The sequence below is a fragment of the Zootoca vivipara genome, chromosome 8 (assembly GCF_963506605.1).
Source record: "Zootoca vivipara chromosome 8, rZooViv1.1, whole genome shotgun sequence".
NCBI lineage: Eukaryota > Metazoa > Chordata > Lepidosauria > Squamata > Lacertidae > Zootoca > Zootoca vivipara.
Genome location: NC_083283.1, coordinates 26,929,999 through 27,173,791, shown reverse-complemented (window position 1 = coordinate 27,173,791; position 243,793 = coordinate 26,929,999). Strand labels below are relative to the sequence as shown.

At 42.3% G+C, this 243,793-nt stretch overlaps 1 protein-coding gene and 1 non-coding gene across 2 annotated transcripts; both read left to right on the top strand.

The window, feature by feature from the left end:
* Window positions 1-16,205: 16,205 nt before the first annotated feature.
* On the top strand, window positions 16,206-147,654 carry CNBD1 (cyclic nucleotide binding domain containing 1). Its single transcript, XM_035125618.2, has 13 exons — window positions 16,206-16,254; window positions 17,850-17,913; window positions 24,289-24,402; window positions 30,617-30,772; window positions 90,239-90,384; window positions 96,537-96,688; window positions 99,882-100,016; window positions 102,937-103,069; window positions 122,908-123,017; window positions 125,085-125,235; window positions 136,150-136,217; window positions 147,182-147,241; window positions 147,520-147,654. The coding sequence occupies exons 1-13, from the start codon at window positions 16,206-16,208 to the stop codon at window positions 147,652-147,654; spliced, it is 1,473 nt and encodes a 490-aa protein (XP_034981509.2).
* On the top strand, window positions 31,198-31,300 carry LOC118090577 (U6 spliceosomal RNA). Its single transcript, XR_004693273.1, has one exon. It is a non-coding gene; the product is annotated as a U6 spliceosomal RNA (small nuclear RNA).
* Window positions 147,655-243,793: the final 96,139 nt, after the last annotated feature.

Here is a 243,793-nt window from a genome sequence, read left to right as displayed (position 1 = left end):
TATACCATTTATGTCGCTAGTATTCCAGTTCTTCAGTTGAAGCAATGCTGCCATTGCTGGTGAAGAAAAAGAGCTGTTTGGTTGCATTAGTTGCCAGGTTGCCTGAAGAACAAGGGTGGGGAACCTGCAGCCCTCTGGGTTTTGTTGGACTACAACTCCCATCATCCCTGACCACTGGCTGTGGTGGCAGGGGCTGATGGGAGTTGGGATGCAACAAAATTTGAAGGGTCACCATTCCCTTACCCTTGCTTCAGAATATAGTAGGAGAAGCTGTTGCTGCTGCTACACCTCCTACTTCATCCTTTCCTGGGTACCATCACCCCTCTTCTCTTCCTTTCTCCCTTTCTGTTATAATGCACAACATATTACTTCAGCAAAAGTGGTAGGAGGGTGAGTACTTGGGAAGGAACAAAATGGGAGTTGCAGTAATTTCCTTTCCCATTGCACCAGTGAGTCAAGTCATTTTATTACGGTCAATGACCCAGTATCAAGACAAAGACACCAATTACAAAAATTAAAAACTCAAGACAAAATCAGATGATGTGAAATCACATATACATAAAAAAGCAGTTCTAGGTGGTCATCTATCTGTCAGAAAGGAAACCCTTCTGACCTAAGCAGGTCCATCATTGCACCAGTGCTACGAACGAGGAATGCACGTTCTCCAGGAAGCAACGAGTCAGTCCTAAGCATTTCCTGCAGGAATCATTTAGCGTGAGTTATGCAGTGAAATAAGAACAAACAAGCATCTGCACAGAAAGGCAGCCTTTGGGAGTGTGTCCTACAGTTGCTAGGCAACTTGTGAAATGTCTAGACAGGGTATTGGAGAATGGCTTGGGGTGGCCGTGAGAAGTAACAAAATGTGGTGTGGACCTAGCAGGTCCCACCATCCTCGCAGACATGCTTGGTGAGGGCATGAGAGAGGACCTTCTTGGTGGCTGCTCCCAGATTGTGGAACTCCCTACCATGGGAGGCTAAACTGCCCCTTCTGCCCTTTCACTGGCAGACAAATACTTTTTGTTGTTGTTCAGGCAGATCTTTGGCTACTAACTAGCTACTACCAACTACCCTGCACTGTCTGAGGGTGTCGATCATTTCCTCTTTCTCTTTTTGTTGCTGGGCTTTTAAGTGGTTTTTAGTGTTCTCAACAGTGTCTTTGATAGGGATATTTATTTGGATGTGTGTGTGTGTGTATCAATTTTAGGTGTATCCCTTTTAATTCATGCTTTGAGCTGCCTTGGGGTCCTGCACTGGGAGAAAGATGAGATATAAACAAAGTAAAGAAATAAATAAGGAGGGAAGAAGACACAAATCTGGGCCTCTTCCCAAAATAATTCAGGAGAGCTTTCTCTCCAAATATGTCAGTGTTTGAATAGATGCAGTGCTTTTTTCTGGGGGGACGCTGGGGTATGCATACCCCTAAACATTTTGTGAATCTAAGTTTGGCCTCATTGAGGGGCAGTATTTCAACATGAATAGGAAAATGAGAGTACCCATAAATATTTTTTTTTATTTTTTTAAGAAAAAAAAGCACTGAATAGATGGATGATGACATGAAGTAGATATCCTATAAGACAGTTAGGGAGGTGTTAGTTAGTTTGACAGCTGCATCCTTTTCTGGGCACCTTTCCAGAGACCACATGCCAATACGAGGCAGAGCTAGGGCAGTGAATGTACATTTTACCTTTGTGCAACAGGCCAGTTTCTACACACACACACTCACAAGTCCCTCTCTATCCTCAGAGAACATGCATTTACATCCAGGCTTTTAGATCCCAGACTTCTGGGAAGCAGCTTCTGTCTCTGGTGCTCACCTGTGTCAGCTGCCAATATTAGCACAGCAGCATAGGAGCATGAGCAGCCCCAAAGAACCTGCTGGTGACACAAATTTGCATAACATTTGCATGTGCCAATTTTAGGTGGAAGATGGTATCACGGTCCCTGCAGACCTGTGCAGCACCCCTGGACGTTTCACGGTCTAGGAGTACTGCACCAATGACAAATGGCACCCCAGCTGCAACCCACCAGACTGCTAACTGGTACAGTGGAACCTCGGTTTATGAACACCTCGGTTTACAAATTTTTGGTTTAGGAAAGCCGCGGACCCATCTGGAATGGATTAATCCACTTTCAATTACTTTCAATGGGAAAGTTCACTTCAGTTTATGAATGCTTCAGTTTATGAACAGACTTCCGGAACCAATTACACCCATGCTTCGGGTTAAGTACGCTTCAGGTTGAGTACTCCGCGGACCCGTCTGGAATGGATTAATCCACTTTCCATTACTTTCAATGGGAAAGTTTGCTTCAGTTTATGAACGCTTCAGTTTATGAACAGACTTCTGGAACCAATTGTGTTCATAAACCGAGGTACCGCTGTACCTGAGTGTTTTAGTTACTACAGACGAGGATAATGTGAATAAACAAGTTGCTTTATTGTGCACAAATGCTTGTGGTTTCTGATATTACACGGTGTTCAATAAACTTATATTAGATGACCTATACCGGCCTGTTACCGCTAGATGTTACTGGCCTAATACCTCTAAAATCAACGAATTAATAATAACAACAAGTTTCAAAATAACTGGTTATCCTGTCTGCTAACTACCACCAATGCTATACCTCAGACTCCCAGACCCAGCTCTCACTCCTGACTCTTAGCTCTGACTATCTGTGACCAACTCTCCTCTCCAATAACTCCAATAACACACTCCCCCCTACTGCCCGCAGGGAGGGGTTTTTATACCGTGGCTGAGCCTGCCCCTTTTGGTTCTAACTGCCACTTGTGTGGGGGCTGGCTCTGGGCTAATCGTCACAGATGGGTCTTTGGAGTATCACCAGCTGCCTTGTATACAAAGTAAAAACAACAACAACTTGAACAAGTTTTTGAAGATGGAGGGAAAGGGACAAGAGGTCCAATGCCTGGTGTGGAAGACGTGGGACTTGGTGTGGCCAAACTACCCCCTCCCCCAAATGCCCTGCCTGTCTTTGACCCGTTTGGGGGTACAGAGTGCATTCAGAGGCCGGGCACCCACTTTATAAATGGGGGAGTCATGGAAGTTGACATGCTCTCAAGTCATAAGCCATTAGGTGATGAGAATACATTGCACATCTATCTTCCTAGAAAACATTTCCATTTTCCCCTTAAAATAAAGCTTGGGAAAGCTTTTCTTCATTCATTCACAGCCATCTCCATGCATCACTGTTTGCAGCTGTCTTCATTTGATAACATAAAAAAACACAGCGGCCAGGGAGAAACCCAAGCAATAAATTTAACTTTTCTTCTAGTCATGCATTTTATCAAAACTCACCATCTAACTGCTTTTGCTTTCCCATCCTTTTTCATTGTCCACCCCTCCTTCGGTAAAATGTCATAAACAGGAGAGGCAAACCAATAAACATAAGTCTACCCAAGGCTCCTCCTATGCCTTATAGTGAACCCGATGTCTCCAGTAGTGAACCATTGACTGAGCCAACTTGGCTGAGCCTGGCCAGGATAGCAGGGCTGCCCTTATCAATGTCTGCCTGTAGGGTTGGTGCTGTTCCATAAAAGATAGCAGAAGAGCAGAAACTAGGAGAGAGCTCAGAGAAACCTGCCACTAGCCAAAATTAGTTGCTGGAATCCATAATGCTATTTAAAGGGTAACAGGAACACCAACAGAATTATCCTTAAGCTTCATTCTCGGTAGAGATGGAAGGATCTGCCTATACTGTATTGATTTTCTCCAGTTCTTATTTTTCCAATCTTAAATCTAGTTCCCTGTATTTCTGCAGAAATTTGCAAAGGGTTTTTTTTAAAAAAAACACAATTCCTCACAAAAATTCTTTAGCAATTTAGTGCAAATCTTTCCTTTTAAAAAATCATGCAGTTTTGACCAATTTACACAATTTTGCAAGTACTTTCCCCTAATATAATGTCTTTTGTATATTATTTTCACTAATATATTCCTTTTTTTACCCACATTTTCCCCAAATATATGCACCTTTGCAATCTTGGTGTGGCTGGAGATATTAATGGCAGGGGGGGGGGGGGTAGGGCAGACTCAAATCTGATGCTCATCCCTGGTCCGGAAATATTGCACCTGAACTGACCTTTTGTGAAAGCAAGGCTTCCTGTTTCTTATGACCCACTTCCATTTCTTTCTACCTTACCTTTCAGTAGTGAGGCATGATCCTCAGTTGGTATCTAAACACCAGTTCTTCCTCATCCTTAATTAAAGTTTTTGTTTTAATGAGGAAAGGGTAATATCCACAGGATATAAACAGCTTGGACGGATGGAAATCTAAGGCAGTTTAAATTCCCACCAATGACTGTACAGTTCATAATTCCACAGAGCATACATTCTGAGAGGAAAAATTAATGTGAACTTTAAGGCAGAGCAGAGAATCTGCTCGTTTCTTAAGTGGCATTACTAATTAACTCAAACCCCTCAGTGTGAGGAAGTGTGGCAGATGCTAGGTGCTATCAGAGAAAGGATCTTCCGGGTGGGATTTTAGAGAAAAAGAGTTGTTACGTTTTAATGTTCCTCAGTGCACACCTCCAAATGTTCTCAAAAGCTTTGAAAAAATGTACTGTATTCAGGAAAATGAAAGTAGAGAAGAGAAATTGTGATCTTTATGCTTATAGCAACAAACTGCTCTCCCCTGCCTCTCTCTCTCTCTCTTTGAATGTTCACCCCCCCCCCTCAAAGGAATGGGTAGAGAAACTGGGTGCCATGTTCTTCTAAAACTATTCCCTTCAGAATTCTTTCAGGTTTGGGCTTCTGAAAGGATTCTGTTTTGGGAGGAGGAGGTGTAACTATTGGACTCAGAAGAAAACTTGAGGGGCAGAACTGGAATCAGACTTTTTGCTATTTATTCTTTATGCTGTCATCTGGCTAGTAGGTTAGGCCAGTTTTACTGCTCTCCCAGATTTCTGATGTGTGTGGGGAGTTCTCTACTTGAAAGAACAAAACAGCCAGCTTGCCAACTGATTTTTGTGCAGATTTATGAACATACCCAAGTTTGATTAGAATGGTTCAAGATGGAAGAGGTAGAAGGCAGGATAGTGGAAGGGCAGCAATATTATCAACTACAGTGTTCTTTTTAAAAAGGATGTGTAAAATACGTTAGTGTCACAATTAATCACTTGCAAACTTTTATGACTGACTACAAATACAGTATTTTCTAAGCATACTAATACAGTGGAACCTCGGTTTATGAACACCTCGGTTTACGAATTTTCGGTTTACGAATGCCGCGAACCCATCTGGAATGGATTAATTCACTTTCCATTACTTTCAATGGGAAAGTTCGCTTCAAGTTTATGAACACTTCAGTTTATGAACAGACTTCCGGAACCAATTGCACCCATGCTTTGGGTTAAGTACGCTTCAGGTTGAGTACTCCGCGGACCCGTCTGGAACGGATTAATCCACTTTCCATTACTTTCAATGGGAAAGTTCGCTTCAGTTTATGAACGCTTCAGTTTAAGTACACCACAGACCGTCTGGAACAGATTAATCCACTTTCCATTACTTTCAATGGGAAAGTTCGCTTCAGTTTATGAACGCTTCAGTTTATGAACAGACTTCTGGAACCAATTGTGTTCATAAAACCGAGGTACCACTGTAATGCAGAAACTTGGATTAGTTTTATAGGTAGACTTTCCAATATTTCTTAACACTTTTTATTACATCAATTCATTCATTAATACCTTAGCCAGGGATATGAAGCACTTCAGTTTCTCTCGTTCCCTCCCATTTTCTCAGATTCTATAGCCCAGTTTTCCCCAGCCAGGTGTTCTCCAGATGTTGTTGGACTCTAACTCCCATCATCCCCAGCCAGCATGGTCAATGGTAAATGATGATGGGAACTGGAGTCCAGCAGCACCCAGAGTCCAACAGTGTCAGGTGGGCACCACATTGGCGACCCCTGAAATATGGTAATGCCACAAGCTATGGCATATATAAACATTTTTCAAGAACTTGAATGGTCACCTCATGGAGGTACTTAGAGAAGACATGTTTCCTCACCTCACAGTTGCCACATGATAAATTGATTCCCTCAAAGTCCCTGTGTGCTGGTAATTCTTCACAAATGGTTTGTGTGAAAGGCAGTAGTGATTGTTGACATAAAATGGCCTCCTCTCTCCTCTCTACCAAGCATTTTAGAGTGTTTTCTTTAACACCCTGTAATTTTACAATATGTGTGCTGTTAAAACCTGAAGACTCCTGCTGTGACAAAGTGCTTAGAAGACCAGCCTCCTGATTTCATACCGGAACTAAACCTACCGAAATGAACTATGGTGATACACTAATTAAAGGGCAGAGTCTTCGAGAGAAGAAATAAAGGAGTTTCAGAGAGACAGTGAAGACAAATCATTTATATTTTCCCAGTAATGTAAGCGAATTACCAGATAAGAAACCAAAGACACGCAGGTCCTGTAGGCATGGGGATTGAGTCGATGCTGTATTTCTACAGAACATGACTTTCTAAGATAGTATTAAAATGAACCGTACTCAGCAGTGATTTTGCTTTGTGCTGGCAGGAATGCCGCTACTGTCGCCTTGTTAAAAAGAAGAAAAGAACAGATAAGAGGAAAGACTCCCAAATTTACATGAAGAATAATTCAATAAAATGCATTGTTCAGCAACTTTACAACAACAAGCAAAGTGGTAGGATTTGCCTAGTCTTCAGTTATGCCCATAATTCTTTGTGGTAATGGGTGTTTCCTATTTGCATGGTGAGAAGTATTGACATCTAAGCTGCCTTTTCTTTACTTATGTTATCTAGCATTACAATGTGGACGGCTTGCAACCTCTACGCTGTGCTCATTCGTTGCCTTTGAAAAGGGGGTCAGGCAAATGTGTACGCATGAATACTTTAGGGGTGGGATTGGTCACTTATACAGCTTCTCTGGTTAGATGAAACAGAAGGGGATGAATTCTATTGTGTAATTGAAATTAAATTTTGGAAAATATGGAGATATTTGGAAGAGTTATAGGCTGACGGAGAAAATATTTTGTGTTTTGTGTTTTGAAATAGAATATAAGGTATAAATTGGATTAGAGTAAATAGGAATTGTTGGATTAGTAGAAAAGCCTCTGGCCCCTGTTTGTCTCATTCACCCTGGAGTCTCTGGTGGCAGGGGGGACTTTAGGGTGTAGGGGAGGGGGGAGAGGCTAGATACAAAGGACTGCCCTTCTCTTTTCCTCACTCTGGGGTCTTCTGGTGGCAGGGGGAGGTTCCCGGGGCGGGGGAGGGGGAGAGGCAGGAAAGTGAAGAATTCATGAATAGGGTTAAGAGATTAAAAAATGTATATAAATATGATAGAATAAATTGCTAAAGAGGATTGGAAATGGAAATCCGATAGGGGGGACATGGGGAAGTCCACATAACAATGATAAAAATGGAATTTATATTAGATTGGTATTTTTGTTTGTTTGTTTTGTATTATTTTGTATTGTGTTGGGTATTGTTGTGTTTGTTTTTGTAATCAATTCTGTAAAATCAATAAAAAATATTTTTTAAAAAAACATTATTTTGTTGTTGCTGTTGCTGTTGCTGTTGTTGTCATCATTCCAAACAATAAATTTTAACTTTATGCTCATAAACAAACGAACAAACAAACAAACAAATGACTTTTCCCAAGGAATGAATACATAAATCTTAAGCTTTATGCGTTCTATTTCTACCTACTTTGTATATATGTGACCACAATTCCGTGCTCATTTATTGGGAGTAAATCACATTGACAGAAGTCAGACTTATTTCTGACATATAGGATTGCCATGGCTGTGTACTTGTGTGTCTGTTTTTACATTGGTCTATTGTACCAAGGCATCGAAGTGTATGTTTGGCTTCCTGATTAGATTTCATTTCACCAGAGGATTGTCGTTCGTAGCTGTTTCCACTTTGCAGTTTAAGAAATGTGTGCCATGACTGCTGGTTTAACTTTAAATTATGAAAAAAAAAACAGTTGGGATAATAAATATTAGCTGAGTACAAGCCAGGAGTTGGCCGCCTATTTATGTGGGTTAAGTTAGAGGAACATTTGGGAGGGACAGGAAGGTCATTAAGATGAATATGACCACTACATCATGCAGCAGATGTTGGGGCATCCCCAGCTGACATGAGAATTGTAGCCCAAAACATCTGAAGGGCACCAGGCTGGTGAAAGGTGGCTTATATGTCTTCTTTTCCCAGAAGTACTTCATAGAATAAGATGGGTTGATGTCATCTTTATTTACTAGTATTTTTTGTCTTGTGCAAAAAATGAAAAGCTGTTTGTGTAAGGGATGTATGCTGTTGAATGAGAATCTGGATTTTGAAGGGCTGCTCATTGTTTTACACAACAAACCTATTCCCCCCAACCCCCCCCCCAAAAAAAACCCCCAGATGTTTTGCAGTAAGGAAAGTGCACTGAAAGGGAAATGCACTGAAAAGTGTGGGATAAACATTGCTTGATGTCATGTAATCTCCCCATTAAAAAAAAATCAGAATAAACAACTGATGTTGCATACCACACATACCCCATTTCTTTTTTTGGTAAACAGATCAGGATGAATAGTCAATAAACAGGTTGCCCAGGAAGCTACAAAATCTGGGAGTTTTTTTCATTTCTCTCAACTAGCAAAGATTAAATCTTACTCCATATCTACTGGATATAAATGAAAATTGGCTGGATCTGCAGTGAGATGCAGGGCTACATCAGCTCCATATTAGTTAAAGCTGATGAAACAAGAAATCTGGAAATTTTATGAGAATGATGGGATAGCCTCATCTGCATTTTGATGAATATTTATGGCCTCTTTTTTTATAACATTTGACCATTTTCTGAAGGTATCTGTATGGGTGATTGCCTAGTGAGCACTATTGGAATATTTTCAAATAGTGCTATAATGTCGATCTCAGTCTTTTCTCAATCTGAATTTGAAAGAAGCACAGCCTGTAATGATGGTATATGTATCATATCTGTCTTGTCACATAACTGGCAAGTGACAAATGATTTTATAGCCACTTCAGCTTGAGCAGCCATTCCCGGACACCAGTATAAATCTTGTAGGAGCAGTTATGTTCTGTTAGTCCCTTGCGTTCCAAGAACCAAATGCAGGAATTTTCTATTCAGAGATATTTGAGCAAAAAGCAAAAGTGGCTTTCCTTCCATCACAAATCACTCTTCGAGGAATTTTCTCTGTATATTCTACAACAGAAGTTACCTGTAAGAGCGCATATGTTATAACATGGAACATAAGGCAGAGTTAACATAATATAAACCCAAGCAAGAAGGCTACAACAAGGGCAATCCATACTAAATCTATGAAAATGCATAAGGAGAACACAGCTCATAGATGTCTTCCTAGAAAGTAGATTTCCAGAAAGGATGTCAGGGTAGGGTTCCAGAAGCTGGTAAACAGGTGGGATCAGGAACTTGAGGCTAATAGGCAACATCAGGAACTTGTATTAGAAGGGATTAAAAGGGGTTTATGCAAGGCAAGTAGCTATCATAAATAACTGAGTCAGACTATATAATGAGCCACTCCGCATTAACTATCTGTTGCTGAGATGCACCTCTTCAAATAGAAGGTGAAGGATGTTCAAATGCTATCATAGAATTATAGAACTGCAGAGTTGGAAGAGACCCTGAGGGTCTTCTAGTCCAGGCATCCCCAAACTTCGGCCCTCCAGATGTTTTGGACTACAATTCCCACCATCCCTGACCACTGGTCCTCTTAGCTAGGGATCATGGGAGTTGTAGGCCAAAACATCTGGAGGGCCGCAGTTTGGGGATGCCTGTTCTAGTCCAACCCCCTGCAATACAGGAATCTCAACTAAATCAAAACCCCCACCTCTATCCCTTGGTCTGAGTTCAGGAACCTGAGACAGGATTGGAATCGGGGTCAGGAATACCCTGCCTCCATCCTTTACTAGTGACTTGGAAACTGATCCCTCGGAGGCAGTATTAGAAAAGCCCGCACGCCATAAACGTTCCATCTGTGGAAGATAACCAACCTTTAGACCCAAACCTTCAACTGAGGAATGCAGGCTGCCTTCTATTTATACATTTCACTGTGATCAGTCTGTATACAGGAGGTTAACCTTCCAGCGGGGGAGCAGTTTAGTTTTCCAGTACATTCATGTATTAGCATACCCAATATCAACAAAAAATTTGGACGGAGATTCCAACATGAAGTCCTTGAATTCATAAGCAGAACAGAAATGGTGACATTTGGGTTGTTGTTGTTATTATTTGATTATGGTTTTATATTCTGATTTTATCCTATGAACCGCCTGAGACCTGTGGGTATATAGCAGCATATAAATTCAGTAAATAATAATAAATAAATAATAAATAATTTGGACTCAAGAAGCCACGGGCATTTCTAGTTCACCTGTGAAAATAACTGTACCCCTTTGGGCATTAGTGTATACTCCTATGCTTCCTATACCTATTAATCAACAGTCGTTGATAGATGGGATTTGTTCAGATACATGACTGGTTTTGTTCATTTTATTGGATTCTGTATCCAATAGTGCTCTGTAGAGTACTGTGTCACCAACAGATATAGTTAGCAACAAAATCCTCTCCACTTTTGTATTAATGGTACATTTACATGACCAGTTGCATAACCACTTAGATTATCTCTTGTATTTATTAATGTTGCTGTATATTACTTAGATTTTCTGTTGCATTTATTAATCTCTTTATTAGAGACATTGTAATTAAGCAGTATAAAAATTGTCAAAATAAGTAAATAGACCACCTGGGTGATCATTTCATATATCTTATAAAGTAGACTCTGGTCCAGAAGAGCATTTGTCACAAACAATGTGTTACCCTTTAAGATGCAATGGGACTCTTAGTTGTACATTAGCAAACTTGGAGACTGAACAGATCTCCAAAGAAGATGGATATGGGAATAGATGATTTCTTCACTGACAATACACTAGCAATGGGACCAACAATTGTCTTCAATATTCCAAAATGCCATGTTGGCTTTTTATCTTTTATGACTTCATCAGAAAATATCCCAACCTTCTTAGAATTTGAACTAGGATTCTATTAGGACTCCTTCAGATAAAACAACAATAATCTAGGTGTCTATTTCCACAGAACCAAAAGGAATGCTAACAGGTAAGCATGTAAATCTTCAACAGTTCTTTTGTTACTTAAACTTGAGTTTTATCCAGATGTAGATAAATGTCAGAGATAGTTATATTTTTAAATACATACTTTCTATTTTTTAAAGGGTCTGTCCATTTAAATGGAGATATAATTTGAAACAAAGTAAGAACCAGAGCTAAATTGTTAAGTGTGTAGAATTCTTCCAGCTACCACAGACTATTATTACGTGTGGATTCTAGTAACAGACACAGCAGATACAATGGCATCAGATGGTCTGAAAATTCCATATGTGGTTGTGTAATCTTGACCACAGGAAGTACAAGAGCAAATACTAAAATAATTGTTCTGCAAACTAGATTAGACTTACAAAAATTGTGGCCTATCAAAATGAAGTCAGACCACCGCTAGCACTTGGCAGGCTTAAGAATCCTGTTTTCTGATCAAAAACTGGATATTTATTGAGAACCTTGGTGGTCACAAGTTCTGCTAGTCTGAAACAGAATGAAAGAGTGATTTTTAGCAAACAGTATGGATTGATATGAAGACCAAACAGGGCCGTCTTAAGCATATCTGGCGCATTGGCGCCGTGGTGCAAAGATCCCTCCGGTGCCCCCCCGCCCCGTTTCGCAGCGCGGCTGCCACGGGCACAGCAGCGCGGCGCCCGTCTGGCGGCCCAGCGCCCTGGTGCATTGCGCCACCCAGCCTTGCCTTAGAGCTGGCCCTGAGACCAAATAACTTCTTTTCCTTTCTATGGTAGCAGGAGAATTTTGTTGGCATAATATTTCAGGGCTTCAGTCATAAATTTGACCTATCCCTGTGTGAAAGAATCAGAGTGAAACATAGTCATAGTCTACAAAGAAATGTAGACTAAAAGAAAGTGCTCTACATGGGTTTGCAATTGCTAAGCAATAATTGAGAAGATTTTGGGTGCTCCCAGGTGTGTGTGCATTGTGGGATCAGTGCTGCTTCTACAGCATTTGGGCACGGCCTTGGCCCAATATACCTGAATGAGCATCTGCACCCCCATAGTTCAGCCCCGACACTGAGGTCCAGCGCCGAGGGCCTTCTGGCGGTTCCCTCACTGTGACAGGGAACCAGGCAGAGGGCCTTCTTGGTAGTGGCCCTGGCCCTGTGGAACATCCTCCTATCAGACGTCAAAGAAATAAACAACTACCTGACTTTTAGAAGACATCTGTTTGAAGTTTTATTCTCTTTAATATTTTGTTGGGAGCTGCCCAGAGTGGACAGGCTATAAATAAATTATTATTATTATTATTATTATTATTATTATTATTATTAATTACATGCAGACTTTTTGCAGTGCCCACATAATATCATTGGCATAGAAATGCCAGCCCATACCCCCACCCCACCCCACCCCAATTTAATCTGGATTTGCACTTCCCATGGAAAATCTGAAAAGTTAAAATAAAAACTCTGGCCAGTAACTTGTTTGTGATTTCTGAACAACCTATTTGTGATATTAAGCCTCCATCTGGGAGCATTCCCAACAGGTTGTATCATGCAATGCCAAAGACTACAATATGGTCTCTGAGCCATGTTTGCCTGCAGTTATGAGATGGGTGTACTGGGTGATCCAGCCCACACATGGATTTCGACCACAGTGATCCATCAGGGATTTCTACAGCATTATGATTCACACTGCCACTTAAAGAGAATTGCTAATAAATTTCTGGGGCTATATTACTAGATCATTTCCTTACTTATTTATACATTCTATGCCATCAATGTGTGTGGTGCCTTATATATCTCTCTGAGCCAAGGAACCTTATAAATTTGATGAGCAACGTCATATTATATCATCTATGTATTTGTGCCCAAGGGAGTCATTGGGACATATTATGTAGAGATGACCCCATGATTTTGATCGTACATGGGAGAGGGTAGAACACATCACGTCTGTGGAGGCAAGATACAAGTGGCTACAAATACTCTAGGGAACAGGTTGAAAATTCAGCGATCTCAGTAAACAGGAAAGCTGGACACATATTTATAAAATAAAATAAAAGTTGGCAATGACAATTGCAAGGCACTACTCCTAGGAAATATGCCTATTGTCTTTGTCCATGGAGTTTTCTTGGCAGGGATACTGGAGTGGCTTGCCAGTTCCTTCTCCAGGTGGATCATGTTTAGTCAAAACTCTCCACTATGACCTGTCCATCTTGGGTGGCCCTGCATGGCATAGCTCATAGCTTCTCTGAGTTATTCAAGCCCCTTCGCCACGACAAGGCATTTTAATGAGGGTGAAAGAGGAGAGCGCAAAATATGGTCTGAAGCTCAACATCAAAAAAACCAAGATCATGGCCACTGGTCCCATCACCTCCTGGCAAATAGAAGGGGAAGAAATGGAGGCAGTGAGAGATTTTACCTTCTTGGGCTCCTTGATCACTGCAGATGGTGACAGCAGTCACGAAATTAAAAGATGCCTGCTTCTTGGGAGAAAAGCAATGACAAACCTAGACAGCATCTTAAAAAGCAGAGACATCACCTTGCCGACAAAGGTCCGTATAGTTAAAGTTATGGTTTTCCCAGTAGTGATGTATGGAAGTGAGAGCTGGACCATAAAGAAGGCTGATCGCCGAAGAATTGATGCTTTTGAATTATGGTGCTGGAGGAGACTCTTGAGAGTCCCATGGACTGCAAGAAGATCAAACCTATCCATTCTTAAGGAAATCAGCCCTGAGTGCTCCCTGGAAGGACAGATCGTGAAGCTGAGGCTCCAATACTTTGGCCACTTCATGAGAAGAGAAGAATCCTTGGAAAAGACCCTGATGTTGGGAAAGATGGAGGGCACTAGGAGAAGGGGACGACAGAGGACAAGATGGTTGGACAGTGTTCTCGAAGCTACGAACATGAGTTTGACCAAACTGCGGGAGGCAGTGGAAGACAGGAGTGCCTGGCGTGCTATGGTCCATGGGGTCACGAAGAGTCGGACACGACTAAACGACTAAACAACAACAACAACAACTCCTAGGAAATAATAATGAAATGCTTGTGCATACATAAGAAACAATTGATCAGACAGCAAGCATCTCCAAAGCAGGTGGCTAGAGGTTATAATGGATAAAATAACAAACTGAACATATGCCAATAGTGAAGTTGTAGTTCAAAGTATTAAAGCCAGTGGAAGCATCCCCCCCCCAGCTTGGTGTCATCAGTAATCTTAACTGCCCAACATTAATTAAACTAGTCCCAGTACAGATCTTTAGGGACCTCCCCACTTCCTCTCTCTCTGTTTACTTTTTTCCCATTGTGAAAGTGGTTTGCTAAATTCCATGTTCTGCTTTCTGTTTCAAAACTTGTTAACTTTTTTTTTATAAGCAGACCTTCTCAGTTCTCTTAGGTGTGTTTAGTGAGGGATTTTATCAAAAGCTTTTCAGAAGTACATATCACATCTCTAGTGGAAATTGGCAGATCAGCTGCAAATATATCTGAAAGTTCAGGTCAGGTAGCCACTGCTAATCAGCAGTTTGGACAGTACTGTGTTAAGAGGTTGTAGGCCTGAGCAGAAAGATGATACATCGCTTTGGAAGTGAGATGCAAAAGCTGCCAGCCCAAACCCATTTTTGGTATTTGACTTACATACTTAGTTATTTCCTTTAAGCTCTCTTTCCATTCTATCTGCCTGAGACCCACATTCAGAAAACATCTGAGACTTGCTGGAAGAAACTAGTGTGGCTAAAGCTTATGCACTTCCCATTTACTCTTTGGAAGTTACTTTGAGCCAAGAATATACTTTTGTTTGGAAAATATCCATTTGCTTAGGACCAATTTGTTTGTTTGTGTGTTCTGGGGTGTGTTTCTTTTCTTCATTCTGATATAATTTCGCTCAGCCTTTACTTTCAGTCCTCGATAGTCTTTTTTTGGTCCCCTGCCACCCCAGTTCCTCTTCTTGCTTCTCGTCTCCTTGTGGTTCCAGCTTCATTTCCTGAAGTAGGTACATCCCCTGCTCCAAAGATGTTATTTTGTACCCCTTTCTTGCCCGTTGAAAATTCAGAGTTACTGGGTAGCCCCAGCTATAAATAATTCCGGCATTTTTCAATGCTGCAGTGCCAGGGTTCCACGCTCCTTCTCCATCTTATAATTTCTAGGCATAAGTCATTGAATACTTGAATTGGTACTGATTTGTACATCAGCTGGTCAGCGATCTATTTTGCTGCTCTCATAATTCCCCCCCCTATAATAACTTGCAAGTCTCATGACTATATTTCTAGGTGTCAAGCCCCTTCTTCTGTAGGTGACTGTGAGTCCGTTCTATGTCCACTTCTTCCCATTATGCTTCAGGAACTATCTCTTCCAAACACCTCACCATATTCTCACAAAGAGTTTTGGGGTTCTCACCTGATGCTTCAACAAAGCCACACAGGTGGACATTAACCCTGCGCTCTCAATCTTGGATATCGATCATTCTCAGATCCCATTGCTCAATTTTCACATTATGTTGCTTTATCTTTTCATCATTGTTTTCTACTTTCTCTTGGCTTTGGTCCATCTTAGCTTCCCCTTTATCTATTCTTACTTTGATCTCTGAAATTGCTTTGTCCATTTGAGTGGTGATGTCTGTCACTATCTGGTTTCTGAGAATCTTGTTACCTTTCTGCATCGTTTCTTGTGTTGTATTCAAGATATCTACTGGTTCTTGATGCTTTTTTCCCTTAGATTTTGCCCTTAACTTCTCCACGCTCCTCCTCTGAGTTCCATTTCCATTTTCCCCATTTTTGTAAATTTAAATTGTATACCTAATTTTGGAGAGAGAGAAAGTTACAGTGTGCAAAGGGACTCATATAATTTTATATGCTCTCTGGACCACTCAGGATTGAGCCTTAATTGTGCCTGTTGGCAAACATCAGGAGAACTGCTCTTCTTTTTATATTCTTAAGTAGACCCAGTAGGCTCAGGGAAGAACCACATTTTTTCTTTGTCAAGCATGAGCTTGAACAATTATCAAATTCATTTTTGTTCAGAAAGCTCTATGAAAACATTAAAAAAAACTCAGCTCAGATGCTGATAGTCTTCCATCTGTCACATGGAGCTGCTAAGAAGGATTAGGAAATAAAACTAATTTACTGGAATTAAAATGAATTTAATTCGTGCCTGGCAAGGAATTGTGAATGTGAACAGGAAACGTTGGTTTCAACATCAGTAGAAAAAGCAGTAACTCTGAAATTGCAGATGCTATTGAACAAGGGACTCTTAAAGGCATGGTTATGATTCTTTTGTCATTCTTTCACCCAATGAAAATGCTTGTTTTCAATTGGGTGCACCCTGAATGACACACATCTCTGGCAATTATTCTGTGTCATTTATAGCGATCCAGTTATTTTCAGCAATGATTTGGAGCAGCCAAACATGTTGCAAAAATTCAAAGGCTACGCTTGCATTGCTTCATTAGATGCATGCTGCATGCCCAGAGCACCTGAGGCAATTAAGCTTCTGTGCCCATTCATTCTTCCAGGCTTTCCAAAACTTTTCTTTGAACATTTTTACATTTCCCTCTCCTCCCAGTTCTGGTCTCAGAAGCATTCTGTCTTTAGTCCTCAAGTCCCTTAGCACAGGATAATGTTGCTCTGTTCACAGTGCGGAGGATTCCAAATGGTTCTTTGCAAATTGAGTGTAATACTGAAGGGCAGGCTGTATTGTTTCCAAAAGACTTTTTTGTTCATCTGTGTGCTAAATGTGCAAAATGGCACATTTTGTCAACACTGAAAACATTCATGGCGCAGAAGTACAGAGCTCCCAGATTACACGTCCACATTTACATGTGTGCACAGTGGCGTAGTAATAGGGGGCGGGGGCGCGCCACCCTGGGCAGCAGGCTGGGCAGGGGGCAGCAGGCTGGATGGGGCTGACCACCTCCAACGGCCGCCACTGCCGCTGCCATGGAGGAGAAGCCCCAATGCAACCAAGACTGCCTCACTCCACGGCTTGCTCACGGGGTTTGCCGCGTCGCTGCGTCGCATGCCTCCTGTGCATGCATGCGCCGTGTGCGCAGTGCGCCAAGACGCATGCGCCGCAACGCATGTGTCATGCAGCATGCATCATGACATGTGACACATGCGCGCCACGGACACCCCGTCCCCTGGCTTTGGGTTTGCCGCCCCGGGCAGCCAGGCGGCTAGCTACGCCCCTGTGTGTGCATAATATTGTGAATTTCACTGGCCAGCATTTCACATGCTGATGCAATGAGATGATATTTACCATATCATTAGGAAACACTAAAGTTCAAACAATAAGATTTAGTATTTATATGGAGATTTAGAGTGCTGAAGGCATTTCACATCTCTAACAAGATCTACAAAATAGGTCAGTAATGTTGTTGTTGTATTGCAAAAGGAAAGACTATGGTGGAGAATGGGACAGGGCAAAGTCAAATGGATTTTGCTACAATTTTTAATCCAGTATAGGGAACACAGTCTGTTAGCCAGATGCTAGACTCAGGGCTGGCCCTACTATTAGGCAAAGTGAGGTGACTGCCTCAGGTCATAGATCCTGGGTGGACAGCAGAAGGAACTCCTTGTCCATTCTTCTTAAACTCATTGGCCATTCCTGTCTGTTGGAGGACCAAGCAGTTAATGCTACCCTATACTGCGTTGCTGCCCTAGGTCTACTCAAGCATGCTATCATGCCTCCAGTGTTTTCATCTTTTGTACATTGTTCTGTATTTTTAAAATGTTAGCTATGTATACATTTTTCAAAATAAATATTTGTAACAATGTCGTAGGTCTTCAGAAAGTGAACTATGTCCAGTTGGACGCATTATTGAGCATCAAGGGTCTTCAGAGCTGGTAAGTTATCCAGTGATTTTTGAGGAGGGCGTTAACCTGAACCTCTTATTATGAAAGCAAAAATATAGTTTGATATGGAAGGTCTGTGTAAAAACAGGACTGTTAAAATGGGGTAGATTCCCTTAAAGAATCTTGGGAAATGTCCATTATTAAGGGTGTTGAGAATTGTAGCCCCTCACAGAGCTACAACCCCCCCCCCCACAGTGATTTAACAATCCATCCCTCTTCCCAGAGGACTCTGGGAATTGTAGCTCTGTTACATACACAGCATGCATGCATTTTTAATTTACAAAATTGCTGGAATGGAACATTCAATGACAATATTCACTGGGGAAATGGCACCTTCCTCCACTGCTGTGATCTCAATCCAATTTGGAGTTCTCTGTGGCTGCTGTTTGTTAAAAAAATTAAAGAACTCTCAATGTCTCCTCTAGTTTGGTCTTAGTCTTTTTTTTCCTGGCCATCAGTTTAACAAGCAGCAGCATCAACATGAAGGCTGGCACTGAGTGTTTGAGGCTGCTTATCAAACAATGTGGCACAATTCGATTGAAATGTCTTGAAGGGTGGCACAAACCCAGTAAGCTACATTGTTTGCTAAAAGCAACCACTAAAATGGAAACTGGAGATTTAAAGCACTTTGCGATGAGTAGGCTGCACAGATCATTGAGGAATGTGACTAGCAATGAGAAAGCCTGAACATTTTCAGATGGATCAATCAAGACAAGTCTGAAGAAGATTAGTGCGCTGGATCTCTTTAAAAAGGATGTCGTCTGTTGCTTTGCTCTGACACAGCTTTCCCCTCAGGCTGCAAGCACAAAGCCTGACAGTTTGCTCAAAATTTCTGAAGCCCAAGGAGATAGGTCTTCCTGAAATGCTGTAGTTGCAAATAAATAATAATAATAATAATAATAATAATAATAATAATAATAATAATAATAATAAAAAAATAGTAAGGGACTTGGGGTAACAAATGCATCCATTCTGTTCATGCTTCTATGGAAATGGGACTAGTTTTGATTATTTACAGGGAACGTTCCTACGCCTGTGTAGATTAATAGAAACCTTCTGCTGCACTGATTGGCTGTTGAACATAACAGCCCAAATCTCTTTGGTGGATACATAGGAACCAGGGTCTTTTCACTGCACCCCATGAAATATTTGAGGGGCCACCCACCAAAGTTGATGGGCATTCCATTCAAATGGTGTGTGTGCCATTTCTTTGGGTCAATTATGCAGGGTGGGGCTTACCTGCCACCGCCCCCATATTTTATTCAAGTTGGCACCTCTGGGTGGATACATAGTTTGGGGCTTCTTTTTCTACGCAAGAGGTGAAAGTGTACCCATGCACAAACCCTGCTAATCAGTAAACACTGCTTTTGTTGCTTTTTAAAAACAAAGCCTTCCCCAATTTAGTGCATTTTTGGATTACAACTCCCGTAATCCCCAACAGTAGCCATGCTGGATGGGATTGACCGGAGTTGCAGTCGAAAACATCTGGAGGGCACCAGGTTGGGAGCACTGGCCTACAGTATATCTATTCAAAAAACCTAACTTGAGTTGCACGCAGTGCCTTCAGGGCCAGGAAGGGAATGCTTATTAAGAACATGGATACAGTAAGTTCAATGGGCATTGAAACATGGAGGTACACAAGTCTCTAGATTTGACTCTGCATCAGCTGCACACACATACACTCCCCGCCCCCTGTGTGCAGATCTCCTTTGCTAAATGGTGATGTAAATAGTCCACATGAGAAACCTACCAAATACTGAACCTGCTCAAAAATGAATTTTGAAAGTACAGTCGTACCTTGGATCCTGAACGCCTTGTGAGTCGAACGTTTTGGCTCCCGAATGCTGCAAACCCGGAAGTGAGTGTTCCGGTTTCTGAATGTTCTTTGGGACCTGATCGTCCAGCGTGACTTCTGCGGCTTCCAATTGGTTGCAGGAGCTTCCTGCAGCCAATCGGAAGCTGCACCTTGGTTTCTGAACATTTTGGAAGTTGAACGAACTTCCGGAACAGATTCTGTTCAACTTCTGAGGTACCACTGTAATATAATACTAAGATAAGTAGATGTTCTAATGCCTTATGCAAATTGTACCATATTTCTTGGAATATATAGGATGCACTGTTCTTGGACAATGGTGACCAAGGGTAGTAAACCGTTTCTGTGGTGTAGATTTCCATGGTAGGAGCCAGGGTGACACTTCATTTCCCTTGATGTGATCCCTAGTTCTAGATCAGTTCATATTTCATGTAACTCCATCTTCCAGTGATCTATTTGTTTTAGTGTTATCTGGAATGTACATTTATCTGGAAGATAATAACTGAAGAGAGCTCTTCGGTATAATCAATCAACTGCTTGGGGCCCCCTCCAAAATAGTTGCCTGACCTGCTAGAAAATCAGCTCTAACTATGATGAGATGCTTTCACAAATACGTCCCCTCTGTAATCATGTTAGTAAAAAACGTGATTTCTGAGTTGCCGTGACCCTTTGATAAATCATTGCCTCAACAGAGCTACAAGGATTACCTGTTGTGCAAATGTCTGTCTATGGAGTTTGAATTTAAAAACTGACTTTAAAATCACAGTGAGGTAGATGGGCTGAAGGATGTGAGCCTGAATAATTTATTGATGGCATAACCTTTGAATTCAGGACATTTCAGAACTGCATTTCTGCATAATTAAGGGCAATTTTCTTCAAGATAGAACATAATTAAAGAGGAAAATTCACTTGGGGTATATTTAGATGATGGTGACATTAGTTAGGCGCATATCAGACTGCACCTGCTGCCTTTTCTAATATGGAAGGCAGAGATTTACATTCTTCTCCGGCCCTAAGAGAAAGCTAAAACATTTAAAGGTGATAGAATATATTGCCAACTTTTATTAATCCGAGAAACTGTACAAACAAAACAAAATGAATGAAAAATGTAAAACCGGAACTCTTGCTTCAGTTTCTCACTTTCTGGCATGTTTCTGAAACATACAACATTCTCTTTCTGTTTTGTATGGTAAGAGACATGTAACCCCAAACCCAGATCATATATATAAATTAGACCAGGGATGGGGAATATTATTGAGACTGAGGGGCACCTTATCATGGGAATGTTCTCTCTGTGTGTGCGCAGCATTCCAGTTGCTGGAAGGGCAGAGGCAAAATTAGTCAAAATTGCTAACATAGGATTGCACTCTACCCACAGGAAGCATTGGGAAAGGTTAACCATGTACCTTTTGCTCCGCTTTAAGTCCCTCAGCTTATGGTTATGAAAAGGTACTCAAACTGACTAATCACTTGTTTCAAAGTGGAGGAGTGATTTACAGGAGAATATGTCCCAATGTTTGTATGGGGTCTCAACGTTGAACAGGTTGGTGAATGGAGAAGCAGGGGGACAGAGCCCTCCAGGTGTTACTAAATGAGTTCGCACACTCATCAAGTTTTGCTCGACTAATTTCTGAGCTAACCAAAAAGCACTTTATATCATCCAATATAAAGCGGATTGTGGTAGGGCTGCTAGGAAATTTAATATAGGGTTTGGGTTCTTGTATAGGCCACAGGTCATGCTGAGTAATGGGGGAGTGGGTATGCAAATCGGGAAGTTTTAATTGGTTGAAGGGTCCCCCTTTTAAAGATCTTGCCCTCCATTTTGGAATCACTTTTGCTTTGGTGTTTGAATCCCCTCCCACCCGCCCTTTTTTCTTGCAGGTTAGCACGACATTGCTATTGCCTTCGGGGCCACCTGTATTCAGGGGCCAGTAGGAATTTTTCCAATTGGCTGATTGGCTTTGCCTCTTGGTTTTCGCCTACTGCGTTAGCAAATTGTCACAACTTGTTAGGTTGGCGGTTAGGCTTTTGGTTGGTTAATCGGTTGGTAGAGGGGTGTGGCATCCAGATGCCTACCCCCCCCACCGTTTGCTCCATAAAGAAGTATTCCGTTAAAGGAATCTCGGGGCTTACGCTCTTGTCCTTACCATCCCGCCATTGGCGGGGATGGTGGGCCCAATTATAAGAGTAAGAGCCTTGGGGAACATTCTTGGGCAAAGAGAGGAGGGAATGTCTGGGCTCAGCCACCTCCTCTCCCAGGTATGTTCACTTGACTTCCCTTCAGGAAGTCGGAGCGGGTACTGTCCAAGCGGACAGTGGTGAGTCCTGTCCCATGGTGACAGCTGAAGTGAGTCCTGCCCCAAGGTGGGCAGATGAGGTGAGTCCTGTCCGAAGGGGACAGCTGATTGAGTCCTGTCCCAAGTGGACAGATGAGTTGAGTCCTGTCCTCAGTGGACAGATGGTGATAGTCCTTCTTAAGAAAGGATGAGTGGATAACCAAAAGCCTAAGCCAACACTCGGATTAAAATTGGTGTAATTAAATAAAGCTGTGGCCTAAATTAATTGCCAAAAACCAAACCATAATTCTGGTGTCAGTTGTGAGTTATTTAAGGTAATTTCTGGTAAGCCTCGACACACAAAGGCTCTGAACATTGCCCCCGCTGTTGTTAAATTTAGAACCACTAGATCGGGGAAATGACTAGTCATAATTCTTTTAGCTAATATGCTTCCATCACTCTATTTTTTGATTTCTTTAACACAGCTTCTCGTTTAAATGCTTCATTGTTTTTATTTTGACAGTGGTATTGCTTGGTATAAATTGTTTTATGTTTGTGATCTTTAAGATGTATCTAATTTGACAGGGGTATTGCCCTGGTTTTATGTTGATAGTTTTTAGGCTGTATCTAATCTTAGTTATTCTTGGTTGAGTGAAGCAAGGCCTCTCGTTTAACTAGCCTGTTGTGATGCTGTTGTAATTGGATTGCAAGCCAATAAGCAGTATGCACAACAGAATAGTTTAATAACTCCATTTAAATACAAGATGTTGGAATGAAATGTGGCGATGCATTCAGGGCACCACTCTCTCTTACAAATTCAAATGTCAGATTTCTTTCACACTCAATACCAGGTTGAGCCTCGTGCCCATTTTCAAAGTGGGGCAGGAGGAAAGATTGAAAGTGCAATGTGAGAGACTGAAGATTGCCACATCAAGACAGCTGAATGAGACTTGCTGTGCATGCTCAAAACAACATTCTTTATTTTAAGTATGAACCTCAGCTCAACATCAGCCTCCATTTTCAAGGCTGACAAAAAAGGTGGAAAACACAATGCAGTGTGATGTTTCCCTTTGATGATTGTGACACCGGAATGAAAGCTTTGATGATTGTGACACCAGAATGAATTTTACTTTTCATAGAACCCACACACATTCTCAAGGAAGCTGAACACATGCGGAACGCGGTGCAATGTAATTTGCTTGAAGACCGATACAATGGAGTGAAAAAAAAATGGAATCTACATTCAGAACATCATGCTGTAATTCAACCCCCTCCATCCATTTTAAGAACATTTTATTGAGAACTTCCCATATCAAAGAAAAACAAGCCAAGAAACCTTTAGAACGTGGAACATATGCACCGATACATTAGGGCTGCAGGAATCATAAGAGCAAAACAAGCAGACAACTGAAAACAAATGTACAGTCCGTGGCACACAAATGCAAAAGAGATTGTAGCATGACATCTGAAGAACTGCTTTTCAAGTACTAGTCATTATTGCACTATTATATGAAGCTTTATATAGACAGCTGGCCCTTTCATGAGGCAAATGGAGGCAATTGCTTCAGGTGGCAAGCATGGGGAGTGGAAATCTCCTTGTACTACTTGCCTTCACTAGCTGGTCCTGCCATTTCCCAACTGCTGCCCCCTAAAGTTTAGGCAGCATTTTTAGTCACAGCAGCAAACCGTGACAGTGGCTCAGACACTCTCATGAAGCCCACGGAACTCAGTGTGGCTTGCTTCTGAGTAGGCAAGCATAGGATTGTGATTTTAGGCACTGCTGTATAAGCAAAGACTCCAATACTGCACAGTACTATGGTCTGAGTATTTGCTTGTCATTTATGTGGATGGTTGTTGACTCAATGGCCAGCGCAACCTTACACCACCTTCAGGTAGTAAGCAGGATGTTGGATCATGTCAGCTGGATCTTATTCTAGTTGAAGTGCAAGCCTGAGGCAAGTAACAGCATTGCCTAGAACATGGGTAGGCAAACTAAGGCCCAGGGGCGGAATCCGGCCTAATCGCCTTCTAAATCCAGCCCGCGGATGGTCCAGGAATCAGCGTGTTTTTACATTCGAATGTGTCTTTTTATTTAAAATGCATCTCTGGGTTATTTGTGGGGCATAGGAATCCATTCACACACACCCCAAATATAGTTCGCCCCCCCCCAAGGTCTGAGGGACAGTGGACCGGCCCCCTGCTGAAAAAGTTTGCTGACCCCTGGCCTAGAACTTTACTACTGAACAAAATAATCACTGTTTCCCTATTTCTCTTTAGGAAGAATCCTTATACCACTGAAGATGCTCATCAAAAGTTCTTGGAAACTTATCCCAAAATATTCATTAAAGAAAAGGCCATATTGCCAGGGATTCCTGAAAGAAGAACAAAAGGGTAATTCAGATTTTAAACAATTCTGTATTTCATGTGGGGGAAAAAATGAAGGCTGGGTAAGTCGATGAGGATATGAGGTTAGTCATCGCCACCACATGCCACAGACTAGCTGTGGAACACAAAGATTAGTAGCTAGTGGTAAATTCATTTTCTGCTTGAGCAAAAACATCTGTTTGTTGCTTCAAAATACGTTTGTCCTGCCTTTCAGAAAGTGATTGGTTGCATGCACCCTGTTCATAGTCCAAGTGCGCTGCAATTTTCTGAAAAGGATAATGATGGCAAATGTTTTTCTTCAGTGCTGGCTAAAATTCAATCCATGGATAGTGGTTGTTCTATAGCCATGCATACTTTTTTTGTTATCCAAATTAATTAAATCTTCCATATTGCTGGCTTTCAGATTCTCCTGCAGTGCAACTGAGTGTAGGAGAAAACAAAAAGCTGAAGACAATATGCAATTTAGAAGGAGTAGATGTTCATGCCACTTCTCGAAGCTTTTACGGGGTTTAGAGAGTGTCACCTTTTCCAGCTAACTTTTTATGGGGGATTGGGGGGGGAGGGACATTGCCCAGTGCAGAACATCTGCTCCACAAGCAGCAGGTCCCAGGTTCAATCCCAGGCATCTCTAGGTACTACTGGGAGTGCCTGAAACCCTGGAGAGCCATTTCTAGTAGATGTCAGCAGTAGAGAGCCAAACAGGCCAGTGGTCTGACTCAGTATAAAGCAGATTCCCGTGCTTCTAAATTTAATGTAAAGCAACATTCCATGTGAGGTTGGGGAAAACTTCTGAGGAAAAACAAACCACCTGAGGAATTTTGAGGGGACCTAAACATGTTTAAATCATGTAATTATTGAAGCTATTGCTGTATCTGGCCTGAAGTGAAAATGAGATGAGAATTTAGACATTCCTTCTCAAGTGAAGCAACTGAGCAATCTCAGGAGAACCCAGAAGAGTTCCTATGAGATTTCTTGCGGTGTGGTGTGGTGTTGGAGATGTTGCAGCCGGGAATGAAGGATACTGAAAATGTGGACCAGAAATTGAGAGCAGAAATTGCTCAAGTTTTGGGCTTCTTTACTTTGGGGAGTTAATTCATGCTGTTACATTTCATTAAATAGTTGTGTGATATTGAAGCATTAGACATGAATTATACAACTGCACATCATAGTGAAGCATTTCCAGGATTGCCAAGAGCGAATCTGCTAGTTGAGACGCTGCTTTCTTCCCCTTTCTTCTTATTGGTTTTGGGCTCCTCTTTCTTTTGCCCCATTTAACCCACCAACAGCTTATACTATGCATCCAGCGACTGCCTACAGCAAGGATGGGGAGCCTATGCCCCTCCAGTTGCTGTTGGACTAAAACTTCCACCATCCCTGACCATTAGGCATGCTGTCTGGAGCTAAGGCGAACTATAACATTTAGGGATTAACAAATTTGACTATCTCTGATCTAACTTCATGATAGATCTAACTGAATACGCCAGGGAGTAAAGTTTTGTCCCTTTGCTTGCAGAAATTGTGCTCTGCCACTCACCCGTGGTCCTTCTTGACGTCAGTCTACCCTGTGTAGCTACATTGTCAAGGAAATCTGTCTCCCATGATCCTTCTCCCATCCTTCTCTCTATCCTGCTTATATCCTCTACATCAGGCACACCCAACCTGCGACCCTCCAGATGTTTTGGCCTACAACTCCCATGACCCCTAGCTAACAGGTCCAGTGGTCAGGGATGATGGGAATTGTAGTCCAAAACATCTGGAGGGCCGAAGGTTGGGGATGCCTGCTCTACATTGACTGGTGGCAATCCATGTTATAAGCAGAATGAAAAGCTGGTAGGGCTTGCAGGGGGATCATTCATCCGTCCTTTGTGATGTTAATGGATGGGAAGCTCGTGAGCCAGAGAGATTCAGAAGGAAAGAGGAAGAATGGGAAGCAGGATGTGGAAGATGTAGCCTATATAATAAAGTGCAAGTGTCTCTGCGTCCAGTCCCTGTGTCTGTGGGATTACGCTACTGCGCATGTGCCCCACGGACAGCCGTTGGGACTTGGAGCGCAGAGACGGAGTGTGTTGGCCGACGCGTAAGGGAGCTTAGCCTCTCGGTGTTTAGAGCAGCTCTCGCGAGAGAATCCAGAGGACGCGCAAGATAGCCCCGTGCTCGCAAGCTAGCGCGCTCTGTCTCCATGCAGGCGCACTCGCGAGGCCATTTACTTCTCGTGTGGACTTACTTCTAAGCGGCAGTCCCCGAGGTTGCTAGAGCAACAGGTCTGTTCTAGCACCTGTTAATTTAACAGGCTTCATGACTAGTTTTACATAATTTTGGTGTGTGCGGAGGTGAAACTCTAGCTTTGGCTGCATACAGCTAGTTTCCATTTAATCACTAAGCCTTGATAATATGAGGATTGCTGACTACTCTCTTTTCCTGATTACTTGGCAATTGTCTGGCTCATCTGGCAGAAGAACTTTGTCAAAACTAGGTGCTGGTCTCAGGAAGTTATCTTTCGCTTCCTTATAGACTCAGAGCCCAGCTGTGATGGGTCATTATTATTAATAATAAAATAAATGTCCGCTGCGTGCAATTGCAGGGGGGAAACACCCATCCCTATGTGTGTGCATTCCTCACACATGACAATCTATACATGCCCTATGCTATAGAAGCTCTATTTGTCTAGGTAATTTTACAGTCGGCAGTCTTATAACGCAAGATGAAATATGCCAGGAGGACAGGAAACTGCCACGAAAGAGCTCAGGTGCAACAGTGGTTAGGTTGCAGTTCAGCTCTAATAGTGGTAAAATGCCTCCCAAAAGAGGTAGGTATGATAAATCTGGTGATGCCATTGTAAATTTCAATTTACTTTCAGGTCCTTGGGGAAAGAATCAAGGAGGGTTATATATTTGCCACCACTCACATCGGTCAATATTATTTAGCAAACAGGAATGCTTTGGAAGAAGATGATTACACAACAATATGACCTTCCTTTCCTGGGAATTTATCATTTAAAGTTTAATCTAGCCCAGTGTTTGCAGAGATAGGATTTCTAGGTTACTGTGGACAGAAAGTCAATCTCTTTGCTTTCAGGAAAGCATTCAGTAAATTACGGCACTTAAAAATTTCCTCTCCTTATTTTTTAACAGAAAAGTAAGTTTTACAGATCAGCAAATTGCCCAATCTTTATATGGGCGAAATATTTTAGCAGCTTAGATTTTCTTCCTTGCTGATGCACCAAAATTCTTATTTTAATAGATACTTTGAATTACTTTTAAGTACCGCCATGCACTCAGAGTAATTTTGCTTACAAGTGAGATGAGGATCAATGCAATCAGCTAATAAGATTATACACATTAACTGTAAAGCAATATGCTGTAAGGGAACAAGGCAGATGCATACAAGATTGAATGACTAGCCTGATTCACTGTTGCAGTAATGTTCTGGGGGTTTTAAAAATTTTATTTTTCTGGAATTCTGTGTGTGTCTTTGTCTCTCTCTCTCTTTCTCTCTCTTTCTCTGTGTGTATACATGTGTATACACACTAGCTGGCCCGGCCATGCGTTGCTGTGGCTCAGTCTTTTAAATGGACCCTCAGAGTCCCCCTTCAGACTCCCCTCACCTTCAGAGTCCCCCCTCATTTTGTTGAAATGTTTTACATGTGTTCTGTTTACACAGGCTCATCCTTGTGACTCCCCCCACCCTGTCCTGACCCATGAGCTATCCCATCCCCTCCTCCCCCCACCTTGGCTCATCCCTGTGGTTGTGCCCACCCTGTCGCGACCCATAACCTATCCCGCCCCCTCCTCCCCCATCCCTCACCCAGGCGAGCCCCCACCTCCACTCGGCCCAGTCTGGAAAGCCGAGCTGAGATGCTGTGGAGAGAGAAGCTTTCCTAGGTGCAGTACCAGTGTAGCTGTCACTAGAGGGTGCTGTTTTGCAACCTCTCCTGTGCTCCCAGCATGCACTTTCGTCTGAGTTTTGAGTTCTGGAACATGTGGTTTTTGGGGTTTTACCTGGCCCAGGTGCAACATCTGTCTATGCAAATGGTATGGGGTCACTTGCATATTTGCTTGGGACATTGTGTCAAAATTTGAACGCAATCGGTCAAGCAGTTTCAGAGAAAAGTAAACCCACATGGCCGGTTTACACACACACACACACACACACACACACACACACACACACACACACACACCGGGGGGGGGGGGAATGGGACAACATGCACTGAAGGCAAACTGCAGCAGACCATCTGAGAAGAGTCATCTTAATAAACAAAATGTTATCCCATCACCAGTGCTACCCTTTTACAGAACTTTACAGTGAAGAAACAGTGCCCTAATGTAGTGTTCTGCCCATCCTAGGATGCAGGAGTTTAGTTTGGTACCAAGTTGAGCAACATGGTTTGTATCAAAGCAGAATGATGGGAAGGGGAGGGAAACACAGTACTGACCCCCCCAAAGGTTTGCCTCTGTAGTTAGTGCTCCTCTTCAGATTCATACTTCTGCAGCTCAATGAAACCTTGGTTATGTTGACCTACATACAGCAGTTGCCAATATGGTGCCCATGGGCACCAGTGTGCCTCTTAGTACTTCCTATGGCACACACAAGGTCTCAGTAAATACCGCCTCAAAAATCTACAATGCTTGAGATACCTTCAAGTTGGCACACATGCCTTTTCCCTCTCCCTATTATCCTTATCAGCTCTGTGAGGTAGGTTAGGCTGAGAGCTGCTGACTGGCCCAAGGTCCTCCAGCAAGTTTGATTAAACCTGGGCTACTCTTCCCATTATCAAGACCTGGAAAGGTGAGGTAGATAACTTCACAAGCTCACAAGCTGGGACTCGTGTTCTGTGATTTTTCAGGCTGATGGCATTTTAATCCATACTAAAAGACCAAAGCAAAGGAGAAGCTCATTTTCAACTGGTGTATAATTATAATTAATGCTGTTCCAACATGTCCTTTTTACTTGAATTTGCTATTTGATTGCCTATGTGATATTGTATTCAAATGTTTTCTTAAAAAATAATCCATCTGATAAATTTATCAGTGCTGCAGTGATAGCAAGAGTAATCTGCTAACTCAAAAGTCTACTGCAATAACAGATTTTCCTTCGTAGCAGATACGAAGGAAACCTACGCTTGAATTTTGTGAAATATGTAAATGTTTATGCTGGACCAAAGGAAGAGAAATTGGAGTACGGTTAGATGAATTATAGAAAATTATTGGAGATATACACATGTAAGCCTGCCTTATATTGAGTTAGACTGCTGGTCCATCTACGGTAGCCCTGGTCTGCTCTGAGGCGCCATCTGTAAGAACATTCAAAGCAATATCATGGCACTTTAATTCTGGGAATTCTGGGAACTATTGTTTGCTACGGGTGCTGAGAGTTGTTATGAGAACCCTGTTCCCTTTACAGAATTATAATTCTCAGAGTTCCCTAGAAAGGGAGTAACTATTAAACTACTCTGAGTTTTGTAGCATTGTGAGGGGAATGGGTAATCTCCTTACAATTCTTAGCAACCTTAAAAAATGCCAGTTCCCAAGATCCTCTGAGGGATGGCACAACAGTTTGAAGTAGTGTGATACTGCTTTAAATGTATAGTGCAGATGGAGTCAGACTAGTAGCAGATCTCCAAAAAGGCAGGGTTTCTCAGCTTTGCTACCTGAATTCTTATTTTTTTAAAAATTAGAGATTCCAGGGAATAAATTTAGGAACTTGTGCACACAAAACACACACTCCACCACTGAGATATGTGTCATTCTCCAAAAGGCCAAGTTCCTGTTGGTGTTCTACCGGCCTGTGGGGAGATGGAATGTGTGAAATGCCTCTGGAAAAAGGTTGCTAACCATGCCAGCATTATTTTGGCTTCCCTCAAAATTCTTCAGATGATTTGCATAAGAAAGAAACACAATATTTGCTTCAGATTTTGCTTTGGGCAAAACCCAGTGATAATGGAGTGATGTGCAGAATGCCTGGAAAAGTTTTGTGTCTCTTACTTAAACTCTTCTGGCTTGCCTCAGAATGCCTCAGAAGTTTTGCCTGAGGAGGAACTCCCAATTTTGCTTTGAATGATTAGTAGCATTTCTGTGGCAACCGTTGGTTCCTCACAAGTGGCAAGGTATAAGCAGGTGAGCCTATTAACCTAATAAATCGTGCCCTATTTTCCTAGAAGTTACATGATGAGTTTGCTCTACAGTAAATTTAACATTTCGTTTCTCCTCTTTGTCCCCAGGTTACATTCCTGTGAGCTCGGCAAAGGCACTGTAGGTGCCAAACGTTCTCACAACATATCCATCTATTTAAATGCGATTAAAAAATGCAAAACACGTGCTGGTTCTCCAGAATTCATAGAGAAGTTGAACATCCTAATAAAGATACTCAGGAAGATGTAAGTATTAAATTCATTCTTGGCCTTCTGCCCTTTCCAGCTCAGTTCTAAGATCTTTCAAATATACATCATGAACTGGCCTGGAAAGTTAGCGGTGAAACGTATATGGCAGGGATAGGGAACCTGTTGCCCTCCAGATGTTGTTGGACTCCAACTACCATCAGCCCTATGATTGTAAATTGTTTCTTTCTTCTAACATAGGGAGGAGCTATTTGGCATGCAAATCCAAAATGTCTGCATCAACAGCTTTGAGATGGGGTGGAGGTGGGGGAAGAGGATTACTCATTCCTCAGCAAGGTCCCCTCATTTTTAGTTCTCAAGCTTCTGTGGAGATGCCAAATGGCAAAGTTTCACACCATACCTCTTCACTGCTGCTTTACGATTCAAGCCCTTGTTGTGTAGTAATCGTCTCATCTGCAATGCACTTGCTTGGGTGACACATATACTAAAATAGGTAGGATACTGAGGAGATTAGCTTGGTCCTGGTGTAAAGATGACACACAAATTCATGAAGCATCCTATGTTTTTATACTGTCTGAGGAGAAAAGCAGTTACCCCAGTGTGTATACCATGTTCCCCCTTTTTATTAGATTTGTCTGTTTTGTTTCTACAACAAAAGTGAGCAATGTTGGTGTGAAGCAAAGCTATGTACCCCCCTTGTGGCTTTTTAGAAGGCTGACAGGGCAACCATGACAGCAGAAGATCCAAAAATTAGATCACCACTGTTTAATGAAGTTAAGCAGCCAAAGTGTGTGGGGAGATCTGATCAGGATTGTGACGCTGGATGATGGAAAGTTAGCCTTTCCCCCAGGGTCATGGCCCCAAGGGAAGAGCACCCTGAAAGCTATTTGCCCTGCAAAGGGCGAGGGGGGGGGACACCTGCAAATACAAGCATTGTCCTCCTTGTGGGGCAAATAGCAGTTTGGAGGGTGATTTTAACCAATAAAATGACACAGGGGCATCAAGTGTTAAACCTCCCATGTCCTGTCAGATCTCACCACTGCCACAGCTCCTTTTCGATTGTTAAAAAGTGGCAGGAGATTCAGTCACAGGTCTCAAGCCCCAAGAGACATTTTTTTTTATTGTGCAAAGCCTTTGATGGGATGGCATGACTGCCAATAGGAAGTATCTGTGTGCTCTTATTTACTGGGTTTTTTGTGTGGCATTCATTGTCTCATTATAGCTGAGCAGTTTTCATGATTGTAGTTCAATATTTCAGTAGGATGGTTTGAACAGTTTGCTTGTGTTCTATTATTTTATGTGAGTTGCCTTTTGATATTTTGGGGTCTGAATGTGGGGTGGAAATATATAAGTAAAGGATAATGGTGAATATGCAATCATAATACAGTCATACCTTGGTTTAAGTACACTTCGGTTTGAGTACTTTCAGTTTAAGTACTTCGCGGACCCATCCGGAACGGATTAATCCACTTTCCATTACTTTCAATGGGAAAGTTCGCTTCAGGTTAAGTACGCTTCAGGTTAAGTACGGACTTCCAGAACCAATTACACTCATATTTTGGGTTAAGTACGCTTCAGGTTAAGTACTCCGTGGACCCGCCTGGAACGGATTAATCCACTTTCCATTACTTTCAATAGGAAAGTTCGCTTCAGGTTAAGTACGCTTCAGTTTAAGTACTCCAAGGACCATCTGGAACGGATTAATCCACTTTCCATTACTTTCAATGGGAAAGCTCGCTTCAGGTTAAGTATGCTTCAGGTTAAGTACAGACTTCCGGAACCAATTGTGTACTTAAACCAAGGTACCACTGTAGTTCCACCACTAGATCACACATCTACCCTGTTTCTCATATTTTAAGACATACCCATAAAATAAGCCATAGCAGAATTTTTAAGCATTCAAGGAATATAAGCCATACCCCGAAAATAAGACATAGTGATAGGCACAGCAGCAATGCCGGCCGCAGCAGGAGGAGGAGGAAAAAAATAAGACATCCCTTGAAAATAAGCCATAGTGTGTTTTTTTGAGGAAAAAATAAATATAAGACATGTCTTATAATATGAGAAACACGGTATGCCGACTAGATAATCAAGGAACAACTTTGCCCTTAGATCTGATTGTGAATAGTACTATATCATGCCATAGCTCTGATGTCGTTTCCTTTTGTAGGTGTTTATTCTAACATTTGTCCTGTCCTGTATGTGTTGTAGCATCACCAGGACTGTCTTAAGCATATGTGGCGCTGGGGTGCAAAGATCTGCTCGGCACCCCCCCCCCAGGTTGCCCAGGCGTGCAGGAGGACAGAGCCAGCTGGCCACCTCAGTATCTCGCTGGCTCAGTCACCCCCAAACTCACGGTGCAGAGCTGCCCGCAGCAGAAGAGCCTGCTGCGGCGCTCTGACTGACGGGCGGGCTCTTCCCCGGACTCAACTCTCGGGCCCCGGACTCTCGGCCTGGCGCCCCTGAGAGCCCGGCGCCCGGGTGCCCAGCACCCCTAGCACCTATGGGTAAGACGGCCCTGAGCATCACTACCTGTGATTCTTGAAGGTTTCTATCTCTCAAATTTCTCTCTCAACAGTAAATGACGGAGCAATCTCTATTTTCATGCTTGCAAGTCATGTTGTACTGTTTAATTTCCAAATGTTAATTAACCTGCCCTCCAGTAATGTCAGCTGCTGTTGCTGCCACCACTGCTGCAGCCAGCTTGTCTGTCTGCCTCGGTGCCAGCGGTGGGGGATGCAGCATCAGTCTGTCAGCGCTTGGGCACATATGTTGTCTCCATGCTGTGCTTCAGCTTTAGGTGCCAAAATAAGGTGTTAACAGTTATTAGGTCTGAGTTTGAGATAGAGGGTTGGGGGGGGGCTTGCTTAATGGTGGCTATGATTATAGAGGCACATGGGAAGCCATAAAGCATACTCTGCTTAATTTCAGAACTGTACTACAGCTGTCAAAGGGAAGCCAGTTTGAGATACCTATAATTCAGTTAAATGGGGATTCCTCCCTCCCCAATTGATAACATACCTAGCCTATTATATCTATTGGAATTAAAATAGGTATCTTCTTTATTTGCTCATCTTTATCCCATAGTATTTTTTTTAAAAATAATAATTATATTTTTCAGTAGGAAAGCAATTAAAAAGAACTTCCAGAAGTACATATTTTTCTTCTGTGGATGTGTGTTTCTTTTTTGTTTGGTGGGGCTGTATGGATGGGAGGGAAGAACAGGACAAAAAGGCTAATATGGCATGGTCTAAAGTAGGGATGGAGGAGAAAATTGATTTACTTTGCATTTAAAGGTGACCCTGATTTATACTTCCTGAGTGTGAGACCCAAAACACAGTCATCCTTTGATATTCGAGTTTCTCTGAATTCTGCGGTGTGGTCCTCCAGCCCAGTAATTGGTACAAAAATTTGTATACTAGCGTAAGAAACGACATAGAATTGCATATATACATAGGAAAGAAATGCATATATGAGGAGAAACGAGCTCTAAAATGCTGGTGAATGGTCACAAGGACTTTAAAAACAAATTGCAAAGTGATGGGGGAAAGCGAATTTAAGTTTAGAAAAATGGGAACGTGAGAGAAACTAAAACTGACAGAAGCGCCCCACCAAGATCAGGTCTATAAATCAATCTGCCTCCGAACATCTGGCGCCTGAGGCGACTGCCTTACTCTGCCTAATAGTTGGATCAGCCCTACACAAGATGCAGCCACTTTGCTGAGCTACGCAGGTTGGGACCTGGTCAGCGCTTGCTGGGGTGAGAAATGTGCTTGGCAAACACCAGAAGAAATGTGGGCTAGAAATGCTTTAAGCTGCTTAATGTTCTTTAATCACCCATTTCTTTTCTGCGCTCCTGAGTTTATATTCTGTTTTATAGAAGCAGATCACCAGGTGCAGCAGATCACCATAAAACCACAAATCTAAAACTCTGGGTTGGAACCAGACTTGCCTTTCCATGGGTTTCCATTTATGGAAGGAACCTTGATCCACTGGAGGAGAGGTGAATAGAGCTCAGGCATAGGCAAACCTGGCCCTCCAGATGTTTTAGGAGTACAGCTCCCATCATCCCTGACCACTGGTTCTGTTAGCTAGGGATGATGGGAGTTGTAGTCCCAAAATATCTGGAGGGCCAAGTTTGCCTATGCCTGATATAGCTGATTGCCACCTTTTCCCTGCAGCAGCCATTCTCTGGCCCTCAGAAGCAACTCTTGTGGGAGCGAAGGAGGCTAAAGGAATTGGCCAAATTTACTTTTCCTTTCCTCTTGTGGAGAAACTTGTGGGTAGAGTTCTTTCCACAGTCAGGATCCAACCCAATGGCTCAGAGACCGAGTACGCATCATATGTTGAAAAGCATGTGTCCACCCCCTTTAATAATCCTTGCAAAGGTAGTTTACTCCTCACAAAGCTACAGTTCTCAGCACCCATAACAAATTACAGTTCCCAGGAGTCTGGCAGAAAGTGCTTTAAATGTATGGTTTGTGTGAAGTCCTTAAAAAGAAAGAAAAAGATTTGGTCAAGTGAATTGCTTTTTAAAAATAATAATAATCCAGAAGTCTATTTGAATCCCCTCCCCCAACCATCCTCTCTACAGAGATGAACTCATAACTAGCTGTGAACAAAATTCAGCTTGAGCTTTCAGCACATCATGTGCTGCGAATTCCCTTGCCTCATCCATCTGCCAGAGAATTTCAGGCCCTCCAGAGAGTGATGCCTGGAACATGATTTCTTCCCTGCTCCCATCAATTAACAGGTTTCCCTCTGAGAATATGGTGGAACTGAAGATAATTCTCTGCCATGTGGATGCAAAGTTTTTTCAGACACACAAAAAAAAGACTTCAATGAGTTTTCCCTTCAAAATAATAATGCTGTGGCTTAAACTTGAATCATAATTTTTTTGCTGGAGTTGCAGCATTTAAAGGAACAAGAATCTTTTTTTGTTTTAGGATTTTGGGACCGGGTTTTTTTTTAAAAAAATGCAGATAGCCCAAGGAATCCAATGACAAGTGCAATGACCTCCCCACCCTTATCCCATACTCCACATGCCCCCATCTGTTCCATATAATTGGGGGGAAAACCCTGTGCAGAATTAGGTGGGATACTGGCGGAGAGAAGGTGCTGCCCTTTGTCTTTCCCCCATCTGTTAATTCTCTCCCAGTTTATGCATTAAAAACAAAATTTGTGCGAATTCACAAGTATTCTGGGTGTATTTTCTCACAACATGCATTTCTAAGTATATTTTATTTTGCCGTTAGCATTTCTAGATACATTTTATCCCCAAAAACACATTTTGATGTACATTTAGTATGTTTTTGAGCAGAGAGCTACATCACAAAAATTAGAGAAGGGCATATTCTGAAGGACAAATGTGTTCTGATCGGCGCATTAAGTCAGCGGGTGGCGCTGTGGTCTAAACCAGTGTTTCTCAACCAGTGTGCCTCCAGATGTTTTGGGACTACAACTCCCATCATCCCTAGCTAGCAAGACCAGTGGTCAGGAATGATGGGAGTTGTAGTCCCAAAACATCTGGAGGCACACTGGTTGAGAAACACTGGTCTAAACCACTGAGCCCAAGGTTTGCCGATAGGAAGGTCGGCGGTTTGAATCCCCGCGACGGGGTGAGCTCCTGTTGCTTGGTCCATGCTCCTGCTCCTGAAAGCACATCAAAGTACAAGTAGATAAATAGGTACCGCTACAGCGGGAAGGTAAACAGCGTTTCCGTGCGCTGCTCTGGTTTGCCAGAAACGGCTTAGTCATGCTGGCCACATGATCCAGAAGCTGTACGCCGGCTCCCTTGACCAATAAAGCGAGATGAGCGTCGCAACCCCAGAGTCGTCCGTGACTGGACCTAACGGTCAGGGGTCCCTTTACCTTTGATAATACTACTAATAATAATAATAATAATTAATAATTTATTATTTATACCCCACCCACTCTGGACGGTTTCCAACAAAATATTAAAATACAGTAGTCTGTGAGTCTTCTAAGTTTGTACTGGAGTTCACCAAAAATGAATTCCTCAAACATTATTTGATGGCCTAGAGAGGAGTAGTGCAGGACCATGAGTAACATTCCGAGATTTCGAGGTTCTTGTATTTATTTATAAGACCTTTAACAACTTGGGTACAGCCCTCAGGGACTGCCTGATTTCATATATCTAGGGCTTTTTTTCAGCCAGAACCCACTGGAACTCAGTTCCGGCACCTCTCAGGTAGGCGCCATTGCCATTATAAGAGAACAAGGGAGGAGTTCATGGAGAGTTCTGGCACTTCTTTTTCTAGAAAAATAGCACTGCTTATATCCCTGCTTAATCACTGAAGTTTTTTTGGGGAAGTCACTGTTAGTGGTCTTCCATGGCTCAGGTGCACAGCTTGGATCCACAAGAAGCTATGCATTCAGTATTGTGGACCCAATCTTGTTGCCAGACAGTTGAGGTCAGGCAGGCCCCCTCCCCGCAGAACCTCTGGTGCTTATTGAAGACTTCTTCAACCAGATTATAGTTTTAATTCATTTTCAGTCTTACTGTATTGGGTCTCCTGGTGCAGCACTTTAGAGGCTACTGCGATTAAGCAGTATACATACCTTTGAAATGAAGTAAGTAAATGATTTCACTGGATATCTGGAGAGAACTTTGGAAGCATCTCATCCAGTTGTGGTCTCTGCTGAGCTCGTTTATCTGGATTCCTTTGTGGTCATTGAAATGAATGGGAAGACAGTGGAAAACATTTCCTACATTGACACTTCTGGTTGCAGAATAGAACAAACACCAAGTTTTGTAATAGCAGACAGTGTGTGTGTACCTGTGTGTGTGTACGTGTACAGTATTAGAGCAACACCAGTATGCAAACTATCTTACATACTAGTGCCAAACCAAGACAGCTTCCACCTAATTTATAGTAGAAATGGGAGTTGCAGCAGAAAGCAGCAGAAGTAATGTAATTTTATGCATGCTTGCTTTACTTACTATCAGTGGATTTCCAAATTATTCCTTTCCTATTAAAATAAAAGCAACTCAAGAGTAACATGCCTCCAATAGGCAAGCAACTTTTGTGTCTCCAGTTGGCAAGAGCTTCTGAATAATTCAAAACAAAACAATGCTATTTGAAAAGTGATATTTCCACCGGTAAGGTAGCAGGCATGGATTTATGGGCGAGGTGGAGTTGCTGCACTAGTTTCTTGGTGGGCCATTTCCTTTCCCCTAAGTGTTTGTAACCCAGGACAACTTTACTCTGCTCCCCCCAAAAGGAGGCCCTATTTCCCACATTTTAATTCAGAGAGAACTGCCAGCTGAAGAATGTAGTCCTTGCATGAAAAAAACACAAACAATGCTTTTTGTTTCATGACATTCCAGTGACTTTTGTTCCAGCCTTTAGTATGCAAAGATTTGACTTCAAAAGGAACCCATAATTACTATATTGTATGTCTTTAATCTACAGGATGAAAAAAAATTTACATGCCACCCACAAGATGCTTGTTAGGGGAAGCATTATTTTTTAATTCCTTTAGAATTTATTCCGTAATCAAAGGAGAGAGGTTTAAGAACAGCATGAGAAAGAGTCTTTCATATTTTATCCCTGCAACACTAACATTTTGTAGTCTATTATTCTGCAATGATAACAAGACCCTTTTGAATTGTTTAAAATTTAATTGGCCAAGTTATTAAGATGTGAAAATCTTTCTCTCCATAGTGTGGGACAAGTGAGAGTTGTAACTCTGGGTTCAGCCATTTGAAGCCAGCTGGAGAGGAAGATTAGTGCCATTAAAATAATCACTTTTTCACATTAAAAAAATCTTCTATGGGCCCTGTGTGTGTGTGTGTGTGTGTGTGTGTGTGTGTGTGTGTGTGTACAGAACATAAGAAGAGTCCTGAGGTGCCCATCTACAGTAGTCCAGCTTCCTACAGTTATGGCTCCAGCCTCAAGCGCAGAGTCAGAGGAGGAAGGGATGGACTTTGATAATCTTTGGTAACATGAAGTCCTGAGCGAGGCCAAAATTTGGTGCCCCCAAATGGATCTTCTCAGTTATGGATCTTCTCAGTTTTGCACCCCCTCGGTTCAACGTCCTGTGCTGGAGACTGCCTTTATTCACATTTTAAGGGATGGTAAAAGGTAAAGGTAAAGGGACCCCAGACCATTAGGTCCAGTCGTGACCGACTCTGGGGTTGCGGCGCTCATCTCGCATTATTGGCCGAGGGAGCCAGCATACAGCTTCCAGGTCATGTGGCCAGCATGACAAAGCCGCTTCTGGTGAACCAGAGCAGCACACGGAAACGCCGTTTACCTTCCCGCTGGAGCGGTACCTATTTATCTACTTGCACTTTGACGTGCTTTTGAACTGCTACGTTGGCAGGAGCTGGGACCGAGCAACGGGAGCTCACCCTGTCGCAGGGATTCGAACCGCCGACCTTCTGATCAGCAAGCCCTAGGCTCTGTGGTTTAACCCACAGCGCCACCTGCGTCCCACTTTATTCACATTTTAAGGGATGGAGTAGGGAGTAATAGGAAGCTGCCTTATACCAAGTCAGGCCATTGGTCCATCTAGCACAGTACTGGCTGCACTGACTGGCAGCAGCTCTCCAGGATTTCAGACAAGGGATCCCTCCCAGCCATACCTGGAGATGCAAGGGATTGAATCTGGGACCTTCTGCATGCAAAGCAGGGAGGTCTGTTAGGCAGCAGCTGTGTCAAAGTAGGGATGGGAGAGCAATTCCATTCCATTTGCTTTCTGATGCAAAGTGACTCACTTCTCCCAAACAATACACAAGCTGAAACACAGCTATCCTGTGAAATTCAGCTCCTGCAAATTTTGTGATGCAATTCTCCAACCCCCAAGACATGTATAAAAATCCACATGCTAGGATAAAATGCACACATTAGTGAATGCATATATTAGTGAAAGCAAGCATGCAGAATTGCACTGTCTGAGGGGCAATCGCTTGAAAAAGTGTACATAAATGGCAAAATTTCTTTTTTAAAAATGCATATATTAGGGAAAATGTGCATTAAAATGCTGGTGAATTTTCATGAGGACTTCTTTAAAAAATGTAAGCTCCTGCAGAAATGTGGAGAACTAAATTTAAGACTGGAGAGTTTTCAGGGCATACAATAGTTGCGGTAATAAGAATAATGAAGACTTTGGGTTGTGTCCATTATTCGTCATACTCACTTATGGCTAACTTAGGTTCATTAATTTCAGTGGCTGAGTTGAACACAACCTTTAATACCCGAAATGTGAATGTAACTTCAGCACTGAAGTGGATAAAAGCTTTTCAGCTTAAAGCAAAACCATTTCTGCCATTCAGGACTGTGCCACTGGTATCAATAACTATATATATATATATATATATATATATATATATATATATATATATATATATATGTATATATGAGCATTCACAGAGATAGACAAAAGTAGATTTGCAAAGAGAAATCAAGATCTGTCTTATCCAGAATGGATAATATCATGACAAACACAGTCAACTTTCAAAATTCATTCGCCACCAATTTGATATGCAGTGCCAATGAATCCATTCAGAGCAAAGTACAGTGGTACCTCAAGTTACAAACGCCTCAGGTTACAAACTTGGCTAACCTGGAAGAGTTACCTCGAGTTGAGAACTTTGTCCCAGGACGAGAACGGAAATCGTGTGCCGGCAGCACAGCGGCAGCAAGAGGCCCCATTAGCAGAAGCAAGCCTCTAGTTAAGAACGGTTTCAGGTTAAGAACGCACCTCCGGAATGAATTAAGTTCATAACTAGAGGTACCACTGTACAGAATAATGTTTTGATCTTGGACTGAAATAAGCCTAGTGTAGCAGAGTCTGAGCTTAAAGTTTTCCATATAGAACTTTTACCTTGACTTTGGGGATTTGGATGATGATGTAACATTATTTTGACGGGGGCTTCTGAGAGGGGGAGGAAAAGTGATCTGTAGCTGCAGGCCACAAGAAGTACCGTATATTCTGGTGTACAAGACGACTGGGCGTATAAGACAACGAAATATGACCCGGTGTATAAGACGACCCCTGACTTTTGAGAAGATTTTCCCGGGTTAAAAAGTAGTCTTATACGCAGGAATATACACTGCTCTGGCAGCAGTGGCAAGTTCCCTGAAACGTTGTTGTTTAGTCATTCAGTTGTGTCCGACTCTTCGTGACCTCATGGACCAGAGCACGCCAGGCACTCCTGTCTTCCACTGCCTCCCGCAGTTTGGTCAGACTCATGTTGGTGGCTTCGAGAACACTGTCCAACCATCTCGTCCTCTGTCGTCCCCTTCTCCTTGTGCCCTCCATCTTTCCCAACATCAGGGTCTTTTCCAGGGAGTCTTCTCTTCTCATGAGGTGGCCAAAGTATTGGAGCCTCAGCTTCAGGATCTGTCCTTCCAGTGAGCACAGAAACATACCTACCCTCAAATCAACTTAAATCCTTCCCCCATTTTGCTATCTGTGAATGTGGTGGTGAAAAGGAGGTTGTTTTTATCTCAGCATCAATAGATTATCCCAGACATAATTCTAGTTAACACCCTCCACCTCAAAGTTGTTATTTAAACTAGATATTACAATATTGCAATACATAAGACTAAAGAAAATCCCAACCATAAGATTGAACCAACCAATAATGAAACCTAGACTTATGTATTCAATTTATTTATTTAGTTATTTAAGCAATTCATATACTGCTTAGTCTCTAAGTGGTTTACAATACAAAGAAATAAAAATCAACTAAAACAACTAAATTAGCAATTAAATTGCCTATGGGAATAGGGAAAAAAAGTATTCAGCAGAGGCGGGAAGCTCAGTAGGGAGCAAGGATCTTGTTAAAAAACCATTTCTAGAAAACCAAGACCGTTCATTTAGTACTCCTCATAATATAAAATGCACCGGAATAGTTCCAGATACTCTGTAATAATGTAAGCACCAACATTCCTATCAAATACAATTGAGAAAACCATAATCCTCTAGAATTGCCATATAATCACGAAATTCCTAAACAGTGATTGACACTCTTTGCAGAAAGAGGCTTGGGATGGGAGATCCGGGCATGAAGGCATCAGCAATTTCTAAGAAGGAAGAGGATAATGATGATGTCTCTAGAATTGCAACTATGAAGCTGATGTCCTTGCTATGCAGCTCCATCCTTTTCAAGCAGAAAGAAACCACGCAGTACATTTTAAGCAGCCCTTATTATTGCTGCTTTTTTCATTTCATTTGCTTGCCTTTAATCACATTTCTCTTTCATCTTTCAAGCGGCACACAGGACTGGCAGATTCTTATTAGTGATTTCACATGTTAACTGTTGTCAAGCGTGCAGCTTTTCTCCGAGAACTGGAGCAAATTATGCAGAGGGACTGCATCTAGCGGCCGGCACCTTGTAGGCTCTGTGTCACATCCAGCCTGTGTGTGACCACCAGTTGACCCACCACTCAATCTTTCGTTTCTAGTTCGTTTATTTAATGAACTGATGTGATTTTAAAAAATCTGCTGTTGCATTTAATACGGCTTTGCTTTTAGTGGCTTTTGTTGTAAACAAATTTTGAAATGTTTAATAGTAGAATGCTTCTATTTAAAATTATCACCTTCATATCTCCTAAAGCTTACCTGCGGGGAGAAGAAGTACATTGGTATAGGGGGTTTAGACAGAGTCTACTAGACGTACATTGGGAGAAGGAAGGCATTTCTGTTGTAGTTGGGTTGCTGTCAAGTCTTGCTGCAGGTTGGGGTGGCCCATCCCATTTTGCCACCAGAGGCAAAATGAGAATTGCTGTCTCCTGGTCCTCCAAGTGTTGCTGATTGGCTCCCCTCCCCACCAGGAGGGCGGGGAAGTTGAGTAGCAATCGACACATATGAATGCCCTGGCTCTTGCCAAACCTGGTTTAAAACTTGTTGGCCCCATGTTGGTTGAAATAAAGTCTGAGCGTAAGTTACGTTTCCAAGCACAATTCAAAGTGTTGGTACTGACCTTTAAAGCCCTAAATGGCCTTGGTCCTGTATACCTGAAGGAGCGTCTCCACCCCGACCATTTAGCCCAGACACTGAGATCCAGCACCGAGGGCCTTCTGGCAGCTCCCTCATCGCGAGAAGTGAGGTTACAGGGAACCAGACAGAGGGCTTTCTCAGTAGTGGCACCCGCCCTGTGGAACGCCCTCCCAGTAGATGTCAAGGCAATAAACAACTATTTTACATTTAGAAGACAACTGAAGGCGGCCTTGTTTAGGGAAGTTTTTAATGTTTGATACTGTACTGTTTTTAATATTCGGTTGGAAGCCGCCCAGAGTGGCTGGGGAAACCCAGCCAGATGGGCGGGGTATAAATAATATATTATTATTATTATTATTATTATTATTATTATTATTATTATTATTATTATTATTATTATTATTATTACTGATCAATACCTTCCTGATCTCTTCATTTCTCTTGAATGTAAAAATTTTGCATTACAAACCCCAAAGAAGTTTATAATCCAACTGGGAGGTGTTCCAGCTCACAAGCATGTTTGAGAGCGTTGGATTGGGTCATCCAACATGAAAAGAAAACCAAAGGAATTCTGCCTTTTAAGCTGATGCCTGCTGAACATATGCATCATCAAAAAATGGTTTACCCCCCTTTCAAAATGTTTTTTTTTCTCATATGCAGGCCTGGCATCAAAGGTAAGGGTCATTGGGCACTTGTAGAGGCCCTCACCCCTGTAGTGACCCACTGCTAACCTGTAGACTGCCCCTTTCCAAAGGCCCATCCTTCACTGCATACTTACTTCCTCTGCTGTCCAAACCTTTGACCACTTATGTTTGACTCTATTTGTGCATCTTATGAATAAGCTTTGTTGTCATTTGCATTTTTAGTGCTTCTTGAACAATAGTTTTTTTTATTGGAATGGTGCACTGAATCCATTTCTTGGCTCGGTAGTAGGTTAAGAAAATTGCATTCCATTTGATTTCTGATGAGGTGTGAACTTTGCTCTATCCTTAGGTGGTATCTCTTTATTTCCCCCTATTGATCAGTGCTATCTTTCCCAAATTGCTTTTGAACTCAGTGGTGTTTCATTATGTGTAAAGAAGCAGGTTTTATCTACATTTCCATGTCCTAGTAAAAGACAAATATTCACTCTTCAGTTCACATAATCATTCTGTTCAGCTTGTCCTACACTTCTGTTGACAAGTCAGTTTTGTTTTAATTATTTTTTTTATAAAAATAATAATACTGCTAAAACAGCATGTTAAGTTATAATCGGACCCTTTTGAAAATTCTGAAAAGCTCAGGGGCTGTTTGGTCATTTGAACCCCCCTCTTTACACTCTATCATGGGTCAATAACATTTTCCTCACCACCATGTCAACAAAAAAACAACAACCCATTGATAATAGTTACAGGTAGGTAGCCGTGTTGGTCTGAGTCGAAGCAAAATAAAAAAATTCCTTCAGTAGCACCTTAAAGACCAACTAAGTTTTTATTTTGGTATGAGCTTCCGTGTGCATGCACAGTGTATCTGAAGAAGTGTGCATGCACACGAAAGCTCATACCAAAATAAAAACTTAGTTGGCCTTTAAGGTGCTACCATTGATAATAAATATACATATAATCATTTCAAAAGCCACCTATATTTAATATCATAAGTACATGGGAAGTGTCTGCTGAATCAGGCCAACTGCCCATTATAGTACAGCTTCTTGTTTCAACAGTGGCTAAGGATATCCTTAAGTTCTACCACCTGAGCTCAACAGCTCCCTCCCTACTTGTGTTCCTCAGCAACTGACATTGAGAGACCTGCTGCCTCAGACAGTGGGGGTAGAACATGGTCATCATGACTAGTTTACCATTGACCAGTCAGAAGTAGCATGTTAAGATTTTACATGTCTAAAATTGAAAGACAAAAAAATTACTTGGTTGGCTTTTCTTGCAATGTTTTAAAAGGTAATCTAACCAGGGTAGCTTCCTGATGCGGTAACAGCCTTGGGGTTGGGTCATTAATAGAACAAAGGAAAGGAAATGGGGTTTTGTGCTGGACAACAAATGGGTGGGGGCCATCCTTTAGTTCTCAAATAGTTAGGACAAAGCCTGAGTTTGAGGGCAGAGTTTGTGGTTATGTGAGCTAGAAGCTGGAGAAAAAACAGGCTCAGGTTGTATGTCATAGAATCATAGAAATATAGAATCATAGAGTTGGAAGAGACCACAAGGGCCATCCAGTCCAACCCCCTGCCAAGCAGGAAACACCACCAAAGCATTCTTGACATATGCCTTTGAAGCCTCTGCTTAAAGACCTCCAAAGAATGAGACTCCACCACACTCCTTGGCAGCAAATTCCACTGCCGAATAGCTCTTACTGTCAGGAAGTTCTTCCTAATGTTTAGGTGGAATCTTCTTTCTTGTAGTTTGAATCCATTGCTCCATTTCTGCTTCTCTGGAGCAGCAGAAAACAACCTTTCACCCTCCTCTATATGACATCCTTTTATATATTTGAAGATGGCTATCATATCACCCCTTAATGTTCTCTTCTCCAGGCTAAACATACCCAGCTCCCTAAGCCATTCCTCATAAGGCATAGTTTCCAGGCCTTTGACCATTTTGGTTGCCCTATTCTGGACACGTTCCAGCTTGTCTGTATCCTTCTTGAACTGTGGTGCCCAGAACTCGACACAGTACTCACAGGTGAGGTCTGACCAGAGCAGAATACAGTGGTACTATTACTTCCCTTGATCTAGATGCTATACTCCTATTGATGCAGCCCAGAATTGCATTGGCTTTTTTAGCTGCTGCATCACACTTTTGACTCATGTCAAGTTTGTGGTCTACCAAGACTCCTAGATCCTTTTCACATGTACTGCTCTCAAGCCAGGTGTCTCCCATCCTGTATTTGTGCCTTTCATTTTTTTTGCCCAAGTGTAGTAATTTACATTTCTCCTTGTTAAAATTCATCTTGTTTGCTTTGGCCCAGTTGTCTAATCTGTTAAGGTCATTTTGTTCCTGTCCTCTGGAGTATTAGCCACCCTTCCCAATTTGGTGTCATCTGCAAACTTGCTCAGGATGCCCTCAAGCCCATCATCCAAGTCATTGATAAAGATGGTTACAGGTAGGTAGCCGTGTTGGTCTGGATCGAAGTAAAATAAAAAAATTCCTTCAGTAGCACCTTAAAGACCAACTAAGTTTTTATTTTGGTATGAGCTTTCGTGTGCATGCACACTTCTTCAGATACAGTGAAATGGAAGTTTCCAGGCACTTATGTAGAGAAGGGGTGGGGAGGGGTGGGGAGGGGGAGGGGGGATCACTCAGAAGGGTGGTGGAAATGGGTGATTGACTGACTGATAGCTGTTGATGACCGCAAACGACTGCAAATGGTTTTGCATGAAAAAGCAAGGGTTGAGATGGCTGAAGATCGCTTATCATGTATAATGAGATAAGAACCCGATATCTCTGTTCAAACCAGGTCCCTCCATGGTTTTGAGCTTGGTGATAAGTTGCAATTCAGCAACTTCTCTTTCCAGTCTATTTCTGAAATTCTTTTGTAGTAAGACAGCTACTTTGAGATCTTGTATAGAATGTCCTGGGAGATTGAAGTGTTCTCCTACTGGTTTTTCTGTCTTCTGGTTCCTGATGTCAGATTTATGTCCATTTATCCTTTGGCGTAGGGTTTGGCCTGTTTGTCCAATATAGAGAGCTGAAGGGCACTGTTGGCATTTGATGGCATACACAATGTTAGAGGATGAGCAATTAAATAGTCCTGAGATGGTATGTTGGATGTTGTTGGGGCCAGTAATGGTGTTGTCTGGGTGTATGTGGCAGCAAAGTTGGCATCTGGGTTTATTGCAGGCTCTGGTACCAGTGTCCATGTTAAGTCTGGTGGTTGTATTATTGTGGGTGAGGAGTTGTTTAAGATTGGGTGGCTGTCTGTAGGCAATGAAAGGTCTTCCTCCCAGAGCTTGAGAAAGGGAGCGGTCATTGTCCAGGAGAGGCTGTAGATCTCTGATGATGCGTTGTACTGTTTTAGCTTGGGAGCTGTATGTGATGACTAGTGGTGTTCTGTTATTTTCTTTTTTGGGTCTGTCTTGCAGCAGGTTCTCTCTAGGTATCTGTCTGGCTCTGTTGATCTGTTGTTTAACTTCATCAGGTGGATATTTTAGTTCTAAAAAGGTTTGCTGTAGATCTCTTAGGTGAGATTCTCTGTCTGTAGAGTTGGAACAGATGCGGTTGTAACGTAAGGCCTGGCTGTATACGATGGATTGTTTGGTATGTTTGGGATGGTAGCTAGAAGCATGTAGATATGTTTGTCGGTCAGTTGGTTTTCTGTATAAGGTGGTGTCTATACGTCCATCCTGTATTTTTATAGTAGTGTCCAAAAAATGTATTTCTTGCATAGATTGGTTCATTGTTAGGTTGATGGTGGGGTGAAAGTCATTGAATGTCTGGTGGAAGGTTTCCAGGGTCTGTTGTCCATGTGTCCAGATAATAAAAATATCGTCAATGTATCGCAGGTACAGGAGAGGTTTGAGTGGGTAGGAGTTAAGGAAACGTTGTTCTAAATCTGCCATGAAGATGTTGGCATACTGTGGGGCCATGCGGGTGCCCATGGCTGTGCCGCTGATCTGGAGGAACAGGTCATCACCAAATTTGAAGTGGTTGTGGGTAAGGACAAAGTGGCAGAGTTTGGTAGCAAAGTCCGCTGTGGTTTTATCTGAAATGGTGTTCCTTATGGCTTGTAAACCATCATTGTGTGGGATGTTGGTATATAGAGATTCCACATCCATAGTGGCTAGTATAGTATTGTTAGGAAGATTGTTCAAATATTGTATTTTCCTCAGAAAATCTGTGGTGTCACGTACGTAGCTGGGAGCACTGATAGCATATGGTTTCAGAACAGAGTCCATATAGCCGGAAACACCCACTGTAATGGTGCCAATACCTGAGATGATGGGGCGTCCTGGGTTTCCTGGTTTGTGTATTTTGGGTAGAAGATAGAAAGTTCCTGGCCGAGGTTCCGCTGGTGTGTTTGTGAGGATCTGTTCTTGGATGTGTAGGGGTAGCTCCTTAATAATCTTGTTCAGTTCTTTTTTGTATGCTTGTGTGGGGTCTGAGTCCAATTTCATGTAAAAGGCAGTATTGGAAAGTTGTCTGTGGGCCTCTTGGATGTAATCAGTTTTGTTCATGATGACGACAGCTCCACCCTTGTCTGCCTCTTTAATTATAATGTCTGGGTTGTTCCTGAGATTTTCTATGGCTCTCCTTTCAGCATGGTTTAGATTTTGTTGTAAGCGATGGTGTTTTCTGGTCACATCCGTTTGGATTCTGTGGCGGAAGCATTCGATGTACAGATCTAGTGTGGTATTGATAAAGATGTTGAATAAGACTGGGCCCAAGACAGAACCCTGTGGCATTTATTTATGTGTAAATAAATGATATTTCATAAAGACACCAGGAAACACAACCCTGGGTAAGCATGCCCAGAACCCCTGGGATTTTGCACCACTTGGAGATTGAGATAGCATGCAACAATATGTACATAGGTTGCATTCAAATGTGACAATGTATGAATAGTGTGGATACATTAGAGTTGTTGCTTATGTGGAAATGCCAATTACATTCTTCTCTTTATGGCAGTGGTCTGAATTGGGTTGAATGGATAATGCATTCTGGCCCAGAGTCATGGAGTATAAATTGCAGAAGGGGCTTAATTTCCAAACTGCAGAACCACAAGATAACATAACAGCAGTAGTAGCCCCATGTCATCTGAAGTCCAGTTCTATAGCCTGCTTTGTACAGTGATTAATCCAGCCTTTCTGAAATTCTTAACAATTTTCAATGTTTCTAAAAAGATAACCTTCCTTGATCTGCACATAAGCAGCTTCCTATTTGTTTAATTTGTACTGTAATAGGATGGGGCTAGCTCCTAAGCATTTTGATTGTCACCTGTCAAAGTAAAATTCTGGCACTTTGACAATGTTTCTGCATTACCTACCAGAGTGGGCTCTTGTAACTACTTACTTATGCAAATATACACTACTAAAAAGATAAATTTTGTTAGTCAAATTATAGTTCCAGAATCAAATTAACATTTTAACCACCTTTTTATAGGCTGATGAATAACAAACAGTTTTAATCATGCAGCAAGTTGAAATTCATAACTACTGTTCTAATTAGTGAACATGTTTTCTTAATGTGGCTTGGTGTCTTAGGCGTATCAGAAAAATCAAAGCAAATCTGTTTGATCACAGTCCTTTCTCTTGTTTGCTTTTCTCCCTAGGCTGTAAGATTTAGTCAGTTGTTAAGTCAGAGTCACCATCATGCAAAACCTGTAGTCATGATGTCAATACTGTTTTCTTGGGAATCATTCCTGTTGGCCTGGTGTACAAGAAATAAAATGAACAAGTGATAGCCCCCAGAAAAATGGTGTGTGTGTGTGTGTGTGTGTGTGTGTGTTAGGGTTGCCATATGTCCTCTTTTTCCAGGACACGTCCTCTTTTTCATGGGTATGTAAAATGAGAGTCACCATAGCAATCCATAGTTAAAAGCAGAAGTCGGCAAATGGGTCCTCTTTTTTACTCTTCAAAATATGGCAACCCTAGTGTGTGTGGATGTAGACGTTTCCATCCTCTGGATTTGCCCAGGCAGGCACATTATGCGACCCATGATAGCAGCAAAATAACCAGACGGTAAAAATCATGCCAAACCTTTATTGACAGCAGCAGGCAGGGCAAGGGTTGGCATGGCATTGGGTCCCAGGATTATTTCATCATTCCACAAACCCCATGTTGATGGAATGGATCCGCTGGGTTTGGATCGCTCCAAACCAGTACGATGGGAGTCAGCCAGTGTTGAACCTTGCCGTGGTGCAAACCAAGCAAGCAAGGTCTCACTGGGGAGCCAGGATGCAGATTCCAACCAGGCAGATACTGAACCCACGCTTGGGTTTGCCTCAGGCCCCTTATGGAGGGGTACTATGTTGATCCTGCTCAATGCCATTTCCACCCTCATACAAACAATGTTCCTCCGCCTAACAAAGGAAAGCCATAATTTCACTGAGGGAAAGGTGGAACCCCCCCAACCAAGTGTCAATCAGGTTAGGAGGGGAGGAATCCTTTCTGGCTGTCAACCAGTGACCCAAAATTGCTCAGCGAAGGCTCTAACCCAAGGGTGGGTGTGCTGGAAGCTCTCAATGCAAAATGGCTGTGAGCTCCTGGCAAAGCAGCCTTATATAGGCTTTCCCCTCTCCTCTGCAGCAAGGGCCCATGGGACAGCTTTTCCCCAGGAGCCCATCACACAGAGAAGATATTGCCCAGTATTTTGCTGCTACCTGTATCTGCTGGGCTAAGGCGTCCCGTGCTCATTGGGCATTAAACGGGGCTTACCCCCATGGAGCTATTTCTCAGAGCTTTGCCTTCTCAGGTGGCCTTTGGAGCTTTGCCTTTTCAGGTGGGGTGGCTGTCGAGAGTAGGAAAGCCTTTCTGCCTGAGGATGGCAGCTGGGAGCTGTCAAGGCTCTGGTTATCAGCCAGCCCAATCTGTGCATTCAAACCATTGCTTTTTCGGGCAAGGTGGCTGCTGCAAGGGAAAACAGCCTCTTCATCTGAGAAGGGATGGTTAAAATGTGGTGATGCTGAGTGATGGCAGCATGGCTAACCAGCTCCTTGCATTTGATCTCTTTCTGCATTCTGACACTCTCTGTCTACACTGGAATGGAATTATTGAGCCGTTCCTCCACATGCAGCTGCTAGGTGACCTTGGCCTAGTCACACTTCTTTGAAGTCTCTCAGCCCCACTCACCTCACAGAGTGTTTGTTGAGGAAGAGGAAGGGAAAGGAGAATGTTAGCCGCTTTTAGACTCCTTTGGGTAGTGATAAAGCGGGGTATCAAATCCAAACTCTTCTTCTTCTTCTATTGTGCAGCTTTTGAGCACTGTGTGGAGGGATTGGAATCTAGCTTCCTGTTCACAGATCCCGTTTTCAAAATCCATGTGGATTTTGCATTCCATATTATGGTGTTTTTTAAAAAAAATGTGTTTTTGCCCAGGGGTTCCACTGTGAAGGAAAATCTTAACATCGAAATTATACCTCTAGCTAAAGAAAAAATTCTTGCATTTGTATAGGACAGCTTTGAACCACAGCACAACAGTGGGTCTGGCATTCCTTTTTTCTTCCATCTTCCGCCCTCAAGGCCATTTAAAGGCACACTCAAACCAGCATCTTTCTGATTAACCAAAGTTCTCAATATAGTCACTCTATATTTATCATCCCAGAATCACCATTAGTATTTTGATGGCAAGCTGAAATAAGTCATGATGGCACAGAACTATTATTAAGGTTTAATGTGATCCTTAAAACAGACCACAAGGAGCATGCTGGCAGAATATGCAGCAATACTAATAATGAAAGAATACATGGTAGCATCCCTCCCCAGTGAGGGATGGGTGGGGAAATGCTATCTTCCTGCATAACTCTCCATATTTATTATCCATCTCCTCTGACATGAACCTGCCAATCCACTTGTGAGTCCTTCCACAATCTGAGGTTTGGTTTGAATGTAAACGACAGGAATCCTGCATCAGATGTGAAATATATATGTGTTGCTTTAGAACAGCGTTTCTCAACCGCTGTTCCGCGGCACACTAGTGTGCCGCGAGACGCTGGCTGGTGTGCCGCGACGTGCAGCGACGAGGAGGGCAATTTGCATTGTCACGTGCCTGGCGGCCGCCAATATACAGCGCTGACCCGCTGGAAAGCAATATTTCTCCTCCTCTTTCCCAAAGCTCAGTGCAAACGAGCCTGGCGGCCGCCAATACACAGTACTGACCCACCGGATGGCTTGTGAAGCCTTATTACAGGAGATTGCAACCAACACAGCAATTGGCAAGTCATAATTATAGTCAATATAGGGCGGCACAGAGTTAAATTTTTTAACTTTTTTAATGGTGGTGTGCCTCGTGATTTTTTTCACGGAACAAGTGTGCCGTGGCCCAAAAAAGGTTGAGAAACACTGCTTTAGAATACACATGAACATGTGCTGGATCCTTTCAGTCAGATTAACCCTTAACCCTTAAGTCAGATCTGGTTCAGGGAAGCAGGCTTTGATGTCAATAAGGGCAGTTTGTATCTTAAAATTACAGTTTACAGAGTGTTTTAGTAGTCAATCCCTCTTCCCAGGGAACTTTGGGAACTGTAGCTTTGTAAGAGGAATGAGAATCTCTTAACAACCCTTCACATCCATAACATTCTACAGTTCCCAGAATCCTTTTTTTGGGGGGGGGGAGGTGCTTCAGATGTATGGTATTGATGTAATAGAAATAGAAATAGAAATACTTTATTGTCACTGTACCACTTGTTTACAGTGAGATTAAATGAGCCCCCTCCCCCCCCCACAATCTCTCAGTCCTTGTTACGCTCTGTGTGCTGTCGTACGACCACCAACCCTGAATGTCAGCTGCAATGTTGCTGTGTTCCATTCAGCAGCTTCACGGCCCATGGGTAGAAGCTGTTCTTTAACCTGTTGGTGTGGCTTATCATGCTTCTAGAGACAGAGAATGCACAAGTGATTAACAACTTCTCTCTTCATGTTTCCAGGTCTTGTGTAAAGAGGGAAGTTAGATAAGCCAAAGAAATGCACCTGCTGTTTTCACACTGCTAGTGCAGCAGTTTGGTCACAGACTTCTTTCTCTACACAAGACCTAGGACTTTGGAAAGAGCTTTTGGTGGGAAGGTGGGATAAGAAAGCAAGACATACGAAGAGAAGCCCTGTTCTGTGTGCAATAAGCATGGGGTGCCTTTGCCCAGCGGCACTGTAGCCCATAGATTGCAGCAAAATACTGGGCAAGGTTTTGTCATGAACAGATTTGCCACGAATGGTGACTACGGCTATTTTAGAAAACAATTGCATCCAGCCGTTGATTGCTGAGACCATATTCTCTGGGAAGTGAGGAATTCAGCTGTATGGCTCTCTGATCACCACATCTGCATGATTCCAAGCCTAAACTTTTGTCACAATTTCCCCATTCACTGAAAAAAAGAATATTGCAGATAGGGCTGCTGTTTATTAATTCACAAACAATAAAATAAAACATACATAATGTTATCTGAAAGCAGTGGGGCTCCAAGAAACATACATTAACATCTGCTGATCAATCTTATTGCTCCATTAAACAGGCTTAGCTTTGCCGCTGGCTAGTTACTGCGTGGCTGCATTGCTTTGCCATTAGAGGGATGGAAGTGACTGACTTTTATGAATTCTCGTTCTTCTACAAACAAGAATAATGAAACTAAAAAACGAGCTCTTCCACAGTCGTGTTTCTGAAATAACAAATACTGTGGAGTGCTCATTATTATATATCAAGACACGCAATCATAGGCAGCTTCATATTTACATAATTCCAGCAAATATTAAAACAGGAAGAAAGGTTTGGTGAAATATTGCACAGGACAAAATCCTTTGTGGCCTTGAGATATTGGGTAAAAATGATGAAGCCTTTCAAAAACAAATGATATGAGCTGCAATCTGAAACATACGTAATAATGAGTATACCCAAATGGGTAAAAGTGAGATGGTTTGGATGAAATAGGAAACCATAGTTTATTGTAATGAGAATAAACTACTGTGAGGTGAGGGCTTACACACACCTCCTTCAATCTCTGGTACAGCTGTGAGAAGAATCTTGGAAGTTCTCTTTCTGTTTTAGATTATCTGTAGTTTGCAGCAGTTAAACTTCAATAATTTCTGGAGTAGGCATGTTCCAACTAAATATTGTTCAGATTAACCACATGCTAAACTGTGGTTAATTTAGAACTGAAGCCAAAGTTTCCAATGTCAGAAGATGCCTACTGTTCTAGGAAGGTAAAAGGGATGCGGGTGGTGCTGTGGTCTAAACCACGGAGCTTCTTGGGCTTGCCAATCAGAAGGTTGACGGTTTGAATCCCCGCAACAGGGTAAGCTCCTGTTGCTCTGTCGCAGCTCCTGCCTAACCTAGCAGTTTGAAAGCACGCCAGTGCAAGTAGATAAATAGGTACTACTGTAGCAGGAAGGTAAAGGGCATTTCCATGTGCTCTGGCTTCCGTCATGTTCCATTGCACCAGAAGTGGTTTAGTCCCCATAGTCGCCTTTGACCGGACTTAACCGTCTAGGGGTCCTTTACCTTCCCCCCCTCCTTTTTAATTTTTTTTAACTGTTTTAGGAGATCTAGTGGTTCACAAAAGGCAAATAAATTGAACAATCAGGTTGAAACCTGGATTCTACCTGTACATTCAGGAGACAAGGCAGCAGCAACAGAGCATATCCTTTAATATTAAAATCACAGGACATATTTTGGACCAATGCATTTTTTCCCTTTACAACAAAACTGTTTTACCGTGATATAGCCATCTGATATAATGTGGTCTGTAGCCAGAAGCTTTACCATGTCGTGGCTAAAATAGCTTTGTTGCCTTCTGCTCTCAATATAAAGGACCAATTCTATGTGTGAGCCTGCTTCTGCCTCTTGTGGAGACCTTGGATTCATATCATTCTACCTGTACTTCAGGTAGACACATACCAGCCTTTGTTAATTCTGGGAGCAGGATGAAAGCATCCCACTAGTACATTCACATGGAGCTCATTCTATACCTATAGCGATCTATCTATCTATCTATCTATCTATCTATCTTGCGTACTTTTTTTAGACGTGATGACCTTCAAGATGGTGTACAATACAAACAATTTTAAAATCTCAAATAAAATGCGCGTGGCGCTGTGGTCTAAACCACAGAGCCTAGGGCTTGCCAATCAGAAGGTCGGCGGTTTGAATCCCCGCGACGGGGTGAGCTCCCGTTGCTCGGTCCCAGTTCCTGCCAACCTAGCAGTTCGAAAGCACGTCAAAGTGCAAGTAGATAAATAGGTACTGCTCCAGCGGGAAGGTAAACGGCATTTCCGTGCACTGCTCTGGTTCGCCAGAAGTGGCTTAGTCATGCTGGCCACATGACCCGGAAGCTGTCTGCAGACAAACGCCAGCTCCCTAGGCCTATAGATCGAGACGAGCGCCTCAACCCCAGAGTCGTCCATGACTGGACCTAACGGTCAGCGGTACCTTTACCTTTTATAACCAAATAACAGAAACAGAACCAAATAATAGGAACTGAACCAAATAATCTAGAACATGCCTAGTTCTGTAGAATTTTCACACCCCATTTGTCTGGCATTGTACTCCAGGGACAGTCCTACCATTAGGAAGAGGGAGGCAGGCACCTTAGATGACAGGTGCTGAAAGGCAGTGATCTGTAGCATGGTGTTGGAAGGCAGTGTGTCTCACTTAACCTGCCCTGTGTTCCCTACCATTATTGATTGAATTAATATTAAACTGCCGGTTCAGTTAGCTTTTGCACCCAGAATAGGATGGAGTGCCACCTTGTATTCTGACTCAGGCAGCCAAATGCCTTTACCCCTTTCCCTAAAGGTCCTTCACCGTATTTCATTCTGTTCAAGGTTCGGGACCAATTAATTGGTCAGAAATCCATAAGTGCTCCTTGGCCTGTAAGCACATGACCCTGAAGAATACAATGTGCAAGATGATGTGCAGTAGCTTCCCACCCACAAACATTCCATTCAGATAGAGGAGGAGGAGAGCAAAGATGACTCTGATTAAGAAACTCAGGAGCAGGTCTTATGCTGGAAAGTATGTACATATGAACTACAAATGACTTGCTGTGTTTCCTTTCAACCTCACGGACATTGAATCAACAGGTCACAAAGCATAAACATTTTTTTGCATTTGTGTATGTGTGTGTTTCAAAGAAATAATTCTGAACAGTTTTTTGTTTTTGTTTTTTTAAGGAACAGTCCGCTAGTTTTGAGTCCTTGTAGCTCCGTCCTTGGTTTTTGTGCACTTCTTCACTAGGTGTCACTAGAGCACATTCACATGAGGTGATGCTCGACTAGTGTGGCAGTTTGAATTAAGAGTGCTAGATTCCAAGCAGAAATGCTCGAGATAAATAGGTTGCCATATTATTTAACACAGTCTGCAACAAAAGCCCCCTCTAGATTTTTCACTTACACCCTGACCCCAACTTCACTTGAAAGTAAATCTGCAAAGTTTCCAGGGAAACATTATTGCTATGCAGCTGTGTTTAAGACTGGCTGATCTAAATCTGACCACAAATAGGAAAAAATTAATAATAATGAGATGAATGTACACTTTTATACTAAGAAGTTGCAGACAATGGGATAAATTACAGTAAGACTGCAGTCCTGTAACCACTTCCCAAGAAATAGCTCCCACTAAGGGCCTGTCCACACTTTCCCTAGTTGTGCTGCTTCCCCCAGGGGAAAATCTCTCTTTAGTGCTCAGTTGGAGCAAACAGCAATGGGGTTTTCTTTGGATTGCTGCTTGTTCCAGTTTAAAACTAAAGAGAAGGTCTTCCCTGAGAAAGCAGCAGGGCAGGGGGGAAACTCTTTGGACCAGTGCTTTCTAGGCATGGGGCAAGCAGAAGTGTTTACAAGCCCTAAACTTAATTTTGAACAGACATGTATAATAATAATAATAAATCTTTATTATTATTAAATAGCCTTGGTCCAGTATACCTAAAGGAGCATCTCCACCCCCATCGTTCTGCCCGGACACTGAGGTCCAGCATCTAGGGCCTTCTGGTGGTTCCCTTGTTGCGAGAAGCCAAGTTGCAGGGAACCAGGCAGAGGGCCTTCTTGGTAGTGGCGCCCGCCCTGTGGAATGCCCTCCCATCAGATGTCAAAGAGAAAAACAGCTACCAGATTTTTAGAAGACGTCTGAAGGCAGCCCTGTTCAGGGAGGCTTTTGATGTATTTTATTTTTCTGTTGGAAGCCACCCAGAGTGCCTGGGGAAACCCAGCCAGATGGACGGGGTATAAATAATAAATTGTTGTTGTTGTAGTCCAAAGACTCATTGAACAATTTCAGAACAAAATTCAGTTAAGACAGCCAACCACAAAAGAGAGAGGAACCAAGGCAGTCATTTTGTTTTGTCTCAAGCATGATGATCCTTGTTTCTTTTAACTTCCGAGAGAAACTTTGGCACGGCCAGTGTAATATCATTAGACCTGTCATCCAAAAGACATTTAATATGGGAGGCTTCGGATTTCCCCAGCAGATTTGCCAGTAGGGGTTTGATCAGTTGGTCCCTTGCTTGCTCGTACTGCCCACAATGCAGTAAAATATGCTTCATGCAATCAACGTCCTGAGAACATAAACAAAGCCTATTCTGATAAGGGATCCCTCTCTGTCTACCATTTAGCACTTCCGATGGAAATACATATAGTCTGGCTTTGGTAAATAAATACCGATAGGTTGGTACAGACAGGTTCCTAAGATATGAGGGTATCTGAAAGTCGTACCCTGGATGGCTTCCCAATTTTTCAGTCATGTTATGTAAAGTATATATGATATGAAGAGAAACTGTACCAGTTGATGGTTCTGGTAAGATCGTGCAAAGACAGGATGGAGGGGAATAAGCAGGCCTGATGTTTGGATCCAAACCCCCAATTTGGCCGTTGCTGCCTCTGCCATTCCAACTCCATCCTTTGAGATTATTTTGATGTATCAGATTTTCAGCTGCCAAATACTATCAGCAGTACCCACTGAACAAATAATATACATGGCACGTCAAGCATTTGCTTTGTTGCACTAAACTGCCCCTCCCCCACGCCAAGAAAACCCCAGATAATTTAACTTGTGATACAATTGTATCATCAAAGTTTTGAAATGCTACATTTATCTACTTATTTTCTGGGCAGGGATCTACTTTCTGTTAGGTCTCAAAGATAATGTTAGCCTTTGAATGTATGCCAGAATGCAGTGGTGATGGGTGTGTGCCCAGGCTGACATTCAGGGGGGGAAGGAGACATGGAAGTGTCTGTTATAGAAACCACTTCCTCCCCAAGCACATGTTCCCACAAGATTATCATGTTCTAACATATACCTCTGACCTATGAAATGATTCATTAAAAGGATTAGAGGAGGGCAAAGGCTGTTCTTTGTTGATGTTTACCATTTTCTTCATAGGAGGAACATGAGGCATTCGAACAGGAAGGCACACATTGATTTAAGTGAGGAAATGCTGAGTAGGATTAATGGAGCTGCTTGTCTACATTCCTTTAAGGCCCTGAAAACAATTTCCTTTGGCTACTTAGTTTGCTTGTTTTCCCTGATAAGTGACATTCTTGTATACAATATATAATTGTAGCATCAACCATTGAAATCACATGGACATATTCTGGAATTAAATCTCACATTGACTCACTGGTGAGAGATAGAAATCGCCTTAGTCTCCCATTCTCAGAAAAGAGAGGGTGTTACTTTGTGACCCGGTCTTTTAACTGACTGAGGTCTTAGGTCTCACAGCATCTTTACTTGCACATGCTTTCTCAGGACTCTAAACACCTTGTTTATTTCATTAGCAAATATTGCTTTTAATATCTGCAAATTTTAGTGCCACACAGGACGCTGCTGAAATTTGAAAGTCCAAAGTCCACCACTGCGTTGGCTCAGTTCAAACTTAACTGGTGGTCATGCAACTTTCTTGGTAAAGACATCATCTGCCCCTCCACTATCCCCTTAAAATAATGTGGTGCAGAAGCCTCATGTGAAAATTGTGGCTGCGTTTGGACAAAATGCTAAAGTGTGATACAGCACCACACAAACGAGCTGCACAGGCACAAGAGACACACTCATCATGATAAATATAAATATATGAATTATACCACACCCTCCCAAACCTGCCATCTTTTCTTTCCATTTTCTTTTCTAGAATGTGATGTACATCTCATTTTCTTTTAGACTTAACACTGTCATTTATTCTAAGAACATGCTGCTAATGAGTATTTAGCAAGTATATTTCTACTGCTCATTTGCCACACCACTGCTGCGTTTTATGGATCAGCACAGTTGGAAAGAACTTTGGTTACCTGGTGTTTACATTGATTGATTTCTTCCCGTTTTCTTTTCTATGCATCTAGGGTGCACATTTTAGAGGCTGATGGTTAAAAAATAGGAGCCATCACAGGGGTGACTTTGGGGAGTTTCAGCACACACATAGCCGCAGTGGATTGTCTAGTCCAATTTTCTTTAGCAAAGCTGCACCAATTTATATGAGAGGCTATGCTGTCACATTTTGAGGGATTTTAAAAATACTCCAATTTCCATTGCTTTTCTGTTTGAAGCCACTATCTCATATTAGATTATTTTTTATTGATAATCGTAAGATATTCCGTTGCAGCTTATTGATCTGTTCTGTAAAGGCAGGAAACTCTGAAGTGGCATAAACTTTTCATATTAATGTTCATATTGATTTTGTTTGATTAATATTCTCTTCCTCTCCCTTTTCCTTCCTTCTCATCTCCACCAATTTCCTTACTTGCTGGAAAGTTTAACTGTGTTTGTAGAATATTAATGGAGCATAACCATCTGATTTCCATTTTGCTTCATTCTTTTTTGTGGGGGTGGGTGGGCAGTATAGGAAAATATAACAACCTGAAACTTATATTCTCTCTCTTAAAAAAGTATGCTTTTCACCTTCATGCATTATTTTCTGAGAAGACTAATATTAATTTGCTCAGAGCTGCACACCATGTAGGAATCCACCTTCTTTTCTGCTATCTAATTTATCATCTTATGACAGTTATAGCACTTCTGTGACAGTGGTAGTTTGTAGGGGGGACAATATTAAGACAAAGCACAGGAACAAATAAGTCAGAAAGGTTGTTTACTTCCTCATTCAGCCCCGGTAAATGTACATGGATATTTGTATTTGGATTATAAGGGTGGGTGTTATCTACATTATCAAGTTTGTGAGAGAAATATGCCTTTCAAATAGTGTGCTTTTCTTTACACGTTGCATCTTTACTCAGAAGTAAGTACCACAGAGATATGTGGGCCTTACTCACATTTAAGTACTGATGGGGTTACAGCCTTAAATAGATCTCTCATGTAGCCTTGAAGTAGTAGTTTCTTTTCACCTGTTATCAAAAGGCTTAAATGGCTAATATGCTACTAAAGGAAAACAGGTTTGCTTTTAGCACCCAATACAATGGAACCTCGGTTTATGAACACCTCGGTTTATGAATTTTCAGTTTACGAACGCCGCGGACCCATCTGGAACGGATTAATTCACTTTCCATTACTTTCAATGGGAAAGTTTGCTTCAGTTTATGGACACTTCAGTTTATGAACAAACGTCCAGAACAAATTACACCCATGCTTCGGGTTAAGTACGCTTCAGGTTGAGTACTCCGTGGACCCGTCTGGAACGGATTAATCCACTTTCCATTACTTTCAATGGGAAAGTTCGCTTAAGTTTATGAATGCTTCAGTTTAAGTACTCCGTGGACCGTCTGGAACAGATTAATCCACTTTCCATTACTTTCAATGGGAAAGTTCGCTTCAGTTTATGAACGCTTCAGTTTATGAACAGACTTCCGGAACCAATTGTGTTCATAAACCGAGGTACCACTGTATAGGGATATGTCTTTCTTTTAGGACCTCAGTTTGCAGGATAATCTCCCATAGTGAATGTATTAGGTGTCACTAGGAATTAGAATTCAGTTCTAAAATAAAAGATGTAAGCTATATTGGTTGATGATACACAACATGCTATTTTTTTTTGAGGTGGCAAGTGCCAGTATGCCGTACCATCACCTCCCCCCCCGCCACCATCTTGCCACTGCCTGCCTGCCCGCCCGCTTGTTCCTCCCCCCACGCACCTTGCTGCTTTTTTCTGCTGCTGCCACCATTTCCTGAGGCTGCAGACATGGCCTCCTAGAGGTGCTTTGGCACGACCCTTACGATTGCCAAAGCACCTTCCAGCAAGATGCCTGCTGATTGTAAAAAAGTAGCACCAAAGCTCCTTTCCACTGTCGATGTGGTAGCAGGGAGGAAATCTGGGAAATCTCCTTCCCTTTTTCATCCCCTCTGTTCCTCTTTCTCTCACCCTCCTCTCTCTCCATCCCTCTCTTTGTCCCTCTTCATTTGCCATGGCTCCTGAAATGTGAACAGGGGCCTTGGGGAAATTCTATTTCCTAGTGTTTCAGGTGTTACAGAGTGACAGAAACAGAGGTCTCTCTCTTCTTCTCTGCCCCTAACATTGTCACTATGGTTGGATCAGCAGTAGCTGATGCTAAAGGGACAACTTATGATGTTAACAAGAACCAAGGAAGTGGATTGGTATGTGAGTGGGTGGGAGAGAGGAGTTATTGTCCAAGTATTCAGGGGTTCAAAATGTTTAACTCGGTGGTAGCTCACAGGGGGAAAGATGGAAGTAGTGGCGTCCTTTGGGCAGCATTAATGCACTTGTATGGACAGGGTGAAATGGTGCTAAGGCCAGAGAAGCCCTGGGTTGATAGTAATGGCTCTGTAGGCATACCCAGAGACCTGCCACTGTCAACCCAGAGCTCCCCTTGCCTCACCCCACCCCATCACTGCCACAGGCAGCACTGCTAATAGGAGGACGCCTCTGGATCTGCCACCTGCACCCATGGCTTGCCTCATTTTTAAGGCAAATATTATGACTCTCCTAGGTTCACATTCTAAGTCAAAGAATTACAAAGGGCACCCCCACTTCCAGGTTCATACCCCTTGATTGCCATCTATCTTCAGGTGTCGCTCTGGAGCTACTATGAGTGAACTAAATTTGCAGTATTGCGATATCCTGTCTCCCAAGGCAACATTTTGAAAAAGTATGTGACATTTGCATGTTGGAAAAGAGTAGGCCTGCGAATTAGATTAATCTCCCGTCTCCGTTCTCTCCAGAGAACATTTCTCTGTTTCTCCTGCCTGATTATTTGATCGGCATCTATTTAAATTACGAGAAGAGCACATTGACGGATGGTGGTGACATTTCCACCCCTATCCCATAAAGACTGTGTAGCTATTGAGAGGATGCCAGTTGAGCTGGAAAGATTACTTTTAAAAATCATTTTAACTTTAAAACTAATGGGAAGCTTTCTTTGATAACTCTTTTATAGCTGGATGCAGCTGGGTGCCAACCATTCACAAAGGGAATCTAATTTCTGCTTATCATTAAAGCTAACTTGATCAGACAACTTGTCTGCACAGCTGAAGCCGCCTTAATTTGACTGTAAATGCTGCAGTGAAACATACTTGGTTAATGAACTGTTTATATCCATAATTTTTGTTTCAAAAAGTTTTCTTTGTTATGTCATAAACTTTTGAACCTTTAAAACAAATACTTTAATTACGTCTCTATATATTGAATCCAAACCCAGCAGATCAGACCTTTCAAGATGTCACTTTATAGGAAACTATTACTGGTCTTACATTATGTATATAAAGGTTTGGAGTGTTCTGCGGATATTTATGGGATGTTACAAAGCAATATGAACTGAGAAAGAAATGGAGCAATCTTTTAAACTTTAAAATGGAGGGGAAGATTCCCTCAAAGTCCTTCTGGCTTTTAGTCATTGGAATCTATGCACAGATTATCTTCCATATTTTCAGGTACGTAGTGCACTTCGTGATAGGTTGATTTAAATCAATACAATTTAAATAATGATTTTCATTTTGATATTAATCATCAAGAAAAATACTTATTTGAATAATGGATATAAATCAACTTTAGTGCATTTCATCATCAAGAGTACATCATCCTTGGGTCCTATAACAAATTAAAAATGTTGCTTTCAACTAAAGGGCTTTTGTCTACCTAAATTATACTCGGCATGGACCCATAGAAATCACTAAAATGAATATAAGTAAGTCTGCTCTGATTAGGTAGAATACAACTCAAAATATTTAAACTACCTAGGACCATTTATCCAAAACTATGGACATGCATCCTATTTAGCCTTTTTTTTTTTTACACAATTGGTAGCAGCTTAGAAAATGGGCAAGCGGTGGGGCAGAGAATAATTGTGAAATCAATGGATTCCTATTTGGCTCTCCATATGTAAAGAGGCTAAGCAATGGTTTCCTTCTTCAAGGCGATCCAATGCAGAGTCAGGTCTACTAGACAGTGGCCCAAGTGTCTAGCTTTCTAGAAGGAATGCTATATGGTCAAAACAGTACTTCTTCAAGAGATACAAAATAAATGTCCATGCTGTTTGGTATTAAAATATGCTGCTAAAGTACATGGTCAGCCTCATCATATTTATAATGTTTGACCTCAGGAGTCAAACATTTTCTTAATTTTTAAATTTTATATAGAAAACTAGGAGGGTATTGTTTTGTTTGTTATTATGTTATGCATTTTTGTATTTTTATACTGCAAACTGCCTTGTGATCCTTGGAGGAAGGGCGGTGAAGAAATTAAATGAACGGACGAATGAATTGTTCTAATAATGAAATACCTTCTGGGTATGATTAAGGAGGCAGAAAACCTATTTAGAACCTATTGATGTATGTAGAAACCTGTTTATGTATGTAAGATCAGTTCTTCTCTGTAATACTTTCATGGATTAGAAAGTGCTGCAGTAGAACATTCCCACCCACCCCTCCTGTTTCTATCATACATCTTCATTAAACTTGTTGTCACGAGACAGAACATTATTTAATGAACTATATGCATCTCACTCTTTCTCTTAGTGTTTATAAGTAATTCCTTCGACACTGGATATTTGTGCTGGTAGCAGTTCCCTGCAGGATATTTTTATTACTTTCCATAAACTGTCTATTTGTCTTTCAGTGTGATTGTTTTGGATTTTCTATCGAAGGCTTAGTGCAGTCCCCACACCCACCAGTTACGCTCTCTGTTTAGAAAGCATTTCCTTAACTTTCAGCATTTTTTTTAATAGAGAAAAAATCTGTTATGAGGGGATAATTAATCGCAATATAATTTACCCATGGTATCTCCCAAGCTGTTTCCTAGAGTCTGGTATTAGAGATAGAAAATGTTAGAAAAATGAAAACATTTCTAAGTACACATTAAAGTGAAAAAACAATAAAATCCATCAGCTGTCAACTGAACTTAAGTTAATAGAACATGACTGGTGAAATTCCCGTAATATTCATGATTCAATCACGTAGGCGGGAATCTAACAAGGATGTAGATGAGACAGACAGTGTGGTAGGGATTAGACTAAGTGGCTCATTTTAGGTGGGCAAGACAATACTGTAGTGGTTATTTGAAATGTTCATTTGCCAGCATCACTTAGTTGGAAATACTGTTGGCTCATGAGTTCCTTCCTTCTCCTGTCTTCTCTTTCACATCTGGATTCCTACCTCTCTCTTCCCCCCCCCAAATAATATTTATTAATTTTCAAACATTTCAACACAAAAAAAGCAAAAAAGCAAAAATAAAACATAATAAAAAACAAAACAAAAAAACCCATATCAATTCATTACATTAACTTGACATTGTGGACTTCCTCGATTCCCCTCACACTGGGTCCATTTATTAAATCTAAATTAAACAATTTTCCTTTATCATCTTAAATCATTCTGACACAATTTTTCCTCCCCCCCCAACCAATTCTAATCTGCTCAAAGAAGAAAAGACATCGACTATCCTCAACCTATAATTCATTACTCAACCTATAATTCATTAATTAATCCAAATCTAACTTTATTTCCCCATCCATCTCTAATTGTTCCTTTAGCCTCACAATTTATACCCAAAATTTTTCCATACATTCAAATATTATTTCTTCTATCGTAATAACCTTTAACCACATTTATCTAATTCTACCCCCTTCCCCTGGACTCCGGATCTCCCAGATGTATCAATTCATCTCTCACGTCCAAAATCAGTCTAAAGAACCAGATGATGTTGTGTCTACTGATATCCTGTTTATCTCAAATTCCATGGGAGCTGCACAGATTACACTACAGGAAGTGGCGCTGTTCGTATTTCCAAACCTCAGGAAAAAAGTTTACGTCCGATCTGGTTATCAACTCTCATTTTTAATTCTTGTTCATATTTTAAAAATCTTGTGTCCATTTCTGAAAAGAGCATTATCAAACTTCTTGTACACAGCCTTATATTTGCTCTCTATTCAAAGTTAACAGTTCTCAGCCTCAAAGAGGTAAACAAATTCCTTCCTACTGTGATGTCATAATGGTGGCTGGCTGATCCCTCCAGGGACCCGACTCCAGTTCCCGGGGGTTTTTCACTAGTCCCACTTAAATAATTTTGCAGGGATTTTACTGTAGTCAATCCTTCTCCCCTCTACCCTTCCTCAGGGGGAAGGTTTTAAGTCCAGTCCTTGGAAGTTATTAAAGCCCTGTCAAACTCTCTGGCTGCATCGCCGTTCTCTCAATGGGGGAGACTGACTTCCTGCTTAAATCTCCTCCCATGGCCAATTCTTTCCAATTGAATTTTTTTTAATCCTTTCTGTTACTCACGGTGTCCAATGTCTTCCAAATCCTAAAAAAAAAAAATCCACCGCTCTCCGCTGCTGGCTTGGAGCTTCGCTCTGTGAGGGTAGCAGTAGACTCAAAAATGGCGCACACAACTGCAACTCTGCTCTATCTCGGAGCTCTCAAGGAGAGCTTGCCGGTGAGCAGAGAAGTCACCTTTGGGCGCAGCCGAGCTCTCATGCCCCCAGGAAGCTCAATCTGGGGTTCTTTTGGGGGCACTGCATTGCTCTCGTGGCTCTCCCCCTCCCTCACAGCGCCAGGAACCTCGGAGCTCGAGGATTCCTCGCTGATCAGCACTGGCAGTAGACCGGAAGTGGATTCCTACCTCTCTTTATGGGTTTGCTTGGACTCTGATTTGCAAACCATGTCTTAGACCATTGTTTTTCTGACAGGCTGATTAGCACTAACCACAGTTTGCCCAAAGATTGAACAAACCATGGAAAAACAAGGTCTTCTCATGAGCAGGAAGGACAGAGGGGAGATGGAGATGCACATGAGTCCTCAAACATTGTTTCACCTGATTGTGCACTGTAATATCTGAACAAGGTCAGTGTAATGGGCCCTGCAGTATCCTTGGTCTCCATTAAGGCATGCCATGAGACCACAAATTCATTTTCTGTTTATGATGCACAATACCTCCAGTTTATCTTCTAGCTGTTGGAGTTCTCACTAATGATTGCCTTTCAGCTCACAGCTATGTTATCAAAGTTTGTTAAATCATAGCTCTGTTTCACTCAGTGTTGACGTAATCCAGTAGATCATACATAAGAACACAGTAGGGAAAGTTAATGGCTAGTTCTAGTTCAGTTACTATAGCATGTCTATAGTGTAATGTAGTATAGTTTTAGTGTAGCTTGTTTAGTTACTGGTACTATAGTACATAATTCATTTTGTAACAAATTATGGATTTCTACATACTGTATTAAAATAGCACTAAACTGCAAGCAGCCTATGTGGGTCTGTGTTGCATTGGTTACACATCAGAAGTGTTCTTATTTTAAGCCAAGACATCTGAAGTGTCCTGATTGTGGGGGCAATTTCCATTGTCAGCCAAATTCAGATACTCAGTCAGAACATGTTGGGGAGGAGTCCTGCCCCCAACATCCCCATCCTCCTAAACACCTCCCCCCCATTTCATTCTCAATCCTTCATTGGTTGAGCAGGAAGATCTGAATACGAAATCTTCATTTGTTTGGCTAAAGTCACTTCCTATCCTCAATGCAACTGGATACCCAGATCAATCCCAAAGCTAGAGAAGCAATGTATTAAACTTTCCCCTTATACTTAAGGTATGGGTCTCTTTTGGATCTCGCCCAATGTCCTTCCATGTTGGATTTGCAGGCATTTGTTAAAGCAAATACAATACCAGAATGACTAACTATATACCTTATGGTACAATAATGAGCAATAATGGTGGACAATGATTCTATGGTGTACTGATTGCAGCCTGAAATGTAAGCTACACTGAAGCGTGAAAGCTAATACTTATTTGTTATAAACTTCACTTTTACACCATTATATGTGCACAACTCCAGGATGTATGCCTGTTTAATTTGAAAAAGTCATTCTGACCAAGCATTTGGGCATCTTCTATTTTAAGAAAACCATCAGAAATGGTTAATGCTTCATATTGTTCTCTTAGGGATATATCAATTCCTATACTGCTGTCTTAGAAATATATATTTTCCAACTTCATCTTATTTCCAAGTGAGGTTGCTTAGGACAGTGACATTTGGAGGTACTCTTTTTCTGAATTAAGATTTATTTACCAGATCTGTCAGAATTTGATGCAAGGAACACACTTTAACCTTCTTGAGTTTCCAACAAATGCCCTTGGCAATTACAGATGGCTGGCATTGCAATGTCTCTTTTAATCTGCATTATTGTGTTTGTGGGGAAAAGGCAGAGGAAAGCATTCCTCTCCATATTTCCCCATGTGCCATTTATGAGAATGTCCAGAATACAGCTTCTTCAGTGAGATTAAAAACACTAGTCCCAACAGAAATGAGAGCTTGTCCTGGCCAATAGCAACAATGTCATTTCTTGCAAGGTTGCGCCTTTTGCTTTGGTGACTTCAGGAAAAGAAGCCCAAAATACTTTGATTCACAGTTTGTAGATGGTAATCACTATGTCTGTTGCTCAGTTAGCATAGGTCTGCTGTTTCATTGTGGTGCTCCGTTTTGTGTGTGTTTGCTGCCTGATTGGTTTGGTTTAATGTATTTTTGTTATTTTATTTTATGTTTTGTTATGGTCAAGGGTAAACAAAGACCCTAACTGTACTGAATTAGAATCAAACATACTTTACATTTCATTTTTGAGGAGAGGGACTGTTGCATTTTGGACCAATTGAAGTTTCAAAGTCATCTTCAAGGGCAGTCCCACATAGAGCACACTGCAGCAATCTAATCTGGAAGTTTCCAGAGCATGAAGAGCAATGGCTAAGTCATTTCTGTGCAAACGGGCCTGGAATTGGCAGTGAGTGTTGAATTCAGGAGCAACCCCCAAGCTGCAGACTGGCAGCTTTCGGGAGAGTGCAACCTTGTGCAAAACAACTCTAAGATATGAGAACATGGGACACATAATACTTCCTTTGTTTTCAGGTTTCAGCTTCCATTTATATGCCCACATCCAGGCCATCACTACATCCATGCACTGGTCCAACACCTTAACCACTTCTGATTCAGATGGAAAAGAGAGATAGAGCTTGGTGTCCCCTGCATATTGATGACACTTCACTCCAAATCTCCTGCTGACAGCTCTCAGCGGTTTCATATTGATGTTAAATAGCACCTCAGGCTGTAATCTTGTACACATTTACCTGGGAAGAAGCCCATTGAACTTAATAGGACTTGCTTCTGGGTAGGAATGCATAAGATTACACTGTCAGGATTCCAGCCCTGCTCCCTAATGTATGCAAAAACTTTGTCTGATTTTTCTTCCATTCCTCAACTAAAACGAAATCTGTCACTTAATTTTCTAGCTTTTGAAAAGGTGATTTTGTGAGTCTGTGTAGTTTTCAAAGGAAGAGCCTGCTCCTAGATTGACATAGCACAGGCTTATCCAAATTTATCCCTCTTCTTTATCATTCAAACCCCCTGTGTTCTAATGGGTAAATCAATAATTATATAGTGAATACTACAGTTCCTGTAAAAATTTTACACAAACAATGGAAAACTGCCTCCACAGTTTCCCATTAAAATCTGTAAATGGGATAATTATAACAGAACTGCAAAGTACTTCTCCTGCTGGGTAAAAAAAGGTTAATTAAAAAGTTTTAGATTATTGAAAATGACATACAACGCAACATTCATCCGTATAATCTTGAATATTTATACAAGCTCAAGGGGGGGATCAACCACCCTAACACAATGAAGCATCTTTTAATAATTATGATTAATTCCTATTGCCTGCTTTTGTTGATAAATGAATTTCTAGATATGGACCTTCCATCATAGTTTGTAAATGGCCAAATTGCAGTCAATGCTAGGATGTTCTCAAGAGATACCAGAAATTAATCATCAGGTCGGGTCAAAACCAAAGGAGTAGGTTCTTTCAGAGCTAGAGTAGCCACAGTCAGTAGGTGTGTGTGGAGAAACCACAAGGTTGAGTTTTATTGTAGGAATATTTTAATGATTTAAACACTGATCAGTATTGGATGTTTTTCAATGGGGTGAATGGGGTGCTGCCCCACCAACCTCGGTCTGGCCCGAGCCAGCCCTCACTTGCTTGCCTTCTTACTTACATCCAGTCCAGGGTGCGGCACGGGTTCTGTCCATCATTAGCTCTGGCTCCACCTACTGGAGGTGACTTCTGCCATTCCAGTCCCAATATGCACCAACCACCACTGCTGATCGGAATGTAAATAGTTAACTGTGAGAAGAAGGAAAACCTTGTGTTTCACACCTGTCTCGAACCAGTGGGAAGATCCAAAGCAGACAAAGTCTGCTAGCTGTTGGCCTAGTGGCAGTTAAACCACCACAGTTTCTCACTGTTGCTAAGTGCTCAAGCTGGGTTTCCATTTTTATGTAAGAGCAGTAGCATCCCAAAGTGGTCAGTTTATGAATGGTTATTTGATGGACATTCTATTCAAATATATTGGTCCATAATTATAAGCCAATGGGAGCTTGGAATTCCCACAGAAGCCAACTGAGTGACTAGAGCAGGAATCCCCAACCTTTGGCCCTCCAGATGTTTTGGACTACAATTCCCATCATCCCTGACCACTGGTCCTGTTAGCTAGGGATCATGGGAGTTGTAGGCCAAAACATCTGGAGGGCCAAAGGTTGGGGATGCCTGGACTAGAAGGTCCTAGCTGAAGGGAAAATAAATCTGGAAGTCTTTGATGGACTGTGAAGAGGTTTAGTGAGGGACTCCAGAAGAGACTGTGAAGGAAGTGGAGAAAGAACACACACTTGAAACATCTCAGAGGCTCAACAGTGTCCACAGCTCACTGTGTTTCTCAAAAAATAATGATGATGCAATTGTGTAAGGAAATTTAACAACAAAAGTATGATTGCTAAGCTGAAGGAGAAGGGAAAGTAACTTGTATAACCACTAATTATCTACAACAGCTGACTATAGGCAGGTTTGGCAGGAGAACACTTACTCCACCCATCTGGGTGAGTCAAAACTTTCCAGGACTGAACAGTTCCATCTGTCATCTAATCAGATTCACTGACCAAATTGCTGACACAGACAGCATCTACTAATCCCCGTTACATAGCCAAAGTAACCCTAGCTTTCCTTGAGGGTAAACCTGTGTTTGGGCTGTAATATATCAACATGCAGATGGTGGCTCACATGAGAATATCCATCCATACAACTCTTTCTTTCTCTTTCTTTCTTTCTTTCTTTCTTTCTTTCTTTCTTTCTTTCTTTCTTTCTTTCTTTCTCCACCATCTATCTATCATCTATCTATCTATCATCTATCTATCTATCATCTCTATCTATTTTTCTATCTATCTATCTATCTATCTATCTATCTATCTATCTATCTATCTATATCTATCTATCTATCATCTATCTATCTATCTATCATCTATCATCTATCTAAAAAACCTTCAACATTGAAAACTGGAAGTGGGAAGAAGGGTTATGACTCACTCTTATTTCTTACATGCTAGTCTTTTTGATGTAGGAATATTTTTGAGGAGGTAGCATTAGAATAGGAACACAGAGCTGCCTTGTATTGTGTCAGACAGGTGGTCAAATCAGGCTCAGTCTTGTCCACACTGACTGGCAAGAGCTCTCCATGTTTTCCAGTCGGGGCCTTTCCCAACTTTACCTGAAAAAGTTGGCAAAGTGGTTGGTCTATCAGTGAGTTATGGCCCCTTGCCTCAAAAAGGTCTGCCTTGCATCTTCGTGTTTGGCACAAACAACTGATAAAATGCAATACACCCCTCCCCAACATTCATTTGATTGGTAGAGCTGTATTTTGAATTCTGCCTTCCTTTAAAGTATACGCTGCAGAAAAGTTTGCTTCAGTTATCTCATTTTACCTTATTTACAGACAGGCAATGCCTGCTTTCTCAGACATAATGCCAATCCTATTCAATGAGACTGCATACTAAGGGTTGAAGTTTCTTGCTTGCAAGAACTTCTGCCATTTGCTTTCCTTTTTCTTTCTCCTTGCCATCATAGTGTCAGGGACTGGGCAGTTGAGGAGGAGTGGTGGAGACTGCCAGTGAGCTGTTGATGGCACACCCCCCCCCAACACACAGGTGCATGATATCCACAGCCCAGCACAGGGCAGACCAAGGAAATGAACACATGATATTGGCATTGGTCGAATTAGGCCCCAGCTTTACTGATTGCAGATGAGAGTAGGTTTGGCTAAGGTACTGGGCATGTATAATCAGGGAGACCACATGCTGGCTCCCCCAACATGGGGGAGGTGCCACGATCCCACAAAGGCCACCTTGGGGATAGGTGTTTTGGCCCATTGGTCCCCATGTGGACTCCTGGACTGAGTCACCCCTCCTGAACCCCTTTAAAAGGGTACCTGCTTAACTAAGGCTGGAGCCTAGTGCCTTTATCTGCCATTCAAACTGGCCCCTGTCAGGGATGGCTCACTACCAAACCACTCACACCTGCAAACATTCCGTAGCTCTGTCCTGCAAGTAGAGTTTGTTGCCTGCAACCAACAAGTACACTCCATCCAGTTCAAAAAGTGTCTCATCAGAAAATGTTATGCTGGGGTGTTGTGTCACCCTGCATTCTCTCAGATTCTTACTTTCCATTTTCAAGTTCATTTTTCCACATTTCTACATCAGTGTGTGTGTGTGTGTGTGTGTGTGTGTGTGTGTGTGTGTTTAAAAAAGACCTCATGAAAATTTATAAGCATTTCAGTGTTAATTTTTCCTGATATACACATTTCCCCTAATATAATGCATTGTTGTGTGGTGTTCTCGGTAATATATGCATCTTTATACATACTTTACTCTATTAGATGCATTTTTGAATACATTTCTTGGCCAGCGAACTGCTTTGCAAAATTCAGAGAAGTGCAACTTTCAAAGGACAGCTGTGTTTCAGTAGGTGTATGTCTTCAGAAAGTATAAATTAGGTAGGGTCTCCTTTAAATGTGACCTGAATCAAATTTCTCTACATTTAGATCTGATTAAATTCAATGGGGCTCACACCTAAGTAAGTAGGTAAGGTTAGGTTTGCTGCCTAAGGAAGTTTTCTTAGCCTTTCCTATTTTTTGGCTGTGTTCTTATTTTATTTATTTTAATATTTCTGATGGATGGCCCTGTGTTAGATTCCCTTAACGTGTGTGCATCATTTGCCATTTTGAAATCTGATGGCATTGCTTCTCCCCCCCCCCCAATTTTCACCATTGTGCTCTGTAACTGTCAAAGGATGGCCTTCGAATGAATGAATCACAGCAAGATCCAGCATATTGCTGACAGTAACTTTCTGTCTTAATTCCAAAACTGTTCCGGATGATACAGTCTGATATTATCCAGTGCAATTTGTGAGACCGATTTACAGGGTGGAGAGGTCACAGCTATGGCACAGCAGTCAGGAAAAGCAGCTTAATCCTGGAGATATTTAATTGAACGTATATGGCAGGATTAAAAATCCCATTTTTGTACTGTTAAAAAACAGCCACAAAGGAATCCTCTACAGTCATACCTCATGTTACGTCCGCTGCGGGTTATGTCTTTTCAGGTTACGGACGCACCCAACCCGGAAGTCCCGGAACGGGTTACTTCAGGGTTTGGTGCATGCGCAGAAGCACTAAATTGCGCTTTGCGCATGCACAGAAGTGCCGAATTGTGGATGCGGCGCTTCAGGATGCAGCCTTTTCATGTTGTGAATGGGCCTCCGGAACGGATCCCATTCGCAACCAGATGCACCACTGTATTGCAATATTTTTTTAAAAAGACTGAAATAGGATGAGTCCATATATATATGGTCCTATATGTCTGCTTATGAAATCAAAGATTCTGGAAAGTCTGTCGTCTGTCTTAGATAACTGACTTTTGGGGTGTGAATAAAATGACAATTTGCAGGGTGCAAAGAAGTATATTTATACTTCTACTAATTTTGATCAATGTCTTTCGAGCTGCAGTATGGCATAGATAATATTTCTGCATTGGGTCTGCATTGTAAGTACAAGGCCAGAGGTACTGATGTTCGAGAGCTCCTGCTTATTGCACTATACTGGTCACTGTTACCTGTTTGAGTTAGGGGGTAAACATGGTGTATCCATACTTGCATTTGGAAGGTAAAAGGTAAAATGTCAGTGTGGTGTAATGTAATTTCACCTCACCCAGATTCGGGAACTTGAGAGTGCTTTAATGACTGAAGCTCAAGATTTACACAAAGCACACAGATGGAAAAGCAATTTTACCATAGTAAGTTCTTCCATCTTCCAGGCATCCAAATAATAAGACCTGTGGTTGCGTATTGAATTTCATCAAGTTCAACCACAGCAGTGGCAAAAGTCTGTTAGTGATGCAAATACCCAGCTTTTCTTGTTGGGTTGGGGTGCTACTCTCTGGAGTCTGTAAATCGAGATGAGCCCATCTTTATAGTTCCAGAACAACTTTCCTGGACCAAAGGTCACCCTAACTCAGTATATCTTCACTAACGCCAGATGTTATAGAGGGAGTGCATAAGACTCACAGTGCAATAATGGAATGATCTGTTCTCTCACATTTGCTCCAAGAACCCAGCAGCCAAAATTTTATGAGTGTGTGTCAATCAGGTGAGATGATCATAGTCAGCCTTTTTGGCCTTAACCTGGGAAAGTCTGAAACATTCAGGTAATGTTTTTTTTAAAAAATTAAAAATTAGTAAGGCTTATGTTTTATTGACTGCATACCATATGGCGTCCTCACATTGTAAAAAAGTTGGCTGTCAGTACACAGGCGCACCTAAAAGCTCTTTCTTTTTCTTCTTCTTCCCCTGGACATATGCTGGATCTCCCAAGGCATTCATGGTCTTAATTTAAATTCTCTTGTTTTGGCTCATTCATACTCTCCTATGGAAAGCCAAGTGATGTCATTCCAGTTTTCATATACTTTCTGAAGTCTAGTTGGCATAGTGCAGCTTAGCACCACTTTATTATTAAACATTTTTTCTCCCTTCTATTAAATGATACACATGTATAACTCAAAATGCAATTTCTTTCCAGGACCAGACACAGGCATATTTTAATCATTACTCTATAGCATTCTCGTGTTCCAGGATTTGGGTGAATTAAAATTCCATCATACTGTACTGACATTTTACCTTAATAAAGTCATCAATTTTAGGGTGTAATGTGTTTTTATGTCATCATTGCAAACTGTATTCTGCTTTTCATTTTCCAAACTATATCCTGTGAGATGAATCCCCACACTGCTTTGCCATAGCATGAGTACCTGTAAGATGGACAAGGTACAAGTCAAGTGAGAAACTGAGCAGGCACTTCTATGTCATCAGGTTAGAAGTTGTCATGTCAGAAGGGGCCAGGTATACTAGAGTCTGTGACAAGGGATAGGAAGCTACACTCAGTAAGAATAGTGATGGTGGATAAATTTCTTCAGTATGCAATTTAATGCAAATCTACCAAATTCACAGTTCCAGAACCAATTGGTGAACCGAAATCCAACCTTCGATTGAAATTCACATTTCTCTGAATTTTGCGATGCAGTTCTCAAACCAGAGAATGCATACAGAAATGCATATTAGTAAAACACACAGAGGAACAGGCATTCTATCAAAGGAAAATTGCTTGCAAAAACAGCAATATTTTGTTTAAAAATGCATATATTAGAAATGTGCATATGGATGTTCATGTGGAGTTAAAAACACACACACACAATCAGATGCGGAAATGTAGTGAACTGAACTTAACACTGGAAAATAAGTAACAGAGAAATCATACTTGACAGATTCATCCATCCCCAATTAAGAAGTGGAAAATGGATGTGTGTGAGAGTAAGGGAGTGGTGAAAAGGGTGAAACAACAATACTCAGAAGTAAGGCAAATAATAATTGTACTATCGTTATTAAGTTTCTTTATATAATAAAGTTATTTTTTGCTTACTTCCTGGAAGTGTCTGCATCCTTCACAATCACTGCAAGTGCGGGTAGGAATAGCCGTGGGACAGATGTCCTTTTAAATCAGACACGGTGTCACAGAAGGGTCACACTAAATAGTTTCCTGGAAGGAAACTACAGTAGTGGGAATATATAGGCATTTAATTAGCAAACATTTTCCCAGTGTCAATCAAATTATATGTGTTCTGCTACAGTTCCCTCTTCCTCAGCTAGTCATTACAGGCCACAGCTCACCCTCTGTGTCCCTTTCCCTCCAAATTCTCTCATTTGTCTATGTATTTTTGGAACTGTGGCTTGGAAATGAAGAATGCCTTCAGGACACAACTATGCTGAAGTTTATAGTACACAGCAAGTATTTCATTCTTGAGCTTTCGTGTCGCCTCAATTGAGGTTTTCGGAACAGATTGGCCTCGTTTCCCTACCAATTTGCTTTTGAATTGGCTCGGTGCTTTACCAGAAGGCTTAAGCTAGGAGGAGGAGAACCAGTGAGTTAGCTGGAAAGAGGGAGCCACGTACAGTCTTGCTTTGAGCTGTGGCTGGAGAGAAGCAGAAGCGGAGGCAAAGGGATGGATGCTGTGAGAATGGAAGGCTATAATGATGGAATACCAAGAAAGAATGATATGAGGAAGAGCTTTCAAGGTTGTGCAGAGATACTTTACTCATCCCCATCTGGAATCCCTGTCCTCATCCTCACTTGTCTACATCCATAAGGACCTATCTTTAATTCCTTCGCTCCCACCGATTCCCTCAGAAGACTTTACAACCTGCTAGTAACATGGTTAGACTTGGATGTGAGATGGGCTCCTTTATTGTGATGATTTTCTATACACATGGAGAGAACAGATACACATACAGTGGTACCTCGGGTTACAAACGCTTCAGGTTACAAAACGCATCAGATTACAAACTCCGCTAACCCAGAAATAGTACCTCAGGTTGAGAACTTTGCTTCAGGATGAGAACAGAAATCATGGAATGGCGGCAGCAGGAGGCCCCATTAGCTAAAGTGGTGCTTCAGGTTAAGAACAGTTTCAGGTTAAGAACAGACCTCCGGAATGAAATAAGTTCTTAACCAGAGGTACCACTGTATTGGAGACTTAAGGTGTTATATGGCAGATTCCACAGACCCAAGAGCCATTGGTACTGACTCTAGCCACCAAATGGCTTTTCCCTCAAGCCATTTTTCCTAATATTCCTACCCCACCCCAGCCAATTTCCTTCCCATCTCCTCTTTCAGTGACTATTGATCCCCTGCAACTGACTGTTAACTGTCCAGCTAACTAGAGCCTGCAGTCATTGTGAATGAAATCTTCCTGAGCCCCACCTACCAAGTCTTGAAGCAGTCACTCTCCTCCTTTGGAACCTGTCACCTAGCAACCACTGCTAACAAGCTTTTAACCATCATGGATATAAGGCCTCATGGCAGTCACAGAGGTCACAGAATAGATATTCTGTTAAAACATAAACAGACATATGTATACCTTTCTCCACAATCGGTTTCCTTGCCACTCCATTGTGTGGGTGTTGTGAAAAGAATGCTATTGCTCTGTGAAAAAAATGATTCCACTTTTAAAAGCCATTCTCTGTCAATTAATGAGAAAAGAAGTTGCATTAAAAATAATCAAAGAAGGGTGAGTTTTTGTTTTTTATTTTACTTTTGAGGTTGCTGATGGGTTATGAGACTGTAGGTAGATGAATTTTGAGCCTCTCTGTTTCTCATTTTTCCAGTCTAAAAATTCAGTTCTCCCAAAATTCTGCAGCAATTTGTGAGCCTTAAAAAACTCCAGACGAAAAATCACCAGCATTTTAGTGCTATTTCCCCCTACTAAACACATATTTGTGTGGTTTGCCTAATATACACATTTATGTAAAGCGTTATCTTGTCATATAATGCATTTTTGTATGTAATTTTCACTAGTACATGCACTTTTTATGCACACTTTATCTTAGTGTGTACATTGTTGGCTGGAGAACTGAATTGCAAAATTCGGAGATGCGTGGATTTTGAAGGATGGGTGTGTTGTGGTTTGAGTATTTTTTTGAAAGCGTGGCTTATATTTAAATACAAATGTGTTCAACCTTATACTCCATCCCAGATATGGGAGGGCATTAGAAACTTGAGAAAATTATGTCTTATCGGCTGTGGTGTAACTTTTATAGAGATGCTGTCTTTGTTTGACTTTGTTGTGTTTCTGAAATGCAGGTTTTTTTGCCTTTTGTGTTTGATGTATTTCGCTTGTGTGGGCTTTTAGCCGCAATAAAGAATCTATCTATCTATGTCTTATTGCTCAGATTGCATGTCCCTTCTTTCAAGTCCATCATGGCTTTTTTTAAATAAAAAAAATCAATATTAAATTTTAGTTAATATTAATACTGTGCAGTGGTGGCAAATATTTTCCATTTTTTTTCTATTTTCTAAAATATTTATTACTTGGGCTAGTTGGGCTAGTAGATGCCTATGCTCCCCCCTGCCCCTTTCAGCTGTTTAACTGTATCTTAGGTTACAGCGCTTGATACATATACTTTTGGGGAGTAAAGCCCATTAAACTCATTAAATACACACAGGACTGCTCTACTCATGAAATACCAGTTTGAACCAATATTGCCTTCTTTGAGCCTAAGGGTGGGCTCTGGGCTCTGCATTCAGAAATAACCAACACATGCTGTCAACTAAAATATTGCCTTCCCCAGTATCAACCATCTTGGATTCCACAATCTGCAGGTGAAGCCTTGTTGCTGGTGCCAGCACTGGGGTGATCTGTGACAGGGCTTTTTCAGTGGTAGTTCCCCGTTTGTGGAATGCTGTTGGTTTTCAGGAAGAATCTGAATACATTTCTGTTCACACATGCATTTATTTGATGGTTTTGAAGAATACTGTTATTGGCAACCCTGATATCACCAAATGAATCATGTTTTTAACTCTAACTGTTTTTTAGAATGCTTGAAAAATGTAGATGTGTTTGCTAACCTGGACTCATTTGGGAGAAAGGGTGGGATATAAGTTCAATAAATAATAAAATAAAAAATAAGTTCCGTTGAATTCAAAGGACTTAGCCATGTACAGGGTTGCCCTCTTAATTACTTCTTGTTTTATAAGTACACATGGAACTATATGCAACTATATGCAGCCAGATGGCTGGGGTATAGATAATAAAATTATTATCATTATACCTATTTAATCTTTTTAGGGTTAAAGAGCCCAGATCTGGGCATTATGAGCTTTCCCTTAAGCTGGGGAAAGTATTGCTATACATTTAGACAATAAATAAAAGACTCCCTGTTGGAACCTTTTTCATGTAGCATTTGGGCCCCTGTTGTAGACTTGGATTATGTTTTAGATCTAAGCCATTATCCAAATCAATAACACATTACTTAGTTAGGTTTTGCTGCTAGCAAGTTCTTCTGCCCCCCCTTTTCGTTGGTATGTAGCCAGACTGTAGAATCTACACCCTCCTCAGTTTAAGTAGCATCTTTCATGGGTTTGCTTTTAACTCTAACATTTTAACTTTCTTCGTTTTGAAGGTAAGAGTGATGGTCATCATAGGCCTTAGGGAGACAGTGTGTGGAAGGGTGTGTGCCATTTCCATACAGACAATTTCCATATGAATTAGGAGTGTGGTGCGGGACGCAGGTGGCGCTGTGGGTTAAACCACCAAGCCTACAGCTTGCCCATCAGAAGGTCGGCGGTTCGAATCCCTAAGACAGGGTGAGCTCCTGTTGCTCGGTTCCAGCTCCTGCCAACCTAGCAGTTCAAAAGCACGGCAAAGTGCAAGTAGATAAATAGGTACTGCTACAGCGGGAAGGTAAATGGTGTTTCCGTGTGCTGCTCTGGTTTGCCAGAAGCGGCTTTGTCATGCTGGCCACATGACCTGGAAGCTGTACGTCGGCTCCCTTGGCCAATAATGTGAGATGAGCGCCGCAACCTCAGAGTCGGTCACGACTGGACCTAATGGTCAGGGGTTCCTTTACCTTTACCTTTAGGAGTCTGGTGCATTGAAAAGTATGGTGTCAGAAAGGGAAAGCTTGAAAATATGCCAGTATTTGATTTGCTTCTTTTACATCTTATATTCTATTTTATTGTATTAGAATTTGAATTCCATAGAATTCTGTACCTGAGTGTTCTTCACAGACATGCCAAGGACCACCTGATTGAAACTCATGGACCACTGCTAGTCCCTGGACCATAGTTTGGGAACCCCTATACTAAAGGGAATAGCAGGCCTGTTGGAAGGAAGAACCTCTGGGAATCCATTGCCTAAACTTTAGATCAGAATGCTTGGTTGGAGGCATAATGCAGATAATATATGTTGGTGTAACTAGCCAGTCAATTACCTGAAAGGAGCCTGGGGAAAACTGTGGTATTTAAGCTAGCTTTGATGGAAGATAGTGCATAGGAAATTGAAATGCTGGAATCATGTATGAATTAAGTGTTTAATACACATACACTCAAATGTTCTGTAGAAATGATACTTACTAGATTGGCTAATACGCAGCTCATGTTTGCTCTGGAAAAAGAAAAGAGATGAAAACATATATGGTGATAATATATTTTCCTGGGCCAAAGCATGATTATGTAAGAATTTGAAAGCTTTGATTCCCGTGGAATACTTACAGTGCAATCCAACTCATGTCTACTCATTTTGAGTTCAGTAGGTCTTGCAGCCCACATCAGGAAAAAGAAGCTACTTCTCAGCTATGGGAAGACTACTATTTGTGCATGAATTTAGAGGGCACAATTCACCCTGAAGTCCTCATGTACAGGTTCCACAGACATGAATAGAGGCTTCTGCATTCATTTCCAAAATGCTTCTACAGTATATGCAACTTCCTGTATGCTTACAGCACAACCCTATACTCAGAAGTAAAGTAAGCTCTTTTGAGCACAGTAGGACATATTTCAGGTAAATGGATATAAGACTGCAGCCTTAGTCACTAGAGATAAGCAGAAGGCTCATTGCAAATAATAGAAATGTGTATGGAAGTATATATTATTTTGTATAGGCTTTTTTGCCCATTGTCTTCTTTATCTAATCTTCCCTCCCAATACCACCATCTCCTCTATACATTGAGACCCTACAGCTCTGCATTTCGGGGTGACCCTGTGCATGTATGGAACAGGGTCCAACAGGTAGCATTTCTTTAGATACTACCTTGGAGATTCTGAACTTTGCCTTATAAAGCAACTCCATTTTTTCTTTCAGGACCTCAATAATGTCTGTCGTGGTGTTGTGGGTGTCAACATATACCACAGTCACTGATTCCTACCCTGCTTTTGTTATCAGGCTGTTCCCACAGCACATTATGTCCATATTCATTGAACACTAGACAGACAAGTCACCATACCGTCAACACACCCATAACACACCCATCTCTCTATGTTCCTTATGATTGCATCTCTATTACCAGAATCCCCATTGGCTATGCTGGAGGACAACATAATCTGGAGGGCTACAAGTTCCTCTCAAGGAAGCTGTTTCCTCTTCCACAGTATGAAACCCTCCTGCCTCCAAACCTTCATTCTACATAACAACAAAGGAGCAGCAATCATAGGGCTTAAAATGGCTTCTCTGCACACCTCTCTTCATCTCTCACTCTTTTTGGGCAAGCCACCTTATCGGAATGAGCTTGATCCCTAAAATAGAAAGTCATTTCACAGAGCACCCAGCCACAACGTCTGCCTAGTAGGCAGACAGCCACCATGTGAGTGCAAAATGCTGGATTGTTAGGGCCCAAGACCCTAACAATCTAGCTTCATAATTGTAATGGTCTTTAAAGATCTCTAAAATATGGGCTTGTTAGGCTGGTTTTTAGGCTTATCCTACTGGGGAATGGGGCTTTTAAAGGCTTTTTAAGGCTTAGCTCATTTTTTAGGCTTATCCTACTGGAGAAGGGGACTTCAGTTCCTCAGAACCTTTGCCTTGTTGTCAGAGTCTCCCAAAGTGCCTGTGGATAATTTATTTGGCTCTATATTATCTTCCTGCCCAGGCTGCTTCATATGATTTGTGTGAGGCTACCATGCTACTCCCAGTCCCTTCATGGAAAGGTATATGTAATAAATTAAACATAGAATTCCTTATAGCTCATTTCAAGCCTTCAAACGTTTTTTGAACCAGAGACTTCCCTACTCATTCAGTGCTCTGCACCAGCTCTGATCAATGATACATTTGTTCACGAGAATCTTATCTTTCATGATCTTATATCCTAAAACAACAAGATATTGTAACTTCTGTTCATCTGCTCAAACAAAGCAAACACTAGCTTCAGATTTAAAATAGAAAACAACAGGGAGAATTGGTTTGGCTATTTATTTGTCATCTGAAGCAAAGAAAAAAAACATCAAGGAAGTTCTTTCAGGGCATTCTAAGATTTCTAGAATGGTGTGTGGATTTTTGTCCCAATGCAACGCTAGAAAATGTGCCACAGAGGCTGACTCCAGAGCAAAATAAGCTTTCCTGGTAGGGTAGAACCACAATGCTAGCTTCTCAGCAGAGGGCTCGCTGCCATTTACTGGACAGGAGAGGGATTGGTAAGTGGCAGTGACCCCCACTGCCAAGAAGCTAGTGTTGTGGCTCCATTCCAATGGGTAAGCCATTTTTGCTCCAGAGGATGGAGTAAGGTCGAGCATTTGCCAGAGTGCCAAAAGAGAAGCAGTGGGCCCACTGCCCTGACGGTGCTGCTATTTCCCTTTAGCACAGTCTATTCAAGGAGATTAGATGAGAACTAAGAGCATTCTCAGTTTGTACATCCTGCCCCTTACAGGTTAGGGGACCCAAATGGGGGTGGGGAGACCAAGAGCTCAGAAAATCCTGGAGCCCAGCAGTCCAGCCAACAGATGCACAAAATATATAGACATTTGCCTTTGGGATGTTAATGCTGCCTTGCAAAGCAAACAATGAAAGTTTGTTGTGTTGGGGGGAGAAAGCAGGAAACCTAAGTTGATAGAAGGAGTTCTGAAATGACATTGGAGCTGGAGCCATCTTTTCATATTTAAATTCCGCCAGCAAAAGGAGCAGAGGTGAGCCAGCAGGGGAAAGTTTACAGCCAGATGGGTTTCCCAGGTTTTATGAATCCATTCTCCAAATTATACACAAGACTGATGTTAAAAACATATGAGGAGAGAATTTCGAGCTCTGAGGGTTATAAAACTTTAAAGAGGAATATTTCTTATATGCCAAAAACATTAAAGTTAACCTAGAATCTACTGTGCATAAGGTCAGATGGAAATCTGGTCACGAATGTGACAGGGCGCTACAAGCATGACTAGAGTACCTTTGTAAATTAGTCCTAGTGCCTCCATTTACACTTATTGTAATTGTACCTTTGCAACTTCTCACTGACATGAAGCCTTGGTAGGCAGTTTACAGTAGCAGCGAGGCATTTCCAAATCATTATAATAGCATGCAGCAGTAATAATTTAGCTCATAAAACTGCAGATTAATAGAGCAAGTTTTCCCCCCGATTAGAAATCTCTTGTTGCTCTCTCTTAAAAACATACTAAACATTTAAGTGTCAGCTAGAGGGAAATGATTTGCTTAGCTTCTTGGTTGTGAACTGTTTCTTTACCAAGAGGTACATATTTGATATATGCACCAGAAATTGGTACGGTACATAAACTGAGCCCCAGGACAATGGCTATTTGAGCTCACTGGGTCTCAGGTACAGGTACTAAGCTGCTGTTACTATCACTGAAGTGAACGAGGAATCCCATATATAGTGGAAGCTTATGTCTGGACAGCAATGTGGACTGTTCTTTGAATTAAGACAGGCTTCACCAACCTGGAGCCTTTCAGCTGGGGCTGATGGGAGTTGTAATCCAAAGCATCTGGAAGGCACCAGGTTGATGAAGAATGAAGACAGTACAGTAAAATGGCCGTATATTTTGTTTTCCTGGTCTCAGAATCAGATTTGCACCAAGCAACTTCCAATGGACCACCAAACCTCCTGAAATGTGTTGTGCTTAATATTAGTTACATTGGCCCTGCCACCCATTTTGAACATAATTCATTCAGCCATATCTTTATAGTTTGCTTCCTTGAATATAAATCCAAGCTGATCATATATGTAGGTCTATTTATTTAGTAGAGAGAGAGAGAATGATTGTAGAGAGATTGCAGAGATCAGCTCCCACCAGTTCCCCATTTCAGAGGAACCTAAACTGAGGTGCAAATCATACTTACTAATAGCAGGCCCTCTCAGAGGTTCAGAGTGGACTTGGCCATGTCCAACCTTTGAGATCTCTAAAAATTACAAATGACAACACACGAAAACAAAGAAATGGTACCCCTTCAAATAAATGTTAATTTGGGTTTTTATTTTTTTATTTAACGACTTTTCTAGCTGATAGTGTGTGTGCCACATTTTGGTCTGATGTTCATAAAAATAACTGGCAAAATATACCGAACACCAAAAAATTAAGACATGTCTACATTTGAAGCCCCTTTTGAGCATAAGGCCTAGACCGAATGATGACCCCCACCTCATACACACTCCCAGAATTGGCCCTGACCCTGCTCTGAGGATTTGAAGAAGTAGAAAAAAATATTTGGGGAGAAATCGTAAATTCCACCATCAGGACTGAGCCTGCTTAGTGGTCTCAGCATGTTCTGTACTAAGGGAGGGAAAACCAAGATGAGGTGGAATGGAATGGAGCACTCTGAATAAATACAAAGTGGGCTGGAGCAGGAGCTGTCTACACTGCAATATTTTGTTGCAGGTCCTCCCACTTGTCTATATTATTTGGTAACATGCCATCCTATACATGCAATCCTATGAATGCTTATTTGGGTTTAATTTCCCTTGGAGCATCCTTCAGTGCAAGCATTCATAGGATTGGGCTGCCTGAGTCTCTTTCCACAGCCAGGGGAAAAGCTTAAAATGTCATTACTGCATATTTATGAGTCAGGCTTAATACCGTTAGAACTGCCACTAATGTGTGAATAATGGTTGACAGTTTCCAAAGTATACTAGTCAAACACAATTTAGATCAGATGTTTAACATGGTTTTATGGCTCACCTCATATTCTATCACTGCAAAATTAGGCAGTGAGATTTTTACTAGTTCTCCAACTATTTCCGCAGTACCTGTCGTCACACTTTGAGTCAAATGCAATTACATAATATTGCCCTGATAATGCATGCTGGGATTTGTAAACCTTGTAAACCTAGCTATTTGAATACATTACATTTGTTACAATAAAAAGTTTAGTAACTATTAATATATATTTTCAACACGTGTAGGTTATATCGGCAAAAATGCTTATAAAATATGTCTGTTAGAATAAATGCAAACTAAAATGCTGACAAATTTCCATAAGGGCTTAAAAAATTAAACTAGGTTTTACTTAGAAGGTACATGCATTGAAATGAATGGACGTAAATTAGTATTTTTATTTGTATTAAATCCAGTGGGTCTAATGAAATTAGGATTAGCACTGGATACAACCCAAGTTTGGGAAAATAAAATTGGCAATTTTGCCCTGAATGAGTGGCTGGGCCAAAGTCATCCAATAAGCTTTAAGTCCTTATTGTATAACAGCTTTCAATCTTTCTTTCTGAAGGCAGCCCTGTTTAGGGAAGCTTTTAATCTTTAAGAAATTAGTGTATTTTAATATTTCTGTTGGAAGCCGCCCAGAGTGGCTGGGGAAACCCAGCCAGATGGGTGGGGTATAAATAATAAATTATTATTTAATATGTGTATGAATGTTTTCCTACCTCCCATACTGAAACGGAAGGCAAATACAATTGTATTTATCAAAAGTATTTTGTTTAGCCATGAAAAGCGCCTGATTTGGGTTCATGCAATACTTTGGCCACCTTATGAGAAGAGAAGACTCCCTGGAAAAAACCCTGAGGCTGGGAAAGATTGAGGGCACAAGGAGTAGGGGACCACAGAGGATGAGATGGTTGGACAGTGTTCTCGAAGCTACCAACATGAGTCTGACCAAACTGCAGGAGGCAGTGGAAGACAGGAGTGCCTGGCGTGCTCTGGTCCATGGGGTCACAAAGAGTCGGACACGACTAAATGACTAAACAACAACAACAACAACAACTTGTATCATGAGAGATATGTTACAATCCCTTTGAGTTTGTATTATAATGATTGAAATGTTTGTTAATTTTAATGCTGTTTTTATTGTGAGACAGTTTGAGCTCAACATCATTGTTGGAAAAGCAGAAAACAAATACCAAATCAAATCAAACCATGAAAATGTTGCTGTGCATTCAATTTATGTGCATAAAATTCAAGGTCATATTTAAGAAAAACAACCTTGCATTGTAATGTTATATTACTATCTGTTCCCCATTTGATACTATCTGCATTCCTCATAATTTAGTGTCCTTGAGCTCTGCTCTTATCCCTTCCGTGTTGGTGTCATCCCTAACATTGATTGGAAAAGGGTGTGGTGCATATTGCAAATAATGCTGAAATAGAGGTGACAAACTTATCTCATTCCTTTGTCTATAGTGTTTCCCCACTACTTTACAGTGTAGGCCTTTTTAGTTACAGGATATTGTGTTAATGTTTCAGCATTATTGTCTCCTTTGGGGGTTTCACCCTAACACAATTCTTCATGAAAGCAATAGTCCAGGCTAAACCATTTCCAATAAATAAAATATTGGACAGAGGCAAGAAAATTTCAAGAACTTGATATACACAGGCTTTGTCTCAACAGTGATGTGTGACTATGCTAGGACCTGCAATTTTCTCTACTGTTACCATGGTGTGGAATTGTGCCTTCATTTATTCATATCTTATTTTATATATGGCTGGTTAGCTGTTCCACTCCTTTGTTGACAGCCCCACTAAGTGTGGCTGCTAGTCGAAAGATAAAATGCCAAAAGGTTATGATGGCAAAATGTATTGCTATATTTCAGGGAAGAGAAAATTACTTGCCTGTAATTGTTCCTTGGTTTAAAAAAAATAGCAGGCTAGGAGGACATTACTAAGTGCTTTTCCTGCAAAATTTGCAATCTGATGACATGGTGTCAAATGAAACAACACATTGGGCATTTTTTTGCCAAGCATTTGTCTTCTCTGCTTAACCCACATAATCTTTTAAACACTAGCAGGTGAAAAATGGACTTGTCTGGACTCACAGGGGAGTCACAAAGTAGAAATGACCACAAGGGATTAAGAAATGGTTTAGGATGCACAAGCCATGCTTGTGTTTTCTACTATGAACTTTCATGCTGACTAGGACCAACCAGTGCTGTTGACTATGTGATTCTTTGTGTCAGAGGGTATTACATGTATTTGCACACTTTCCCATTTATAACACATACCAGCCTCCCTTTATTTCACAAGATACAACTTTTGGAAGTGTTTCTGTGTCTAAAACCTGGTTCCCAAAGCCTGGAGAAATTTCACTGAACTAGTTTGAAATCTCCTTTGGCCAGGCCAATTTTTGCCTTCGTCCAGTTGTCTGTCAAAGAGGAAAGTGTGTCTGTTATCCAAAGTTAGTCATATTCAGAGCAGACCTGTTGAAATCAATGGGCATGGCTAGCTTAGGTACTGTAACATTAGTTTTAGTGGGTCTACCTTAGACTGGACACACATGAGATTCAGTTTAAAGACCAGCATCCTCAAACATCTGTCAAAGGCCCCATGATCCAGAAGCACCCATAAGAAATAAGAGCTCCCTGCTACTCTTCTTCACTGTTGATGCGATCTGCTCATAGCTGCCAAGTCTCCCGTATTCCCCAGGAAACCCCCGTTTTCCCAGCCATTTCCCGCTGGCAGCTCGGATTTAAAACCCTCCCGTAAATCCCCCAGATTCTTACTGGCCTGGGGAGGCTCCTTCTGTGCATGTCTGGAGTCTCTGGACATGCGCAGAAGCGATTTCTGGTGCTGCAGCCATTTTGGAAATGGGCAGAGCATGCATAGAAGTGACTTCTGGTGCTGCTCTGCCCAGTTCCAAAATGGCCGCAGGGCGACTTCCAGTGCTGCAGCCATTTTGGAAATGGGCAGATCATGCGTAGAAGCAACTTCCGGTGCTGCTCTGCCCAGTTCCAAAATGGCCGCAGCGCGACTTCCGGTGCTGATCCCGGATTTTTCAATCTGGGAGTTGGCACCTATGGATCTGCTAGATGGGGAGGCAAGTGGCAACAGCAAAGGTCAGTATTCACTGCTTGCTCACCTGCCCTTTCCTACCCAAAGCTGAGCCATTGACTGGTCCTCCTGATCACTACCATTGCTTTGCTTGGTTGCTCATCCACCAGCTCTCTGGGTCCAGTAACAAACAGGAGGAGCTACCTTCACAGGTAATAGTTGCAAGAGCACACTCAGAAGTGGTCCTATTGAAAATATCTTGCAGGAGGACTTCTCAGAAAACCCAAAGTGCTGGTACTGATAAACATCACCAAATTGAGACTTTGGGAGTTGCAGAGCAGGGCTGAATATCCCTGTTTTTGTGGAACTGTTCATCTATAGCAAAAGTATGGTGGATTGGAGGCGTCCTTGCTGAAGTTACCCCCTTTTACAATAATAATTAAAAAATGATTTGCTGCCACTTCAAGCAGCTGTGAAACAGACCACCTGTGCTCCTTCTTAAAGTTGAAGAGAATAGCCCAGTGAAGATGGCACATGATGTAGTGCCATTCCGATGGGAATTGTTGGAAAGAAGATGGCTGCCCCACTGGTCAAGGAAAAAGAAATACAGTGGAACCTCGGTTTATGAACACCTCGGTTTATGAATTTTCGGTTTATGAACACTGCGGACCCATCTGGAACGGATTAATTCATTTTCCATTACTTTCAATGGGAAAGTTCGCTTCAGTTTATGAACGCTTCAGTTTATGAACAGACTTCCGGAACCAATTACACCCATGCTTCAGTTTATGAACGCTTCAGTTTAAGTACTCCGCGGACCCGTCTGGAACGGATTAATCCACTTTCCATTACTTTCAATGGGAAAGTTCGCTTCAGTTTATGAACGCTTACTCCGCGGACCGTCTGGAACGGATTAATTCACTTTCCATTACTTTCAATGGGAAAGTTCGCTTCAGTTTATGAACACTTCAGTTTATGAACAGACTTCCGGAACCAATTGTGTTCATAAACCGAGGTACCACTGTACATCCTTGTATTAGTACAGTAGTGGTAAGTCACACTTCCAAAATTTCGCTGTATACGTATCATGCATTTGAAGCACATCATCTCCCAAAGATTCCTGGGAACTGTAGTTAACCCTTCACAGAGCTACAATTCCCAGCAGTCTTAATAGTTCTCAGGATTCTTTTTGGGGGGGGCATGCTTTAGATGTTCTTTAAATGCATGGTGTATATGCAGTCAACAAGAAAATTGTATGCATACAGAAACAGTAGAAATGCCACACCGGATAAACCAAAAAGCTATCTAGGTCAGAATTGTGTCTCAAGCAGGTTGCAGCCAGATGCAGAGCTTTATTTATTGCAACATTTTTATGCCCCCACCTTTCAGCTCCAAAGTCTCGCAAGCATCAATTTTAAAACAGCACAAAGAATCATGTCCCCCTCTCCCTCCAAAAATATTAAAAACAGCAGCAACGAAGTAGCCAGCTGTCTCTTATAATTTCTTGCGATGTCTTGCCATCAGGTGGGGTGGGAGACGTTTCCACTATGCTGAACAGAGGGCACAGGGCATAGATTCTGTATTTTATCCTCCAGTATTTACTGATATACTCCTTCCAGAAACATGTATTGCAGATGGTCTGTTCCAAGAGCATAAGGGAAGCATATTATTATAGCTCACTTGTTTCTGGTGTTGGTTTGTCTCAAACTAGATCCTCTAAGGCTGCTGCCTGGTCTTTGAAGTGCTGCATAGTTGAGCTTCCCTATAAGCAATTCCATTTCTTGCCATTTCACAGCCTTTCGGTCTATAGTCAGTGAGCAGCAGTTTAGCCTATGGCCTTCAGAGACTCCAGGGATGGACAGCACACACTCAGGGTACACATCCTATAATTGAAAAGCACTGCGGTGTTTCAAGGGCTTATCATTAAGGACGGCAAAAGTTGCCTTATTGGCAGCTGGGAACTGTACAAGCCGTTCCTCCGAATTCCTTGGGAAATGTCCAGTGTAGAGCCCTAAATACTATAATTTGGAGCATTAAATTGCTACATCTTACCTCTTGCTCATTTTGGTATTACTGCAGTTATTCTGCTTCGAGCTGCCTCTGTTAGCTGAGCTGGCAGAATTCTGCTGACAAGTTGGTTCTACCTTCTGAAAACTCTTCAGCCAGGACATCCATGGAAACCTTGACAGGGGTGAGGCAGGAGGTGGGCGGTGGGCGTTGGCAATAAATGTGCCAAGAAAGCATTGCAAGAGGGATAAAAATGGACTAAATGAATTAAATTCTGAATGGTGCAATGGCACTGCTTCTAAACAGTCCCATTGTGTCTATGAACACCAGAAGACTCTTGCTCGATCAGGGCAATGGTCTACCGATCTTGCTCTCACAGCAGCCCACCAGCTGCCAATGGGAATCCCGCAAGCAGGACCCCAGTGCAACAGCACTCCCCATTGTGTCTCCCAGCAACGAGCATTTAGACATCTAAACCACTGAACCTCTTGGGCTTTCCGATCACAAGATTGATGGTTCAAATCCCCATGATAGGGTGAAAGCGAAATGAGCGCCGCAACCCCATAGTCGCCTTTGACTGGACTTAACCATCCAGGGGTCCTTTAAAGGTAAAGGGGCCCCTGACCATCAGGTCCAGTCGTGTCCGACTCTGGGGTTGTGGCGCTCATCTCGCTCTATAGGCCGAGGGAGCCGGCGTTTGTCCGCAGACAGCTTCCGGGTCATGTGGCCAGCATGACAAAGCTGCGTCTGGCAAACCAGAGCAGCGCACGGAAACGCTGTTTACCTTCCCGCCGGAGCGGTCCCTATTTATCTACTTGCACTTTGATGTGCTTTCAAACTGCTAGGTGGGCAGGAGCTGGGACCAAGCAACAGGAGCTCACCCCGTTGCAGGGATTCGAACCACCGACCTTCTGATCAGCAAGCCCTAGGCTCTGTGGTTTAACCCACAGCGCCACCTGGGTCCCTCCAGGGGTCCTTTACTTTCTCCCTTTGGCCTTTTACCTTATGTAGAGGAATACTGCCTCTGTAGTAAGTGGCATCGACCTGTTGCCTCCAGTACACATATTGAAATAGTAAAACACACTGTCTCTTTGGAACACATTATTTGCTATTTGTAATTTGTGTGACTTTTTGTCAGACAAAACAAGCCTTGGCAGTGTGCGTTCTCTCTCCCTCTCTCTAACAGCAACTTTGGGGAGAGTCCTTTTAAAGCAAGGGTTTTATTTATATCCCCACCCACCCCATCCCTACCTCATAGCATAACTCAGGCATCCCCAAACTTCGGCCCTCCAGAAGTTTTGGACTACAATTCCCATCATCCCCGACCACTGGTTCTGTTAGCTAGGGATCATGGGAGTTGTAGGCCAAAACAACTGGAGGGCCACAGTTTAGGGATGCCTGGCATAAATGAATAGGTTAATCCAAACGAATTTGTGAACCACAGCACCTATACCCCCCGCCCAGCATACCACCTTGGGCTCCTCACAGCCTTCTTAAAACTTCACAAGTTCAGACATCTGTACCTGATGAAAGTATCCCTTCTATGCAACTGATGGATGGCTTGAACATATGCAAAACCGATGATATTCTCTCTTCCATGTAACTCTGTTTTTGCAGCCCTATTCGAAGATCTCCAGAAGAACATGAGATCGTATATAAGACAATGAAAGTAATTACTGGCATTAGTGATCAACTTTCTGATGCAGAGCTGAAGCAACTTAGTAAAACTGTCATAAGGGAATACTGGTTGAAAGGAAGCACAGGTAGGATAAACACAGCCACTTACTGTAAATCTTTCCACTTTTAAAAGTCTGCTAACCAAACAGCTTGCTCCTTTGAAGGTTGAGCTGGATGTACATTTTACTTATATCAGTAAGTTTTTGGTATTGTGATTTCAGAGCTCTTTTTGTGTAAACAGCAATTGTAGGAAGAGCTCCTGACTTTCACTCCAGACTTCTAGATATGCCAGGTCCCTTCCCTCCAACATCTTTTAGTCTAATGTTTTCTCTTGTAACATTGACTCAAATGTCTGCAGCAGTCTTTAAGTCCTCCCTCCTCCCCCAAATCTAAAGAGAATTGTCATTATTCTATGGGAAGGATGCATGTGAAAAACTGCTTACGCATGTGAAAAACAGCTTAAAGGAAAGTTCAGATATCATATATATCCCTTTGTGATTAGATTCTGCAATTTTCTTTTACTTATGAGGTAATCTCTCCCCCTCCCATTATTGAAACCTTTTCTTTCATATAAATTAACCGCCTTTCCCCCTTCCTTCAGATTCCACTCCAAAACCTTCCTTTTTTATGTGGCCTTTAATATATGCCCCTGATTCCTCCCTCCCTCCCGCCCTTAGTCTGTCCTTTCCTCTCTTTCTTGCTTTTCTTCTATCCATTTGATCTTGTAAGCTCATGGGAGGCAGGAACCTGTCTGTTTCTTATGGAACTCAGTAAGGCACTGTGTGCACTGATTACATGGCAAGATCAACGACAAAAACATTCCTCCTCACTGAGGTACCATCACATGATATGGCACTGCTGATATTGAGTCCTGTTATAAAGCTCATTTTTCAGATTTTGGGCCCCCTCCAGAAATGCTTTTTATTGTGCATTCAGGTCGATTTGTGCTGTTGGGGCAGCCATACATGATTCATATTTCAATACTGTTTGCTCCTGCAAAAGATTTGGGGCAGTCACACAGCAGTCCGCAGGGGCCCTTTGTTATTAGAAGAACTATGACATTTTGCTTCTGTAGATAAAGGAAGATGGTGAAGGATGACCAAGTGGAGAGTCTTGACTTAAGAAGCTGAAATATATGGGCAGTGATAGCTGCATCAGGATTCATTCGGCACCTTCTTGTCCCACTGTTGTCCCCCCACCCTTTGTGGCCCTCCTTCTCCTTCCCTTTCTCTTGTTGCCTGCTCATCTGCCCTCTGCAAGGAAGTCAGCAAGGAAAAGAAGCAATAACCTCATATACACTTTGTCTCTCTCTTGGAGGTGGTGCTCACTGGGCCCAGAGGAGGAGGCACATGAATGGTCAGAGGCAGCAGGAGGAGGTGGGCCCTCTGAGGGAAGGGAGACCAGTGAAAGCCACTTTGTAATTTACTCATTTAAACAATTTATATATTGCTTATCTGCAATAATCTCTAAGCAGTTTACTGTACGAGGCTATAATATTTTTTTAAAAGTTAAAATCAGTTAGAACTATAAATTCAAACTTTGATTAAAATGCCTGCTAGAATTTTTTTATGTCTTCAGTAGGCACCAAGAAGTCCCTTCCCTTTCCCACCAAACTGGCACCATGTAGGTGGACTCTAAAGTCAGTTTTAAATTCAGCCAATTATGTCCACTTTTGCATTAATGTGCTTAAATTGATTCACATTGTGCAACTATTCAGCTTCTTCAATTTAATGCCAGTACTCCCAGCTCATTTATAACCCTCTCCCAGCCTATCAAGGTCATTCAGAATTTTTCACCTGTCCTCTGTGGTCTCCTACAGTGTCACTGGAGTCTTGTACACCATCCTTGTTAAGTTCAGGTGTTTATCATTCAGCAAGGATTACACAGCAACGCTTCCACTAGTATCATTTCAGTTTGAATCCACCCAAAAATGTTGAATCGTAATGGCTAAGATTGTGCTGATCCTTTACCTTTATCAGAAACAGGTCACCTAAAGGGAATATAGCAACTGAAGGACATGTTATTAATAGACTGAATTGTAAGCTAAGCAGGCAAAGACTACATTAGCATAAATTAAGCTGAGATAATAAAAAGGACAATTTTAAGGTCAAAGCTTGTGCCTGATTTGATAGTGATGAATACTGGCATCTTGCTTGCACGGGTGTAAGTTTGGGGAAACAAAATGACTCCACCCAAATCTCCTTTGGTATCTTGGCCACTGGGCCAGTCTTGTTCTGTTGGATTAGGTGCTCTGTTGATTTAATATACTTTCAGTTAAAAACACAGTATGGCAATGCAGAAAGAGGTCTAAAATTGCTGAGCGCCAATGTGTGCATGAGATAAAAGCTAATCTTAATGACTCAGTCTGTCACATCGTGCCTTTAAAGAAAAAGCTGCTTTGCATCAATGTGCAATCTTTTCCAGTTCTTTGAACCTGGTTAAGCAATATTTTCAATCTCATCTGATTCGGCAAGCTAAAAATAAACACAAAATTGATTTTTGACTAAGTAAAACTGACTTGATAAAAATAATACATGCCAGACAAGTCTTTAATCTCCCAAGTACATTGTACAGGCACAGCTTCAGGAAAGCCAAAATGCATGAAAAATTGGGGCTATGTTGTTGTTGTAATAATGTTGTGTAATAAGGGTCTTCTCCCTAATTTGATATCTTTTTGAAATGTCGAGAGCAATAGTTTTCTGATTTGTTTTGCAACTGGCAGAAAGAAGGTCTTGCATACATTAAACCAAAGACACCTTAATGTCACGACAGGGAGTTCGAAACTGGCCCTAAACCAGACCTCATTTCAAAAGATGGAAATCAGGAAAGTGCTTTTTACACCCACCCTTTCATATTACTTCCTTTCCCCCATCACACATTGCTCCATGGATGCTGTGCTATATTCACTCAACTCTGCAGTTGTCTTTATATTAAAGACATTATAGAAAAAACCAGAATTGTCATACATTCTGTTATCAGCCATTCAAATGAACCTTACAAACATGTGAAATGGCAGACTACTTGGTACAGCATGCTTTTAAATGCACACATAAGTATTCGCGACAAGATATATTTGCGAAAATATTTCCCTTTTACTGACTTTGGGACGAAATGAAGTTGATCTCTGAAGAAGCACACCTCCTGCAACTTGCACTAATGCAATTTTAACAAGGTGTCCTCAAAGGGGGCGGGGGACATGGGCAGTGATTTACTTCAAACATGTTCCATTTTTTCAGGTAAGAAACTATAGCTGAACTATATGCTAAACCATCATACCAAAAAAAATTCTTTTTGTATTTCACTGACTGCTCTCAGCTTTATTTTCTCCAAATCTCTCTAAAATACAAATATATAATGTGTTTGGCTTTTACTTTATGCAGAATTTTAAGGAAATTTAGATTCCATCTACAGTGGTACCTCTACTTACGAATTTAATGCGTTCCTAACGCACATTTGTAAGTCGAAAAAAATTGTAAGTCGAATCCCATAGGAATGCATTGGGAGAAAAAATTCGTAAGTAGAAGCAACCCTATCTAAAAATTCGTAAGTAGAAAAAATCCTATCTAAACCACATCCAAGATGGCGGACGGAGCTCCATTCGTAAGTAGAGTTATTCGTAAGTAGAGGTACCACTGTACTATGCAATTGAAGCAGTACCACGACACTTTAAACAGTCACAAATTTCCCCAGAGAAACCTGGGAACGGAAGTTTGTTAAGGGTGCTGAGAGTTACTCAGAGATTCATGATTCCCCACCACTACTGCAATTCTCACAGTGACTTAACAATAAATCCCTTTTCCTAAGGAATTCTGGGAACTGTGGCTATGTAATAGGAATAGAGGTCTTCTAACAACCCCCAGAGCCTGATTCAGCTGAAGAGTTGTGCTAGCAGGAGCCAAGGCAGCAAGTCTCAATGGGGCTCTCTCCTCACCCCGCACACCCAAAATTGGCTCGGGGGGGGGGCAGGAGAACCCCCACAACATTATGGGAGGGAGAGAAGGGAGATTGTTTTGCCTGGCAAGCAGAAATGCATGCACCGAATTCCTCACTTAGAGGAATTCCTCCCTCATTAATAAGCTACACTTCCCAGGATTCTCTGCAGTAAGTGATGACCTATTTAAAGTGGCACAATACTGTTTACATGTACTGTATAGTGCAAATGGGGCCTAACATAATCAGTAAATAATAGTAGTAGTTTAAAATTTCATGCAAACATGCACACGATCCTAAAAACCATTTATCTGTTTTGCAATAGCCTATCCTGCACTGTTTTTTTAAAGATAGCTTAGAAAACCACAAGTGTATACTCTAATCTGCTATTAATACTTCACAGTGAACCTCACTGGTGCATGACAGACCAGACTGCGTGCTGCATGATGCCTTAGTATACATGTGTATGCATTTATATGCATGCATACTAGAGACAAGATGGATTCACCTCATAGCTGCCAAGTCCGGATCGTAAAGATCCGGGATCGGCAGCGCGCGCACGACCGGAAGTTGCTTTTACGTGTTTCCGGTCATGCGCGGAAGCGACTTCCGGTGCTGGCGCCGCCATTTTCTGATGCCCATAGAAGGGCGAAGCGCCACCGGAAGTCGCGTCACGCAACTTCCGGTCATGCGCGGAAGCGACTTCCGGCGCCGGCGCCGCCATTTTCTGGTGCCCATAGAAGGGCAAAGCGGCACCAGAAAAATGGCCGCCAGGAAGAATCGAATTTAAGGGACAATTCCGGGATTCTCTGCCAAACGGGAGACCGCCGGAAACGGTGAGGAAAAAAGGGGTTTTCCCGGCGGATACGGGATACTTGGCAGCTATGATTCACCTGCCACTGAAAAGTCTAATTTCTGGGAAACCCTGGAGGCAGAGCTGAACCCAGAACAATGACAACTCTAGTGGCTCACAGCAACAGAATTTTAACCGGGCTACCTTAGAAGACAAAAGGGGGGAGGGGCAAAAGAAGGACATAGATTCAGCTGAAAGAGTTTTTAAAAAGGAGCTGTCCATGGTTAAACAGGGAGAGTTCAAACATAGATAGGACTCTATGAACCTGGAAAAAAGACATGAGGCAAGTTAATGGAGATTCTGAGCCCCATATAAATGGCACCCCAATGCAGCCTTGAGGACTTCATGTCTTTTCCATTTAATCATTCACACCTTACAAACTATGGTTTTAAGATTCAAATACAACTTGAAGCTCAGTATGAGGGGCAGTTGAGCTGAAAAGGACACATAGTGCTTGGGTGTTGAATTGAAGCCAATATACCTTCACATTTGCATGTGAATGAGCAAGAGATTTGCCCAAGCCCACCCAAACTGTGGCCCTCCAGGCCAAACACAACCCACCAACCATGTATTATAGCCTAACAGCCCAGACAGGAAGCCCTGAGAATCTGGCAGGCCATAGTATATGGCAAGTAGACTACAGTCAGCTTGTGTCACATGATGTGTCAATTTAGGCTAGACCTTTCCATACTGTGGGTCATATATATCCTTAATTTAGATCAGGAGTGGGGAACATCAGGCCCTCAGATGAATGTGGCCCTCAGGCTGTCTGTCTAGCACAGTCATCCCCAAACTCAGCCCTCCAGATGTTTTGGGACTACAATTCCCAACTAGCTAACAGGACCAGTGGTTAGGGATGATGAGAATTGTAGTCCCAAAACATCTGGAGGGTTGAGTTTGGGGGTGCCTGGTCTAGCACTTAGGGCTCTTTCCAGGCAGTGCCATCTTCTCCAACCACACTGCTTATCAACTTTGTTCTATGCCCCCCCCATTTGATTTTGCCTAGCAGGACTGAATCCTTGATATTTGGCTGGATGAAGGATTGATGAGTGTGTGTGTGTGTGTGTGTGTGTGTGTGTGTGTGTGTGTGTGTGTGTAAATCTCTGACTGTACAAACATAAGCATCATGGATATTGCTCCTCCCTTTTTTGTCTCTGGCTACACCCAGCACTGGTATGTGGCCTCCTAAAGGTTGCCCATGGGGAAGCGTAGCTCTTGGGTTGGAAAAGGTTCCCCATCACTGATTTAGATGGCAGTGTCCCCAAATGATGTACATGTATGTTCTATTTTTGGAAGCAACAGCAGGAAGATGAGCTAGTACCAAAATGTTTAAGTACGTTTGCTAAACTGCAAATGTGATGAGTTGTGTTTGTATCATGTTGTGGGCATGCCAGTTTGTTTGCTTTTCTATACTAACCTGGAAAATCATAGTCTTTTTTTTTTTAACAATTCTAGTGGATGCAAGCCAAGAGTTCTACACAGTACTTAGAGGCTCCTTTCGACCACTGACAAAGTATTACAAGAGAACAATTGCAGGTGATTTTGTTTCAGCTAGTGCTGAGAGCGGTGGTTCAGCTAAAGTACCTCAATCAAAACCCCAAACGTTGGTGAGTTATAACAGCCGCATTGCCAGTAAGCAAGTGAAAGTAGTGGCAACCGCAGGTCTTGGGTTTGTACCCAATGTAGCACTAAGTAATATTCTATCCATGCAAGGATTCATGCTTGCATAATGGAAAATTTTCCCCACTCCTCCCCTTGTGCACTCCTCAAACCTGTTCTGAGTTTCTCCCCAACCCTCTGAAGCAGATTTTCTCTAAAAGGTTAAAAAAGAGAGAAGAAGATTGGTTGAAGGAGCTGACAGCCATTGTAGTACTGCACTTACATTTGGGGTCATGCAGTGCTATGGCCCTAGCAGCATTCCTGGCTGAATTACAACTCCCCATCATCCCTGGTTATTGGCTGAGGCTGGCGGAAGTCAGAGTCTACCAATATCTGGAGGGCTGCAGGTTCCTGATCAATCCCTTTTAAAACAATTGAGGGGAGCTTGAAAGTCATACAGGAAACTTGGGGGGGGGATTTGCACAAGACTTTTTTTTTAGTCATCTGGTATTATGTAGAAAGCTGTGAGCCTCGCTCCTGTCTTCTTTTGTGAGGTGAATTGCTCTGATTGGCATGAAGAGGTTAGAGGAAGTTGTTTGATTTTTGTGTGGTTGGTGTTGTCACTTACAATCACAGACAATAAGCTTACATCAGCCAGCTGGAATTGATGCCACCAGGCTTACCTTTCAAGCATTTAAAACTATTGTGTCTCATGCAGGGTCTCATCCAAACAAACAATGAACAAATTCCAAAAGCCTCAGGGATCCAGGAGCAAATGGCACACAAAAAGAGAGGGTCTTTGAGAATTCTTCCTGCTAGCTCACCAAAATAAGATAGCTGACCTTGGGCAAGAATGACAAGGAGAAAAGATTAATTCTCCTTTTATTCTTTCTGTCTAAATTGGATCTTTCTTACAGATTGCCAGAGGTGCGCCAGAGCTGTTTTCTAAGAACAGAAAGAAAATCCCATTTTTAATGTGTTTCTCGGTGACAGCTTTTGCTGAAGTTTTTGTTACTGTAGGCAAAGTATAATATTAGTTATCCAATCCCTCCAAAGTATACTGCATTTAATTGTCTAAATGAGAATGAGTCTTTTCCTGGGCAACAATTTTATGCAGCCATACGAGACTGACAGAGCATGTTGAGATAAAATTATCCTAGATAAGCAGAGGAAGCAACACACACACACACACACACACACACACACAGAGAGAGAGAGAGAGAGAGAGAGAGAGAGAGAGAGAGAGAGAGAGAGAGAGAGAGAGAGAGCTGAGTTTCCTGGCATTTGCCTCGATTTTCCTATCTGAGCATAAACAGATTTTTCATAATTAGCAATGTATCAGTAATTTCTACTTCCTAGAAATGTTTAAGGAAAAAGACCAAAATGCACTCTCATGCATTCAAGTTTTGCTTTGTCATGCTGTTCACTACCACATAAAAGAATGGATTTTGTTTGATTAAAAAAAGAAGGCAGGATGGGGGAGAAGAGAAGGTTAAGGGGTGATATGATAGCCATGTTCAAATATATAAAAGGATGCCATATAGAGGAGGGAAAAAGGTTGTTTTCTGCTACTCCAGAGAAGCGGACACAGAGCAATGTATTCAAACTTCAAGAAAGAAGATTCCACCTAAACATTAGGAAGAACTTCATGACAGTAAGAGCTGTTCGGCAGTGGAATTTGCTACCAAGGAGTATGGTGGAGTCTCCTTCTTTGGAGGTCTTTAAGCAGAGGCTTGACAGGCATATGTCAAGAATGCTTTGATGGTGTTTCCTGCTCGGCAGGGGGTTGGACTGGATGGCCCTTGTGGTCTCTTCCAACTCTACGATTCTATGATTCTATGGAGGTTTAGGCCAAGATGGCTTGTATACTGTGTCTCAGCCTGCAGGAGTCTTCCAAACAACCTATTCCTTCAGAATGTAGACTTCTGTAATGGAAATGCTGAAAGGTACTTAATAGTGGGTTGATAAAGGTCATCTTTGATATGGAAGGATACTTAATTGAGCCCTTTTTAGATAACAAACCAATTCCTTTCCTTACTGTTTTCAGTAGACTCTTCTTCTTCTTGTTGTTTAGTCGTTTAGTCATGTCCGACTTTTCATGACCCCATGGACCATAGCACGCCAGGCACTCCTGTCTTGCACTGCCTCCCGCAGTTTGGTCAAACTCATGTTCGTAGCTTCGAGAACACTGTCCAACCATCTCGTCCTCTGTCGTCCCCTTCTCCTAGTGCCCTCAATCTTTCCCAACATCAGGTTCTTTTCCAGGGAGTCTTCCCTTCTCATGAGGTGGCCAAAGTATTGGAGCCTCAGCTTCACGATCTGTCCTTCCAGTGAGCACTCAGGGCTGATTTCCTTCAGAACCAACCTTGCCACTCCTCATTTCTATCCCAGTTTGCTGCAGCAACTTATTCGAACAGAACTCAGGTGAGCGGTGCACTGTCCACTGCTGACCACTGCTGAGTAGCACTGCCACAGATGGCGGGGGGGGGGAAGCAAAATGTCACTGAGGGCTTTCTTCACATAAGCAGTGTGTCTATGGGACTGTCTCCTAGAGAAGATCAGGCAATTCCCTTCCTTAGCATAGTTCAGATGGAAAAGGTGCTTTCACTTGGCCTGACCTTTGGAAGGGGGTAGGAACATTCATGCTTGATACATTTTTAAACTGTCATTTTTAATTATTGCTTTTGGATACGATCTTATGGGATTTTAGGTTGTTACCCACTTGGACACTTTGGGGAAGAAGGGTGGGATATATGAATTTAATTTAAATTTAATACATTTAATAAATGAATGAATGTCTATGCTAGGCTTCAATATGAATATTCTCAGATTTGTTTATACTATACAATGAAAGATACAAAATGATATTGTAGCAAATAATGCTTATAATGGTATCAGTAGGTGTGATAGATGAATGATCATAAAACATATTCCAATTTCTGCTTTATTATCTCCACATCTCTAAGCCAAGTAATAATGCTATTCTGTGTTTTGTGCAAAATATACCTGTCATCCCTAGACATTACTATAAAACTTAATTTTCGGGGAGTGTGTAATTTTATTTTGCTTGTGATATAAAGCAACATGAAGGAAAATGCACTGGTAATATTTTATGTTGTATGATTTGCCCAATTAAAAGAAACACAAAGGGGTGCTAGAATTTACTGCACTTCTTTTCTTCTCTTTAAAATATTTTTGAAGTTTGGTATAGGAAGTTGCTTTGGGACTTTGGAACCTCTCCCTCCAAAGATGCATCACAACGTCCTCACAATTGTTACAGAAGAAAACTGTGAATTTCTCAAAATCTCATCAACAGATTACTTAAGAGTAAAAGAGGTAAGCAATCTTTAAAAAATCTTAAATGCACCTGGCAAGAACAAAAAAATATTGTGTGTATATATGTAGAAGCTGAAGAAGTGTGAAGAAGTGTGCATGCACACGAAAGCTCATACCAAAATATAAACTTAGTTGGTCTTTAAGGTGCTACTGAAGGAATTTTTTTATTTTGCTTCGACTCAGACCAACACGGCTACCTACCTGTATGTAGAAGCTGCTGTTATTGAAAAATAACAGTGATCTCATTGTGGGAGTTTACTACATAGCTGCCAAGTTATCCCTTTTTTAAAGGGATTTTCCCTTATGCTGAATAGGCTTCCTCGCGAGAAAAGGGAAAACTTGGCAGCTATGGTTTACTAAGCCAAACTGAGGACACAGATGATGCCTTCCTGGAACTGATGGCCAAGCATTCAAAAGGAAGTGAGATAGTAGTAATGGGGGATTTCAACTATCCTGGTATTTGTTGGATGTCAAACTCAGCCAAGAGCATAAGGTCGAACAGATTCCTCACTGCCCTTGCAGACAATTACATTGTCCAAAAAGTGGGAGAAGCAACAAGAGGATCAGCCATTTTAGATCTGGTCCTAACCAATAGTGTTGACCTGGTTAGTGGGGTAGAAGTGGCAGGATCCTTAGGTGGGAGTGACCATGCTCTTCTGGAGTTTATTATTCAGAGGAAAGGAGCAACCAAGCATACTAAGACTCAAATCCTAGACTTTAAGAAAGCCGACTTCAGAAAACATAGGGAAATGCTGGGTGAGATCCCATGGACAGAAATACTAAAAGGGAAGGGAGTTCATGATGGTTGGGAGTTTGTTAAAAGGGAGATATTAAAAGCACAACTTCAGGCAATACCAATGAGACGGAAACATGGAAGGTGCCTAAAGAAGCCAGGGTGGCTATCTAAAGAACTTTTAACTGAGTTAAGATTTAAAAGGGATATGTACCAAAAATGGAAAAAAGGGGGAAATCACCAGAGAGGAATTCAAACAAATAGCCAGCACGTGTAGAGACAAAGTCAGCAAAGCTAAAGCACAGAATGAACTCAGGCTCGCCAGAGAGGTTAAAAGCAACAAAAAGGGCTTTTATGGGTATGTCCGTAGCAAAAGGAAGAACAAGGAAACAGTGGGGTCACTTAGGGGAGAAGATGGTGAAATGCGAACAGGGGACAGAGAAAGGGCAGAACTCCTCAATGCCTTCTTTGCCTCAGTCTTCTCCAAAAAAGACAACAATGCCCAACCTGAAGAATATGGAGCAGATGATTCAGCAGGGGAAACACAGCCCAGAATAAGTAAGGAGGTAATACAAGAATACTTGACTAATTTAGATGTATTCAAGTCTCCAGGGCCAGATGAACTACATCCAAGAGTATTAAAAGAACTGGCAGAGGTGATTTCAGAACCACTGGCAATAATCTTTGAGAATTCCTGGAGAACAGGCAAAGTCCCAGCAGACTGGAGGAGGGCAAATGTTGTCCCTATTTTCAAAAAGGGGGAAAGGGAGGACCCAAACAATTACCGCCCAGTCAGCCTGACATCAATACCAGGAAAGATTCTAGAGCAGATCATTAAGCAAACAGTCTGTGAGCACCTAGAAAGGAACGCTGTGAACACTAAAAGTCAGCATGGGTTTCTGAAAAATAAGTCATGTCAGACTACTCTGATCTCATTTTTGGACAGAATTACATTTTTTAAAAGTTACAAGACTGAAGTGTTAAACCCTATAATGCCTGCTAGCTAAATGCTCTCTTAAATATACTTGATGTGTGTATTGTGTGAGCAGAAACCAGATCCTATTAATCTCAGATTGGAACCACATCTCCTTGAAGGGTTCTTCTTGTTGATTCACAACTCAGATGCTTTTGATTTTGCTAAGCAGCAGCTTACACTTCAAACAATCCGTACCGCTTTGTGGACACTGGCAGGATTGACTTTGAGTCTAATTTATGCTACAGACACAGTGTATATTAGAAAAATAATTGAATGTGTTCATTAAAAAAACACACAGCCTGAACATTATCTTTTAAAAAAAATACAATGTGGGAGGGGGGGGGGACAAATTCCTGAGATGCAGACAAAGAATCAAATAAATCTACTTGCATCCTTTGGTGGTGATAGTGTAAGTTATCCAATTGATCATTTTAATGGATTGCTGGAATGTGGACAGGCTCATAGATTGCCAACATGTGGCATGCAGTCGTACTTCGAAGAACATGCACCCACTGGCATGTGGAGAAATGTACAAGATCTAGGCAAATGTGCATTGAAATGTATGTATCAGGTGGGGAACCCACGACCCTCCAGATGTTGCTGAACTCCTACCATCCCTGACCCCTGGCCATGTTGGCTGGGGCTGCTGAGAGCAGATTCCAACAACATCCGGAGGGCTACAGGTTCCTCTTCCTTGCTTTGGCCGATCAGTGGGAAGTCCTTGATAGATAGTTGGTATGAGTGACAGGAAGGGAAAGTTTGTGCAAAGCTTTTTTTAAGGTTAAAGTATTAATTTAATGGTGTATTCCAGCACTTGTGTATTAAATTACTGAGTACAGTACAGGACTATGGTAAAAAATAAACATGGATTGCCATTATGTCAATACACAGTTCAGGAGCTCTGTAAACATTTAGGTTATCAGACATGCAACTGATATTTCTGAATATAATGTTACAGCCAGTCAGTGTTTATAATGGATGAATCTATCTTCCATTCATTCCGATTTGTTTCCAATTTGTTAATAAATTAGATTCAAAGTGTATTGTGCTGAAACCCCTACTATTCATGAGCTACGTATTTCTTAGCATCTTATTCCATTTCTGCAACTGCCCTTTCCCTGCTCTTTATTTGTTTCCTTCCTTTTTAAAATACACACATATATACAGTATACCTTTCCATTGCTACTTTTAAGCATGAAACTGTCTTTCAGGAAGTAGCAAAGCGTGGAAAGATTGCCAAAGAAGAATTAATCCATGCCTGTGCAAATTATCGACACTGGCCTACGGTATTTTTATTTCAGCTGGCTGCTCAGTTAAAATGGAGGAAATTTCCAGCAGACCATGGTGAGTGTCATTTCACTTTAAACTCTAACAATCATCTTCAGGATCTGGGTTTTTATAGTTTGGAAAATAGGAAAAAAATCTACCCTGGTCCAGCTCAGATCAATAATGCCCAAGGATGGTTGTGTGTATAACTAGACACATGAACATAATTGATCAGTAGGGGAGGTTATGGTGGTAGTGTTACTGGCGGATTGGTGCTGACCAATGATAGGACCTTCTTGGTGTCCATTCCCCATTTGTGGAATGCTCTCTCTGGTGAGATGCATCCATCACCCTCAGAATTAACATCCAGGAGAAATTAAAATGAAACCCTGTGCACCCAGGCATTTGATGGCTGAAAGATACTGTTCCTGGCAAACTTGAAATTATTAGCTATGAGATATTTGACTGTGTTGAAATGTTTTTAGTTTTGCCCTAACTGTTTTGCTGATTTCTTGTTCGCTGCATGGGGCTCATTTGTGAAGAAGGGTGGGATAGAAAATTAAACAAATAAATATGGGTTTGCCAGCAAATATGTAACCATGCAGCCATCCTGTCTCCCTTCAACATTTAGCTCCTGAGATATGTGACATGCTGTCATAGCATAATGCATTTTCACGGGGGTACGGGGGTTGTTAATGTGGTGTTGGGACAGGGAAACACGCAATGTGAATGCACCATGCCGTTCATTTCAGGAAGCAAACGGGGAAATTGGACGCAGGCCTGTCATTTTTAGTGCTGTGCCATTTAGCTTTGGCCTTTTGGAGTGTGCGTGGGGGTATGTGCAAAGGTGGTGCAACATTTTCATACGATTACGGGAGGACCCCGCTAAATATTTATTCCTGCAGACTTATCAATTTAAGTTATTAAAGAAACTAAATTACAAAACCTTTTAATTAACCAGTTGATACTGGAATGAATTAGATGCATAAACTGCATTGGAAAAGAAAAGCAATGACTTTATCAAATTCTTTTGATTAATTAGTTGTTTAAAAATGCTTATTATCCATTTCTTTGCCATGAGTGGTGCACAGTTTGATTATCTGATTGTGCCACAGCATGTGTTTCAATACTTAGCTGTGTTAGCTGATAAAAGCAATTTTTAAAAATATAAAAGCCAGCTAAATTCCATATATTATCTGCTACATAATCTCATTAGAAATCTCCCCCTTTTTCCTCCCCCTTTTTTTGTTCACATGATTTATATAATTACTCTTTTGGCTGATCCTACTGAGATCATGGTTTCAGCTGCTTCCATTAACTGCTGGAACACAGATTTGTAAGACTAAGCAAATTACAGTTCAGACAGGTACTATAAATTGATGTATCTTGACTCTGCAGAATTTCATAATGGTTTACAGTGACGTGCTACTATTTATGCAGTGTAGGTGGAGAGCCTCTGGGCTGACTCTGACATTACATTTCTTAGGGTTGCCATATTTAAAGCAATGAAAATCTGGACGGAAAAGTTGTTGAGCTTTTTTATTGAGGGGAGGGGCAAGTTGTTGAGCAAAGAAATGGGAAATAAGGGAATAAGGGAAATAGGCAAAAGCAACACTGCCTACATCGGCTGCCATATGTCCGGATTTTCATGGAGGTATGGCAACCCTACATTTCTAAACATGGAGAGCCATACAAAAACGATGTGAAGCAACAGAATATTATACTTTGGTTCTCTTAAGAGTTGCATTGGAAAGCAGGTCCCCAAAGTTGACTTGTTTTTTTGTACAGGAAGCTGAATCTCCAAACTAGAATCGCAAACCATGGTCTGATCCTGGCTTACAAACCTGGTTTGGAGATTATGCATAAACCATATAACGGTAAATTATGGTTTGTACCAAAGAGGAAATTACTAATTGAATCTGAGCACCTGAAGAGGAAAGGCAGCTCATAAGTGGCATGTTCCCAATCCTTCAGCCTGCAGAACTGTCATCTGGTCATAAATGCTGGACTAATGAAGAAGTGTTGCAATATGTTCAGCTCGGATGCTTTGCATTTTTACTAAGATGGTCTGAACAGCCATCGTGATTTGCCACATGGATCTTTCAGACAGCTTCTTAAGCATTTGTTCCAATGAATTCACTGACGACAGGATTCCATCCCAACCCCAACCCCTTTGAAATTTACAAGCTCATCTTGTGTTATTTAAGAACAGGTGTTTGTCGCATTGTCGTGGCTTAAATCCTTTTTTTTTCACTCTTGCATGAGAACACTTCACAGAGGCATCCATTACAGAGCATTATGTACTTTTAATTGGTAAAAATGCTTTGGGATGAAAGGTGCTGCGTAACTGTAAAATATTACTGTACCTCACTCTGCTTAATTGGGACAGCTGCTTAATTGTAAATCTCCCAGGAAGCCGGTTTAGCCTAATGATAGCTGCCTGTTTATGGTTGAGCCTTAAGGGGGCTGCATTAGCATAAATTGTGAATAACAGAGAGTGATTCCGTGCACACCCAGTAATTAAATGTTGCTGAACCAGGTGGACTTCTAAGATACTGTATATTATTTTATGACAGAAGCTCTTAAAAAAAAAGCTTGGAAAGATCCAGCCCATTCCAAGTCTAAATGGGTGAGTTTACCCACCACTATGTCAAACCTGTCAATTGTCCTGGGAAAAAGGGATGTCTCATTTTTTCTTCTTCTGAGAGGATGGTGGCCAAAATGGCCACCATGATTTCGGGCTGCACTCTCACCTCATAAAGTGTTCTTTCTAGGGCAAAATGTGTGGTTCGCCAAAATGTGTGTTTTGGGGTGCACTTGGAGGGGGGAGAGCTGCAAACTTGCACAGCTCATGAAACCCATACAGGAGTGCGACCCTGGAAGATGGCATCCCAGTTTTGGGCCGCTTCATATTGGAGGGTATGATATATTGATTCGTTTGTGTGTGTGTGTGTGTGTGTGTGTGTGTGTGTGTGTGTGTGTGCCCCTCAATATGTCCTCCTTATTGCATATTCTTGATGATTTGTGCTCATGATGTGGTCGCACAAGGCTGCAAAAGTCTTTTGGGCATTCACAGTTATATCACAAGTAGTATATACTTGTCCTGCTTTTGTTCTGCCATAGCCCCTCTAGACAGCATTGAAGAAGCACCTCAGAACAAACTACAGCAGAATAAACCCACCACTAATGCACTATTACTATGTCAGGAAAAATGTTGCAGGATACACCTGCAATAAAACACCAGTTATGAAGAGGTCCTATCAGTACAGTGGTACCTCGGTTTATGAACTTAATCCGTTCAGGAAATCTGTTCTTAAATTGAAACCGTTCTTAAATTGAGGCACGCTTTCCCTAATGAGGCCTCCTGACAGTACCCTTCCACCATTTGGATTCCATTCTTAGACCAAGGTAAAGTTTGCAAACCAGGACACTGCTTCCGGTTTTGAAGAGTTTGTAAACCGAATAGTTCTTAAACAGGGCTGTTTAAACCGAGTGTCACAGGCGCGGTAGCGGCTACTCTAGAGTAACGACTCCTCCAGGCATTGTCTTTTCATTCTTTTATTTAGTGCTGATTATTTACAGTGCAGAACAGTACTATGTACATGTTGTCAGTTAGGGGTCAGAACCTCCGAATGGAGATTTGTGTGTTTTCTTCCAGCAAAGTAGTCTAGGCATACTGAATCTCCGCCCCCGTCGTTTCCTGCGCAATTCCGGGGTCAGCGGGATCGGCCTTCTTCCCTTGCCTCCCACTTCCCTTCCCACACTGGACATGGGCTCCGCTACCTTGCCTGAGCCTCGGTCACCACTTCCTGAATCTCCGCTGGAGACCTCTCCCTCTCCACTAGCACTCGCGCTGGGAGACGAGCTGCTACTTAAGATGGGAGGGACTTGCCTGTAACTTCTGTCCCTCACACCGAGGTACCACTGTATGATGAATTGCTTTGAATCCGTCCCCAGAATTCTGGTTACTGAGGGGAAGGAGGGGCATCAATTCCTTGCATTTCATCTTAATAAAATTATGACTGTTGTGGAATGTCTTTACTATGAAAGTTTTAAAAATATAATTATACATTCTCATCACCTCTTAGGGGAGTCTTTCTCTCTCTCCCCCCCTTTCCTTTTATATTCTGTTAGGCCATTATGCTCCATAAATGACTGCAGTGCATAATTCCCCACATATGCTTTAAAATAAAATCACTAGAAAATTTAGTATATGACGTAGAAACAATATCTTCTTTATGTCTCATAAAAATTTGAATAATTTCCCTTGGAAACTTTTGTCATGTAGTTTCCCTCAAAATATAATGTTTTCATTAAGATAAGGCATAGCAGGGGTTTTTTTTACTTGTTTTATATTATTTGACTTAACTCCATTTCAAGAAGTACAGTAATATATAATAATGTGGTGTATAAGGGGAACTGAATGTAAATCCTCATGCGTGCAGGCAAATGTCTTCTTCTTCTTTTTTTAACTCTCAGTGAAGAAAACTCAAGTAACTTCCAGGCTGGCTTCAATGTTGCTTAATAGTTGTCCAATCAAACTGGTGAACCACTGAAGCCCAGCTTTTTAACATTCATGTGATTCTGTGGATTTTAACTGAACAAAATATGAGCAGAGGTGTGCTTATTATGCTGCATGACCAAACATGACAACACCCATCTTCTCATCCTTTATTGCAGAGGTTTTAATTCTGCCTTTGTGGAGTCCTTTCCAGGTTATTTGCCAAGTTGCTCTTGCATTTTGCTGGTGATTTTGGGAAGCATTTCTAGGATATTCTGACCAGACCAGTATGGTTTTCCTTTTACTCTACATGAACAACAAACGCATCCAAGATCACACTTCACCTACAGCTGCGCTCCACACACAGTGTGATTGGTAGCCATTTGCAAACTGTAATTCTGGAAAGCTTCTTCCATTACTAATCTTCTAACTGAAGAACCACTGCTTGGCTTGTGGCTTGTCCAAATCCCATCAGCCCCAGCCATCATGGGATGACCGCTCTAAATTGAAGTTTTCCCTCTCCCCTCTCCCACTTGCCTCTAAAAGTATTTTTATTCATCTCCTGCAATTTCTTCCCCTGCTCTCCTTTCACTCTCCACTTGTACCTGAGCCCTGCCTTGCAACTGTCAATTTCCCCCCATCTCTCTTCACTTATCTTTTCATATTCTCTCCCTCCCTGTTATTCTCTCCATCCTCTTTTTATCTCAGCTTTTTATTTCCTTCAACGCCTCATTTGGAGACTTTTCTTCCTTTTTACTCACCCCCATCTCTCAGCGTTCTTTTCCTCCTGGACACTTTTACTCAGCATGCAGAAACATTCACCCACCCTCCAACATTTATCCAATGAAAATGAGGATGTCCCATTCCATAACGATAATGTAAACAACAACAACACTATACAGGATTGCCTTCAGATGGCTCAGGGGTTGGATAACTCCATAGCCTCCAACATTTATCCAATGAAAATAGGGACATCCTAAGGAAAAGGGGGACATTCTGAGATCAAATCAGAAACTGGGGTGGCTTCTTTAAATCAGGGGTGTCCTTGGAAAATAGGGATGCTTGGAAGGTCCACCAAAAGGTCCACCCAAAAGGCTATGAGTGGGTAGGGAATAAGGCAGGCAAGTGAGGAGGCACTGAGGCCCACCTGAAAGTGACCCAAGGATGGGTCCCAGCTCATTGTTTGAGAAACACTGGTGTAAGACTTGTATGACCAGGCCATCTTTTCTTCTGTGAACCTGCTTTTCACCCTTCTGTCTCTGGCCCTTTTGGCTTAGCACATCTGTGTGGATGGCAGTGATAATTCTGCTGTAGTAGAATTTATAGGTAAGGAATGTCATGGCCTTTCAGGCTGCCATTGGCTTAGCTGCTTTGATATCAGAGGAGAAGCACAACAGAATGGGCCTGGGGCCAGGCACCCGAATGCTTAAGGTTGACTTGAGAGATCTGATAATAAAAATTCCAAGATTCTTCATGAGCAATTTAACCAATTCATCCCTGCCAGACAGCATAAGCCTGGATTAGTGATACAAGTGTGTTGAGCAACAGAGTATATATATATGGTTACTCATTAATTACTATAAAAGCACAGAAGGCAGATTAGGGGATTATGCTTTATCTGTCATAAATATTTTCAGCTGTAAAATCAGTTTACATGATAGCTTTGCGTATTTTTAGGCTGAGACACAAATATTGTCAGTCAAGGACTGACTTGACACTCCTGCAGGTAGCCAATAATTTGAGGTTAAGCTATGGCAGTTTTTAATAAAAAAAATATTATTTAAAAAGCTTTGTTTACTGATTATAATCCAAAGGGAGTTAACCACCTCTCTCTTACGCATGCTTTCAAAACATGCATTTCATTTTCAGCCTGAGTTAATCTGGTTTAATCTTCCAGCTAATACAGCTGGTTCTGCTGTCACCTGGTTGGTAAAAAGGTCGCATTTACTAGGAAGGTTTGGGGAATTATATATTTCCATTGCTTAAGAACACAAGTTCAAAATAAAGGGCAGGAAATAGAGTGTACAAATAGAATTCATAAACTACTTTAAAAACATTATTGGCTTTTGACCGCAGCAGAGGGCAGATAAAGAGCAAACTAGGTCTCAGCTGGTTGTCACAAAATAGGAGAAGGGGAATTGACCAATGTTCTAGTTTTGCTATCTCATTGTTCTAAGATATCAAAATCTGCTGTCAGAAATGATGTAGTGTGTTGCTGCTTTTCTTAAAGGCCTTATAAATCAGATTAATGATAGCTTCCAAAAAGTAACCTCAGCTAAGTGGAACAAATTATGTTTATATCTTCATATATATAATTGTAGTGACCTTTGGCTATTGGCCCAAAGGGTGTGTGTGTGTGTGTGTGTGTGTGTGTGTGTGTGTGTGTGTGGAGTAATACAAAAGTATATGTGCCAAGATTCTCCCCATCCCTTGAAAAATTAACTTTGGTGATTATTTCCTTAATTTAAACAGTCATTGGAGACATCACATCAGAGCTATTTAACATTTATTTAAAATAAGACATAGTGGTATTAAAACAAACCACATCTCCCCTTGTGAGCAGCACTTTTAAAATTATCTTAATAGTATGAATTAGCTTGTTTTAAGTTCCAATCCTAATTGCTTACTTTTTCCTTATTGTGAATGGGTTGAAATGAACAGTGCCTCTTCTAAGGTGGAATTACTCTTTAATTATTACACATAGCAAGGCTAGTATTCATAATAACATAATATATGATATTACAATCCACCCCCGTTTCCTGTTTCATTTCAAGAGCTGGTCTCTGGTGAGTTGGCAACCTATGCAATATACAAAAATGGCATCCTTTCTCATCCTTTTATCATGAGGAGTTGAGCCTTTCTGCCCTGCCTCATTGGACTCTGTGGCAGGGGTAGGCAACCTAAGGCCCGTGGGCCAGATGCGGCCCAATCGCCTTCTCAATCCGGCCCTGGAATCAGCGTGTTTTTACATGAGTAGAATGTGTCCTTTTATTTAAAATGCATCTCTGGGTTATTTGTGGGGCAAAGGAATTCGTTCCTATTTTGGGGGGCTTCCGGTTCAGCGCCAGCGCCGATCGGCGGGGTTTCGTCTCGTCTCCGAGGCGACCCGTCTCTGCTAGGAGTGGGGAGGGCAGCGAGAGCGACGCTGCGCCCCTTAGAACCCCGGGAAGAGCGTCCCGGGGGCGAATTTTGTTCGGCAGAGCCCCAATCCGGACTCCCCAACTCTCCGGTAAGCTCTAATAAGAGCTCCGGAGCGAGGAGGGTAGAAGTCGCGGGGGCCATTTTGAACGACAACGTTACCCTAGCGGAGAGAAGCTTCAAGCCGAAGGCGGAGAGCGCTGGATTCTTTTGAAAAAATAATTAGGAAACAAGACTGTAAGTAATTTCAAAATTTGGATTACAAATTAATTTGGATTTGGGAGAGAGGGGGAAAAATGGAAGCCACCCCCCCCACCGGCAATTTAAGAAACAGTAAATAGAAACCCGAAGCCGTAAACAGAAGATTTTAATTTAAAAGGTTCCCTCAAAGGCATCAAAGAGGATCTCCCCTAGATGCAGGGTAAAAGGGGAGAAAAACTGGGGACGTGAATACCCTGCAGAAAGAGGAAAAGATCCAGAAAGACCTTTCTTTTCCCCGGGAGCCGGCAGCCCAGACAACCCAGTGAGCTGATCAGGATTTATAAGTGGAATTTTATTTTTATTTCTATTTTTGGACTTTTTAGAATTTTTTGGTTTATATGCTTTTGAAATATGAGTTCGGACTTTACTTCTATGTATTAAGATTCGGAGAATGCAGCCAGCTTGTTAAAATGGAGTCGAGAAAATAAACTGTGACCATTTTCCACCCCATGTGACAAGTTTCGACCTTGACAGGATTGAACTATGTCAACAAAAAGGTATTCGCCTGAGTTCCAGCGGACTGTTTTGACCATCATGTGGGAAGTAAGAATAGGACTATGTCAAGATGAGACACAACAGCAAGAGTTAAAGCAACAATTCCAGATGGTGATGGCGGAATATGAGTTCTTAGACGATGAAGCTACTGAAACTGAGGAGGATGAGTGTGAGAATGATAGTGACAGAGATTTGGAGGATTTTGACAATGATGGGGACTGTGATTTGGAACGAAAAGATGAAGACAATGACTGTGATAATATAATACAAAATGAAGCTCACCATGAAAGAAAAGACGATTTTACTCTACAAAAAGTCATGTGGAGTGCCCCCCTTTTGAGGGGGGTACGATTGGATTTACTGGAACTCCAGAATGCCCACAGGGAAGAGGAAAAAAATAATCAGAGAAGAGAAGAAACTCAGGGGTGCTGTATGGAGGCCTGGATGGCAAAATACTGCAAAAAGGGGGTGGGGTGAAGGGAGAGCGGGGTTGTGATTGATAGGATGGATTATTAGGATTAAAACTGGACTGCTGACTATGGAACTTGCTGGATTGGAGGGTTGGAGCCGGAAATTGGGGATGAAAGGTTAGATTGGGAATAGTTATACAGTAATACCTCGGGTTACGAACGCGATCCGTTCCGGATCGCAGTTCGTAACCCGAATAGTTCGTAAACCGAACGCGATGGGCGCCGCCATTTTGCGCATGCGCAAAGCGCGATTTTAGCGATTTTCACGCTTTGCGCATGCGCAGATCGCGCGATCGCGCGCGCGGCGCTTCTGCGCACACGCGCGCGGCGAAAACACTTCCGGGGTTGCGCAGTTCGTAACCCGAACTGTTCGCAAACCGAGGTGGTCGTAACCCGAGGTACGACTGTAGTTTAAAAGTGAATTGATTTTGGAATAAGGTGAAAATATGGAGGCTTATAGAGGGGGGGGAAATTAGGCACGGGAAGAAAAATTGGAGTTTGATTTTTTAGTGATTTAGATATTCGGTGAAAATGATAATAGTCAAGTTTTAAAATAGTATGAGGTATAAAGGTAATTATATTATAGATTAAGAAACTGTTGAAGAGGATAAAAAAGGGACGAAAACCGGGGAAGGGGGGAGGTCGGGGAAGCCCATAAAATATGGTTTATTAATTATGAGTGGGGGGGAAAAAAGATTATTTTTGTTTTTTTCTTCTTTTTCTTTTTTCTTCTTTTTTTGTCCTTTTTTCTTTTTTCTCTTTTTTATTCTTTTTGGTATGAGAATAGATGGTTGGATGGATGCCTTCCTGCGTACTGCCCTGATTTCCTGGAGCTCTCTGGTGGCAGGGGGGGGCTTTGGGGCAGGGGAGGGGGAGGAGGACAGAAATCCAACCATAAAATGGACCATCTCTGACTGTTCACCTGCGTGGGATACTTCTGTGGCAGGGGAGGACCCATGGAGGGGGGTGGGAAGAAGTTGGAAAAGGTGTTCATGTATGTACCGTTTTTTTTTTGTAATTTGTAAAATCAATAAAAATTATGTTAAAAAAAAAGGAATTCGTTCCTATTTTTTTCTTCAAAATATAGTCCGGCCCACCACATGGTCTGAAGGACGGTGGACCGGTCCATGGCTGAGAAAGCTTCCTGACCCCTGTGAGTCTGTGGCTTTTCAAACCCCCCACCATGGAGTCTCCATCACTCCCATTGCTATAGGATGACATCTACTGAGATTCAGGTGGTGCTGTGGTCTAAACCACCAAGCCTCTTGGGCTTGATGATCGTAAGGTCAGCAGTTCGAATCCGTGTGATGGGATGAGCTCCTGTTGCTCTGTTCCAGCTCATGCCATCCTAGCAGTTTGAAATCAGGCTGAAAATTAAGATGAACACCACACCACAGTCGACTGAACTTAACCATCCAGGGGTCCTTTACCTTTTGCTTTACCCACCTAGGATGATATCTACTGCTGCACCAAAGTTCTTGTCTTTCACAAAGTGATTTGTGCAGAAGTGCTATTGACTGTATTTTTCTCATCACTGAAGTTCAGTTGCATCTGCTGGGCTCTAGTGAGCCTGTTCGTTTCCTTTTGTGGGCAGACAGAACTAATATTGCCATGATTGTATTGCCTGTGACTCGCCAGGAAACTTTGGGTCAGGCGGAGCAAGCAAATGGGGGTGACAAGTTGGGATTTGTTGAGAGGTTGTGACATATTGCAACCTGGATAGAAAAGAGGTGTGAAAGCTCTCTAGGTCCTCAGCCTCAACAACACGCTCTTACAGTTCTGCCTGTAGTTTTCCTCAGGGCACCTTTGGAGCAAGTAGTTTCTGGAGTACATGCTTTGAAGGTGAAGTATGAAATCTAAATGCAGCTATATCAGTAAAACTACTCTCCTTTTTTGTGACGCAACTAAATTTCCTTTATAGTGACATAATAAAAAGAGTAGGGGGCGGGGAGAGAAACACTTGGTGGCAAGGACGTCCGGCCTGATATGTTAGGATCATATACTGATTAAATATTCTCCCAAACAACATTCAAATGTCAAGAACTCATCTTTCCTCCCCACTGGTTTAACATGTAAAAAAGGCCTTTAAACCGTTTTTAATCCAGCCTCTTATTTACATGATAAGCCACAACGATTCCTTTTATTAAGCATGGATTGCCTGCTTTGAAGCAGCTGGAATTCTTAATTCCACGAAATGGCAGTGCTGCCTCATCCCCTTTGGTATTCAAGAAGGTCATTCGTCTACTCATAGATTTCTTTGATGCTGCTCATATATATATGTATGAACCAGCGGTTTGAAGATAGCGAAATTCACTCTTGTGAGGGGTGGGGGGCAGCATAGTGCTCCGTCATCAGTTAAAATATTTGAATTAAGTTGTTCACAGTATGCCTTCTTCTGACCAATGCTGTCTGAGGGACATGTTTTAATGAAGCACCCCCCCCCCCCAATGAAATTGAGTGGGTGGGCAATGGACATGTTTTGAAACTTCGCATTTTCACTGGTGTAACTGAATGTTTAAAAGAATTCAAATACATGCCTAAGCATTTACTTATCTAGATGATTTATATACCACTGCATAGGCCACAGGATGATCTGCAATAAAAACGAATAGCTACAGTATATATTTTAAAACAGGCGTGACCAAACTTGGCCCTCCAGCTGTTTTGGGACTACAACTCCCATCATCCCTGGCTAACAGGACCAGTGGTCAGGGATGATGGGAATTGTGGTCCTAAAACATCTCAGTAGTAGAGAAAGAATCTACATGCAATGACCCACCGCTGAAAAAGTCATTTCTTGGGCCTTCACACCATGTATCTCATCCCATGTAGGAAACACCAGGAAGGCCTCATCTGCTGAACTTAGAAAAGGGACTGGTCAACATGGGGGAAAGGTGTTCTTGTTGTTTGCTGCAGGAGAAATAAAAATAGGTATAAAATCAGTCCAATCCTGAACATTCATACTAAATTTCCATACTGTCCTTCATCTGAAGATCATATGGAGGCTTACAATATAAAAAGGCACATGACCTCTGGACATGTAGCATCTACCTGGAATTTGTTTGTTTGCTTATTTCATTTAATTACTACCCTTCCTCCTAAAATGCCTAAGGTATTACACAGCATAAAATAAATACAGCCAATGATTAAAGGATCTACAAAATTGCAACATTAAAGAACAGTGGAACAATGCAGCATTTGCTTGCCTGTGTCATCTCCCTGCCTGCGTCTGTAGCTACAAAGTATTTGGCTTTATGAACACAACCTCAAATGATACAAATGGCAGTGGGTGATAGCAGAAAACTACTCCAAAACATTTACAGTTAATCTTAAATTATATAGATATAGATATGAAGCACATTGAGAAAGGGAAAAATGTCAAATTATACAACAGGAACCAATTTACTTTTATTTAGGAAGTATCTTCTCTTGGTATCTCCCTTATTGGCCACCACTATTCAGAATACATTGGCTTTTAAAAAATAAGATCGACACACAAAATCCTGAACTCAGCCAGTTTGGTGTTCCCCAATCCCCACCCCGATCTCAACCCTGGTTTAGGTATCAATCTCTACAAAATGGGCAGAGGTGCCAGCAACAGCGAAATCATTCCTAAATTGAAAAGTTTTAGGAAGTTGAAAGTTCCACCTTTGAGAAAGCCACGGGCCTGTAAATTTAGCAAATGTCAGTGCGTTCAGAAAAATAACAGATAAAATTATTGTGCCGTCACTGTAATTGAGAGCAGATCACAGGGACCCCAATAGAAAGATGTGGGAACATTGCAGTCTGTGCCCGACTTTCGTGGGTGTGTGCAGTACATGGAGTGACACACTCTTTTGCTGACAGTGACTTCATTGTGCAGATATGGAGATGGTGCTGCTCTGATAGACTTAGGGGAACACTGGCAAGGTCTAGGTCTGTTTGTGTGCTCATGGCTTACAACACTTCTTTCACACCTTATTACTTTCCTTAGAAAGATGTGCCTGTGCCCTTGTTTCGAGCACTTTCAGTAGACACTGAGATTACATTTCCTCCTCTGTTAAATCCCAGAAGATGTTTGGCATTCCAGCCAAAGTAAAGAAATAAAGGGAGTTCTTCAGTTTGCTCGGCATGAGGCCTTTTGTTCCCCACACTAACAGGGGACAATGGACAATTGGCTGTGGAAAGTAACCCTTTGTTCCAGATTTTTGGAATCTAACTCACACCCATATGCCAGCGTAATGACTGAACTGGTTTCACCTGGGAGGGACAGTCTTAGGAGTTGAAAGAAAAGCTACGGTAGGAGGTATATGGAAATTTTCACTTCACTTGGAACTGATTTGGATGGTAGGAAACTGAACGTTGCTGTACATTAAGTACCATGTTTGTTTCTGCACACCCAGTAACACCAGCTAAACCTGTACATTTGTGAATAAACACATTGGGTGGAATTCACCAATGAACCCCATCAGTGGAAGCCACACACAAGGGTTTCCACTCGTGTAATGGGGTTTCCCCCCATCTCCTCCCCTACACCCCCTACAGTTGGCTTGCAGGGGAAGGAGAACTTCAAAACAGCACATTTCAAGTAGATGTGCTTGTGCAAAGAGAATGCTGGGTTGCCTTTGGAAAGATGTGGGGAATCCCAAACACAGGGTGCCAAAATACATTTAAACCAGCTTAATGTTCATAGGGTTCATAGGGTAGTGGTGACTACCAGTTAATAATTAGTGGTCACAATTCAACAAAGTTGTCCAGGACATTTCTAGGTACGTCTGCTTTGAAGTGAATTCTATGATGTCAAAAGAGACCTGGTGTGTTTATGATTGCAGCCTTCAGTAACCCTCTCAGCTGTAGTGGTGGTATAGCTGCCAAGCCACAGTATTGTGTGTCACATCATTGGCACGGGAACAAGAATTCCTAGCAAAATAGTACTTATATAGGTACGTCGAGGGAAAGCCTTTCAAACAATTTCATTATGTGGAAATGATTGTTCTCTACTACTTCATCTTGCTTCAGAGCTTCTGGCAGAACTCACGTTGTTTTGTGAAGGAGCTGTAAAATACAAGTTTATTTTAAATCACCAAATGCTTTTAAAGGGCTCAGCAAGAGTTCAGACAAAAATGGAGGGGGGAGAATTTCCCCACTCTGGTTTAAGAAAGGAATGTGCTTGTGAATGTATTGATAAATCACTGGAGAAGCCCTATCTGTTGTGCTCAAAATTAGAGTAGAAATTAATAATGGTTGGTTCTACCGTGTTTCTCATATTTTAAGGCATCCCTACAAAATAAGGCATGGCAGGATTTTCCTGAGGTGGAAAAATATAAGGCATACCTCGAAAACAAGCCGTACCGGGTGGTGGAAGAAGGTCTGTGGCAAAGAAGGGTTGCTGCTGCCGCGTTAACCCCCGAGACCTGGCTGCAGCCTCAGCGCGCAGCGCGTGCAGCCCCAGGACCCGGCTGTAGCCTTTGCTTTGCGCGTGGACACCCGGGACCCGGCTGCAGCCTCAGCACGCAGCGCACGCAGCCCCAGGACCCGGCTGCAGCCTCTGCCTGCCGCGTGCGCAGCCCCAGGACCCGGCTGCAGCCTCTGCCTGCCGCGCGCGCAGCCTCAGGACCCGGCTGCAGCCTCTGCCTGCCGCGCGCGCAGCCCCAGGACCCGGCTGCAGCTTCTGCCTTCCGCGCATGCAGCCCCAGGACCCGGCTGCAGCCTCTGCCTGCCGCGCACGCAGCCCCAGGACCCGGCTGCAGCCTCTGCCTGCCGCGCGCGAAGACCCGGTGGGAGCAGGTCTGTGGTCTGTACAGATACCGGTACCGGTACTTATTTTTTAATTAAGACATCCCTTGAAAATAAGCCATGCTGTGTTTTTTTCAGGAAAAAATTAATATAAGACATGACTTATAATATGAGAAACACGGTAGGCCAGGCATCCCCAAACTTCGGCCCTCCAGATGTTTTAGACTACAATTCCCATCTTCCCCGACCACTGGTCCTGTTAGCTAGGGGTCATGGGAGTTGTAGGCCAAAACATCTGGAGGGCCAAAGTTTGGGGAGGCCTGTTCTAGGCTTTGGCCATTAATATAAAAGAACAGCAGAAATCCTACTTGGGACTGGGGAAAAGGGAGCCAGGAAAGTGCATTGCTATGATTTTTCACTGCTTCCTTTCCTTCCAAGGCAGGTTGTGCAGGAGAACTTCCCAGTAGCTCTAACCAAATGTATACAGAGATCGTGTGTGTGCATTTTCTGAATGAAGTTGAAGTTAATCCCCACTTTTGATCAGGACTGCAAACTTCCCTGGCGGTAATTGCCAACAAGGTCAAATCTGGCATCTTCGAGTCTGAATTCTAATTCCATTTATTTATTCATTATTATGCTCATAAGATACCCCATGAAATAAATGCTTTGGGCCTAGTACAGAAAAATAAAACGTAACGATAAAACAAAGATACAGTAAAAATCTGCAATAGGTTTAAAAACCCAGCGAGCATAAAAGCCAAGTATATAAAAAAACCAGCACATAGAAGGCGATAAAAAGCAAACGCGTGGCAATTGCTGCCAGACATGGAATTAAAAAACCACCCACTGGTTGGCATTTGTTATGATTCAGCGGTAAAATGCAGGTTTTCCCAGGGAAAGTTTTGCGACAGGGGAAAAAAACAACCAGTTTGACGTGGAGCTTTAAAGCCCAGACCTGTGCCTAGAATGGATGAACCCTTATACTTGTAGTGAAGACACAACCATATGGGCACCAGGCGAGCATCCCTAGGGAGAGCATTCCATAGCATAACACAAGATAAAGAACATTAAAGGATGTCCATGCCAGCCAATTATTGCATGCTTTATTTTCTTAGCTACCCTGCCCTGATTTGTGTTCCGCTTTTGACGGGTTTTTGCTCCCATGCACGGTACCTTCAGCAATGAGACACCTGCTGCAAAGGTACGTGCTGATTAGAGTCTACAGAAAATGAAGGAATAAAAGAACCAAGGGTTTTTAACAATGTGAGCCCATCACCGCTGCAGAAACAGGCTACAGGAATGCCTACAAAAATTAACTTTCTTGCCCTTTCCCTCTGTTGTTCAAGGTGTTAATTATGCAGCTGTGAAAGGGGTTGCTATGAATGAAAATGTTCCATGTATTTAGCTGTTCAAAACCAGGTTCTTCTTCCTGGCTACATGGCATTTCAGGGCTGTGCAACAAAAAGTTATAGAGTCTATGGGGGAAAGAAATAGATTTTATGACAAGTTTTATTTAAACCTGCAGATAAGCTGTCTGTTGGAATTCCGCCGTGGTGCAGCTCATTAGTTCTTCTGGTGGGAAAACCCATTGACTTATATATCCCCACATTTCCCTTCACCTTTGTTTAAGAGCATCAGGCATTTGTCTTAAGGCAGCAGCTCATTTTGCTCACAAATGTCTCTGGTAGCATGCCAGAATCGTAAGTCGTGGTGCACTGGCCACAAGGTTTGGTTCACACCTAGATCCAGCACTTCAGAAAACACTTTGGAGGCTTCCTGATCAGCTTTGGGTCTGAGACAGAGGCCACTATGGGGGTGGTGAGACTTCACTCCCCCCCCCAATATATTATTGGGAAATTTTTATCTAAATGGCCATAACCTTTTGACAAAAGTGGAAGAGATTTTGGAGGCATAGTTCACCTCTCCAGAGTGGATAGAGCTTGCCAAAATTGCAGGCAAACCAGTCCAGGTCTTTTCTTCCTTTTTGTTTGTGTTTGTCCTAAAGGTAAAGGGACCCCTGACCGTTAGGTCCAGTCGCGGATGACTCTGGTGTTGTGGTGCTCATCTCGCGTTATTGGCCGAGGGAGCCAGCGTTTGTCCACAGGCAGCTTCCAGGTCATGTGGCCAGCAGGACTAAGCCGCTTCTGGCGAACCAAAGCAGCACACAGAAATGCCGTTTACCTTCCTGCCGGAGCGTTACCTATTTACTTGCACTTCGATGTGCTTTTGAACTGCTAGGTTGGCAGGAGCAGGAACCAAGCAACAGGAGCTCACCCCATCGCGGGGATTCGAACCGCCGACCTTCTGATCGACAAGCCCTAGGCTCTGTGGTCCCACAGAGCCACCCGTGTCCCTTTTTGTCCCAGTCACCTTTAAAGTTTGCTTGTTTTTTGTTTAAAGGAAATGTCTATACCTTTTAAACTTTTTAAGGTAGAATTGGGTGACATTTGCAGGCAAGCTCATCCATTCTGAGGAGGCCAAATTTCAGAAAGAGATCTGCAGTGATTTTCCTGCAAGGACAGCTGCTAACAGTTTCAGAATGGAACTCACTTAATCTCCACATGTGTTTGGTGGGCAATTGGTTTGAAAATTGCAGAAATGAAGATAAAGCTGCTCAGCAGTTGTTTACAAGGCACACATTTAATTTTGGGGTAGATAATTTACCTTCCCAAAAGGCACTGGGTTTGGAAAGGCCAATAAAAGAACCTCTTCTGTTTGTAAGCTTGACCTCTCAGTTACAGTGGAGCTTTGTCCTTTTCATGTCTGCATCCTGGTATTTACCTCTACCCTCTAGCCCAGTTTGCCCTTTATATGTTAGAGACATTAGTTTCACTTTTAGAAGATACTTGGCTGGAGCTCTTTTCTATATCTGAGTCTCTGAGATACAAGGGAAGGAGGGATCCCCACTTCAATTCAGGATGCCTTGTACAGATCCCACTTCATCTTGGTCAAGCCCAGAATCTCTCCAAGCACTCCAGTTTATAATTTATCACAAGCCACTGCACATTCCTAGTTCCAAATTCAGGATGACATCAGTGTTATTCTGGAGTCGGCTTTATTCCTGGATATGTTAAACATTATTTATGGCTTGACAGAAGGAACAGAAATTTTGTTTCAGACCATGCAGTACTTGGGAGGATAAGGACCGCTTTGTGTATTATCCTGAAGCAGAGATAAAGAAAGTGTAAATGACACACATTCTTTTTCATGCTGGGCATCTTATATTACTGAATTGTGTTTTATGGTGTTGTTTTACAGAGAGAGTTGGGGTGCGTTACATAAAAATTGTTATTACTTTTTTTTAATGGCATTCTTTCTTTTTAAGAAGTCTGTTTGAATCTTAGAGTCACCTTGGACTTCATGGCACAGCCAGTATTTTTGTTATAAGTTATCCATAAATCTGGGTTAAATGATGAGTGGTGCTCAGTTCACAGCCACTTTGCATCAATAGGCTGTCACAAAGGAGCATATAATGGCAGCATTACACTTTGAAAGCATCTGCGTTTATTATTGCTATTTTTTTCCAGCCACGGAAAAATGTTAGGTGCCAACTCAAGCTGAGCATTCCAGCTGGTGTCGAGCAGGCAGATTCATAGCTTCGTTGACTTCAATAGAGCTTTCCTCTTGTATGCCCACATCAAATAAAAGTCTGCAGTGACTTTGCACTACGCCAATTCCATGGAGTCTGCCTTCTTCCCAGCTGTTCGGTCTCCCTACCTTATGTCCTGCCCTTGGTTTCCATTTGTACTGAACTAGTGACAATGTGGTGTTTGTGTCACTGTTTTCATTGTGGCAAAATGTCAGGGTTCTTTTGCAAAAGCCAATGTCAATAGTTCTTTTCCTGAAGGCCATATATACTCAATTTCTAATTGCAAAAGCCTGGCTTTCCCTTTTCCTTCTTCGCTTCCCTTGCCTGTTTTTTCCCCTGCTATTCAGGGTAGGTACAGAGCGAAAACAAGAAATATGATTTAAGGGTGCAATCATTCTGTTAATGCAAGAATGTACAGTTGTGCAATAGAACTTCTCCCTCATCTCCCTGCATGTGCCCTACCCACCCCAAATCTTCCTTGGGGAAGGAAGGGGCAAGTTCTGTTGCGCAAGTGTAAATATAATGGAATGGATTATAACAGTAGAGTAGGAACTTGCAGTCACTGCTTGAACCTGAAATTACTCTATTGACATCCAGCATACCATTTCTTTCAAAGTGGAATGATTCAGAAGCCTGTGCGCATATAGGTATGTGAGTGCATGCTACTCGTTCAGCCCGGACACTGAGATCCAGCGCCGAGGGCCTTCTGGCGGTTCCCTCATTGCAAGAAGTGAGGTTACAGGGAACCAGGCCCAAGGCCTTCTCAGTAGTGGCGCCCGCCCTGTGGAACACCCTCCCATCAGATGTCAAGGAAATAAACAACTATCTGACTTTTAGAAGACATCTGAAGGCAGCCCCTGTTTAGGGAAGTTTTTAATGTTTGATTTTTTTATCTTGTTTTTAATATTCTGCTGCGAGCCGCCTAGAGTGACTGGGGAGACCCAGCAAAATGGGTGGGGTATAAATAGTATATTATTATTTTATTATTATTACTGGATAAAACAGGCAAATTTGAAACAGTAGTCTTCAGGTTGGAGCATAATAAAACTGGATTAAATAAAGAAGTCTAGGGAGCATACATGATACACTTGTTTTGTGTTTTATGTATTGTTGGCCATCCCTGCCTAATTTAAGGCTCCACCCCGAAAGGCAGCATAAAACGTGCTTTAATATATAAATGAACCAAATATATTTAGGACCCATTCATCTGCAACCCTATGCATTTACTTGGGAGTAATCCCCAATGAACACAGGAGGACTTACATCCAGGTGAAAACATATATAGGCTTACCCTGCTAATCTGGAAAGACTTCCATCCTGGGTTCTATTCACTCATGTAGATTTGAAACTGGACTTGAATGCAGAATGTGTAGAGAACATTTTCTTTATCTTTCTGTTATCGCTATGTAAATATATTGAAGGGAAAACAAATGTGTTAAGTAATCTTGAGTGTGCCCTCCAGAAAGTATTTAATTTCAAGAAAAACAGAATAATATGCGAATGGATTTAATCCATAGCAGAGAAATAATAGTGGGGGTGGAGGGTGCTAAAGAACTTTCCTGCATCACTCATCCTTGATTCACCTTGGGAACAGATACATCCAAGGTAGGTGAGGTCAACATTCACTCCTTAGGGCAAAATATCATATAAAGGTTGCTTCATTTGGCATAATTCAAAATATCATTTAGCAAAAATTATTGTTGGTGGAGAAAACCATATATATACATATTTGCTATTTTTCTTGCAGTGCTTATGAAAGAAGGAGAATTAAGTGAATATGTTGGATTCATTAAGTCTGGAATTTGCAATGCTTACCAAATCATCCCGGCCCTTGTGAAGCGACCTTTGGGGAAAATGGTGAGGAATTACATTTTCGTCCATAATATCAGTTCTGGAAATCCTTTTGTTTTGTTGGATTACTTACTCAGTGAGCCAAAGTCATCTTGCTGCCTGACACAAAGGACAAAGTTTCACCCACCCACCCACCCTCAATTTCACATACAGAAGCTGACTGGACTGGCAGCTAAATCTTAACCTCAACACTGGTTCAGCATCGTCAGCAGCACTTGAGGGCAGTAGCTTCACTTACACAGGCACCCAGGCAAACTACAACAGCTCCACTCTTCTCTTTTCTCTGCTAAGGCTGGATGCAGTACACTCACACTATGATCCTTTCAATGCATATGAGGATGTTTCCTTTTTTCCAGGCATTTTAAATTCTATTATTATTATTATTATTATTATTATTATTATTATTATTATTATTATTGCAAAAGTACAAAAATAATCTTACTGTTTTTTCCTCCTGTCTCATACAGTTTGTCGCTGGTGGTTCTATCTCAGGGGTCAGCAAACTTTTTCAGTAGGGGGCCGGTCCACTGTCCCTCAGACCTTGTGGGGGGTTAGACTATATTTTTTTTGGGGGGGGGAATGAACAAATCCTTTGCCCCACAAATAATCCAGAGATGCATTTTAAATAAAAGGACACATTCTACTCATGTAAAATCACGCTGATTTAGAAGGCGATTGGGTCGGATCTGGCCCCCGGGCCTTAGTTTGCCAACCCCTTTTCTATCTTTTCTCTCCCCCCCCCTTGTGTTTGCTTTTTTTTGTTTCCTTGATTTATTATTATTATTTTTAATATGACTTTTAGGCACATTGCTCAGGGAATGTCAGTTATTGTGTGGAATCATGCTGCAAATAAAAAATAGCCTAGCTTCTAAACATTCACAATTTCTTAAGAACATATTTTGTGTTTTTAAATCTCTGCTGGTTCCCTGTCACCATAGTGTACGTGCCCTGAACCTGGATCTAGACATCCAGGGAATTTTCCTTTTATTCTCTAACCAAATTATACCAAAACCCAACAGTGTTGGGTATGACCCATTGAAGCTCTGTAATTTCAGGGGAGAGAGCTAAGGATGTGCTTAATTCTTATGCTGATGTCCCTGGCACTTATAAGTGCTTAATTGTGACAGCACTTTTTGTGCATTTTGTACATTTTTGTGCATATTTTGCATTCTATATCTGTAACTTTCTGTCTAGGTATTAAAAAATGTTATATTTGTGGTGACAATAAAATGCAACCACCCCCAAACTTGGTGTCTATCATTTGTACAGGAAATGAGTCACCCGGCACAGGAATATAGTTAAATGTTTCAAATGATAATGAAATTGAAGATCAAATGAGTCAGGACAACAGGTCTTTCCCAAAAGATTTTTGGGGATCCAGTGATAACCATGGCTATGTATGTTTACATTGCTAAAATGTAATTCTTCTCGATCCAGAATCCTTCATGCTCATCCTCAACATGCTTCTTTCAGTCTACATTGATTCTAAATCCTGCTGTTCACAAGAGATGAATGTGGTCGCTTGACAAGCTTTGGAAACCTCCCCTTGATTGAGTTATCCATACCTTTTCTTCCCTGTACATGCCCCAGCCGATGGAAGAAGAAAGTAGGAAGTGGTGATTGAAGTCTTGCTAGACCCCCATCCACAATGTCCTTGGGTGGATGTGGATACAAATACCATATTGCTGGGACTTCCTACATCTGTTTTCAAAAGAATTAATCTGCATTGAGCATTTATTTTCAGAATGAAGCCAGTTTCTCAAGAAGGGCTTTTCAGGGAGAAACTTAGATCTAGATGGTGTGGGGAGTACTAAGGCTCCATTGATTCTAGGATAAGATGTGCGCACACAGCCTAAAGCACTTTGCAAATGTTATAAAAAGCCCCCATATGTTCCTAAAAGTTTCAGACAAGCTCACACTTCCATTAGCTTCTCAGCCAGAATTTTGCACCATACCAAGGGCAATCAGCCCATACAGTTTTTGCGATTTATCATATAAATTGTATGTTGTGCATTTTCTAGTCCTAAATATGTGCTGAAGAAACAAACAGTATGGGTTCATGTTTCAAAACAGATGAAGCATATGAAACAAGTCCTCATTGGCCGACTGCATCCAGGAGACTCCTTTGGAGAAGTAAGCGTTCTCCATCAGACCCCATCTACATGTACTCTGAAAGCAGGAACGCCTGTTGAACTAGGAATTATTGATGCTGCAGACATACATGGTAAATCCTAATGCATTGCTTTCCTTTCTTTTAATATAGTTGCTTTAAGTACTCATCTTGTTTTGTTTGCACAAAGTTTGCAGGGAGATTAGATGATGTAAGCTATTTTTTGAGCATGCATTCTGTTTGTTTGTGGGAGCAGATGAAGTAAGATAGATGAAGTATCATGAAAGTCATATCCCACTTTTCAGTATATCCCACTAGAAAATAGCAACAGTCTGGAAGTGCCCTAAGCCTTTTCCCTTCACTCCTCTTTGTGTTTTATGTTTTATCTAGTTAGGAATAAAAACATTTTCCATATTCCATTCCTTTATTGTTTTTCTGGTTCATTGTGTTCTGCATCCATGCACTCCTTTTAAATTTTGGTTTAATGAGGATAATTTCTGAAATTAATTTCAGAACTGGAACGCACACACTTTTTGATAAAGTTTGCAGTTACTTTACGTTCTTTCGCCTGCTCTACATATGTGCATTGAAAGAACACTGCCCAGAAAAGTAATAATAATAAGTTGTTAATCGCTGTCTCATCAAAATTATTTGTGTGTGGTGTTTTACCAGTGTTGTTAAACACCCTGCAACAGGATCTTGATACATCCTGACAAAAAAACGTATTTGCTTACCTTGATTTTTATTTTTATTTTAGGAGAGAGGTTTCCATCTGCGCAGAAGTGTTTGTGAATGATTGGTCAATAATTGCATCACAATTGTTACTTTGCAGCATTTTTTCAGTGGTCTCATGAACATTGGCAATGTAGAAGGGATTGGAGGGGATGTGAAGGAACTGATAGCTGTAGCAAACTATGCACTTTGTATAAAATTCAAGATGATGGCGAGTTCCTAATGTATCAGTTTGTCTATGAAAACGAGGCCAGATAATTCAGAATTCCAAAATCTGGACAGAAATTCAAAGGAGGAGAATTTGAGAAGCATCCCTAGATTTAAAAGATGCTGGAAATTAGACTGCACTCACAGGAAGCTTATATGAAAATGGTCCTAATGAATTGTTGCTGCTCTGGATGCTCCCAGGCATTTGTTGAAACTTGATAAGTCTACATGCCTAGGAGAACACAGGGAGCCCATGTAAGTGTGAGATATTAGTTCTATGCGGAGGCATTTGTTGTTTAGTCATTTAGTCGTGTCCGACTCTTCGTGACCCATGGACCAGAGCACGCTAGGAACTCCTGTCTTGCACTGCCTCCCGCAGCTTGGTCAAACTCATGTTTGTACCGGTAGCTTCGAGAACACTGTCCAACATGGGTGTACCCAGCATGGGGCAGGGGGGGCAGCTGCCCCCTGGAAGCAGGGCAGCTGGAGAGGACAGGCAGGGACGCTGCCTGCTGTGCTCCGCCTCAGCCTGCTTGGCTGAAGCAAAACGGCAGCAGCGGCAGCAAAGCTGCCTCTGTTGGAAAAAATCTGGACCTGGGCTAACTTCAGCCCACACTCCTTCAAGTCACAGCGAGCACAGCACAGAAAGTGCTGCCCCACAATGCTCTGCGGCACCTCATTTGCATACATGTTTTGATGTGGTAAAAAGCAGCTTGGGAATTGAACCCTGGGCTCTGTGTGTGGGAAATTTGTGCTCTGCCACTGAGCTGTGGTGGTGTAAGACCCTTTGGGATTTTGTATCAGTTCTCCAATCCATAGCCACATGAAAGAAGAAATTGCTCTGCCATACATAGGCTATAAATATACACAGCCATTAGATCACTAGATTAATCTCTGTGTTATAAAATGCAGCTTGTGGGGAAGCCTAAGCTAGGACCAAAACAGTTACTTAGGAAAGGCAGCACTGGTAGTGATGTCCTTTCAGGTACTTATTTCATAAAGTTCTTAACCAGCTGTGCCTTGGGCCTGGCAATAATAACATCTTATAACATTTGAGTTGTTAACCTTTCATGCCCTGGCTAAAATCCAATACCGATGATTGCATTCTTCCTCTCTCAGTTCCATTTGCAGATTGAATTGGAAGCTGTTTTCCTTGGTTATTCTCTTAAACTGTTGTTGTAAACTGCTCTAGTCCCAAGGCTGCTGTGTTGGTAAAGTTGTGTCAATTAATCCCTGACTTCTCCCATGAGGCAGGCCTAAGGCTACTTTCTAAACCATACAGGAATATGTGAAAATATTAGTTTGAAATATATATTTTTAAAAAAAAGAAAAGAAAAGGAAGTGCTTGTTGGAATGTAAATCACCTTTTTGTTGTTTGGATTTTGTTTTAATACTAAACCTTTACTTTCCAAATCCTGTACATTTAAACAAAAATGCTGATGAGACTTATCAGTATTTTGCAGAAGCAGAAATGCCCCAGGAGGTCTTGGTATTTATTGAAGCAAAGTCAAATAAAAAGGATGTCATAAAGATTGTTTATTTAAACATTGTCAAGGGTGAATGGAGTTTGCTTAAGATTTGCAAAAAGCTTTGGGTGTCTTTGTAGCTTTTACCTGAAGCAAGTGCCCCCTTTTGATTTTTCATTTCTTTCAATTGAAGTCTAATGGCACCATGTGCTCTAATGTAACATAAAAGAGAAGGCAGAGTAAAGAGAGACCAAGAGGTTAGGAGCCATCAGTCCTTGTGCGGAATAATAATCATCATCATAAAAAGAAATGTGCTCAGATTTCCTCTCAGCTAGGCAGGATCTGAAAAATGCCACCAATTTCAAAAACACAGAAAGAACATTAGGGCTTTGAAAGGGTGGGGGCGGTTGTTTCCCGCCCCTCAGACAAAGAAATGCAAAGTAATGAATATTGCCAGTTGTAGCACAGGACATTGCTTCACTAACTTTAAGGGTTGTCTGGAATTTCTTTCCCCCTGTGGCCTTGAATAACACAAACTGAACTTCCCTCTTCTTTACAACTATATAGTAAAATATTGTGTATAAATAAATGAAGCAAACTACTGAAGGTGATCCTTTATGTACAAAACAGTTGCCCTTATGACCACATGCTAAATAATGATGGCGGTTAAAGTGGTTTAAGGGGAAAATTATTTGTATGTGACCTTATCTTGAGTATATAAACTCCGCTTGGCCAGAGGGGATCATAGAATTGTAGAGTTGGAAGGGACCCCAAGGTTCATCTAGTCCAGGCATCCCCAAACTGCGGCCCTCCCGATGTTTTGGCCTACAACTCCCATGATCCCTAGTTAACAGGACCAGTGGTCGGGGAAGATGGGAATGGTAGTCCAAAACTTCTGGAGGGCCGAAGTTTGGGGATGCCTGATCTTGTCCAACCCCCCGCAATGCAGGAATCTCAGCTAAAGCATTAATGACAGATGGCCATCAAACCTCTGCTTAAAAACCATCAAGGAAGGAGAGTCCACAACCTGTGCCACATCATGAGACTGACTATATAGGGCCCCCCAGTATTTTATTCAAGTTGTCATCCCTGAGAAGAGGAATTGTCTACAGTGTTTGTGTGTGCATTCCCAAGACTCTGAATCCAGTGTCTTGAACTGCGGTCGTACCTTGGAAGTTGAACGGAATCCATTCCGGAAGTCTCTTCGACTTCCAAAATGTTCAAAAACCAAAGCACGGCTTCTGATTGGCTGCAGGAAGCTCCTGCAGCCAATCGGAAGCCGTGGAAGCACCATCGGAAGTTTGGCTTCCAAAAATAGTTCTCAAACCGGAACAGTCACTTCCGAGTTTGCGGCATTCGGGAGCCAAAATGTTTGAGAACTAAGCTGTTCAAAAACCAAGGCACAACTGTAAATGAGTTGCCTGAACTCCTGTGTGTGTGTGTGTGTGTGTGTGTGTGTAAAACACTCTGCTATACAAAGGTAAGATTCACATTTTTTGTTCTGCCCATTTTGCCTTTGGTCCTGCTCACTACTGGCATGTGGCCCCCAGATGGTTGCCCGAAGGAAATATGGTCCCCAGACCTTGTCCTAACAGCTCTCAGTACCAGTACCTGGCCACTTGTTGCCCCGGCTGGTACATGCAATTAGCTGGATGATGATGATGATGATAATTGCTTCAGACATCCCCTTGCCTAGTACCCTGCTAGAACAGGACACAGAGTTGGTTGTTCACTTCTCTGGGTAATGGCAAATATCTTATATAATCTACTATAGTAAATAACTGCAGCTAGTCATGGGTGTGTGTTGCTGTAGGATACATTTGCATATAAGTCAAAACTACAAGCTTCTTATCCTGAACTTTACCCAAGTCACATAATTTTAAAAGACTGAACTGAATCCAGCTTGCAAATAAATGTGCCCTTTCTTAAAACAGAGGTTAATTTTTTTCTTCCAGTTTTTCTTACATGATTTTCAGACAAATGAATGACTGATTTACAATACAGTTGATTTGCTTAATTATTGCGAGAGGTCCCTGGGAAGTAATAAGTAAGAAACTTGACATCATGCTGATGTTGAAACTAAGGATAACTTCACGTTTCATAATTTTATTTCTGCACATACTATTCTGCACATATTTCTGCTCTTTGGGGAGGAGATAAAGAGAGCAGATTTAAAGCCATATAAGTAACAGGATAAATATTGTGGTGCTTTATATTTATATACACTGAAACACTTTATCCCTCTTCTGGCTGTAACGCATTACATAAAATGAACTGCTCACTTTCTCCTTATGAGAATAATAATAAAAAATGATTCTTAAAAATCAAGAGTAATCCATATTCATTTTCTTTAAGGAATAAATGGGCAGATCTCACAGTGGAGGGGAGAAATACGTGGGCTCCCTGAGACCAGGACTTTTAAACTCGGTGTCAAGGATGAGTGGTGAGGGGGCCTTGTTTGTGAATTATTCAAAGTACTGGAAATCCAAAAGGGCTAGGAACAGTTCTCCAAAATGGGCAAATGGGCACAAAATGGTGAATGCCATACAGCGCAAGAAAATATGAAGTGATGTATATAGAGTTGATAAGTAAATGAATTTTAACCTCACATGTCTATTGAATGAATGTGCGAATGGTGGCAGTACAGAGGATATGGGAGAGGAAAATGGGGATATTTTTGCAGGAGGTACATTTGCTCTAGTGAACTGCAATCCACTTTGCATCATTTGTTCTTTTTATATCCTGGATCTTCACTCTATTTACTGCTCATAATTCTGTTTCCTTTCAAGGACTGGCAGATGTGTTCTCTGTATTTTTAGACTTAAAAAAAGCAAAGCTTGAAATGAAGATAAATGTGCTAGATGCAGATAAAAAGAGGGGTCTTCCCCCCAATTTTGGTAGCAGTCTGCTTTTCCTAATCCCCTTAACTTCTCTAAATCTTTGGATGATTATAGGTCTTGATTTTATTATGTTTTATATGCAGATATCTTTTTTAGACCCAGTAAAAAAATGGCTTTCCAGCTTACATTGCCCTTGTGTGCATAATATGAAATGCTGTTGGTCTGAGGTGGCAGCAAGTCTTATGTACTTGGAACTCAGTGTGAGTGTGAATGTTGGTTTATTCTGCTGCATTTTCTAAGATTTATCAATAGATGAAAACTATTCTTATTCTTCTGTTGTTGTTGTTTATTAGAATCTGAGAAAGGACAAGCCACATTTTTTGTCCTCTGGAGAACGCTGTCTTTTAATCCAGCGTTAGGCATGTCATTGAAGAGGGGCACTCTTTATCTCAACATTATTGGCCAACAGAAGCCATTTCAACTATGGTCCACTAGAATTCTCCTTCTCTTCCTCCCCGCTTATTCTCTAAATTTCACTCTTCCTCTAATGAACTTGTAGCAGCGTAAGGTAAAGGGGTTAAAGGGGACCCCTGACCATTAGGTCCAGTCGTGGATGACTCTGGGGTTGCTGCGCTCATCTCGCTTTATCGGCCGAAGGAGCCGGCGTACAGCTTCTGGGTCATGTGGCCAGCATGACTAAGCTGCTTCTGGTGAACCAGAGCAGCACACGGAAACACCGTTTACCTTCCCGCCAGAGCAGTACCTATTTATCTACTTGCACTTTGATGTGCTTTCGAACTGCTAGGTTGTCAGGAGTAGGGACCGAGCAACGGGAGCTCACCCCATCACGGGGATTCAAACTGCCGACCTTCTGATCAGCAAGCCCTAGGCTCTGTGGTTTAACCTGCAGCGCTACCCGCGTCCCTACGTAGCAGTGTACATCAATCTAATCTTTGAAGTAGCTTAGGCTGAGAGAGAGGCTGTATACCAGGCTTCCTCACACTTGGCCCTCCAGATGTTTTGAGACTACAATTCCCACCATCCCAGACCACTGGTCCTGCTAGCTAGGGATCATGGGAGTTGTAGGCCAAAAACATCTGGAGGGCCGAGTTTGAGGAAGCCTGCTGTATACCATACATTTAAGCTTTGTTTTCCACATCAGTTTATGATTTTTGTGTTTGTGTGAAAAAAGTCCTTATGAAAATTTATTGGCATTTTACTACACATTTTTCCTACTATGCATATTTATGCAAAGCAACACCTCCCTCAGGAATGCTTTGATGGTGTTTCCTGCTTGTCAGGGGGTTGGACTGGATGGCCCTTGTGGTCTTTTCCAACTCTATGATTCTATGATTCCCTAATATAATGCATTTTGTATATTATTTTCACTAATGTATGCATTTATAGGCACACTTTATATATGCATTTTTGTCCCCATTGTTTGGCTGGAGAACTGCATTACAAAATTCAGAGAAATGCGAATTTTGAAGAACGCTTTGGTTTGTGTACTGTTTCCGAAAGTGCACATTCTGCAAGTTTGCATTTTAATGCAAAGTGAATTGAATTCCTCTCCTATAACTACAGTAACTCTGATTCCAGTCCCAGCCAAAATGGGAGATGATGGGGGTAGGAATGCAACAATACCAGGAGTGCCATAGTATCCCTACCCCTGGTGTATGTGATGCAAGAAAGTAGCTTTACTTCCTAAATAGGTCTCTCTGGCTGCTTTAGCTGGTAGTTTTGAGAAATGCCCATTTGGAATGCATGATTCATTCCTCCACCCACTTCCAAATTGACAGAATCATGTTGATCAGAGGAGAAACGTGAAAAGAGCCGGAAGAAGAAGAACTCTCTCTCTCTCTCTTTCTCTTTCTCTCTCTCTCTCTCTCTCCCTCCCTCCCTCCCTCCCTCCCTCCCTCCCTCCCTCCCCCCTCTCTCTCCTTTTGTGTGTGTAGAGGGGTTGTGGTTTCCATTTGGAGATCACACTGTCATGAATCTATCCATTTTAAGCCTTGCTTCATTTGCCATGTGTTTCAAAGGAGGGGGCAGAGAAATTCACCGGCGCATCAACACTGATTCTTCCAAGAAGTGTTCTCATCATGAGATTATATTTTTCTTCTCTCTTGATTTCACACACATTGTATTTTTAAAGCATGGCAGATTGCTTGGCTGATAAAAAAAAATAGTAATTCTCTGACAGGATGCAGCTGGTAATGCTAGCATTAGTGTATTGGAAAGTACAGCCGGAGCATCCATGGTGATCCTATATGAGTCCCACCTCCTGCAACCAACACCCTGCTCCCAGTTCTCTGGCACAAGCCATCATTCACTAATCAACCAGCTATGGAACTGCTGCCGCTGCTGCTGCCGCCGCTGCTTCTGCTGCTGCTAAAATATCAAATTAAACAGAGAGGGAAAGCAGGAAAACTGCCAGTGGTAATGGAATGTACAAGTATGTGTTAAAGGTGACATAACTGTGGGTTCTTATTACTTATTATCCTGGCATATAGGGTTTTTTTTTTTTAGCACAACCACAATAGTGACCCAATCATTCCAATATTTGAATGAATTCCAGTTCTTACTCAAATCTAGATTCCCCCATCTCATTTATTTGTTTTTAAATAAATAAATTTTAAACAATGCAATCCTATGCATGTCTACTTAGAATTCCTTCTTGTTTGAGCAGGACAACGTGCATTGTACATTTAAAGGGTAAAGCAGGATCTGTTCACTCAAAAGTAATTTCTGAACTGGTACTTGCTTTTACACATTTGCAGTTCTTGGTTTCAAAGCCGTCATGAGACTTCAGCAGCATTGTAGTGTTCATTCCTCTGAAAACAATTTTCCTGAAGAGAGTACACTTTTATATGTCAGCTTCACTAATATATGTATCGATAGGCACACTTTCCCCTAATGTACACATCCTTTGTGCACATTTTTGGGTGGGTTGCATTGCAAAATTGGAAAAAGTTCACATTTTGAAGGATAGCTGCATTTCAGTTCATGTTTCAGGAATACGAATTAGGTAGGTTCAGCTTAAAATGTGAATCAAATTGAATTTCTCCCCCATCCTTACTGGAGGCATTAGCTTATCCAATAAATAGATGGTACTTCTTTCCTACCCCCCCCCCCAAGATCCCCCCAACCATCTATTTTGGAAACTTTGGCCCTGGTTTTCTAAAAATCGCAGCTGTAACTCAGTTGCTCCCAACCAGCAGATTATCAGACATATTCAGTACCCAACAACTTCCTTTATATTTCTGACAGCCAGATGCTAAGCATGCTCCATAAATGGGAGTTTAAGTAATTAGCAATCTGGACCCCAAAGCCCATCCATATTATTATTTTGCTGACTTGTTAAACTGTAGCAGCTGTGTCCTTTGCCCATTATTCTTCCGGCCTTTGGCTGTAATCACTGCTTATCCCCCCTCCCTCCTTCTCTTCTTCATTGCTTATATAAATGCTAATTATTCTCTCTTCATTTTCTTAGGTTTGGACACTTAATAGTTTAATAATTGTTGTTATCTGAAGCTTTTCCTGTCTTGGATATAGAAATGCTATCTGTGGTATACAAAGTCATGTCTGACAGGACACTGCACATGGCCATATCAAAAGAAAGCAGCATTCTCTTAAAAGATCCCTGAACACTGGCCATGCTGTCTGGGGCTGGCTTTCCTGGCATGTCCAGTGTTCATGGATGATGGGAGTTGGAGTCCTGCAAAAGCTCAAGCTACAAATTGCTGCAAATTTCCATCTCTTTTAGCATGTGGCCCTAAACAGATGTGCTACTTAGTCAATATTGATACGGTAAGGTATGCTATCGTGTGGTTACTTTTTGGAGCTGAATGGTTGTCATTAGCAGAGGGGTGGTCCTGATTTGTCTGTTCACTGGAATAGACACATGGATTCTGTGCTACTACTGAAGCTACCGTTCCAAGTAACCAACTGGCAACCAATCCCATCCAAATAGAATTGGAAGGACCTTGAGGGTCCCCTGGAAGCAAAAATCCTGCATGGTAGGTTAGGATTTCAGCAGAGTACAGAATGAGCTAAAAACCCAAGAAAGAGAGAAAAAGTGTGCCTTAAACACTTTTTGGGTTTATGGCATAGGGAAGAGTTAGATTTCTGAACTGCACTATAACTCTTTTCTTCTTCTCTGGCGATCACTCATAGCCGAGTAAGATTGTCTTCCATGAACACGGTCTTAACAGTGTGTCTGGAAGTGACTGTGGAGGCCAATTCTGGATCCACACGTCCTTCCACAGTGGAGACAGAGGTTTCCGGCAGGAGTTGATCATGGTGACGGTTTGCCAAGCATGCCTTCCTCTTAGCTCATTTCTCCCTTTTGTCCTGAGTTCGTGCTTCTTCAAAGTCCAAGACACCTTTGGTAAAGGCTCTTCTCCAATTGGACTGTTTGCAGGCCAGTGCTTCCCAATTTCCCATGCTTATACTGCATTTTTTTTAAGATTTGAAGAAGAGGAGTTTGGATTTGATATCCTGCTTTATCACTACCCGAAGGAGTCTCAAAGTGGCTAACATTCTCCTTTCCCTTCCTCCCCCACAACAAACACCCTGTGAGGTGGGTGGGGCTGAGAGACTTCAAAGAAGTGTGACTAGCCCAAGGTCACCCAGCAGCTGCATGTGGAGGAGCGGAGATGCAAACCCGGTTCCCCAGATTACGAGTCTACCACTCTTAACCACTACACCTGGCTCTTGGCTTGAGAGCGTCTTTAAACCTCTTTTGTTGTCCACTGTTCGCTTTCCATTCTTAAATTGGGAATAGAGTAGTTGCTTTGGAAGACAATAATCAGGCATTCGAATCACATTACCAATCCAACAAAGTTGATGTTGAAGAATCATTGCGCCAACACTATAACTATATGCAAACTTAGTTAAGTGTAAGACCATATCTGTATTAGGAGTTGTATACCACTTTAAACAGCCCTATCTTCCTCCAAAGAATCCTGGGAACTGTAGTTAGTTAAGGGTTCTGAGAGTTGTTAGGCCCCTATAACCTTCAAAGAGCTATGATTTGCAGAGTGGTTTTAACGGTTGCCTCCAGCACCCTTAATAAACTACATTTCCCAAGATTATTTGGGGGAAGCCATGACTACTTAAAGTCAGGGCCGGCCCTACGGCAAGGCTGGGTGGCGCAGGTCGCTGGGCCGCCAGAGGGACGCTGTGCGCTGCTGTGCCCGTGGCAGCCGTGCTGCACCTGCCAGACATCTGCACTGCGCACTGCACCCGCCAGACAGCCGCACTGGGAAATGGGACGGGGTGGGTGCTGAAGGGTTCTTTGCACCACGGCGCCAGGGCGCCAGACATGCTTAAGATGGCCCTGCTTAAAGTAGTGTGGTATTGCTTAAAGTGGCGTGATATGATATGGTCCCAATTCATATGTAAGGACTGGGATTGGGAGAGAGTAGCTCTTCATAATACTGCAGTGTTTGTTCATGTCATTGGCCTTGAGGAATGCAATTCAACCGACTCAGGTTTAGCATTGGGGCCATGAATGTGGCTCCATAATTTAATAGTTCTTTACGGCCGCAAGTCTAATATAATAGTAGAAAGCATTTGCTACATAAAGCAAGTACAGCATACATTTGTCAGCACACAAAACTAAGGAAAACCCCATTCCAAGGAAATGTAACAATAGTCATTGTTGCCCGGGAATCTGTTTACTTCAGGAATGATAATACTTGGACTGCACTCTATTCTGTTTCTTTCCTTAGCTTTCCTACAAAAGGTAACAGGGTCTTTCCTCCCCCTTCATTACATTGCAGGTTTAGACCCAGAGATTCTGATGCTATTTGAACAGACAATACAGCCATCGTTTGAAAATGTCACATTTGTAAGTAAAATATTTTGAAATTTTGCAAAGGGAGAAAGGGAAATTTGCAACAGGATGGAAAGAGCATACATTAGAAAAAGCCCTGTGGTATGGCGACTGTTGCAGAGTTTGTGCTTTTGGTATTAGACCCCAAATTGTCCAGGAGATCATAGTAGTATGATTGTAGCTCAGTTCATTTTTTTTATTGGCACTCAGGCTTCTGGTTGCCCAATGTGGGAGCTGAATGCAGAACTAGCAGGCTCTTCTTCTGTTCCAAACCTTGCAGAAGTACCAAAGATGAAATATTGGGGGGGGGGGGAGCTCCTAATATAGCCCCACAAGAATGAGCGTGCTCAGGTGCTACAGAATGCTGACTGACTTTTGAGGGTGGGATGAAACCGAGTGTACTGGAAAAGTACATGGCAGGCTGCAACACTTAACAGGAACACTACTGTAGCATTTTTGTGCAGGTCCCATTAGTTCATTCTGTCTGCAAAGTGCAGGGGTGAGTGTCAATCCTTATGTGGCCAAAATGGTGACATTTGCACACAGGAGAGGTATCAGCAGGCTTAGGGGAGGAAACTAGAAATTGCCCAATAAACCCTGAGCATTTTAGTAGCCATGGAATGTTGAGTTACTTAGAAAAGTAAAGGAGGTGGGGAGGAAATGGAGTGGGCTAGTTGGCTGGAAGTCTGAGAAGCATCAAAACTTGACTGATCAGCTGGCAGGCAGGCAGACCGACAGGAGAGGCTAGTTGAGATATAAGCCAAGGAGTGCTGAGAGTGGAATACTAAGTACTTGGCAAATATTGCGTATAGTTCTGGTAACTATCTCAAAAGAGAAATTACAGAAATAGAAAAGGTGTGGAAAAGACTAGAATGACCACAAGTCAAAAGAAAAGATTACGCAACAACTTTTAGGATTTGTTTAGACAAAAGGGCGAGTATGAAGAGATGTGTGGTTTATAAAATGTGGATAAAGAGAAATGTTTCTTGTCTCTCTTCTCATAATGCTATATAGCATGGGGTCATCCAATGAAGCCGAATGTGGGGAAGGTTCAGGACAGACCAAAGAAAGTTGTTGTTCATGCAATGCATAATGGGGAAGTTGCCATAGACCTAGGTGGCTTTCAAAGAGATTGGACAAATTCATGGATGGGGAAGCCTCCAGCAGCTACTAGTAATTATGGCTAGATAATACCTCCTGGATCAGAGGCTGTCTGACTCTGAATACCAGTTTCCAGGGAAGAATAGCAGGAAGGTGGTGGGCTTCTCATAGGCATCTATCTGGTTGGCTGCTGTGGGCTTAGGTGGTCCTGTGCCAGCAGGCATCTTACTGTTTTCTTAAGTAAGCAATTTTTCATATGAAAAATGAAAACTGACCTAAAATAAAGTCAACATAACTTTGCCACAGAGACTGTCAATGTTTGAACTCTATTTTTATGAAGTTCCTGCAACTCCCATACCAACAAATATTCACATTTCCCTTAAATATTGCATAATTCAGTGTGGTTAAAATTTAATGTTTTATTAATTAAGCAAGCAACATTCATCCCCCCCCCCCACAATAAATACTTTTCAACCTCATCTGGATCATACAGAACAATCCTACCATTCTAGCCTGTGTTTCATGCTCTGCTTTATTGTGTTTCGATTGCCTGAAAGAGTCTGTGAAGAATACTGTGAGGCTGGTGAACCAAGTCTTCAACATACTGAAGAACTGTAAAGAACTCAGTGCATTTAGCTGCTATGTGTAGGATGTGTTGCGGGTCTTGTCAAGCCATGAAGCTGAGTGGAGAATATCTATTTAGTTTCATGAGAAATCTGCCTGTCCCAGAATGTCAGGGTGATACACTCTTAAAATCTTGTAGTCATTTGAATTAATTTAGCAAAACATAATCATTCTCTTTAAAAAAGTAGCTCAGGATGACTGAGTGCCTATCTATTTGGAAGAAGCAAATCTAGACACTTCATCTGATGTAAGATGTTGTGGCTGAACCATTGTTGGAGACAGACAACACATAACTCTGGTGCTTAAAGGATTGCACGGACTGCCCACATGTTAGCAAGCCAAGTTCAAGGTTCTTTAACCCCTCAGCTCCAGTATACCTTAAAGCCCACACAATGCCTTATATCCCTGCCTCACCACTGAGATTTTTGTGAGAGTCTCTGTTAGTGGTCCCTTGTGGCTCAGATGTGATTCGTATCCAGCAGGAGCTGTGCCTTCAGTTATTGTGGCCTTAGTTCTTTGGAACTCCCACCCAGTTGAGATCAGAAAGGCCTCCTCCCTGTTGAATTGCAGGCACTTGACCAAACCATCCTATTTCAGCAGATATTTTAGATAAGTTACACTATGCCTGTTTATGGAACTGATTTTTTTGTCTGTTTGTTTTAATGCCACATTATTTTGATAGATTATTTTCATGACTGTTGTGTAAACTGCTTTGTGGTCATCTCTGGAGAAATGCAGCCTATAAATATTGGAAATAAGCAAATTAAATCAGCACAGGGAAATCTAAGTTAGTGATTCCTACATATTTGGAGCGCTCTCTAGTTATGTAGGAATGCAGATATGTACATTAAAATCAGGTGCGGGAACATTTTTCAGCATGAAGAGCTGTCACACTGCAGTAGTGGATGGGGCCAGACCCACACATAACCATGCACCCTTAACATGCACACAGTCATGAACATGCAAAACTATTTCTCTTAGAGATAGTACACATGATGTAAATTCACAACTAGGATTGTTGGCATCCATCTGTCTCAAGAGACAGTGGAGTGCTCCTCCAGGGGCGAAGTCAAACTGCTACATTAGCAGCCCATAAGTGACCTTCCTGGGGCACAAGCCTGGGTACTATGAATGGAGGTCCTAGGCTGCCCTAATGACAAGATCCCACTCTCGGCCTCCCTGATGTGGTCCAAAGGGAAGCAGAGCAATACATCTGGCACCAGGACTTGTGGAAGGTGGTGTACTAAGTGCCATCCAAATGTCTTAGAAACTCCACTCTGGATTGGTGTAGGGTTTACTCCTTAGCCTAATATTCTCCCAAAGATATCCCACAAGGCAGTGGAGGTTGCGGACCAGAGTTTTCCTTGTCTTAGATAGGCTACCTTCCTAGCTTGCCGAGCCCCATCTGCCCATCACTTCGCTCTAAGGCACGTGCAGAAACCACCTTCTTGACTGTTGGACCCACTATTGGTCCTGTACATTCAATCCACTGGATCCTGTATTGACATGCAGGGCAAGTCTCTAACTCACCAAGGGTTTGAGACTCATCAACTATCTTCACCTGGTTTAGCCAGCCAGTCGAGGCCATTCCTGGGGTGTGATCACTGTCACTTGCTGGACAGTGGAGTCACAGGTGAGAGTTGAGTGCAGGGTGGAGACAAAAGGCAGTCAAACCACCCCAGGAGGAGCATGATGTGTCCCCCACCAGAGGTACTGCCCTTCCCCTATCACCCCATTCACCCCACAACAAGAATATAACATTGCCTATTACCCTAGAAACTTGATTTATTTGATAATGCTGCTACTTGTATGTTACCTTCACCAGAAAATGTACTTGCTCTTAATGTGTGCATTTTCCTCTACCCTGGGTTTGGTAGATATGGAAATGTCATTTTAAAGGGCAGGTTATGGGACAGGTTATCAGGTGTTTCTAAGGGCTAGATATAACAAAAGTTTCAAACAGAGGCTGCCTGTCTATGAAAGCAAGCTACCAAGGACAGTAATAGTGAATATGCATATTTATAAAATATTCCACAACAGCAGTGAGTCAGTCAAACTGGTGAACCGGAACCCTTTTTCCAGCATAATGAGGATTTTCACAAAGTCTTGTTCCAAGTGGTAAACCACTGTTCCCAACCTAACCTTGGTTTTAATTAGTATTTAGATGTGTTTTCACATTTCTTTAAGCCTTCTTTGTAATTAGCATCCTCAATAAAATAACTCATACACATTTCAGTATTATCCTATTTTCTGGCTCTAATGTAAACACACACACAAGCACACAAATCTCCAGGACTAATAATTAATATTATTAATTTCTTCTGCATGTTAATAGCAATATTTTCTGTAACTAGAAAAAGATTAGTTTATAGTCATTTTGGCATTTGAAAATTCTCCTTCACAAGTTGAATGTATTATCTAGAACAAGTATTTTTATTTGAAAGATGGGATTTGTACTGTTCAGCTTTGCTATAATGTATGAAGACACCTTTAAAATGGTTCCTTTTAAATTTTTACTTAATGATATTCCTTTTACTGTAATAAAGTACATAACAGGCTATTGGAAAACATCTCACAATGGTGCACCAAACTGAGTTTCAATAATACTAGCTTTTTTCTATCAAAAACGGTATCCTCTCTGTACATGTACAATCATGAACATCATTTGATTGACAGCTCCACAATCCAATCCTAAACAAACAAACAAACAAACAAACACTGCACAGAGTTTTATGTGCTTACGCGTTTGGCATTTATTGGCTTAAGTGTACCTAAGCATGTGCTGGATTGTGGCCATTGTTTCAGTGGAAATTACTTCCAAATAAGCATCCAAGGTCAAGACACTTAAAGCTTAGAAAGATTAGGTTACTAGCAAAAAAAACTATGAGGAAAAAAGCAACAAGAGGATTTAGAAAGAAAGAAAAAAACTCTCTCCAAACCAAGACTCTTGCAAAACATGTTGCCATGGTAGCAGAAAAGGAAGTTAATAGTCCAGTCCTAGAGTGCTTGAGCTGTGGATAAAATGATGCTGTCTGGCTCCCTTCTTGCTATCAAGATACAGTAGAAGATGCATTTAGCATAACCAGGGAAACACAAAACTTTCTCACTTTATTCCCCCCCCTACAGAAAATGCTATTATTCCTCCCCTGCCTCCCCCAAAATAAATCAACAAGCACTGTAACTCGAGTGACCAGCTCCTACATACCCTCCAAGTGTCCTGATTTTCTAGGGACAGTCCCAGAACTACAGAAGCCATCCTGGTTTCTGATTTGATCCCAGGATGTTTCGGTTTTCCTTTTTTCTCCCTCCACGTCTTGGAGAACAATTAAAAGTGGTGTGTGTCTGTGTGTGGGCATAAATAGAGTCCTGTTTATAATGAAAATAAAATACCTGCACCAAATGAAGGAAATTGTGAAGCCGGCATATGAAGCCCTTCCTATAATTTTGAAGAAAATCCATTTTAAATTCTTTAATTGCACTACTTCAGCAGCCAGACATTTTTTAAGGAAAGCCACGGAGTGTTTATTCCTTTATTGTAAATGGAGCCTGATACTGTCTACTCGGATGTAAATCCCACTATATTCAACGGAGCTTACTTTCAAGTAACTGGGTAAAGACTGTTCAGACTTACAATGCAATCCAAAGCATTTTTACTCAGAACTAAGTCCCACTGTGTTGAAAGGATTTACTCTCTGGTATATTCCTGATCAAGGGACGTGGGTGGTGCTGTGGGTTAAACCACAGAGCCTAGGGCTTGCCAATCAGAAGGTCGGTGGTTCGAATCCCCGCGATGGGGTGAGCTCCCGTTGCTCAGTCCCAGCTCCTGCCCACCTAGCAGTTCAAAAGCACGTCAAAGTGCAAGTAGATAAATAGGTACCGCTGCAGCGGGAAGGTAAATGGCGTTTCCATGTGCTGCTCTGGTTTGCCAGAAGCAGCTTTGTCATGCTGGCCACATGACCTGGAAGCTATACGCCGGCTCCCTCGGCCAATAACGCAAGATGAGTGCCGCAATCCCAGAGTCGGTCACGACTGGACCTAATGGTCAGGGGTCCCTTTACCTATGTTCCTGATCATTCTCACAGTTTCCATTTCTGTTGTTGTTGTTTTTATTGTTGTATCTCGACTTTTTCCATGACAGGGACTTAAGACAGCTTACAGCTAAAATTTTATTTCATTCCATTTATCTGTTGAAGGTGTTTTTGTTTACAACAGTTGCACTTTTTCTTTTTCTTTACAACAGTCCTGTGACATAGACAAAGACCTTGTAATTGGCTCAAGGTGACAGATGCACATGTTCATATGATAGATGCGTGTGGTGATATCAAATGCAGGAGACGCTTCCTGATGTGTACTGGAATGTCCCTGCAGTTTCAAAGGAACAACTGGGAACCTTAAAGAACATTCTGAATTGTTCCCTGGGGCTTGTATTAGACATCTTTTTTTTAATTTGAGGCCAAATGCAAGTGCTGCTGGGAATGAATCTACTTGGGAGCTCCCAACTGGACTCCTATGTAGAGCCAACCCTTGCTGAAAACTGGTCAGACGGAACTGAAGAGAAAGATGCTCATTTCACCTTTGAAGGAAGGGACAGAGATACAGGTCAACTCCAGGTGTGAGGAAGTTTGATGAAGTCTTACTGACTTCAGGCACCTACCTACCTCTGTCCCACCCGTACCACCACCAGCATAGCAGGGAATGTAAGGTGATGGGTGACAGGTGGCTTGAAGGCTGATGCGTGAGTGATTGGAGGAGCAACGACTTATTATATACTGTATATTTAAGTGCTTTATTTAAAGATTTATTCACATTCCAAGATGGTGCAGAACAACAACAACAACAACAAAAAACCCATTGATTTAAAGAAATTTAAAACATTAAAACATCAACAGAAATTAACAAATCAACAGTAAATACAGCAGTGATCCAGGGCAAATTAAAATCCGAATGTCATTCCCTGGAATTAACATTCATTTATTTAAAGGCTTGGCTTTCCCTTCTCTGTCTTGGTTTAAAATCCAAGCTAGTAAGTAACTTTTGGGGCCACAGTGCTCATATTGTATTTGACTGTGAACATTGCAAGTTGCTGAGATTTGTCCAGGAAAAATGAAAGTTGGCTACAGTATATCACTGATTACCTGTGGAAAGCTAGCATTCTAGCAGTTAACATTTGCACGGATAACATGCCCTCAGATTAACACAGTATCCCTGTTCCCATCCGAAAAGATGAATAGGCTTCCAGTGATCTCATAACATCTATTTCAATCTTTTGGAATCCATCCTAAATAAGAATAATACATTTAATAAAAATCTCCCTGCTCATAATCACAGATGTTTCTGAAGAGCTAAGGAGTGGCCAGAACTAGGAAAAGGCTGCATTCTTTTCCTATGACCATCCTTAGGTGGCTTTGGGTGCTGCATACTTTGTGTACATAGTAAGTTGAGCTGCTTCTCTAAGGAACCAGTATCTCTGTAGCTGGGGAATCGTGATGTTTTGAAATCCAGATTTGAAATGAACAGGGAGGAAATTGATTACAAGTAATCTGCCAATAAATTTGCGCCATGAAATAATTTTGGGTTGGTTATATTTATATGGGCTGTAAATATGACAAAATTCAGAATACAGAATATTATGGCACTTTACTGAAGCCTTCATAGAAAGGTATATATTGTTGCCTAAACATGACAGGCATCTAGTCATAATTTAGGGCACAGATAAGACATATTGCAGTTCTTTGTAAAATACAATCTATTTGCTCATTTTTGCTATCCAATATAAATAAATCCTGCTCAGAACATATAATTAAGATGTAATAATCAGGGATAATATAGATGAATGTAATAATTGCAGATATAAAATGTACATAAACACATGAATTAATTCATAAATTGAGAAGTCACTTTCCCCTTAAGTCATTCAACCAAAAAGCCCCGAAAAAGTACTTCTTGGGGGAGCAAGAGCACAGTGAGAGAGCTCACGAAATTGCGGCACCCAAAATGGCCGCTGAGGTCTCACACAAAAATTGGATGTCCCATTTTTTTTCCTGGGCCCTTGGGAGGTATATAGTTGGAAAATAAAGCCCAGAAACTCTAGCTCACAAGAAGAATCAAATTAGCATTCTTTGGATTGTGACAATTGTCTCTTTGAAAATAATAATTATTATATCCCTACTGTTTACCTTAAGGTTTTACAACAATGTAAAATCTAACATTAAACACGGTTTAAAACAACTTGCCATCCTCCTAAAAACAGGGTAGGTCCTAAACATATATATCTCAGGTGGCAAAGGTGAGTGAATTTATCATGTCACACTTGTTATTTAGATGGTTTTGGGGGGGGGGAGTCTTAATATAAAACATTGAGCTAACTTGTGTGGCTTTCGAATATTATTGCATTGCATTTGTGTTGTATTGTTTTCCATCTTTTAGAATTCTGCATTTTAATTTTCCCATTGGGATTTTGATATATATATTCATTAACATCATTTTAATGTGGAATTATTATTTTTTAAAACCCTTAGAATTAATATTCCCTACCTTGCACTCAATATTCCTCATTAGTTTTATGAATGCTGGAGGGAAAACTGTGTGCTTATTAATCTTGGATAATTTTTTTGTTAAATAGCAATTTATGGGGAAAGCATAAGATATTCCGAGTCATCCACCCTCATTCTGGGTCATATATATGAAGAGCAGAAATGATGACCAGGTTATGCTAACTTTCTAATGGGAAAGTATTGACTATTATTCTCTTAACGGTAACATGCTTTCTTTTAATTCATATGCAATTTCCCACAAATAATCAAATTCTGTAGTGCTTGTGACACCCACAAGGTATACTAGATTAGTTCCTTGAGAATGTCTGAGCACCACTTTGAACAGCTTGGGGTAGTGTTCATGCAGTCTGGGTTGGTAATGTTTGACTGTGGTGCTGAGCTGCCTCAGCTACCTCTCCTTGCCCTTCTTTCCTGTTTTTCCTCTTCCCCTCTCAAACTCCCATCGTGCCCCCGGCCTGCTCACCACCTTCCTCAGCTCAGTTTGCTTGACGGCATGGCCCAGCGCAGAGTGGGCGCTGCCTTCCCCTGGCTCTTCCTCAGTTTCCTGCTTGGGAGCCTCCTTCCCCTTGCTTCCCTGCAGCAACTGCCACCGAGGGGAAGTGTGCGGTGCGCCAGTTGCTGCCTTTCTTCTGCACCACAGGGCACTGCATGCACCTCATGCTGGGAACTTTGAGGGCGATCACCCCCCCCCAAAGATCAACAACTTGCCGCTGCCAATCATCCAGATTTTCACTTCTATTTTAAGCTTTCATTTTCTTAATTTTGGGTTCAAAAAAATAGGGGTCGTCTTATACATGGGGTCGTCTTATACATGGAAAAATACAGTACTTTTCTTGATACATAAAACAGAACTATTGTTGACATTTGCCTGTGCTGCTGATGTGTCTTTTAAGGTGGTCAACATAGTGATCTCTAGATGTTGTTGGACTACAGCTCCCACCATCCCTGATCATTCTGGCTGCAACTGATGGGAGCTGGAGTTCAGCAACATCTGGAAGGGGCAATGTCAGCTGTATTATAACAAGGTGTGCTACTAGTCCTTCCAGCACCTGACGGCCATTTTGTTCTCCCCCTATCTTTGCATCCCACTCCCTTCACTGTTGGCATGCTTATCCTCTCCAGTGCTTGAGCAGAAGTTACTTTCCACAAAGGAAACTATCTTAATTGGATGAGCTCAGACATGAATCAGATTGGCTCTCTCCAATTGGAGAACAGTTCATCTTACTGTTGATATGATATGGTATGCTGCTGTGCAGCTCACACACAATTCCAGGTGTCCCCAGTTGTGCTTTCAAGTTCCTGGTGGAAAGCTTTGTGATCTGATAGAGATTTATGTTTCTTCATACATATTGCCTCTGTTGGATTAAGACGATTCACTGTTGCAATCCTGCAGTTAAGTACTATTGGTAGGGTGGCAGTTAGAGCTTCTCATTTCTAGGATGTCACACACCCTTGCCTTCCTTAGATGATGACACCCTCTTGCCCAATTTTCATTGAATTGGGTTTGCTAATATTATGTTTCAGGAGAGTGTATATATGAGCTATAACTTCAGTTTGGGGAACTGAGTTTCAATGTGTGGGAAACATCGGAATGTTTTGCACGAATGGTCTTAATTTGCATAATTCTGCTCCAAGTGAACTCACGGGATTTTACTTTGTTTATTCTGGAATGCTGTCTTTTATTGAATTTAAATGGCTGCTTCTAAAGTGATTGACCCTGAAAGTTTCTGCTTTCTCCTACTTCCATCTCTTCTCACTTGTCACTTTCTGACTCCCAGCCATTATTAGTTTCATAGCAACGCGGATCACATTGTGTGGCAGTCCGCAGGTTGTGTGCATTTTCTTGTTTCCGTTGTGGGTCAAGGCACTTATCCAGGAGCTGAACACAGGAGGTGTAATAGTTGGATTTTATGTAGGCTTCCCCCCAAGAAGCGTTTTGTGGAATAAAACTTATAACCCGTTTGGTTCCTGTAAATATCCCTTAAATAGGTATATTGCTTTATGCTGCGTACTAGCTCAAGAATTGGCCCCAGGTGTTTCCTTACAACAATGATAAATACCTTACTTACTGCACCTTTAATCAGATCAGTTACAACAAGCTGCCCTTTTGTCCATTCATGGTAGTCAAACCAGAGAGTGTTTTATTTGTTTTAGAAGCTCTTCCTAAAGCACAGTCTGGTCTATAGAGTTTGAGGAGCGTTAGTAAGGAAAATGTTTAATTTAGGGCTATAATTAATGTATTCATTAGTTACATGCAGTTTTCATTTGTGTATCTTAGTACAGGGTCTTTGCCTCCTACAAATGAAAACCAACTTGGTTTGTGTGTGTGTGTGTGTGTGTGTATGTGTATGTGTATGTATATATGCATATCTGACTGAGTGAAAGAGACAGTTGTTCAAAAAAGCTGGGTGGTTCTGAGAGAAACATATGCCAATGTTTTGATAGTAGCCTCCTTATGCAGGGAACACTATTCTTCTTATTTGAGAACAGTTATTGAATCCTAATGTGTCCTGCAGTGATAATATTCCATGACATGTTGTTTAGAAATGAGGTATTTTATGTAAAATCATATAAATTAAATCATGAAGTCTTGGAGGGATTATAAAATTAGGTAGTTCTTGAAGTTAGGCCACCAAAGGCTAGATAATTGAAAAAACATTGGGTTTAAACTATTCACCATTGTTCTCTCTTTCTTTGCAGGATGATCTCAAGTTTAAATATATTAAAAAAGAGACACAAAAGGAATGGGAGCATACAAAGGTAATAAAATAATGGAGAACATTTTGAACAGCCTTGGGAAGGAAAACATTGCATTGATTACTCCTAATAGGACACTGGGTTTTTTAAGGTTAAATAATTTCCATCAGTTGCAGTCCACTGTTCAAACAATATGAATCAATAAATGCTGTTTCTTGCTTACTGAAGTGAATGGAGTTACTGGAACCATCCTGTGAGTAGCCTATATTATGATTGCTTACTAGATATTGAAGTCCTGGTTGTTAGGTTTTAATATCCAATATTTTTCTCCCTATTATCAGGATATCATATTGAAAGATGCATTGTTCTATAATGGCATTTGTCCTGGTGTCGGAAAATGGAAACACAAACATCTGATTTCCAATTGGCGTGAGAAAAAGAATCAAGAGGATGCCCACATTTCTACCTATAGATGATTTCTGTAAAACAACATGGATATTCAGTGTAAACTAACAGTTTAGCCATTGCTTATTTCCTCCCTCCACTCTTCTGTTGTCCTTGTGGCTTTTTTCAAAATTACTTCTGTTTCCTATTCACTCCTGTCAATAGCCCAGTGTGCTACTGTTATTCATTTCTTTGTGGTATCCTTTCCTTTATCCATCTCCTCTTGATTTCTGTATTATAAAACCATTTAATGTTCCCATTTCAGTTCATTTTTAATAATAATAACAGTAGGAAAGCTTATTCCGTTTAGAATAATTTAGTTATCCTGAAAAATACTGTGGAAAATGTCAGGGTCAACAGCTTTCTGGATCACCATTCCCCATATTTAATTAAACTGGGTTTTCTTATTTTTTAAAACACACACACACACACACACACACACACACACACACACACACGTAAAGAAAAAATGGACTAAGACCCTAAACATAAAATTATGTTGGTATGTAGTGAAATGAATTTGTTTTACGAGTTAATTGATTTATTTAATTAAGAACATTAAGGAGCCTGCTGGATCAGGCCAATGGCCCATCTAGTCCAGTATCCTGTTCTCACAGCAGATGACCAGATGCCTATAGGAAACTCAGAGGCAAGATTTAAGCACAAGATCACTCTAACCCAGGCATCCCCAAACTGCGGCCCTCCAGATGTTTTGGCCTACAACTCCCATGATCCCTAGCTAACAGGACCAGTGGTTAGGGATGATGGGAATTGTAGTCCAAAATATCTGGAGGGCCGAAGTTTGGGGATGCCTGCTCTAACCCTTCAATGGTTTTCAGTAAGTGGCATTCTGAAGCACTGACACATCCAGCTGTGGATGGGGATCATAGTCATCATGGCTAGTAGCTATTGATAGCCTTCTCCTCCATGAATTTATCCAATCCTCTTTTTTTAAAAAAAATCCATCTAGGTTGGTGAACAGTTATGTCCATCAATTTCAACGGGCCTCTTCTGAGTAAAACTTAATTGAATACCACCCAGTAAAAGCACAAACAGATTTTTACAGAATGCTTGTAAATTATGTGACTTTGGGTATATATCTATTATCTCACATCATTAACTGTTGGTAGTTGAGGTGCGTCAACACGGTGTGATATTATGTCACACATGGTCTTAAATAGGTATTATGTACACAATGAGATAGAAACACAAAGCAATACCAGGTCTGTGTCTCCCAGATGAGCCACCCCACATGTAATCCCTCAGATCCCTCTGTAATTCTGACTTAATTCCTTTCTGACCTCAAAGACTGTGACTAGACACTTGTGGTATGAACAAAACAGAGTCCACTGAGCTCTCATGCCTCTCACGTCTGTGGTAGAAATCATACAGAGCTCCCATTTATGTGTTTGTCTTGGAAGTGGCTGCAAGCCAGGGAGATGCTTGGAATACCAAAAAACAAGATCCTCCTTTCTCCATGTGACTTTGATTCTGGCACAAAGGATCACCTGGAGGAGCACATTTTGACTCCTATGAACAGTGCACACATCCCTACCCCAAGTTTCTATGGGAAGAATAGTACTTTTTGGATCCACTGTGATTTATGAGAAGCACCATAGAGCGAATGAATGTACTGATTTATCCATTTAATTCTATATCCAGGGATGGGATTGCACAAAGAAAGAAGCTTGTTTTCAGATAGATAGATAGATAGATAGATAGATAGATAGATAGATGATAGATAGAATGTGTTCTAGCCAGGCTTCTTCTTTTTCCCTCCTTCCATGCCCACCAAAAGCTCCAGGCCCTGCCCACCAGTGGTGGTGGTAGCTAAAGGTTCGGAAGGCAGTGCATATGCGTGACAGCCATGTGCCTGTGCTGTAGGCGCCGCTGAAGCCTTGCCCTGTTGCAGAGCTGGGAAGGGCAAGGGGATAAAACATTGATGCTTTCCATTTCCATCTAATCAGCCTATTCTTAGGAACTGGGCACAGGGGATGTGGGAGGGAATAGTTGAATCATAGAGTTGGAAGGGACCATGAGGGTCATTGCAATATCTGGAAGAGAAAGCAAAGGTGCCAGTACCGCGAACTGTTGAGTAACACCAGGGAAAAAAGCACTGGTTCTAGCCATTAATCATGCTTCTGCTACATTTACACATTATAATTTGCACGCTCATATAACCCCTGTTCTAAAAGAGCTGCATTGGCTGCCAGTTCATTTCAGGACCTAATTCAAGGTATTATGGCCCTAAGGTCCTGTCTAAACATTCAAATTTGGGGCATATTTAGTGGATGGGTTCCCCTCTCTGAAACATAAAATAGTTTTTGATGTGGACATTCCATGTAGAGGTCCATACTACTTGTGATTTTCCCCAATTTATGTGATCTCCTTTGCTCTCTTTTTGAGAGAGAGAAAGGGAGTGAAGAATGATTGAAGTCAGATCTTGACATGGAAACGGCCTCAACTCATCTCATATGATGCTCATGGTGGGGACAGGATGAGCAAATGGACAGGTAACTGTAAACCAGGCATAGACATTCTCCACAGCTAGAGATAAGGAGGAGCTGCAAGTGTCTCGAGGAGGGATAGAGACTTAGTTCAAAAAGAAAAGAAGTCAGAGTCTGGGACACCTACCAAGGGCACCACTGGATGCCCTTACAGGAACCATGGTGCCTAGGGGTACCAGACTGGTGACCCCTTGTGTACATATGCACCCTCTTCTCAAGTCTGAAGGGCACATGCTTATAAGATTCAGTGTTATGTTCCTTTGACTCATTCAGCTTTCCCTATTAACTTGAACATAAAATCAATGTAACAAGCAAAGATAAAACTGCCAGTGTTGCAAAAAATGGGAGGACTTCAAGCCACAAACTGTGCCCAATATTCTTTCCATTACAGTGGAACCTCGGTTTATGAACACCTCGGTTTATGAATTTTCGGTTTATGAACGCAGCGGACCCATCTGGAACAGATTAATTCATTTTACATTACTTTCAATGGGAAAGTTTGCTTCAGTTTATGAACGCTTCAGTTTATGAACAGACTTCCGGAACCAATTACACCCATGCTTCAGTTTATGAATGCTTCAGTTTAAGTACTCCGCGGACCCGTCTGGAACGGATTAATCCACTTTCCATTACTTTCAATGGGAAAGTTTGCTTCAGTTTATGAACGCTTACTCCGCAGACCGTCTGGAACGGATTAATTCACTTTCCATTACTTTCAATGGGAAATAAAAAAATTCCTTCAGTAGCACCTTAAAGACCAACTAAGTTTATATTTTGGTATGAGCTTTCGTGTGCATGCACACTTCTTCAGATACACTAGAAACAGAAGTGTCAGACCCTATATATATACAGAGGGTGGTGGCGGTGGGTGGGAATGGGAGATGGGCTGATGGGAGTGGTAAACCTGTAGATGGGTGTTAATGGCTGCTGATGGCTGCAATTAGTCCTGGGCTGAGGTGCTAAAGAAAGCTTGATCATGCATAATGAGATAAGAATCCGATATTCCCATTCCCACCCACCCCCACCACCCTCTGTATATATATAGGGTCTGACACTTCTGTTTCTAGTGTATCTGAAGAAGTGTGCATGCATACGAAAGCTCATACCAAAATAAAAACTTAGTTGGTCTTTAAGGTGCTACTGAAGGAATTTTTTTATTTTGCTTCGACTCAGACCAACACGGCTACCTACCTGTAACTTTCAATGGGAAAGTTCACTTCAGTTTATGAACGCTTCAGTTTATGAACAGACTTCCGGAACCAATTGTGTTCATAAACCGAGGTACCACTGTACAAGCAAGAAGAATGAGCGAGGTAAGCAAAAGTAGCAACAGAGTAGACATCTATTGCACATCTATTACCTAATAGGGGGGGAAATCATTTCCTTGGTATATGGAAAGTGGTAAATAAGCTGTGCTTTAAAGAAGGAATGATCCTTATAAAACAAAACAAAACAAGAATGAATACAAAATAAAAAAAATCCTTCAGTAGCACCTTAAAGACCAACTAAGTTTTTATTTTGGTATGAGCTTTCGTGTGCATGCACACTTCTTCAGATACCTGAAGAAGTGGTATCTGAAGAAGTGGTATCTGAAGAAGTGTGCATGCATACGAAAGCTCATACCAAAATAAAAACTTAGTTGGTCTTTAAGGTGCTACTGAAGGAATTTTTTTATTTTGCTTCGACTCAGACCAACACGGCTACCTACCTGTAACAAGAATGAATACAGTTCACATTCAAGCATGCCATGAGTTGGATCTTCAACATGCTTTTGGAAAGGGGTAAAGACATTTCCTTCTGATGAGTCCATCAAACCAGCTTGGATAATAATTAGCATATTTTCATTATTGTTTGGATCCTGGTGTGTTAGCAGAGGCATTTGAATAATACAGACAGAATCCAGAGAGAGCATCCTAATAAAAAATTAGTGAATAAAGGGGGATTATACAACTTAAACACAACACACACACACACACACACACACACACACACACACAGGGAGGGGGACTCTTTGAAAGGCCATGTCGAGACCATGATTCAACTTAACATTTACAAGAAAACTCCCCCATGACTAGATAGCCTATGAGAGTGTGTGCTGCTTCACTAAAGATCATATCCTCTTCCCTGGTTGCTTTGCAACACCTGCACCTGCCCCCTCTTGGCTAATTGACTTACTGACAACAGAGTTAACCCTTGAATTACAAACTGAATGATCTCTACTGCTGCACTTACAGCATGTTGAAGGTGACTTAACTTTGAAAAAAAGGTAGAGGCTTGGCTCAGGTAGCATTGAAAAACAAAAGACCCCACTGTTGCAAAAAAGGTGAAATCCTAGATGCACTAATGGGATGCAAGATCATCCTGCATTGCAGTGTCCATATTTCCAACCTTGATGAATTCTTTGCTATGTGGATTAGAACTTTTCCTCTTTAAACCCAATTGATTAGACATCATTATGCTTTACTTTAGCCACAGAAGGCTTGAGGATTACTACACTTCCTCCATGCATAATTTTGAAAGTAAATCAATTGTGGGGACAACACTTGCCCAACTGTGGCTTGTGTTTCTACTATCATTTTGTAAGACCCCCCCCCAAAAAAAAACCTCCAGCTTTTGGCAGTCTTAAGAGTTTCTTCCTCTAATTGTAAAGAAACTAGACCAAAGCTTTTTGCCTGTTGGAGAGATGCACTGAGTTTCCTTTCCATCTCAGATTCTGGTGAATCTTGGTTTTGTATTTTCTTTCTTATCGTCTTGGTTATTAAGAGAGTCTGTTAACACAGAGGCACTATGATGAGGCCAGGCCAGACAAATTATTTGAACTGCTTTGTGACCATTCAAAGTCCAGCTATTTTTAAACGGTGGGAATTAAATTCTGAATATTTTGTTTCCATCCAATTGCTGGTCAGAAAGTCTTCACAACAGTAACTACTGGATCATGGTAACAGTCTATCCTGTCCCCCGCCCCTGCAACTTACCTTAGCTGAAATAACATATAATCAACATATAATTAAAGTAGCCAGAGGGCAATTTCTTAACTTGGAGTACAGTTTTAGCTTTCTTTCAAAATCTCTATCACATCATTTATATAGAAATTAAATAACCGGGGGGGGGGGGGGATAGGTAAAAGGGATATGTGCCTCACACTTTTATTGGCCTTAAAGTAGGGGTAGACAATGTGGTGCCTTCTTGATGTTGCTGGGTGGACTACAACTTTGTAGTCATCTATGGTTATTGGTCCACCACAACCAAAAGTCTAGCTTTTCATGTTTCCCCAGTGTTTTCCATGGAATGCTGCAGAAGCCAATGATGTGATCAGTGCATTTATTCCCCAGTGTGATTCAAATGATGGTGCCCATAGTCCCAGAGAGCTTTCCTTGCTTTCTGTCCATTATTCATTGCATGAGATGGCCACCCTATGTACTTAATTTCCATCAGTTTCCATAAGCTATTCAACAGGGAGGTCCGTATCTTTTCACACATTGCAGTGAAATATTTGAGACTAAATTAAACACAATCTCCCTTAAAGAGACAATGAAAGACCCTGAAGAGGGGTGCTGAAAATTACCAGTAACAAAAGGTGTTTTTCAACCAAAGTATAAATGAAATAAAAATCACCAGAGTGATTTCAGCTCATCCATATTAAAGGTCGTATGCGTACGACACAAGTGGCATAGGTAATCCAAGAAACTACTTCTTTGAATAATCGGACAATAAAAAGCGACATGATCTCCGGCAGGCTAGGGACAAAGGTGAGATCTGTTTCCTAGTTCTGCTGGATCTCTCAGCGGCTTTTGGGGGGCACTGTCATACATGGCTCCTTCCTCCTGGGCCATGTTCAGAAAGTGGTGGTGGGGATGAGTGTTCAGACCCCTGGGCTCTCACTTGTGGGGTGCCTCAGGGTTCTGTCCTCTCCCCCATGCTTTTTAACATCTACATGCACCTGCTGGCAGAGATCAACACGGGGTTTGGGCTGGGTGTTCATCAGTATGCGGATGATACCCAGTTCTACCTCTCTTTCAAATCAGAACCAGTGAAGGGAGTGAAGGCCCTGTGTGAGTGCCTGGAGGCGGTTGGAAGATGGATGGAGGCTAACAGATTGAGGATGAATCCTGACAAGACAGAAGTACTGTTCGTGGGGGACAGGAGGAGGGCAGGTGTGGAGGATTCCCTGGTTCTGAATGGGGTAACTGTGCCCCTGAAGGACCAGGTGCGCAGCCTGGGAGTCATTTTGGACTCATAGCTGTCCATGGAGGCACAGGTCAATTCTGTGTCCAGGGCAGCTGTATCAGCTGCATCTGGTACGCAGGCTGAGACCCTACCTGCCCACAGACTGTCTTGCCAGAGTGGTGCATGCTCTAGTTATCTCCCGCTTGGACTACTGCAATGCGCTCTACGTGGGGCTACCTTTGAAGGTGACTCGGAAACTACAACTAATCCAGAATGCGGCAGCTAGACTGGTGACTGGGAGCGGCCGCCGAGACCACATAACACCGGTCTTGAAAGATCTACATTGGCTCCCCAGTACGTTTCCGAATACAATTCAAAGTGTTGGTGTTGACCTTTAAAGCCCTAAATGGCCTCGGTCCTGTATACCTGAAGGAGCTTCTCCACCTCCATCATTCTGCCCGGACACTGAGGTCCACGACCGAAGAACTTCTGGCATTTCCCTCGTTGTGAGGAGCCAAGTTGCAGGGAACTAGGCAGAGGGCCTTCTCGGTGGTGGCGTCTGCCCTGTGGAACACCCTCCCAACAGAGGTCAAAGAGAACAAAAATTACCAGACCTTTAGAAGGCATCTCCTGGCAGCCCTGTTTAGGGAAACTTTTAATGTTTGATGGATTTCTGTATTTTAATGTTTTGTTGGAAGCCGCCCAGAGTGGCTGGGGGAACCCGACCAGATGGGCGGGGTATAAATAATAAAGTATTATTATTATTATTATAATGCATATAATGTTGAAAATGTAACCACTAAATAAAACAAGTGGTTCTGAAATTATCATTCTATGGGTCTTCTCAACTCTTCTCAAAATGACATCTAATCTCGGAAGCTTTTATATAACAGAACCTTTTTTATTTGCACCATCTCATAATCTTTACGGGCTAGAGATTGCTAGGCTGAAATTGATTGCTGATTTAATACCATATTATGCATTTATTTCATTTGTAAAGGCAAAAGTATGTTTTAATAATCTATAGTGCTGTATTCATATCTTTCTGAATTCATATCTTGTTTGCAGAATGGAACAGGGTATCATACATTAATTTATGCTGTGAGACAGTGCTGTTAGGAAATGGCATAGATGTGAGTCATGTTAATGCAGAAGAAACTGTAATAGGGATGTAAATAAAATGCCTTGTAGCAAGGCCATGTATTACAGTTAAATTAATAGACATCAACTCCCATTAATTCCATTGGCTCAATAGAGATGCAACATAAAATTGTTTTGTTACATGACAGATAATGTTTCAGAGTATAGAACATCAATTCTAAGATGTTCAAAACCATCAATATATACATAAGCCTGTTGCTAAGTTCTCTTGGTTTGTCACACTGGTATGTGACAAAGAAACAGAACCAAGTTAGTGTATGAGATGAAAATTCTCTTTGCAACTTTCCTCTGTTCAGAACAGGAGAAAGACTGGGTGTCAAATCCTGGCATCCAGTGAAATATGGGAATGTTTAAGGGGGCTTGTGCACTGTGGATTTTTGAGGGGGAATTTACTGAGCTTTTTGTGGTCACCATTGAAGATACTTGGGCTTCCAAGTGCCATGTCGGTGACTCCTGACCTATGTCATTGAGTTCCATGGTATAAAATAATATGGGGCATCATTAAAAGAGGGAACAAAAGCAGTCTGAGACAAAAAAAGCATTTTTAAAAAATTGCAAGTAATTTTGCAAAGGATTAATGCATATGTGGATATATATGAGAGAATGAGTCAGATTCAAGCCCTATGCTGTATTATATTTCTGCAGCATAGTTTTATATTCAGACTTACATATTTTTATATGTATACATTTTTGTATCTACCTACTGGTATGTGCTTTAGGTTACTTTAGGAAATTTGTCTATTTATTTATTTATTTCATTTGTAGCCCACCCTTTAATCACAGAGAGGCTTATGAAAATCAGTATTAAGATGGTCCCTGCTGACAGGGAGACGCACAGAATGAAGAAAAACACTATAGTACATCTGCACCAGCTCAACCAGACACCTTCATCTGCCCCAGCTGCAGCAAGACATGTCTCTCCCATGTCAGTCTCTACAGCCACAGCAGGTGCTGTAACTCTCCAACAGTTTGACTTCACCCCCAAAGGTGTACTCCTCCACTGTCTCCTGAGACAGACGGATGCCAAGCAACTCAAGGAAAAAGGAATTCCTATATGCACATACTCTTTCTGTAGTATTATATATGGTCGTACTTGGAAGTTGAATGGAATCCGTTCCGGAAGTCCGTTCGACTTCCAAAACATTTGGAAACCAAAGCACGGCTTCTGGTTGGCTGCAGGAAGCCAATCGGACGTTTGGCTTCTAAAAATAGTTCACAAACTGGAACAATATCAACTATCTTCTGGAGGAGCTTCCTAAAAGTGCTCTCTGTGAAGTCAGTTAAAACCCTTCCGGGTTTGGGCCGTTCTGGAGCCAAAATGTCTGACTGGCAAGGCGTTCGAGATCCAAGGTACGATTGTATATAATACAGCATATAATGTGTGAGAATTGTTCATGTTTTTAGTAGAATGGAGATTAAAGAGTAAAATGGGAATTAGAAATTAAAATGGGAATTAGAATCTGTGCAGATAAGCTCCACATGAAGATTTCCAAAAGAATCCCATACCTACGCCAATAATCTAACAAGCCATGTTGAAGAAAAGTGGAGAAGAAAAAGCATGTGTTGATAGGCTGTGGGACCAACACCGAGGAAGTATAAGGCTCAGAAAGTCCAAGCTCATGCTGAATCATGATGGGGGCATGGCTAACCCACCTTTCTGAAGAAGTATCATTGCTAAAAGAAAAAACCTGCTCATGATGCTTGCCTGAACAACAGTGCCTTGCAGCACTTCTGGAAGATCCTCAAGAGAAGCTTTGAATTTCTTAGATCTTGGGTGGAAGAGAGTTCCCAAGCTGGTTATCAGGCATCAAGAATACCTCTCTGCACTTCTAACTCCTCCCTTGCTGTTTTAACTGACTTCACAGAGAGCACTTTTAGGAAGCTCCTCCAGAAGATAGTTGATATTATTATTATGTCTGTTCGCCCAGAAACTTACTGTGTTTCTGATTGTAAAGACATTGCGACAGCAGGTCTCTTCCATTAGCTGCTGATTGCAGATTTGACTCCTCCTAGTTTGCAACGTATAGAGAATGCATAAAACAGACCCGAGCAAAAATTGTGCATATCCCCAAAGAAGCAAAGCAATTGCTTCCTGAGGAATTTGGCTGAATGCAATGCCGAGAAGGGCAAGATACAGTATAAATGAAAACTTCAGATCGAAAAAGTGTATATGACTGGATTATACTCCATCAGATATCCCAAATCCTTCATAGTCACCATGACGCCAGTACAATGCATCTGGCCTAAACTTCATTATAAACAACTGATATGATGTGAAATCCATCCTGCAAAACAGATTATATTGCATTCCCTTTAGATAAGCGCAGTGTAACATCAGAGGTAATGAGACACAGCAGGAGTTCCATTCTGTAATAGGTATGTCAATAGCTAGACCTATTGCCCAATTTCTACAAAGGCCTTGGTCCCAAGAGGAGATTTATTACAGATTTCTATAAATACCCACCAATTCCAAACCGTTAAATGACAGAGAAGTCCAAGTAATATTATTCTCTGGTTTGTACAAATGTAAGGCTGCCCAAAGGTGCTCAGCTAATGGCAGCTATGTTTGTATAGAAACCAAGCGAAGAAGAAACAGAATTGAGAGACTGATAAAATGCTCATCTGCAAAAAGAGTGTGATTCTTATGCATCACTAAATTGATTTTCAAGAGGTGTTTGGGAAAAATCTGTAATGTTTCCTCAAATACCCCCCAAATCCTTTTGGAGGGGGGATGGCAGGGAGGGGGAGCCTCTACTGCTGTTCACACAAGCCCAACTTGCTATTGCTTGAGTAACCTTTTCTTTTAACCCAGGCTCCTTCCTCCTAGCAACAGTGACATCATCATGCAGCTAATCAGAGTTGGCCGCATGACAAAGTCAAACACAAAGAAGGAAGGGGACCCAAAACAGCTGCAAACAGTTCACAGGACAGAAAACACAGCTGCAAGGAGTGTTATGCTCCCAGCCCATTTTGAATGTGTCTTTACCAAGGAAACTGATACTTTTTCAAAGTAAGGAAAGTGATTAGGGAAATTTATCACAATTCTGTAACTTGACATGGTCTCACTTCCTCACAAGCAAATCAAAGTGAATGCTCATGAGACAGCTGATATAATACAACCTCCACGGAAACTTTGTGCAAACAAATGAAGATGAATGCTCAATAAACGGGCTGTCTGGACACAACCTCAGCTTCAGTGCTGGTTACAAAGGAGGAGGTTGCACTAAATGTGTGTAAGAGAGCATAATCACATGAATGTTCTCTGAGAAGAAGGATTGATGGTAAAACCACTCTAAGAATTATACCTCTGTGACAGGAATAGGAGCTTCCTAACCACCCCAGTGCCCTTTAGAAACTATAATTCCCAGGATCCTTTTGGGGAAGCCATGATTGTTTAAAGTGACATGATACTGCTTTAAATATATCCTGCAGATGGGGGCCTTAGTCCCCCCATAAAAACCCCCTCAAAAAAACAGCCAGGTCTCCTCCTGATCCTTACAGCTCTGGGAGCCATTGCAGCATTTCCCCAACCATTAATAGGAAGGAAAGTATTGGGAGCTTTGAGGCTATGTAAACTGTTTGTGTGACTATCTCCACCATCTTAAGTTTGTTTACTCTAGCCATAGAATACGGAGTTTTTGAAATTCACTTCTCCAAAGGAATAGGCACTTCTACCAATAATCTTGAGTGATGATTTGGCATTCATGTAGACATGAAATTTCTTGGAAAGCTGCCTACCCATAAATGTGTGCCTTTTGGGGGGGGGGAAGGCTCACATTACTATCTCTTCATTTCCACAAGTGCCCAGATGTCAATAAAAATGAGCTCCAGGGAGAAGGAGAAAGGGAAAACATTGTTTCAAACTGATAAGAATTTCATAAATTATGGAGGCATGAAAAAGCCTTGGACATAAATCCATAAGTTTTAGTCTTATCATAAAAACACCTTACTTTCCAGATTCACTATGGATAGATCATAAGCTGTCTGCTTTCAGTTGTTCCGTTGCAAGCAAACATATCCATAATAGCAAAGTAAAGTAACAGTTAAAAACGATTTGGCACTTTTACCATCATCCCACAGTGCTTTAGGGCTTAAGAATAGTTGCTGTTTTCACTGATTCTCCTCATGCCTTGAAGGTCAATTGTGTCTTGGTACATAATACATCAACCTGAAGAAAACACTGTGTCTTCTAATTGCTTATTTTAAAGCCTACTGTGAAAAAACACAGGTTAAACATATTGTCACAGAAGAGGAAATTGATGTGTTGCTTGGCAAACAGGGACAGCTCCAGCTAAGGTGTAAAATCTCCTGTGGGGTTTAGTCCTCTCATATGTCTGATATCTCTCAGCTGCCAGCAAACATCCGTGTGGGATGTAATGGAATATTGGAGGGTTTGGGAGTTAATTTCAACAAATGGCTGAGTGCAAAGGAAAGTTTTATGATGAAACTGGCGGGGATAAAAAGGCACTGGTAGGGTTCATTAGCCTTAAGGACCAGAAGTTATAATCACATTTCACCTCCAGGGATCCCCAACTGTTTCACTCCTCATTTGTAAAGGCGTTCTATTCTCATCACAGGCATTGATGGTAGGGAGAAAACAATACACATTTCTGTTGGTAGAAGAATAGCACTGAGACTAAGAGTTTGAATTTGCAAATTCCTACATGACCTGATCTGCAGCTCTTGGAATAATGAGATGACCCTCCCCACCCCCAATATTTCTCACATCCTTGAATGTTCATCACAATCTTGTATCAAACTACTTATTTAGATGCATATTTTCAAATGAATAATACACATTTGTCAACAAATAAAGGAGTATTCTAACAGCACGATTCTAACAGGCTGCCTGAACTGTTTCCATCCCAGCTGGTGGGCATAACAACTGTAGCTAAGAACTGGTGCCTGAGTGTGTTTCCCCCTCCTTTCTCCCCCTCCCTCTTTCCTTGCGTGCCATGTCTTTTAGATAGTCTCTGCTCTCAGATTTACAATCATGCTATGGTTTGTAAGCATTTGCCTGAGCACATGAGGGTTAAAACTGTATAGACAAAGGCAGTGTGTGGATGCAAGCCCTGCACCCAATTGTCTCCACATGTGAAGGCTCCTCTCATGCCTTGCATGTGATGTTCTGAAGGGGGCTTCTATGCGCATTTGGGTGAACACGCTTAGAACATGCTTTGTGTGCCTTATCCAAATGTTCCTCCACACAGTTTCAACCTTCCTTTTTCAGCCAAATGCCTGACGTAGGCTCAGTGCTATATTTATGGTGGTGCAGGTGGTTCTCTAGCAGAAGGGCACTGAGTCAAGGGGGCACAAAATTGAGAAAATTCAAAATTGAGAAGATCCGATTGGAGGTGCCAAATGTTGACCTCGCACAGGGTGCCATGTTGTGAAAGAATACTAAATTCTCTGCCTGGTAGGCTAAATTTGTCTGCAGATATATAACAGGGTGCACTTAACTTTCAAGATGACTGATTAAAATTGAACCTCATAAGCTAATCAACCAATCCAAATGGATAGCTCAGTCGGTAGAGCATGAGACTCTTAATCTCAGGGTTGTGGGTTTGAGTCCCGCATTGAGCAAAAGATTCCTGCATTGCAATTCTATAAGCCAATCAACCAAGCTGCTTGATCTACTACCAGTAGTTAAGCTGAATAGAGCTTGCAGCCCTAATTGCAATGATTGTGTACAAACACTTGTGACTATATCCAAGGAAAACCATGTCCCTACCATTAGTCAAAATGTGGCAGCTGTTCCAAGCAGCAGATGCCAAGGCCATCCACGATCCACCCCCCCCATTTCCCTCCAACTCCCCTAAGCTAACCTGTTCTGCACCTCCTATCCTAGCACAATACCCTCTGGTACGGTGGAAGAACCTGCCCCATCAACAATGATGAAGTGAGACTCAATTGCAGCATCTTGCCCTTCACCTCAGGCAGCAAAATCTCTTGAACCTGCCCATGTTAAGTGAGCACAACTCAGGGATAAGTGCCTTTGGTTATTTCCAGGTAAGCCCTGAGTGGCATATGGCAGCTTGCCTCCAGGGCAATCTAGCAGAAGGACATTTCATTCCTCCAGTGAGTGCATCAATACTTGCTTATCGAGAGAGCGGGCATTTCTAAATATGTGCATGGCATGGTAACGATCCACTGCACATATACCAGCAAACAAAAGCAATCCACCCACATCCTCTTAAAGTACATGGCGAAACTGAATCATCTATCAGACAGATCAATTAAGCATAAGACTGTCTGACAGAATAAGCTTCTTGGCCCGCTCCAAACTCTCATGATAGTAAGACAAGCACAAAATAGTGGGGTCATTTCACTTCTGCTGCTTTAGTGTTCACTTAAAAAAAGAAGAGGATAAATGCCTCTGAAATACCGGAGACGGAGAGAAAAATCCATCCTCAAATGCTAAAGAACAACCTGGTCAAATGGGTACTTTGAAACCTTTGCTGGCCATGCATCAACCTAACAAGCTTGTTTTTGTAGCAAAAAGCCATGCATTTTTACCTTGAGGAGTTCCCCCTCCTGATAGAATTGAATTGCTTCATTTCAATTTCCTTTTTTAAACAACCCAAATGGCATGGATTGGCATACAATGCAGACAGCCTCTCTGAAGGGAAAATAGCTTTCTGTTGCCAGGTCACAAGTCCCTATTCAGAAATCTAATGTTCTGCTTTAGACTCATTCAAAAATCTTGTTTACCAGCTTTGCCTTTCTTAAGTGCTTGAGTGCTACAACATTTACTGGCAATTTGGGTATGGAGGGTGTCTGTCTGTCTATCCATCCATCCATCCACTCTCTCTCTCTCTCTCTCTCTCTCTCTCTCTCTCTCTCTCTCACACACACACACACACACACACACACACACACGAGTACACAACTATTGCGTTGCAAATATATTAGATTTTTTTTGAACTAGATCTTACAAAAATCACATTTTAGCTTGGGTCAAATCTTGATCTCACATTCTGGTTAACTAAAGCACAGCTAATTTAGCCCACTTTTACTAAGCCTTAGCTCCTGCAAAGCCATGTTACTGCTCTTTGTATGGACACTTACTCATATTTTCTCTTGAGCCCATTGCATATCTGTTTTCTCCTCCTTCATAAGAAGGGGCTAAAATTCTTCAATACCCAGAGCCAACATGCCCATGAGGCAGACTGGGGTAGCTGCCTTCGGCAGTGGAAGCCCCAGAGGTCGTGCCCCTGCTGGTGCCCCGCCCACCCCGCCCCTGTCAAATTGACGCTAGCAGTGGTAGTGGTTTCCGGAGTGATCTCATCAAGATGTCATGTGTTCCATGAGATCTTGCCGTGAGAGCTCTGTGAGATCTTGCCGGAACTTGCTATTGTCAACATCACTGCATGGACACTACCACACAACACAAGTAAGAGAGAGGTTTTGCAGAGGCAGGGTAGGCTGTTACCTTCCTGTTTCACCTCAGGCAGTGAAATGTGACACACCACCTCTGCCAATACCTTTTATGCTTTCACATCTGCAGGGGAAGCCCAATTATTGGTCCCCAGTTGCTTTGTGCAGCAACTCAGGGCAGGGCCTTCTCTGGGGCAGCACCCTGCTTGTGGAATTCCCTCCTGTGAAACAGCACTTTGCTCCCTTGTTGGTGATTTTTCAGCATCACCTAATGATAGATCTTTGGGCTTTTCAGGGTTGAAAGTGATTCTGTGCGTTAAACTTGTCGTTCTTTGTCTCCTCCTGTGTCATAAAAATTATGTGTTCAAACAATTTTAGGTATACAGTTTTACATATTTTAAATTCATTGTTTTAATGTGTTATTTGTTGCAAACCACTCTGGGTGCCCACATGAGGAAGGACAGTCTAGAAATAAGATGATGAAGGTAACTGACGTGTTCGTGCTTAAATTCCAGTTTAGCATAGTAGCTAACAGAATGAACTGTGATTTAGGAAGGTCCCACTTCAAATCTTGCATCATCCAAGGTTGGGGGTGATGGATAATTTCAATGGAAATAGAAGCAGAAATTTCTGATGTTCACTTACATGTTCCATGTCCCGATTGGGAAGCAATCCAGTGAATATGATCAGTATTCACTATTGTTTTCCAGCAACAAACAATAGGTAATTGATTACCTTTCTTTTCATTTGTATCACATTTCTTTTGCATGGAAATGAATGACCTTTGCATTGAATCAAGGGTGTGGAATAACATGACAGTAATGTAATTAATTATGTAAACTTGTGCCACAGTGGACAGTGAGACAAACAACATAGTTTTTGTTGGAAGCTGAACTGCAGCAGAATGGAAACAGTGCTGTATGCAATAAGCATGCTCTGGAACAGAAACAGATGCTTTCTTATGTCTTCTTATGTCCTCTGGGTTTTGGAAAGCTTGATTTACACATTGGAGGGGAGTCAGCAGGGTGTTTTTATTTGTTTATTCAAATATAAGCCGAAACTGGCCTGTGTAGGATAAGACCATGTGCCAGGTGGAGAAAGGTTACTCAATGCTCCCCCCTCCAATTACATGTCAGTTCAAAATCATCCACCCAAAGCTGCTTTTACACCCCTGCTTTCCTATTTAGTGTAGCGATAAGGAACAATGACGCACATGGGGTCGTAACAACATGGGATGATTCAGCGAATGAGGAGGAAACCGAGCTAATGAATAAGCACTTTTAATTAAATGCAAGTATCATGACATGAATGACAAGGAAATGGAGAGGAGAACAGAATGTACCATTTGAGACTTGGTGTCATGTTTTCTTCATTAGATGTTCTCAGTTGCTACAAAAGTTTTGGTTTAAAGAGTTTCTCTGTGGACACTTAAACCCCAATGCACAGAGGCAAAAGACTCAATTTTGGGGATGTGTGTTTAATATCAGCCTGTCGTTTCATATATTACAGTATGAGTTGGCCAGTTGCTGATATGATGACCTAAGGATGACATAATCTGCAGCTTACTTCAGACTAGTGGAACATAGGATCCCAAGATGTACTTGGCGTTCAATCTGTTGCAAAGTGCCTCCAGTGAACATATGATACACTCAAAACAAAAACAAAAACAAGGGATCAAAAGGCTGTATAACCTTGAAAGCTGACTCATTTATTCCAAACCAATACATAAGTAGATGGAAATGTGAGTACAATCCATTCACTGTCTTCTTTTCTAATAAAATACTTTGAATTAAGCTGACGGAGCTTTATCCAAACTACCATGGACCTCTATACATGAGGCTGTGTGCTATTTCAGGCCTGAACTACATATTATGCTCCATCACTTGCATGATGGGGGGGGGGGATGTTTTTTAGCTCTGCCGTGCCATATTTTGTTACACAAGGACACAGGTTGCTTCCAGATGACCTGTTTGTTGAACATTCATCCCAATCTGAGTAAAGGGATGTTACATGACATTGCACCAAGCAATTGTTATCCCACACTTTCCAATGCATTTCCCTTCCATTTTTCTTGCCTACAAAAAAGTCTGATCTTTATTTTCGAAGCAGTTTTTGCGTGTGTCCAATTTAATTACACAACCTGAATTTGCTGGTATGTAATAGGAGCTTACCTGCAAAATAGTGGCAGCCTGGAAGCACCCACAGAGAGGGTAGTTTTTAGTGAAAAAACAGCACAAGGGGGCAAGGTTGAGAACCCCTCTCCTCTGTACTGGTCTTCTGATTATCATGTGTAGTTTGGCATTCATAAGCAGGGAGTTTGGAGGGCTGTTAGTAGGGACTAGGAGAGAAATTTAATTTAGTTCACATTTAAAAGTGAACCTACTTGTTTTGCACTTTCCAAACCTATATGTGAATTGAGACACAGCCATCCCCAGAAATTCGCCATTTACTGAATTTTTCAGTGCAGTTCTCCAGCCAAAATGCATATATTAAGGTAAAGTGTGAATGAAAATGCATACATTCATGAAAATGAAATGCAAAAATGCATTTCGTTATAGAAAATTGCTTTGCAAAAACATGTCTGTTTGGCAAAATTACATTCAAATGTGTACATTAGGAGAGATTCACAGCAAAATGCTGGTGAATTTCATGGTGACTTTTTAAAAACGAAATTTGTAAACTGATGTGGCAATGTGGAGAATTGAGCTTAAGACTGGAAAAATGAGAAACCAAGAGAACCGAAAGTGATAGATTTGCCCATCCTTAGCTTCACTGTGAAAATGCGCTCTTCTTTCTGACCAAGATGAATCCCAAGTTCTTAAAAATCATCATTATTGTATGCAGTTAACAATCAGCACATTGGTGTTAGATTGGCAAACAATCCCCTGCATTATGCTGACATTTGGGGATTCAGAATATGGAGTCCAGGATCATCATGCAATAATATTGAATGCACTCATATATGAACTCTTAAAACTATTCCACCTCCTGCCCACCCTGTTTATTCTTTTTGGGTGGTGGACAATTTGGCACATGTTCCCTTGTAGCAACTTTATGATATCTTGAGCTTCTGAAATTGGCTACTTCTGTTATTACCTCTGGCCACAATCCCATGCACTGTTGTGCACACTTAGGAGCAATTAAAATCAATGGGGCTTAAATGCTCATAACTCTCTCCTAGACGGTGGCCTCTGTGTGTTCAGTTTTAAATATGCACATTGTTTCTCTAGAAATTCCCAGCTTTGGCTGGGATTGAACAGTTCCAAACTGTACCAATCTGGATGAATCTGAAGATACTGTCATCCAATATGGTGGTGTGATATGGTTGCTCAATTGACCTAAGGGCTCCAAACTTTGCCAGTTTGGACTCCTCTGAAGATATTGTTGCCGAATTTGGTGTGATGGAGGAGGATGCTTAGGCCTATGTTTGGGTGCTATCAGGTGCCATTTTGAATCAAGATGGCAGACCAAGCCATTCCAAACTGCACTGATTTGGACACCTCTGAAAATATCATCACCCAATTAGGCACAATGGTTCTTTAGACAGAAGGGGCGATTTTGCTCTACTTTTGGATACCATTAGATACTATTCTGAATCAAAATTGTGTACTGAACTTTTCCAAAGTGCACTGATTTCAACAAAATTTGGCCAGTTAAATCCAGGCTGTTGACTGAATTTGGCCAAGCCCCAAATTGCAAACCTAATCAGGACATTCTAGGCCAATCTGGGCTTCAACTGAGTCAGGTTGAGGCAGCACTGGAACACCTTGGGTGGGGATGTCAGGGGGCAGAGCATAGGGGAGGGGAGGAGGGGTGTGGCAGGCAGGGATGTTTGCAAGAGGGCTTTTAAACAGCCCCACACTGTGTTTTGGTTGCATGTGTCTTCCTTGCATGCAGTCAAACTGAGAAGAATTGAACCCTCCACCCCCCAGTTCTTGCTGTGGTCTTCTTCATCAGTGTGTTTCCTGTACCCTGGGGAAGCAGACCCCAGCAGGACTGAAATGTGAATGGACAAGATCACAGAAGATGAAGAGGAGGAGGAGGAGGAGGAGTTTGGACTTGATATCCCACCTTTCACTCCCCTTAAGGAGTCTCAAAGCAGCTAACAATCTCCTTTCCCTTCCTCCCCCGCAACATAAACACCATCTGAAGAAGTGTGCATGCACATGAAAGCTCATACCAATGACAAACTTAGTTGGTCTCTAAGGTGCTACTGGAAGGAATTTTTTTTATTTTGTTTTGACTACGGCAGACCAACACGGCTACCTACCTGTAACTCCCCCACAACAAACACTCTGTGAGGTGAGTGAGGCTGAGAGACTTCAGAGAAGTGTGAATAGCCCAAGATCACCCAGCAGCTGCATGTGGAGGAGTGGGGAAGCAAACCCGGTTCACCAGATTACAAGTTCACCGCTCTTAACCACTACACCACTCTGGCTCTCAAGGGGTCCCAAAGTGGGAAGAGGAGGCATAACCCTAGAATCAGTGGGGTGGAGAGGAGGAGAGAAGAACCAGCTACTATCCCTGTGTTGGGGTAGTTGGGGCTATGGCTGAAGCAGCAGCAGTGAGTGGGGGGTGGGGAGGCAGTGAGTGAGTTTAGTGAGGTGGGTCCACAGTTAGTTACAAGCCCCAGCCCAGAGTTAGTTGCAAACACAGTGCCAGACCCTCCAAGTGTCCCTATTTTCCAGGGACGTCCCTGATTTAGAGAAGCAGTTCCGGTTTCTGATTTGATTCCAGATTGTCCCACTTTCTCTTAGGATGTCCCTATTTTCATTTGAGAAATATTTGAGGGTATGGGATTATCCAACCCTTGAGCTGTCCGAAGGCAATCCTGCCATAGGGAAGTTTTTAAAATGTTTAATGTTTTATTATATTTTTATATATGTTGGAAGGTGCCCAAAGTGGCTGGGGCAACCTAGGAAGATATGTGTGGTATAAATTCTCATTATGGAATGGGATGTTCCTATTTTTGTTGAAGAAATGTTGGAGGGTATGCATTACTAATATTGTCAGGATAGCGACACTAGCTTTCCTCAGTCTGTTGTCCCTAGCCCTTGCTCCTTAGAGCAATAACAATAGGTTTGAATATATAATATCCCAGAAAAATCACAATGCACAGGCAAAGGTTAGTTAAGGCAAATTGTTCCCAAAGTTGTCCCCAATCTCTCTGTGTGATCAACTGAACACAGTATTGTAAGCGGCAGGACTGAGATTTTCTCACCAAGATCTCTGACGCAAACGTTCTTGGCTTTCTAGTTTCCCTCCAACAGTGTTGTTTAAACACATGGAGCACAGATGTTCTGGCTTGTGTCAGGTCCGTGCTACTTAGCCGTTACTGTAACCTTTTTTTTTTTGTCTGCGTGTGATTGTGTGTTTTCTGACATCAAATTGCCAGCAAAGCCATAGATGAAGCCTAGAGAATGGCATCAAATGATACATTTTCATTTCCTCTTGATAAGTACTTTCACATGTGCTAGCTAAAAGCATTTCACTGTCCGTGGTGTTTATTTCTCTGTTGCTTTGGAAGTGGCCGCGGTGTTTTTACTAGCTTTCATGGGAAAATCTTTTACCATTTAATTAATAGGCACACAGCAGCCTGGAGGAGTCACAATCCATCTCTGTCAAGGCCTTGTGCCAAATCCATCCTCGTACGGTCCTTTCTAACCTGGATGAACTGCTCAAGAAAAGACGTCTTTTTATTGTTAACCGAAACATGACTTAGAGCACTGACTTCTGGCTGCCCCCAAGGGCCCAGCTACCCCTGACATTTGTACGGCCTATTCCACTTTTGCTGCTCAGAGTGGAAGGAGAGGAGAGGCACCATTCTGCAGACAGTATCGTCTCTGCAAAAGCAACTGCTACCATCCATGCTTTCACCAGATTTGTTATTGCAGCATTTGCAAGCAACACTTTTTTAAAAAAATGATCACTTATCAAGAGAACAAGGGAAGGGACATCTGGAATATTGGTGGAGGAGCCTCTGAAATATTGTGATTACCAAATAAATAAATATTTTACCCCTGCTAAATATTGTGTACGTAACAGAAGCCCTGGTGCAACAGATTAAAGGTCCAGTCAATCCAACATCCTATTCTTACAGTGGCCAACCAGGAAGCACACCAACTGGCTCTGAGTGAAGGAACATGCTTCACACCTGAGCTTCCCAGCAGGTGCTATTTAAAAGGAGAATCAGCCCTCCATTACAAATATTGGGGGCCCAAAGGGGTTCAGCCCCTAGGAGTCAGCGCCTCTGGCCCTGAGAAAGCACAGTAACAGAATCTTGTGACACCACCATTGACTTCCTTTTAGGAACTTTCATCCAAAAGATCCGGCCATAGCTGCCAAGTTATCCCTTTTTTACAGGGATTTTCCCTTATGCTGAATAGGCTTCCTCGCGAGAAAAGCGAAAACTTGGCAGCTATGGATCCGGCCAAATATTTCAAAACAATTAGTAAAATGCAACCCATTTGCTGCCTTAGTCCATCTCCATAGCGACAAGGCAGCAACTTCTTCCTTCTTCCCTTTCCCCCCTCCTTCTTCCATCCTTTCCTGCTCTTTCCTCCCTTTTCTTGCTCTATTCCTAGGCTCATTTCTTTTAGTTTCTATACTGAACCTCTTCAGCCACTAGTTGAAATGCTTTCCATTTATTCATCTCCATGGGTGATGTCACACAGCAACTTAGAGGACTCCAAGGAGCATTTATGTCTGCAGCACTTTGCAGCAGAGCAGAGTCTTTGCTGTGAAGCTTTCCTCAGCTACAGGAACCAAGTGAATACTGTGGCAAAACTCATTAACCCGCATAGGGATTTAGTGAGAGTTGCGAACAGGCCTATCAGAAATGACGGTGTGTGTGTGGGGTGGGCTTAAGCTAATTGGGAGAACCTGATTGGAGGGGCTGGCTGTATCTAATTTTGATTGACAAGGGGATCTTTTAAATAATCAGCGTCCCTGGGGTTCAGCTCCATTCCTGCTAGTGAATTTGATCTCCCTCCCGCCCACCTCCTTTTTTCCTGCAGGTTTAGGTTGACCTTGCTATGGTACTGCCTGTATTCAGGGGTCAGTAGGAATTTTTTCCATTTGGCTGATTGGCTGTTGCCACTTGGTTTTTCGCCTACTGCTTAGCAATAGTCACAGCTTGTTAGGGTTGGCAGGTTAGGCTTTGGTTGATGAGTTTGGGAGGGGCATCTCATGGAGGTGCATGCCCCTCAGTGGTTGCTCTTATAGAAGTATTCCGTTAAAGGAATCCTGGGGCTCCGGGGCTCTAGTCTTTACACCCCCGCACAGTGCGGGGCTGGGGCCTATACAGAGCACGAGCCTTGGGGAACATTTCTGGAGGGGGAGATTGCCTGTTGCTCAGCTATCTCCTCCACCATGCAGTGTTTACTTGACTTTCCTATTGCAGGAAGTCAGAGCTGGTCCTGTCCCACCGTGGGGCAGAAGATTAACCAAAGCCTAAGGCCAACACTCAAAAAATTAATTGTAATTTTAAATAAAGTTGTGGCCAAAATTATGCCAAAACAAAAACCTAAAATAACATGTCTGTCTGAGTTATTGGTTGGGAATTTCTGGGGGGTCTTGGCTCGCAATGTGGTATAGTTTGGGCTCTCTAATTTATATCTTTCCTTATTGTCTGTTGGCTGGGATCACAAGGAATCAAACATCAGAACAAGGCAACATTCCGTGACAGACCTAGGTCATTAGAGGTCTTAGGGGAGACAAAACATTTTGCTGATGTATTCGTTGTGGCAGTGCAGACCCAAATACTGCTGCGATTCCCTTCACTGTGCCCATCTGTAAGTGGCTCTACTCCTTACATGGCAACAGCATTTCCCATATCCAACATGTCTGCGAATGGCAGATTCATATACTCACATCCAAGTGCCCTAATTGGATCACAACTGCCCATCCCATGTACATCTATTGTCCATGCTTTACATGTTTGCTTTGGGAAGTACCGGAATGGCACTGGTATGGTAATAAATAAATAATAATAATATTTATACCCCATCCATCTGGCTGGGTTTCCCCAGTCACTGGGTTGCTTCCAACAGAAATATTAAAATACAATAATTTATTAAACATTAAAAGCTTCCCTAAACAGGGAACTCATTAGAAAACATGATTGCCATGTAAAGTTGTGCAACCAGCAGGTGCAGGACTTCAGGGCACAGTCTGGATTAATTGCACAAAGGTGACCACTGGGAAACAGCCAATCTGAGTATTTTAATTTGGATTGAGAGTCGCACATTTGGACAACAAACCATCCTTTTATGGATACTGTACTGTATACCACACCACCAGGGCATTGTGTTCACAGCGTAAGTAGGCGTAAGAACATTTATATTCATAATTATGTTTTATGCACACCTCAAAAATTGAATCTAACATCTTGCCTGCCTCTAGTACTCTTCCACCATCAGGAGGATAACACACGGTAACCCTGCAAGAGCACCCTGGATGTTGACAAGCTTCTTAGAACAAAGGTGGCAGTCTTAACAATGATTGATAGTGGCAGACGACGGTAGAATTCAGTCGGACATCTGGCCAAGAAACTTGCTCCTTCTCAGTTTGTAAAGTAACTTGTCACAACTTGGGCTGTGGGGATTTCATATCTATAGTGAGACACTTCTTATTTTGGGAGGGGGGGGTTGTTTGTATAGTAGCATTAATTAACTTACATCGGTTCTCTCATGGAGTTAGTGTGGTAAAATGGGTAGGAAAAGTCAAAAGAGACTGCTATATCTGTAGGAATGTAATTGCTATTTCAGGACTGGCTGGGAAGGATCCATAAGTGTCTTTATCAGTTGAAAAAATGAGAGGCTTAAAAAAGTGGGGTGGGGAAATGTAATAACATCTCCCTCCCCCCCCCCCCAAACAAGCTTGAGCTGCTTCATCCATTGAGTACTCTCAAACGTGAATGAGGTCAATTGTTCTGTGCTGGCTTCACCATACCACCAACTCTAGTTTTTGTTCAGCGTAAAATTTCAGCAGAAAGGGCTTGAAATGAAATGAAATGCTTCCAAGTGTCTGGGGCCTAAATAATCCCAGCAACATGAAAATAAAATGCTCAGATCAAAACATGACCTTCCTGTACACATTGTTCTCATTCTCCTAAGAGCCCAACATTTTCTGAACCATAGACCATAGACCTGATTTGGTCTGTACACAGAAGATCATTTCTCACCGTTGCACATTCACAGCATATATGATAGGTCTGTGTTGTGATATGATGGTGTGACTCTTTTAGCATTGATTTTTGCCTTCGTTCTTCAAGTTCAGGAGTGGGGAACCTGTGGCCTTTCATGTGTTGGGCTGCATCTCACATAATTTGACCATTGCCTACACAGGCTGGAGTTGATGGGAGTTGGGGTTCAATAACATCTGGAGGGCCACAGAGACACCCCCCACCGTGTTCTAGTGGATTGTTTTTTTTAAAATACCCTTAAGTACCCTTGAAGCAAACATATAATTATGTATGCTTACAATTTCATAGTAGAATAAATGGATACCATTTAAGACACAAATTTTTGAGTGACACAAATCCTTTAAAAAATGTGTATCTAATGCTGATGTTCTGCTTTTTTTCTTCTTCGATGGTTGAGAAGGTAGGGTCTTGCCCTAACGATTATTACAGCTTGCATCGCTAGCAGATTGCAATTACGCGCAGAATGGTAGCGCAGCAGAATGTTGACACTATACCTTTTAATTGATTGGTTGATTGATCAAAGTTTTATTTTGAAGCTTGTATTGGTGTTGTGGCCTTGTGCCTTTGGAAGCTTGGAGGGGAAGGGAACAGAAATCAAGCCACAATGACTGATAAAGGCTATTCAGTAGGGGTGGGGTACATATGGGGCTCTGGATGGATGTTGTGAGAACAGGATGGTGGACAAGATGGGCCACTAGTGAGATCCATCTGAGCTATTCTTATGGTCTTTCCCCACATTTTCTTTAGCATTGTAGAGATGAGGTTGATTAGTAAGTACTAGTTTTTTCTTCATTGAGGAATAATTTGTGTGTGCGTGCATGCACGTGTATATAGCTCAAGCCCATTTACTGCAAATTATGAAGGCCACGGCATTTTGATCTTAAGCACTGGTCTCCTATGTTTCACAGGAGCCCAGTGCTGGCTTAATTCAACATAGGTTGAGATGACAATGTCTAGTTAAAGTAAAAGCTGTTGATCAGCATTCAGAGTGTTTCTGATCTGGCTCACACTCACATCTAACCAGTCTTATAGCAGGTTTGTGCAGCTTAAGAGCTGAGTGACTCATTGGCTTAATGGTGCATGCATTTCATATGATATACTGACTGGATATATAATAAGTCAGAACATTAATTTGGTTTATTAGAGCTGTGACTTTTAAATAATATACAAACTGTGTGCCATACATTATGCACTCAGATGAAATGGCTCCATTACTTCAAACATGTTTAATTAGCTCTGTCAAAAGTCTGTAGCTTATACTGTACAATATAAACAGTGGTGACTATAATTCATCAAAGGTTGTTGTTGTTGTTGTTGTTGTTGTTCATACCAACTACACTCAATGTTTTTTTATTGCTGAGGCATTTAAAATGGATTTTAAGGACCTTTTTCATTCCTCATTTCATTTTTTTCTTTCTTTCACTGCTAAATATGTAACATATAGCAAAAATGTATGTTTTAGTTTTCAAACATGACATGAATGTCATGTTTCCAGGGTCATTTTGCCTTTGAGTCACACAAATTCCTGTAGATCAAATGTCAATAGATCATCTTTTCTTTCCTTGAACCAAAGGGAATCTATGGGGTATGAACAGTTCCAGTTCACCCTACTTCTGTTGCTTGCCCAGTATTGCAGTACAAACTGGTTATTTCCAATTACAGACCAGTGAATCTCAAGTGCCCATATTTTGGATTATTTAAGGTCTTATTCAAGGTGAGAATGGTATAGCCAGTATCACGTTCCCACCAGGAATGGTATATCTAGTCATTGGTGAGAGAAGACACTCCTGTAAGAGGGAAGAGTTCCTGCAGCCCTCATTTTTCTTTATAACCACTTGAAGATAGGTTTTCAGGAACAGAATGGGCAAAAGGTGAGATACTGAGAGAAATAGAAACCAGCTAATTTGCCCATCCCTATCCTAGAATGAGGGACATGGGTGGCGCTGTGGGTTAAACGCCTGGAAGAAGCGGACCATTTGGATCCCTTCCAGTCAGGATTCAGGTCTCATCATGGGACTGAAACTGCCTTGGTTGCACTGGTCGATGATCTCCGGCGGGCTAGGGACAAAGGTGAGAGCTGTTTCCTTGTTCTGCTGGATCTCCCAGCGGCTTTTGACACCATCGACCATAACATCCTTCTGGACCGTCTAGAGGGCTTGGGAGCTGGGGGCACTGTTATGCAGTGGTTCCGCTCCTTCCTCCTGGGCCGTGTTCAGAAAGTGGTGGTGGGGGATGAGTGTTCAGACCCCTGGGCTCTCACTTGTGGGGTGCCTCAGGGTTCTGTCCTCTCCCCCATGCTTTTTAACATCTATATGCAGCCGCTGGGAGAGATCATCAGGGGGTTTGGGCTGGGTGTCCATCAGTATGCTGATGATACCCAGCTCTACCTCTCTTTAAAATCAGAACCAGTGAAGGCAGTGAAGGTCCTGTGTGAGTGTCTGGAGGTGGTTGGTGGATGGATGGCGGCTAACAGATTGAGATTGAATGCTGATAAGACAGAAGTACTGTTTGTGGGGGACAGGAGGCGGGCGGGTGTGGAGGACTCCCTGGTCCTGAATGGGGTAACTGTGCCCCTGAAAGACCAGGTGCGCAGCCTGGGAGTCATTTTAGACTCACAGCTGTCCATGGAGGCACAGGTCAACTCTGTGTCCAGGGCAGCTGTTTATCAGCTCCATCTGGTACGCAGGCTGAGTCCCTACCTGCCCACTGACTGTCTCTCCAGAGTGGTGCATGCTCTAGTTATCTCTCGCTTGGACTACTGCAATGCGCTCTACGTGGGGCTACCTTTGAAGGTGACCCGGAAACTACAACTAATCCAGAATGCGGCAGCTAGACTGGTGACTGGGAGCGGCCGCCGAGACCACATAACACCGGTCCTGAAAGACCTACATTGGCTCCCAGTACGTTTCCGAGCACAATTCAAAGTGTTGGTGTTGACCTTTAAAGCCCTAAACGGCCTCGGTCCGGTATACCTGAAGGAGCGTCTCCACCCCCATCGTTCTGCCCGGACACTGAGGTCCAGCTCTGAGGGCCTTCTGGCAGTTCCCTCGCTATGAGAAGCCAAGTTACAGGGAACCAGGCAGAGGGCCTTCTTGGTAGTGGCACCCACCCTGTGGAATGCCCTCCCACTAGAGGTCAAAGAGAACAACAATTACCAGACCTTTAGAAGGCATCTCAAGGCAGCCCTGTTTAGGGAAGCTTTTAATGTCTGATGGATTTCTGTATTTTAGTGTTTTGTTGGAAGCCGCCCAGAGTGGCTGGGGGAACCCGGCCAGATGGGCGGGGTATAAATAATAAATTATTATTATTATTATTATTATTATTATTATTATTATTATTATTATTATACCACTGAGCCTAGGGTTTGCCGATCAGAAGGTCGGCGGTTTGAATCCCCACGACAGGGTGAGCTCCCATTGTTTGGTCCCTGCTCCTGCCAACCTAGCAGTTCAAAAGCACGTCAAAGTGCAAGTAGATAAATAGGTATTGCTACAGCGGGAAGGTAAACGGCGTTTCCATGTGCTGCTCTGGTTTGCCAGCACATTGAGAAAGGGAAAAAAAATATCAAGTTATACAACAGGAGCCAATTTACTTTTATTTAGGAAGTATATTCTGTTGGTATCTCCCTTATTGGCCACCACTATTCAGAACACAGGTGGCGCTGTGGGTTAAACCACAGGGCCTAGGGCTTGCCAATCAGAAGGTCGGCGGTTCGAATCCCTGAGATGGGGTGAGCTCCTGTTTCTCGGTCCCAGCTCCTGCCCACCTAGCAGTTCGAAAACACGTCAAAGTGCAAGTAGATAGATAGGTTCTGCTACAGCAGGAAGGTAAACAGCTTTTCCGTGCGCTGCTCTGGTTCGCCAGAAGCGGCTTAGTCATGCTGGCCACATGACCTGGAAGCTGTACGCCAGCTTCCTCGCCCCAAAATGCGAGATGAGCGCCGCAACCCCAGAGTCGGTCACGACTGGACCTAATGGTCAGGGGTCCCTTTACCTTTATCCTAGAAGGCTGGTGTCAAAGCTTTAGCCATGTCTGCATAAGTGAAATCTCATCTGTTTCCTTGAACTTACTTATTTTTATTGGCAATTTTGTCACTGCTGCAACTGAGGAGCTCCCTCGGTGTTTTAGAGGATATGCTGCTTTTTTTTATTATCTGCAATGTCTCATTGGTTTAACTGTAATGTTTTACTGCACTGTATCCTACCCTGGGATATATGAAAATGGAAGGCTAGAAATACTCAAATGGATGAATAAAACCAGCCCCTGATGGCTGGGGCTGATGGGAATTGTAGTCTAGACCAGTGTTTCCCAACCTTGGGTCTCCAGCTGCTTTTGGACCCAAGGTTGGGAAACACTGGTCTAGATGACACCAGTTTGGAAAGTCTGGCTGTAAACATGTACAGTAAAGGGAATTATATCATATTACTTTGCTACATCTATGAACTATGGCCCATTTCCTCTTCTTACTTTCCAGTTCCAAAATTTGGCCTGCACTACTACTTGGGTAACTACAACTTGATTCCTCAGAGATTAAAGTACAATACAAATAAGTTTAAACCTTTGGTCCTCTTTCGAATTGAAACTTTACTTAAGCCTTGGCCATGTCTGGATAATGTTTTTCTTCCTTCTTCTGTTTTTGTTTCTTCAACTCTCCCCGCCCCCACCCACCCCGACTAGTCTGTTTCATGCACTTTGGTGCATTGGCTAAGAAACCATGAGAGAGGCAGTTCTCACTGTATTCCTGGTTCAGCCCCAAGCCACAAGCTGATGAAAACCTCACAGGAAAGGCTAGTCTAGCAAAAAAAGGGGGGGGAGGGGAGGAAAAAACCTAGGCCTAATTGTGTGAAGTGTTTTCTTTCATTTGTCATTTCCAGGAAGAAGTGGGAGTGGAGAGGCTGCTCTCTGGACAGTGTGAGGTTCATCTACAGCGCTGCTGTGGCTCACATCTGGCTACTGCTGTGAACTAAGCTCAAGGGTCAGATAACCCCAAGAGTAGATGAAGGCGTTTTGCTGGAGATAAATCCCTGCTGAATTTGACAAGCGAAAAGCTGAGTCTTTTGAGCCCCTTTATATGTTCCTCCTGGACACGTTTATTGCTCACAGGTGTAGTGGTGTTCTTATGTGAGCTAGAAGCTAATGAAATCCAGCTGCAGCTACTACTCTGATCAAGACAGGGCCCATATCATATATTGGCTGCAATCTCAGAGGCTCACCATAGGTACATGTGCATGCAGGGGCTCTTGACGTCTGACTCAGAAGAGGGAGACAATGGTTTGTGGTGGCCTGTACCAGTCAGGGGGTAAGAATCAGAAGCAGGAGAAGATTTGGAACAGGAGGGTGGAGCACAGGATGGGTTGGAAGAAGAGGCAGGTCAGGCAAATGAAGGACCAGGTGCTTCCCCACCCATTCCTGCACCCAGTAACATCTTAAGGGTATCCAGCGCCGTGGTTCAAGAATCCTCTGGCGCCCCCCCCCATGGTGGCAGTAGCACACAGCTGAGGGGCGGAGATGGAGGATGGCGGAGCCTGGATGGTGTGCACCACCTTGCAGGGGGCTGGCTTGGGTGCAGAGCCCACCTCCTGCAGAGGGGGCTGCTCGGCCTCCCGCCCTGGACTGCCCCCTCATTGGCGCGTGGTGGTGGCGCGCGGCCATTGAGCTTCCTCCATGAGAGCCAGTGTGGTGTAGTGGTTAAGAGCGGTGGACTCGTAATCTGGGGAACCGGGTTCGCGTCTCTGCTCCTCCACATGCGGCTGCTGGGTGACCTTGGGCTAGTCACACTTCTCTGAAGTCTCTCAGCCCCTCTCAGTAGGGGAGGAGGGGAAAGGAGATTGTTAGCCGCTTTGAGACTCCTTCGGGTAGTGATAAAGCGGGATATCAAATCCAAACTCCTCCTCCTCCTCCTCCTCCTCCTCCTCCTCCTCCTCCTCCTCCTCCTCCTCCTCTTCTTCTTCTTCTTCTTCTTCTTCTTCTTCTTCTTCTTCTTCTTCTTCTTCTTCTTCTTCTTCCATGAAGCAGAATCAGTGAGACTCCTGCCTAGAGTGGCAGCAGGCGTGTGGTGCCACTCTAGGCAGGAGTCTCACTGATTCTGCTTCATGGAGGAAGCTCAATGGCTGCGTGCTACTGCTGCCGTGGGGGTGGGGGGGCGCCGGCAGCAGCTGCTCCCATTTGGCGCCCCTTCCGCGCCCCTGGTGGCCAGGTGCCCTGGCGCCTTGCGCCACCCAGCCCTGGCCCTGCCTGCACCACTGTCCCCTAGAACCAGGAGGGAATTGTAAAGGGAGGAGCAGAGGAAGTTTCTGTGCAGATGCAGTCTTGGCTGCTTGTACGCAGCCCATCGGGGAAAGGTACATACAAACTGGTGGGAAGGGGAGTGGTCCCTGTTGCTGCAACTGCTCCACAGAGCGTCGACCTAGGAGTAGCTGGCTAGACATTAGAATGGTGTGCACTGATATGCAGAGCTGTAGAAGCAACTGTAAGTGTTACCTTTGATAAGAAATGCTTAACTCTCTGCCATATGCATTCCTTTGGCTGGGAAGTGCGCAGGACAGATATGTAGAATCATAACTGGAAGTAAATGGGATTTTAAACAAGGGTTAAAATGACTCCAGCTATGATATGTGCAGTTGTATGAGTGACCTTTTGCATTACACATGTCTTCCATGCGTCTGGGGTGCACATGAGCCCAATGGGCTTGCGTAGAAGCTGTGTGAGCCAAGTGTTCAGTCTTCAAATTATTATTATTTGTATTCAAATGCTTTATAGCAAGGTGGGCAGGAAGAAGATTGGGATTTACTGGTAAATGGGCGATGATTACGTAAATGCCTATCCCACCATACTTTCCAAAGGAGCCCAGGGTGGCAAACACCAATGTGGTCATGGAACTCAATGAAATGAAATAGATTCGCTCAGATTTCTGTCTGGATTATTCATAGAACCATAGAATTGTAGAGTTGGAAGGGACCACAAGCGTCATCTTGTCGAACCCCCTGCAGTGCAGGATTCTTTCACCCAGGGTAGAGCTCAAACCCACAACCCTGCAGGGCCGGCTCTAGGTAGACCCCCGGTGGCGTGGTGCGCCAGGGCGCCGGGCCAGTAGGCCGGGCGCCACGCGGCAAAGCCACGCAGAAACCATGCTGCGCCCTGCGAGGGCGGGGGCGCCGGAGCAATCTCCGCCCCTCAGCACCAGGGCGCGCGACCTGCTCGAGACTGCCCTGCAACCCTGAGATTAAGTCTAATGCTCTACTATTCAATGGTGGCAACAGAATGACTCCCTCTAACCACCAAAAAACATGAAGAAATATGGCAGGCATGACAAGGTGGTGGAGTGGATTTTTGTGCTGTGAGTTCTGTTCTGGTACTCAGAGCAAATTCCTTCACAGGGCTTCATATTCTTTAAATCTCAGTGTTATGTTTTTGCACCTAGACTCCAGTTAGTGGATCTCGGGTACCAAGAAGAAGAAGAAGAAGAAGAAGAAGAAGAAGAAGAAGAAGAAGAAGAAGAAGAAGAAGAAGAAGAAGAAGAAGAAGAAGAAGAAGAAGAAGAAGAAGAAGAAGAAGAATGTGGTCTTGCTATCCTGAAGTCTGCCCACCGTTGCTTTATAGAGTACATTAAAAGGATAATGAATCTTGCCTGCAGGCTTACAGTCTAAAAAGCAAAAATAAATGAAAGAAGGGGAAAGGGGAGTGGAGGAGAGAGAGGCTGACAACATAAAAAAATGGGAAAAAAATCCACGATGATAAAACAAGAAAAATCAATCAGGGAATGCAATTCTGAACAGGTGCATTTTCAACTCTCTTTTAAAATACACAAACATAAAGGCTAGTTTGGGAAGAGAATCAATGTCCAGAGGAAAGAAGGCTAGTTGTGGCTGGTGGGACGCAACAAAACCAAAGAGAAAGAGAAAAGGAACTGTCTTAAACATCCTGGGAATCTTATTTCAGCTGTCATAAATAAGGACTATGAAGTGGGAAACTGCAGACTGCTGTTTATGGTTCAGCTATTGTGACCTTGGCGGGTCACAGCCCTTTCCTTTTGTCTGTCAGTGGGATTGGGTGGTAACATGATCGCGTACTCTTTGTATGAGAAGGGTGCAAATGCATATTACCAAGAGAAACCTGTGCATACATACACGTGAGACTGTGTATGCATGCGTGTATATGCACACAAAAAAAATCTCAGAGTCATTTTGTCACCCAGGACATGAAATCCATTTCCAAAGAGGCTTTATCCCTTGAATGCTGGAGCTTAAAATGTAGAGTTTACTGTCTCCTTGTTCTGCTATATTGGAATTTTAAATGGGGGGAACTGATAAAGGTATAATTAAAATCTTGCAAGTTAAGTACATCTCATGAATTATTAAAATGAAGCACCGCCAAAGAATACCACACACACACACACACACACACACACGTCTCCTTGGATTTTGACAAGAATACCCTGCGCAAGGTCACACTGGCACTGAAAGGGTCTATCTGCATGCTGCAGATAGCATCCTGCAACTTACTGGAGCAGCTTTAAAGTTCATGGGAGTGTGAGAGGGAAGGAAGAAACTGTTGCCTTGGGGTTTCCGTGAATGTCTGCTAATGCATTTTTCAAAGAGTTTCTTTTGAGGGGGGGTGATGGGTTTCCCTTATGTGCTTTCAATACAAGACCCTGCATTTTGATCAAATGCACAGAGTGGCCACTTGCCACAGGATAAAGGCAAGAGAGTGCTGACACCTGAGCATATTCATTAACCTTTATGATTGCCTCCAAATCACCCTCCTGCAAAGATGACTTGTTTACTGCTCATTATGGAAAGCATGTTACACAGGAATGTGCCTCATCAAAGTTCCACCAGGTCCAATGCTTATTTTCTTGAGGACCATCATGTTCCCTTTATTTCATCTGAGGGGGACTCACTGGGAGATTTTCTAGGGGGGCAGAAGGCCAGGAGAACAGCATCCTCAGCTTTTACGGCCTGCTTATAGCTGAACGCTTCATTAGGAAGAGCAGTATCACTTGCTGCCGGACTGTCAGGCAGCGCTCCCAAATTGGGCAGTTGGCAAGTGGAGCTCGTAGTTTCGTCAGCTTGGTTGCCAATATAATTATCGGGAATGGAGAATGCCTACCGAGAGATGAGATGACTGAAGAGGGCAGAGTCATTCCTTCAGCAAATAAGAGAATGGAGAGAGAAGAAGAATGAACGGGACAGAGGATATTTTAAAGAGGGGCAAGCATATTGTGTGAGCACAATTTTTTTTCTCTCCTAAAGAGTGTGTTTGCTTCAAATCCTTTCAACCACAAAAGTGCTGAATGATGGGAACATGGAGTTCAGCTAAGAGGTTAGAGCTGAGCCCATTGTGCTAAGGAAGCCTGCCTTTCCATCAAAGAGGCTACCAGAGCAAAAACAGCATCCCCACCACTATAATCATAGCTGTCAAGTTTTCCCTTTTCTCGCGAGGAAGCCTATTCAGCATAAGGGAAAATCCCTTTAAAAAAGGGATAACTTGGCAGCTATGACTATAATCCTGTGTGATAGGCCAGGCGAGAGGCTAGGATATGTGATCTGATATTGTTTGCCACATATTGAGTGAATCACAATAGGCGGCAGCCAGTGTGATGGGGCATTGCTGTTCCCCCAACACCGGCATTGCTGCAGTTTATCTGGCTGGGGTTGAAACAGGGTGTTGATAAGGCCAGGACTGTGTGAACACACTCATGGCACCAATCTCTTGCTGATGTGTCCATGTAGCCAACCTCATTGCTGCCCTGCCTCAGTCCTGTTCCTGTAAGCTGTAGTGACACCAGTATTGGGGAAATCTCTTGCACCTTGCCATCATGGCCACTACTGGTTGACCTCTCACAGACTAGCCCACCACACAGGATCGCAGCATTGTAGAATTAGAAAGCAACCCTGAAGTCCAAACCCCTGCAATGCAGGATTCTCAACTACCCTCTGGAGCAGCAGAAAACATGTTGCATCTTTCATGTGACAGCCTTTTAGGTATTTGAAGATGGCCATCACATCTCCTCTCAGTCTCCTCTTCTCAGTACACCCAGCTCACCCAACTGTTCCTCACAGGGCTTGGTTTCCAGACCCTTGATCATCTTGGTCGCCCTCCTCTAAACATGCTCCAGCTTGTCAATATCCTCCTTAAATTGTGGTGCCCAGAACTGGACACAGCAGCCCAGGTGTGGTGTGACCAAGGTACTATTGCTTCGCTTGATTGGGACAGTAGATTCTTTCACTGAAAAGGTTATTTGCCTCGCTTTCCTTTGTGGTGAGATTCTGTAACCTATACAAGTTATGTTGTCATGTTTTTTTCTGCTCCATTCATTTCAGTGCAAAGGAAATGCAATGCAAATTGTGTGTGGGGTGTGTGTGTGTGTGTGTGTGTGTGTGTGAGAGAGAGAGAGAGAGAGAGAGAGAGAGAGAATCAATTATGTATTATTTTATGGACTGAAAGCAACCAAAGCAGATACCAGTTGTATTCACTGTATTGATTTCTGTTCCAAATCTGCTTCAGAGCATGCTGGCCGAGCAGAGCAGCAGCGCCAACCCGGACAGCCCGCGCATGTGCGGACATGCGCAGTCTGTCCTGGCTCGTCCTGGTGCATGCGTCATGACATCACGATGCATACGCGCTGTGGAGCAACACCGCGGCCCCAGGGGGTGCCACCCCGAGCAGCCAAGCGGCACCGTTCGCCACTGCTCTGATACTGCTGCCTACAGCAGAGTTGGGCTATGGCAGATAGCAGTAGAGATAGGCAGAAACACAGTTCCTATGGTCTGGTACTCCATTAGCCCAGTCCTGAAAAACAACTAGTAGACGCCACCATCTTTCTTCCTCTAGAATGCTGCCATGCCCGCATGTAGTGTTTGTTATGGGTAGTGCCTAGAGACTAGTGATAATGTAGCTGGCAGTGGCCATAGCTGCCTCCCTTGGCACTTGTTTAAAAAATGAAATAAAAGGGTGCTGGAATTGACCTGTGGTTGGCATTTGCCCAGCTTTGTAGTATGCTGATGCTGTGCATGAAAACCAATAGAATTATCGAGCATTTCAGAGGGAGTGTGTGAGACAGCTATTACAAGAACAGTTTGTGTCAGACACTCTAGATAAAGTGGTAGGGCAAGTAGTAAGATTTTCAGATATATAAAATACTAGCAGCCTCATGCCCAGCATTCCCTGGAAGCTCTAAGAAACTTCTGAAATCAGTGGTAAAAATCAGTATCGTTTTGAAAGTTTCAGTCCACCATCTTGATTCAAAATGGTGTTCGATTGTATCTAAGCATAGGCAAAAGCCTGCTCATTGAATTCGGGAACCATCACACCAAATTTGATTGCAATAGATTAAACGGTGTCCAAATGCATGGAGAACAAATAGCTTTCTGAAATAAATAGTACATGTACCTCCCATGTATGAAACTGATTTTTAACAACATCTTTTTAGAGTTTATATGTGTATCCTGACAAATCGCAGCAGAACATCAGCAAACGGGAACAAACAGTTTTATGTGTCTGCTTGAGCTCTCCATCACACTTTGCTGATCTTTGGCCACAGTGACACATTTCCACCCCCACACCTTCCATTTTACAAGAGCAGCTGATGAAATGCATCTCGGCCAGTATGTGGGTGTGCTGTAAATTGCTGCTGGATCAATGATGAAGGTGGGTGAGGGATTGTGATTCATGTCTGTACCTGAGTCACCCCCTCTCTCCTGAGGGCTCCTTCTGTCCTCGGAAGCTTAATTACTGCATGTTGTCAGGACTCTGCCTCGATCTAGCCATAAAAGTCCGGATCATTATTTTTTTGCAAAAAAAAACAAGGCATTAACAGCAGCACAATCCTATGCATGCCTTCTCAGAAGTAAACCCTGCTGAGTTCAACAGGACTTACTCCTAAGTAAGTATTACACAGAAGTCCAGACTAACAGTGCAGTCCAAACCTTGACTAATCAGTTGTAGGCTTTATTGAATTCAATGTGACTTACTCCCAGGTAAATGGGGCGAGGATTGCAGCCTCAAGACAAGGTTCCAAACCTCTTACTGGACTGCACCAATCCAGACTGCAGGATCAGATGATTGAATACTTAACCTGCCCCTCCTTTAAAAAAGCAAAAGCATTCCTACATATAGAAAAGCAGTATATTAAGCAGTTTCTCAGGGATGAGGGTGCTTTCTTGTGTATTCCACAGCCTTCTCTGTTGCTGATTATTTCTAGTTATAGCTATACACCATTATTTAGTTTGGGGCTGGATGCATTTCGGTTACTGCTAGTTTATTAGTCGGTGATAACTTTGCTTATATTATGTTGTATTTTAGTATTTTATGATAGGCACCACCTTGAGAGAGTCTTTACTCTTAAAGGCAGGCTATAAAATATTTAAATCAGGAATGGAACACCTGTTAGCCTCTGGATGTTTTTGGACTCCAGCTCCCATTATCTCCTGCCAGCATGATAGATGGTGAGGTCAGCAGCAGACATCATGATGGGCTGCACTGCCTTCCTGATCTCCTTCTGTCCAAGGAGCTGCATATTAAGATGAAGAAGGGGAGGAGGTGTGGTTGGTGTGGTGCAAATGTGCTAGCCGAGACAATCCAGTGTTTCTGCCAGTGTGCTTGCACCATGCTGACCTCACCCCTCCGGCTTACCCCTTCCACTCTCTGACCCAGTATGCAGCAGCGCCTCTGATGGAGAGAGGTCGGGTAAGCCCTGCAGCCCCATCAAGCTGTCTGCTGCTGAGTGAGGGATGATGGGAATCAAAGTCCAGGAATGTCTGGAGAACCAAAGATTCTCCATTATTTTTAAATAAATAAAGCAGTGTTAGAACCTTCCACCTTTATGTCTAGGGTTTGCGTGTGTGTGTTCACGTGTGTGTGTGTGCACGCGCCTAAGGGTTTTATTTTGCAGGGAGTACAGAGGGAAAAATCAGTTGGTATGTGAGGCTTCACAGGACAGTTGGTGCTCGCTGATTCTTTTTTCAGGTTTCAAATCAGAAGGGAACACTTCTTGTCTGAAAACTCTGGTTTAAAACATGAGTGGCAAGTACTAAAAAATAAATAAAAATTTAAATTTCCCACAACCTTCTGTTAGAAGGCACCCAGAGTGGCTGGGGAAACCCAGCCAGATGGGTGGGGTATGAATGAATAAATTTATTATTATTATTATTATTATTATTATTATTATTATTATTATTATTACAATGTGCTGCAAAGTGCTAGGTCAGCAGGACGGGCACTTCTTTCTTGAGTATGCCATAGGAAGAACTCCTTCAGGAGGGCTGGATGGGCAAAGAGACATGCGCCATCAGAATGGGCTAAGCAAAGACATTTAATTAAAAGGAGAATTCCCCCCCCCCAAAAATCATGAACCAGCTCAGTGGTTCAAGGCAGCTCAGTGGTCTTTATTTTTTAAACGAGGTGCTGGCACAGTAGTGATACATTGTATAATGCCTCACCCTTCCTCTCTTCCTGTGCCCTTCCTCTATTGAATATGTGATGAACTTTTAATTAAAAAGCTGATAATAAAAAACATAATAAAAATAAAAGTTTAATCATTTTATAGATACCTTTTCCCCAGCATACTTCAGGGCTGAATTGAGTCTATTACATTCCATCCCATTAAAAGCTTGCCTCCTCTTCATGCTCCTCTACCACAGTAGCCAGAGGCCTCTCAAAAGGTGCTGGTACTCTGTACTGTCAAGCAGAGCAAGGACTGGAGTCCAAGGCTGGAAAAAATGTTGGATCCATCTCCCAGCATCTACCTTCTACTGTGCTTCTTTATGCCGGGCTACAGGAAGGCTGGATCCATGCAAGGCAGGATGCAACAGTGTCTAATTAACTCAAGGACCCAACAAGAACAGGTGCAACACAGCAGGAGGAGGGAGGGACAGTGACACACACATGTGTGAAACAAGCTGCACTCCAACCATAAAAAGCAGCAGAAATCAAAAGATCTCTACTGCACTTCCAAAAGATGTTCTGAATTTGGCAAGCGTCCAGGAAACAGGAAACATCAAAACCACTTTTCTACATTCCGTTGTCTCCCGAATCCAAGTCGTAAATTGCAGAATCAAATGGGATATCTTCTGTTGCAAAGGTGAATGTAAATCTCACCTTCACATGTGATGTGATCAGCCCCCTGGGGAAGATTTTTTGGTGGAACCTTCTAGAAAACTTGGCTGGCTTTGTATGGGATAAATAGCTAAAGAATAAAGTTGTACAGGCATATTTAACACCCTTTAAAACCAGAGATGTGGCTCTCCAGAGGTTGTTGGTGAAGTGGTAGAGCTCAGGGGTAGACTTTGGTAATATGGTGCTCTGAGCGAGGACAAAAATTGGCACCCCTCCCTAAATATATCATCATCATCATCATCATCATCACCATGCCCTCCCCCAGCTTAGGGTCTGTGCAGGGAAACCTCCTGTACCTCCCTAAATCTGGTGCTGGGTAGAGCCTCTGATTTGCATACAGAAGGTGCCAGGTTCAACTCCCAACATCTCCAGATAGGGCCAGGAGAAAACCATGCCTGGAATCCTGCAACATCTGGAGGGCCACCCCTCTTATAAACACTGGGTTGTGACCAATGGTGGCTTCACACAATCTTCTACTGCAGCCATATGCACCATCTCCCATCTGTTTCAGAGGTTTCCCCAAGTTCAGGAGGTCCTTTTTGGGAGGCATACTAAGCTACAGTGGCTAGGGGAGATAATAAAAAACCAGATGCCCCACTTGTAGCAAACACTAGTACTTTCTTCTAGGGCAGATGTGAGGAATATTTGGTTTGCCATGTGTTGCTGCATCACAGCTCTCACAATCACTGGCTATTGGCCATCCTTCCTAATGCTGTTGGGAGTTGTAGTTCAGAAACCTCTGGAGGCCAAAGATCCCCTAATCCTGTTCTGGTGAAACACCACTAATGGACACAACACCATGTTAGAGAATATTTTTTATGAGGCATTGAAATCAAAGCATCAAGTCATAACTTGAACTATGTGGGAATCAGATCCATCCATGGACAGTCATGTCTGGAAGAATATGTGATCAAAGATGAGTAGAAAATGTTATGGCAGGGTGGGGAGTATTGATAAAAGCAAACAAAGCCAGAACTAATGGGGAATCTTTGCACAGCCACCAATTGTCACCTGTTATGATCTCATAAGTGATAATTCCTGGGGAACCAGAAAAAGAACTGTGAGAGTTTACATCACCCAAAATAGGTTGCCACTATTCCTTAGATTTTGCCTGTTTGTTTATGCATTAGAAATCTTTCCCCCACTGAAATGCTGCTTCCGTTTCTTGAAATTATGTTCTCTCTCTTTGATATATCTTGTGAACTACATAAACTATGAAACATCTGGATTAGATAAACTAAAACCTTTTCTGGGGTAAATATTTGCATATTCAGTGTTTGGTAACCTTTAACTAAGATGTAACACTTTCTCCACTTTTTCTTTCCATATACAAATTGCCCCATCTGTTTTGCATTTAACTCACATATCCAAAACTCAAGTGCTCATTGTACTAAATCTTCCGAAATGATTTGCAAACAACATCCATTATTTCATCTTACATTTAGAAGAATTTAAAAACATATAGTGTGCAGTGAAATCCTATGAATGTTTACTGAGAGGTAATTCCACTGTGTTCAGTGGAGTTACTCTATATCCAGTGGATTTAGGGTTGTAGAGTAACCTGATGGAACAGACTAATCATCCATATATAATGCATTTAAGAGAAATAGCTATGGTCCTGGAGGCTAGCTCAGAGGTGTGGTCTGGCTGGTGAAGTTGATTACTTTATGCAGGCTCCCAAACTTCATCAGAAGCAAAGTTTGTTAACCTTCAACTCAGTTTGTAGTGAGATTCTGCATAAACAATGAAGGCAACAAACCATCTTGCTCAGGATTTCACACATAGGCCAGCAAGATGCCTCCATGGGCATGGCAGAAAGGCATGGTTCTTTCCCATTCTAGGTCCCTAACATTCAATATGCAGAAATATATATGGAGATTCCATTTTAGTTATCATGGCTTGATAGCCTTTGAAACATCTATGATCCAGGAAATTATCCAGCCTGGAAGTGGGGAACCTATGGCCTTCAGATGTTCTTAGATTCCAACTCCGGTCAGCCCCAATCATCAGGGATGGCAGGAGTTGTGTTGCAAACACACCTGGAGGGCCACACCACCCCTGAAAGTCTAACCCTTTTCAGAGTCATCTAAGTAGTGGCTATGTCCTGCGGCTGTGAGTTCCATGTGTTAAATAATTTGCATCTTGATCCTCTGTTCTTTAGACTTTAGTCCATCCCACTGAGTTCAGTGTACTTACTCGTAAGAAAATATGCATAAAAAAATGAAGCCTTACTAGGTATTTTACTTTTGTTGTTGCTAAATACATATACATATATATTTGTTTCTTCAGGACATCGAAACCTAATACAGAGGCAATGAGGACAACAGTGAGACTAGAAGCAATGAGGGCAGCAAGACACTGGAGGTGGGTGGATTCCCTCCCCTGCACAGCAACAGACATACACAACAAGAAAGTGCAAAACTGAGAGGAAGGAAGCACTTGCATTGTGATATCTTGCAGGGTGTCATTGCTTCAAACAAGTTTCTCTTCAAACACTATGAGGAAAGGTTGCAGTATTTGTACTTTTAGAGAAAAGATGAGTAATAGGTGACATGATAGAAGTATATTACATTATGCATGCCATGAAGAAAGTGGATAGAATAAAGTTTTTCTCCTTATTTCATAACCCTAGAACTCATGGGGACATCCAATGAAACTGAATGTTGGGAGATTCAATATAGATGAAAGAAAGTATTTCTTCACACAGTGCATACCTAAGTTATGAAACTCACCCACACAGGAGGCATTGATGGTCACCAACGTAGATGGTTTTATTGTTGTTGTTTCTTCAAAATAATTTTTACAGTGGTACCTCGGGTTAAGAACATAATTCATTCTGGAGGTCCGTTCTTAACCTGAAACTGTTCTTAAACTGAGGTACCACTTTAGCTAATGGGGCCTCCCACTGCCGCTGCGCCGCAGCCACACGATTTCTGTTCTCATCCTGAAGCAAAGTTCTTAACCCGAGGTACTACCGGGTACTTCTGGGTTAGCGGAGTCTGTAACCTGAAGCGTCCGTAACCCGAGGTACCACTGTATTTGGTTTTACAAATCTACAGTAAAATTATAGTAATGCCACAACACATCCACAATTAGAAGATTCCTCTGAATCTCTGGATTTCCCACCTTCCCCTCCATGGGTTCTGTTGTTAACCTTTTCTACTGCATCTTTTTTTCAGTAGTCCAAGTTATATATATATACATATATATATATATATATATATCTCCTTTATGTCCATAGCTCTTGTTACATTACAAGTGTTATTGCAATCCTGCTAGTGTTATCAACGGCTTAGAGTGGTCTCCAATATAAATTTAAAAAATTCCCATTCCTTATTAAAGCTTTGGTCTGCCTCGTTCCTGAGCTTTCCGGTCAGTTTTGCCATTTCGGCATAATCCAACCATTTAATTGGGATGGTTTCAAATGAGAATTAGACAAATTCATGGAGGACCAACCTATCCATGGCTAACAGCCATGATGGCTACAGATGTTCTGCCAACAGTTGGAGGCAGTATGATTCTGAATGCCAGTTGCTGGAAACCACAGAAGGGGAAAGTGCTGTTGCTCTTAGGTTCTGCTTGCAGGCTTCCCATAGGAACTTTGGTGCCCACTGTGAAAACAGGATGCCACACTAGATGGGCTACTGTCCTGATCCAGCAGGTTCATCTCATGTTCTCCTCAGCCTGTGGGGCACACAGTGGAATGAGTTGGTAGTTTGCTGAGATTGTAGAATAGCCAGTCCACTTGAGCCAGAAGGTAGAGGTTATATTTTCCGGTGTTCTCCCAGCATTTAAAACTCAGTGCATGAAACAGGCGCAATAAGCACTAGAGTCAACTAGAGCAGAGGTGGCCAATGAGGTGACCTGCATCATCCCAGGCCACTGCCCATGCTACCTGGGGCTGATGGGAGTTGTGGTCCAACAACACCTGAAGGGCTCAGTGTTGGAGTTACGTTGCAGCTTTCCCCGCTGCAGGGGATGAGCGATTCTAGTTTGAGCACACCTTCTCAGTGAAATAGAAGCATATGTGTGGATTTTTGTTGATCAATACCGCTAGCAAGAGATTGCCTTAGACTTCCTGGTTGCAAGAGCTACACGATGATAATTAAGGCAGTTTATTTGGCCATGGAATCTATGAATCAAAGGCTAACATAAGAACTTAGCTCCAATGCTGTATGGCAGGCTTTCCTCTTAGCAGTTTCTCCTAAATTGTCTAGTGAAGGAGATTACTGACTGTATCTCTTCCGAAGCTCTGAAAATGGTTGCCACGGCAACAGGTAAATGGTTGGTGATTACACATTTGTTTACGTTCAATAAACACACTGGCCTGAATACAATTTGTACCTGTGCAACTTCCCCTGGCTATTCTTTTATATACTGTACACATGGAATATTGGAATCATGTGACATCAACATGCAAATGTTGTCTAATGCCTCATATTGTTGTCTTCAACCTTGAATCAGCCTGATACAGGGACTAGAAAACACAGACAACCCCATACCTTCCATGTTAGATAGATAGTGCTTTTTACTGGGGGGGGGGGAGACGCAGGGGCACACATATCCCTAAACTAAATCTAAGTTTGGCCTCATTCAGGGGCAGTATTTTGATATGAGTAGGGAAATGAGAGTAACCCTAAACATTTTTTGAGGGGGAAAAGCACTGGATATAGGTCATAGATGATCGATAGATAGAAGATAGATGATAGATAGATAGATAGATAGATAGAGATGGATAGATAGCTCTCTCTCTCTCTCTCTCTCTGTGTGTGTGTGTGTGTGTGAGAGAGAGAGAGAGAGAGAGAGAGAGAGAGAGAGAGAGAGAGAGAGAGAGAGATGATAGCTCTGTGTGTGTGTGTGTGTGTGTGTGTGTGTGTGAGAGAGAGAGAGAGAGAGAGAGAGAGAGAGAGAGAGAGAGAGAGAGAGACTTGACATTCTGACACAATGCTTTGATTTAGCATTATTGCCAATGCTCATCAGACAAAATCAAGTGCTCATGAACAGCAATAAACAATTCTAGCCTCAACCCATATATCTTGTGGTTTCTCAGCAGGAATTTTCTTGTATTTCAGAGAACCCCCAGGCTCAGTCTGAAAGATTCCCTGCTATTTTATTTCTGGTTATTTGTCTGAGCCAGTTGCTGCCAAAGAGGCTTCATTGTGCCAAATTATATGGTGGGGTTTGGAGTAGTTAGAAAATGAAACTGATACAGTTAAAATATTTAATCTCCGTCGTTAGAAGCGGAACCCCTTTACAATGACATGACTTGTTATTGCCCCTCTGTTGAATCATTGGGTTTTGTTTAATAAAATTTGCAATTTATTGCAATTAAACGATAAATTAAAACGTAATGCTTTTAAATACAATTGTAGCAGATAGGAGGGCAGTATTTGAATATTAGATTTGTATATTTTTAATTTATAATATGAAGTTTAACATTTGAGTTAGGCCATAATCATACGTTTTAAAAAAATCCAATCTCTTACTGTGCCAAAGTTCATTGGCTGGCCTTGTTTGAACATTGTCCAATCTTGTTGAATCATTCTTTTTTGGGGGGTCTGGCATTTTCTAACAGGGTTCTGTAAAGTCCATATGGTTGGTCCCATTTAAGAAGTACTTGCTTTGTGGCTCTCTATTTGTCTTCTTCGTTCCCTGGTTCTTAACCATGAGATTAAATGAGCCAGTTGAAAGCAATTGGTGGATTTATGATCAGGGGGTCCTTGTGCAAACCTTTTTGAGAGGCCCCTGTTCGTTCACCTAAATAAGCATGACTATGCCCCCCAAACATGACAGAGCTAAGTGCATCAGAATGAGCTAGTTAATAATGTGGCTTATCTTTTTTTTACTCTTACTTTGTTAAATTGTATTTTTGTTTGTAATTCAGAGAAAATGGTTAGGATTCATTTTGGGCTGTCTTTCTAGAGGCATAACAACAGCAGCAAACAAACAGATCATTTCTGTAAAGAATGAAAACATTTGTAAACAGTGGCTCAGCAAAGATAGTCCAGTGGGCTGAGTATAAGTGAATGAATCAAAGGTGTCGCATTCTAATAAAGTCACTGCATCTTTCATTTTAATAGTGTGAAGAAACATACCACTTTCACAGGGATTCTGAGAGACTTGTCGGAGATGGAAAAATAGGTTAAAAACATAGTAGGAAGGATCAGAAAAAGAGGTTGTATCACTGTTCCCAAGTGATGTTCCCTTACAACATTGCAAGTGATAAATGATCAACTCCAAAATTAAATCACATGAAAATGGACACTGAGACCTGACACTGATGGGATTTTGGAGAGAATTATGGGATGACGGGGAGCCTTACCCGTGTGGGCATCTGCCCCACTTCCAATGGTACTGAGCATCCACAAATGGATGCCAAGTTCTTATAGGTAAAGGGACCCCTGACCATTAAGTCCAGTCATGACCGACTCTGGGGTTGCGGCGCTCATCTTGCGTTATTGGCCGAGGGAGCCAGCGTACAGCTTCCAGGTCATGTGGCCAGCATGAGAAAGCCGCTTCTGGCAAACCAGAGCAGCACACGGAAACGCTGTTTATCTTCCCGCTGGAGCAGTACCTATTTATCTACTCGCACTTTGATGTGTTTTTGAACTGCTAGGTTGGCAGGAGCTGGGACCGAGCAACGGGAGCTCACCCCGACGCGGGGATTTGAACTGCCGACCTTCTGATCGGCAAGCCCTAGGCTCTGTGGTTTAACCCACAGCGCCACATGCATCCCGTCAAGTTCTTATAGGCACATTCAAATAAAGCCCAACACACATTGATTCAGGTCACACAGTTCCTGGGATAGGTATATGTGGTCTATGTACATGTGATTATACAACCATATGCTCTATTTGAACATTACACACAAGCATGGACATTGGTGATGTTATAAATAGGCAGGTTCTCTCTCTCTCTCTCTCTCTCTCTCTCTCTCTCTCTCTCCCTCCCTCTCCCTCTCCCTCTCCCTCTCCCTCTCCCTCTCTCTCTCGTGTGTGTGTTGGCAGGGTAGGTATGCTTCTGCTTCAAAGCATATGTAGGGTTATGGATCTGACCTGGAAACTACAATTAATACAGAATGCAGCAGCTAGACTGGTGACTGGGAGCAGCCGCCGAGACCACATAATGAAAGACCTGCATTGGCTCCCAGTACGTTTCCGAGCACAATTCAAAGTGTTGGTGCTGACCTTTAAAGCCCAAACGGCCTCGGTCCTGTATACCTGAAGGAGCGTCTCCACCTCCATCGCTCTGCCCGGACACTGAGGTCCAATGCCGAGGGCCTTCTGGCGGTTCCCTCGCTGCGAGAAGCCAAGTTACAGGGAACCAGGCAGAGGGCCTGCTCGGTAGTGGCACCCGCCCTGTGGAATGCCCTTCCGCCAGATGTCAAAAAGAAAAACAACTACCAGACTTTTAGAGGACATCTGAAGGCAGCCCTGTTTAGGGAAGCTTTTAATCTTTAAGAAATTAGTGTATTTTAATATTTCTGTTGGAAGCTGCCCAGAGTGGCTGGGGAAACCCAGTCAGATGGGCGGGGTATAAATAATAAATTATTATTATTATTATTATTATTATTATTATTATTATTATTATTATGCATGTCTTTCAGTCCAGTCCTATGATACAGAGAATGTCCAAAATGTTATGATGGTTGATGTTCACATATGAATGTTGACAAGTTCCACAATATTCCCAAGCTCAGTGATACACTGATGAGCAGTGACAACCAGCTAAATGTGATTGACAGCATTCACTGAAAAGTGGAGGTACGGTATTCATAACATTTATTTCGAGCTGTCATCATGCAGATGTAAATCTGGAATTCACAAACTTTGCACTGATGCATCTATCTATCTATCTATCATCTAGGGTGAAATGATTTTGATCAATAAAATCATTCTTCAGTGTATCTGAAGAAGTGTGCATGCACACGAAAGCTCATACCAAAATAAAAACTTAGTTGGTCTTTAAGGTGCTACTGAAGGAATTTTTTTTATCATAATAATTAATGTTAAGGCACTGAAAACTGCCTAATTCTGAAATTGTAATATTTTACCAGGTGAATACAGATCGTGACTTCCCCCTTTTGTGGAATGCTCTCTCCAGGGAGGCTTGCCTGGTCCCTTCATTAAACAACTTTAAGTGCCCGGCAAGAGCATTCCTCTTCAACCAGGCCTTTGGCTGATTAGCGTTCTATGTCCTTTTAAAGGTGCTTGTGGTGACAGTTATGGGTTTGTTTTGTTCTTGTTTTTATTATGTATTTTGCTTTTTGCTTTTAAAAAAGTCTTTTTCTGAGATCTTTTGATGAAGGGTGGTATGCAAATTTAATGAATGAATAAATAAAATATATTATTACTGGTATTACTGGTATTTGGAAGACAGCACCTGTGTCCATTCACATCACTGTAATGGTTTTTGTGGAATGGCCATATGAAAGTTTACGTTTTAAGTGAAAGTCTGTTGCTTACTGAGAACACACGCATTACATGCAGGACAGGAGGCACTATGGGTGAGAAGTTCCTGTGACTGAGAAATTGGTCAGTTGCCTACCCTGGATGGGGTTGCTCTCCATGTGAAGGATCAGGTTCTCGGTTTGCAGGTGATTCTGGATCCAGCTCTGTCACGGGAATATCAGGTAGCCTCAGTGGCTAGATGTGCCTTTTAGCAGCTGTGACAGCTCTGGCCATTCGTGGACTAAGAGAGGCTGCCCACAGTAGTCCCTGCACTAGTTACTTTATGACTGAATTACTGCAGAGTGCTTTCCTTGTGCTTGAAGAAGTTATCATTGGGGCTGTTTTTAGCTATCAAGCAAATATGGCTTCAATCCTATGAATCTTTAAGGAAATCTTGCTGAACTCCGTGGAACTTACTTCTGAGCAGGGATTTTGTATAGGATTGTCCTGTTGGCTTCCAAGTAGACATGCTAAGGACTGACGCGAGGATCTTTAAGGATTTATTTCTCATTTTTGGTGAAGTCTTATAGGACATTTAATTGTAACCTTTCATATTATGGCTGTAAGCAGCTGAATCAATTAGATGTTATTTTTATAAGCCCCAGCCTGCAATTTTGCATCTGCAGACATAAACTGCATGCATCAAGCATTTGCTTGAAAATTCCTTACTCTCCAGTCTTTGAGACAATGAATTTACACTATTAATAACTTCAGATGCACAAAATATTAATTCATCCAGGCTTGCACACAAGGATCACCATCCGTAGACTTGCATGAAATCACCAAAGGTGAAATTTTACTTATCACATTGTTCACAATATGAAAGTATCAAATGATATTAATCAGAGTTGTGCACTCAGGGCCATATTCCCATTGGGGCAAACTTCTGAGGGCCACATGGTGGTGGGTGAGTGGAGCAATGAATGTTAATTTTACCTTTGTACAACAGAGTTGTATATATATATGTACACACACCACTCTCTAAGCTGAATCAAGACAGGAAGTATGCTTAACTCCTTTGAGGATCAGTGGCATTTCATGCTAGCTGCCACCACCCTAGATGCTGTCCCAGTGTGGGAAGGCATACATGCTTCACTTGGGTCTGCTCCTTGACTATTTAAAGAGGCCTGACTCCATCCTCTGTGTGCAGTTCCTCGTTGGAAAGAAGTATTGTCCCAGTTCAAGGCCACATTCTAGCCAGGCAAACACAAAAGGAGGGTGCAAATCAAGTCTGGTGAGGGGCGTGGCTTGGGATATAAGCTGCAGACCAGATAGTGAGGGCTAGATGGCCACATTTGGTCCTTGGGCTGGTGGTTCCCCATCTCTGGTTTCAATAAAAGGCCAATTTTGGATGTCTAGGTAGTTTCCATAGGAAGCTGTCACCTATGTCCAACAGATCTAGGAATGTGCTGCCTTGCAAAATGCAAGTGAAGCATTAAAAAGATTAGCATTCAGAGTGAGTGGTTTAGCAGAGTCATTTAATAATTGCTCTAGTGAGTGGACAAAAGTAGCTGACTGTCTTTCTACAAGTTCACTTCATAATCTGCCAAGCCAATAAGAGCTCTTGGTAAAGGACCTCACAATGTACTTAGGGCTGAGATATTGATCTAAGCATTGTCTATAAAGAAACCTGAATCCCAGATTTTTGAAAGTGGAGATTTTTATCCACCCCCCCCCCCCCCGAGATTGTTATTTTTTCTCTGGCCAGAAATTTAAAGAAACAGAGTTAATGGATAAAGTACTATTTCCCAGTCACAGGAATTGGATTGACTGGGACAGTGGCAATTAGGGGCAGAAGAAAGGCCTGGGCGGGGCAGGGGGGTGTCGCATGACAGAAATAATTGCACCCGCGAGCAATCAAACAGAAAGCTAAGGAGAAAGTGGAAATGTAAATGGGACCATGGAGCACGTAAAACAGACATGCTGGCTAAGCCACTCAGCTGTGACAGTACAACCAAATTAAATATATAAATATGTATGAGACTGGATGATTGTTGTAAAGATCCATCAGAGTAGCGTTTACTTTCAGAAAGGATTGGGGATACACACACAATTATAATTATAATTATAATTATAATGAAACCATTACAGCCTACTTCTGATTTTTTGGCTGGCCACTTATATACCATGTTTCTCTGAAAATAAGACACCGTCTTATATTTATTTTTCCTCTAAAAACCACAATATGGCTTATTTTCAGGGGGTGTCTTATTTTTTTCCTCCTCCTCCTCCTCCTCCTCCTGCCGCAGCTGGCATTGCTGCTGTGCCTATCACTATGTCTTATTTTCAGGGTATGGCTTATATTCCTTGAATACTTAAAAATCCTGCTACAGCTTATTTTATGGCTACGTCTTATTTTTTTGAGCAACAGGGTATTACCAAAAGAGAATAAAAGAAGGTACACATTTGTACAGTAAGCCTGCAACTTATGCACATTCAGATTTACATGCTTGGCTAAATAAATAAATAAATAAATAAATAGGGGGCAGAAAGGTGGTAGCCATTTGGGAAAAAGACTTTGGCAATCCCACCCACCATTGAACCCAATGTGTTTTGGCTATATGTGATTTAGGTTTTAGGTGCAATCCCTGAAACGTTGTTGTTGTTGTTGTTTAGTAGTTTAGTCGTGTCCGACTCTTCGTGACCCCATGGACCATAGCACGCCAGGCACTCCTGTCTTGCACTGCCTCCCACAGTTTGGTCAAACTCATGTTCGTAGCTTCGAGAACACTGTCCAACCATCTCGGCCTCTGTCGTCCCCTTCTCCTTGTGCCCTCCATCTTTCCCAACATCAGGGTCTTTTCCAACGATTCTTCTCTTCTCATGAGGTGGCCAAAGTATTGGAGCCTGAAACGTAACCCCTTGCATAAGTTGCAGGCTTACTGTATACGATTTGCACATGTCAGTTTATATGTAGGGATGCAAATTTAGAAATGATTTCTGTGATTTAAATAGAAATAGAATACGTCTCACCATAGTGGGAGGAATCTGTGACCAGAGGGCCTTCTCGGTAGTAGCACCCACCCTGTGGAATGCCCTCCCACCAGAGGTCAAAGAGAACAACAATTACCAGACCTTTAGAAGGCATCTCAAGGCAGCCCTGTTTAGGGAAGCTTTTAATGTTTGATGGATTTCTGTATTTTAATGTTTTGTTGGAAGCCGCCCAGAGTGGCTGGGGGAACCCGGCCAGATGGGCGGGGTATAAATAATAAATTATTATTATTATTATTATTATTATTATTATTATTATTATTATTATGACCAGCTGACCTGTATTGCCTGTTCAGGCTTTGTTTGTGTGCTAACTGTTAATGGGCAACTTCAAGGCACCTGCTCACCTTCATCTAATTGTTTAAGCCAGACTTGGACCAGACTCGGTCAAATGGAGGAATATCTTCTGGAAGCTCTTTAAAAAGAGGACAGTAAAGGTCAGCAGGGCAGTGCAGGTGTGGCAGTGAGGCTCACCTGGCATTTCAAAGCTGAGCATCGCAACCAGTTACTGAGAGGGAGATGGGGAAGTGTGAGGTGGCAGGGAGCTTTGTGTGGCCATGGCGGCAGGGCCAATTGGATCCTCTCACTGGTGCTTCCATGTGATGCTGAGCTCCCCTCCATCACTCCCTCTGGTAACCGGAAGTGGCACTCAGATTTGGGAAGCCAGGGGAGCAATGCTACCCTTCCCACACCACAACCCTAACCACTACTGTACTGAAGCCCCAATATGCTTAATGAGTTTGTTCACAGGAAAGTGTACATGATTCAGCCTCTGTAAAAGTGACTTGAAAGGTATAGTTAGGAGATTCAGATCTTGACAGTTTGATTTTTACAATAGGCAGCTTAAATCTTATATATAGACAAAGCAAATTTATTACTATAAGTCCAAAAGAATGCGAAAGGCTGGACTAGATTAATCCCAAACTGGAATTAAGATTGCCGGAAGAAATATCAACAACCTCAGATATGCAGATGACACAACCTTGATGGCAGAAAGTGAGGAGGAATTAAAGAACCTTTTAATGAGGGTGAAAGAGGAGAGCGCAAAATAGGGTCTGAAGCTCAACATCAAAAAAACCAAAATCATGGCCACTGGTCCCATCACCTCCTGGCAAATAGAAGGGGAAGGAATGGAGGCAGTGAGAGATTTTACTTTCCTGGGCTCCTTGATCACTGCAGATGGTGACAGCAGTCACGAAATTAAAAGACGCCTGCTTCTTGGGAGAAAAGCAATGACAAACCTAGACAACATCTTAAAAAGCAGAGACACCACCTTGCCGACAAAGGTCCGTATAGTTAAAGCTATGGTTTTCCCAGTAGTGATGTATGGAAGTGAGAGCTGGACCATAAAGAAGGCTGATCGCCGAAGAATTGATGCTTTTGAATTATGGTGCTGGAGGAGACTCTTGAGAGTCCCATGGACCGCAAGAAGATCTAACCTATCCATTCTGAAGGAAATCAGCCCTGAGTGCTCACCGGAAGGACAGATCGTGAAGCTGAGGCTCCAATATTTTGGCCACCTCATGAGAAGAGAAGACTCTCTGGAAAAGACCCTGATGTTGGGAAAGATGGAGGGCACAAGGAGAAGGGGACGACAGAGGACAAGATGGTTGGACAGTGTTCTCGAAGCTACGAACATGAGTTTGACCAAACTGTGGGAGGCAGTGCAAGACAGGAGCGCCTGGCGTGCTGTGGTCCATGGGGTCACGAAGAGTCGGACACGACTAAACGACTAAACAACAACAACAAGCTAAAAGGGAAGCCTGCCATACAGCATTGGAGCTAAGCTGTTATGTTAGCCTTTGATTCATAGATTCCATGGCCAAATAAACTGCCTAAATTATCATCGTGTGGCTCTTGCAACCAGGAAGTCTCTTGCTAGCGGTATTGATCAACAAAAATCCACACATATGCTTCTATTTCACTGAGAAGGTGTGCTCAAACTAGAATTGCTCATACCCTGCAGCGGGGAAAGCTGCAACGTAAATCCCACACTGAGCCCTTCAGGGGTTGTTGGACCACAACTCCCATCAGCGCCAGGTAGCATGGGCAGTGGCCTGGGATGATGCAGGGCACCTCATTGGCCACCTCTGCTCTAGTTGATTCTAGTGCTTATTGCGCCTGTTTCATGCACTGAGTTTTAAATGCTGGGAGAACACCGAAAAATATAATCTCTACCTTCTGGCTCAAGTGGACTAGCTATTCTACAATCTCAGCAAACTACCAATTTGTAGACAAGGGTGCCTGGAGTGCTATGGTCCATGGGGTCATGAAGAGTCGGACACGACTAAACGACTAAACAACAACAACAACAAAAGAATGCCAATATAGTTGAATGGGAGAATTATAAAAGGCAAAATGTTTATTTAAAGCAAAAAGACTTCTTTTGAAACATTGCCCTAATAATAATAATAATAATAATAATAATAATAATAATAATAACAACAATAGCACTAGAAATCCTGCCAAACTAAAAGTACAATAAGGCAATCCAGGGTTCAATTTGAACATGCATGTGTCGGCTACAAATTCCCTTGTTGCATCTTATGGGAACTGGTAGGAACAAGGAGCAGAATGCACTGCTATGTTTCCTTTTCACTGAACTCTGTGTTCCTACTGCTTTGTAGATCAGCCTACAACCTGTACATGAGATGGGACAAAGATAGACATCTGATAGTCTGTTTTGCTCTCGGAGTGCACACTGCCCGTTCTACATCAAAACAAATTTATTTATTTATTTTGTTCATAAAAGATGTTGTTTGAAGTGCACTTTTAAAAAGAGAACAAAATTGGATTTAGATAGGGAGCGCTGAGAACATAGCAATGGAACAAATTGCTGTATTCAGGTAGGGGAAGGGCTGTGGGTTTGCAGGAAGGCAGGGGGAGAGTATCCTTTTAACAAGAATAACACGTACAGAAAGGATTTCCAGTGGAACTGGAATGAGAGTAGTGGAGAAGGAGGGGAAAGCATTGTGGGATGTGGGAGAGAGAAAGAGTGAAAGGGAAACAATAGCTCAGCTGACAGCCTGTGGTTTCTTTTTCTTTTTCAGGGCAAGATAGTATCTCCAATTTAGCTGTATGCCATCACCTGGAAACACTTGATTATAGTGTGAATGTGCCATTACTGTCTGATGGCTGGAAAAGGCTCAGAGAAACTCAACAGCCCAAGGCTGGGTTAAGTGCAGAGTCGAGGAATGAGGTTAGAACAATTTAAACACCCAAAGGATGGAACTGCAAAATGAACCAGCCTTCACTCTGTGTTGCAACAACCTGAGGTCATAGCTGCCAAGTTATCCCTTTTTTAAAGGGATTTTCCCTTATGCTGAATAGGCTTCCTCGCGAGAAAAGGGAAAACTTGGCAGCTATGCCTGAGGTAGGAAAAAGGGATAGATTTGGGACTTCTACAAAATGGGCCAAGTCACTTCATTGGCAATGTAACATAAAGTAGTTAAATACTTACGGACATTGTTCTGAGGTATTTATTTATTTTGCTTAATTATGCAATGTGGAATAGTAATAATAATTGGAAGTAGGAGTAGCAGCAGCAGCAGCAGTGGTAATATTGGTCAGTTTTTAATGTGAAATTTGTATTGTTGGGCTATGCAAAGTGCGCCTTAGAGAGTCCTGCTGAAATATGAAGATGGGATCAGATACTTTTAGATCGTGTTAAAAGGTCACATTGTGGTAAAAAAAAAAAGTGAGGGAGTTTATTTGTCATTTAATACCTCACCGGTTCCATGGAATTAAGGTTATCATGCGTGTCACTGTGGGCACAAAAGCAGTCAATGAAAATGTCAGATACATTGAGTCATTTGATGCCACTCAGTGGCGTACTTCCTACTTTTTCTGGCATTTTAAGTGACCAGTGTTTCTTTCTGCATTAACTATTTTATGTAATAGTGGGTATTTGTGTGTGGTTTTGGCCCTTGCCAAAGAAATGTGAGATTCCTGCATTGCATGGGGTTGGACCTGGGGGGCCCTTGTATTCTTTTATTCTATGAACCTATGACCTTCTCACATATTTGTGGTGAAGATGCAAATGTCTGCTTTACATTATCTGATCAATTTAGCCCAGTACTGCCTATTGCTGGGGCTATTAACATTTTTGTGCGCTGGAGCCATGTTGAATCACTTCAACCCTCCAAGAGGCCACTTGCAAGTGGTGGGTTGTAACCAAGACTGGACATGAACACCCTACATCTCACACATGCATGCGCGCGCGCACACACACACACACACACACACCCAAAACATGCACATACACATACTTCAGATTGGCAGGTGCTTTTTAAAATCTTGGGCAATAGCAATCCCCATTTCTCTTAGAGGGCCTTTAATGTGGAGATCTCCCTGCTTATTTAGCTTATATGCAGAATTCATCATGCGAAAGGCTGGACTGGATGAATCCCAAACCAGAATTAAGATTGCTGGAAGAAATATCAGCAACCTCAGATATGCTGATGACACAACCTTGATGGCAGAAAGTGAGGAGGAATTAAAGAACCTTTTAATGAGGGTGAAAGAGGAGAGCGCAAAATAGGGTCTGTAGCTCAACATCAAAAAAACTAAGATCATGGCCACTGGTCCCATCACCTCCTGGCAAATAGAAGGGGAAGAAATGGAAGCAGTGAGAGATTTTACTTTCTTGGGTTCCATGATCACTGCAGATGGTGACAGCAGTCACGAAATTAAAAGATGCCTGCTTCTTGGGAGAAAAGCAATGACTAACCTAGACAGCATCTTAAAAAACAGAGACATCACCTTGCCGACAAAGGTCCGTATAGTTAAAGCTATGGACTGCAAGAAGATCAAACCTATCCATTCTGAAGGAAATCAGCCCTGAGTGCTCGCTGGAAGGACAGATCGTGAAGCTGAGGCTCCAATACTTTGGCCAGCTCATGAGAAGAGAAAACTCCCTGGAAAAGACCCTGATGTTGGGAAAGATGGAGGGCACTAGGAGAAGGGGACAACAGAGGATGAGATGGTTGAATAGTGTTCTCGAAGCCACCAACATGAGTCTGACCAAACTGCGGGAGGCAGTGGTAACAAGAGTGCCTGCCGTGCTCTGGTCCATGGGGTCACGAAGAGTCGGACACGACTAAATGACTAAACAACGACAACAACAATGTGGATATAACAGGCACTGAAGCTAGCCCTCAAATGCATGCAAAATATATGCCCTTCCACTTAGCTGTGGCCTCCACCCTTCTCTTTATTATAATTTCACAGAAGAGTCAAGGCAGTAGGAAAAAATTATCCTACAAATAGGCAGCGGGGCTAGAACCCAGATCTCACACTCAATAAAGCAAAGCTGGATCCACTCACAGACGGCAGCAGGTTGAAGGAGATAATTACTGTAAAGCAGTTCACACACTCTAAAGTGGTATGGATCTAATAATAAAAATGGTGTTTGTAGCTGGAATAAGAGAAGTCCAATGGCTCTTATTACTGCTGAGCAACCAGGAGAGGTCACAGTCTAGTCTTTAATTTATTAGATTTCACTTGGTTTGCAGAGACTTTAATGGTTATTATTATTAAAGATATTCCCTTAGTACCCAACATTTCTTTTTGGTAACTTTAGAGCATTATTAAATTGCCTGTTGCAGCAACCTATACAGAAGTTGATTGACCTCCTGCCTGAGGAAATGGAAGAAGATTTTCTTTTTGTCCAGCAAGGATATATGGAGCATTCATGGTTTCAAAGAATATAACCTTAAAGCAAATCAGAACAAAGGGAAATGGTCATTCCAAAAAAGAATGATATAAATCCGGCTCCTTAGCACATTCCCAGGCTAGATGGTGAGAGCTGAACTGGGGCTTACATGGTTAGTTTGCTTCTTTATATTACAGTACTCTAGTGATGTGCACTGAACACAGTGAGTGGTCATTGCTCATCTCCATCTCCATCTGCATTGATGAATTAGAGAAATATTGCAACCTTCAACCCACATCTATCAATGTTCAGCTGAGTAGTTCAGCTGAGGAGCATCTTATATGTAAAATCCCCTATGCAAAAAAAAAAAAGGTGAATGGCCATACCAGAGGAAATGACCAACATGGTTGACATTGTCAAATACAGCAACCTTATCAAGGCCATCCAAGATGCCGAGAAATAAGCTTAAACCCAGGAGACGGGAGAAAGAAAGAGGGAAATGAGTGGAAGAAACTAAATTATTGGGAATTATTGTGGCTGTATGCAAAGCAATGTGTATTCATGCCTCAAGTTTCACTAAATTCTTAGGTCTTTGCACACTTTTAAAAAACAAGTTCCTGGACCTGTTCAGTCAACTGTTATTAAGTTCACTATAACTCTAAAGATCAAGGAGACTATAAAATGGTCTGTAGAGCCTCAGAGTCTCACTCACCATGTTTGAAATTGACACCATAGGATCACTCCAGGGTTACTGGCCTTCTGAAAATTCCTGAAAACTTCAGCGCTGAGGAAGTTATCTGGAACCAAGCCCAAGCTGACTGAAGGAGGGACTTTCAACTTAGCCTTTGCTGAGGAAAGAGGTCATACCATACGCTTGTGAACGACTTCTCAAAAGGAATATAATGACTTCAAAAATTATTTGATTTCTCCACCTTGATATTGCTGTACTGGAGAAATGTTCGCAAGGTTCATTTTGCACTGTGGCTCTCAGCAAACTGCAGTAGCTTAGATATACCTACAGTAAGTATATAGGGGAAGCATTAAAAAAGCACAATTCTTTAAACGCTTTGTAGGAGCAGAAGGAAAAATTGCAGAGAAAAATATTATGGCTTCCATGGTAAATGGAGATGGTGTTGTCATTTTAAAACCTGAAACGGGTAAAAGTAATGAAAATGTATGAAATATGAGGAATCTGCATTCTTATCATGTATTTGTGAAGTGGTAAAATGTAGTGGGTGGAAATGGAGAAGAGAACAGCTTTCCCCCCCATACCTTTTTTTTTTTAAGAATAACTTTATTGTCAGCCCTTCTCAAGTCTATTCATAGAGACAAACACAACACGTTTAAGTCAATCTTATTGGTCCCTCTAGACAAATCAATCCTTGACACTTCTTTCACTTGTGGAAAGGGACTTGAATGTGCAAGACTGTGAAGCAGAATGTGTATCAGGAACAAGAGAGGTCCTAAGTGAGTAGGAAAGTCACTATGCCCCTGGCCATAGTGATGAATCTTGTTAGTGCAAGAGAAAGCCCACACTGCAGGAGTGTGGGCCTCCTGGCCTCTATCTGTCTGTTGGGACTCTCCCCAGGCTGCAAAGACACCTTGTATCCCCAGACTGAACCCATCACACTGTCCTCAAGTGTTTTGTCCTGGCCTGAAATGTGCTCTGGGTGTATTTGCAGGACTAGTCACCATCCTCTATCACAGGGGTAGGGGATCTGTGACCCTCCAGCTACTGTCTGGCTGCATCTCCCATCTTATCCGATCATTGGCCATGCTGGCTGGGGCTAATTGGAATCCAATAGCATCCGTAAGGCTGCTGGTTCCCCATCCTTATTGTTCTGATGTGAGCAAAGATCATCCTGGTCCTCTAAGCCATGGGATGAGAAGCTTGTGGAAGTGCAAGCTCCAAGTCCTGTATATCCTAATGCAGGGGTGGCCAACTCCCAAGAGACTGTGATCTACTCACAGAGGTAAAAACTGGCAGTGATCTACCCCCTTTTGGGGGCTTCAGGTCAAGGTTGTTGAATTTTTTCTATGAAGGAAAGCCCTGTTTTGGGGGGTTCAGGTCGAAGTTGTTGAGCTTTTTAGGGAGGAGGAAAGCCCTGGTTTTTTGGGTTCAGGTCAAAGTTGTTGACCTTCTTTTAGGGTGAAAGAAAGCCACATTTTTGGGGGGTGCAGGGCAAAAATGTTGAGCTTTTTTTAGGGGAGCTAAAGTTGTTGAGCTGCTTTGGGGGGAGCCAGTGATCTACCAGTGTTCTACCACAGATGTCCAGTGATCACGATCTACCTGTTGGACGTGCCTGTCCTAATGCAATGAAGAGAACACCTTACCATTCCTGAGAACCCTACATTCTCATATCAACTAGCATGGCAACATGCCCATCCAGAGTCAAGTACTCTTCATCCAGAGTCAAGTGTCTTACCCTTTTGATCAGCATGAAATCCCACTTTCAGTTGCCATCCTGATTTGTGCCTTTCCCAGGACCAGCCCACCCATGAGGCAAGGTGAGGCAACCACCTCAGGTTATTTGAAGCCATTGCTTTGGGTCCTTCCCTCTGGAGCAGCAGAAAACAAGCTTGCTCCATTGTCCGTGTTACAGCCTTCAAATATTTGATGTTATATGTTTTTGTTTCATTTCTTTTCTATATTGTACAATATGTATAATGTGTGTATGTGTGTTGTATTGTTGGTGGATAAATATAGTTTATTATTAGGGAAGGCAAGATGTGGTTTCTTTTGATTTCAGTCTTTGTGCTTCATTTGATTGGCAGTTGCAACTTGTAGTCCCTAAAGGTCAAGGACATGGTTTAATTGCTAGTCAATATATGAAAAGAATGGCAGCTTTATTTGTGCCTGCCTGAATAGCTCTCCAAGCCTTGTAAAAAATAATGTTGTTGAACTCCAGTCTTTCAAGTGTCACATTAATCCATTGCAAGTAACAATCTGATTAGTATCCCATTGTATTAATAATTAGCTGTTTGTCTTCCCAAGTAGCTATAATGAAAAACTGCCTTTTGATTGCCTGAAGCATCTAATTCATCTGCCCCCTAAGCCAATCAGAGTGAAGCAAGTCAATAATGCTACAATGAAATACTTTCATTCCCTTGTACCACCATCCATCATATGAAATAATTAAAATGGTGTCAATCATTTGACACAAGTGAAAACAAACACTGAAATGAAACATTGTTACAGGGTCAATGTATCAGCTTCCCATCGATGCCTTGCTTTGGTTGGGTTTTTTGATAGATTCCTTGTTGTTTATCTAACAGCAGGAACCCATTAAGATGGGACAACATTCACGTTCATTGATGTTTTGTGTAATGTTGTATTATTCCTTGCAATTTTCCAATACATATTTCTTAATAAGCAGAGCAATGATTAAGAGCATATGGGGTGATTCATGACATGTTTGGTTCAGTTTGGCTGGAAAATACAGCCTCAAACAAGCTATTCTTTGTTGTTGTTTTTAATGAAGTCCCATGATCACCTGAAATTAGGGATGAGTGACTCTGCTAGTTTCAGTTTCTCATTTTTCCAATATTAAGTTGAGTTCTCCACATTTCCATATCAGTTATATGCAATTAAAAATATGCAATTTTGCCTAACATGCATATTGTTGCAAAGCAACATTCCCTGATTTATTATTTTCATTAATATATGAATTTCTACGCACAAGTTATCCTAATATATGTGTTTTTGTACATATAACTTGGATGGAAAATATGGAGAAGCACGGATTTCAAAGGAAAGCTGTATTTGGGTTTACATATTATTTCGGAAAATGCAAATTAGGTAGTTTTGCCTTCAAATGCAAAATGGATTTCAGTTCTCCTCCATCCCTACCTGAACTACACTCTGTAAATGCTAAATAGTATTCAAGTTCAAGAGGAATATATATATATATATTTAAAAAAAAATCCAACTGCAGGGGAAGGATATACAGCCCCCACCCAATATAGTCAGGTAAAAAGAAAAGAAATGGTAACACGATACACTAGAGTCCTATTAGCCACAAAAGGCTAAGATTTCAACAGCTTGATATTCAGGCATCTATTTTTCAGAAGCCACAAACTCCAGTTGGGACCATCAGCAAAGCTAGTCTGTTTTACGGATATTCTGTTTTTCACACACAGAGAAGAGACTGTTGCGTCTTTCCCCTTGATCCAGTCTTTCCAGTAAGTGTTTGGGTTCTCTGGTTTGCCCTGTCCTCGTGTTTTCTCTGCGTATGTGCGAATGCTTTTGATAGTAAGCAGAAACTAGTTATCCAGTTCAGCCTTCATTACTGTGCGGAATAGGAAGCTCCTGTTAGCGTAAGCTTCCAGAATTGTTTTTCTGTAAGTCTAGCCTAGTCCTGACATCTTGACAATCCTGAAGGCTCTGGGAGTTTTGAAGGGTGGGGGTGGGGAGGCATACTCGAGTGTCTAACTTGTGCTCATTCAACTGCATCCTTGCACGAAGCACACATAGTCTGGATGGATCTCATGTAAGTTGAGGGTGACTTAGGAAATATGCGGACAATGTCGCTCGAGGCATTTCGAAATGGTCTGAAAAGAAACTAGGCAACATGCAGTGCAACGTTATCAACAACACAACAACAACTCAGAACTAGCTCCTACCGTCTTCTGGGGGGGGGGGGTTACTCCCAGAGAAATGTGCAGTTGGGTTGTAAATGAAGCTGACTACATTCCATACTCAGGTGGCAGGTGGCACTGTGGGTTAAACCACAAAGCCTAGGGCTTGCCGATCAGAAGGTCGGCGATTCGAATCCCCGCGACGGGGTGAGCTCCCATTGCTCAGTCCCTGCTCCTGCCAACCTAGCAGTTCGAAAGCATGTCAAAGTGCAAGTAGATAAATAGGTAGCGCTACAGCGTGAAGGAAAACAGCATTTCCGTGTGCTGCTCTGGTTCGCCAGAGGCGGCTTTGTCATGCTGGCCACATGACCTGGAAGCTGTTCGCCAGCTCCCTCGGCCAATAACGGGAGATGAGCACCGCAACCCCAGAGTCAGTCACAACTGGACCTAATGGTCAGGGGTCCCTTTACCTTTTACATTCCTTAATGCCAGTATTGGATTATGCATTGGTACTGCATCACTTAGATGACCTTCCTCTGGCTGGGAGTCTGCTGCACACTGAGAAGGCCAAGTCAGAGTAGTGTAAACATACCAGCAGGAGCACTGGATGGGCTCCGCCAATGCATTTGCACCAAGCTGAACTTGCCTCTGCTCCCCCCCCCCCACACACATCATTTTAAGCAGCAGCAAGTTGGCTAGAAAGAGGTCATGTCAAGTAAACAGCACAACCCTATGGTGCTGCCCACTGCTGCTTAATGCTTCACGTGGGAACAAAAACTACAACAAAGCTTTTTAGCCAAATTTAGAAATATCTTCTTCTTCTTTTTTAAAAAGAATTCTTTGGATGCCATGTGATTCTCATTGCCTAATTAATAAACATATCACTCCCTCTAATGATGAACTCAGTTCCTCTGTGGTGGGGTCAAAATGAGACCATGAGAAGCTCTCAATGGGTGTGGGAGAATCCTGAGGTATTTAGCGGTACCAAAAATGAGTGGGAGAAACAAAGGCAACAAATTTCTGCTCAAAGGCTTACAGCACCATTGCGTAAACATGCAAACCTCCACCTGCTCCATTCCTGTAATGATCCATTTGGACCAGGGCTTGTGTAGCAGAGTTTCTAAAGCCATTGCTTGGGCCCCTGGCTATGTGCACTGGGAGGAGACAACAGGAAGGAGGAGGCAGGGATGTGGAAGAAGCTTGATTCATTTGGCATTCCTTTGCAGACCTACTTTAGGAAACAATACAGGAGCAGAAATGGAGATGTGCATTATGCTGAATTTTGCAAATCAGAACATGAGGAAGTGTGCATAAAACTGTATATATTAGTGAAAATTGCTTACAGGAATGCATTAAAGTAGGGGAAATTGCCTGCAAAAATGTGGTGGAGAGAGGCAAAGGAGCAACTAAGAACAGAGGGGGCAGGAGCACAAGTGTATGTGGAGGAGGAGGAAGAAGATACAAACTGGGTGGTGTAGCGGGTAGCGAATAAGCCAGAAATGTAGTGACAGGTGAGGGGATGCAAGAGGGAGATAGAGATGAATGAGGCTCTGTGTGGCATGAGACTCTTAAATTAATCTGAACAACATTTTCTTGCAGTTTCCACTTTTGTTTTGTCTCTTTCACTAGTTTGCCTCTAAATTTAAGCCCTGTTTAACTTGCTCTTGTTTTATACGCTACTGATAAGCAGATGTTTTGACTGTCAATGAGAAAGCAAGCCATCCCCAAATAGCTTGAGGATTAAAGAAAAGTCTGTGGGGAGTGTGGCAAGTGACAACTACCATGTTTACAGCTTTGTGCTGGTTTTTTTTTTTTAAGTTTTAATTGGGAACTGACTGAGGATGCAAGTGAAAAGTCTCGTTCTTTCTCCCTCCCTCAAACAAACACACACTCTTAGACCTCAACAACTAAACATTTTTAAATCACTGCCAAAGCAACTGAATCACAGAGTGTTAATATGCATACTAATTGGCATAGAACAAAATAAAAAAAATCCTTCCAGTAGCACCTTAGAGACCAACTAAGTTTGTCATAGGTATGAGCTTTCGTGTGCATGCACACTTGCATTGCCATGTTGATCGCAGGAGATGAATGACACAAGATAGGCATGAATGTTTCACAGGTCAGGTTGTTTTCAGGTCATTTTCTTTCCTTTTTATCAGGAGATCAAGATATTTCGTGGTTGCTCTTTTTTGTCACTATTAAAGCTTGCTGATGCACAATAGACAAAAGTGTGATGTGGCCAGACACAGTGCTATATATATATATATATATATATATATATATATATATATATATATATATATATATATATATAGCCTTCCAGCTATAAACCAAAAATAGCTTTCCTCTGTAATTTTCTCACATCCTTCAGTAAGTAATCATTCAGTTCAGGATATTGCCCATTATCTCAGTGATCTGAGAATGCATCTGTGACTACATAATTCATGAATCAATTCCCAAGCTGCAAAGAAAACAAAAATGCTCAAGACACAAAATAGGCAAACCACTTGGATTTCATGCAGCAGAATTAGATAGTGGTTGGCTAATATTAAAGGTAACATACTAGCAAGGTGTGGCAGTAGTTGCTGTAATGCAAGGGAAAGTGTTTGTGTAACCACCAGGGGCTGGATACCAAAGGCAGCAAGAGTGCAGCCTGGGAAGTGCTCAAAGAATACTTAGCCATGGTGTTATTCTACATAGCTCTATAAAGTAAGTGTTGACACTTTCGGGATGGGTGCTGGAAATAAGGCTGAAACAAAGGGCAGAGCTGACTAAAATAGCCAGCTGTCTGCTCCTCCATTCTTAACAGAAAGGGCCCTTGGAGTCCCTGCTCCATAGGAGACGTCTCTCAAGGTTTTAGAGCCAAACCAACATTCTGAAATATAAAGTTTCCAGTTTGGAGGTCTTAATACCCTTGATTGATTGATTGTATATACCAGTGATGGCAAACCTTTTAGAGACCGAGTGCCCAAACTGCAACCCAAAACCCACTTATTGCAAAGTGCCAACACGGCAATTTAACCTGTATAGCTCATCTTTTCTGTGTGTTTCACGTTTCTTCTTTATGACTGATGTTGTAATAAATAATCCTTCATAAAAATTATTGCATTTCATTCTTCAATACATTATCTTTCCATTGATATATAATTTTATGGTACAACTCAGTGCTTTTTTTCTTTTAAAAAAACGTTTAGGGGTACTCTCATTTTGACTCAAGAAAATCACCACCTGGGAAAAATAAATACAGTTCAAATTGGGAAAAATAAATTTCTTCTCCCATTAAATCCACAAAATGTTTAGGGGTATGCATTCCCCTGTGTCCCCACAGAAAAAAGCACTGGTATTACTCCAAAACAAAGTGGTGTTATGAGCCATCAAACCTTGGAAACATTTTTTTTGCAGAAGGTTCCACTAGTGTACACTGGAGGGCTGTACTAAGAGCCAACCTCTCCCAATTTTTAATATGAGATAATAATGATTGTGTGCCTACATACAAATAATTATAAATAAATAAACCCAGCCAGATGGGTGGGGCATAAAGAATATATTATTTATTCATTTATTTAGTTTTTATTTGCCGTTTCTTTGGCTGCCGTTTGATCGCAGCCTCCACGGAATGAATTTCTCTGTTGGCTTCCATGGGAAAGCCCAGCAAACATGTAAACCCAGCAGCCCCTTCTTAGGTTGCCATCTTTATATGCTTACTGACCTGGGAGTTAAGCCCTGCTGAACTCAAGGTGACTTACTCCCGAGTAGGAAAAACAGACTCGCGGGAGGCCCTGGCGCATCAAAAGTCAATGCCTGCTCACTCGCCAGGCCCTGGTGCCACTGGCTTTGGACGGCGCTGTCGGCATGCAGAGGGTCGAAAGGCCAGCTGGCTAGCCCCCAGCTGGGTCTTCTCCTTCCAGCCGTCCCGCTGTGCCAGACACATCGGCCTCTGGCTCCGACATAAATCAGTGACCAAGGCCTCCCAGACACTGGACACACTTTATCAGCAGAGGAAACTGCACAAACAGAATAGGCGTGAGGCTTGTGGAAGCATACTACTACTATGGATTTATTAATCATAAATCATAAAAAAGAAACATGTCATCTCTCTCTCTTTGTCTTCTCGACGAGAGAGTCTTCAAAGCAAAAGCAATACAGCGGAAGTGCTGCTTGTTCCAGCAAACAGTGTTGGACTGTAAACAGACATATGACACAGAAGAATCCCATGTCTGCAACTAAAGGTGGAATGGAAAATTCCAATAGGCGTGAGCCCTCCTCTCCTCCTCCCTCACCCCAGCACAGAAGCTACAGCCCTGCTGGGGCGACGGCATGCATGCCCACAGAGAGGGCTTGAGTGCCCTCTCCGGCACGTGTGCCATAGGTTTGCCACCACTGGTATATACTCTATTCCTGAGTAAGAAAGAAGCTACTCTAAAATGACAATTCTATGCTGATGGAAAAAAAATATGCATCTTGGGATGAGCAAATGTTACAAAATTAGCCATTTAGTGCCAACAGGTAGTTGTAGAGGAAGCAATATTGAGATTTACATTCAGTGCCATAGTTAATTTTATTTTATTGGTAATCCTACAGTTATTAACCTTTACATGCTTTTTTCATTGCTTCTGTGATAAATCCCACCCAGTCCAGCTCTCTTCCTATTTGGACTGTTTAATAAAATTTGGGTTGTTGTGAAGTTCAAGCCCTTGAGTAAGTTTCAAAATGACATTCTCACTTAAACAACATAAAATCTATAAGCAAGGCTACACACTACGTCAGCACATGCTTGCATATTTGAGGCAAACATGTAAGATATGTTCAGAAATCTGTATGCATCTTGGTACATATCACACAGCTCAGTCCCAAATCTTTTTCAGACAAAATCATTGGGGGGGGGGGGTACACTGAAACATGTTAAAAGCAATTACTTTTATAATAAGAGAAACAATTTGTCCCCAAAAGGGGTTGAAGAAATTGCTCTGGCAATCAACACAGCTTAAGTAAAAAGCCAGTATTTTGCAATCAGACTAATTTTCATACAATTATGGGACTCTAAAGTCAATCAGGCTTTTTTGTCATTTTCAAAATCCTTGAATATAAATGTCCATAAATGTTTGCCACACAAAGTGAGAATTATGGTTCAGAAGTGTCACAGCCAATAAAACACCATCTATTTGAAATATTCCGTATTCTAAATGAGGGTAATACTTCTGCTGACTGCTACATTGTGATCTAATTACACGATTTCCTAACACATTTACAGAGCAATTCAAAACAGCCCCCATATACACCTTGCAGGCACTGGGTGGGTGGGTTGAGCTAAGCCGAGGTATCCTCCTTAGCTCTCCAAAGTGAACCAGCTTCTCATCACCCACGGAACATGCAGGTGAAAGATCTGCTGATGGTATCCCAGTTGGTGGAGGCCAGCAGAAACCCCCCCCAAATTGTGTGTTCTGGGGGTGAGAAGGGGCTGGGCTGCACTGGATCCTGAGGTGGTCTCACCGCTATCATGTGACAGCATTGGACTCAATCATTGCATCAGCCTGAAGCTAGCATGAGAACCATGAGCTGTATATGTGGTGGTGGTTCCATTATTCTGCAAAGCCCTGGCAGCAGAGGATGCACACATAGTGAGGAATCCTAGACTCACGTTCAGGGTAGCAGGATGACCACAGGATGCTGCAGAACTCCCTTATTAGGGAGTGAGGAGATCCAATGGTCAGAAAAGGGGGCCCAGCCCTGGAGAGGTCCAGAATGTTGGACGATTCAAGCACATGCAGCACATAGTTAAACTATGGAACTTGCTCCCACTGGGGGCTGTGATATGGCCACCAACTTGAATGGCTTTAAAAGAGGATTAGATAACCATAAACATAGCCATGACGGCTATGTTCTGCGGAAATGCTTTTGAGTGCCACTTGCTGGGATCTGCAGCAAGAGAAAGTGCTCTTGCTTTTGGCTCCTCATAGGCATCTGGTTGACCACTGTGAGAAGACAATGGGTCTGATCCAGCAGGCCCTTCTTATGTTCTTATGAAAGCTTATTGCAGGGGGTCACAAGCTCTGTTGCCATCACTTCTTTGACAGTGGGAGAGGATTAAAATGGTTGTGTCAGGGATAGAACAGGAGACACCTTGGATCTGCACACGCCAAAGCCCTCCTGTTCTCTATACACATTCAAACCGGCGGCAAAAGTATTCCATCCAAAGGTACAGATAGCTTTTTTCATTCAAGTGGACACATTCCTTTTCAACCAACCCTCTAGTGCAGGCTTCCTCAACCTCGGCCCTCCAGATGTTTTTGGCCTACAACTCCCATGATCCTTAGCTAGCAGGTCAGGGATGCTGGGAACTGTAGTCTCAAAAACATCTGGAGGGCCAAGTTTGAGGAAGCCTGGTCTAGTGCCTTTTTGCTTGCACTCTTCCTCCCAGCCTAATCTGCACAGTACAGTAGTGACCAGTGGGGAGAGGTTGCACCACATACCTGACCTCCCAGCAGCAGCGCACTGCAGCTTGCTTGGAGAAGAAGGTGGTGAGGAGACGGTTGTTCTCCACATGCACATACAGAGCCAATATGATGTTCCTGTCCACATATCTAAATAGCATTGTCCTTCCCACTGCCTCCCCCATCTCCCTCCCCCAACCCCAGTAAATGGCAGCAGTTCCACTGCCAGGAGGTCAGATGCATGGTGGCCCCTCTCCCCGCTAGCCACTACTGGCACATCCTTCCAAAATAAGAGCACAAGGAAAGTGCAGTACACCGATTGACACCTACACTCTTGTCACTCCTTTTACACTCGGTGACAACAAGTAAACAGGCAAGGAGAGCAAGGAGTATGGGGGTAGTCAGAAGAAAAAGGGGGCAGGGATTCTGCACCTTCAACAGTTATGTAGAAGAGGGCAGAAACAGGTTGCTGGGTGGCGTGGAGCCGCTATGCTAGCTTCCCATCAAATGGGCCATTCTTGAGGAGGAGGGGCAAGATGGCGGAGAGGTTGTTGTAGTGCAAATGCACCAGCGGAGCCCATCCAGAGCTCTCGCCAGCCTGTTTGCACTGCGACAACCACCGCATCACTTCACCCCTCTCTCTCTAACCCCCCAGTAAAGAACAATAACCCATCTGTTGGGAGTGGTTTCTGGAAGAGGGAATCCAGCAGCTGTAACTTATATAGTCAGCTAAACTTTCTGGAATCCCCTCTTCTGCATAACTCTTGAAGGTGTAGGAGCTTTGTCCTCTTTTTAATTTCTCTACGCTAACCAAGGAGAAGGAGGAGGAGCATCATGACTAGGAGACTGTCAATATCACTTTTGACAGGTGAGTCCTGATGCCCGACCAGCCTGTGGTCAAAACAGACTGAATGAGTTTCACTGCTCCAATAGAGTATGTCTGAATTCACTTTGTGGGACAATGTGGCCTAATCTTGATGAGCATCTTGTTAGGTGTGTTTTGCTTGCATTTCGTTCTTTAGAGGGAAAATGTTCCGAGTGTCCCACCTGCTACCTCTTTGGGTTACTGTATGTAGTATATAAGGTAGCATTTATGTTTCACATGCAGTGTAGTCATCCCACTGAAGAACCTGATAAAAACAAACAAACACATGAATATTAAGTGGTTATGTGGCTGAAGGATTTGGTGTTGAAATATTTTGGAGCACCAATAATAATCATAATAAAAGGTACCATGATGAATCCTGCTGAAAATTCCTTCCAACGAAATTACCTTTAACTAATCTACCAGCCTACAATTGATCTCCTCTGTCGACAAGGCCTCAAGGGCTTTACTTGATAGGATTTTACTTCAAAGCAGGCGGCCTGAGATGCAGACAAAGAGAGCTTACACTCTTTTAGCTGGCTATGCAGGGTGGGTTTCAATTGCTCTGCTCTGTATTGAACTTAGGAAATTTCTGCTCTAGTTAATTCAGGCACAGCAGCCGTCATGCCATAGTCCTCAAAAGCACCAACCAATGTACTGTATCAAACAATACTGTAAGCCGTTTACTAGAGAGCCAAGTGAATTAGGCACTCTGCTAGTCAGGTGTAAATGCTGCTTGAAATGGCCCCATGAATTAGCCTGGGCTAATTCTAAAAAATTCCTCTTAAATGGAAAGAAGCCATTACAAAGTGTTCTGAACGTATCTGAAGATCTTATTGGACTTGGCTTATGTCTTCAAGAAATCTCTCTAGCTTCTTTCACAAAGTCTTAGGTCAGGGGTCAGCAAACTTTTTCAGCAGGGGGCCGGTCCACTGTCCCTCAGACCTTGTGGGGGGCCGGACTATATTTTGGAAAAAAAATATGAATGAATTCCTATGCCCCACAAATAACCCAGAGATGCATTTTAAATAAAAGAACACATTCTACTCATGTAAAAACATGCTGATTCCCAGACCATCCGCGGGCCGGATTTAGAAGGCGATTGGGCCGCATCCGGCCCCCGGGCCTTAGTTTGGGGACCTCCTGTCTTAGGTCTTCCTTTTTGTAATAAATTGACAATACCTTTTTGGGTTCAGAAAAAATATCAGCTAGGGGTGGTGAGTGCACACTAGGTGACTGTGGGAAGTCCGCTGTATTTGTGGAGGCTTCCAACACATTTGGGAAGCCTGGAAAACTAGGGTCCCAAAATGCATGGGAAGCTTCCATGGGCAGTGCCAGATTAAACCCTAGGCAGTCAAAATCTCAGAGGCTCCTCGCAAATTATCTCCTAATACTTGTGAAAATTCTACTAGGATCTGGAGTCAGCGGAAACTCACAACATACTGATTCCCAGAAAGCTTCCCTTCTAGAGGTTTCTCATGCATGCTCTAGTGGGATAGCATTGAACTAAGAAGGCTTGATTGTAATTTTCTTTCAAGATCAAATCAATATTATTTTGATCTATTGTTGTGGGGCCCCTAAAAGGTGTGGGGCCTATAGGCCAGTGTCTTCTCTGCCTATTTGGTAATCTGGCACTGTCCATAGGTACAGAAGTCTCCCTGCTTCGCAGAGTTGCTCTCCAGAGTTAGAGGGTGATGGGAACAACAATGGGGGAGAGGTAGTATCCCCCACAGATTTTTTTAAAAAACCAAATACAGTAGGTTACACTTGAAGAATACTCAGGGTTTAGCCATTTCCATTTTACTGCATGCATAATGGCCCAACTGGCCTCAGGCCCATCATAAGCACATGGAAATAATGACTGAGTAGAGTTTTTGCTTCCTGTCAGCAGTTTCACCTGAGTACAGCAGCATGTTTTTTTCAACCACAAAATGCACGTACAGTACATAAATAATTCTGGTGATGGCTACACATGTGTAAGGACTGCCAGGCTTCATTGATCCCATTTGTATGTGTTACTTGGGTCACTCCACATGGGGAGTTTTACAATACAGTGGTACCTCTGGTTAAGAACTTAATTCGTTCTGGAGGTCTGTTCTTAACCTGAAACTGTTCTTAACCTGAGGTACCACTTTAGCTAATGGGGCCTCCTGCTGCTGCCATGCCGCCGGAGCACGATTTATGTTCTCATCCTGAAGCAAAGTTCTTAACATGAGGTACTATTTCTGGGTTAGCGGAGTTTGTAACCTGAAGTGTTTGTAACCTGAAGCGTTTGTAACCTGAGGTACCACTGTACTCCAATTCTACCTCATTAGGTAAAGCCACTTCCGCGCCTGCGACGGAGGTGGGGTTGTGGGCTGCCCGACTGTACCATCGCGTAGGGGCTGCAAGCTCAGCCCCTACGCAATGGTAGGTTCCCGCCTGCGTCACCCCCCGACCAGCCAATGAGGTTGGTCGGGGCGGGGCCACCAACTTTAAGCACTCTGCAGGCGGGAAAAGCTCCCTCTTTTCTCCCTCTTCGCCGGAGCGAACAATTCACGCCTCGGATCATCGTTTTCGCTGGCCTCCGTTCCCCCGCTAGCGTTCCTTGCCTTTGTTGGGATCACCGCTGCTGCCACTTGCTCCCGCTTCGCTCTTTGCCACTAATAACGCGGTATCGTATTGTTATGTGGCTGTGCGCTCTCCACTGCCCACCTGGGAAATGGGTTGCAAAGTTTTGGAAAAGGGGCATTTTTGCTGGGTTTTTAAAAGGGCCGCGATTGTTACCCCCAATCAGCTGGGAGGCGGGTCCTCGTTACTGTAGGGGAGCGTGTTCTGCATGGAGCGTGCGTGGGGGGCGAATTTCAGAGCTCTCCCCTCTGTGGGTGTGCAGGCTTGGTGGCTGCCCCCTTTTTTATATTGCAGTGCTCGGGTAAAAGTTCTGTTGTTTACAGGCTCGTTCTCTTATCTAACCTTTCCGATCGGCTGTTAATCCCCTCCGACAGTGCTCCCCTTCCCTTTCCTGCAGAGTGTCTGACTGGGCTGCTGAGATTTCAGCTTCTTTCCCTCCCCCCAAGCTCCCTTTAATTGCATGATTGTGCTTGATTATCTTTAATGCTTGGTTTATATTTTTTCAGCATTACTGAGCACTGCAGCTAGCTCCTGCCTGTGCTTGCTGCCCATAGCTTCCCTTCCTAACCCACCTTTCCCCCCAACTCATTCATCCGCTGCTGCCTTTCAGCCTCTTTGGGAGCCCTCTTCTTAATTCCCCCATCGTTTCCTTTAATTCCTGCGTTCAGTTTATTTACTCCCGGGCGCTGGAGCATGGTTCCTGGTGTTTGTATCGTTGTCATGGTTACAACTCCTTGCCGGTCTCCATTTTAAGTGTGGCCACGTGGCCTGGCAGCAGCGGCCATCTTAGGAGAGGCACGCACTGTCCCTCCAGTACTGCAGGGCTGTTTGGGGATTACTAATAACAAATTGCAATTAAAGAAGCTGCAATCTACAAGCGGGCTTTGCCTTCAGTTCATTTGCTTATTGGCAAGTTTTGCATGCCCGTTGGAAGTAAGAAGGGATTTATTTTCATGTTCCCCTTTACTATCTTTACACTTATCTCACAACCCCCACCCCCGCATTTTCTGCAGCTATAACTTTGAGGCAGAGGGGTCGTTAGGACCGGCACTTTCCACTCTGCCTTTCTGGTGGCTTCGTGAGCCTTTAATTGCTCTATTTTCGAGGGCTGCAACCTTGTTGCTGCACCAGAGGATGCCTTTTCTCTCTGGGCATTTTCCGAGCCAGCAGCGGTAGTTGTAACAATGTTACATTGTCCCCGTAACTCAGCAGGCTACTTCATTGCTACTTTGTGTTTCTCTTATCTGTGACTGCTACAAGTGTTATGCTGCTGAAAGTTTGCAAGCTGTGGTTGTGAAACGTAGACAGCAGGCTGCTATAGATTTATAGCTAGCATCCTTACGTATAACCATTCATTATCTTTAGTTGTCCCTTGCATTAAAAAAGGGGGGGATACCTTCAAATTTACTTCATAAGATTTATATATTGCATTTATTGGTGCTGCTTTACCACGGTGACCTGCACATGTAGCCTAGATCTGCCAACCTTAAGATTAAACTAACATAATTTGATCTTACAATAACCAGATTTATAATAGGTGTATTTAATTTATTGGATTGTCTTTATGTGGAAACTAAATAACTGTAACTGTGTCTTTAAGTAGGACACTCTGAAATCATTTCAGTCCTGATTATAGGGAATATAAACAATACTGAACTATGCTGGAGGTCTGTATTGTCCTCTTTGTAATTAAAGAAATATATTTTTGGTGAAAGAATTTAATGGTACAGGGTCAGGGTTTTTAATTTTTAACACTTAAGGGCTAGCCTAGCCAGCGCAGGAGGTGCGTGAGTAAAATATTCTATTCTACTGGTGACCATGCCATTTAATCTTGAGTCATCCTGTTCACCTGCTGCCTATCCGAACTCATGACCTTGGGATAAATACCTTTATTACTTCAATTATGTTTTGGCTAATTGGTGTTGCCTGTTCACACAGTGGGCATTATTCCGTTTGATTTTTCTGCAGTTACTATAAGTTAATAGACATTTTGAAAGGGGCTGGTGGAACCAATTTTCCACAACTTAATTTACATGGAATTCATTACGTTCAGTTGAAGGCTATCTATTTGCTTTTTCAAATAACTGAATTTAAGCTTTCATTGCTTCGGTGGGATACATTTTTCGGATCCACTACTACCTATATTGTTCCTGACATAATAATAATAATAATAACAATAATAACAATAATAATAATAAAATAAAATAAATGAATGAATACTTAAATAAAACTCACTCTAGTTTAAATTGTCCTAATTGCATTAACTGTTTCGGCCTGTTTTAGCATTAAGCCTGACACTCTCATTGCATTCATTAGTGTCGCTTTCTTTAAAATAACTGAATTTATTTAAGCGTTTGTTGCTCCTGTGGGATACATTTTCGGATCCACTACTATCCATATTGACATATAATAATAATAATAAATGAATATTTAAATGAAATTCACTTTAGCTTAATTGTCCTAATGGCATTAATTTTAATCATATGTTCTCTTTTGCTTATATGTACGCTTCCCTATTTTCGGCTGCGGTTCAGTATAAACAATACTGAGTTAGGGCGCCGCCCTTTAATGCATTGCTATTGTGGTAATATTTGCATAATTTATATAATAATAATATTAATAATTTATTATTTATACCCCGCCCATCTGTCCGGGTTTCCCCAGCCACTCTGGGCGGCTTCCGACCAAATATTAAAAACAGTACAGCATCAAACATTACAAACTTCCCTAAACAGGGCCGCCTTCAGTTGTCTTCCAAAAGTATGTTGTTGTTGTTTAGTCGTTTAGTCGTGTCCGACTCTTCGTGACCCCATGGACCATAGCGCGCCAGGCACTCCTGTCTTCCACTCCAAAAGTATAATAATTGCTTATTGCCTTGACATCTGCTGCGAGGGCGTTCCACAGGGCGGGTGCCACTACCGAGAAGGCCCTCAGTCAGGCTTGCCTAGGCCAGTGTACACTGTACTGTACCAGACCCCCCCATCTTGAATGCTCTGTTGCATGGTGCCTATAATGCCAAGGTTGCAATTTGATCCCCATGCGGGGCAGCTGCATATCCTAGGGGGTCTAATGTTTTTTTTTTGTTTTTTGTTTCCAAGCTATGCCTTTTGTTTCTAAGTGCTCTCTAACAGTATATATTTGTAACTGGGACATCATATTTCATGCTGCTTCAAAAGCTAGGTGACCAGAGGTATCAGTTATAAAGGTTCCGGAACCACTAGCAGCTTATTGAGGTATGAAATTTATCTTGTATAGTATATCAGAATGTGCATGATTGTGAGAAGCATTTAGGGAACCATCCGGCGTCCTCTTGTTTCAGGGGTAAGCAGTCCTTTCAAGGTGGCAGGGGGCTTTATTTCCCCCCCACACTAATAATAATAGCAATAATAAGAATAATATATACAACAAGTCCCCTTCATGGATCAATGCCTTGTCGTGGCGAAGGGGCTTGAATAACTCAGAGAAGCTATGAGCTATGCCATGCAGGGCCACCCAAGATGGACAGGTCATAGTGGAGAGTTTTGACTAAACGTGATCCACCTGGAGAAGGAACTGGCAAGCCACTCCAGTATCCCTGCCAAGAAAACTCCATGGACAAAGACAACAGGCATATAAAAGTTATGACGCTGGAAGATGAGCCCCTCAGGTCGGAAGGCGTCCAACATGCTACTGAGGAAGAGCGGAGGACAAGTACAAGTAGATTCAGAGCTGATGAAGCGGCTGGGCCAAAGCCGAAAGGACGCTCAGTTGCGGATATGCCTGGAAGCGAAAGGAAAGTCCGATGCTGTAAAGAAAAATATTGCATAGGAACCTGGAATGTAAGAACTATGAGTGGAGGTAAGCTGCATGTGGTCAAAAATGAGATGACAAGAATAAATATCGACATCCTGGGCATCAGTGAACTAAAATGGAAGGGAATGGGCGAATTCAGTTCGGATGACTATCATATCTACTACTGTGGGCAGGAATCCTGTAGCAGAAATGGAGTGGCCCTCATAGTCAACAAAAGAGTGGCAAAAGCTGTAATGGGATGCAATCTCAAAAATGACAGAATGATCTCGATACGAATCCAAGGCAGACCTTTTAACATCACAGTAATCCAAGTTTATGCACCAACTACCGGTGCTGAAGAAAGTGAAATTGACCAATTCTATGAAGACCTACAACACCTTCTAGAAATGACACCAAAGAAGGATGTTCTTCTCATTACTGGGGACTGGAATGCTAAAGTAGGGAATCAAGAGATAAAAGGAACAACTGGCAAGTTTGGCCTTGGAGTTCAAAATGAAGCAGGGCAAAGGCTAATAGAGTTCTGTCAAGAGAACAAGCTGGTCATCACAAACACTCTATTCCAACAACACAAGAGACGACTCTACACATGGATATCACCAAATGGACAGCATCGAAATCAGATTGATTATATTCTCTGCAGCCAAAGATGGAGAAGCTCCATACAGTCAGCAAAAACAAGACCTGGAGCTGACTGTAACTCAGATCATCAGCTTCTTATAGCAAAATTCCAGCTTAAACTGAAGAAAGTAGGAAAAACCACTGGGCCAGTAAGATACAATCTGAATCAAATCCCTTATGAATACACAGTGGAAGTGAGGAACAGGTTTAAGGATTTAGATTTGGTGGACAGAGTGCCTGAAGAACTATGGATGGAGGCTCGTAACATTATACAGGAGGCAGCAATGAAAACCATCCCAAGGAAAAGGAAATGCAAGAAAGCAAAATGGCTGTCCAACGAGGCCTTACAAATAGCGGAGGAGAGGAGGCAAGCAAAATGCAAGGGAGATAGGGAAAGATACAGGAAACTGAATGCAGATTTCCAAAAAACAGCAAGGAGAGACAAGAGGGTCTTCTTAAATGAGCAATGCAAAGAAATAGAGGAAAACAATAGAATGGGGAAAACCAGAGATCTGTTCAAGAAAATTGGAGATATGAAAGGAACATTTCGTACAAAGATTACCATAATCAAGGACAAAAGTGGTAAGGACCTAACAGAAGCAGAAGACATCAAGAAGAGGTGGCAAGAATACACAGAGGAATTATACCAGAAAGATATGGAGGTCTCGTACACCTCAGGTAGTGTGGTTGCTGACCTTGAGCCAGACATCTTGGAGAGTGAAGTCAAATGGGCCTTAGAAAGCATTGCTAATAACAAGGCCAGTGGAAGTGATGATATTCCAGCTGAACTGTTTAAAATTTTAAAAGATGATGCTGTTAAGGTGCTACACCCAATATGCCAGCAAGTTTGGAAAACTCAGCAATGGCCAGAGGATTGGAGAAGATCAGTCTACATCCCAATTCCAAAGAAGGGCAGTGCCAAAGAATGCTCCAACTACCGCACAATTGCGCTCATTTCACACGCTAGCAAGGTTATGCTTAAAATTCTACAAGGCAGGCTTAGGCAGTATGTGGACCGAGAACTCCCAGAAGTGCAAGCTGGATTTCGAAAGGGCAGAGGAACCAGAGACCAAATAGCAAACATGCGCTGGATTATGGAGAAAGCTAGAGAGTTCCAGAAAAACGTCTACTTCTGCTTCATTGACTATGCAAAAGCCTTTGACTGTGTCGACCACAGCAAACTATGGCAAGTTCTTAAAGAAATGGGAGTGCCTGATCACCTCATCTGTCTCCTGAGAAATCTCTATGTGGGACAAGAAGCTACAGTTAGAACTGGATATGGAACAACTGATTGGTTCAAAATTGGGAAAGGAGTACGACAAGGTTGTATATTGTCTCCCTGCTTATTTAACTTATATGCAGAATTCATCATGCGAAAGGCTGGACTAGATGAATCCCAAGCCGGAATTAAGATTGCTGGAAGAAATATCAACAACCTCAGATATGCAGATGACACAACCTTGATGGCAGAAAGCGAGGAGGAATTAAAGAACCTTTTAATGAGGGTGAAAGAGGAGAGCGCAAAATATGGTCTGAAGCTCAACATCAAAAAAACCAAGATCATGGCCACTGGTCCCATCACCTCCTGGCAAATAGAAGGGGAAGAAATGGAGGCAGTGAGAGATTTTACTTTCTTGGGCTCCTTGATCACTGCAGATGGTGACAGCAGTCACGAAATTAAAAGACGCCTGCTTCTTGGGAGAAAAGCAATGACAAACCTAGACAGCATCTTAAAAAGCAGAGACATCACCTTGCCGACAAAGGTCCGTATAGTTAAAGCTATGGTTTTCCCAGTAGTGATGTATGGAAGTGAGAGTTGGACCATAAAGAAGGCTGATCGCCGAAGAATTGATGCTTTTGAATTATGGTGCTGGAGGAGACTCTTGAGAGTCCCATGGACTGCAAGAAGATCAAACCTATCCATTCTTAAGGAAATCAGCCCTGAGTGCTCCCTGGAAGGACGGATCGTGAAGCTGAGGCTCCAATACTTTGGCCACCTCATGAGAAGAGAAGAATCCTTGGAAAAGACCCTGATGTTGGGAAAGATTGAGGGCACTAGGAGAAGGGGACGACAGAGGACAAGATGGTTGGATAGTGTTCTCGAAGCTACGAACATGAGTTTGACCAAACTGCGGGAGGCAGTGCAAGACAGGAGTGCCTGGCGTGCTATGGTCCATGGGGTCACGAAGAGTCGGACACGACTAAACGACTAAAACAACAATACAACAAGTATAATATCAACTATAATGATAATAACTGCTATAATAATTATAATAATACTTCAACTCTTAGGTATTTTCAATCTCTGGGGTTTCCTGAAAGAGTCAGGTATTGGCCTCGGTTATACTGTACGACCTCTCCAGCTTATCAGTATGAGATCCCTGCTTAGGTTAGCATAGTAGGCTATTATGCATCATTCTTATGGCACCCAGTTGATGGCTAGAATGCCTGTATGCCATTTCATGCACATGCATACCAGATTAATCAGGAAACATTTGAGTTCCAAAAAAAAAAAAAAATAGAGCCTGGCTGCTACTACCATACGATGTTCCAAAACAATGAAGTGTTGATGGCTAGTATGGCTTCCTGGAGCATGTGCTGACGTTTGCCTGTGGACAAACTTAACGGCCTCAAGGAGACTATTAGACAGCTCATCCCCTGTAAAAAACTCACCCTTAGACAAATCCAATCACTCCTGGGTCACCTGAATTTCGCTTGTAGGGTAATATCACTGGGCCGCCCTTTCTGCCTGCGATTAGCCAGACTCATGGTAGGTCTAACTAAACCGTTCCACAGGAAGCGACTCCCTCACGGGGTAAAGGCCGACCTAGAATCCTGGCAAATTACAATGGGGTATCTCTGTGGCAGGACAACGTGGTCTTGCGTTCCGACTTTCAGGTGCAGTCGGACGCGGCAAGTACGTTGGGTTTTGGAGTCTATTTCAAAGAAGAATGGTGTGCACAGCGTTGGCCGGCCAGCTAGGAGGGTACAGACATTACACGCGACTTAACATTCTTAGAATTCTTCCCTATAGTGGTAACCGTGCATTTGTGGTCCGAGGAATTCAGGAATCAACGAGTCTGCTTCAGAACCGACAATCAAGCGGTGGTCAGCGTCCTAACTCTGCAATCTTCAAGATCTGCAAGAGTGTCACCCTCTTACGCCATTTTGTCTTACTGAGCTTGCAATTCAACATGCATTTTTCGACCAAATTTGTGCTGGGGTTTAATAATAACATCGCAGATGCTTTGTCTCGCTTCCAGATGGACCACTTCCGCTTGTTGGCACCAGAGGCGCGCCAGTGGCCAGAGCCGTTCCCGGAACACCTATGGAGCCTTGGGAGCATGAAATCCTAAAGGGAGTATTTGCGTCGGTTGCCCCTTCCACCCTTAGCTCTTATAAACGGGCTTGGTCGGATTTCACTAACTTCAGAAAAAAGGAACTGCTGACTCGTCCCTGGCCTGCCTACTCAGGAAGAGGTCATGCAATACATAGTGCATTTAAGGAATCTTGGGCGAGCCGCAAAGACCCCTAACATCCACCCAGCAGCCATAACTTTTTTCTCTAAATCACTCTATTTCACAGACCCGCGTGATAACTTCCACTTACGCAGTGCTATGGAGGGCTGGCGTCGGCTCCAGCCACCTGCCAGTGATACTAGGCGGCCTATTACGTTTGACATGTTGGTTCAGATACACAAGCAGCTGAGGACCCTTTGCTGGACAAAGTTCAAAGCGCGTTTATTTTCAGCAGCGTTCTCGATAGCCTACTTTAGGGCGCTCAGAGTAGGTGAAGTGGTCTGCGAGGACCACCCTGATGGCATCACACGGGGCATTATAATAGGGGATGTGCCACTGTCCGACTCCCAAGCTATGGTGCACATCCGATGCTCTAAGACTGACCAGAAAGGAAAAGGCATTATTATACGCCTCCCGGCAACAGGCACTGCAGGTCCATGTCCACCAATTCGCCATGGTCCTGCGCAAGGCCATTGCCTCCTGCGGTTATAGCCCCAGCGAATTCTCTGCCCACTCTTTCAGGTTTGGCGCAGCTACTTCAGCCATGCACTTGAGCCTTTCATCCGAGAGAATTCAGGACTTGGGGAGGTGGAAATTGAACGCGTACAAATAAGTACATCCGTGCGTAGCGTCGACCGGGTCACCATCGCTGATCCCCAGTTGTCATTCTTTGTTTTCCAGGTGGCCAGATTGTGCGCGTTTGAATAGCCAGGCACAGCATAGTCCATTGGGCCCGGGAAAGGGCGATAGTGGCGGGCCTGGGGAGCAGTCTGGGGCCTCCCAGAATCTGTGAAAGTGTCTTGGATCGCAAGGAGAGGCATGATGTTGCTGCCGACCATCCGGGCACAGCATAGTCCATTGGGCCCGGGAAAGGGCGATAGTGGCGGGCCTGGGGAGCAGTCTGGGGCCTCCCAGAATCTGTGAAAGTGTCTTGGATTGCAAGGAGAGGCATGATGTTGCTGCCGACCATCCAAAACCGGGCTGCTTCACTCGGCTACCCTGACCTGCTGGTGGTGCAGCTCGGTGAGAATGACCTTGCTTGCCGTAATGCAGTGGATTTAAAATTGAAAATATTCAGTGACTTTGATATCCTCATGGACACCTGCCCGGGGATGACGCTGCTTTGGTCCTCCTTGCTGGAGAGGCGCTCTTGGCGCGATGGATGTTACCCTATCGCTTTGAACGGAACCAGGCGGCTCCTGAATTCCTTTGTGATCCACAGAGTGTTATCTTTGAATGGCCAAGTTATCTCGCATCCCAGTGTGAAACAGAGTGAAGCAGCCCTCTATCGCTATGACGGTGTACATCTGTCGCCTATGGGGAATGATATCTGGCTGGAGAACGTAATTACGGGAATGACAGATTGGTTACGTGTTAGAGAGCTTAACTAGGCGAATAAGAGATTAGGATCACGGCCCCTTAATAATTTAGAAGTGCTTGAATAATTAAATAATTAATTTTCGAATTAGGAAATTAGGGTGGTATTACATGTGAGCGGATTGGCGGCGAGCCTGGGGGGGCTCGAGTGGCGGTTAGGCGTTGGAAATTTGCATAACAATTAGATGGAGGAGGGGCAGGCTACGTCATCAGCTGCCCAAATTTGGAGAAGTAATTCCGTTAAAGGATTCCGGGGGCGAGGCTTGGTCCTGAGCCTGGAGTTGCCTGGGCCGTAAGGCACGCCCCTTCGGTGGCCACAGGAGGAGCTCTAGTAGATCTACGTCGCGGGGCTCCTTTCTGGTGGTTAACTTCTCACAGACTTCAACACACGGGTTGGAGTCGGATATAGTCTGTTAGGTTCCAACGCCTAAGCCAATTCCGCTCAACATGCATAATTAATAAAGTTGTGGCCTTAACCACCCAATTAAATCTTAATCACTGTGTCATGAGTCTTTATTACATGGGAAGGAGGGCTATTGCCACACAAACAGCAGTTTCAACAGCATATACCTGTTAACTGTTTCTGCACTCCCAAATGGTGTGGTCACTCACTTAAATAAGCCTTCTTCAACCTTAGGTCCCCAGATGTTGGACAGCAACTCCCATCATCCCTGACTATTGGCTAATTTGTCAGAGAATGGTGGGATTTGTAGTCCAAAAGCAGATGAGGACCCAAGGTTTAACTACTCAGACTTAACCTCACAATCCAAGCACTATAGCTATTCAGAAGTAAGTACTACTGAATTCTGAGGTAAGAGGGTTTAGGACTGCAGCTTAGATGTCACCATTAGTCAAATTAGTGAAAGTTTGGTCCGTGGCCATCACCTACGATTGTGGAATGAAAGTATACCTTGAGTACCAGATGCTAGGAACCAACAATATGGAGCGCTGTTTTCTTTATGTTTGCTTGCAAATCCTACTACAGTACTAGCAGTCGACTAGTCATTGTTGGTAACAGGCTGGATACAATTAAAAGGGCAATTAAGGGCTTAGCCACACTTCCTCTTGTCCCACTGATCCCCCCCCCACTTCCCCCCTGAAGGAAAACATCTCTTTAGCACTCAATGGTGGTGGTGGGGGCAATTCTGGTTTGAAGCTTGCTCTGATTTAGAGCTAGAGAGCAGGTTTTCCCTGGGAAAGTAGCAGGGCAAGAGGAAAACTGCTCAGACCTGTGCTTTTTAGGCATGGGTCAAGCGGAAGTGTAGATGAGCCCTAAGGCTGATCCAGTTGGCATTTCCGTGTGGCCCTCCCTCATGTTAAGTTGTATTATTGCATCAGATTTTTCAACTATCTGGCTCTGGAGTGTGGAAAAGGAAGTTACAGGAAGCATGTTGAATTCCTGACTTACCGATCTTAAACTCCAGCAAAGTTTTGGACCTAGAAACTGGAACTCATCTGAAACAGGAGCAGCAGGACATATTTTGGGAACACCTTCTCTCCTTGCAAAGCACGTCCCACTTTTCAAAGACCTTCAAGGAGGTCTTTCCCACTGATTCCGATCTCCCCAGCCTGACTTCCTCCCAAGTATGCTTTCATTTAGGCAGTAGTAATAGTCATCATTTTATGCCTCTTGGAAGCCCAAGAAGTCTGCAGGTTCAGTGCCTTTATTTATTTATCAAGTGGAGAACAACGGAAGACCAGCTGTATGCCACACTTAACAAAATAAAAACACTTTAAAAATACATTTTAAAAAATTAAAAACCAACCAACAAAAACCCTAAAGTTTTCTTCATCAATTTGGGTAAATATGAGGTGGTTATATTGCTATATTCATATCATTCTTTATATATATCTGCAGTAACTGTTTCTTCCATTGTCTCACTTCCTTTGTTTTCAGCTGCTTTGGTTTCCCAGGTTTCCTTTGCCGTCTCTCCTCCTGGAAAGAAAAGAAAAAAACCACCCCACACACTATGTCAGTTTCTCCATTTCCTTCATTGTTTTCATTTTATGGATTAAGCGCCCAAGGGATACGTAGAGTATGATGATTCAAAGGGCATGTCATGGGTTGAAAAATGATTAAACAGGGGTTGTAACTAATTATTATTGGGTTCCCCCCTCCCACCCACCATAAACCAAATAGGCAAGCAGTTAAAAAAAGGGTGGGGGTGTCCATTAGAGATACAATATAGTTTTCAGTTTCAAACTACTCCATCACAGGACACCTTGGAATAAACACCTCCATTCTGTAGGCCAATAGAGTTCAGACCCCATATTTGCTTGATACAGACCCAGCTGAAATAGCTTTTCAGTTTCTGTTGGCAATAAAACAAAATTGCATCCTACAAAGAACAATATTCACGTAATTGGATCTGCAGATGTGTGAACCATTTGGAAAAAAATACTGTGTTGGCTTAGAACTAAGTTTTTGAGACACCCCACCCCCCTTTAACACTGCTCTGGAACTGTTTCAAAGTTTTGAAATCATTAAGCAAAGCCTTTTGTTGTTCCTTTCCCTTCAACAAGTTGTCAGCCTTGTGGCTGGGATTTTTTTTGCTCTTTCCTTATAAAGATACAATTTGAAAGCAGTCAAAGAGTTGCCATCATCATCAATGATAGGGGATTGTGACAAGGGGCAAGCCTCATCACCTTAGTCTTCTGGGCCTTTTTAAGGTGTCCATAAACCAGATGTTGCCCTCCTTCTAGCCAAACAGGCAACCAACTTAACAACTGGAACAGTTGCTCCACTTTTGCTGTGTCCTCCGTTTTGATTAAAATATGGTGTGATCCCCCTCCCGCCTCGCTGCACAGATTGTAATGTGTGGTGAAGAATGGCTTCCTATAGGGTCCCCAGATGTATAAAGGGAGGGGGCTGAAATCAGATTCAGCTAACTGGTTCAAACTAGCCAAAGCCCATGTAGGGACTTCTATCAGCACCTCAAGACTTTCTTCCTCCTCTGCCTGTGCCACCTCCATTGGCTTGAGATGATTGGAAGAACTTCTGGAATGGTGTGCGGGAAAGATGGTTCCATCATGCACACAGAAATGCTTGCACTGATTGAACATTTGTAACCGCGTGACCCTGAATTTTTCCTGCAGCTCCTGTACCATTAACAATGGCATAGAAGAGGAAAGCTCAGCAGGTAGGCAACTATGGAAAGTGCAGGGACCTTGCCCTCCCTTGCTTCTGGCCATCTTCATTCATGTGTATTAGCAATCCATGGCAGATGACATTGGCTAGGTTTCCATGTCACATGAGATCAAACCATGACTTAAGTGTGAATACATGAGTGCAGAGGCTTCTGGAGAGGAAACCCACTTCATCTCTCCCCAGTTGATTTGTAGCTCTGCTGCTCTGAGCAAAGACATAGTTTGGTTTAGCGTGCCATCTGAATTTGGGCTTATGTCTTAGCTCTCTCCAGACGAACTACAAGCTGTAATCATGAGTTTGAACCTTTGCCTGACAACAAAGATTCCACACCAGCGTAAGAATCATAGGTTCATAGAGTTGGAGGGGACTTCAAAGGTAACCTTGTCCAATCCCCTATCTATAGTTTGGCCTGATCTTGTCATCAAATGATGAAGTGGATAATTGAGCCTAAAAACAATTGTTTGCCCATATATTAATCCACCAAGATGGAAATTCCACACCCTACATTTAAAGTGCGATGATACCACTTTAAACAGTCATGTGTTCCCCCAAAGAATCCTGTGAGCTGTAGTTTGTTAAGGGTGCCAACCTCTTGGGGCTACAGTTCTAGGCCCCTTAACAAACCAAAGTGGTATAAGAGAGCTTTAAATGTATTGTGTGGATGTGACCTAGGTGGTGGGTGTGCATTACACTCTGCTTCAGTATTTTGTGAGCTCTCACACATGTACGCCACCAGATCTCCAACTATCCAAAATTACAACTCGGCATTCAATTTGTTCAAAAAGGCAAATTCGGAGTGTGTAAAAAGGGGAAAAAAAGAATTCCGTTAGCATACTGATTTTAAGCAAGTGACACATGTGGAAAGATTAATAATGCCTAACATGATTAATGAAGTCCTACAAAAACCAACCTCTCATTTTTGTTTACATTCATTCACATCTGGTGTGAAGATTTCATCTTAAGGAGATGAAATAAAAGACCGATTCTCGCAACAGGGCCGCCATATCTTGGCAGCGCAATTATATCTCTCTCACTGCATGAAATGGCCCTCAGGGTGTGCCTTCCATGCATACAGCTTTCAGAAATGTTTGTTATCAATTTGAAGACAAATGTCGCTGGGGGGGGGGTGGGGGAGAGATTGATCCATATGGCAGGCTAGTGTGTCCAAACTAGCTGACTGCATGAAACGATAGCCAAGGAGTAGCAAGTTTTGGGTGGTTTTCATTTTCTATGTGACTGCAAAATGCAGGGACCATTCCCTGACTTAGGGATCAGTTTCCAAATGTCTGGCCCCGTTTTCAGATTTATAAACCTTATGGGATATCTAGGAGAACAAAACCCAGATGGCAAAAATTAATATTTCATGATTCAAGGGTAATCAGCATATATATTTTCTTTTGAGTCTTCCAAGTAGAGACAAAAAAACTGACAATTACTCTTTGTCATATAACATAAAAAAACTGAAGTTGGGTGTTCCATCAACACATTTTCATCGGTTCCCCAACAACTGAGAGATATGTGATTTTAAGCAACCCTACTGGAATGTGTTACTGGATCAGAATGCTTTCTGTTTAACATAAATGTATAAGAGAAAAAATAGTGTCTGTTCCTTATTTGCAAAAGGCTGCCTAGGTTTGAGAGAGTGAGGAAGGAAGGAAGGAAGGAAGGAAGGAAGGAAGGAAGGAAGGAAGGAAGGAAGGAAGGATCCGAATCAAGTTTCTATCTTCATTGAAAATATGAGATTATGGTAAAACCACGAATAGTTGAGTAGAAGAATTCACTATGGCCCATGGCGCAGATAAAAACTTCTCATACTAGCTGGTGAGAGGGTGGATTCTAGATTGTGCCCTTACAGATATTGGTAAATGCTTTCACGCAAGATCGGATGGTGAACCAGTGCCCCGTGACCCCAAAAGTGGCTTCAAAACGCTGCCTAACTGGCCCACCATCCTCCTTCCCTAGCTGGTGGTGGGTGCAGCATTGCCAGAGTCCAGCTGTGGCATTACTACTGCAGAAATATTCAGATCCGAGGTGGGGTAAGAAGGATCATGCTAGTGGTGGTGGTGGCAATCCTCGGGGGAGTGGAAATAAGTGCATAACTCACAGGGGTGGGTGGGTTGGTAGTGCTTGGATACTTCCATCATTCTAGGGCAGGCATCCCCAAACTGCGGCCCTCCAGATGTTTTGGCCTACAACTCCCATGATCCCTAGCTAAGAGGACCAGTGGTCAGGGATGATGGGAATTGTAGTCCAAAACATCTGGAGGGCCGAAGTTTGGGGGTGCCTGTTCTAGGGTATTCTCATAAATTTTGTTGGAATACAATTGCACTTTCATTGTTCTGAGAAGCACCTGGGAATCTTCATGGGAGCACTTGCAGAGTGCTTAATGATCATTGGAGTGCTCAGACGATGGCTTGTCCTGACCCTCTTGAGACTTTTCTCAGGAAGACTTAATGGAATCTGGAAATCTTCCAGGAATTATCTGCAAACATACTAAGTATGTTCTATATTTTGGAGGGATTGATTGTGTGGTCCTGTTTCCAAACTTGGATGAATTAGGAGTACTCCATTGAAACATGCTTTATTGTTTCCTGGAGCTTTGTGTTTCCTTAGTTCATCCAGATCAGGGGTCCACAAACTTTTTCAGCAGGGGGCCGGTCCACTGTCCCTCAGACCTTGTGGTAGGCCGGACTATATTATGAAAAAAATATATGAATGAATTCCTATGCCCCATAAATAACCCAGAGATGCATTTTAAATAAAAGGACACATTCTACTCATGTAAAAACATGAAAGATTGATGTGATTATGTACCGGCTTCCTCAACCTCAGCCCTCCAGATATTTTTGACCTACAACTCCCATGATTGCTAGGTAGCAGGACCAGAGGTCAGGGATGATAGGAATTGTAGTCTCAAAACATATGGAGGGCCGAGGTTGAGGAAGCCTGGATTATGTATAATTGTATTAAGATTCTTTTGTATACGGTGTCTTACAATGCCATGTAACACAGGAGTATGTTGGTTAACATTGTCCACAGATGATTTTTATGCAATCATATACACCTTTATATTAAGATATGATTTTTGCCCATGTGCATCACTTAACATGGGAGCAGGGGAGGAAGGGGTTCAAATGAATTGAAGGAATCAAACTGTGGCAAATTTCACATCTTCTGTTCCAGAATTTCAAATTGACGTTCTCCTTCCAAAATTAGTGCTGAAGCAAAAGAACACATCAATAGTACTTCAGTGGGAATTTGAGAAGCTAAATATGGCAGAAAATGTTCCCATGTCCTTTCCAATATGAACCTTTTGTTTGCTTCTTGTGCGAAAGTTCTAGAAAAATCAGCATTGTCCCCAATCTTCCTAAGAGCCTTTCGTAGTATTGGTTGGTTAGTTTTGAAAAAAAAAGTTTACAAAGTTGCTTCTTCTTTTTTAAAGACTCCTTGAGATGCTACATTGCTTGGGGTTTATTTTCTTGGACTGAATCATTCCAAAGTGCCAGTGGAGTTTCACAGCTGTGTTGCCTTGGCATCCCTGCTAGTCTTGATAGTATTGTTCCAGTAAATGAGACATCTCTACCAGAGCTTCCATCATCAGTTCACAATGTGATGGCTAAATATATATCACTTGCTTTGCCCACCGGTACAAAATGTGTTACCCTTGCTGCTTTTGTTAGCTGAAGGACACATATTACTGCAGATCTAAATGCCCCCCAAACTCTAACGACACAATATTGCTATGGTTTACTGTTCATTGTTTTTTGCTTTCTTTTCTCTTTATAAAATGCTCTATTGCTATGAACTTCAGTTTTTTAAAAAATCACATCTATGCCATCTGTTCCTTCAGTTTATTCCTCCATTTTAAAATGTGTGATTTAGCAAAGTCAACCGAGAGGTACATATATATATATATTGTTTAATGCTATGATGTTTAGGACAGCTCTCCACTGCACAATTGTAGCACCATATTCACCCCCAAATTATGTTCTGTTCCTCTGTGATAGAGAACCCTAGGACTTGTGCAGAACATTGCCCTTGTTGACAATTGTCTAGTTATAAGACTGCTCCTATTAATAGCAGCCCCATCTTCTTTAGAACAAAACAGAACATATAGATAAGGGTCACAAAGCCAAAACACTCCGCAACTCTTTCCGTATGAGATTATGAGGAGTTAAAGGCTGTGAGATGACAGAGTTTCTAATTTTGAAATATATCCTTTGTATTAAAAAGCGAATAACTTGAGGACTTGCCCTAAGTTCACATGACCCAGGTAGATAGTTCCAAAGGCCTAGAAGTTGTTGCAGAAGTTTTAGAGGCTTTGCAGTATAAAATTGTTTCAAGCCCCCAAAAGGGGAACACGAGGAAATGATAACAGAAAAACACATCTTGAAATTACTGATTAAAATGTGTTATCCCTAGAAAATAGGTTACTTTGCCAGTTAATTACACTGCACTTATTAGCATGTGTCTATAAGTTGTTCTGGGAATTTTAATCTTCTCATTAGTATGCCTCAGTGTTTGTTCATCACGGGTCTCTAGTGGGCTCTGCTGTTGGTGGTCAGGTTCCTCTCAATGGCAGCTGATTGGAACTGGAATCATTACATTTTGGCACATCTGGGGAACTTCCAGGGGTGGCTCATGAGTTATGATGGTTATGGTGTAGTATATTTCCAGACTCTTGCTTAGCTTTCAGGAATTTTATTGAAAGTTGTTGCTTGTACATCTATTACCTTCTGCATAAACCACTTCAAGAGTCTTTAAATTATTATATTAAGCAAAGCAGTTTTCTGAACCAATATATACTATTCAAGGAAATTAGGTCAATTGTGGCATACCCTCAATGGCCTTTTCTATGCTAGCACTGATGTAACTGGAATCTGCTTCACAGAAATACTCACCAGGCACTCTGAAACTTCAACTGCCATTTTTATTCCAGAGACCTGGGTTTTGGTATTTTTGATGTTGCTTTCGTGGCATCTTGCAAATTGTTTACATGTTAAACTAACATTTGCTATTTAGATGTGTTTTAATTTTGCATATTTCTTTCAGCTATTATATAGTATGATATTTTCAGTTCATGAAAAGATAAAGGTACCCCTGACACGCTCAACTTGCTCTCTAGGCCAAGGGAGCCGGCGTTTGTCCGCAGACAACTTCCAGGTCATGTGGCCAGCATGACTAAACCGCTTCTGGCGAACCAGAGCAGCACACAGAAATGCCGTTTACCTTCCCGCCGGAGTGGTACCTACCGGTATTTATCTACTTGCACTTGATGTGCTTTTGATTTGCTAGGTGAGTAGGAGCAGGAACCAAACAACGGGAGCTCACCCCATCACGGGGATTCGAACTGCCAACCTTCTGATCGGTTTAGACCACAGAGTCATCCTCATCCCTTCATGAAAAGATACAAGCCCATTAAATACAGAATTATGTATCCTTTCCTTTAGTACGTGTGGACCACACCAGTGCAAAGTTTATTTTCTCAGAAAACTGTCTACGCTATTTTATTTTATTTTATTGAATACAGCAGCATCTTCCAAGCTTAACCTCATGTCCTACTTTAAGTCAGCCTGGCAATTTTTGACATTTAAGCAATAAATTGCTCATTGTTTGGAAAGGCAACATTATTGAATTATCTTCAGCAATTGAAAAGAAAGAATATGTGCCCTGCAGGAAGTCCAGAATAAAGTGAAATCATATGAAGTCAAAGAAACCTATTTTATAAACACCATATGTGTGGGCTTCTTGGGGAAAAAGTTAGGTTGATAGAAGAGGATTGCTATAATACAGATGACTGGAGAATCCAGAAGGAAAAACAACAACTGGTAATGTGATGAATGGTTGAGTGCAAATTATTTTATTCCAAGAACAGACTCAAAAAACTAATTTCTCAACACTTGAAAGCTTGCCTTTTTGAAAAAACAACTACTATTACTGAAGACCCCGGTTCATGTTACATGACATGCTGTCTCAAGCTATTATGGCACCAGAGTCATTCCCAGCATAAGAGCCACTACAGAAAGGCTCTTTCCCACGCTGTGATGGTAAAGTCGAGGTCAAATGAAAATCTGTTAAATGTATGATTGTGTTTCTGGTCCAGACTTCAGCATGCAAATTCCTCCACACAATTTCCCCAGTGAAAATCAGCTCCCCACAAATACTGTAGCTATTTCAATAGGAAAGAAGCCGCTGTTTACAACCAATGTTCTTCCTATTTCTATTTGATTTTTTAAAGCGTAGAATAGAATAGAATAATTTATTGGCCAAGTATCAACCATACTTGGAATTTTGCTTCGACTACATTGCAATGTAAAGAAAAAACGTACCTCATACAAATACTATTCCCCTCACAATACAACAGCACAGCGAAAAAAACCCATGCCACCAACTGGCCTCCCTTGCACACAACTACAGATTCAACAATTTGATGGCACAAGGAAAAAGGCTATTCCTGTGCCTAGACGTTTTTGTATATAGAGTCATGTATATAGAGTCTGGATGGGACTAAATCAAACAGGTAATGACCAGGATGCGAAGGGTCTGCAGCATTTCTCTCTGCTCTCTTCCTGACTCAAGTGGCATAAAGTGTCTCTATTGGAGGCAAACTAACACCAATTACCCTCTCTGCAGTTCTTACTGCTCGTTGGAGCCTCTTCTTATCCAGCTTAGAGGCTGTACCATACCAGACAGTAATGAAATTCATTTCCATTATTTCATACATTTCATTAAACTTTTTGAGAGATGTTAAACAAGTTTTTCATAAGTTAGAGAAGAAAAAGAGAAATAACTTCATCATTTTCTTGGTATACCCACTTGACTATGAAGTTGTCAGTAGCTCCCGGCTGGTTGCCCAGGAAAGTATAAAGATAAGAAAAAGTTTCTTACCGTCCTTTTTTATTTCAATATTACAGAGAGAGGCTGTAGAACCCAGCCTCTTGGATAATGGCTTTGTCCCAAGTGAATCTCCACCCCTCCCTGTCTCTCCCACTTCTTCATTCGTCACTTCTATGGGTGCTGCTACATGCCCTCTGTCTTTGAGCTCTTTGCTCTCCTACTTTTAAGGTCCGCCAGGTTCTGGGAGATGGGGGGGTCTTGGAATGCTTTCTAAAGACACTGAGTCAGCCAGCTGCCATTCCGGTCCTGCCTCTTCCTCTCTCATTATTTCCCAACCTTTCCCCTCATTTGCCTCTGAGCTGTGACCTCCCTCAAACCACTGTTGTAAATCTATAACGTCTTCCTCTTCCTCCTCCCTGGAGGGGTCAAGATGGGGAGGCAGTCTCCAGCATTCCTCCTCTGCCCAGTCCCTGACATGGTCATATATGCCGCCACCAGAATTACAGGCAATATGCCTCTGAATGCCAACTACCAGGCTATTACACCCTTGTCCTGCTTGTGACTTGTGGTTGGCCATTGTGGGAAATAGGGAGACTAGATTAGGTAACCCCTGGTTAATAGGAGACCTCTTCTTTTAAGAAGTCTAGCACAATTCCCATTCTCCATGCTTTCAAAAATGACTTTTCAACCAGGAATGGAATTTTTTATGGCCCTCCAAATGTTGCTGGACTACAACATCTTTTATCATTGGCCATGCTAGCTTGAGGCTGATGGTTGGAGTTAAGTTATAGGTAGGTAGCCGTGTTGGTCTGACGTCGTCAAAACAAAATAAAAAAATACAAAACAAAATTTAAAAAATCCTTTCAGTAGCACCTTAGAGACAAACTAAGTTTGTCGTAGGTATGAGCTTTTGTGTGCGTGCGAAAGCTCATACCTATGACAAACTTAGTTCGTCTCTAAGGTGCTACTGGAAGGATTTTTTAATTTTGGTTGGAGTTAAGTTCAACAAGTTCTGGAGGACCACACGTTCCCATTCCACTCTTTTGAAGATTAGGATTAATGTTAATGGGTCCCCCTTCTGTGGCCATGTTCCAGGCAAAACATGTTGTGATTTATATATAGTGTGCCTATCTATCTGGATGCCTGACAATGTCTGGTTTTTGTAACGCTTCAGCTCATCAATTTGTTCTGCCCTTTTCTACTGTATATTATCTATAGCGTGAAACCTACAATAAACAGAGAGAATATAGACAAACTTAAGATAATGAGTTAACATTGCACTTTGTACTGTTTATACTACTCTTCAACCTAACTGTATATTTTCTGAGTTGGATGCATGATAACATGGAAAGTGACCTTAACCTGAATACCGTGTTCAGGTTTGCCTTGTTGATTATATCCCAAATACTTGGCTCTCCCATTCCTTTTGACATACACATATATTTTGAAACTTGCCTAGGCATTTGAAATGGCTTGGTTCAACTACTGGGAAGGTATGAAAAATGCCTAACTGTGATAAAGTTTGCCTTCTAAGGCAATATAAGACTAGAGCCTTATAATCTCTCTACAAATTCTATTTTTTAACATGTGCTTTTTGCTCCAGCAACTTTGACGAGAAAAAGCAGCATAATGGCATGCTATGAGCCAATCTGAACTTTAAAATGCTCATATTATTCTGAAAGTAAAATTTGTAGCCATACAGCACAATTTTCCTTAATGCGCTTACTTCAACAGATTTTTGAAGATTGATAGCTCTATTGTGATTCCTATCTTGAGTAAATACAACCTTGTGTTCTTCAAAGCATGCTGTGCAAAATTCTCAACGCTACCTGAGCCGCTAGCAGCTGTATGTTCTGAGGCAACAGAAGTACTTAATTTTGTGAAAAGGTCTGAATGCTGATCTTCAGTATTGTATTGAAGGAAGCAAGGTGCTTGCTTGCTTGCATGTTTGCGTGTGGAGGTCCCCAAAACCACCCCTCAAATAACTCACACCATAGACAGAATTTTTGTTTAATGGTTTTTGGCATGAATTTGGCCACAACTTTTATTGAAATACAAATATAAAATAAGTGAGTGGTTGCGTAGACATTGATTCTCCAACTGTCACCTAAGGACAGAAATAAACTCGCCTTGTCAACAAGGGGAAACCCTACAGGGAGAGACAGGGAGTTGGGTGCATAGGCTCTCCCCTCTCCCCTCAGGCTCCCAGGGGCTCATGCGTGTTGCTGGCCCCCAACCGGGGTTATGGACACTGCATAGAGCCCTTGTATTCCTGACCGGAATTTCCCCAATACTCAGGCATTAAGTCCATTAATCCAAAATAGAAGCACAGATTCCACACACAGCTACTGTATATGGATACTCTAAACCATAAGACACATTGAGAAACGCAGCAGGCTACTCTTCCTTTAAAATAAGTGGAAATACTCTCCCCATGTCTCTGAAACATACTTTCCCACCCTACTCATTCTTAATATATTCTGTCTGACAAGGTTCAAAAATCTGACAATACAGGTTATTATTTTCTCATTCTTTTACATACATTTTCTTTTTTGTGGGGTGGTGATCCAAATGAGACCTTGCAATATGAAAAAAATGCACAGAGGAGCTAGAAGACTGCTCAGGGTGATTCCTCCACATTTTCCTGCTACTTATAAATCCCTATTTAGATCAAATGAAGTGAGGTTGGCAGATCTCCCAATGAACTCTGCTTCACTGCAGCAAGCGCTCACTGAAGACAGCCAGGGCAGACCTCCATCTTCAGGGTAACTGACATCAGCAATATGTCTAACAGCTAATATTTTCAATGATTAAAAAGCGGGGGAAGAAACTTTTATTTTTACAGCTTTATTTCTTACTTTGATTTTAGATTAATCATATATATATATTACCTTCTCTCGACTTGCTCATTATTTTTATTTTTCTCTCCTTTTTGCCTTGTTCTGTCTTCTTCTTCTTTTTGCCCTGAAAATGGGAAATATCTTATGTGCCTGGAATTAGGCTGACATTTGAATAAGTCATTGTTTTCTAAAGTCATCTCCTGCTTTAAAATAAAACAAAATAAAATGGTACGTTTTACATCTGACTGAGAGCTCATCTTTCTAGCAATGTGTCGTCACAAGTGACATGGATCCCTGTGAATGTTCTTAATGAGTAGCTATATTTGGCAGACTTCAAGATCCATTTTTGTTTCTCTTTTGAGCACAGTGAGCGCAGTATTTACTGAGACACAATCAGGAAGCAAACCTTTTCACAGCAAGCCATACGTATCTCTCCATTAAACCCTTTTTGCTCACTGCACAAGCAAAGTCATGCCCTTCTAAGGAAGAGAGACAGGAAGAGAGACAAGGTCAAGTCTCTGTTGGGCTTCAAGAAATTGTTGTTGTTGTTGTTTAGTCGTTTAGTCGTGTCCGACTCTTCATGACCCCATGGACCATAGCACGCCAGGCACTCCTGTCTTCCACTGCCTCCCGCAGTTTGGTCAAACTCATGTTCGTAGCTTCGAGAACACTGTCCAACCATCTCGTCCTCTGTCGTCCCCTTCTCCTAGTGCCCTCAATCTTTCCCAACATCAGGGTCTTTTCCAGGGAGTCTTCTCTTCTCATGAGGTGGCCAAAGTATTGGCGCCTCAGCTTCACGATCTGTCCTTCCAGTGAGCACTCAGGGCTGATTTCCTTAAGAATGGATAGGTTTGATCTTCTTGCAGTCCATGGGACTCTCAAGAGTCTCCTCCAGCACCATAATTCAAAAGCATCAATTCTTTGGCGATCAGCCTTCTTTATGGTCCAGCTCTCACTTCCATACATCACTACTGGGAAAACCATAGCTTTAACTATACGGACCTGTTAACAAGAAGTTAGCCAATGCTTTTATGTTCTTCCATGAAGACTTTGCTAATAACTTCCATGAAGACCTTGCTAATAACTTCTTATTGAGAGGGACTGTGCTTAAGTTGTTCTTTAATATTCAGGGACCCTGTAAGGATACAGAACCATAGCTAGGTGATCTTGCACCCCTGGCAGAACCATTGTGCCCCCTAGCCAGGGACAAATTAGCTCTTCTTTCCACCTCTCCTCCCCCCCTTCACCCATTCAATTCCTCACACGCTTCACCTTGTAATGAACTCTTTCACAGAAAATATTTATGGACCTATTTTTTTGCCAATTTTGTGCCCCCACCTCGCATGCACCCCTGGTGGGGGCCTTCCTCACCACCCCCTAGCTACGGCCCTGTAAGGATAGAGGGGCTAAAATCCCTCCTAAAATTGGCCAGGTGGTGCTGAATCCACTAGCCACAATCAGGCAAAGGGGACTGCTATTGCAGTCAAACGAAGTTATAAAGAAGAGGGAGAGGTTCAATCCATTTTTTAGGGTTTGACAGTTGACTGCACGGTCTAGCTTGCTGTGCCTTGGGATGAAAGCTCAGCTGTGTTTTGATGATCCAAGTTGAGCTTCAGCAGGACAGAGCTGAAACTGACAGTGGCAAGGCCAAGTTCTGAACACTGAGCAATCCTATAATATTCATGAACTGTGTATTTTCAGTTGTCTTCTGGATTAATTTTTTAATTGACTCTTGGACTGCCCTGAGCCCATTCACCGTAAAAACACTTCCAGGGTTCCTGGTGATTCTGTGTTAAAATACATGCTACTGTTCTGTTTTGTGATAAATGGGCAGTGAGGTGGGATAGAAATAGTAGTAGTAACAACAACAACAACAACAACAACAACAGTATTTGAAATATCATATCTTTGCATGTCCCCTTATCTACCATATGCTGCATATCATTGTATTGCTAAAGGCCCAAACTCTTAGTTAACCAGACACTTAATGTTACTGTAGGATTTATGTATCATCTCTTCATAGAAAAAGATCATGAAGAGCTGTTTGAAAATGAAAAGGGAACAAGTTTTATACTCCCGTGAGTATAAAACACCATATGGACTTTTTGAATAGGAAAGGTCTGCTAATGAAGCCTTTCTCAAACAAAGCCATCTGTCGATAGACATGACATGACAGTTCATAAAACAGCACAACTTTCTGAACAGGAACTGACTGATTGTGTTTATGCTAGTTGGGAAGCAAATAAAGATTGGGTCAGTGGTACAGGAGTATTTTGGCAACTTTAGCAGAATAAACTAGGGAAATTTTCACCAAATGATTGGGCACATTAATTCTGCAGCCTGGCTCAGATAGCACGGACCCAGCTAGTGAGTTTGAAATTTTCAAATATGCAAATTGAGGAGGTGGCTGTGAGAGTGGATTAGTAAACCAGCTACTCATGTCACAATGGCCATAGCCCTGCATTGAAAGAACATTTTTCTTGTTGCTGCTTCCATGGACGGAAGCATTTGGGAGTCTTTTCTTTCAAGTGAAGGGCGCCAAGTTCACCAGTGCAATCTATTACCCTTCCTTTCACTCTCAGCTTTCTTCTGACTCTCTTGGAAAAACAGTTGCAGCAGAGAATGTAGACAGTCTCTAAAAAGTGTCCACAAACACGTGAGAAATTATTCTGCTGCTTAAATGCCACTAATAGGAATAATATCCAGACCCTTGATTTAGAATGGAAATGAGCTTTGATGAGAGACTATGAACCATTTTTTCTGATGACCTTGACATGTGACTCTGTTTTGAGGCAGCCAGTATATTGATACCATTGGTGGAGCAACAATGATCATTACCATCTCACAGCGCAGTGATCTGACTTCGAGGGCAAGAAATGTTCTGCATTGCCTTTTTGGTCCTTTGCTCTATAGCAGCTTAAATTATCCTAGTTGTTCCACACCCAAGGGAAAGGGGGCTCATTCTGTGGTGATGCCCTGATTTTGGAATGCACTTTGCCTTTGTATGTCTCTGCTAATTCTCCTCACTAGTGGATGAAAAATTCAAACTTGGATTTCTGATTCTGCTAAATTCTTTAATGCATAAATCTGTGTGAGGCATAGGCAAAGCAAGGGTTGAAGGCACAGCAAGTGAATTGCATGGCTATGTGCAAGCTGAGACACTGACCCAACAAATACCCATGCAAACAACAGGTCTCTCTGCTATGGTACGCTTCTGCAAGTGGGCTGGGCTTGTGAGGGTTGAATGTGACAGTGCTGGCCTCTCCATGTCCTGGGCAATGGAGGTGCTGGCTTCATGTTCAACTTACTCTCAGGTGCCCCTTTCCCTCCCCTGGAGGAGGCTCCCTACTTACAGGAGGGGCTGGTATCAGCAGTGGCCCTTTAGGAGGTACCTTACTAAAAGTGTCTGATATTGCAGGGTGGAACACCTTTCTGACAAACCACCTGAACATTCCCCAGGATCCAACTCCTGCCTTTCTTGATCACTGGCTTCTCCTGCAGCTCAGACATTTCTCAAGTCCCCAGTTGTATCTCCCTTGCCCCATTCCCCATGGTCATCTGGCTCCAACTCTTTGAACTCTTCCCCCCACCTCCTCAGGAGCCACACATCCTTTCCAATATATCTCAATGGGGATCACGGCACTAGTAGGGCCTGATTCCAGACTTTGCATGTATACATTCAATACAGCTGCCTATGGGAAGTCCATTAGGGGGACTTGTACTCAGGTCCTGCTTCCAGACTTTCCATGGGCACCTGATTGGCCACCAAGAGAACAGGATGCTGGACTCGATGGGCTGGTCCAGCAGGGTACTTCCTATTTTCTTACTATCTCTGTGCCTACTCAGAACTAAGCCCTACTGAGTTCAATGAGGCTTACTCCCCAATAAAGTGTGTTTGGCACAGCAATCTTAGATTTATTCCATAAGC

What these genes read in the sequence shown, in the direction of transcription:
- CNBD1 (XM_035125618.2), top strand. Translation starts at nt 16,206, where the DNA reads ATGAATTTAATTCGTGCCTGGCAAGGAATTGTGAATGTGAACAGGAAA. An exon ending in CCTGAAAGAAGAACAAAAGG is followed by an intron (nt 24,403 to 30,616) that starts GTAATTCAGATT and finishes CTTTGTCCCCAG; the next exon opens with GTTACATTCCTGTGAGCTCG. An exon ending in AGCGACCTTTGGGGAAAATG is followed by an intron (nt 123,018 to 125,084) that starts GTGAGGAATTAC and finishes GTTTCAAAACAG; the next exon opens with ATGAAGCATATGAAACAAGT.